The sequence below is a fragment of the Dermochelys coriacea genome, chromosome 8 (assembly GCF_009764565.3).
Source record: "Dermochelys coriacea isolate rDerCor1 chromosome 8, rDerCor1.pri.v4, whole genome shotgun sequence".
NCBI classification, from domain to species: Eukaryota; Metazoa; Chordata; order Testudines; family Dermochelyidae; genus Dermochelys; species Dermochelys coriacea.
In genome coordinates this window covers 89,325,423-89,592,571 of record NC_050075.1, presented here as the reverse complement: position 1 = coordinate 89,592,571, position 267,149 = coordinate 89,325,423, and the positions used below count along the sequence as shown (strand labels likewise).

General features: G+C 41.2%; 3 protein-coding genes across 9 annotated transcripts in view; all 3 read left to right on the top strand.

Annotated features, from left to right (window-relative positions):
- Positions 1-854, top strand: part of PDE4B (phosphodiesterase 4B) — a 300,133-nt gene extending 299,279 nt beyond the window's left edge. For both annotated transcript variants that reach the window (XM_038414110.2, XM_038414112.2), the window contains one exon: positions 1-854. This exon is cut by the window's left edge and continues 1,208 nt beyond it. The gene's annotated coding sequence lies outside the window, so the exon portion shown is untranslated.
- A 56,315-nt stretch (positions 855-57,169) lies between these two features.
- SGIP1 (SH3GL interacting endocytic adaptor 1) lies at positions 57,170-242,058 on the top strand. 4 transcript variants are annotated; one of them, XM_043490671.1, is made up of 27 exons: positions 57,170-57,641; positions 74,734-74,778; positions 131,699-131,762; positions 143,201-143,225; positions 149,704-149,760; positions 151,376-151,430; positions 154,133-154,308; positions 163,603-163,614; positions 175,956-175,967; positions 177,805-177,829; positions 179,240-179,291; positions 181,019-181,104; positions 182,021-182,113; positions 183,555-183,629; positions 185,877-186,332; positions 191,574-191,701; positions 193,464-193,590; positions 198,809-198,814; positions 199,322-199,381; positions 200,302-200,361; positions 221,142-221,253; positions 227,229-227,384; positions 228,727-228,859; positions 229,179-229,381; positions 230,346-230,410; positions 231,151-231,315; positions 232,838-242,058. In XM_043490671.1, exons 1-27 carry the CDS (start codon positions 57,581-57,583, stop codon positions 232,858-232,860), a joined length of 2,532 nt encoding a protein of 843 aa, XP_043346606.1. In that variant the 5' UTR covers positions 57,170-57,580; the 3' UTR covers positions 232,861-242,058. The 4 variants fall into 4 exon arrangements, with proteins under 4 accessions (XP_043346606.1, XP_043346604.1, XP_038269119.1 ...); XM_038413191.2 differs by lacking the exons at positions 57,170-57,641; positions 198,809-198,814; positions 199,322-199,381 and adding exons at positions 73,539-74,358; positions 147,412-147,489; XM_043490670.1 differs by lacking the exons at positions 57,170-57,641; positions 198,809-198,814; positions 199,322-199,381 and adding exons at positions 74,447-74,471; positions 147,412-147,489.
- Positions 242,059-248,061: 6,003 nt separating this feature from the next.
- On the top strand, positions 248,062-257,879 carry DYNLT5 (dynein light chain Tctex-type family member 5). Of its 3 annotated transcripts, none has more exons than XM_038413764.2 (5): positions 248,062-248,150; positions 248,917-249,040; positions 250,939-251,024; positions 256,050-256,174; positions 257,488-257,879. In XM_038413764.2, the coding sequence occupies exons 2-5, from the start codon at positions 248,928-248,930 to the stop codon at positions 257,689-257,691; spliced, it is 528 nt and encodes a 175-aa protein (XP_038269692.1). In that variant the 5' UTR covers positions 248,062-248,150; positions 248,917-248,927; the 3' UTR covers positions 257,692-257,879. The 3 variants fall into 3 exon arrangements, with proteins under 3 accessions (XP_038269692.1, XP_043346963.1, XP_038269690.1); XM_043491028.1 differs by lacking the exon at positions 248,062-248,150 and adding an exon at positions 248,431-248,756 and having other exon boundaries at positions 248,896-249,040; XM_038413762.2 differs by lacking the exon at positions 248,062-248,150 and having other exon boundaries at positions 248,431-249,040.
- Positions 257,880-267,149: the final 9,270 nt, after the last annotated feature.

The following is a 267,149-nucleotide window of genomic DNA, read 5'->3' as shown; positions in this document are numbered from 1 at the left end:
CGGTTTCTTTGCTCAGTGAAAGTTGCACGCTCGGATCTTTGTGTTTCTCTCACCTGTAGTTCATGTTTCCTAGGTTTAGTTCCATCATCCTTCTCCTGCACTGCCTTGAGCTCTAACACGTCCATTACTGTTTATAACAGTGTATTTATTACTGACTGTATATAATGTAATGTTTTGTAAGTTATTAATTTATATAAATTAACATTGCCTGTTAACGGTGGTGTTAAATTGTGTAGAAAACTCTGGATAAGAGTTGCCTTTTTTTCTTGTAACCTTTTGTATTGCATAAAATAGAAGAACCTGAACATAGCGTAAGAGACATACGGAACCCATAAAGGGCATTCAGGTGGCATTGGCTCACAGGAGTTTCATTTTCATGATGAGTTAAGAAGAGTTGTATCTTATGACTGGGAATGGGGGCAATAGCATGAGCTGTTTAAACTACTGAAATACTGAAAAAGAAACCCCCGTGAATGCTGCCAACTATTAAATGTCATGTTCCAGTATATGAACAACCCAATGTGAATTTCTATGACAAAATGTGAACTGATGTAATAATTGTGCTGTGAAGCTTCTTCTGAGAAAGCTTGTTAGGCATCATTAATGGTGTCAATCTCAGTTTGTAAAATATATTTCAAGCTTTCGGTCCAACTTGTCACTAAATAGTTGATGAGACTAGCACAGTTGTGCATGATCAATGGGTTTGTATGTCTATTGAACACTGCATTGTTCCAGGTGGTTATTTTATTGTTTTCAGAAGTTTCACACAATGTATGTTATAGTATTATATATTGTGTTCAGATGCATTCTTAAGAGATTTTTATATGACGTGAATAAATGAAAGCATGAGCTAGCCTGGGGCTCTTCTGGCTGTTTATTTTTTTCAACAACTTTGTATGTGAGATAACAAAGCAGCATCAAAATGTAACAGCCTACCCTGGGAGTAGGCGAACACATGATCACTGACCAGCTCCCATGGTAAAATAAAAACAAGGCCTCCACACTTAACAGCTTTCTACAGCCAGAGAGCAAAGAAACACTTGCATAGCCAGAATCTGTAAGCACAAGGAGGACATCCTCTAGCCAGTCTTCCACATATTCAGAGCCTCAGGACAAGGGTCCAGCACTCAGAGACCCGCTTCTTTGTTATTCACCTTTAACCTTCCTGATGGTGAAAATCATCAGTGCTGTGATCAGTCCTTCTAGGCTCTTCCATGGCTTGGTTCTGTTGCAATTCCTGCAATGTGGGCAGACACCTGTTAAAAGAGGCTTCTAACCTTTTCTCTGTCTTAGTAACACTGACGGGTGCCTGCACACACCATCCAGGGTCACAAACCAGAGACAATTCTGTTCAGGTTTCAGAATCTGGTTCATGAATCTTAAAGTAACAGTTTTCCGATGCCCAAGCATTCTAAAATCACAAGTTGGGTGCCCAAAAGCTTATGCGATTGGCTTAAAAATCATGAGATTTACAAAAAATAATGTGGGGGTTCTTTTGTGTCTTCTGGATTTTAAGCCATTAAGGTCACATTTTTCTCTGCTATCATGACAGCTAGAAACTTACTGTGACAGGGTCAGGCCAGATGGCTACAGGAGAGTGATCCTATTGGATCTGCTAAAGGATCCCCCCCACCCCCAGCCTAAGAAGGGGATCCACAGGACCTGGACACCAAATAAGTACGGAGGACAACTAATGAAATAACAGGGACAGGAGTGTGGTCAAAGGGTCAAACGAAGGGAACCAGATGGGAACAACGAGCAGAGAACCCCAGACAGCGCCCACTGCTCCTCAAAGGCGTCAAGGGAGTGAGTGTACGCCGCCCAGAGGAACTCTGCCTGGATACATGAACGGACAGAGGATCAGAAATAGGCCTCACAGTCACAGGAGACTCCATCGGCCAACCTCCTCACCCTGGCCATTTTAGCCAGGGCCAGGACGAGGTTGACCAGGAGGTCCCGTGACTACAGGAGAGTGATAGAAGGCAGATATATTAGCCCCAGGTTAAGTAGGTCCCTTTTCCCTGGGTAAGGTAACAGGGAAGGTTCCAGAACAATCAGGAACTTTCTGGAAACAAGGCAGACAGGCTGATTAGAACACCTGCAGCCAATCAAGAAGCTGCCAGAATCAATTAAGACAGGCAGGCTAATCAGGGCACCTGGGTTTAAAAAGAAGCTCACTTCAGTTTGTGGTGTGTGTACAAGGAGCTGGGAGCAAGAAGCTGAGAGCGAGAAGGCGTACTACTAGAAGACTGGGAAGTACAAGTATTATCAGACATCAGGAGGAAGGTCCTGTGGTGAGAATAAAGAAGGTGTTGGAAGGAGGCCATGGGGAAGTAACCCAGGGAGTTGTAGCTGTCATGCAGCTGTTACAGGAGCCACTGTAGACAACTGCAATCCACAGGGCCTTGGGCTGGAACCCAGAGTAGAGGGCGGGCCCGGGTTTCCCCCAAACCTCCATCTTCCCTACTTGATACCGGAGGAGTTGACCTGGACTGTGGGTTCCACCAGAGGGGAAGGTCTCTGGCCTGTTCCCCGATCCACTAGGTGGATCAGCAGAGACTGTGGGGATTGTTCTTCTTCCTTTCCCCATGCTGGCCAGTGATGAGGCTAACTGAGTGAATGGCAGATTTGAGCCACAAAAGTGGCCAAACTGAGGGCTGCTGGGAACCTCTGAGGCGAGCAAATCCGCAAATAAGCACAGGACCCAACAAGGCAAAGGAGGAACTTTGTCACCCTTACTTTTTTTTCTTTTTAAATAAAAGCTGAGAATCTCTCATAACCAATTGATTACAGGTGCCAAGGTTTTAAGAACACCCCCAAATATTGCAAGACTTGCTATAAAATTATGAGAGTTGACAATAGTGTATTGATCAACCAAATTAGACATATAACCCAGTTCTTCCAAACAGAGATAAGGCACATCTCATTCTAGTTCTTTAACTGGACACTAGATGGCATGACTAGGGACATTACAAACTAAATACCAATTTACAATGAATACCAATATTCTCCCTGAATTTTCTTCCAGACTCCTCCCCCTACTATCTATCATGTATTGAACTGTAAAGCTTTTTGCTTTTTTGGATATTCACTCACTGCAGACACATCACGTGCAGATATTGGAAAGTGAGTAGGAGCTACTGTAACTGTGAGTACAAAGTACTGCACTGAACAATGAACTCTTTCTAACTGAAATGGCTTCAAACAGGCCTCATTAGGACTTAAGGTCATGTGACTATGTGGAAGGACTTGGTGAGTTCTTTGAGTACAAAATAGCATCTGAAAACTTTATTAACCAGTGGAAAAAAACTGTATTTTCTCATGGCCTTAATAGCTCAGGAGGCCAATCAATACAAGAAACTTTCTTTAGAAAAAATATCAACTTTCAGGTGAGACTATGCATGAGGATACAAACAACAAAAGCCACTGCTCCCTTGACTGCAGCTTCCAGGCAGGAGATGGAAGTGGGCCATGGGGGGACCCTAGCACCCCCTCCCCGCTATGGAAATTTTGGGGGGTAGGCTCTGTTTCCTCCCCTCCCCAGTATCCTGGGAGGCGAATGCTGGGTAGGACCCAGCTAGGTTCTGTCCCTACACGGATGTGAGGGGGCTGACTGGAGGAGGGGCTGTAGTGGCACAGTGCACAAGATAAGGCCAGCCACAGGAGAGCAAGTAGGACTCCCTGATCCCACCCAGTCCTGCCTTCCAGTCACCGTGGGTCCCATGGGAACACCTGGCCCAGGGGAGGGACAGAAGCAGTGCACCCGCCGCCAGGGTGCTGTAGGGGATGGGAGAGAGCACCGGCTCCTGGGTGGGAGGCAAAGGGATGTTGGCACAGAGGGTGCCCAGTGGGAGGCAGGACACTGGGCACCAGCCTCCAAAGAATTGCCATAGGAACAGCAGCAGGAACTCCTGGGGTGCACCTTTCCAGCCTGGAGCTGGCTGCCCCATCACCTCCTCCCCAGTCTCAGTAGCTCCCCTCACTGTCCTGCCTATCCTTCCACCCTCCCCCCCCACACACACACCCATTTCACAGGGAGTTCCCTGTGGCGCACCTCCTCCCCACGCACCCTTCACCTAACAATGGCCCTTGGCCTTGCCATGTGGCACTGGCTCTCTCATTCAGTATTAAACCAGCAAGGCTTAAGCACTCTGTGCTGCTAGAGGGGCATCTGTTAATGAGGCTCCCCCATGCATGTTTTGTAAGCGTAGAGGGTGGGTTAGTGCCTCCCCACCCCCATACCCTGGCATTATTCCAATCAAGCAATTATATCCTCTCCCTAAATTTCTCCTGCAGTTTCATGAGAAGAAGTTCTTCACATGCTGTGCAATGTTCCTGTGTGCTGCTAAACAGCTATATGCAGTGTAGTTGTAGCCATGTTGATCCCAGGATAGTAGCGAGACAAGGTGGGTGCAGCACTATCTTTTATTGGACCAGCTTCTGTTGGTGAGCAGGCCAAGCTTTCGAGCCACACAGGAGTATGGCTACGCTACAACTAGACACCCGCCAACTTGGGCTCACACTGCAGGGCCGGTTCATTGCTTTGTAGACTTCCAGGCTAGGGCTGCAGCCTGGGTTCTAGGATCCTGCAACTTGGGTGGGTGTGGGTCCCAGAGCTCAGGCCCAACCTCGAGCCCAGAAGTCTATGCAGCAATGAAACAGCCTCTCAGCCCGAGCCCTGCGAGCCTGAGGCCTTGTCTACACTACAGTTTTTTCAACTGAACAGTGAAGGTGTATACACTGAAATGTTCCCCCCACCAATGCAACACACCTGCTATGCTGACGTAATAACACCACCTCAGTGAGAGGCGGAAGGCTTATGTCGGTGTAGTTAGGACGGCACAGTGCCTGTGTAGATACTGCGTTCCTTACATCGGCTGTTGGCTGTCATTCTTGTCCATTTCATGGCTCACCACAGGGAGAATGTAGACAGGAAGAGTAAAGCTGAGGAGAAGAGATTTGGCAGGGGTTGCAGTGAAAAAGCTGAGGGGAGAGAATATCCAGTCAGCACTCTGACCCCCATGGAGTGTCTGACTGCCCCTGCTGGGGCTGCTTGTGTATCCGCACCTGCCAGAATGAGCGTTTCTGTGGGGATGGCTATAATTTCTTTCTTCTCCAAGCCCACATGGCTCGGGGAGGGAGCTGTGTCTCTTCCCTGAAGATTCCAGCCATCTTCTCTGGATTGTAGCACGTTGGCCCTTACTTGGCAGAACCCTGAGGATGAAGAGGTAGCCGACCACCCCCAGAAGCCAGCAGGAGGGAGAGAAGCGGCCATTGTAGGCGCCACAGAAGACTCCTGTGGGTAAGTTAGAACATGGGTCCTGGCGGGGGGCAGCAGCACATGGAGGGTGGGGGAGCCATCTCCGGAGATGGGATTGCAGGAGCCTTCACCCCACACCCTGGCCTTCCAGGAGTGAGGGCAGAAGGGGATGCAAAGCCACCTGGATGCCGTTGTTTCCCAGCTCCAAAATCAAAGGCCTGAGCACTGCCAGACTCAAAGCAGGATCTGCAACGCCATCGTCTATGTAGGACTGGCAAGTCTGAAATAGCCCCTGTTTATATAGGACCCAAAACCTGCCCTTTCTTTAGTACCCACAAAGACTCCCTGGCAACGAAACCAGTGTTGGTCCACTGCATAGAGAGGACACTGTGATTCTGGGGCCACACAAGAGGTGCCCATCCTCAGTCCAGTGAATAGCTCAACCATCTGGTGGGGGCCCTACTGCATGCCAGTGTTCAGGACGTGGGTGGAGTCAGACCAATTGCTGCCATCCACCACAGCGGTGAATAACAGCCTACAGTGGCGCCACAGCCTGGGAAAGGGATTCCTCCTCCCCCATCCCTCACAGTGCAGTATTTTCACAGTGCTGACTGGCTGCATTTGACCCCTGGTTCATCTAGTTTAAAGCAACAGCACAAGCTAACAAACAAATCCTAATCTCAGAGTGGCCCGGATGTCACAGAACATGCCAATACACAAAGAAGGAAGCCAATAAAGCCAAGCCCTGCTCATTTGTTTCCAATAAAAACTCATCTAGGGTGACCAGATAGCAAGTGTGAAAAATCGGGACAGGGTGGGGGCAGGGGTAATAGGAGCCTATATAAGAAAAAGCCCCAAATATTGGGACTGTCCCTATAAAATCGGGACATCTGGTCACCCTAAACTCATCACAGTGTGGAGAGCAATTGCTGGGACCAACCAATTAGTTGTTAGGCTCCAAGGAAGAGGAGGAAGGGTGGGAAGAAGAGGTGAACAGGACCAAAAACCAATAAACAAAATAGTTGAGACAACTCATCAGGGGCCTCTTTACATTTCCACACAGGATGAGAATGGCAATGAAAGTAGAAATCTCTTTTATCCCTAAATCAGTTCCAAAAGTTAGACCTACATGAGGCAGCCGGTTCCCTTTCCAGTTACAGCTTTAGTAGACAAAAATGCCTTAATTTAGATTTTAATTAAAAGAAGATCTATTTCAGCATTGTTTTTGCAAGTTCTTTGCTGTGGTAAAGCCTAAATGTACTTTATTTGTTAATTATAATTCCTGGCTGTAGAAATACTGTTACATCAGAGTGTGGCTAGAGAAAGGCTTGCATGCTGCATATTAATTCCTTATAGCCCAGCCCCGTGGCCAAAGCATGGAGGAATGGGCTAAGTAGCTGGTGTAGAAGGCTGAGTTGCCTACTCTTACCACAGCTTTCTTTTCTATTATTTCAGTTAGTCAACAGAGGTGTTTGCGCCTGTGATCTTTGCAAGCTGGATAAGCCTATGTCAGTTAACTGAAATGTTTGTGGTGTACCAAGGAAAAGGAAGTGCTGGAATAGTCACCCTTACAGCATGCAACATTGCTAAAGACAACCGGATGACAGGGAGGCTCGCAGCTATTCTTTGAACCGGGACATCACTGAGGCATCCAATGAGTTCAAAACACATGCCTATTAAGAACACAATTATTAATGGTGTCTGTTGACAGCTGTGAATGTGGCAGGTTCATCTTCTCTCACAGGAAGAGAAAACACTTTGGAGTCCTTTACAAGGACTGAAGATCTATGATTAGCTGAAAATGATGGCTTTTTAGGCTAGACTCAGTTCCAGGCTATTTTATTTCCTGTTACTTAGAAAACTCTCCTGTCAAGACACTAAACTGCACCCTTAGCTCCATAAACAATATACTCTTAGAGCTGACTTTCATTGTTGTCTCTCCGGAGTGATATTTAACTTCTTACCTCGGACTTTCCTTTGAGTGACTATGCACTTATAAAAAGAAAAGGAGTACTTGTGGCACCTTAGAGACTAACAAATTTATTAGAGCATAAGCTTTCGTGAGCTACAGCTCACTTCATCGGATGCATCCGATGAAGTGAGCTGTAGCTCACGAAAGCTTATGCTCTAATAAATTTGTTAGTCTCTAAGGTGCCACAAGTACTCCTTTTCTTTTTGCGAATACAGACTAACACGGCTGCTACTCTGAAACCTATGCACTTATACTTTCCAGAGCAGATCTATGGGCACCCAAAGCATTCAAATTGGAGACTTTTTCCAGCAGTACCCTTAGGTGGCACATGCCCCCGGGTCTCTTCACGCACCCCGCCAAGGGCATAGAAGGCATGTGTGTGTGGCCTCCCTCTCAGTTCCTTCTCATCACCTGTGGAGAGAATTGAAGCATCCTGTAGCTTTAGCTTTGGGTTACCAGCTTTCAAAACAATTTTATTGTAAATAGTTATATGTAGTTACTTCTATTGTATAAGTTAGTGTAGTTGGTTATTGCTTGTTTAGCAAAAAAACTGGTGGAATGAAAAAAGTCACCAGGATTCAAGCAGTGGGCTACATGCAAAGCCATTTCTTCCCTCTCAAATAGGCATAAAAGCTGTTAGATCTGCCTGGGTGAGGGACATTTGAGAGACACATGAGCTATTACAACTGTTTCCACTACAAGGACTAAAATAGAGGGATTTCCTCCTCAAAGTCCATCAGATGAAGATGTCAGAGTCTCTCTTCCAAACTGGACCCCCACCATGAAATAACGGACTCCAAGTTGAGGTGTGTCCCTCCCGCTATCAAAGATCCCAAACACAAGTTTGCAGAAAAACACTGCTCTTTGATTTCCGCCATGGCCTCCTTGAAGGGTTCCAAGCATTCTGACACCGACAAGTGCTCAAAATCTCAGTCTTCACCTCACAAAAAGGCTTCCAATAAGTCCTCCGGTATCAGTTCAAGGCATCATAAGCATAGGCTCTCACTTGCTGTGTGAGGCAACACCGTCAACTCTGGCTCCTTCTGAGCTGTCAAGACTGGTGTCTCACCTTTACATCTTCTTCAATACTGTTGATTCAGACCCTATCAGCACCATTGGCACCACCAGGTCTCCTAGATAAAGGCTTACTTGCCTCAGTCTCATCAATTCTGTAGGCCTTCCTATCTGTAAGGGATTGTCTGTGCCTCCCCTTACCAGCTTCTCCAGTGGTACAATCAGCTCCAGTTATGGCAGCTCTGGTGTCTTTGCTGCTGCCAGCACCATTAACACAGATGGGACCTTTGGCACAATCGGCACCATTGGTGAAGTCACTACCACCAGCAAACGCAGCACCTCTGGCATCTTCAACATCATCTGCATACGTAGTACCATCTCTCCACCCCATTATGCACTGGCACTGTCAGCACCATCAGCACTTCTGGCACCGATCACCTTGTTGATATTCCAGTCACCTCATCCTTTGGCAGCGCTGGTGTCTCACATGACCAGACCATCATGAACTCCAGCGATGCGTGCCCCTCCCTTTTCTGATTAAACCTGTGTTTCTTCTTCAGACTCTGAAAGGGAGGAACCTGTATCACCTAGAAGGTCTTTTAGATCATGTTAGAGACCTTGTACCACGTAGGCTTACCCGACCTATGGACCAGTACTGGTTTTCTTATAAAGAGGCATCAGTATGGTGTCTCAGACATTGCAGTTTCTCCTGTCACCTTACTGGTCTTGGGATGCTCCAAGGGATTCTAAACCTCCATCATAGTCTAAGAGGAGGTCCCCCTCCAGTAATCCCCTGGAGGGATAGCTCTGAGGGGGGGAGGGATAGCTCAGTGGTTTGAGCATTGGCCTGCTAAACCCAGAGTAGTGAGTTCAATCCTTGAGGGGGCCATTTAGGGATCTGGGGCAAAAACTGGGGATTGGTCCTGCTTTGAGTAGGGGGTTGGACTAGATGACCTCCTGAGGTCCCTTCCAACCCTGATATTCTATGATTCTCTGGTCAGGCTCCTGCTACCATCCATCCAATGGAGAAAAAAGAAATAATGGAGGCATGCCTAGATGTTCCCCCTATATCTCATCTTCTTCTTCTCCAGATGAAACCATTACTCCAGAGTTGAAGCCTTCCCTCTCCCCACTCCCCCAGGGCCGGATGAAGAGAGTGGTTACTTCCTTAGGAGTGCAGGCTGAGCTTGTGTAAGAAAACCCATGCAGCCTGCTTGATATTTTACAGACTACTAGCACAGGAAGGGTTGCCCTTCTGATTAAAGAAGGTTTTTGCTAGCTCCAGCAAGTCTTCTGGCAGATCCTGGCCTTTAAACTACCTACCGCAAAATGGGTGGACAGATGTTATCAAATCCGTCAGCAGGACTTTGATTACTTTTTTAACCCATCCAGTTCCAGATTCACGGCTGCTAATGAGCACTCTTGACAGTCCCATCCTAAAGATTAGGTGTTCAAGAGACTGGATTCATATGGTCAGAAGGTTTATTCTACCACTACTCTTCAAATGAGAATGGCCAACTATCCAGCTCTCGTCTAAATATACTTCTATTAATTTGTCTTAAATTTCTAAATTTGCTGACAAGTTTCCAGAAGAATACAGGGAAGAGTTCCTGGCTCTGGTTTCAGAAGGATGCCTCACAGCTTGAACATCCCCCTTGAACATGGCCTTATGGTCTGTGGCCACTGCCATCTCCAAGGGGTGCTCTTCCTGGTTTCAGGCCTCTGGCATTCCAAGGGATATGCAAAATACAATTGAGGATTTGCCCTTTGAAAGCTCTTAGCTACTTTCCAAAAAACTGACTATGCAAGCTGCACCGTGAAAGATTCCCATGCAACACTTCATTCTCTAGGAGTTTACACCCCAGTGACAAAGAGGAAACAGTTTAGATCTCATCTTTATTAGAGATCAACCTTCCCACAAAAGTCACAGGATTCCACAAAAAGAAGGTCTAGACCTCCTTGACATTGCCAGCCAGCTTCATCTACAGCAGGCCTTTCTTGCCAGATATCTTCAGCTTCCAAGCAGTTGTTCTGACTGCTTCATCAAGGCCTGCCACTTCTATATCTCCTTGATGCAGAAGATGCCTATTTCTCTTTTGGGGTGCTTGGAAAGACATTGGGTGCTTAACACAGTAAAAGAGGGATATGTTTCCCCATTTACCTCCCTTCCTTTTCCCAGCCCACTTTTACTATTCAGGGAGCCATCTCACGAGACTTCATTGCTTCAAGAAGTACGGTCTCTTCTGGAAGTGCGAGCAATTGAGGGGGTTCTTTACCAACACAGAGTGAAAGGCGTCTGTTCCTGGTCCCCAAGAAATCTGGTGGCCTTCATTCCAATCTAGATCTAAGAAAGTTGAACCACTTTGTGAAGAAAATCAGATTCAGGATGATCACCCTCAATTCTAGTATCCCTTCCCTGGAGACTGGAGATTGATATGTTCCCCTCAGTTTGCTGGACGTGTATGCTATGTATCCATGTTGCTATCCATCTGGGACAAAGGAAGTACCTTCGGTTCATAGCAGGGGTGAAAACCTGCTTCCCCTCCCCTGGTGAATAACTGCCACACATACACAGATGTACTTGGTGAGTCTTTTATCTGATATCTTTGCTGCCATCATCAAGTATTTACTCCTTGTCTCATTTAGACTTCGAGTTAAAAGGTTTCAGTCTTTTCTGCACGCAAGAACTGGAAACCCAGAGATAGACGCTAGCATGTGGTAATTATTATGTACCCCTACATCAAGAAGTGGCAGTTAGGTGTCTAAATAACTTAGTAGCACAAATCTATGTGTCCCTCAAGGATCACATAAGAACTCTCACAAGGAATTGCTTCAGGCTACTGGGTCATATGGTGGCCTGCACATATCTGTGTATCCTCAGAATGATGCAGTCTTGGATCAGCTCAGTCTATTGCCACCAAATTCACCATTTGTACTAATTAGGGCTGCCAAGCAATTAAAAAAATTAATAACAATAATAGAATACCATTTATTTAAATATTTTGGGATGTTTTCTACAGTTTCAAATATATTGATTTCAATTACAACACAGAACACAAAGTGTACAGTGCTCACTTTATTTTTGATTACAAGTATTTGCACTGTAAAAAACAAAAATAGTATTTTCAATTCACCTAATGCAAGTACTGTAGTACAATCTCTTTATCATGAAAGTTGAATATACAAATGTAGAATTATGTACAAAAATTACTGCATTCAAATATAAAACACTGTAAAATTTTAAAGCCTGCAAGTCCACTCAGTCCTACCTCTTGTTCAGCCAGTCACTCAGATAAGTTTGTTTACATTTGCAGGAGATAATGCTGTCCGCTTCTTGTTCCCAGTGTCACCTGAAAGTGAGAGCAGGTATTCTCATGGCACTATTGTAGCTGCCTCTGCAAAATATTTACATGACAGATGCGCTAAAGATTCATATGTCCCTTCATGCTTCAACCACAATTCCAGGGGACATGCGTCCATGCTGATGACGGGGTCTGCTCGATAACAATCCAAAACAGTGCAGACTGATGCATGTTCATTTTTATTATATGAGTCAGATGCCACCAGCAGAAGGTTGATTTTCTTTTTTGGTGTTTTGGATTTTGTAGTTTCCGCATTGGAGTGTTGCTCTTTTAACTTGCTCTTTTTAACTCTTTAGCTTGCTCCACACCTTCAGATTTTGGAAAGCAGTTCAGATTCTTAAACCTTGGGTTGAGTGCTGTAGCTAGCTTTAGAAATATCATATTGGTACCTTCTTTGCATTTTGTGAAATCTGCTGTGAAAGTGTTCTTAAAATGAACAACATGTGCTGTGTCATCATCTGAGACTGCTATAACATGAAATATATGGCAGAATGTGGGTAAATCACAGAGCAGGAGACATACAATTCTCCCACAAGAAGTTCAATCACAAATTTAATTAACACATTATTTTTTTAACAAGCATCATCAGCATGGAAGCATGTCCTCTGAAATGGTGACCAAAGAATGAAGGGGAATACGAATGTTTAGCATATCTGGCACGTTAATACCTTGCAATGCCAACAACAAAAATGCTATGCAAATGCCTGTTCTCACTTTTTGGTGACATTGTAAGTAAGAAGAGGGCAGCATTATATCCTGTAAATGTAAACAAATTTGTTTGTCTTAGCGATTGGCTGAACAAGAAGTAGGACTGAGTGGGCTTGTAGGCTCTGTTTTACAGAAGTTTTACATTGTTTTGTTTTTGAGTCATTTATGTAACAAAAAAAAATCCACATTTGTAAGTTGCTCTTTCACCAGGGGCTTTCGTCTCCCCAAAGACGGTTACACATACATGTGTTTGAGCTGTAAGTTGATTTTCTGTGCAAGCCAACAGTTTCCACCTCACATCTGAGGCAAGATTCCAGGTAGTCATTGACACCTTCACAACAGTGTTTTATGTCAACAAGCAAGCGTGCACCAGGTCAAACAGGGTGTGCCAGGAGGCAGTCAAGTTATGGAATTTCTGCATTCGGACCTCCAGAGCGCTCAGGATGTCTCACTTTCTGGGACTTCAGAATACTCAGATGGACAAACTGAGTAGCTCTTTCACCTCAAACCATGAATGCTCACTCCACTCAGACATCCTGGCTATGGTGTTTTGTATCCTGATAGAATAGGAAATATCCCCAGTTTTGCTCTAGGGCAGGTACAGCTCTACATCAATTTTGGACAGATTCTTCCTTTCCTGGGACAAGGTCTTATTGTATGCTCACCTGCCAGCACCCCTAATTCTGAGGGTCATTCTCAGACTAAAGCAAGATCAGAGCAGAATGATCCTGATAGCTCCAGCCTGGCCAAGACAACTGTGGTATTCTGATCTCCAGCTATCCTTCAGGGAGCCTCTGCTTCTACCATTAACCAAGGACTTGAACACACAGAATCATGGGAATGTGTTGCACCCAAATCTTCATATGCTGCATCTCACATGTGGTTCATCAGTGATTAGATGCAAAAGAAGTGCATTGCTTGGTGGAAGTCCAGGATATCCTCATTAATAGCAGTAAGACTTTTACCAGGGCTACTTACTTGAGTGAGTGGAAACATTTTTCTATCTGTGCAGGTTCCCAGAATCTGCCACCAACATGCACATTGATTCAAGAAAATTTAGACTATTTCTTGCACCTCAAGCGATCTGATCTATCCCTTAGATCCTTAGAGTTCATTTGACCACAATTTCAGCATTTGATTCTAAAATTGAACTGTATTCACTAATTCTCTCATGACTAGATTCCTCAAAGGTATAGATAGATCATTCTCTCTTGTTTGAGACCCAGTGCCCACTTAGGACTTAAACTTTGGTATTGTCTGTTCTTATGGGTCCCTATTCAAGCCCTTAGCATCTTGTTTGCTCCTGCATGTATCAGTGAAGGTTGCCTTCCTGGTGGCCATCAGCTCAGCCAGGGGAGTGGAAGAATTGGTTCTACCATACATTATCTTTTATACAAAGTTCAACATAGACCTCATTCTAAGATGGCGGTTTCCAATTTCCACCTTAGTCATGCTCACAAGGGTGAACAAAAGCTGCACACCTTAGATGTGCATCAAGCTTTGGCTTTTTACCTAGATAGGGCAAAAACTTTCCAAGTCTCTACCCCGTTGTTAGTTTCTTATGCAGAATACATGATGAGAGGTCACCCAATTATGACTCAGAGAGTCTCAAATTGGATTACCAGTTGCATCACAATGTCTTAAGCTGCTATGGGCAGCTGAAAAGTGGACAGCACACTCTAGCAGAGCTTATGCAGCCTCAGTAGCATTTGAAGGGGCAGGTCCCTATTGTACACCTTTGCAGAGCAGGTTTCAGAGTAGCAGCCATGTTAGTCTGTATTTGCAAAAAGAAAAGGAGTACTTGTGGCACCTTAGAGACTAACAAATTTATTTGAGCATAAGCTTTCGTGAGCATCCGATGAAGTGAGCTGTAGCTCACGAAAGCTTATGCTCAAATAAATTTGTTAGTCTCTAAGGTGCCACAAGTACTCCTTTTCTTTTTGCAGAGCAGCAATATGGTTATCTGTCCACGTGTTGACTGGTCACTAGGTTCTTATCACTGCATCAAGAGAAGATGCAAGGATGGAAGAAACAGTCTTGGGGTCCTCTTCCAATGAGAATTTGAGCCCCACCACTTTGGATAACAGCTTGAGAGTCACCTACAATGTAATTGACTCGAAAAAGAAAAATGGATACTCACTTTTTCGTAACTTTTGTTCTTCGAGATGTGTTACATGTACCCATTGCACAATCTGCCCTCCTTCCCCAGTGCATCAGCGTGTACCATCAGCTTTCCGATGTGAAGGAACTGAAGGAGGAATGGGCTGGCTCTGCCCTTTATACCCTTGGTACTGAGCATGAGGAGCAAGGCAAGGTGAGGCCAACCCTATGAATACTAGAAATACTAGGGAAACCTCTCCAGGGCTGGTTCTTGATTTTTGAACTTCAGGTTGGCAATTCAAGGGCAATATGTGTCTTTTCTTCCCTCCATGAGGAAGAAGTGGCAACCTCACAAACAGCAGTGTAAATCTTGAGCAGTTTTTTTACTCCTTGAACAACAAGGATTAATATTATGTCCAGAGATAGAATAGGGCACCAGGGGGCAGGAGAGGGAGTGGAGGTTTCATGGTCCCATCTCCCACTTTTGTTTGTACCCACATTGGCTCTGACAAAATCTGACCCTTCGAACCTAGTGTTTTCTCTTGGGATGGTTATTTATTCCATACAGTGCTTTCTAGGATTAACCTTTAATCCTTGCTGTTGTTCTGGTCTGTCCCCAGCTGGCTCCATCTCAAGCCAGGAAGATCAAACAAAAAGTCCTCACTCAGCCTTCCATAACCTCCAGCTTTCATGTCAACTCTGGCCTCTCTGTTGTGTTCTTTGGCTATCTGACCAGCTGCCAGGATGACTTAGATTGGTGTCTCCCTTGCTTCTTGCCCCTGTCAGCCAATCAGGCTTCTCCTCTTCCCTCTGTTTCCTCCCTTCCCCCTGCCCCGCTCCAATGAGAAACTAGGGGAGCAGCTGATGGTAAGGCAATGAATCTCAGAAACAGCTGGAGCTTGTTCCACGGAGAAGCAAACCAGCCCTCCCTGATAGAATAATCTGGGGAAAATACTATGGGGAATGTGCAGAGGAGATTAATCTAGTCTTATAACAGTGCTTTCTATTATTTATTCATCCATCCATTCACCTGTTGGGTGTCCTTCCATGTTATGGTTCCACGGGGACCATTCACACACTCAAGATCTTTTTTTTAGACCCTAGGTAAAGATGCCTTTTGTTGTGGCAGAAACCAAATATTGGCAAGTGCATGACAATGGAGTGGGAAACCTGATAGTGGGAAACTCAAAAAAAGGTCTGTGATTCCAGTTTTGTTCCTGTTTTGGGGGAAGGTTCAAGTGTGTGCTTCTTTTAATTACACACATTCACTCCTCCCTCATGAAAAACATTAATTCCTGTATCTTTCCCAGCATTACAATCGGCTCTGGAAGACCATAAGGAACTATTAACATTGGCTTTTTCTGCCATTTGCTTTAGTTCACTTGTATTTTTTCATGCTAAGGTAAAAATGGGTCAGATTCACTATAGCGAATTATTGTTGAAAATGGTCTAAATTTGCTTTATTCCTTCTGCAAGACATGAAAAGCACAGGGAATGTGTATTTAAGCTTGCTAAGACTAGAGCAATGATAGTACAGGTTATAATGTCAACCAATGAAGTCAAGTACATTCCTAATAATGGTTTGGCTGGTACCAGTAATTCTACCAAAAATATCTGAGAAATTGGATAAAGTGCATTAAAATAGTAGCATGTGTGTACTCAGGGACTAATTTGCTCTTCTGGGATGGTTCATGAGGGCTCCTGCTAGTCTATGCAGCTGCCTATTATGTAGCCACTATACCGTCTTCAGAGCTAGAGAAGTGACTTTGATTCTCTGTGTGGTAGGAATGGCTGATACATCTGCCTACAGGCTGACTGTCCAGGACACACCTTCTGTGTGGGCTCTCTGCAGGATTTGCCCCTATTATCGTTACAAAGTTCAACCCCCAGAAGCAGTTGATGAAGCAATGTTGTTCATGGTTCTTTGTTTTGAGATTATCTGGAGGAAAGGTATATAGAAATGTGGGACTGCACAAAACATTCTGATTGTCAGCCTTAAGTTTGATATGCTCCTCCTGTCTAATAACAAATTTTTTATCTTGTGAAACTCCCCAGAGCAGACGTTTTACAGAAAGGACAGGCATCGCAAAAGCACCATAAGAGTTTGATGCTTGAATGAACACACACCAATAAGACAAAACATTTTAACTGTGAGGGTAATTAACCACTGGAACAACATACCAAGAGTTGTGGTAGATTCTTCATTACTGGCAATTGTTAAATCAAGATTGGATGTTTTTCTAAAAGATGTGCTCTAGTTCGAATAGGACTTAATTCAGGGAAGTCCTATGTTCTGTGTTATTCTGCAAGTCACACTAGCTTATCACAGCAGTCCCTTCTGGTCTTATACCATAAGAATCTATACAACTATTTTATTTAATTAGAGAAAGCTTTTTAAAAACTGGCAGCTGGTATATCATAAACTTTAAAATGACCCCAAAGTGTAATTGTGTTTAAGGGTCCACAGTGTGGGTTCCTGCCCATATCTATGAAAAAGACATCAAATTGTTGGTGCATTCACGGAAAGCTGATGCTTGACTCTTTTGTGGCATGTTTGTTCCTGCACAGAATAACTTCAGGAATGACATACAGTATATATGGTGAATTCAGTTTTGATGAAGTAGTATGGAAAGTGTTGCCTAATAATGGCCATCAAAGTGTGTATTGTCTGTAAACTGGAGGAGGGGGAGGCAGAAGTTAATTGTAAGTAATGGTAGAGTTATATATGGGTGCTATATACTGTGTGTCTTTGCACAGAATAAATGATCCAGCGTAAAAGACTACCTTAAAGATCCATTTACATTCTATACTGTACTATCCTCAATGATGGGGCTGAAAATTTAAGGACTGCAGAGGGAAAGGCCCATACACAATGAGTGTGTGCGTGTGTGCATGCATGTGTGTGGGTTGTGGGGGAGGGGAGTGTCTCTGGTTCCCGTGGCGACAGAAACCTAATAGATTTTTAAAAAATGAGCAGCAGAGTCAGATCTCTTAACTTTATCCAAATTTTATTTAATAATTTATTTTATACCAAACTATAAGTTTAAAGGGGAAGCCTACAAAGCTGTCATGATACCGCTAATTCTGTGATGTCTAGTAACTGCACTGTTTAGTAACAGTAACAGCACTGTTTGCCTTAATTTAGCTATATTTGACCTCTTGGTACACTGATGTTGGATCAATCAAGTGTTCTTTCAGTACCAACTAAAGTAAGTTACTGTGTCATTTAACCACTTGACTAAGTTTTATTCGTGCAAAGGCATCTTCTCCTCTGTGCACAATCTTCTCCAGCCTCTCTAGACTTCATTTCTGTCTTTTCCCATTTAAATGTCCTACTTCTATCAGGTAACAGCTTTATCAAACAAGGTGGCATTGCTACATGACTGAAATAACAGCCTGATATCACTTCTCATTTTTAGCTGCAGCAGGAGAAAGTGCACAGATGGCTCCAGATAAGAGCTGTATGTCAAAACTGAACAACAACAAAAAACTGCATTTTCCCTTATGAGGACAAGATTCCAGATTTTCTTGAGGGGCTGTAGTATGACTTATATGTTCATCTCTTCATTTTTCCTGGTGGCAATGTGAGTGTTTTGGTGGCACATTATTTTCTCTAAATTAATTCAAGTATCAGGGGGTAGACATGTTAATCTGTATCCACAAAAACAACGAGGAGTCTGGTGGCACCTTAAAGAAAAACAGATTTATTTGGGCATAAGCTTCCGAGGGTAAAAAACCCATCTGAAGAAGTGGGTTTTTTACCCACAAAAGCTTATTCCAGAATAAATCTGTTTGTCTTTAAGGTGCCACTGGACTCCTCGTTGTTTTTAAATTAATTCGGTTCACCCGACTGCGTACCTAGGCTCTGAACAACCAATCCGGTTTTTCTTGGTTGAAGTCAAGAAGAAGTGGGGCTGTTTGTGCTGCTTGTGGACATTTTGGGTGCCCATTTTACATATGGCCATGGAATACGCTGCTCACCTTTGCCTTTCCCACATTCTCTTGACATTTATCTATATGTTGAGTGTCTGCTGCAATTCTCTAACAAGAACTGACCACACCCAATAGGCACTTTAAATTGACTTCTTCCAGGTCCATTCTGGTCTGGCAGCAAAGTTTAGCTGATAAAATAAACTTGCAACAAAACTGAACACCTCTAAAATGTCCCTTCCTTGAGATCCCTTCCTCTGCATGCATCCCTTCCAGAGTGGGGTTTTTCCAACTTTCCTCTGCAGACTAGAGGTACAATCCAATCCTGTTCTCCCTCTCCTAGGGAGAGGCTAGCAACCAGTCCTGTTCCAATCAGCATCTCCCTACTATGAGGGAAGAGTCAGGTCATATGAACATAAGAACATAATAATGGCCATACTGGGTCAGACCAAAGGTCCATCCAGCCCAGTATCCTGTCTACTGCCAAGTGCCTCAGAGGGAGTAAACCTAACAGGTAATGATCTAGTGATCTCTCTCCTGCCATCCATCTCCATTGTCTGACAAACAGAGGCTAGGGACACCATTCCTTACCCATCCTGACTAATAGCCATTAATGGAACTTCCTTTCATTTGTTTTAAACCTGCTACCCATTAATTTCATTTGGTGGCCCATAGTTCTTATATTATGGGAACAAGTAAATAACTTTTCCTTATTCACTTTCTCCCTCCCACTCATGATTTTATAGCCCTCTATCATATCCCCCCTTAGTCTCCTCTTTTCCAAGCTGAAAAGTCCTAGCCTCTTTAATATCTTCTCATACGGGACCTGTTCCAAACCCCTAATCATTTTAGTTGTCCTTTTCTGAACCTTTTCTAATGCCAATATAACTTTTTCGAGATGAAGGGACCACATCTGTATGCAATATTCAAGATGTGGCGTACCAGGATTTATATAAAGGCAATAAAATATTCTCCATCTTCTTCTCTATCCCTTTTTTAATGATTCCTAACATCCTGTTTGCTTTTTTGACCGCCGCTGCACACTGCGTGGACGTCCTTCAGAGAACTATCCACGATGACTCCAAGATCTTTCTCCTGATTAGTTGTAGCTAAATTAGCCCCGATCATATGGTATATATAATTGGGGTTATTTTTTCCAATGTGCATTACTTTACATTTATCCACATTAAATTTAATTTGCCATTTTGTTGCCCAATCACTTAGTTTTGTGAGATCTTTTTGAAGTTCTTCACAGTCTGCTTTGGTCTTAACTATCTTGAGCAGTTTAGTATCATCTGCAAACTTTGCCACCTTGCTGTTTATCCCTTTCTCCAGATCATTTATGAATAGGTTGAATAGGTTTGGTGCTAGGACTGACCCTTCGGAAACACCACTAGTTACCTCTCTCCATTCTGAAAATTTACCATTTATTCCTACCCTTTGTTCCCTGTCTTTTAACTATTTTTCAGTCCATGAAAGGATTTTCTCTTTTATCCCATGACTACTTAATTTATGTAAGAGCCTTTGGTGAGGAACTTTGTCAAAGGCTTTCTGGAAATCTAAGTACACTATGTCCACTGGATCCCCCTTGTCTACATGTTTGTTGACCCCCTCAAAGAACTCTAATAGATTAATAAGACATGATTTCCCTTTACAGAAACTATGTTGACTTTTGTGCAACAATTTATGTTTTTCTATGTGTCTGACAATTTTATTCTTTACTATTGTTTCAACTAATTTGCCCGCTACTGACGTTAGACTTACTGGTCTGAAATTGCCAGGATCACCTCTAGAGCCCTTCTTAAATATTGGCATTACATTAGCTATCTTCCAGTCATTGGGTACTGTAGCTGATTTAAAGGACAGGTTACAAACCGTAGTTAATAGTTCCGCAATTTCACATTTGAGTTCTTTCAGAACTCTTGAGTGAATGCCATCTGGTCCCGGTGACTTGTTACTGTTAAGTTTCTCAATTAATTCCAAAACCTCCTCCAGTGTCACTTCAATCTATGACAATTCCTCAGATTTGTCACCTACAAAAGATGGCTCAGGTTTGGGAATCTCCCTAACATCCTCAGCCATGAAGACTGAAGCAAAGAATTCATTTAGTTTCTCCGTGATGACTTTATCGTCTTTAAGTACTCCTTTTGTATTGCAATCATCCAGGGGCCCCACAGGTTGTTTAGCAGGCTTTCTGCTTCTGATGTACTTAAAAAACATTTTGTTATTACCTTTTGAGTTTTTGGCTAGCTGTTCTTCAAACTCCTTTTTCGCTTTTCTTATTACATTTTTACATTTAATTTGGCAGTGTTTATGCTCCTCTCTATTTACCTCACTAGGATTTGACTTTCACGTTTTAAAAGATGCCTTTTTATCTCTCACTGCTTCTTTTACATGGTTGTTAAATCACGGTGGCTCTTTTTTAGTTCTTTTACTGTGTTTTTTAATTTGGGGTATACATTTAAGTTTAGCCTCTATTATGGTATCTTTGAAAAGTGTCCATGCAGCTTGCAGGGATTTCACTCTAGTCACTGTACCTTTTAATTTCTGTTTAACTAACATTCTCATTTTTGCATAATTCCCCTTTCTGAAATTAAATGTGTTGGGCTGTTGAGGTGTTCTTCCCACCACAGGAATGTTAAATGTTATTATATTATGGTCACTATTTCCAAGCACTCCTGTTATAGTTACCTCTTGGATCAGATCCTGCGCTCCACTCAAGACTAGATGAAGAGTTGCCTCTCCCCTTGTGGGTTCCTGTACCAGGTGCTCCAAGAAGCAGTCATTTAAAGTATCGAGAAATTTTGTCTCTGCATTTCATCCTGAGGTGACATGTATCCAATCAATATGGGGATAATTGAAATCCCCCACTATTATTTAGTTTTTTATTTTGATAGCCTCTCTAATCTCCCTTAGCATTTCATCATCACTATCACTGTCCTGGTCAGGTGGTCGATAATAGATCCCTACTGTTATATTCTTATTAGAACATGGAATTACTATCCATAGAGATTCAATGGAACATGTGGATTCATTTAAGATTTTTATTTCATTTGATTCTACATTTTCTTTTACATATAGTGCCACTGCCGCCCCCTACCACCCCCCCCCACCGCATGACCTGTTCTGTCCTTCTGATATATTTTGTACCCTGGAATGATTGTGTCCCATTGATTGTCCTCACTCCACCAGGTTTCTGTGATGCCTATTATATCAATATCCTCCTTTAACACAAGGCACTCTAGTTCACCCATCTTATTATTTAGACTTCTAGCATTTGTGTACAGACACTTTAAAAACTTGTCACTGTTTATTTGTCTGCCCTTTTCTGATGTGTCAGATTCTTTGTGAATGTTTCTCGTCTGATCTGGCCCATACTTTATCCTCTTCCATCCTCTCTTCCTCACTAAAACCTAGAGAATCTCTTTCAACAGACTCTCCTCTAAGAGAAGTCTCTGTCCGATCCACATGCGCCTCTGCAGCAATCGGCTTTCCCCCATCTCTGAGTTTAAAAACTGCTCTGCAACCTTTTTAATGTTAAATGCCAGCAGTCTGGATCCACTTTGGTTTAGGTGGAGCCCATCCTTCCTGTATAGGCTCCCCCATCCCAAAAGTTTCCCCAGTTCCTAATAAATCTAAATCCCTCCTCTCTACACCATCGTCTCATCCACGCATTGAGACTCTGAAGCTCTGCCTGCCTACCTGGCCCTGCGCGTGGAACTGGTAGCATTTCTGAGAATGCCATCATAGAGGTCCTGGATTTCAGTCTCTTTCCTAGCAGCCTAAATTTGGCCTCCAGGACATCTCTCCTACCCTTCCCTATGTCATTGGTACCTACGTGTACCACGACCACCGGCTTCTCCACAGCACTACACATAAGTCTATCTAGATGCCTCAAGAGATTCACAACCTTCGCACCAGGCAGGCAAGTCACCATACGGTTCTTCCAGTCATCACAAACCCAGCTATCTATGGTTTCAAAGTAGCAGCCGTGTTAGTCTGTATTCGAAAAAGAAAAGGAGGACTTATGGCACCTTAGAGACTAACAAATTTATTTGAGCATAAGCTTTCGTGAGCTACAGCTCACTTCATCGGATGCATTCAGTTGAAAATACCAGCTATCTATGTTTCTAATGATCGAATCTCCCATTACTAACACCTGCCTTTTCCTAATGACTGGAGTTCCCTCCCCCGGAGAGGTAACCTCAGTGTGAGAGGATACCCCAATATCATCTGGAAGGAGGGTCCACTATGGGAAGATTCCCTCTTATATTTCCTGCTGTCTGCTCTCCTTCTACTGGACCTTCATCCTTAACAGCACAGGGCTGTCTGACCAGAGGTGAACAAATATACACTGTCCTGGAAAGCCTCATGAACATACCTCTCTGCCTCCCTTAGCTCCTCCAGTTCCACCGCTCTGGCCTCCAAAACCCGTACATGGTCTCTGAGGGCCAGGAGCTCCTTGCACCGAGTGCACATATGCTTCCTTCCTTCCTTCTTTCCTTCCTTCCTTCCCAGAACTGGCCTTAGTTGGCTGAGAGATGGGGGAGCGTCTGATCTTGAGCCATAAATAGAAATGTAGTCGAGGAGGAGAGGGGAGGTGTTCCGGATACCCAGGACTACATCCTCTGTCTCAGATACTGCCTCTGTTTCCCATGTCCCTGTCTGAAGCAGAATTTCTGGACTGGATAGCCTGGTCCTGGAGACTTCTCCCTATAGCCGTAAAGAGCCAATATACCCTGTTTTACACACTCCCACACAATTACATAGTCCTGCTCTCCATATTCCATGATAGCTGAGGTCACTCAGGAAAAATCTCTATGAGGGCTGCAGTAAAATATTAGGAAGGGGAAATTGGAAAATTTCCAGATTTTAGGCTTTTGCATTTCATTTCACCAAATTGGACACGTCTGAATTTTCAATTTTTTCACTCAATAATAAACATTTTTCAGTGAAAATGTGCCCATTTTTACTAAAGTATGGGTCTACTGCTTACAATGAAAGCATCACTGTTCTGAAATTCTCAGTGTTGAAATTCAAAATATTCCACCAACACAGATTTATTTGTTTATTGACTCAATACATGCAATATTTTGTAATTTTGCATGTTTAATGCACAAATCACCATTTTGGTGAAAACGGAAATCTTCATACTAAACGTAACAAAATATTTACTACTGTAGCTCAGATTAGCATTAGCTAATCAGGTCCCTTTTGTAAACATCCAAAATGGAAGATGGGCTGTGCCACTAATTAGCCATTTGGAATCAGTGACCATGTCAGCCTGCATGAAATATGACAGGCCTCTTGCTCAAACTCCCAACACTGCTAGAGGGAACACAGACCCCCTACAATAAAGAATGCTGATTCCTGAAATAAAACACACTGGTGGGTATCCATTTTGTCCTTCCAGTGACCCTTTTACTCCTTTTACTCCATTATTGCCCAGTCCCCTTTACTTGCCTGCTTCCTCACATGACTAGCAGTAATGGACTCCAGGCTCTATGATGGCAGTGAAGGAATGCAACAACTGTGACGGCTGGTAATGTAGTTGAAGGAAAATGGGGTTTAACCACTTCTCATTTGGGCACTATGGAGTTCAATTTAGGTTAGTTTATTCAATTCTTTTTTTAGCATTACTTCACTGGTGACAGCAGAAAGTGCTGGCCACTTAAAGCATGTTGGGCTTTAGGCAGTGAGGGAAGTTTACTCATGTGGTCTTTCAGGATCGAACATGCAAACAGAGTGTGAGACAGGAGCAGGAGATTCTGGTGGCTTGATGAGAAAGCGAGACACCCTAGTGGGAATTCCAGTGGTCTCTACGAGTTTCTATTGATCTCTAATGGTTCTAATGGACGACTGATACCCCAATAGACCTGTTGCTATGTTCCAAAATTTAGTTTTCAGCTGAGACTTTTAGGAGCCAGCTGTATTTCTAACTGGAATTTCTGCTATGGCATGGGCCCAATAATTTGCCTAAAAGCACGGGGAAGTCTTATCCTGACCAGTGTTTTTGTTTTTCATTTAAATCAGATTCTCTGATGCAGCATGAAGTCAGTTTCTTGACATTAGCAACCATGACCTCTGAGGCAGCAATTCCTGGCAGTAGCTAGTGGCTGACCGGAACTTGAGGGTCTGAGGTGAAACCAAGGGCCTTTACTCCAGCCAGTTTTTAACTGCCAGGAAATGTCTGACCTGTGGGTTATTACTGCTGTTAGAAACCATAATGTAAAGAAAAAAATATTATTACTTTTTCATATGCTGAATAACTGAAGTGCTCATTGCCTGTACATAGAGTTATGTTGACAATATTTTCCTTTTCTGGTATGCAGACTAGCATTGTAACCATTCTCAATGTCTTATCAACAGAGCTAGCCACATAAATGGAAAAACAGTGTTTGCAAATATTCCTTTGAATTCCCAACGGGTCTTTGCTTCAATCGTTATTCACTCTTGGTGGACACTCACTTCCATGGGTTTTTGTCTAAGTAAATATTTGGGGAACAGAGATTCTTTGTTTGAATAATTGTGTTCAGATGCAACATGGACTCAAGAAAGCAAATTTGTCGTTCACTGCTCATTGTTCTTTTCTAATGCACCACTCATCCAATAATAAGTAAAGCTAAATTGCGTGACTTAGGTGAATCAGTCACACACACAATATAGTGAAAACTCAAAGTGAAATATTTATCCAGGGAACACTATAAATAACAAAAACATTTGCACAACTTGGCTTTGGGTCACAATAAGAAACAAGGAATAATAATTCCAGCCTCCTCTTTCAGGAATTGGTGCTGTTTAGCAGAAGAGCTCTGTGGAAGATGATGCACACAGAATCCAGCACAAGCAGGCGGGCTTCCTCCGTATGAAAAGAAAGTGCTTTTCAGCCCAGCAGAAAAGAAGTTGAATAAGATTTCCCAGCCCTGATGTTCAACTCTGGCAAGTCACTGAGAGGCATGGGAAAAGATACCAAGGGAAAACCCAAGACACTGGTACTCTTAATAGAACTTCCTTGTGTGGAAACACATAAAGCTACAGGCTGTCTATATTTATTAATATATGTATATATATAATTAATATAATCTCTGTGGTTTGTAATGATGCCTGAATTTCTGAGTCAGGCCCACTGACTCACTATTTCTATGAAGGAAATTTGCACATCAAAAAAAGAAACTATTATCTCCTGAAATAAAAGCTTATTCTAGCAGAGGCTGGCCAGGCAAAAAACTAGTAAATATCTTTGAAAAGAAAAATAATCAGAAGGCTTTATATAGCTGTGTGATGAGCTACTAAACCAGTACAAGTATCAGAGGGGTAGCCATTTTAGTCTGGATCTGTAAAACCGGCAGAGTGTCCTGTGGCACCTTATAGACTAACAGACGTATTGGACCATAAGCTTTCGTGGGTGAATACCCACTTTGTCGGATGCATGTAAACCAGTACAGAAGCATGAAGAGACTTTTTTAGATCCCCTATCCCCTTCTACCACTTCTACACTTCTACAGACACTTCTACAGACAGTGAAATGCTAATGCAGAAACTGTAACTTGGGAAAGAATACAAAGCCCTGCCAAACTGGCCAATGGACTAGATTTCTGAGAGGCCTTTGGGAAGTGGCCTGCAGAAGAAGGTTGCTGACCAGAGCTAAGCCAGCAGGTATTCAACAGTTGCCATGCTACAGTGTCTTTTGAAAACTTAATGTCCCAGGTTGTTTTGCACAAATTGGTTTGGCACAAGTATTTTGCCTGGAGATTTTGGAAAATCAGTGGCACAAATTCAAGAGATGTCTCATTTTCTGATTAGATGGTCAGAAAGAACATGACTCTTATGTTGGGTTGGACATCGCAATGTTAGCCCAAAGCATGGGTCACTTTCTGCTTAGCCCACATCAGCTTTCCTAAGAAAAGAAACCAACCACAGAAACTATATAAAACAACTCTGTTTTGTTCAATTAGCTCACTCACTCTGAAACATCTGGATGAGAGAGACTGAAAGCAGGATCTTCATCAGTTGACCACCAAGCACATCTCCTGATAATACACTGAAATCTTGTCCTAAAACAAGCAATCTTATTAACCGTTTCTTGTAATTATTATGGCTATTGCTGTGAACTCCAGAAAAAGAGCAAGAATACAGATGTCATAGCTCCTTGAACACCTGAATGAACTCTTCTATCTCTCCCAGTACACCAGTCATACAGCTTGGAAGCTGGGATGAAGAACACCCATCCATGGCAGTTCCAACTGATAAGTAGCAAAAGATGTGCATATGTATTTTGTTTACCCAACTGATGACTGGCTATTTAAGGTTAATGCTTCTCACTAAAGTACATGTCTCAGTTAAAAACCTTCAAATGGCTAAAATGTACAATGCATTCTTGTGTTTCATAACAAGCTAAATTGTAGTGTCTAGAAATTGCATTAAATCAATAAGTGAGTGAGGCTGAAGAAGTTCTTGACACCAAATAATCCTAGTATTCCTTGTAACTGGAAACAGTTTATTTACAGCAAAATATAGCTTAGAGAAACCATGAAATCACACCTTTTTGTGGTTAAAAGAATTGACAGCTTCTTAGACAAAAGGAGGAGGAAGCCTGGAACTGGGATTTTATCCTTGTTTAAACATTTGGAAAGTAGCATAAAAGCCTGTACTACTGATGAAATTTAAATCATTACCTATATTTGGGATTTAAGGTGTGATAATCATGTATGTGTGTAAGAGGGAAAGCTTGGCTATGAGTATCACCTGGGCAATTTAATTTTGAAAATTCCTAATTTAAATATTTAGACAAGTTATTTATTAACATCAGAGTTATTTGGTTGAACTGCTATAGGCAGTGTCATAACATAATTAACATATAAGCTTAATTGGCAAATTTAGAAGGATCTGTAATAAGGATCCACAGTTGCATGCTGGTATCAAAATTACTTGCCCAGAATAATACATAACTAAGTTTGCATACATTACAAGACTGTGATAACCTTGAATTAATTGGTTTGAGTAATTACATCTAGAAAAATTGTAACATCATATGTTGAATTTATTCTTTAACATTTTGTAAACACTATCTTCTAACCATCTTTATTTTGCTTCTGTAGCTTGTTATTTGCTTTAATTTTGGCTAATAAAACTTACACATTTACAATAATTCTCCAGTCTGTACTTTAGCCAAGAAATAGAGATACAAAAAACCATGAGAATCTTCAGGCTTTGAAGATTAAAAGATAGAGAAATAGATGGATGCTGTACCGACGAAGCACCATCCCCACCACAGAACTATAAAAGTAAATGTATTTAGTTTGATTTTATGACAGTTCTAAGCACCTTTCACACTTGTTAATTTAATGGAAAGGCTCTTTTAGATGGAAGATCCATGTGCAGCAGCTGCTCCAGTGCCCCAGATTGTATAGCGTGTATGTCACTAATAGGCTCCAAAGCAGCAGGACTGTATTGGGCTGCCTGTTACCGTCACTACACAAGACTTTCAGAAGTGTACTTAACTGATCCTGGCAAGTGCTAAACATCTACACTTCCATTAACATAAATGTCGAGACTAAGTGGGTGAGGTAATATCTTTTATTAGACCAACTTCTGTTGGTGAAATAGACAAGAGTATACAGAGCTCTTCTTCGGGTCTGGGAAAGATACTCAAGAGTGTCACAGCTAAACACAAGGTGGAACAGATTGTTTAGCATAAGTAGCTAACGTATTTTAAGAGACCATTCAACATGAAGGGACTATTTAACCCCTTAACATGGAAAAAAGGGAAGTTTGTGGGTTCAGATTGTTGTAATGAGCCATAAATCCAGTATCTTTATTGAGTCCATGATTTTTAGTCTCTTGCGAAGTTATGAATTGAAGCTCCCAGGCTCACCATTTGAAGGTATTCTATATTACTTTGAGAATGAGGACTGAGAGGTCAGATATGGATTGGTCATTTTGTAAAAAGTTATGGTGTTTTTGTCTTTTATCATTTTTCTGTGTGAACTCATTTGAGAGCACAGTGGTTTTCTGGCTTCACCCATACAGTTGTTGGGGCATTTAGTAGGTGTATCTACACAGCAACTAGACACCCATAGCTGGCCCGTGCAGCTACAGGTTTTTCTTTATTGTGTAGATATGTTGTGATAGGTATGTGTAGGACCCATGGATCTTGAATGGTGTGTTGCGTGGGGTGTTGATCATTAGCCGTTATGTGTTGTTCAGGCAAGGTCTGGTGCCACTTTGAGTTGGTCTGTGGAAAGCTTGCTTCTGATGATGACCTTGGTGAGGTTGGGGGATTATTTAAAGCCCAGAAGAGGTGATTTGGGAAAGATTTATTTCAGGATATGGTCCCCATTGAGTATGATACCACCCCACACTGGAACCCTTTTGGGGTAAGTGACAACTCAAAGTATGCAGTCAGAAGATTTTTTAATTTTTCTGTATTGACCCATGTTTTCTCAGGGTATCTGGGTGGCCTGTTCCATGATGCGATGTGATCTTCTTCTCTGGAGTATCCTTGGTTGGCGAAGGGCAGTTTAAAGTATGCTAAGGTGTGTAAGACTTTAACTGGAAACAATCTTCATTCTGAGTGCATTAACAGAGCTAACCACATAAATGCAAAAATAGTGTTCATGATTCATTGTTCTCCTGTTTAAAAGTGTCACTTGTTCAAGAAGGGAATAGAAGTGGGGGCCATATGATTTAGGTGACCAGCTACACTGAATATATTGTGTATAGTCAATAGTCTGTTAGTCAGTAGACTAAGGCAGACTATTCAGGTAACACTTACCAGTAGCAAATAATTTTGCAGAACTTGGGCTAAATAGGCTTTATAATTTATCTTAATAAATAGACTCACTGGGGCCCTGATTCTGCAATGAGCTCCATGCAGCTGGACCCCTGGCCATTATGGAGCCTCACTGAAGTCAAGGAAGGTTGCCTGCGTGGAGCTCATTGGATCTGGACCTAAGTTTCAGCTGTAAAATGGCTCTTATTGCAGGATATAATTTAACTAGATGAAATCTGATGAACTGGGCGGGGGGCTTCAAACACTAACTTAAAAAGTTGGGGTCTCCCAAATGTGTGGGGACACTACATCAAACTGATCAGGTCAGGAAATCTGAGTCAGTGGTAGCAGCACTTCTCTGTGCTCTTTTGAAAGTCTTTTTTTCCCCTCTTCTGTGACATCTCTATCTCCCTTTATAGGCCTTTCATTCTCCTATTTAGAGGAAAGTCTCAGCAATGCAAGAGTTGCCTGTAAAGTTCAGTTAATGCAGCTTCTCGTCTGCCAGTTGACACCAGTACAGAGTGAGACAACATTCGTCTTTCCTTTACTGTGGGGTTTGTTAAGTGAATAGGAATCATCTCATCTCTAGGTTGTTAGACTCAAACCTGACCAATCTGTACTGACCAAAAGTCATTAATGTCTAAATATTGTTGGTAACCTCGATGAATTTAATTGGTAATATCAGTCTAGTTACTGACAGCACATCACAAAACCCACCACCTGCCTGGCACTCACAGTTTCGTGGAGTCTCAACCATCTTCACACATCTATAGATGGGCTTGCCTGGTCAGAGCTAAGAGACATATTGATGTATTGTGATGAAAGTTTGCACTGCTGCTGCCTGTACTTTTTTAGTGCAGTCAATCCAGCATCATTTTATATTACAAGCATTACAATGCACTTCTAAAAAATAGAACTAAAAAGCAGAGCAAAAGGTGGCTCAGAAGAAAGAGATAAAATAGACTTAGTTAAATCTCAAAGCTCCTGCTAAAGGAGCCATGCTAGTTACAGCTTAATGGAGCCATGCTAGTTACAGCTTAATGGAATTAACTTCAAGTTTGGAAGTGTGGCTCCTCTAATTATCATCGTGTGCAGCAGCTTTCACGTCTATGTTGGATCAAATAATGAAACATGTAATTTTTCTTACATGTAGTTTAAGAAGCCAAGACCAGCTTTTCTTAGAATTTCAAGGATAGAAACTGTTCTGTTCCATTAGGTTTTCATACCACATGCATGTTATCTGAGTGCCTGATGCTATTATATTTGTGCCTCTATAAAATTTGAAAATTGAATGTTGTGATTTCTTCTAGGCAAGATCCATGGCACAGACTTCGATTTTTTTTTTACACCAGACTTTAAAAAAAAAAAAAGAGTAGTGAGTTATGTATAATGACCAGTTTCGGGTACATTTTTGCACTCCATTAATAACTGAAGTACTTCTTTGTTTAAATGTTTTTGCATATTTCTAGCCCACTATGGACCAAATTTTCAAAAGAGCTCAGAGTCAGCTTTGCAAGTACTCAGAACAACATAATTAGGACTAGATTTAAAACAAAACAACAACAACAACAACACAGCTCTCATTAGATTTCTAAATAAAGGCCAGTTTTTCAAAAGTACTTGGCAGTCACTCTCACTGCACCACTTATGGATAGATTTTTTAAAAGAGCTCATCACCCAGCATACTGTCCTCTTTTAAAAAAATTTGTAATTTAATTTGGTGCCTAACGGTCTGAGTCTGTTCCCACTGAAGTCAATGAACAGGCTCCAGTAGGACTTCAACAGGAATAGGAGATAAGACCTCTTGAAAATTATGGCCTATGTGTAGATTAGATCTTTTGCTATTTCCCCTGGCCACTAAAAGATAGGGAAAGCACTGATAGACTAACACTTCTGGTATGTTAACCTTTCTAAGCTTCATTTGTTACATTCCTTCAGAACCACATGGTCTGAATTTGAGCTTTCAAAATAGACAGCAAAACTACCCTGCAGCTCTACTCAATTTAAAGTGTGGGGAGATGTGGAATTATGAATCACTACACAAATGACATCATCTAATGCAGTCAATAATTAATGACCTTTGCAAAAGCATCTTTTTGACTGGTCCTGTCTTCCTAGATTTGCAGTGTCTTTGGTACTAACCGTTATAATTCATAGTTCACAGTGCTGTTGTGAATGTTTCCTTGGTTTCACAGGCTCTCTTTCCTTCCAAGCTAATATTGTCCTATAATTATTGTCTTGTGATGATCCTGAGTCTTGGTTCTGACCTCTTCCCTGAAATTTGAATCCGTGTTTGAACGTCCCAATCAGTCCCTATAACCTGAAGCTTCAGATATGGACACATTTGACTTTGGACAAAATATCAGATCTGAGGTAGAGCCAAACTAAGGTCTAGATACCATGGTATATCACACAAAGGAGGAGATATTTTCCTAACACCAATTTTCATCTAAAATAGAACTTGAACTCACATCCCTGGGACTGAGTGAGATCTGACTAGCCCAAGTAAAGGATATGCAGGTAAAGGGCTTTGATTCTGCACTGCTTTGTACACTTTGTAGACACTTATACTTGTGTAAAATGGGTGTTAACCGCTCCCAGATCAGAATGCTAGTATTTAAACAAAGTCATTTTGCACAGGTGTAAATGACTATACAACAGGGGGCAAGGCAGTGGAGAATCAGGTCCAAAGCATATTATGACACTTTTCTATGACAAATGACTCTGTCTTTGGAATAATGAAAGCAAAGCAAAATACAAGAACTGGAAACGTTTACAGTTTAAAACAATGCTGCAAATATTCTTCTATAACACAAGTGTCCAGACTACATATTTCTATCTTGACATGTCATGTGGCATTAATAATTTATTGAGACTGCTTATTTATTGTGACTCTTCATTTATTTTTATTTACATCACTGTCTTTTATTTAGCCCTTAAACTCTTTGAAGGGATTATATCTTTTTTTGTGCATACTGAGCACCGAACATGATCGGGCCTCTAGAGTGCTTGGACAATTTAAGTGCAAAATCATAATTTTGAAAATTATATACATTTGTACATGTGGCGTTAGTTTGCAATGACTGAACATTTGCCACAAGAATTGTACCTCTGCACTCCATGAAATAGGATACAGTGATGCAATATTTCCAAGCCATACAGCAGGGTTGGCATTTTCTTCTGCAGCTCACATTTATCTTTCCAAAGCAGTCACTTCCAGGAAACTAATTTCAATGATGGGAGTTATTTATCCAATAACTTATCTGTGGAAACAGGCAAATTCAAATGCAGTGTTTTGCGCTGGATATAGCTTGCACAGAAAATATATTTATTCATAGGAGAACAAATGTTGCTCTCATTTCTACTGGTTTGGGTCCACTGAAGCCAATTGAGTTGGTGAAATGGAGAACTGAATTTGGCTCTGTGTATTTAATGGAAAAATTGCAGATATGTGAAATAAGCGTACACTCTATTCTGTAAACGTTGCCTAATTCCCCAAACATCCTTCCTTCCCTGACTCACTGCTACCTTGTTCACCTTAAAAAAATAAAAGGTGACCAACCACTTTGAGTGAACTTAGCCTCTACCAAGAGACACTTTCCCACATCTTGATTCACTAGCCCAAATTCTGATTTACATCCTGTGCAGTCTAGCTGGCTCTTAGGTCCTTCCATGAATGGTTAGGTGTCTCAGCCATTCATAGACTCTCTCTCTCTCTCACCAATTCAGACAGGTACAGAGGTGCTGGACCAATATGTGTAGTGGGGGTGCACCATTGAACCAAACTGTAAACCCTGTATATGATGGAAACCACTTCAAGCCAGGGGGTGCAGCAGCACCCTTAGTTCTAGCTCCTATGGACATGTGTTCAGCTTATAAGAAGCCACAAAACTATGGAGGGAACTTAAGAAATGAAGGACTAGGAAATGCAACACTGCAGAGGTCAGGCTCACCAGTTGTGTATGCCAAAGCAACGGTATGATCTACAGTGTGAAATGAGAGAGGCTAACTTCCTCTTCAGCTAACTCTCCCTAGAGTGTAAGTTGGTACAGAATATCACCTGAACCTTAGCAGAGATGAGAAATCAGCCAGGTCTGCAGCTGTGCAAAGGTAGCTAAAGGCAAACCAAACCCATAGGAGTTATGCTATACTTTTCTCAGCTGGCTATCCCTCTTATTATTGTATGTAGGGTATATCACCTTTCCTTTTGGGGTTGGACTGGAGGATTTTTCAGTGTTCTGATGGCAATTCCCCAAAGAGACAAATGAGGGAGCTGCTAGGTTTTACATAGCTTCACTAAAATAGCATAGCTGGCATAATATCGAAGGGCTCAATGGGAGAGCGGTACAGGAAATGGAATTTGCCTCCTGCAGAAAATTTCACATTTCTGAAAAATTTCATGCTGAATTGGAACGAAATGTTGGATCTGCAATATTTTCCATGGCATGGACACTTTCAAAATATTCTATTTCAGAGGAACAAAAATGGAATTTTACAAACATTTCCAGACCCACCGCTCTGGGCTACTGGCAGGCTGCCTGACGGGGGAAACTGAGGCAGATGTGCCTGCTCTGCCATTGACTGCCACAGGAGGGCACACCAGGTGGGATGGCCCTATAACATGCTCCCATTGGAGTCAGTGGGAGTTTTTATCAGCAATAATGAGAACAGGAGAGCTCCCTAGTAGTTTTGGCTCATGTGAGTTAGCTTCTCTTTATATTTCAGGATGAAACAAACCCAAAACTCTAAGAGGGACTTGGATGAAACTTTTGTGTTTGGTCTTGTTTGGGATTTCAATTACATGAAGTTTATAATTTTCACCCAGCCCCTTCCTTAAATTATATTTCAGTCCAAGGCAAGCAAATCTTTTTAGAGAACACAGTCACAATTTCAGATATGTTTAAAAAAAATCAAACAGGTGAATTTTACCTTATTTTTTGGAGTTTCAGATTATTTTTGCAATGTGTAACCAGTGCTAATTCTGGATTGTAGCATAACATCACTAGTGACTGTTTAATCACATATAGCGAACCATCTGAATGTAACAAAACGGCAACTGCGTGGACCTCTGCCTCATCTTCCATAAGACAGCATGGTCTGAACGAATGACAGGTGAGAGCCTCAGCCTATAATATAATCTTACTCTGGAGGCACAAACCAGATTTACCCAGCCAGTTGAGGATGCCCTTGGTGTGCCTGAATCTCCAAGTGGCATAGTCGTCATAGCAGTAGTTACATCACCACCTCAATCGGTGTCTGGCATATTGTGCGTAGCCAGTACATTGTTGTCTTGCTGATCCTCAGCAGCTGGAACAGCCTCCTGGAGGCCATCCGCAGCTGGTATAAAATTAAGACTAAAATTTAGTCACGGGTATTCTTAGTAAAAGTCATGGACAGGTCATGGGCAGTAAACAAAAATTCACGGCCCGTGACTTGTCCATGACTTGTACTATATACCCCTAACTAAATCTCGAGTGCTCTGCAGGAGGGGCTCTGGGGCAGGGGACAGCCCTGAGATGTTGCCGGTGCTCCGGGGGAGGGGACTGCTGCTGCTGGGAGGGGCTGGGTCAGTCGCACTGGCGACTGGCTAGGTGATGCCTGGTAGGGGAAAGAAGGGTCACATGCCCCTCCCCAGACACCTGGGTGGGGGGGCACATTCAGCAGAGAACTGCAGTGGCGAAAGGAGCAGAACGTGGAGCTACCAAGCGGCCCTACAACAGCTGCTCCTCTGGCACTGCTGTATCACCCCCAGCCCTTGCATGGAGCTGCGTCTCCTGTCCGGGGTCTGTACAGCCCCGCTGGAGGACAGGGCTGGGGGCAGTACAGCCATGCTGGAGGGGCTGCCGGAGTGAGGCCACCGCCCCCAGGAGCCAGCACCCTGCACCAGCAGCTCTTCCGGTGTGGCTGTCCTGGTACCACTCCCAGCCCTGTCCTCTGTTGGGGCTGTACAGATCCCAGGAGACACAGATACGTGGAAGGGCTGGGGGTGATACAGGAGCTCGTTCTGCTCCTTTCGGCCACACGGTCCCCAATGCAGCAGGAGGACAGAGCCCCCCACCCATACAGGTAATGTAGGATGGGGAGGGGACGGGGAGAGGTGGGGTCCCCGGGCTGGGGGCAGGGAGGGGAGGAGTCACGTGGGGAGGTCATGTGCCCTCCCCTTTAGCTTGTACCCCCTGTGTGTCCCTCCCATCAGTCGCCCCTCCATGACTGACTTGCAGCCTTTTGTAAGATAGACAGCAGCCCAAAGACTTCTCTCTTGTTCTGGTGACCACAGTGGTGCCTGCCACCTGCAGGATCAGGGAGCTGCAAAAGATGCTTAGTGACCTCCTTGCCCCATTGGCTCTGGGCTTCACCTGAGCATAGCTCAGCCGGTCCAGAGGGTTTAGACTAATGAGCTGCTGGAAGTCAAAAGATCCTCTGTTCCAAAGCTCGTTGTTTGTGGCTTCAGTTACTCGCCTGTAGCAATGGGTTCAAGTTACCTATCTCGCAAGGTTGGGAGGATAAGTTAATGTTAAGTGCCATGTAACATTAGCATTATTTGGTTTTACCATTTCAGCCTAGCCATTTTTTCATTCTCTGTGTTTTCTTATAACTCTGATACTTAGGTCCAGTGCAATGAATCAAGAACAGTGTCACCTAGAGCTACCTTTGTCCCAGCTTGTCAGAGCGGCATTGCTCCAACATCCTTTATATTAATAGTTTTACAGCACCATCTGGTGAAAGAAGGAGACTACTGCATTTACAGATATATTTGAAACCTTAAGGCCTTGTTTTCTTAAATTTAATTCAAATGATATAGGACTTATGCCCCACTGCAAATAATATTGTCCTAGCTCCCCACTCCCTGAGCCTTCATTACACTAATGTTGACCTTCCAGTCTCTTCTCAATAAGCTCTTGTGTGCTCTGGAATAATGACAATTGTTTTCAATGGATCTCACTTTGAATTATTTTAAAAAGGGTCCCATGGTCCTGGATTGTGGCAAAAGAACGTCACAGAGAACCAAGTTTGCCTTGTTAACAGCATTGCGTATTAGATTTGCCTAGACGAGCCAGTATGACAAGACCAGACTTCTTGTAACTAGTTAGAAGCTAGTTGGAAGGCAGCTAGCAGCAGAAGTGGGATGTCCAAGGGACATGAAATAGAGCTGAGAAAGGTGGTTTGGAAAGTTCCAATCAGAATTTATACCCCAAATGTTCTATGGGAAGCTCACAAAACTTTTCAGTTTGTTCCTTAATGTTTTGAGAATCTCTGAAGTTTGGGCAAAGCCTGAAAAGGAAACCACTCAACTGGAAGTTCTGAGCCATCTTTGGTCCCACTCTTCAGTCCTGTCCTTCTTCCAGCCTGTGACCCCATCTTTCCTTTCTGAGCATTTGCCCTCAGTGAGCTCGTATTTGGGGCAGCAGGGCATCTGGCTCTTGCTCTGCTACGCTTTGGACAACTACTCTATAATTTTTATACAGTCAGGGATTCTCTAGGTCAGATGTGCTTCCTTGGTGCAAGAGGGACTGGGGCATAAGAACTTGTGTAGACAGTAACTGGTGCAGAAGTCTGCTAGCTCTACTGAGACCATAGTGATACAGAATGAGAGCAAAAGGAAGGGAGTGGAATTGATCCTAAACAGATCAGTTCAAGATTTATTCTTTGCTCCAGGCTGGTTCTTATTTTTCCCTAAATGGTAGGTCTAGCCCTTAGTCTTCCAACCTCCTCCTCTAACATACAACATCTCATTTGTAAATGGATCTCTATAATTATGGCCCTATCAAATTCACCGTCCATTTGTGTCAATTTCATGGTCATAGGTTTTTCAAAATTGTAAATTTCATGATTTCAGCTATTTAAATCTGGAATTTCACAGTGTTGTAATTGTAGGGGTCCTGATCCAAAAAGGAGTTGTGGAGGAGGGAATGTCACAAGGTTATTGTGGGGGGCTTGTGGTACTGCTACCTTATTTCTGCGCTGCTGCTGGCGGGGCGCTGCCTTCAGAGCTGGGCGCCTGGCCACCAGCTGCTGCTCTCTGGCCACCCACCTCTAAAGCAGTGCAGAAGTAAGGGTGGCAATACCGTGGCCCCTCTAAAATAACCTTGTGACCCCCCCTGCCCCGCAACTCCCTTTTGGGTCATAGAATATCAGGGTTGGAAGGGACCTCAGGAGGTCATCTAGTCCAACCCCCTCTCAAAGCAGGACCAATCCCCAACTAAATCATCCCAGCCAGGGCTTTGTCAAGCCTAACCTTAAAAACCTTTAAGGAAGGAGATTCCACCACCTCCCTAGGTAACGCATTCCAGTGTTTCACCACCCTCTTAGTGAAAAAGTTTTTCCTACTATCCAACCTAAACCTCCCCCATTGCAACTTGAGACCATTACTCCTTGTTCTGTCATCTGCTACCACTGAGAACAGTCTAGATCCATCCTCTTTGGAACCCCCTTTCAGGTAGTTGAAAGCAGCTATCAAATCCCCCCTCATTCTTCTCTTCTGCAGATTAAACAATCCCAGTTCCCTCAGCCTCTCCTCATAAGTCATGTGTTCCAGTCCCCTAATCATTTTTGTTGCCCTCCGCTGGATGTTTTCCAATTTTTCCACATCCTTCTTGTAGTGTGGGGCCCAAAACTGGACACAGTACTCCAGATGAGGCCTCACCAATGTCGAATAGAGGGGAATGATCACGTCCCTCGATCTGCTGGCAATGCCTCTACTTATACATCCCAAAATGCCATTGGCTTTCTTGGCAACAACGGCACACTGTTGACTCATATCCAGCTTCTCGTCCACTGTCAGGATCCCCAATTCAAGAAAAGCTGGTCTCCCCCCTGAAATCTGCATAGTATAGGGTAAAAGTACATAAAAGACCAGATTTCACAGTGGGAGACCAGATTTCATGGTCCGTGATGCGTTTTTCATGGCCATGAATTTGGTAGGGCCCTATTTATAATGTAACCAGAGTCTATGGTATTCACAGGGGAAAAAAACATGGGTGAGATCAGGGAATACCCTGACAAAATGTGAAACGTGCTGCAGATATTCTGTTGGTGTGATTCTGTGAAGCCAGCTGCACAAGAGCACCTGTGACTACTTTACCAGACAACATTGTGTGACCATGTCACAGTTATGAATCACAAGGCCCGAGATAGTCACTTGCAATGGCATTTAATCAGTGCATTTAAGGGCTCCTGATTGTATATCATTTCTCACAGAAATGTGCTGCTATCTGATCTAATGGACCTATCTAATCTGACTAATCTAATGTGGCACTTGAAACAGGAGAAAACACAATAGCATGAGGCACTGGAGATCACAGCCAGGCAAGGAACCAGTGAAAAAGAACTATGCAGCCAGTTATCCATACATTGTCACTTCCAGATTAGACTGCTGTAACAGGAGATACATCAGCTACACCTTGAGATCATTTGGAAATTGGTTTGTACAGGATGCTTGCCCTGTTATTACATGGAATTTCACGTTGGAAGCACATGGCACCAGAGCCATCTCTACTGGTCGATGACACCTTTGTGGGAGTCATTCAAGGTGCTTGATTCTCTACTCTGTCATAGCTGCATTAAGTGTGTCTGCATTGCAATCAGAGGAGTCACTGCAGCTTGGGTAGGCATACTCACACTAGCTTTAATCTAGCTATTATGGCTAAAAATAGCAGTGAAGACACAGTGTCACAGGCTTCAGCACAGGCTCTACAAGCACACTGGGGCCTGAGTAGGTATCTATTTCTGGCCAGTGAATGAAGCCCAGAATGAAGGGGGGAGGGGTAATAGGGAGAGGACTAGGGAGCTAATTCAGAGCTGCCTGGCCTGCTGCGAGTTTGAGTTGCCCAGCCCTAATTTACATCACTGGCAAAGGTCCCTCAGTGATGATTAGCCATACCGGATGCTCTACTCCACCACACCTCCACCATTTCCTGTTGTGACAGTGCCCCACCTATGGAATGCCTTGCTTTAAAGCCACTTTGTGTTGCATATGCCATGTACGTTGGCCTTAGCAGATTAGTGAATCTGGTATAGCCAATGGGAACTGTTGAATATTCAGCATTTTTGAAGATCAGGCCACTTGCTTAAATGCCTAAATATAGATCTAGGAGCCTAACTTTAAATGCCTATTTTTGCAAACCTTAGTTTTAGTGTCTTCGTTTTTGTTTTAATTTTGTAAATAAGTGGTTAGCTACTATGCTCTGAAAAAATCCCCATTTAGATACTATGGTGACTGAGTACATTAATGGCACCATTTATTTATTTTCTACCTATGGATCACTAAGTGTATGCCTATCTCAAAGTTGCTCAGAGGTGTGGAGTATCTTATTAGATAATGATCTTCTAACTGCTGTGCTCTGTTTTTTAATTGATTTACCACTTAGTTCAGAAGTTGTTCTCTATTCTGGAAATCCTGAGTGTTTTCCATTCAAAAACCACAGCTCCAGCTAGACATTAGCAGTTGAGCACTATTGGCTACTTTCTAGCCATACCATTAATTAAGTTGTCAAAAGTTTAACATGGTGGTCTCCAACCTTTTTAAGCACAAGATCACTTTTTGAATTTAAGGATCTACCTCAAAGAAAATGTAGAAACAGTAATCACACAAATCCAAACACACTTGCCCTGCCCCACTCCCCTTTCCCAGAGGCCATGACCCTGCCCCACTCACTCCATCCCCCCCCCCCCGTCACTCACTTCCACCAGTTTGGGACTGGGGGTTGGGTTGCGGGAAGGGGTGTGGGCTCTGAGCTGGGGCTGAGGGGTTTGGTGTGTGGGAGGGGCTCCGAGCTGAGCCTGGAGTTTACTAGGGGTCTACTACAGACCATTTAACCAGGAAGAAGAGGTGGATGAGGCATTTTTTAAACAATTAACGATCATCCAAAGCTCAGGACTTGGTGGTGATGGGGGGACTTCAACTACTCAGACATCTGTTGGGAAAATAACACAGCAGGGCACAGATTATCCAATAAATTCTTGGAATGTATTGAAGACAGTTTTCTCCACATTCTGAAATAAAAAATTAGTAGGGGAGAAGCTGTTCTAGATTTGATTTTGACAAATAGGGAGGAACTGGTTGAGAATTTGAAAGCAGAAGGCAGTTTGGGCAAAAGTGATCATGAAATGATAAAGTTCATGATTCTAAGGAATGGTAGGAGGGAGAACAGCAAAATAAAGACAATGGATTTCAAGAAGGCAGACTTTGGCAAACTCAGAGAGTTGGCAGGTAAGATCCCATGGGAAGCAAGTCTAAGGGGAAAAACAATTGAAGACAGTTGGCAGTTTTTCAAAGAGACATTATTAAGGGTACAAGAGTAAACTATCCCCCTGTGTAGGAAAGATAGGGAGTATGGCAAGAGACCACCCTGGCTTAACCAGGAAATCTTCAAGGATCTAAAAATCAAAAAAGAGTCCTTCAAAAACTGGAAACTAGGTCAAGTTACAAAGGATGAATATAAATAAATAACACAAGTATGTAGGGACAAAATTAGAAAGGCCAAGGCACAAAACAAGATCAAACTAGCTAGAGATATAAAGGATAACAAGAAAACATTATATAAATACAATAGAATTAAGAGGAAGACCAAGGACAGGCCCATTACTCAATGAGTGGGGTGGGAAATAATAATAGAAAATGTGGAAATAGCAGAAGTGCTTAATGATTTCTTTGTTTCAGTTTTCACCAAGAAGGTTGGTAGTGATTGGACATCTAACATAGTGAATGCCAGTGAAAAAGAAGTAGGATCATTGGCTAAAATAGGAAAAGAACAAGTTAAAAATTACTTAGACAAATTAGAGGTCTTCAATTAGAGGTCATCACCCGGGCCTGATGAAATGCATCCGAGAATACTCCAGGAGCTGACTGAGGAGATATGAGCCATTAGCGATTACCTTTGAAAAATCATGGGAGAGATTCCAGAAGACTGGAAAAGGGCAAATATAGTGTCAATCTATAAAAAGAGAAATAAGGACAACCCAGGGAATTACAGACCAGTCAGCTAACTTCTGTACTCAGAAAGCAATCAATTTGCAAACATCTAGAAGATAATAAGGTGATAAGTAACAGTCAGCATGGATTTGTCAAGAACAAATAGTGTCAAACCAACCTGATAGCTTTCTTTGACAGGGTAACAAGCCTTGGGATGGGGGGAAGCGGTAGACATAGTATATCTTGACTTTAGTAAAGCTTTTGATACTGTCTCGCATGACCTTCTCATAAACAAGACACGAGAAGTAATTCTTCTGCTCTACTCAATGCTGATTACTCAATACTCTACTGGAGTATTGTGTCCAGTTCTGGGAGCCACATTTCAGGAAAAATTTGGACAAATTGGAGAAAGTCCAGAGAAGAGCAACAAAAATGAATAAAGGTCTAGAAAAGGTGACCTATGAGGGAAGATTGAAAAAATTGGGTTTGTTTAGTTTGGAAAAGAGAAGACGGAGAGGAGACATGATAACAGTTTTCAAGTACATAAGAGGTTGTTACAAGGATGAGAGAGAAGAATTGTTCTTCTTAACCTCTGAGGACAGGACAAGAAGCAATGGGCTTAAATTGCAGTAAGAGAGGTTTAGGTTGGACATTAGGAAAAACTTCCTAACAGTCAGGGTGGTTAAGAACTGGAATAAATTGTTTAGGGAGGTTGTGGAATCTCCATCATTGGAGATTTTTAAGAGTAGCTTAGACAAATACCTGTCAGGGATGGTCGAGATAATACTTAGTCCTGCCATGTGTGCAGGGGACTGGACTAGATGACCTCTCGAGGTCCCTTCCAGTCCTATGATTCAATGATTGAATTGGGCCACACTGGCCTGCAGGAGAGGGCAGCCATATTGGCCCTGGCCCCTAGGATGCACCACCCTGAAGCTAAGGGTGGTCAGGAAGACTCAGCTGCAGGACTATAACGATCCGTAACCCACCACCAGAGAGGGATGGAGAGCGTTTGCCCTGTGACAGGTCCCCAGGGCTAATCATTCTTGCTAACAGCTCCTTACATTGTTTGGATATTGGATTTCAATTGGTCTGATTAGGATTGTAAATCAATATGTTAATGAATCAGCCTTTAGCAAGAATCATCAGACTAAAATAATTTTAAGATCATTCTGCATGATTGAAAATCAAATAATGCACTTGGTTTATTTTAGAAGCAACTTTTGCCAATAAAATTTTAATAAGTTAAATAAACTTTTTAGTCGCCAACTTCAGCGGGGACCCAATTCTGCTTCCATTGAAATGTCCCCATTGTGTACAGTGGGAGCAGAATTGGACCCCTGCTGAAGTTGGCGACTAAAAAGTTTATTTAATTTATTAAAATGTTATTGACTAAAGTTGCTTCCATTGAAATGTCCCCATTGAGTACAATGGGAGCAAGTTTGAGGCCCAGATTTCTGTAGGTTCTAAAACGGCAGGATTTGATCTTGAGACTATTTTATCTGCTATAATAAATCAGGCCTTTTATCAAAAGATGTTTTTCAAGATCAAAACAAACAGTGCTCTACTTAATACCTCCTGCACTGTATTTTTACATTGTATTTTCTATAAAACTAAACATTTTCATAATCTTATTATTTAATTATACAGGAAATCTATGCAGCATCTCACATTTTATTAGAGATTACAAATACAATTTCACCTCAGTTCTGTATTTGCTACCTAAACTATACTCATAGTTTGACAACTATAATTCTCAGTTTAAACTATTGGACTTTCACCCAAAATCATAATCACCCCAGATTGCAATCTTGTTAGGTCTCATAGGTGTTAGGTCTATCCTAGTGGTTTTCAACCTGTGGTCCGTTGGGGGTCTGCAGACTATGTCTAAGATTTCCAAAGGGGTCACCACCTCCATTTGAAATTTTTTAGGGGTCTGCAATTGTAAAAAGGTTGAAAACCTGGGATTAATCACTACTTGGATTAAAATTTGGGGTCTGCAGAAAGCAATGCTAGTTGCACAATAGGTGGCACTCTTCCCTCAGAGTCGGGAATAACTCAATGCAAGAAGATAGAACTGAGCTGGCCATTCATGGCCTTAAAGAGCTCATGAAACTTTTTGCAGAAGCAGGGGAAATGATTCCTGGTCAGATTCCAAGGTGGATAATTATAATCTGCCTACTTTATTTCTAGGTTCATTTTTAATATGAGAAGTTTGTCTTTATTTCCATGCTTAAAAACTATTGGGCCTGAGTTTAGTATTATATTGTGTATGCCAGCTTTACACCAACATAACCCCACCACTTTCAGTGATTAACATGAGGGTAAGAACAGAATCAGGCCCACTGTTTTTTGTTTTTGTTTTTTAAAGCAGGTTGCTAGTACAGAATGCTTGTTGCATTCTACTCCGGAGTATCTGTATGTCAGTGAGTAAGCACTATACATTCTGTCAAGACCTTTGGGATGTGTCTGATTGAAAGGCACTATGTTTAAATATTACATATGTTATTTGGATTGAAAAGTCAAGCACTCAAAAGTCAAGAAATGCCAGAATCAAGATTGTCTGTGATTGTGTCTGTGTATTATGAGTGTCATTTAATTGCATGATCACATACTATTTTTCCCCACTGCCTCATTCAGTGCACAGGACGGATGGTACTTGCTGAATGGATAGCTATTCAGCATTTCTTTTTATCTTCTTCATTCAATGTTTGGTCCCAGGTCACATTTACTGCACACCATTCAAACCCTGCACAGAATACGTAATTTCCTCATGGGCTATTCTATGGTGCTCTCACCATGGTATCAGAGTGCTTCACAAACATTAATGAAGTGATCTTTATAACACCCCATGAGGTAAATAAATATGCTTGTCCCCATTTTACAAGTGAGGAACTGAGGCACAGAGGTAGACCTTAAGCAAGAGATCATCCTTTTACCTCCTATCCCTGTCTTCCTCAGCTCCTATCCCCACTCCCAAGCCCAATCCCCCTCAGTCTGCCTCTTCCTCCCTGCTTCTTTGCCCATCCCAGGCCTGTCTCTGCTCCCAGTGCATTCAAATTTCAGCTGCTTCTCTGCATTTCTCTTAGGGAAAGCATTGGGACCACAGGAGAGATGGTCTCCCTGCTCTCAGTTCCTGTCCCCAACAATATGGCAGCCCTGGCTGACAGCATAAACAATTGCAGGAAAAGTCCTGCTTATCCTTGGCCTGGAGCCCTGTATAACACACTCAGTGGAGATGGCATGTTCAGCTAATTTTGCCCCCTCTATTGAGCTGTCTGAATAGTGATTCTCTTTCCACCTCCCGCCCATCAGATCTAGGTGGATTTTCACATGGCTGGCAAAAGACATGTCCTTGGCACGAGGGGCAGTCCCCTTCCATGTGTCAGCTCCATGCTTTGGAGCAGGAACTTGATAGAGCTTCTCAGTTAAAGGGACTTAAGAATTCGGTAATGTTGTCTGAACAATGGATTTTTCCCTTAACTTGCTTTGGGAGATGCTGAACTAGCTTTGAGGTTGAAACTTTTTTTAAAAAACAAAAGACATTCAGCCTGAGGCAGCGTCGCAGGGCGACAACTCACTGCTGCGGCACCTCCGGCTGGTTGTCCAGGGAATTAGCTCTTTTCAGCCAGGAGCACCCTCTACCGCTCAGTGTCTCGCCTGCTGCTGGCCCCGTGCCCATCCCGGACCCCAGTGCCCTTCTAGATTAGGATTCTGCCCCCAGGCAGTTCTCCCTCAGTCTGGGTCCCCCAACCCCGTATCCCTCCCTTGCCTCAGTGGCTACTGTCAGTCATCATCTAGCCCCCACTCCCTGGGGCAGACTGCAGTCTGTACCACGCATCATCAGCAAGGGGGGGGGCGGACCAGCTGCCTCTGTCTGGGTCTGGGCTGCTCCTCTGCAGCCTTAGTACCATTTCATGGGCCTTTACCTCAGCCTGCAGGTCTGCTAGGCTGGAGCTAGCTAGCTAGCTAGCTCGCTCTGCTCTGCTCTGCTCTGCAGGCAGCCAGGTCCTCCTCTCTCCATGTAGCTAGAGGGAGTATCTCTCTCTAGCTGCCTCACTGCCCTCTTATAAGGGACAGCTGGGACCTAATTTACACAGGCTACAGCTGTGGTTTTTTCCCAAACAGCCCAGCTTTTTCCCCTCTCAGCCCTCTCCCAGAGCTGTTTTAAGCCCTTCAAGGCATGGTGGGGGGGACCACCCCGCCTAGAAAACTTCAGCATGAATGGTTAACGTTATTAGGAACTGAAAACTGGGTGTTATAATGGAAAGTGTGGGACAACCTTCACAAGAGGTGTCATTATCAGTCTCATAATCAGGATTTAGAGACAAAGCAGTGCAAAGACCATAAAGTAAATGAAAATCAGGGTTTACTGTTTTTGTACCTGTATGCCTTCTGCTGGTGTCAATGGGAGTTGCTCCATTTTAGTTCTCATATGGGAAGCTAGATTATACCAAACTGCAGTTTGCCACAAGGTTTTGCCACTTTCATAGAGTGACTTTTGTTCCTGTATTTTAAAAATATTCAAAGTTAATAACTGATTGCATCTAACTGAAAAAAACTTTGGCAGAAATAAACAGTATTACCTCATCCACCTTGTCTCAGCAATACACCCGACATGCATATGTGTAAGCACAGCTTGCTACAGTAGGTTTTCCTAAACAATCAGTTTGTTTGGCAAACAGAGATTCAAGAGTTTACACTCCTTTCAGTGTAATGATTGATGCTTTCCATATTCACTACCAGATGTAAAGAAGTGGATGCAGTTAGAGGTTTATACTGTAGTAGCTCTGCACAAATGTAATGTATAGTTTAAAACATGGTTTAAAATGGCTTATTTGAAAGTCTTTGGGAATACAAAAAACACCAACTGGGAGCTACAAAAATCAATAAACCAATGCGGAAAAAAAAAGGAGAAATTTTTTTTAAATCTCATTGGATATGGACATAGGTGCAAAAATGTCTATTTTAATTTCCATTAACTGCTCCCAGTCCATGAAGATTCACTCACTATATAATTATTTCTACATCTTTGAGTCTCTCTGACCTGTAAAAATCATAAAATATTGTCAGCTGTTATTGTAGTTGAGCTTCTCAGGAGGAGATCACATCCATATCTCAGTTACTTGGCTATTCCCTCAAGGGCAGTTGAAGGAAAAATCACCTTCATGACTGTGCTCAGAGGCTGTGTTTTAGCAGAAACTGTATTATTGCCAATGTAGCTCCAGCTTCTCTGATTTTGGTTACACTACAGACCACAAATACATTTGGATTTTTTTCTTTTACGCAGTGTAGTAATTGATTTCCTGATTCCGTTTTATCCTTAAACTGTGGTGAACAATATTTAGTCTTCCTGCCTGGCTTTCTATATTCTATGGTTTGAAAAGGGGACAGCATTCATCTACGTCATACTATATGGCTGAACAGCCCCGCTTCAGCTGGCTCCAGATCGTAGCTGGTAAGCTTGTCACTTTAATGGGGCAGTGTGGGATTTCCCTGACATTTTATTATTTAGGAACATCAATTTTAAAAAGTAAAATGAACATTTTTCAACCCAGTGTGTTTAGCTCATGTTTCATAATTTGGCAAATAATGATGTTGGCGCTGAATATAAAATCATCCAGATGTGAGAGACTATTTGTTCTAGGATAATTCTCTGGCTCCTCCCAAAACCATTTCCATCCTCAAGCAGTTAGAATTGCTTTGTAACATGCAAACAAGATGCTAGTAGAAGTAGTGGATGCTCTTTTAAAAACAAATGTGCAGTATTTCTATTAAATGGAGATTGTTCATTTCATGGATAAATGTGGGGGCCCTGACAACAAGACCATGTCCAGTGTGTACTGGACCAGAAGGCTGGACACCTGAGTGCTATTCCCAGCTCGGCTATTGCCCTGTTATGTAGTCCTGGGGAAATCACATAACCACTCTGTGCGTCTAGTTCTCCTGTCGTTATATGTCTTGTCTATTTAGACAGAAAGCTCCTCAGGACAGAAGCTATGTCTCACTGTGTTTGTACAGTTCCCAGTGCGGGTGTCTTATTGGCTATTCTGTCCCTCTCTTAGATGCTCTCCTGTTTGGCTCAGATTCTCTCGCTATATGTTTTATTACTCTCCTTTTCAGGTTGCTTGAATGCTAATGACTTTATAAGCCGTTTTTCTTCAGCTGATCTTATCTGTTGCTTGGACTTCCTTGGTAGAGGTGGGTCATCCATCTTATCTCATTATATCACATCAAAATGTTTTTTTTTTGTACAGAATCACTTTTTCAGCTGGTTCCTTGCCCTTCACCTAGATTAATTCTGTGCTTTGGAAATTCTCTTGTCACAATCTTAATCCAGCTCCCCTGCTTCCCCTCTTCTTGGAAATATGATCAAGCAGATTCAGAAGATCCAGATTCTTGCCCCAGTTCTGCCCTACATTTGCTGGGGTGGGACTTTGAGCAAGCCTTGTAAATCTCTTTGCCTCAGTATCCCTGTCTATAAACTACTCCCTTTCTCACAGCAGGGCTGAGTCTTAATTCATCATTGTGTGTAAAGAACATTAAAATCTTTGGATGAAGAGCTCTGTGGACGTGCCAATTCTTCTTCTTCTTAGTCCTATTCTCCCTTTAGTTCTTCCTAGACCATCATTCTGTCTCTATTTTTCCTTTGCTGTAGTCTTTCCTAGTTAGCCAGATGTTCTCTGAGAAGTGGTAACATTGCTTCTCAGTAGGTTTCTTCTTCCCGTATCGTGAAGAAAGCACTCTGTCTTCGGTGCCATTCATAGGGAGAAGAGAGTGTAGAGGACATCTGTCCAGATATGGAATGCTTTGGCCTGCAGTGCTACATGTTATCAGCACTGACAGCAAGAGATTCCGTTGAAGGCTGGCTTTCTCTAACGGCAGCCCTGAGCGTAACAGAGCCGTCAAACATATCTCCCTCAGAACACGCTGGCACTGATAACAAGGTAGGGGAGATGGATCAAGAACTAGGATGGAGTTCACAGTGCTACCATACACTGGCACAAAGAATTCAATGGGACAGCCTGAGCAACCGTGTAACCATCTAAAGACTGCTTTAGAGGCCAAGATAAACTGGTTATAAACAAAATCAAAGGATTTTCAACCTTTGAGTAGTAGAGAATCAGTCCAGTTTGGCACATTATAAATATGGGACCATTTGCCAAATCAAATCTAGTTGGACCATGTTCACACCTGGGATTTTGTTTTGGACTCATCTCTACTTCAAAAAAGAAAAAGATAGGGTCCCAGGTTCATCCCAGGCCCTGCACTAAGGGGAAGCTGCTTGTATTTCCCCTAGTCAGGCTGATTTGGCCCCAAGTTGTGCCCCTTGTTTTAACAGCCCTCTCACAGGGCGTAGCAGGGCCCCCTTTGCTCCTACCTCTGCTCTGCTCCAAAAACCACTCCGAGACCTTCGGACTCAGCAATCGCTGGTGCAGTTGATTTACAGTACACAATCCCACCACCTTCTCACCACATACAGTTGGGGATTTCAGGCTTAAGGGCTTCTCAGTCCTGCAGCCAGGAAGGCAGAGCTACCACTGTCCTTGCACTCTCTAGCTTCCCCCTTTCTGTCTGCTCCTCCCTGGCTTCCTTCCCTGGAGGCTTTTATGCAGCCCCAGGCTAGCTGCATAGGCCGCTCCAATCTAACCCTCTTGATGACAGAGGACTGGCTCAGGAGTCTCAGCCCAGCAGCCTGTCACACACCTCCCCCGCTTACTACTCGCCAGGTTCGTCCTTGCCTGTCCCCTCTACCGGATGGGGCTCTTTGGGGGAGTTCTCCTTCCTCCTTCGGGTGACCCCCAAGGTCCTTCTTTTGGGGTTTATTTATTCCCCACCTGCAGAAATTACACTGAGTGGGGTGGATACCCCCATAGGTCGACTGCAACCCACAGGTCCTCACACCATCCGCAGCCCTGGGTGTGTCCCCCTCCCCTGCTGGCGGGGTTTGGGGTTGGTCCCTACTTCCCCTTGGACACCCAGGGCCTGAGGTTCCTCAAACCGGCAAGTGGGGCCTGGGCCTCTTCTCATAGACTCATAGACTTTAAGGTCAGAAGAGACCATTATGATCAACTAGTCTGATCTGCACAACGCAGGCCACAGAATCTCACACACCCACTCATGTAACAAACCCCTGACCTATGTCTGAGCTATTGAAGTCCTAAACTTGTGGTTTAAAGACTTCAATGTGCAGAGAATCCTTCAGCAAGTGACCGGTGCCCCATGCTGCTGAGGAAAGCGAAAAACCCCTTCTCCTGGGGGTCTCCTTGTAGGGCAATCTGCTGGGCCTTTTTCCCGTGTTAAGGGCCCTGGTTGGGATGTCTCCCCCATCCCTCCTTCCTCACTTGGGCTCTGTTGTCTAGGGCTTTTCACTTTTAGCTCCTGAGGACATTGGTCTCCCTTCTTACTGGGGCTTTGTGGTTTAGGGGTTTTCACCCCTGTCTTTGGGGGACTTCCCCTTTTCCCCCACCATGGGCTTCCTCCCATCTCCTCCTTTTCCTCTTGGAAAGTCCATGCCCAACACTACTGGATAAGGCAGCCCCTCCACTACCCCGATCTGTTTCCACTGGAACTTGCCCCGGACCTTGAGGGGCACCTGGGCCATAGGGCAATGTCTCTTGTCCCTGTGGGCACATTCAAGGTCCATCTTGGCTCCAGGAATCATCCAGTGTGGCTCTGGATAAGAGAGCAGGCTGAGGCTATATCCATCTGCCCCCTCTGGGGTTTCCTCCCCACCATCACCGGAATGGTGGACAGTTTCTGCCCCTTCCCCTGCCCCCCAGCATTAGTCCAGTTGCAAAACTTGGCCAAGCCACACTCCATGTATGGGCATTCCCGCTTTTTATGTCCCAGTTGCCCGCTCTGCCAGCAAAGGATTGGTTGGGCCCCAGGAGGAGCTCCTCAGGTGTCTTCCCTTTTCCTCTCTGGGCCCTTTCCAGGCAGGGGGTTCTCTGGGCTTTCCCCCGGATTCCAAGTCTTTATCTGGCCATCCCTCTTTCCTGGGGAACTCAAGCTCTGCATACTCCTCCGTCAGTTTCACGGCCCCCTCCACCATACTTGGTTGATGCCGCCTAACCCAAACTCATATATTTTCAGGGAGGCCCTGTAGGAACTCTTCTAGGACCAGTGCATCCATAATCCTCCCCACTGGGTGGGTGCTGGGTCTCAGACAGCGGGTGGCTCAGTCCATCAACCTTTGGATGAACGCCTGGGGCTGCAAACCCTCCATCCACCTTGCCGAACAAAACTTCTCAGAAGACAGCCCCACCCGATCTAGGACGGCCTCCTTCACCGTGTCGTAGTTCCTGGCCTGCTCTTCACTAGGCCGTTTGAGCTTCTCCAGTGAGGTGTACACACACACAAGTATGGGGACCTCCTCCCATTTATTTCTGACACTTCCCCAACATCTCCCAGGCTCCACCAACTCTCTACCCATTGCATCTCAGACACTGTCCCTAACTTCCTGCCCGCTTTCTCCTGAACACAGATGTTCCAGCCCAATCACCCCCCACTAGATTCATAGATTCATAGATCCTAAGGTCAGAAGGGACCATTCTGATCATCTAGTCCGACCTCCTGCACAGCGCAGGCCACAGAATCTCACCCACCCACTCCTATGAAAAACCTCACCTATGTCTGAGCTATTGAAGTCCTTAAATCATGGTTTAAAGACTTCAAGGAGCAGAGAAGCCTCCCTCAAGTCAACCATGCCCCATGCTACAGAGGAAGGCGAAAAACCTCCAGGGCCTCTCCAATCTGCCCTGGAGGAAAATTCCTTCCCGACCCCAAATATGGCAATCAGCTAAACCCTGAGCATATGGGCAAGATTCACCAGCCAGATACTACAGAAAATTCTTTCCTGGCTAACTCAGATCCCATCCATCTAATATTCCATCTCAGGGGATTAGTCCTATTTACCCTGAATATTTAAAGATCAATTACTTACCAAAATCCCATTATCCCATCATACCATCTCCTCCATAAACTTATCCAGTAGAATCTTAAAACCGATAGATCTTTTGCCCCCACTGCTTCCCTTGGAAGGCTATTCCAAAACTTCACTCCTCTGATGGTTAAAAACCTTCGTCTGATTTCAAGTCTAAACTTCCTGGTGGCCAGTTTATACCCATTTGTTCTTGTGTCCACATTGGTGCTGAGCTTAAATAATTCCTCTCCCTCTCCTGTATTTATCCCTCTGATATATTTATACAGAGCAATCATCTCTCCCCTCAATCTTCTTTTAGTTAGGCTAAACAAGCCAAGCTCCTTAAGTCTCCTTTCATAAGACAAGTTTTCCATTCCTGGGATCATCCTAGTAGCCCTTCTCTGTACCTGCTCCAGTTTGAATTCATCCTTTTTAAACATGGAAGACCAGAACTGCACACAGTATTCTAGGTGAGGTCTCACCAGTGCCTTGTATAATGGTACTAAAACCTCCTTATCCCTACTGGAAATGCCTCTCCTGATGCATCCCAAAAGAAGAGACATTAGCTGTCTCTTCTCCCTGTCCTTGCTATTGTTCCTACCGTATACAAGCTGGCTCCAGGACACTGCCCCTGCCCACTGCCTTCCCACTGTCTCTACCCTTTGCATGCCAGCAGCACTGGAGGAATGGAGGAAGAGTGCAATAGGGCAGGATGAGGTCATATGGTTCTGAGGTCCCTTCTTCTCATCCCTCACTTTGTTCCTCTCCAGTGCAGCACTTTATGGGCAATGAATGAGGTGGTGGGAGCTGCTCCTTCTGCTGGCTCCTGGCAGTTTCTCCTGCCCCCATGGGCCGCTGCTTCCCTGCTTCTAGACTAAGGCCTGGCCTACCCCAGAAACTTAGGCTGACTTAGCTCCAGCACTTAGGGCTCATACCCTGTGTCACACACTTAGGTCAACCTAACCCACACTGTAGACACCACCAGCTCCATGGAAGAATTCATCTGTTGACCTCGTTACTGCCTCTCGGGAGGGGTGGGGAGGGTGGATTTACCCTTCTGTTGAGAAAAACCCTTTTTCTGAAGAGAAAACCCCCTTCTGTTGCTGAAGTAAGTGTCTTCTTCAGCGCTACAGCAGAGTAGCTGCAGCTGTGCCATTGCAGCACTTGTAGAATAGACATAACCTTTAAGGCAGGACACAGCAGGGGAGTAGACTCTGTAGGAAGTACACGTGCTGCCTCTGGCTGCATGTCAGGGTGCCACCAGCAGATTCCAGCACCTGATGGCTGAAGTAGAATCAATTAAAGCTCAGCCTGAAATCCTGAACTGCCAGAAACTTCTTGGGAGAAGGAAGTAAAAACGCTCCAAAATAATGAGATTTACAAAAATATCATGAAAGCTGGCAACACTGATTGATTGTTTCCACCCATTCTGATTGTTTTCCTAATACTATTTTCCCCCCATCTACCTAAGCTCTACCGTTGCCACAGGGTTTTGCAGCATAGAGCTGTGGGGTCGAGGTTGGGATCAGAAGTATTCATGGGACACTTCAATAAGAGATGCAAGGTACAAAAAAGTCTGAGAACCACATTATGAAAACATAAAAGGTAATACCTGATGCCCACACGGGTGACCTACTTCCTCTCCTTAGCTAAGCTCAGGCAGGGCTCAGGCCTGAGCTATTACAGATAATATTGACACAGTTTTGTACTGTAGATAATCCTATGTACAAATCATTTTCCCCCTGGATCTTCTATATTTAGCACAGCATTAACAAGAGTGTCTGTTACTTCCCCTTTAATTAGGTTTGTAACTTGACCTGTTTCAAGTTCAACAAAATCTGTGCATTTAAAATATTTTTCTAAGAACACTATATAACAGACAATGATCTACCACAGAGATAATATCATGTGATAAATATAGGGCTAGAGTCTCAGCTGTTGTAAATTGGCATAGTGACATGTGAGAATGTAGCCTCTGGTTTGATATAACATTTCTTAACTGTGTAACTTTATGAGAAAAAGTGGTCCAGATCCTCAGCTGGTGTAGATCAGCCTGAAGTCAGTGTTATGCCAATTTACACCAGCAGATCTGTGTCTTATTAAATGGAACATGTTCAACCTTGAATGAGGAGATTGCAGGTACGTACTCATGCTATAGTGTATAAATACCTGCAGGGACCCAAGATATACAGTAATTATTTGCCAAATGGAAGAGGGGCATTGATTTGAAATTTCAGAGGAAGAGATTGTGGCTGGGCACAGCCTTTGCATGCTATTTTTTCCTCTGTTTCTATTAAACTACAAACATTCTAAAATCTGGCCAGCCAAACGACCCAACCCTAGTGCCATGGCACAACTTGATAATAATTCATCTTACTTCTGCCCTTCTAAACAATTTCACAGTGTGTCTCTTTTGTGTTTGAAATAAATGGTGGATCACAGAAAATGTAACAAGATGGCATTTTTATGATATTGGTAGGCAAAAAGCCCCCTGGCTCTCTGCCTTGTTTGTTTGTCTATTTATTTGCCATATACAATTGCTTAAATTTTTGCTATTCCATAAGGCATCGTGAGCTTTTTGTTTTGTTTTATATCTATGGTTTGATTTCAGGAGAATTATCAAACAATATATGGCTATTTTTATTGGATTGTGACAGAGGTTACTCAGTCAATTGAAGTATAATTTAGTTAATTTTCATACTGAAGCTGTAGTCATGAAGGACTCATATTTCATGTTAGTCACATTAAAACAGCAGATGACATTCTGATAATGTTTGAGATGACAGATATAAGTCTTTTTTTTTTTTTTTTAGCAGTTAGCTCTTTCTATCTTAAGAAATATTTTACAATTTCTCACAACAGCCCTTGGGTTTTCCCCATTTTACTGATGAGGGAACAGACACAAAAAGGGTAATAACACGTCCAAAGCCACACAGTGAGTCACTCTGTTACTGATTCCCAGATCTGTGCCCCACCAACCATGCCATATTTATTGTTACTACTAGTTGGCGGTGGGTTTTGGACTCAGAACTACCCACCTCTGTTTCTGGAGCTTTGCCTTGAGCTGAAGTGGTAGGAGGAGTGTGCTTTTAGAGCAGGAAGACTGAGTTTTATCCCCACTCTCAAGATGGAGTTTCAGTTAGCCATGATGGGCTAACAAGTAGAGCGAACAAGGAAACTTAAAGGCAACCACTGATTGATTGATTTACAATATATATGCATTATTATTTAACATTTACATTGTTGTAGTGCCTAGAGGCCTCACAGGGGTCAGGCTCTGTGCTAGGCGCTGTGCAATGCATAGTAGGAGATAGGCCCTGCCCTAGAGAGCCTGCAGCTAAAAGATGAGATATAATGGAGGGATGAGGTAAACAAGAGGACTGAAGCAGGGTGTTGTGAGGACAGGCAACAAAAGAAATTCCTAGCCAACCACTCTGTGATCACAACTCCCTGCCTGCCTACTCCTTGTCAGGTTGCTGGAGTTGGTAGGCATTACAGCCTGGGTAGTTTTGAGGAGGGACGTGAAAGAGGATAAGTTTGTGGTTTTACAGATTTTGAATGGGACCTTAAAAGCAGCTTCCTTTTAGCTATGGCACTTACATTCTTGAATGTGATGATATTACAAATGGTGCAAGGTAAATTGTGACAGATTATAACCTACATGACAAATTTAAAATGAAACCAAATCATGATTGTTTTCAGCTACCAAATGAACAAACGAATCACCAGCCATAAGCAGAAACCTGACTCCTCATGGCCAAGTTCTCATCATAATCAGCTACCTGTAGACTGCTACTTCCAATATCTTCTTTGCTGATCAGAATTGGTGGGCTCTCCAGTTATAGCCTCTTGGTTTTCTTTTCCCCTCTGCTCTTGGGCTTCACGCATGGGCATTTAGTGCTCTGTAAATACCTCTGCAGCCTATCCAACCTTCTCTGTTGAAATTAAACCCAGTAAGCTGTTGTTTCCTTTCTTTATTCTGCTTGTTAATAGTGAATAGATGAAGCAGTCTGGAGGTAAAAGACGATTTATGGGCATGACTTGTGGACCACTCAGGTAACTCCTGAAATCCTGTCTAATTAGTGAGAGTGAATTAGCAACCAGCCACAGAAGCTAATTCTAGATACAATAAAACCTGCAGTAGAGACCGCCTTCTCCTGTCACTAAACCACTTTACATTATACCCACGCAATTTCTAATACACTATTTTCCAGCCTTTAATAAATTAATAATAATGTGTTGCGCACATCACTTATGGACCTCAAACATCTTTCCATCAGTGAGAAAATGTTAATATCCCCAGTTAGTAACTGTACGCCTAACCCTAACCCTAATCCAGAGGTTCCATATATTTGTAATAGGTAAAGTTTTTCCAGATATTTTTTTATCACGAGAGAGGCATTTTTCTATACACATTAATGGGGCTAGCATATTTCATTGTTGTTTTTTTAAAATCAGCTTTCTACCTATCCTTGTATTCTAGTCCATCTTCCCTTTTAGATTTCTCTAGCCAGTGCATTGGGACAATACATTCTCTCCGCTGGTTGGAAATGGTGCCTTCATGTTGCATCAGATTCCTTTAGGGCAGGGTGGGCAAACTTTTTGGCCTGAGGGCCACCTCTGGGTATGGAAATTGTGTGGCGGGCCACTAATGTTCACAAAATTGGGGGCTGGGGTGTGGGAGTGGGAGATGGAGGGGGCGCGGGCTCTGTGGTGGAGCCAGAAATGAGGAATTGAGGCTGCGGGAGCGGGCTCCAGGCTGGGGCAGGGGGTTGGGGTGCAGAGGGGGGTGACGTTCCATCTGGGGGCGCGGGATCTGGGGTAGGTCTGGGGATGAGGGGTTGAGGATGCAGGAAGGTGCATGGAGTGAGGGTTTTGAAGGGTGGGAGGGGGATCAGGGCTGGGGCAGGGGGTTGGGGTGCAGGAGGGGGTCAGGCTCCAGTTGGCGCTTACCTCCAGCAGCTCCTGGAAGCAGCAGCATGTCCCCCCACCGGCTCCTATGTTGAGACACAGTCAGGCAGCTCCCATTGGACACAGTTCTGGGCCCATAGGAGCTGTGGAGGTGGTGTTTGGGCAGCATGTGGAGCCCCATGGTTGCCTCTGTATGTAGGAACCGGAGAGGGGACATGCTGTTGCTTCCAGGAGCTGCACAGAGCCATAGCACGCGCGGAGTGGGGCAAGCCCTTGATCCCACTCTCCGGCTGGAGCTCCAGAGTTGGGCAAGCCCTGGACCCTGCTCCCTGGCGGGAACTCGAGGGCCAAATTAAAACGTCTGAAAGGCCAGATGCAGTCCCTGGACTGTAGTTTGCACACTCCTGCTTTTGGGGCATCGTGCTGCATACTGCCTCAAGAATGCCTCTAATGCAAATCATTTTTTGCAAGAGGGAAAAGGACAGCATTCACCCTGCATTCACCCTGACATTGCTGAAGTTCCCTAGGAATAGGCTTATGGGCAGCACATTAAAGCTGCTGCTTCACTAAGAGACAAAGCACGCAAATAAAATTTTCTCTTTAAAGCACAAAAATGTTTATAGCATGGAGCCTTCTTCTTATTTTCAATCCAATGGGGTTTGTTTATCAAGATTCACCATTCATATTAACCAGCTTTGCTTATGTGTATTACACTATTAAAAGTTTTCAGCCTTTATCAAAATCTCAAAGTATTTTACAACAGTACCATTACCCTCATTTAAATAGAAGGGAAACTGAGGCACGGAAAAGTTAATTGACATGTCTAAGGCCACACAACAAATCTATTGTACAGCCAGGACTAGGAGATCAATTCACTAATACCCTACACCTGCTGTAGCCATTTACACCAGTGCAAAATACACAGTGGGTGTAAAATGCCACCTTCTGATTTACTAGCATTTTAAGACTAACTTTAGTCTGGTACAAATGCCTGCACAAGGTGCAAGGCAATGGTGATCTTACCAGGGCACTAGACCATGTTGCTATAGGATCTAGCTTGTTCAGTAACAAATTCAGAAAGATGCAAATTCACTTTTGAGTGCACCTGTGATGGGGTGGGCTAGGCCCAAAGGCCCCCATCTGGAGGCCTCAGGGTTCTGCCACACTCATCGCAGGGAAGGAGCAGTAGAGGGATCCTCCAAGCAAGCTAGAGTGGCTGCAGGGGAAGCTGGCAATCAGGGCCCAGGAGGGCCATATAAAAGGAGCTGCAGTGGAGAGTAGTAGTTAGTTGCTGCTTGGAGTAGAAGAAGAACTGCAGGACTGGCTGCATGGAAGAGCAGTGGGCCTATGAATGGTTTGCTAGTGGGGACTGGGGGAGCATTGAGGGAGCTCCTGGCTGGTTGCTAGGACGGTGTAGGGGCTGAGCCTGGGGAGGGCTGCTGGAAGATAGTGTCTCTAGGAAGGAATCCCTGGGGATACAGCTCCATGTCAGGGCTGGACTACTTAAAGACCAGAGCCCAGGGAGGGCGAGAGAGAGAGAGTGCCAAGCACCAGTGGACCATCTACCCTGGAAGGGGTTTGTGCTGGTTAACAAGCAGACAGCGTGACTTGGCTGCAGTGCTGTGTCGCTGACAAACCCACCTGAGAACCACCAAAAGGCCTCATCAGAACTAAAGAATGCAGATGTGCCCAGCCAGAAGGGGGCACCCATGAGGGATGGGTGCCAACCCTGTTACAGCACCTCTACGTAGTCACATTTTAACTACAAAGCTAAATGGTAAAACTATAAACAGCAGCATATATAATAAAGAAAAGCAGATCATTATGTTTGATTAACTTGTAACAAAAATGAAGTCATGGGTTTACTGATAGGAAATAACTTCCTTCTAATGCACACAGTCAAGAACTTTTAAATGGAGGTGTCAGCTGGGTGACTTCAGATGATATGATGGAATCTTACCTAGAGAAGGGCAGTTTTTGTACCATCCTAATTGCATAGGTTGGAACTGTTACAATTAAAGTGCTACAACCCTCTAGTGCTTATGCAGTTAAGCTATAACAGTTTATCCCGTACGTTTGAAAGCACCTTTATATCTGTGTAAGGTACCTTTAAATGGGCATAACTAAAGGTGGCACTGAATTAACTGTTTTGGTAAAAAAGCATACCCCCTAACCAAAACATTTAAATCAGCACAAAAACTGAATTTGGGCTAGGCCTTAGGAGCACCAAGCTTTTTTTTTTTTTTTTTTTTTTAAATATACTGATAAAGAGAAGACAATACTAAGGGTGAGATCCCTTCCCCTCCCCAACCTCAGCTCTTCTTTATTGCAGGTTAATTGATGAAGTGGTATAAAGGAATCCTGAAAACCCTGATTCCAGCCAGGGAAGGATTGCCTTAGCACAGGGAATGCAGAGCTTAGCCCTACAGTTGCCTTTCAAGCCCTGCTCTGGTCCCAAGAACTGTAAAGCAGCCTCGGGGTGGGCAGCCATATATATGGATTAATGCCACCTTTAGGCCTTCTTCACCCTGGGTTGTGAGTTAGTGGAGCAGAGTGGAATCATGCCCTGATCCTGTACCTACACAGAACCACATTCACTTCAGTAGGACAGTGGCCCCAAAGGGGCCCAGATGGAGCTGCTTGTAGAGATGGGGCATTGGAAATGAAAAATGTCTGTTTTCTGATTGTCCTCCAGTTCAGACTGCAGCTGTTCATCAGCAGCTGGTATGGAATAAGGCCCCACTCCTGCAAGTTACAACATTGAATTCAGGGAGATTCCACACAGATGTAGGAGTCTACACATGAAGCCCTATGGACATCAGAGTTATAATGTGCAGGATTGGGACCATTGTTTATTTAGGGAAAATAACTCACGTATATAAATATATAAAAAAAACCAGAAGCAAGCAGATACATGTATAGAAATTCATGTACTTTGAAAGTGGGGGGGTGGGGGAGGCGGGAAAGGGGAGCAAATCCTGGTCAAATTTGGGACTGGATTACCTAGATGTTGTCATTTTAAAACCATTACCCATTTTAGCTGAGGCATGTGTTCCCCAGTTAGGTTCATTTCTAGTCATGCCTTCTACTAAGAACAAGAGACCATTTTAGATGCCCACTCCTCTGGAAGGTAGCTGGTCTTCTCTATCAGCAGTATACATCATTATTTACAATATGCTCCCATTTCACAAGGTCACAAGATGTTATGGATATTGCCAGTAAAGTTGTTCTTTAGAGGCAAAATTCATCTGACATGTTTAGAGACGTCTTATAAATTAGGTTCTTGTCTCCCCATTCAACAGGAGCGAATACCTCTGTATAAGCAAACTAGATTCCAAAGGGCGATTACACATGTGATATATAACAGGAACTACTTAATTTTCATGGAGGTGCTCTCCACTGCGTTTCAATTTGTGGCTTCTGAGTCCTAATAGGTCAGGATATGTTATGCTTGTGGATCGCAGCTGTACAGCACAGTACATTTCTCCCTCCTGCACTGAAAGACCTCATCTGACAGTCCTTTGGGGTCATTCAGTTAAAGAAACACCACCCAATAAATCCAGCTCTGCAAATCTGAAGGAAACCATAAATCAAATATTGCAGATGGAGATGGTCTTACAGACACAATTTGGCTGTGGTGCCCTCTTGGAAGTCATAACAGTGGGACTGACAGGGGCAGCAATAAATTAAGTTTCTCTTTTTAAAAGAAAATAGAGGATGGAAGGGAGTCAGGAAGAATGGTGGGAACTTCAAGGGCGAGGGAGGGGCAAGTGGTGAGATGAGAAGAACTGAGTCTGCTAACTGATTCTCACTACTCCTCTAAAGGTACAGTTAGACTTGCCCTGCCTGTAGATAAATGGCTTCTGTCTGGTCGCTTTGGTGAAGATTTTGACCCCTTAAGGAGGTTATAGTCTGATGCAAAAAGACTTCTGAATTCTAAACGTTTGTTATAACAAAAAAAATCTGAATGCTAGAACTAAATTGATTTTAAAAGGGTTAATTTGTGTGAGCTGCAGACAAGAATTGCTCAGTAACTGTTAAGGAAGCTGTAGTTTTGTTTGTTTTTAAATTTAGTATGCTTTGTGCTAACAGCTGTGTCTTATCCCCATCCTCCCTGTTGTGGGAGGCACTATAGAACTAATTCATGCAGGACTTCATCGAACCAGTAGCTATGTTGTTTGAGAGTGATACAGGCCACCATGGTAGCAGAGTATTGCAAAGTATAACCAGTAGCTGATCTAATAGGAAAGGGATTGCAACATTTTCCTACTGCAAGGTCTTTTTTTATTTCAGTTTTTGAATAGCAGTAAAGAATGTGGCTTGCATCCCACCTCTATGTAAAGGCAAAGAGTCTTTAAATGTAGTTCTAAGACATATTGTATTGATTTCTAAAGTCACACACATGAAGACAAAAAAAGTTATATGGTAAATGTATGTCTTGAAAACCCATCTGACATCAGGTACTAGCATCAGTTTCAAGAGCTTCAGGAAGACAAACTGGCTCTTGTAAGTCAGGGAAGTAATACCAAAAGGCATTAGAAAACTTGTCTAACCCATTGGATAGCAAGCGCTTAATGCACATGCATTACAACTTTTTTTCTAAAGCCCCTAGAGAAAGAGGGATTCCCCTTAATTATAAGCTTTGCATTCTGGCTTTTTTTGTTGACAGCTCCTAAAAAGCATGATTTCCCCCTTTCCTATATAGGTGAAACACACTGCTTCTTTCCCTTTATTCACTTCAGGGCTGCGGTCACATGGCTCTAACCAAGTTTAAGGGCTTTTTTGTCTTATTTTAAAGACTTCTTATGAGTTATCTCTCTGAATCTAATTCAGATAAATGTTCAAACCAAGCAAACGCAAAAGAAGAGGGAAAAAATAATAGATTTTCCCAACATCCCTTGGGACCACCTGGTGGGCTCTTTAAAAGAGTGAAGGAGGCACATGCCTGAAACTTGGGGGGTCCTTCCAAGCTGCCAAAACTTCAGCACAGCTAGTGTCTGTCACAGGTAAGAAAAATTATCTCAGATTTCACTCTTCTTGTTTTTATTGTATGGCTTGCTTTTTGGTTCAGCATGTGCACTTTCTACCAGAACTATTAGAAGTAATAACACTTCTCTTGTGTGTCATTTTCCGCTTCTGAGAGGTTTTACAAACATCAGCCAATTAATCCCCCAGCGTGCCTGGGGATAGTCAAGTATTATCAGCCCCACTTTTTAGAAAGGGAAGCTTTGACTCTCCATGCCTTTGTTTCCTGTGTCTATGGTAACAGCTGGGGCTAGAACTCAAGTCTTCCTGGTAACCAGTCCTGTGCTCAGGTTACTATGTCATGTTTCTACCCATAGTTTCTTACCTTCTTCTATTTATCAAATCTTTATTATATTTCTAGTTTGAGAAAGGTGTGTGTGAATGAGAGAAAGTGGTATGAATGAAAAGGACAAAACAAAATATAACCGCCTACCCACAACTCAGCAACTATGTTTAGTTTCCTTTACACACTCAGGGCAACGGTTTTATAATGCTGACATAATAGTCGGGGAAGAAGTTCTGGCTTTTTTTTTAAGACTAGATAGGAAAATGGTTCAGATATTTTCGAGGTAGAAAGTAGGGAAATATTCTTTATTATAAAAACAGTTTTAAAACATTCTACAGTCTGAATCAGAAAGTTGAAATCTGGCATGGAAGTAGTTTTTTGGAATGTGGTTTTCTTCTAAATTCAGTGTGCAGTTAAGGCGGTCAGTGGAGCGGGGGAGTCTGAGGCTGATCCAGCAGCACCTTGGAAAAGTGAACTGAAGTTGGCATGAGTTGAGGGAAGATCTCTTTGCATGTCCTGGCCTCAGTCTAATGGTTGAGAGGGGTCCTCTTGTGGACCTTTAAGTTTTGCAGAAGGAGCAAGAGATGAGCTGACTATATTGAGGAAGGAGGGTCTTGGGATACTATTGACAGTGAGAATGGACTTCAGTGGAAAACATTTGTGCCTTTATGTGCTGGGATCATAGAAGTTTGAATAGCACCAAACTCTTGGTTCATGTGGAGAAAAAAAAACAACTTATGTAGGGTTTAGAGTTTTCTATGCAAATCTACTTTCAATTTCAATGGCCCTTCCACTTGGGCCCTCAGTCTTCATTCCCCTAAACTTCTGTAGCTGCAAACCTGCTTAAGAACACAGGAGGTTCTTGCTTTTTGATAGCAAGTCAGTGATTGAGGTTGCTCTTGTTGTTTGGCGCTTGTAAGCTTGCTCTGAAGTTTGGACCTCTGAAAGCAGGTAATCTATAGCTCCTAATTCTCTCAAGATAGAGGCTGATTTCTGTACAACCGCACCCAAGGACCTAGGTATGTACTCAAGTATCCAGCCTGGGCTGCCACACCTTCGCTGCTGCTCTTGTTTGAGCTAGCTACAACAAAGCTAGCTCAGATATGTCTGATTGCAGAATGGACTTACTCTTAGGAGGCCTGCAAATGTGTGGGGCAAGGAATTTCAGGGGTGACTAGCAAAATACTTTCACTTTCTGGAATTTCACTTTTCTGGGGTTGGAGGAGAAGAAATTCCATTAAAAATTTTTAGTGTCTGAAGGTTGCACATTTAAGTGCATTAAATACCAGGAATTAAAAAGTTATAGTTACACATTTACTTGTTTCATTTGAGAAATAGAAACTACATCGGTAGGTAGAAGTGGCTTCAAATTATATTGTACCAGAAGAGAACTATAATTATTATTTGTATGTCAATAATCTTTGGAGGCCTTAATGAGGACTGAGGCCCCAGGGTACTGTGCTCTGTAAATCATATAGAATGTCATTGTCCCTGTCCTAAACTCTGTAAGACCCCAATCCTGCAAGAGGGGCTGACCATTCTCATAGCAGGATTGAGATCTTATGCATAGTACATACCTTTACTCATATGAGCAAAGCTGCTCATGTCATAGGTGTCTGGTTAAGATGCAAGAAGTGAGAGTAACCGAACAGGGGGAGGGTGCAGAAAGATGAGGGTAACAGTAATAAGATTATGCAGTTATTTATGGACCAGCAATATGCACAGCCTGAGTCTATGAAACAATTAGCTTTCTTTACTGTTTAATTAAGCTTTTGCTTGTTTCAACTGTTTTTAAATCTCTGCATATTTCTATTTTTAAATAACTTTGTCAGTGAGCGTATATAGTAAAAATCTTAAGCACAATTATCAATAAACAGAAATCAGATATTTGGCTGATTAAGGGACTCAGCTGGCCCTTGTCACTTTAAATATATTATCCTTTAATATCCACTTACCCTCTCCTGCTAGAGGAGCAGTGAGGAATTCAGAAGAAGAACTCAGCCCCCCAGGTGTGGTTACTTGTTTTGGTGCCTATAGGGGAGATGAGGTCTCTTGAAACTTTAGCTATCAGTCAAGAAGTAAGAAGATGACTGAGCAAATAATAGCTAGAGAGTCTGAACAAGGGAGCTTCTGGTGGGACCTCCATGTGGTGTCAGCTATTTAAGTGCTATGTTTATGGCTTCTGTGTACTGCAAGTTTCTAGCAGTCTTTTGTCTGCAGGGGCAGGGTCATTTTGTGCCGCAGGGCTTGAGTCTACTGCTGGCATGCACTGTAGAGAGGGGGAGGCGTTGGCGTTGTGCTCTCTTTGGAGACTTTATTTTTATTCATTCTTGTTTGGTTTGTTTCTTTTAATCTCAAAATAGGTCACTCAGATGCAAAATATGTGGTTGTTCATTATCCATGGGGGGAAAACCTAACCCTTCAGGCTGCAACTAAGGTATGCCAGAAACTTCAGGGAATTAATGGAGCAGCTGTGTCCTGAATAGGAACTTTGTGTGTGTAACAAAGTGACAGTAAAGAGGGAATTGGAAGAACTTTTTGTGTCAGGGATCAGCTTTGTGTAGGTTTATGATGATAGCATAAAACATCACAGCTCTACATAAGAGAAATGAATGTTGTGAAGTGTAATTGAACAATTCTGTTAATATTCGTGTGCTCTGCTTGGAAGTCAATTAGCTCATTGTGCTGACATACAGGGATGAACCAGAGACATCAGAGACTGGTGTCTGTCAAGTTTCATTTTCAAAAGCTCTTAGAAGATACCCAGCTTCTATCTTTTACATACAAAAGGGGGGTGAATTTCAAATACACTGTAAAACATTATTTGTACTTCAGACCCAAGAAGCTCGAAAAGGTCACACTAGTCAAATCCGACACCAATTAGACAGGCTGAGTGGCTCAGTTGATTTATATTATATAGCCTTTACTGTTTTATGTTCAAACATGGCTGCATTTCTAGATTGTAAAAGTGTATTTTGAAGAGCTGTGTTTCCAATCGACTGTCTAATCAACATCTCCCTGGCTCTGTAGTCTGAAGATAGACTTGGATAAAAGTGTTTTAGTGAGGATGTTTTTTCTAGCACAGACAATAAATTAATTAAATTAAATTAATTTATTAGAGCATAAGCTTTCGTGAGCTACAGCTCACTTCATCGGATGCATCCGATGAAGTGAGCTGTAGCTCACGAAAGCTTATGCTCTAAATTTGTTAGTCTCTAAGGTGCCACAAGTACTCCTTTTTCTTTTTGCGAATACAGACTAACACGGCTGCTACTCTGAAAACTGTCAAAAATAACAAATTAGTTCACATTACAGAAATCACTTGAAACAAGCAATTTTTTCTGAAGTGCCACTTTAGTCAATGGTTTTATACCAACCTAGATAGTTTTTTTTAATTCGTATAGTGAAATGTAAATCTCATGATCCACAGCACACTAAATGCCAAACTAAAGTCCCTTGCCTACAGTAATGTATAACCCAAGGCACATTAATACCAGTCTGCAGAGTACATACATATCAGAATGCACAAATGGTCACTAATTGTGAGAAATCTGTTTTTCAAGCAAATGGGGAGGAATCAATGAAATCTGCTTAATTACAGCTTCTCATGTCTAATTAGACATTCAGCACGTAAGACCTCTTTCATAAAGGTTCTGTTTTTTGTTTAAACTAGCATAAATGTATGAGCTTATTTTTAGTAAACATTTAAATTATGGTTTCATGAAATGATTGTCAAACCTTGAACGCTAATATGTAAACAATTCATTGGCTACCTAGTTATTTCCATTAATATTATGAGATTTATTTTTGCCATATCCTGACTGGGGATGAAACTGATGGACTTAAGCTTTATTTAGCAAATCCCTCTCCATTCAGAATCTAAAGCTCCTTGTACTTGGCAGTCAGTGTCCAGAAGGTACCTTGTCTATGAAGCCATATGGGGAGAACCACTGGGAGCAAATAGAATAGGAGGAGCCAGGCATGCACAGGCTACAACGGGGGCCTGTCACGTGTACCTAAAGCATGATTTTATTTTCAGATATGAGTAATGTGTTTGTATGACTCATTTTCTTATTTTCCAGTCAGTCAAACTTAGGCTGCTTATATATAAGCTGCAAAAGCATTTCCTTAAGGGTCCAAATGACAATTCAAGCACTTCTGCTATCCAAATATTAGTAAACACAGTTTTAAAATATTATGAAATCCTGACTTGACAATAATTACAGCTAAGCTACTTTAAAAGGATGGCATGCTGGCAGGGCATGCTCTGTGCAGGATCTTTGGGTTTGGATTTGGGTTCAGTTCATCAGAGACCGGATTTATTAACTTTATGGGCATTTCTGGAGGAGGCAGATGGATGGGGTTGTTAATGGGCTTCCTGGTTTAATGGGTTAATTTGGGAAAATCTGATGAATAAGTTATAGTTTTACAGTTTTGTTATGAATTATTGTCTTAAGTTTTGTAGAGCACCCCGAGCTCAGGAGGATGTTTAGCTAATCTGACTCATGTATGCATTTTAATAGTATTTATTTAAAAAAATTGTCAGAGCAGATTAAAAAGTAAAAATTTGGTTATAACTATTTTACACAGACGGGCACTCATTCAGTGTTGTATACTGCATGTTAGGTCCTGATCCTGTGAGATGCAACTACAAGTAGAGTCAACATGAATTGCAGGTGCTTGGTACCTCTTGGGATCTCTCCCTAGCCATTTGTTACGAGGGTTTGGCACTGATTGTCCTTGGTGTTGAAAAATCCATACAATAATATTTCGCTCTTATTCAGTGCTTTTCATCCATAGTTCTTAAAGCACTTTACAAAGGAGGTCAGTGTGATTATCCTCATTTTGCAGGTGAGTAAACTGAAGCACAGAGAAGGAAAGTCACTTCCCTTAGGTCATCTAGCAAAGCAGTGATAGAGCCAGGAACTGCCCCAAGATCTCCTGCGTCCCTATCCACTAGGCTACACTGTCTCCTCTGTAAACTAATATCGGCATTGCATGCTGCTAAAATAATAAGACTGATTCTGTCATCTTCCAGTGCCCTCCTTAAACTAATGTAATAAATGTCAAAATAATATGGAGACCACTGTAACTTTCAGAAATAAAATTCTGACACGTTCTCCCAGGCTGCTTCTATAACTCTACTGACAGTAAATATAATGTATTGGCCTATTACCCAGCATGGGAGACAGGTTTGCAGTAAAAGTCATGCCTGTTTTTAGTTGTTTAGAAATATTGATAGGAATATAAATCTGCAAAATAAGGCACCATGTGTTTTATAGAGAGAGCAATAGGATTTATATATAAGTAGGACTGAATTTTCCAAATTGGAAATATAGTCACACAATACTGAATGCATGAAACAGCACTTGTGCTAAATGGTGTTAGTTTAAAACAGCTGTAATTATTTCAAAGGTTAAAAATTTAACAGTATGGTTCTGCAGACAGGTTTAACATTTTCTGTCCTTTTAAACTAAATGGAGTTGTACAGAACCTATACCAGGGATGTCCCACTGGTTTTTAACTAGATCAGTTTAATATTTTTTGCAGTCTGTAGAGTGCATAGAGAGTTAATTTGCATATTTTAAAAATAAATGCAAATACCATTTTAGTGCTTACTGAAGTGCTCAGATATTTATACAGACAACTATGTAGATGTTGGGGTCTGTGTGTGTGTGTGTGTGTGTGTGTGTGTGTGTGTGTGTGTGTGTAAATCAAGATAAATGAAGGTAGGTAAATAACAGAAAACGGATTTGATATGGTGTGTTGGTTGCACACAGCATAAGTGAATTAATGAATTATTGCAGTGGTTCTCAGACTTTTGTATTGGTGACCCCTTTCACACAGCAAGCCTCTGAGTGTGACCCCCTCTTATACATTAAAAACACTTTTTTATATATTTAACACCATTATAAATGTTGGAGGCAAAGCAGGGTTTGGGGTGGAGGCTGACAGCACACGACCCCTGCTGTAATAACCTCATGACCCCCTGAGGGGTCCCGACCCCCAGTTTAAGAACCCCTGAACTACTGGCATTTTCTAAACCCTTTTGGAAAAATACAGATACCCATGATGATAAGGTACCCATGGGTAATTTTACTTATGATAATGAGCTCTGATAGTCAGACAACACACATGGCATAATGGGATGGCCTGTCCAGAGGAAAGGTGTTAGGTCACATATGCTGCATACACAGTAAGCTGATGTAACCAGATGAAAGGCCATGAATGCTGGATGCTGACCTGTTTTAGGAAAAGGCCATGTGGGTTTCAGGCACAGTGGGCCAACCTATTTAGGGGAATGGCTGCCGAGGCTAACCTTCTAGCAGCCCTTTTTTTGAATGCTCTCCTCACCTGCTTAAATACCCCGAAAGCCTGTAAAAGTGTTATCTAAGTATGTCCCAGCTGTAGAGGTACACCACCTTGGAATGGACATGGATACAGAACAGCTATCAAACCACATGCAAGGCTATTCTTACCTGCTCACATGGTGTATTGCCCGTGGCCTTTTTTTTTCTTTTTTTTAAAAGAACACTTCCAAGTTCAAAGCCAATCTTTGACATTTCCTTCTCACCCTTCCTCATATTTAACTGGCTGCCTTAATTGCTTTCCCATTTTAATTATTATATAGAACCAAAAAACATTAAATAAAGCAGCTGGGGTAACTTTAGACAGCACCGAACTCCTGTAGCATTTCCAAAGGCAGCATCAGCGGAAGCTAGGCTACAGATACTGTAAGAAATGAGATGCGAGAGCCATAAGCTCTTCAGGGCAGGGACAGTGTCTTTTTGTATGTCCCTTTACAGTGTCTAATGAAATGGGATCTCAACTCAGATTGGGGTCTTTGGATGCTGGTGCAGTATAAGTTCAGTATTATTTAATATGCATGTTATGATTGTGTACTTGTTATGCTTTCATAAAATGCAGTGCTCAATAGTTCCCAATTATCAGCGCTGTAGTATTTTCCTGTGATACACTGGGCTATGATCAGAATGTCTTTGTATGGGAGTCTAAAGCTCACAACCTCCTAAAAGATTTTGGTTACTCTACCCCTCTCCATTTGTTCATTTAAAGCATGTCTATCCTGCAATAAAAGATCCGTCACATGCTCTGGCTGGCCTGGGTCAGCTGACTCAGCTTCACAGGGCTCAGGATGCAGGGGCTAAAATTGTGGTGTAGACATTTGAGATCGGATTGGAGCCTGGACTTTGAGACCTAGTGAGGGGTCTGTGTCTCAGAACCCAGTTCCAGCCCAAACCCAAACGGCTACACTGCAATTTTTAGCCCCACAGCCCGAGTCAATTGACCCAGGCTTTGAGACTTGGTGTTGCAGGGTTTTGTGTTTTTTTTTTTTTTACTGCAGTGTAGATGTACCATTTCTATGCCTCTGAAAAACTAACTTCAACGTGGGTGTTTCTGCAGCCACATGTGTTGCCAGTAACCACAAGTGTGTACTCCATAATGATGACAAATGATGCTTGAAGTGCTGCAGTGATGGGCAAACTATGCATAATCTGTTCATCCCAAGAAGCACTTGTGATGCTCTTAAATGCTCAGATATCTTTCTAGTAGAATCATAGGTTTATAAAAGCAGCTGTGCCTTTGAATTGAAAAGAGAATAATATGGGCACATTTAACAGGGGGCAAGAGAATGACAAGTGCAGTGTGACATGTTTACCAGAACCTAAAATATAAATGGATTTTCAAAAGCTGGCCAGACTCCTTTCCTTTCCTGAGCCCTTGGTGATGATACCGTCCACTTAAGAAGTGTGGTGAATTTGTGTGGATTGTAGGAATTCATACTGAAGGTTAAACAATCAGTCTGTTAAGTAATCCCCAACCCTACGTACCTGAAAGATTTCTGACAACGATGTGTGTTGACTTGAGTCCTAATATGGTGTACATTGTGGAAGAGTCTAGACTCTTTCCTGTGAAAAGTAAAGACCCATTTCCTCAGCTTTTCTGATTAGGGTACATTGGCAGGGGAAGTAGGCGTTGGTGACCAAGTTCTTGAAGCTATGTGGGTGGAAGTGTCTTTCTTCCATATTTTTGTTATTTTGGAGACTGGTATTTGTAAAATTAGTACTACTCAGGCAGGGGTGCTGGAACAATTTGTATCGTTGGTGTGCTGAGAGGTACTGTAAACCCTGAATATGATGGAAACCACTTAAAGCCAGAGGGTGCGGTAGCATCCCTAGTTCTAGCACCTATGTTCTTAGGAATGGAGAAATGGTGCTGGTGCTGCACCTGAATCCAGCTCCCTCAAAGATGACAGCAACCAGAATTCCCTGTGGGGCAGAGGGTATAACTTCAGTACAAACTGGTGAGCCCTGTGAAAGTTTTGTTTAACTGGGGTTCATGTGGACATTTTCTATGCCATCCTCTTTTCTTCCTTTGAAGCATGAGTTCCAACAAATTCAAAATGAAACAATCAAAATTGCTGAGTCAAGCCAGGCTTTGACACTTGATCATAAACCAGCCAAGTTCATGCAAAAACATATGCAAACACTTTGATAAACTTCATTTGAGTTGGTAACAAAACCTGAAAGTGGGTGAACCTGATGTGAGGTTTGGGTTTGGTTGTCAATGTTTCATACAGCCATAGCGCTGAGTGACTCTCTCTGTTCCTGGCGCTGGGTACCCATCATAGAATATCAGGGTTAGAAGGGACCTCAGGAGGTCATCTAGTCCAACCCCCTGCTCAAAGCAGGACCAATCCCCAACTAAATCATCCCAGCCAGGGCTTTGTCAAGTCTGACTTCAAAAACCTCTAAGGAAGGAGATTCCACCACCTCTCTGGGTAACCCATTCCAGTGCTTCACCACCCTCCTAGTGAAAAAGTTTTTCCTAATATCCAACCTAAACCTCCCTCACTGCAACTTGAGACTATTACTCCTTGTTCTGTCATCTACTACCACTGACAACAGTCTAGATCCATCCTCTTTGGAACCCCTTTCAGGTAGTTGAAAGCAGCTATTAAATCCCCCCTCATTCTTCTCTTCCACAGACTAAACAATCCCAGTTCCCTCAGTCTCTCCTCATAAGTCATGTGCTCCATTGGATGCTTTCCAATTTTTCCACATCCTTCTTGTAGCGTGGAGCCCAAAACTGGAGACAGTACTCCAGATGAGGCCTCACCAATGCTGAATAGAGGGGAACGATCACATCCCTTGATCTGCTGGCAATTCTCCTACTTATACAGCCCAAAATGCCATTAGCCTTTTTGGCAACAAGGGCACACTGTTGACTCGTATCTAGCTTCTTGACCACTGTAACCCCTAGGTCCTTTTCTGCAGAACTGCTGCCTAGCCACTCAGTTCCTAGTCTGTAGCAGTGCATGGGATTCTTCTGTCCTAAGTGCAGGACTCTGCACTTTTGGCCCAATCCTCCAATTTGTCTAGGACACTCTGGATCCTGTCCCTACTGTCCAGTTTATCTATCACTTCTCTCAATTTAGTGACATTTGCAAACTTGCTGAGGGTGCAATCCACAACATCCTCCAGATCATTAATGAAGCTATTGAAGAAAACCAGTCCCAGGACCGACCCTTGGGGCACTCTGCTTGATACTGGCTGCCCAACTAGACATGGAGCCATTGATTACTATCCGTTGAGCCCGATGATCTAGCCAGCTTTCTATCCACCTTATAGTCCATTCATCTAACCCATACTTCTTTAATTTGCTGGCAAGAATACTGAGGGAGACCATGTCAAAAGCTTTGCTAAAGTCAAGGAATAACATGTCCACTGCTTTCCGCTCATCCACAGAGCCAGTTATCTCGTCATAGAAAGCAATTAGGTTATTCGGGCATGACTTGCCCTTGGTGAATCCATGCTGACTGTTCCTGATCACTTTCCTCTCCTCTAAGTGCTTCAGAATTGATTCCTTGAGGACCTACTCCATGACTTTTCCAGGGACTGAGGTGAGGCTGACTGGCCTGTAGTTCCCTGGATCCTCCTCCTTTTTCTCTGTTGTCTTTTATTGCCAAGTTTATTCTCTCAACTCTCTGCATATTTTGTATTTACTCTTCATAATATTCTTTAAATGTAGCAGGATTCCTGGAGAAAGTATTAGAAAATGGAGGTTTTAGGTTTATTCCAGGTTGAGTTCATTGTCCAATCAATTCTTTAGACTGAGAGGTTAAAGATTTCTGGGCTTTTACAGAGAATTTGAATTTTGATTTTAGTTTTAAAAAATAATTGATTAAATTTAAATTTTGTAGGTGTTTTGGTGAGTTGATAAAGTAGAAGTGAGTGGCAGGATGGCCTTCCAGTTTGGACACTGGGCTGGGTGCCAGGAGATCTGGGTTCACTACTTTCTTTGCCACAAATTTGCTGTATGACCTTGGGCATACAGAAAATTGAACCAAACTGTAAACCCTGTATATAATGGAAACCACTTCAAGCCAGAGGTGTGGTAACATTCCCAGCACCCCTTGCTGCAGCACCTATATGCTCAGGAATGGGGAAATTAAGTGACATTGTGCAGTCACTTAATCTTTCTGTTTCTCAGTTTCCTTTCTCCTCACCCCACCATCTGTCTTGACTACTTAGATTGTAAGCTTGTGGGGTATACAAATAACTGTGCCACTCCTCTTTCCTTTTAGGTCAATGTTTCCACACTGCTCAGTGGATCACTTGCTGGGAATCTGCAGGTGATAACTCCTTATCTCCATCTGCTACACGGCACTCATAGACAGCTAAATATATTTGGCATTCATAGACCGCTTTCCTAATATCCCTTGAGTTGTGCTGTGGTTGCTGCAGGGTTGTCGTTTGTTTAATGGAAGGGGAATGCTCTCCCTACTAAAGTGTGGTCCACACTGTGGAAAAGTTTTGGGAGCTGCCTCTTTAGGTTTCTGTCTAAGGGTTGGGAGGGCAGCTTTTCTGTCTGTAAAAGTCAAGGAAATTGTCACAAGCTGAGGCAAGTGGAGAGAGGTCCCAAAGCAGGCCATTCAGGTATGCATATAAGAACTGGAAGATCTTTACTGTTATAAACTTTTTTCTTCTGCCTGTTTGTTTTTCATGTGTTTTTTCCCTCCTTTTATAATGAACCCTGTGTTCATTAAATACAAAGGCCCCACCTTGTTGGAGAAATTCTAAAAGAGCAACACAGAACACTTGCACCTACTGGGGCTGCACAGTATCAGGCAGATGGCATGGCCTAGGGGTATCTTGGAGTTGATCAGGCATGCTGAGACTCCCTCTCCCAATCCATCCCTTATTTAAACAACTTTTGGAATTTACAGTCATTGTCCTCTCTTAACCTGAGACACTTAGCCTCAGTCAGCTTATTTAGTTAAGGCCCAGGTTCTGTCCCAAAGATCTTGCATTCTAAGATCTTAATTCTGTAACATGCTTCCTGTGGACAGAACTCTGCACCAGAGCAGATTAATTATGCAACACTGAGGCAAAAATTTTGCCTATCAGTGGAAGGAAATGGCAAATAGTACTGCTCCAGGTGAAGACGTAAGAGATTTCTCCCTTTTCCTGCAGTTGTGGAAATGGCATATTTGGCACTAAGGGTATGTCTTCACTACCTGCCGGATTGGAGGGCAGTGATCGATCCAGCGGGGATCGATTTATCACGTTTAGTCTAGACATGATAAATCGACCCCCCGAGCGCTCTCCCATTGACTCCTGTACTCCAGTGCTGGGAGAGGCGCAGGTGGAGTCAACAGGAGAGTTGCAGCAATCGACTCACCGTAGTGGAGACACCATGGTAAGTCGATCCAAGTACGTCGACTTCAGTTATCAGAGTAGCAGCCGTGTTGGTCTGTATTCGCAAAAAGAAAAGGAGTACTTGTGGCACCTTAGAGACTAACAAATTTTATTTGAGTATAAGCTTTCGTGATCTACAGCTCACTTCATCGGATGCATTTCAGTTATGTTATTCACGTAGCTGAAGTTGCGTAACTTAGATCGATTTCCTCCCTCCTCCCCCCCCCAAGTGTAGACCAGGGCTTAGTGTGGGGGAATTGGAAGCATTTTCTTATTAGCAAAAATTCCTTTTCTTTTTTTGGGGAAGGGGAGCACATACTGTGTCAGATACACATCATTAGGTGTGTCAAGAATATAATCTGTATAGTACCAGTAACATGTCTGATAACTGCTCTACAAGTGTTAAATCTCTCAATCATCTCTTTGAGTGTATGCTTTTTTTTTTTTTTTTTTTTTGGAAAGGTTAAATTCTCTCCTGACCCATCTGACTTGGTTTAAAATTGCATCGCAGAAAACTACTACCGAGACATTAAAGCAATGCACACCATGACCAGAGAAAACCTGTGATAAGGATTGACTGAGATACTGGAGTGATGGGTGCCATAGAAAATCCAGGTAGCTATAAATGGCAGAGAAATTCATGAGAGGTAGCAGTTTGCTTCTCTAACAGAGAATGCTTTCCCAGTTCCCAGTATCAGACTCAAGTGGAATCCTGTAGGAGGACGATTTCAGCATGCTTGGCAGGGGGGGAAGCTTGTTGTTTGAGCATTTCACACACACTACTATAATTAAGAGATGACTCTGATAACTGCTGAAGCTAATACAGGTTGTGCTTCTGTTTTTAGGAGTCGAATACAGGTTGCGCATGCTGAATGGCTGCAATCTGTTGTCCGTAGCTTTGTTTTTTCCCTCCCCTGACCTCACCCCTGAAATTCTCATGCATTTCCAGCTTGATCTGAGAGCCCCACTCCCTTGTGTGGGTCTTTTGTTTCCTCTTTTTAATGGCAATTCCCTGCCCTTTGGCTCCAAGGCTCTTCATGCGAAATAAATTCCAAGGCTATCTTGAAGGCGGTCTGGATGAAATTTCTTCTGCATCATCCTTTTGGGGATAATTGTTTATGATGTGACGTCAGTCCAATTGATTTTCTCTTGAATGGCTGAGAGAGAAGAGGGATCAGCAGACACTAACGTGAAGCAAAGCTACAACCTCTGTTTCAGAGAGATACAGAAACTGACATTCTGAATGCACTGATATTATTAGAATGTAATTGCACTGAATGGAGGGAGCCATACAATGCTAGTAAAATCTGATTATTTATTGAGACTTGATTTTTTTTTTGGCAGTTTTGTTTTATGTGCACATTTCATGGCAGAGCCCTCTCTTAATCTGACAGTGGCTGATAATTAATCTTGTTCACCCAGCTGCTGCAATAGGATTATAAAGAGGGGAAGTGCGTCACAAGGTACAAAAAGGGGTTATGCATTTGGTGAAAGTGTGGGGGAAAATAGGAAACGGGTTCTTGTGTTCTGGAGGGGTATTGTGTCAGGAGATGCAAGCAAGCTACCATGTGATGAGGTACAGAGCTGGAGGGATTGGCTGAGGCGCTGGCAGGCGTGTGAGCCAAGCCAGCTCTCTTTCTCTCCCTTTCTCTTTCAGCATCCTTCTGTGATCCTGTAGGTGATATGGATACAGCAGCATCCATGGCCTGTTTTTTGCCTTAGCATTCTTTTTCATTTTGCTCTGGCTGATGTACAAATCGGGGATCTAAAGCATTTATTTTAAGGACTTACATTAAGCATCTGGTAACTGGAATCGTATTTTCCTGTATTTTTTTCAGGCTCCTTGGAAATTGAGGAATGCAATTCTGCCACCATGATGGAAGGTAGGTTATTTTCTGAGTGTGTCTTGCAGTATTCATAGAGATTTAAACTCATTAATGGAGGGGGCAGTAAAATGTACTGTGTGGGTATGTGTGTGTGTGAAGGAATTTGTATATGTTTCTCCTAAAAACCGTCTGGAAGCTTTTCAGAACTGGCATGTTGCAAATGATGATATAATATACAGCATGTTTAGATTATTGCAGTCAAATTCTCAGTACTGTGTGTGGTGTTCAAGATGTGCACATTTCTATTTAACCTGATCCTCTCAGGATGATAAAACAGAAGCATTCACAATGGTTCATAGTAGTGTAGAAATGTCCTGATCATAAAATAAATGTGAAAATGGGATATTTTGCATTAAACTCATTTGATTAAGTGTTAATTGATCACTTACATGGATATTCACTTTCTGAATTTGACATTGACACAAGGCTGGTAACTGAAAATGTTGCCCAGGCCAGATTCTGTAGGTTTTCTTTAAGATTTATCAGGATAGGATTTTGTTTGCCCACAATCTAGTTTTAAGGGTATGCAGCTGAATTGTTTGAGGGGGACCAAATGCATTTGAACTCAAGGTGATATTTGCCATGAAGTGTCTCTGGATTGAAGATGCAGGTTTTTTAAAATGATTTTGTTTATTTGAGACTCGGAAAGAAATGAAAGGGCTGCAAAGGAAATGTGGCCTACTGGGGCACATAAGATACTTATAGGAATGTCGTAAGGATGCAAATCTGGGCATATATGGCAAAAGCCTCCTGTAGTTTCTTGAACATATTTCAACCTGTCATTTTTTACTCAACCATATAGGAAGCTGTTTTTATGCTTTATTGAGCAAGGTACTAGGAAAAGGAACTATAAAACAATAGAGTAGATAGTTCATGGTCATTAAAATCAGATTCTTCTTAATCACTTTACAGTCCCTTGAATAAAGACAGGAAGGGACCACCTCCGATACTGTAATGTGACCAGGACATATATCGGCAGCTGTACTGAGACTGCAGTTCTTCTGGTTTTCACACCATACAATGGTGTAAAAATACTGCCCTTTCTAAAGATGATGGGCAGGATTTTGAATCTAGAATAGGTTTATCTATAAAGATTACAATCTGCTATGGTACTCATATCGACTATGAAAATAGTTATGCAGTAATCCTGCATATTGAACAAAGATCTTGAGGATTGATTTTTAAATATTTACTTTGAAATTTACAGAAATTGGATGGTATAGTGCAAATTGATTTGCACATAATAATTTTGTTCCGTAACTTTTTGGGGGGTATTTAGCTATTAAAAGAATTAAGGTTATTGCTGTCTGATTCTTTAACTTTAAAATATAGATACAAACTACTATCGGGTATAATTTTCAAAAAAATAGTCTTTAATGGCTTGAGGCTCAAATTCTTTCCATTAATTCTAATTCATCAATGGGTTGTTGGGGTTTTTGTTTGTGTTTTTGGGGGGTGGGGGGGAAGAGGTGTTTGGTAGCGAGACACTTAGGCTGTTGCAGGATTGAAAGAAACAAAATTGGCCCCGTTCAGCACTGGTTCTCCACTTATGAGGTAACTCCCTTCTCTTTGTGTGTCAGTATATTTGTCTGCATCTGTAATTTTCACTCCATACATCTGAAGAAGTGGGGTTTTTACCCACGAAATCTTATGCTCAGAAAAATCAGTTAGTCTTTAAGGTGCCATCGGACTCCGTGTAGTTTAAATTTAGATCATTTGCTGTTTACAACATATGTATTTCACAAAAGTGTGGCTTAATTTCAAGAAGAATTCATAGAAATAAATGGAAGTTTTACTACTTTTACTACTTTCAGAGATTCATAGATATTAAGGTCAGAAGGGACCATTATGATAATCTATTCTAACTTCCTGCACAATGCAGGCCACCGAATCTCACCCACCCACTCCTGCAGTAAACCTCTCACCTATGTCTGAGCTATTGAGGTCCTCAAATCATGGTTTAAAGACTTTCCTTGTACTGTTTAGCAAATCTCGTGATTGTCTTTTCCCCGCTGGCTATTTATCTAGTGAATTATATGGTTGAAGTGTGTTCTCTGGAGATGATATACTAATGTAACCCTTTGATTCCCCTTGCAGTGTAGTCTACTGTGTCATCACAGACTGTCAGTTTGGTCCATTCTGATAAGCTTATCAACGTGCTGCCTAAACTAAAGTGAGGAATTAAACGAAGGCTTGTATTGAGTTTTATGGACGGCATTAGTATGGATTTAAAAGATGCATCCTACACAGGTTGCTACGTTGTGCCTTACAGAGTAAAGAGAAATTAAACTGTAAATATTAAAAAAACTTTTGATTCTATTGAAAAAAGAAAATAACCTTTTATAAAACATTTCTGCATTTTTTAAAAAAAAAGGAATTAAAAAATACAGGTTTCCTATGTTGGATGTTTGTGACTCCTTACCAGATTGGTTTCAGAGTAGCAGCCGTGTTAGTCTGTATTTGCAAAAAGAAAAGGAGTACTTGTGGCACCTTAGAGACGAACAAATCTATTTGATGCATCCGATGAAGTGAGCTATAGCTCACGAAAGCTTATGCTCAAATAAATTTGTTAGTCTCTAAGGTGCCACAAGTACTCCTTATGAGATTGCTTATTGTGTTTTTCAATTATCTTAATGCTTCATAGACTCAAGAAAGGAAGCAAGACAATAGAATTAGTGGATAAAGCATTAACAAGTTTGATTAATTTTTAATAGTTTAAAACAAGAGTTCTGTTTAAGGACTACAACAACAATACAATCAACACCTAATTCTGAAGACCATCATGTTGCAGACTCATGTCTTGGTACCAGAACATTCTTAAAGTGTCACTCTCCGGTGAAACTTGGCCTGAAATTTAGGTTTTATAAAAACCTACAACCAAGCTGTTTCCTTAAACTAGAACTTTTAAAAAAGGTCTCTTAAGTCCTCTGCAGTGTTTGTCACCATGACATTGAGATTCAAGTTCTCAGACACTAGCACAGTAAGAGAAGTTAACTAGAAAGAAAAGTGAAATTTAATGATCTATTTTCATTATCCAAGGTGGGAAAGGGGCCGAGAATGAATGTGAGTCACTACTAGCTAATAGCCCCTAGATTTAAACATCTGGGAGCCTAATATTCTTGATGGATGTTCCTGGGTGGATGTTTTCCTCTACCAGTAAGATAGAACCTAATTCTATTGACCTTCTTTAATACAGTTTTTCAGACTCCTCTTCTGACCCTTGAGTGGGTGGCTTGCTGGATTTTTTTTTTTTTAAACAGGCAAAAGTTGTATTTCTATATTTTTAAATAATTTATTAAATTCTTGTGTGTGTGCCTGACATGTAATAAGGTACATTTGCTATATCTAAAAATACCTGAGGAAAGGCACGTATATTTCATAGTATGCTTAAAAATCATAATGAGCATCTTAAAAAGCAGCCAAAAAAATCCCAACATGGTAGCTGCCTTCAGAGAACAGTGGATTCTGAACATATGCCATAGAATGTCTAGGATAAAAGAAGTAAATCGGACTGAAGAGCTCATTGTGGCTCAAAAGCTTGTCTCGCTCACCCACAGAATTTCCAATAAAAGATATTACCTCACCCATCTTGTGTCTCTAATACCTTGGGACCTACACGGCTACAAATACGCTGCATACAGAAGTAAATCAGTCTTGAATTTCACAATAATTAATCATAGATTCATAGGATGGAAGGGACCTTGAGAGGTCATCTAGTCCAGTCCCCTGCACTCATGGCAGGACTAAGTATTATCTAGACCATCCCTGATAGGTGTTTGTCTAACCTGCTCTTAAAAATCTCCAATGATAGAGATTCCACAACCTCCTTAGGCAATTTATTCCAGTGCTTAACCACCCTGACAGTAAAGAAGTGCATACTATATTGTTTAACTTGTATATTGCCTTAGTGCCTACTGGAGGCCAACCAGGCACTGTAAAAACATGTAGGAAAGGACAGTCTCTTTCTCAAAGAGCATATAATCTCCTGTAGTTTTAAAATGTTGAGGGAAAACACACCTGTAACAGAATTATATCATGCGACACAACTAGGTCTTGTATTCAAATGACTAAAAAACAGGTATGAAATTCCAGCTTCTCATCAATGGTATAATGGCTTGTTCTAGAGATTTGGATCTTCACACTGAGTTGTCAAGTAATTCTGGGCCTGATCCTGTAACCCTTACTCAAATAATCTGATTAGATGGCATAACAGAGGTAAATTGTGTGCTCCCTTTTCTCCTAATACAAGAACAAGGGACCATTCAATACAATTGAAAGGCAGTGAATTAAAAACTGATAGAAGGAAGTATCTTTATACAAAACAGAATTAACCCGTGGAATTCTCTGCCACAAGATATTATTGAAGCTAATAGCTCAGTAGGGTTCCAGAAGGATTAGGCATTTATATGGCTAATGAACACATCCACAGTTACATTAGACTGGATAATATTTTTTTTATAAGGGATAGAAAACTTCATTCTTAGGAGCTGGTTTATTCCTTGATCTGCAGCGATCTAGCGAAAGACTTCCCCTCTGGACATGTTGTTCCATAATTGTCTACTACAGACTTTCTTGCACCTTCCTGAGGCGTCTGCCACTGGCCACGGTCAGAAATAAAATAACTAGAGTAGATGGATGGATCCAGTATTGCAAATCCATTGTTCCATTGACTTCAATGTGTTGCATTGAACTCTATTACTGTCATGCTGAATATACAGAATTAGGACTACAGGTAATTGGTAGTGGTTAGTAAAGTCTCCCCTTACCAAAAGGAGAAGCAAGAATGATGCTTTCACTATATTCTTAGACATTGATGCTTTATTGTTCCATACATGAATTTCTCAATACTAGCAATCCTAAGGGTTCTTACATGGAAGGGGTTTTTTGTGCGTTTTTTTGTCTTGTGTAGTTTTCTGAGCACAGCCACTGGTAGGTTTGGGATGATGATTGATGGAACAAGTTCACTTGTAGTTATGCATAGTAAGATATAAAAGGAATTTTTCTAGCTTGCTAGTGCACAATTGATAGGACTGCAGTATCGGTCTCTAAAATTACTATTAAATATGTATTTATGAAATGTTATATACTAACAAAACATAGAGTGCCGAATGTAGCCTCAAACAAACCAAAAGATCCTTCACCCCTTGATTATGGGAATGTTTGGAAGCGGATCTATATCCGGAATTCGTTTCATGCTCATTCATAATAGCATTGAAAAACAATTATGTTCATAACTATTATATCTGTATTTTAGCACCTTACTGTTGATACAGAATATTGTATGTTACTCCTAGGTCTTCTACCAAGATATTAGAGAATCACACTATACTTTTAGGGTTATGCATTCCAAGCAAAATCTTTGTTCCATGTTAATGTGACATTGAATCTGTGTGACCTCTCTAAACTACTGTTGGGTTTTTGTAGATGTACTGGCTGTTTAAAACAGCCTTGTAAACAATATTAACATTTTTACTGCTTGTGAGCATGTGGTCTATGTTGTTTCCCAAATGGTTTGATCAGTCACTATTCAAATTAATAATTAACCATCGTCTGCAATTGATGATTTGGTCCATCTTCTGTCCTTTTGGAAGGGATGGTTAAGAGATGTATTGTTTTCACTTCCATGCAATGAAGATGCTCCATTTCTAGGTAGATACATACCTACATTTCAAGTTGGCGTGGTATGGCTCTTTTAGTCATTGCATCCCTAGGGTCAACTATGTTCAACAAAATATATCCAGGTTGGTCTCCAACACAACAGACAAACTAGATTAAATAAACCTGAGATTGATTGATTGATTGATTATTTAATCTCCAATCTGAATCGGAGCATCCCCATTTTGGGATGTTTTGAGTGAGTCTGATATTAAGAGGCACTAGGCTTGAGCCAGGCATTTGGTGTGAGGGGATGGCTAGTTGTAATATTCTGTATCAGGTCCAACTATGTACAGTCTTGGGGAAATAATTTCCCTAAATAAAATAATTCTGCTTCTAGGGGTTACCCAAGTGAAGTAAACTGATTTTCCCATAGACTGTAAGGAAAAGGAAAAGCAAACTTGTGGGTCCTCTCTTACATAGATAGTTGAATCCTTTTACTGTGTTTTCTGTTCCTCTCCAAATCAAAGTATTGACCCTTCTAGCTAGACCAGTAGCTTGGCAGATAGTCAACCTACTATGGTAGGGGGAACACATTGATTCATAAGCAGCATTATTCACCACATTGGCAGAGAATGTGAGCTGCTTTTGACGTGGGACAGAGCAGTTCTGTTTGGATCCTCATTTCCACTCTTCCCTCCAGCCCCCATGCATGCACACCATTGGCCTTCGCTGCAAGGATAGTGTAGTGCATGTAACTCATGGTGAAATGGATGATTTGGCTACAGAGTCACGAAGAACCCTCGGATAGCTTTTAAATACCACAAGCCCTGTCAGAATACATAACTGAGACCCTGATTTTCTAAGTGTTGCCCACCTGCAACTCCCCTTCACTTCATTGGAAGCAGCTAATCCCCAGCATTTCTGGAGATCACGGGCAAGGTGGTCACACACAATTAATGAACGCTTCTGAAAACATTTGGCCTTAAGTTGTGTGACTGTTACAGTTCTGCTGTCACTTACAGTTTTTTAGTCTATGTGCATAAAATCTTCCTGGTGGGTCTAGGGCAGGGGTGGGCAACGTTTTGGTCCGAGGACCACATATAAGTATGGAAATTGTATGGCGGGCCATGAATACTCATGAAATTGGGGGTTGGGGTGCAGGAGGAGGTGAAGGCTTTGGAGTGGGGCTAGAAACAAGGAGTTCAGGATGTGGGAGAGGGCTCTGGACTGGGCCAGGGGGTTGGCATGTGGGGTGCAGGCTCTGGGGTGGGGCTGGGGATGAGGGGTTGGGAGTGCAGGACCGTGGTCTGGGCTGGGACCAAGGGGCTCAGAGGGTAGGAGTGGGATCAGGGCTAGGGCAGGGGGTTGGGTGCAGGAGAGGGTCAGGAGTGCAGGCTCCAGGTGGTCTTACCTCAAGCAGCTCCCAGAAGCAGCGGCATGTCCCCCCTCCAGCTCCTACGTGGAAGTGCAGCCAGGGAGCTCTGTGCATTGCTCTGTCCGCAGGCACCACCCCTGCAGCTCTCATTGGCCGGGAACCCCGGCCAATGGGAGCTGCATGGACAGCATTTGGGGTGAGGGCAGTGTGCGGCACCCCCTGGCTGCCCCAAGCGTAGGAGCTGGAGGCGGGACATGCTGCTGCTTCCAGGAGCCACGTCGAGCGGGTCAAGCTCCTGACCCTGTTTCCCAGTGAAAGCTCGAAGACCGGATTAAAATGTCTGAAGGGCCAGATGTGGACCCTGGGCCGTAGTTTGCCCACCCCAGTCTAGGGTTATCTTCTCCCCAGCAAAACATTATATTTGTTATATTTCAAAGGCTTCAGAAGAACCTTCATGAGGTAGGGATTAAAGTAGGTCTGGGCAGGTATGGGCTCACCGGAGAACAGGGGGATAACTTCCAGGACAGGAGGAGAAATTCATCCCCAATTTTAACCCTGTTAATTCTGCAGCTACTTTGACATTTATCATTTTTCAGATAGGTGAATGTATAATAATAAATCTGACTGTTAAAAAATATCAAACAGTGGGTCAAAATGGATCTGGGACTGGCAGTTCAGGAAAGGTACATCTCTTTCTGGTTAAATTCGGTATTTGTGCCAACATGCTGCCAATTTATGATGATTGATGGTTGATGATTTAATGATTTAAACCCAAAAATATTAAGACAGCAAAATCTCTTCAGTATGCGTTGCACCTAAAGAATGGATATGGTGACAGAAGCAAGTGTAATGCAGCAAAATCCATTGTTTGTTCTTCAGGCAAGACAGCATTGTGCAAAGCGAAGGTAATGCAGCTGAAAGTACGTAGTCCAAATGGATAGTATCTCTCTTTTAGTGTATTCTCTTTCCAGCCAAAATGGGGCTGTTACCAGTAATGGGCTGGCAAAAGCTGAAGAACCGGTTCCTTCAGTCGCTCCAGGTCTTCGGCGGCACTGAAGGACCCGCTGCCAAAGTGCCGCCAAAGATGCGGAGCAAGTGAAGGACCTGCCGCCAAAGTTCCAGAGCGCCACCGGGAGAGTAAAAATTAAAAAGGGATTCTCAAGGGGAGCCTTCCCAGCTGAGAGCTCAGGCAGGCCAAAGTGTGCCCACCTCTTCAGCAGGTTCTAAACCGGATTCAAAATTTAATAACCAGTTCGCGCGAACTGGTGCGAACCGGCTCCAGCTCACCACTGGCTGCTACCATATCTTTATTTTCTATCCTTTGTACAGCATGTCGTATGTTGTTAATTTTAACCATCAATCGCCAATTTTAAAGGCTTTGTGCCCTTCTAAAGCCTGAGGGGTTGACTACTGTTAGAGGTTGGGTAATGGACTTGATTGTCCACTTTTGAGCTATGTCCTTATATAAAACTGAGACTGGCCTAGACTATACTTGATTCTATTCACAGCCAAATAAGATGGAAACAGTATGACTAATAAATTCATTTGCGGGGAACTACATTCTTTATAATAGCATTCAACATCATAGTATCTGAGCAGCTCAAATACACTGATGAATCTAGTCTCTCAATACTCCTTTTGTGAAGTAGTAAAGTTTTTAGTACCATTTCATCATTGGGGAACTGAAGCACAGAGATTGTGACTAACTCAAAATTACACGGGATGCTTGTGGCAGAGTCAGGAATTGAACTAGGATTGCCTGAGTCCCAGACCAGTGCCTTTACCCTATCCAAGACTAGCTTCCTGAATGCTTACAGCTAATTTAAAAATGAAAATGACCACTGATTTTGTATTCCCACATTTTAGTATTCCTGACTTGAGTTTCAGATGTTCTGAGCCTTATTGGCTCCCATCAATTTTAGCTGGCGTTGTGGGGCTTAACACTTCTGAAGATCAGGTCCAGAGTATTTTAAATTAGATGCCCATAAATTGGCATCCCCAAAATTAGTGGCCCTCTTGAAAATGTTGCCCTTTCATGGATTAGATGAAAATCCAGATATAGGACTTCCCATGTCATTTCAACACTCTGGCCAACTTAATCTGAAAGCCAGATAGAATAATTTGGTCTTGTTTCCTTCTTTGAATTTCCTCTCTGCACCGTTATCTGCCTCCCTGGCAACCTATTCTAGGTTGGACAGATGTAGAACTATGTGAAGTACGATCTTGGTAAGATGGTGTAAAATTTTTAATGAAAGATTTGCTGCGCCTATTGATTTGTATTTGTGTAACAAGACAAGGGGCCCTGCAAGCCTAGCATGGAGTCAAAGAATGAAGGAAAAACAGCTCATTTCCTCCATAGTGATGAAACCGGTCAGATGCTCTGGTAAAATGGCACTTCAGAGGGAGTAATTTCCAAATGCAAAGCGTTTGATCTTCACAGTAGGTTCCCTATTGATCGGGGTGCTGGAACTAGGGGCTTTGGGGGTGCTGTTGTACCCCTTGGCTTGAAGTAGTAATAACAAACACCAAGTATATGATTTCCATGGTTTCCACCGTCGGCAGCTCCCTGTAAAAATTGTTCCAGCATCCCTGCTATTGATCATAATACTTGAACACATCTGCAGTGAAGAGATAAAGATAGAAATGAAAACTCTGTTTTGCATTTGCTTTAGTCTATTGTTGAGAGAGTTATATTTTGTATAATGTGAGCAAAATCACAAACTACCTCACTTTTCAATAGTGGGACACAAATGCTGTTACCTACAAACATTCTTGCCGACTTATAGACACTTAAGAAAATGACGTGGTTTGCTGTGTTTTGTTGTTAAGAGAAGTACCATTTTCAAAAGAGGACATTTTCTGGGATTTCTCATATTGCCGGTCAGCAGGAGTCTTGTAACACTATAAAAATGTATTCAGGATTTTCAGTGGTGGTGCTGTGCATACAGGAAAGGTAGACATACGGCAGTGCTCAACAATGGTACAGATAGCAAAGTATATGCAGGCTTATAAGGACCATTTTGTTTGATAGTTGGGCCCACCCAGAACTCTGCTTTTGGGCATGTCTGGTTTGGATCCAAACTTTAGAGTTTGGGTTTCTCTGCAGAGATTGAAGGCTCCTGCATGCTCTCAAATTTCTTTGGCCTGATTTCAATTTTAGTCACTTTGAATATGTTACTGCTTAAAATGATTATTTTTACCTATTTATTTTAATCATGTGAAAAGTATAAAGAGTCAGGTAAAGGTGGATATTTAAAAAGTGAATGTGTATAAAAACAACAGGACATGTACCATAGTAGGTGTAGAGTAGTAGTAGTATGCAGCTCTAGTTTGAGTTAAGCTGTATCTTGTTATTTTGCACTAATGTCTGGAATTCCTAGTCTTCAATTTCAAATATAAAAATAAACATAGAAAAGCAAGCATAATGCATCTCCAAAACATGTTTGGTTCATTTATTTTGATTAACTGCAGTTTGGTTTTAATTATTTATGGAGACATTTTGAAAGGCACAGTGTCAGCTAAGGGTCCAACTCTCTTTGAAAGTCGGTGGAAATTGAAATTCAACTTTCTTCTTTGTGTGCCTTTGGAAATTGCTAGTTTTGTCCTACCTCTCAGCTAAGATTTAATAGCAGTTTCTGTAATTAACTTGTATTACTAATATAAGATGAATTATTTCTGCAAAATAATCTACATCAGCATAATAGGGTGAAGTATAAGGGAGCAATTTCTTGAGGGCAGGGCTCTTAGAGCATAAGAGTTGGTAAAGTGCCACTATACTCTAATCATACAGATCCAGGAATAAAAACCAAGTAACTTCAGCCATCTTTTCTATCTTTAAGACGATGCTGCCTGAAAATCTTTCTATTTCTCTGCAGTATGTCTTTCAAATCTTTTTTGCAGACTTTCATTTTATTAGACCAATATATTTGAATTTCAACAAATGGAATAACAGCAACCAAACCACATTACTGATCTGATATTTTGTTTTTGTTAGTTGAATATATTAATCACACATGATATAGTGGCATCCCATTTCACCCAGTTTGCTTAATAATCTATGGAGCATATGCCCCTATTTCCTTTATGATTACATGTTTAATTTTACTGACATTCAATCACTGGCTGATTTTTGTTTAATACTAGGCTGCCCTGGCTTGAGTATGCATTTTGTAGAATGGTTACAGGGTTTTTTTTGTTTTGTTTTGGATTTAAAGCCTCACAATACTAACAGGATGGCATTTCTTTTAATTTGAATGTATTTTACAGATGCTAAGAACAGCTATTATAATAAAGTCCCATTTTAAACTAATGTATTTAGCAAAAAGGAAGGGAGCAGGAACTAAATGCATCACAAAGGTTTTTTTTATTGATATAAATTGGCACAACTCTACTAAACTCAACAGAGCTGCACCAATTTACAGCAGCAGAAAATTTGGTCTATTATCTACAACCCTGGAATAATAGGGATCCTGGCCCAAACATGGGAATGCATGTTGGCATGTTTTCCTGAATTGAAGCTCCTGTCTGTAAATTCTGGTCTAATTTACGGATGTAAATTGACTTGCTTCCAATGATGTTACTCCAGATTTAAACTAATGAGAGAGATCAGAATCTGGAACTCTCTTTGACAGACGTTTTATTTAGTGAAGCGCACATGGCCATTCAGAGAAGTTCCATCTGAGAAATGCAAATACAGTATGCGGTGTTGTTGCTGTAGGCTCCAGGCATGCAGTTCATGTACCCTAACTGCTGGTGGAATGCACATATTTTTTGTATTGAAAGTGGCATGCACAATAATCTCTAAAATGCACAATGCACACCACGTATGTGCATGTGGAACTAAAAGCCTGAAATGAACACGCAATCACTTATATGATCACATTCTAGTTTTGCAAAACCATCCCTATTTTGCTCATTAAACCTCATTTCTGGCTTCTTATTTTGACAGCTTTGTGTATTCCTCATTAAAGAACATTTTCAGTGTTGATGTGCACATAATCCCTTTTGCTGCAGTGTAGGCTGTGGCTAGAAAGATTGTTTAACTTGAGTGATTATGAAATTCTAGACCAATTCATAGATCCTTTTTAGTAGATGTTTAACTGAAGTATTGTCAAGGTATGGATTTCAGTGCAATTGTTTTCAGCAATCTGTGTGATTGATTGCTCTATGAATGTTCCAAGTGAAGAATGGCAGAAGATAACAAATTGTTTCCCAAAATTAGGAAACTCAGAAGGGGTGGGGTGACCTCTAGATTTGAATCCAGTTCAGGTTTCACTGGCTAATACTCTATGGCAGCAGTTCTCAAACTTTTAGCAACCCGAGGACCCCCATTTTAATTTAAAAAAAAATAAACTGGACCCCCCAAGACCCTCACTTAGCCCCAGATCCTGCCCCCACTCCACCCCTTCCCCCAAAGCCTCACCCCTGCCCCTCCTCTTCTCCGCCTCTTTCCTCCCCCTCCCTCCGAGCGACTCCTGCACACTGCTGTACAGCTGTTCCCCAGCCTGCAGGAGGCACTGGGAGGAGTTGATCAGTGGGCCCAGCAGCCCTGGACACGATTCCGCCCCCTCCCCCAAGCATGCCCCATCCCCGCTCCTCCCACTCCTTCCCAGTGCCTCCTTCATGCTGCTGAACAGCTGTCCCTTGGTGTGCAGGAAGAGTTGAGGGAGGGGGAGGAGTTGATCAGCAGGCCCCTGGAGTATCCTTGCAGTCCCCCAGGGGTCAAACTCTGCTCTATGGAAAGTGGCAGTCGCATATCAGAATGGATCCTGTTACCAAAGTAATTAATATTTTTATTAGCTTCTATTCTATAAAAGGGCACAAATATCCAGATCCAGAAATCTTTGGGGAAATAGAGATGCAGACCCATATCCCAACTTTCTGTCTGACCCTATGCCTGTAAAGGGCTAATATATGAAATCTGAACTCCACGGAGTTTAAATATGAATCTTTGTAGTTCAGGCTGAGTTTTCCCTTCTTTCCTATAGCGTCTCTGTATAAAATTCATGTCACTAAGTTTTCATACCTTTTTCTGCAGTAGTTTGCCTGATCAGAACTGTAACTTGTCATATGTTTTAGAAGCTCAGGTTCTTTCTGTCCTCACTGATTTAATTTTGTACAGTTAGGGATATGTGTCAAGGGTGTGTACCAGGCGATCCTGGTATCGGAGAGAGAAATAAAGCCCCCTCTCCTTTTTTTTTTTTTTTTTTTTTTTTTTTTTTAAGCATGTTCAACCTTAACTTTTAAGGCTTGAGTTAATTTGATTGTTTCATAAAGGCCCTGATATCCATAGTGTGTTGACAAATGCTAGAGCTTCATACTAGAGTTGTGTGAAACCTGCCGGGATTCAGTTCACTAAATATGCTCCTGTGTGTTCATTTGGAGGTTTTAGGTTTAAGGCTGATTGCAAAGCAAGTGGACATTCCGACACTCCTTCCATTTCTCAAATAGACCCTGGAGCCCCTCTATCATCTACACAGTGGCCTCCCCCTCTTCTCAACTACTTCTTGGGTTTGTTGAGCCTTCCCTGGGTTTTCTAGGGGCCTGAGCACTATCTAAATGCTCTCCTGCCTTTTCTTTTTTTGGAGGGGTGGGGCTGCTAGGTGAGGTCACTTGTCTCCCTATTCCCTTATCTCAAGGCCCTTCTTGGCAGGGGCTAGGAAACATCCTGACCTTCCCTAGTGGGAAAGAGAGCTTTTCCTCTAAGCCATAAAGAAATGTATTGCTCCATAAGGCCTGGTGAATCTTTAGGCCTCACTTACAGTCACTCAATAGAATTATAAGACCCCAATTCCATGGTTGCTGTGGTGCTGCCAGGCCTTGTGGCTTAGTTAAGACCATAACAGTGGGAGAAGACGGCCAGCTTTCTTTTTCCACTGATCTTTGGGGGAACAAGACTTGAAGCCATGGCCTGACTGCAGAAGGCTCATAGGGGTGAAGGAGCAATGGCTTTCCCTGGTGACTCTCTGAACGTAAAAGGTGTGGGAGAGCAGCCAGCTGGTACATCCAAAGATTCAGGGTGGAGGGCACTGCACCAAATAGAGCAGAGGAAAGCTACAGGGCATTCCCTCCCAGCGGTAAGAATAAATAGGGGTTGGAGGTCTTGAATGCTGGGGGTGGGAGGAAAAATGGGTTTTAGTGATATCATCTGTGGCATTCCCAACTCTGCCAATTTCCTTTACTCCCAAGACTGGCAAAATGTGCTGGACCTGGAACTTAGGGTCTAAGTTCTGTGCGAAGGTCTCTCTGAACAATACAGACAACTTGACAGGAAATGCCCTTCAGATTGACCAGAGTCAGAACTACCTGATGGGAAGGAAAGAAGCAGCAGCAAACAAAATGTGACAAAGAATTTCTAAAATCTGACACTTTGGGATTTACATTCTTTTTTAATAGAAGTACAGTCTGAGGTGGTGAATGACTGGGAGATGCTTTGAGGGTTGGTGAGTTTTTTTGTTTTTTTTTTTTTGCTTCTCTTTTAAACCTCTAATGATAGGAACAATGTGGGGGGAGGAGGGAAAATGTGAACAAACATCTGCTATAAACCTCTAAATGTTTCAAAGATTGCTCTGTTTTTTTCATTTTGCAATTTATCCCAGATCCATATGCTCAGTAACGGCTGGTTTCCATTATTCTCAGCAAAATGGCTGTTAAGACTTCTGATAAAGCCTTTGGTGGCATGGTGTTTTTTCTGAAGAAAAAGCCATCTTGCAAAGGATAACGTTTGACAATTTTAAAAAATAATCAGAGATTATTACTGTTTAGGCCCACAGCAGTCAGAAAAATTATTGCTGTTAAGGGCAACTCTTTTTGTAGATGAGTTTTATTGAGAAAAATACTCTTAAATCCTACACCTACATGCTGTAGAGAACTTAAAACATCAATTTCAGAATTAAGCTTCAAGCGTGGGATGTGTTGCAAATGTGTATGAGCAAGGTTTGAAGTAGGCTGAATTAAGGAAGAACAGCATCCTGTTCAGAAGGAATATAGAAGTCATTTAAAAGTTGTGTCAGTGCAGCAGTTCACATCTTTTTCTCCCACACCCTTTTGCAGTTGTCAAGCAGGCAGATTTAGGATTTAGCATCCTGATCAAGAAACCTTTAAAATTATCATCTGTAGAAGGAGGATGTGAACTCATTAAGCATGCACACTGCTATGCTGTTCAATAAATAATACACATGCATGCAGTTAAAGCATGCCATTCATGTATAAATGTGGTGGTCAGTTTTGTGATTTCCCTAAAACAACTTCGAACATTACATCTAATATAACACAATTCATATACATTTTATGGTTTCTATACATAAATATTTAATTATTTTAACCATGTTCCATTCACTGTAATTTTCAGTTGTTCTCATATTCGGTTTCTTCTGAGTGTCTTCACCCCACCCTCCTACCACCATACCACTCTCTCCATTGTAATAATAGAGAGAGTCTTCCTGGATATTTTTGACAGTCTCACCTCCAGCTTTTATATCACCTGAAAGTAAAGATAGACTGTGGCATTATGTGACAGTACTAATAAAACATTAAAGCCTTTCCAGAAGCATTCAAAAATCATGCTGTGGCATGGCTGGCAGAATGGAATGGAATTGAAAAGTGGCCTCTGGATATTTTATTCTCTCTCTGCTGATGAAGACTGAGCCTCTGATTGGCTCTACAGAGGAGCCGGTAGACACTCTCTCTAGTTCTGCTTTGATCATTACCAGCATGTAATAATGGATGTGTAGGTGGCTTTAGAGATGTGATAAGTTCTTTTTTCCCCTCTATCTTCTTAGCTATTCTTAAATGCCTGAATTTAATACACCCATTGAAATTACCAGAGGTTTCATCCTGAAAGTTTTACTTGGTGCAAAACTTTCAATGTATTAAAATGGGATGAAGTTGATGTGGGAAGAAAAATAGTGACCACTTTATATTGTGGAAAAACCTCTGGCAGTGGCAGAAGCCCCAGCCCTCGTGTTCCTTAAATCTAAACTGGAAAAAGAAGATTCTGTGACGACAGGGTGATCAAATGCACAGTTGGGTGAAACTTTTGGCTGAAACTTGTTTTGCCAAAAATGCAAATTCAGGCTGACTGAAACATTTGATGGATTTGTGTTGTTTTCAGCAAATGTTCAGTTAAATAAATTCACAAAACAAGAGGAGGAAGAGGAGGTGCTTCTCCTCTTATAGATAGACCAGTGGTCAGAGCACTCAACTGGGATATGGGATGTCCCTCTCCAAAGTGGGGATTTGAACCTGGATAGTTAGTATCCTAGCCACTGGGCTCTTGGGTATAACGTCAGCTCCTCCTCCTTGGTTTTGTGCATGTAGCTCTTCAATTTCTACTTTCATTCACTGTTATTAATGAAGGGTTAATGGCCCTAATGAAAAAATTCAGTCTTCTCAGTTTGTGGAAAAAATTCAGTTTCTGGCTGACCCAAAACAAACAAACAAACACTTTTCTCAGAACTGCCAAAAAATCAGTTATTCACACAGCACTAAAGAGGATAGACAAGAAGATAACTTAACAAGTCTCTTCTGTCTCTAGCTTTTATAACTTGTCTTCCTTTTATGTCTTCAATTCATTAGTGTGACTGATCAATAAATTCCCTAAGTGTGAATTCTTAAGAAATTTTTATTAAAAATTCTTTCAGATTAAAACAATTCCTCTAACAATTGTTCTGAGTAGAGCCTTGTCATTTCAAAGACAAGGAAGGGGCCAGCTGTATCTACAACACACTGATTTGGGATTTTCACTTGCATGTTCCTTATCCGTCTCTAAATTGTAGGATCTAAAACCCACTTCAGACTGCTATCTGAAGTAACAAGGAAAACCCAGGAAAAGCTCTGTATAGTTTATTTGGCTGGTATATGGTGGCAAGATTCAAGCACTGCTTCTTTTTTAGAAAGTAACAGTCACAACAATTAAAAAGAGAGCAGGGCAAATAATTCATACCAGTTCATTCCAGTTTTGTTCAAAATTGATTTGGGAAATGATTTCTGTGAATTATTCATACTGCTTAGATTGTTCACAGAAGTTTGTTGCAAATATTGAGTATTTGCAGCTTTTTGATGCCCACAGGTCAAACGGCATATTTCTGTTCCCTGCTTGGATCAGTCTCTCTCTCATTTCTGGGGTGGATCTGACAATAGTTCTGCAACATTTGCTTAACATTTAGTAGTTTTGGTGAATGTTCTTTACAGCAAATTAACTAGCACACTAATATAAAGTAAACATGCAGGGGGCATGAATGCAATAAAAGAAAAATGATTTTTAAAAAAATTATAGATTATTTTTTTAGTTGTAGTTTTTCTCCCAGCTTTGGCTAAAATCTTGTTACAGAACGTGAAAAAGTGGCTTCTTTTGCATTAAATATACAGCATCATGTATAATTCTACAATGCGATTATATAATGTAATACTTTGCATTTATAAATTTCCTTTCATCTAAGTATCTCAAATCACTTAAAAAGTTGGTAAGTATTCCTACTCTACTGGTGGGGACATGGAAGCACAAAGAGATTTATTAACTGTTCTGAGGCTACGGAGGTATTTAGTAGAGTCTGGAACAGAATCCCAGTCTTTTGGCTCCCAGTCTCCTGCGCTACTAGTTAACTTAAGTTTAAAGCATCAGTGTTATTAGGGAATTGGCATTTGAATTTGATGGAAGAGGGGCCACTCAAAAGGCTTCCAAGGGGAGGAGGAACAGGCCCATGCCACATTATCTTGCTGGAAGATATAGAAGAGCAGAATTTTTGAGTAGAACATTCCATTACGCTTTAATGTAAATAGTGTTCAGTCATCACAGAAATAATGAATTGCCCTGAAAGAAAGCTTACTAGTGGCCTACCCATGTAACACTGTCCCCTAACGAATAAACCCTTTTAGAATAACAATGTTAAGCCCAGATTTTAAGGCTTTTTGGGCATCTGTGCGCTCAGTGTTGCAATGCTTACCTGGTTTGAAAATGAGATTTAGGCTCTTAAAAGGGATTTAGCCTCCTAAATCAGGTAGGTGTTGGAACACTGAGCAGCACAGCAACACCTAATTAGCTTTAAAAATCTGAGCTTTAATGTCTTGATAACTCACTATTTCCTTTAATCTATAACCACCCAAGTTTATTGGTCTTCAGGCTGTGCTTCAAGGTACATGTCTTGCTCATATGGAGATGGTGTGGAATGCTGGGTGGCTTTTTGTTTTTTGTTTTTTGTTTTTTTTTTTGTTTGGGAGTCAAATATTTCTACTCATGTTGTTGCTGGGTTATTTGACTTGCTCTTGGGGTAACTGACAGGTTTGTTGTTTTACATATATTTTCAAAACTTTTTTTGTCAAGGGCAACCATAGTTATCAGATGGGCTCTCTTATTGTAGAAAGCTAAAAGTCTAAATAGAAATGTGTGACCTCTGTTGCTACAGAAGGGTGAATGGCACATGGATGTGGAGTCAATGCTTCATATGTCTATATATTTATTTCACTTTATAATAACTATAAAAATTCCCAACCTCTGGGCACCCTTGACAATATACTGAAAAATATACATGCACTTACATAAACAGAACTGCCCCTGGCAGCAACAAAAACTTCAAACTTACAGTGAGATTCCACCTAGAGTTGACTTTCTCTAGTGCAATGGTTGTCTCACATGCCTCATGCAAAAAAAGTCCCTGATTAGAAACTGGTCAGAAACAAGATGGTGAAGGAGCCATGGAAAGATTTGAATAGAGGGCACTTTAAAAATTCTGTTTTTATCATGCTTTATTTTTTCAATTTTGTAATGTTTTCTTTGTCAGTTCTACTCTGTAATTTATTTTTTTTGGCTTTTCACCTTCACAGCCCAGCATTTATATATACAAAACCTTTGATCCTTAGAAAATAGTCCACAAACCCTGTTAACCCAAATACAGTTCAATTACAAATGCTCATCAGCATAATAGTACAATTTTTTGTTTTAATGTGGGTTTATTTTAAAAAAACCCACATTTCTTTATTGCCATGAGACTACAAGGAGCATCATAGACATTTCTGCTGCATCTAGCACAGAAATTGATTTTACAGGGCAAGGGTATAAAATAAAAGAGAGTGTCTTTTAGACCTTGTAACTAGCCAAGGATCCCAAGTTTAACAGAAAGAAATAGTACATAAGAACGGCCATCCTGGGTCAGACCAAAGCTCCGTCTGGCCCAGTATCCGGTCTTCCGACAGTGGCCAATGCCAGGTGCTCCAAGAGGAAATTAACAGAACATGTAATCATCAAGTGATCCATGCCATGTCACTCGTTCTCAGCTTCTGGCAAATCGAGGTTAGGGACACCATCCCTGCCAATCCTGACTAATAACCATTGATGGACATATCCTCCATGAACTTCTCTACTACTTTTTTGAACCCTGTTATAGTCTTGAAAAATACTGAAGTATTTGTATAGTATAAATACTAAGACTTCTAAAATAACCAGTTCTGCGTTCATGATACACTGTGAAATTATCCAATCTATTTATAATCAATAATTTTTAAGGCTATTCATTGCTTGGTCTGCAGTACATGTATGTAAAGGTGAATGTGTTGGGTTTGTTTTGTTTTTTTTAAGCAGTCACGTCCCTTAAAGCTATGCCATAACCAAAGAGTTACTTTTGGTTATGAGTACTGTGGAGAAGATTACAAGGACACTATTGTGTAACCCCAGAAGTAATGTTAAATCCATTGAAAAAGAAATGAAAGGTTTGCAGCATTCTTTTCAGGAGATATTGGCGTGCAGAGTATAATGTGCGTGGGTGTCTGTTGATATATTGTGTGCAGCAAACCGCTCATCAGAAAACAGGCCAAATAAAAAAATTTGTGTTTCAGCTCTTCAGCAATCTGCTGAGATGGCGCACAACGCAGTTCCCAGAACTGCCTCCCAACAGAAATGTGACCTGCTAAAATCTCAGCTGAGTATTTTAGTGATTGTTTCCTGTTAGCCATGGGGGTGGAGGAATATCAGCTTTGTCCAGTTAGGATAGAGCAAAGTTATGCTAACATTTTTCTCACTTGAAAAGCTCCTTGTCTTCTCTTTAACATGTATCTGGAATTTTTTAGAACTTGATCCTTTCCTCTGAAACATGGATGTGCATTGTTGTGCACCTAAATCAGCTGCATCACAGCTGATATACCAAGCAATGCAGTGATAGCATTTGGACCTGACATTTTACAGATGTTTAACTTCGGGGGAGGGGAAGGGACAGAGAAGCAGGCGCTAGCTTCAGAGAGCCAGAACTCCTTGGTCCCATCCCTTCCGTTTTTTCTGTTTAACTCTGGAGTATGGGCAAGTCACTTAGTATCGCCTTTGCCTCAGTTTCCCAAGCTATAAAGTGATCTCTCAGAGATGTTGTGTCTTTAACTTTTATAAAGTTTTGAGACCTTCACAGGAAAGGTGCTACATTGCTATTTGGTATTGTCTCAAGTGGTTAATTAGTCAACAAGGAAGAACAATAAAGTCAGTCTTGACCAGGAGCTATTTAAAGGAGAGAGATTCTGTTCTATACTATTACTGTTCTGGGCACCTTTCTAAATAATAACACACAACCTTTGAAAAAGGCAATTGATCTCTTTTATGCCAGCAATGAATTAAATTGACAAACTTTATCCAAGTCCAACTTATTTTCCGTAACGATTGGGTCACTTCTTTCTCTTGCAGAAAACAGGCAGGGGAAATCCCTTGGCTGTTGTGTATACATACTGTAAGACTTTATATTTAAATAAAAATCTAATCTGCATTGAAATCTGGTAGTGAGCATTTGATATAATTACATTATTGAAGTCAATGAATAAAAGATGGGAAACCATTTATATTCTTATATTAAATGTTCTTTCTTTATTTAATGCATTAAAACTTGAAATTAATTGCAACCACTCTATTGTTCACATAGGCTGCTGCTGCTCTTAATTCTCTGCTAAATCTTCTAGTAAGAAACAAAAAAATCAGATAATTACTGGTTCCCCACTCCAGCTTAGATCTGCTTCCTCTACGGACCTTTAAAAACAGATGGTAATTTGGTCTTCAGTCAAAATATAGCAAAGGACAAGTATAAATCTTTAATGTGTAATCATATGTGTTTGATTACATTAAGCTCCCAAGCTTTCATAGATTTTAATCAAGTGAATCCAATTCAGCTCCTCTGAAAACAAGAAAAATGCTACCCCCTAATGCCAGCTCTGCACTTGTGACCCCTGATTGAGAAACACTAATCTAGATGAGTTGACATACCCCCTTGAAAGACCTCAGCATACCCCCAGGGGTACATGTATCCCTGGTTGAGAACCACTAGTTTAGGGGGTAGGGAAGCATTTTAATCCTAGAAAGCAGATACTGACTAGCATGGATAAAAATCAATGATTTAAAAATAAATCCATTTTTATTGAAATTAAATTAGCTTTATTTTTTTAAAAATAAAACATTTTAAAATTGCATTTGAAATTGGAACTTGTGTTTGGGCCTATGCTTACTACAATGCTTTAAAACTACTTAATATTTTTGTATTAAATTTAAGTAGTACGTTTGGCTAGTTTTTAAAAAAAGTCAAACCTCTGAATTGGCAGAAGTTACTGGCTAAGTACCTGGAACAAGAACTTGCTGAAGTGTTAAATCAGCTTCTGACAGCAGTAACCACTTCAGCAGATGCAGAGAGATTTATTCTACATTTTATTCTACAGTTCTCTGAAAACATCCACTCAATGTGCAGCGGCAGTCAAAAAAGCTAACAATGTTGGGAATCATTAAGAAAGGGATAGATAATAAGATAGAAGATATCATATTGCCTCTATATAAATCTATGGTACACCCACATCTTGAATACTGTATGCAGATGTGGTCACCCCATCGAAAAAAAAGATACATTAGAATTAGAAAAGGTTCAGAAAAGAGCAACAAAAATTATTAGGGGTATGGAACAGCTGCTATATGAGTAGAGATTAATAAGACTGGGTCTTTTCAGCTTGGAAAAGAGATGACTAAGTGGGGGGGAATATGATAGAGGGCTATTTAAAATCAAGACTGGTATGGAGAAAGTATATAAGGAAGCGTTATTTACTTCTCATAACACAAGAACTAGGGGTCACCAAATGAAATTACTAGGCAGCAGGTTTAAAACAAACAAAAGGAAGTATTTTTTTTTCACACAATGCACAGTCAACCTGCGGAACTCCTTGCCAGAGGATGTTGTGAAGGCCAAGATTATAACGGGGTTCAAAAAAGAACTAGATGAATTCATGGAGGATAAGTCCATCAATGGCTATTAGCCAGGATGGGCAGCGATGGTGTCTCTAGCCTCTGTTTGCCAGAAGCTGGAGATGGGCAACAGGGAATGGATCACATGATGATTACCTGTTCTGTTCATTCCCTCTGGGGCATGTGGCATTGGCTACTGTCGGAAGACAGGATACTGGGCTAGATGGACCTTTGGTTTGACCCAGTATGGCTATTCTTATGTTCAGTTCACTTAACTATCTCAATTCAAACTTGTTCGTTTGAAGTTAAGAAACAAATTGGAAGCTGAAAAAGCAGGAAACCTTGTTTTCCTCTCCAATCTATGAATTAAAAATTAGGTGTGAGAAGACAAGAGCTACATGTTTCTGCTCACCATGTCCTTCAAGATTTTAGAACTATCAAAATTCAATTCACTAACTACAGATAACACTTCTTTTGTTTAATACATCAGTTAGAGTGTGAAACGTGTGTTTATTTTTATATAGAGAATATTTTATTTACTAAAATACAATTGTTTTTTGTGCATTTTAATTGAATTTGTATTTCCATCAGAATGAAGCTTGACCTGAATCGTCTAGTAAATAAGAAATGTCATTCACATTTTCTAAAATAATAAATTTAAAAAATCAGAATCTTAATAAATGTAAGTTAAGCCATAAAATTGTTTAAGTAAATGTGTGTAGATTTAGTGAATCCTTCTGGAGAGCAAAAGGAAGCACCACATTTTAGTGTAAAGGCTACATTTAATTGCAAAGTAACATGTTTTAATGATTCCCAACTAATGATGATCAACCTTTCCTTATTAACGTAACTAAAGTACAAATGCAAAACATGATTAAAATTGATGATGTAAATCAGTCCACCCTTATACCAAGGTACTGTGGTCTGAACCTGCCAGCTGTGGAGTGTTGAGTGACTATCTGCTAAAATTCAGTCCAGGGATGGACCTAAAGTGGTGAGGCACCAGCAGTTGTATGTGCTTCCCAGACTAACAAATGGCACTTCTGCCTAATCAGAGTTCATAGATAAGAGAATGCAAAACATTCAATTGTATTTCCACTCCCAAATGCAGACACAATCCATTCACAAAACCCTCATGATGCCCTTCATGCTTTGTGGCACTAGTGCAAGTGGCATGTTGTCTTGAAAAGAGTAACATCTAGAGGAAAATATCCCAGAGTGGGATGGTTGAGCCTGTGCCACTTTTTCATTTGGAAAGAAATGCTTAAGATTTAGTTGTAGCACCACACCTTCCTTCCCCTTCCCCCGCCCCTTGGTTAGCAACTGATACACTAGAAGCTTCCTTTTCCTCCCCCCACAAATGGATATGCATTAGGTTGATCCAGCACAAATGTAAATTTTAAGGGGGTGGCTTGGTATTTTGCATAATAAATCTGCAGCCTCTCAGCTCACACATCCAGTGGAGATGCTAATTGGCACTAATACTGAGGTTTTGTGATGTGGATCACTGGCCATTGGGAATTGGACTAAGACGACCGACTTGCTTCATATAGACTGCCATAAAGATGATGTATGGTAACAGCTCTTCGTTATGACCTGATTTGGTTTTGAAACATTGACCTAGTTCTGTTAGCTATCTGGATCCTCTCTCACCCTCCAAATCCAGGTTTGTTATAAATTTGTGATATCCTAGTTTATGCCCTATAGAAAATGATTGTTTAGACATTTCATGGTTTCCCATTTCTTCTGCTTTTTTGCTCTGTCATGCACATTCTAATCATTGATTTGAATTAATTTAATACTTATAACAGACATTCACCTCTGTAATAAACTAGCTTTATATGTGGAGGAACATAAACATTTCAGTGTAATTTTTAAAATCTTGGAGACAAATAATGTAGACGCTAACCTATGTTATCTAACAGTTGTTAAATATTCTTTGTGTGCCATATAAAAAATCACAGAATATGAACATTTTCAATATTCTCTGTAAATGCTATATAAATTAAAAAGAAAAGATTTCGTAATGCATGTAGAGTGCAAATGAAACTATCTAGATAGTACATCTTAAATATTTTAATGTAAAGTTAGGGTTGACAATTTATACAAAAATCATAGTGAGAGGCCCATGCCAAATTAACTCTCTTCCATGCATATATGCCTTATAATAGGTATTTTATCATATAGTCATGTAATGTGTATGTAGTGGCACAGCATGCTCGTTCGGTAAGATTGAATGCATTACTCAGATACATGCATTCACACGGGGGTGTGCACAAGGGGAGCCAAGCAGGCCCGTGGCAGGGACACAGAGATAGATAGTCCAGCCCCGAGGCCATGGGTGGGGCACAGAACGTGCCCCTCCAAAAGCGGTCAAATTTAAATTCCTGTGCACGCTCCTGCATTCACATATACAAAAGTTCTTGGTGTTAAAGATTGTTTTGTGGAGACATCTCTCCCACTTCCTTCAGCACTACTTAAAACCCTTGTTGTTTGGTGTGAGGGTTGTCTTTGTTGAGATGGTTCTGTGGCTGTTTTGCTACAGTCAAAAGGTGATGAACTTTTCCAATGGCCCTGCTATGAAGCACTAAAGAATAAGCAATTCAGGTGCATGAAACTGCTGGGTATCTGTGGGCATCCCTACTTGTAAACACTTAGTTAAGGACTCAGTTAAGGACTCAGATCCTGCCCCAAAATGGTGTGCGAAGAGTTACTTGGACTGGATTAGACCTTCAAAACTTCTGGCTCAGTTTGATAAATAGACGAAGGTTTTTACCTCCATTCTTATTTTCTGAGTGAACCAATGTCCCTACCTGTAATGCATACATGCAATGTAAGGAGTTAAGGTTAATATCTTCACTAAATATATCCTATCCTGATTTCTTAGCACTTAAATAGTTTGCCTTCACTTTGTACCAATGAATGCTTTGTGCTTTTGTTTTGAAAAGGAAAGCAGAGAGATGGGGGTAGAGGGAGGGTAGAAAATGCATAACCCCAAGCTGGCTCTTTACCACTGACAAGTTCCTGACTCATCTCTCCCCTGAAGGTGCCAAACCATTCTAAATCTGAAAAGTGAATGATGAAAAACAAACTGACTGTAATAAAGAGATGGAGATAGAAATGTAAGCAAAGCTGCATAATGAGTGCTGTGGGAAACTGAGTAACAGCTGATGTCTGGGGTATAAAAGATTAATGTATTTCTCATTATTATTTTTTCCTTTGTAGTCTCCCACATGGTACAGACAAGGCTCCTGTCAAGGTTCCTTCCCCACTCTGAACTCTAGGGTACAGATGTGGGGACCTGCATGAAAAACCCCCTAAGCTTATTTTTACCAGCTTAGGTTAAAACTTCCCCAAGGTACAAACTATTTTACTTTTTGCCCCAGGACTTTATTGCTGCCACCACCAAGCATCTAACAAATATATAACCGGGAAAGAGCCCGCTTGGAAACGTCTTCTCCCCAAAAATCCTCCTAAACCCTACACCCCCTTTCCTGGGGAAGGCTTGATAAAAATCCTCACCAGTTTGCATAGGTGAACACAGACCCAAACCCTAGGATCTTAAGAACAATGAAAAAGCAAACAGGTTCTTAAAAGAAGAATTTTAATTGAAGAAAAAGTAAAAGAATCACCTCTGTAAAATCAGGATGGTAAATACCTTACAGGGTAATCAGATTCAAAACATAGAGTCCCTCTATGCAAAACCTTAAGTTACAAAGAGACACAAAAACAGGAATATACATTCCATTCAGCACAACTTATTTTATCAGTCATTTAAACAAAACAGAATCTAACGCATATCTAACTAGATTGCTTATTAGCCCTTTACAGGAGTTCTGACCTGCATTCCTGCTCTGGTCCCGGCAAAAGCAACACACAGACCGAGAGAACCTTTGTTTCTCCCCCCTCTAGCTTTGAAAGTATCTTGTCTCCTCATTGGTCATTTTGGTCAGGTGCCAGCGAAGTTATCCTAGCTTCTTAACCCTTTACAGGTGAAAGGGTTTTTCCTCTGGCCAGGAGGGATTTAAAGGTGTTTACCCTTCCCTTTATATTAGATAGCTCCATTTTGTATAGGCTGTGAGATCAGATAAAATCTGACACAATCCACGGTGCCATGCTTCAGAAAAGTGATCTTGTTCTAGTTTTTGTTGGGGAGAAACTAAATTAATAGATTCTAAGGTCAGAAGAGACTTCTGTGGTCATCTTGTCTGACCTCCTGCATGGGGTTTCCCTGAATGAATTCTGCGTCAAGTCTAAAAGTTTTGTGTTTTGAGCTAGAACAGTTTTTCTAAAAACATCCGTTCTTGATTTTAAAAGGTCCAGTGATGGAAGTCCACCACAACATTTGGTAAGGTGTTCATTGGTTAATTAGTCTCATTGTTGAATGTATGTGTGAAAACTATAAGGAGTACAGATTCCTTGTGATGAAACTAAACATAATGGTTTAATGATTAAGTTTACTGTCTAGACAGTGATTTTATTGTTGCCTAGTATCAAGTATATAATACTGCAAAAACCAGGAAAAGACACATTATGCCATGAGCCTATTCCACTGTAAATGTTTTTAAGGTTCTGCAAGTCACGTTTATTTTTAAAATCACTTTTTGCACATTTTGGTACATCTTAAAGCAAATAACCTCCTTCAGGTGAGCCCTATAGACCTCACAAGAGCTTTCTCTCATTCTAAAAATATATCAGGAGACACAATGCATTGTGACCTCAGTGCTACTTGATCTGCATCCAGGGCAAAAGTTGGATTAATTGATCTTAGGTGACTTGTTAATGGTCCTGAAGTTTTTCATGATGGAAAATGTCTGCAGCTAGTTTTTATGGGAAACAGTACATAATGGAACAACTGACCAACAAATGAGGTTTAAATTTAAGTTTGGGGGCCAGAAAGTCTATTCAAATGTTTGCAGATTTTACTGAGGGAAGTTACCAGAAGTTACCAATAGGTTATGGCCAGTCCTGGAGAATGAGTGATCCTTACTATCATTTACATAGATACATATGTTGCTCCAGTGGTCTGCTATACTGGCTGGTTCCCCGTTGAATACAGAGTCAAGTTCAAGGTCCTCATTATCATCTGTAAGACTCTCTCCATAGTAATAGTCTAAGCCATCTAAGCGCTTGGCTACACTTGCAGATGTAAAGCACTTTGAATTAAATCAGCCTTCATAGAGCGCAGTAGGGAAAGCCCTGCAATCTGTCCACACGGACAGCTTCAAGTGCACTGGCGTGGCCACATTTGCGGCACTTGCAGTGGCATTGGGCATGGTGCATCATGGGCAGCTATCCCAGCATGCAAGTGACTGCAATGTGCTTTTCAAATGGGGGGAGGTGAGGTGTGACAGGGAGTGTGTTGTGTGTATGTGGGGGGAGAGAGAGTGGGTGTTGGGGGGGCTGAGAACATGTCAGCATGTTGTCTTGCAAGTTCAGACAGCAGCAGACCTCCCTGCCCCGCCCTCCCCCCCGGCCTTTCTCTCTCAGTATTCCAACCTAATGGTTGCTTTGTCTCAGAGCAGATAAGCATGCCGGTTGTCAGAAATGGAGCTTTCAAAGGGCAAAACCGCATTCCTACAGTGATTCAAAAACAATGACAAGAGTAGCCACTTGACTTAAGGGAATTATGGGACATTTCCAGAGGCTGATCAGAGCTCAATAATACAACACCTCGTCCACGCTGGTGCCATGGTGCTCCAGCGGAGGCTCAGCAAACATTATTCCACTCGCTGAGGTGGAGTACCAGCTGCGCCGTAGCCGTGGAGTCAGAGTGCTCCACTTGCCTTGCCAGTGTGGATGGGTAGTGAGCTAGTGCGCCCGGGGCTTCTTTATTGCGCTGTAACTCGCAAGTGTAGCCAAGCCCTAAGAGACTACTTCTCTGAGTTACTGTTTCCTTGGACAGCTAAATCTCTCAGGAACTATCCATTTGTGTGAGATTGGGGACACTACTTTACTGGTAGCTTGTCCTTCAGAAGCAGATTAGAATGGCCATGGATCTCTCTGCTTTCCAAACAAAGTGTAAAACAGCCTGCTTTAGCTTTCCCACAATGATCAATATAAACAATAACAAAAAAGAGAGGATGGGGCAGAGCATGGGAAATGGGGAGAAAAATAAGGAAATTCCTACCTCCAGGAAAGGAGAAAGGAAACTGGAGCACATGAGCAGCTTTATGCTTTGCTTAAATTAATCTTTACTAAAGACAAGTACTGTACAATGTCCACGCACACATGCACATAAAGTATATCACATCAGAAATGGACTCCCTCATAAAACTGCAGTAAACTTTTAGAAAATCAATGTACCTTTCTGAATACTCATTTTTTGTTTCTCTAAAATGTAGCACAAGCCACTGATTTTTTTTAGCTCTTTGTTAGGCATTGGGAAAGAACAAATGTGTCTCAACCTTAATTTTCTTGGGATTTGCTGTATCTATTAGCCAGAGCAATGTTTGCTGTAACTGTTAGCAAGAGCAACGTTTATTCTTGCGACCCAATCTCTAAAAATTCATTAACACATGAAAAATCTCAGGCTGTAGACTTGATATTCAAACTATTTGATGACCGTATAAACTAATCAGGCAGTGGGATGTGTGAATTTCACAGGTAAGACTTGCTTTTAAAAACATCACATTTAGTATTTTTGAAAGGTGCCAAATTGAGAGGCTTGGAGATCACATTTCTTCTACTGGTTGAGCAATTATAAGCTTCCTCTCACTGTCCCGCTAATGTGCCTGTACCCTGCATGAGTCACTTGTAAAAATAAGGGAGTTAATTCAGTTCCTTCCAGTCTTTGACCTCTCAGGTGAGCCTGTGAGCCAGGGTGTGACTTATGATCCTTTTTGTGATAAGAACACTTTTTTTTCAGTAGTTACAAGATTGAAACCGCTAATGCATTTCGTGCAGGGACATCTTTCAACTGATTTTTTTTCTTCTTCCTTTCCCTTTCCATCTCCGCCCCCCCACCTTCCTCTCCTCTCCTTCCCCCCAAAATATGACTTTGGCTTTACTTTGCCCTCAGATCTGAACTGCTGAATCTGATATCTGGAATAACCTATGCATTAGGGAGCAGCCAGCAACTTCACTGCTAAATTGTCCAGTTTTTTCAATCTTTCAAGTAGCACAGAATTCCAGATCTGCATGTTTTCCACATAGATTACGAAGACTGAAAAATCAGCATGGAGTGACAAAATAAAGTTATTAAAGCACACCTGCTTTTCTTGTGCTATTGTTTGAAACAGGTGGACTTGGAAGAGTCCCATAATGCATGTATTCTGTGACTCTTGCTAATAGCGTGCTCTCAGTCTTTTTCAGCTCTGTAGTTGACATGAAGCCAACTGTTTGGATTTTTTAATATTTTTCTGTCCATTACAAAAATCCAAAAGCTTTAATTTCAATCAGCTTTAATTAAACATATGCTTCAATCAAGTTATGTGATGTGGCACAGTGTTTGCCTGAGAGATCTAGTCAACTAGACTTATCAAATGAAGAGAAAAAACAACAAAGAGTCCTTGTGGCACCTTAGAGACTAACAAATTTATTTGTGCATAAGATTTCTTGGGCTATAACCCACTTCATCAGATGCATGGAGTGAAAAACACAGTAAGCAGTATATGTATTACAGCACATGAAAAGATGGGAGTTGCTTTACCAAGTGGGGGGTTGGTGCTAATGAGGCCAATTCTCAACAGTTGACAAGAAGTGTTGTGAGTATCAGCAGAGGGAAAATTACTTTTTAGACAAGCCATTTACAACACACACTTATAGAATCATAGAATCATAGAATCATAGAATATCAGGGTTGGAAGGGACCCCAGAAGGTCATCTAGTCCAACCCCCTGCTCAAAGCAGGACCAAGTCCCAGTTAAATCATCCCAGCTAGGGCTTTGTCAAGCCTGACCTTAAAAACCTCTAAGGAAGGAGATTCTACCACCTCCCTAGGTAACGCATTCCAGTGTTTCACCACCCTCTTAGTGAAAAAGTTTTTCCTAATATCCAATCTAAACCTCCCCCATTGCAACTTGAGACCATTACTCCTCGTTCTGTCATCTGCTACCATTGAGAACAGTCTAGAGCCATCCTCTTTGAAACCCCCTTTCAGGTAGTTGAAAGCAGCTATCAAATCCCCCCTCATTCTTCTCTTCTGCAGACTAAACAATCCCAGCTCCCTCAGCCTCTCCTCATAAGTCATGTGCTCTAGACCCCTAATCATTTTCGTTGCCCTTCGTTGTACTCTTTCCAATTTATCCACATCCTTCCTGTAGTGTGGGGCCCAAAACTGGACACAGTACTCCAGATGAGGCCTCACCAGTGTCGAATAGAGGGGAACGATCACGTCCCTCGATCTGCTCGCTATGCCCCTACTTATACAACCCAAAATGCCATTGGCCTTCTTGGCAACAAGGGCACACTGCTGACTCATATCCAGCTTCTCGTCCACTGTCACCCCTAGGTCCTTTTCCGCAGAACTGCTGCCGAGCCATTCGGTCCCTAGTCTGTAGCGGTGCATTGGATTCTTCCATCCTAAGTGCAGGACCCTGCATTTATCCTTATTGAACCTCATTAGATTTCTTTTGGCCCAATCCTCCAATTTGTCTAGGTCCTTCTGTATCCTATCCCTCCCCTCCAGCGTATCTACCACTCCTCCCAGTTTAGTATCATCCGCAAATTTGCTGAGAGTGCAATCCACACCATCCTCCAGATCATTTATGAAGATATTGAACAAAACGGGCCCCAGGACCGACCCCTGGGGCACTCCACTTGACACCGGCTGCCAACTAGACATGGAGCCATTGATCACTACCCGTTGAGCCCGACAATCTAGCCAGCTTTCTACCCACCTTATAGTGCATTCATCCAGCTCATACTTCCTTAACTTGCTGACAAGAATGCTGTGGGAGACCGTGTCAAAAGCTTTGCTAAAGTCAAGAAACAATACATCCACTGCTTTCCCTTCATCCACAGAACCAGTAATCTCATCATAAAAGGCGATTAGATTAGTCAGGCATGACCTTCCCTTGGTGAATCCATGCTGACTGTTCCTGATCACTTTCCTCTCCTCTAAGTGCTTCAGGATTGATTCTTTGAGGACCTGCTCCATGATTTTTCCAGGGACTGAGGTTAGGCTGACCGGCCTGTAGTTCCCAGGATCCTCCTTCTTCCCTTTTTTAAAGATGGGCACTACATTAGCCTTTTTCCAGTCATCCGGGACTTCCCCCGTTCGCCACGAGTTTTCAAAGATAATGGCCAAGGGCTCTGCAATCACAGCCGCCAATTCCTTCAGCACTCTCGGATGCAATTCGTCCGGCCCCATGGACTTGTGCACGTCCAGCTTTTCTAAATAGTCCCTAACCACCTCTATCTCTACAGAGGGCTGGCCATCTCTTCCCCATTTTGTGTTGCCCAGCACAGCAGTCTGGGAGCTGACCTTGTTAGTGAAAACAGAGGCAAAAAAAGCATTGAGTACATTAGCTTTTTCCACATCCTCTGTCACTAGCTTGCCTCCCTCATTCAGTAAGGGGCCCACACTTTCCTTGGCTTTCTTCTTGTTGCCAACATACCTGAAGAAACCCTTCTTGTTACTCTTGACATCTCTTGCTAGCTGCAGCTCCAGGTGCGATTTGGCCCTCCTGATATCTTTCCTACATGCCCGAGCAATATTTTTATACTCTTCCCTGGTCATATGTCCAAGCTTCCACTTCTTGTAAGCTTCTTTTTTATGTTTAAGATCCGCTAGGATTTCACCATTAAGCCAAGCTGGTCGCCTGCCATATTTACTATTCTTTCGAGTCATCGGGATGGTTTGTCCCTGTAACCTCAACAGAGATTCCTTGAAATACAGCCAGCTCTCCTGGACTCCCTTCCCTTTCATGTTAGTCCCCCAGGGGATCCTGGCCATCTGTTCCCTGAGGGAGTCAAAGTCTGCTTTCCTGAAGTCCAGGGTCCGTATCCTGCTGCTTACCTTTCTTCCCTGTGTCAGGATCCTGAACTCAACCAACTCATGGTCACTGCCTCCCAGATTCCCATCCACTTTTGCTTCCCCCACTAATTCTACCCGGTTTGTGAGCAGCAGGTCAAGAAAAGCGCTCCCCCTAGTTGGCTCCCCTAGCACTTGCACCAGGAAATTGTCCCCTACGCTTTCCAAAAACTTCCTGGATTGTCTATGCACCGCTGTATTGCTCTCCCAGCAGATATCAGGAAAATTAAAGTCACCCATGAGAATCAGGGCATGCGATCTAGTAGCTTCCGTGAGTTGCCGGAAGAAAGCCTCATCCACCTCATCCCCCTGGTCCGGTGGTCTATAGCAGACTCCCACCATGACATCACTCTTGTTGCACACACTTCTAAACTTAATCCAGAGACACTCAGGTTTTTCCACAGTTTCGTACCGGAGCTCTGAGCAGTCATACTGCTCCCTTACATACAGTGCTACTCCCCCACCTTTTCTGCCCTGCCTGTCCTTCCTGAACAGTTTATAACCATCCATGACTGTACTCCAGTCATGTGAGTTATCCCACCAAGTCTCTGTTATTCCAATCACGTCATAATTCCTTGACATCACCAGGACCTCCAGTTCTCCCTGCTTGTTTCCAAGGCTTTGTGCATTTGTATATAAGCACTTGAGATAACCTGTTGATCGCCCCTCATTCCCAGTATGAGGCAGGAGCCCTCCCCTCACAGACCTTCCTGCCTGTGCTTCCTCCCGGTATCCCGCTTTCCCACTTACCTCAGGGCTTTGGTCTCCTTCCCCCGGTGAACCTAGTTTAAAGCCCTCCTCACTAGGTTAGCCAGCCTGCTGGCAAAGATGTTCTTCCCTCTCTTCGTAAGATGGAGCCCGTCTCTGCCCAGCACTCCTCCTTCATGGAACACCATCCCATGGTCAAAGAATCCAAAGCCTTCTCTCCGACACCACCTGCGTAGCCATTCGTTGACCTCCACGATTCGACGGTCCCTACCCAGGCCTTTTCCTTCCACGGGGAGGATGGACGAGAACACCACTTGCGCCTCCAACTCCTTTATCCTTCTTCCCACTTTGCTTCTCTACAAAAGAAAAAGGACACTAAGCTATCTAAACTACTATATGCCACAAGGGGTCACAACAATGGTTCCCGTAACCCACCCAGCAATATTGTTAATCTATCCAACTATACTCTTAGCCCAGCAGAAGAATCTGTCCTATCTCGGGGCCCTCGCCTTTTGCCCCTCCACCCCCACGAACATGATACAGTTCTCTGGTGACCTAGAATCCTATTTTCGATGTCTCCGACTCAAGGAATATTTCCAACACACCTCTGACCAACATATTAACCCACAGAGACCTTCCTGCCAACACTACAAAAAGAAGGATTCTGGGTGGACTCCTCCTGAAGGTCGAAACAGCAGCCTGGATTTCTACATAGAGTGCTTCCGCCGACGTGCACGAGCTGAAATTGTGGAAAAGCAGCATCGCTTACCCCATAACCTCAGCCATGCAGAACACAGTGCCATCCACAGCCTCAGAAACAACTCTGACATCATAATCAAAAAGGCGGACAAAGGAGGTGCTGTCGTCATCATGAATAGGTCGGAGTATGAACAAGAGGCTACTAGGCAGCTCTCCAATACCACTTTCTACAAGCCATTACCCTCTGATCCCACTGAGAGTTACCAAAAGAGCATTTGCTCAAGAAACTCCCTGAAAAAGCACAAGAACAAATCCGCACAGACACACCCCTAGAACCCCGACCTGGGGTATTCTATCTGCTACCCAAGATCCATAAACCTGGAAATCCTGGACGCCCCATCATCTCAGGCATTGGCACCCTGAAAACAGGATTGTCTGGCTATGTAGACTCCCTCCTCAGGCCCTTCGTTACCAGCACTCCCAGCTATCTTCGAGATATCACTGACTTCCTGAGGAAACTACAGTCCATTGGTGATCTTCCTAAAAACACCATCCTAGCCACTATGGATGTAGAAGCCCTCTACACCAACATTCCACACAAAGATGGACTACAAGCCGTCAGGAACAGTATCCCCGATACTGTCACGGCTAACCTGGTGGCTGAACTTTGTGACTTTGTCCTCACCCATAACTATTTCACATTTGGGGACAATGTATACCTTCAAATCAGCGGCACTGCGATGGGTACCCGCATGGCCCCACAGTATGCCAACCTTTTTATGGCTGACTTAGAACAACGCTTCCTCAGCTCTCGTCCCCTAATGCCCCTACTCTATTTGCGCTACATTGATGACACATCATCATCTGGACCCATGGAAAAGAAGCCCTTGAGGAATTCCACCAGGATTTCAACAATTTCCATCCCACCATCAACCTCAGCCTGGACCAGTCCACACAAGAGATCCACTTCCTGGACACTACGGTGCTAATAAGCGATGGTTACATAAACACCACCCTATATCGGAAACCTACTGACCGCTATTCCTACCTACATGCCTATAGCTTTCATCCAGATCATACCACTCGATCCATTGTCTACAGCCAAGCTCTACGATATAACCGCATTTGCTCCAACCCCTCAGACAGAGACAAATACCACAAGATCTCTATCATGTATTCCTACAACTACAATACCCACCTGCTGAAGTGAAGAAACAGATTGACAGAGCCAGAAGAGTACCCAGAAGTCACCTACTACAGGACAGGCCCAACAAAGAAAACAACAGAACGCCACTAGCCATCACCTTCAGCCCCCAACTAAAACCTCTCCATCGCATCATCAAGGATCTACAACCTATCCTGAAGGATGACCCATCACTCTCACAGATCTTGGGAGACAGACCAGTCCTTGGTTACAGACAGCCCCCCAATCTGAAGCAAATACTCACCAGCAACCACACACCACACAACAGAACCACTAACCCAGGAACCTATCCTTGCAACAAAGCCCGTTGCCAACTCTGTCCACATATCTATTCAGGGGATAGCATCATAGGCCCTAATCACATCAGCCACACTATCAGAGGCTCCTTCACCTGCGCATCTACCAATGTGATATATGCCATCATGTGCCAGCAATGCAGCTCTGCCATGTACATTGGCCAAACTGGACAGTCTCTACGTAAAAGAATGAATGGACACAAATCAGACGTCAAGAATTATAACATTCAAAAACCAGTTGGAGAACACTTCAATCTCTCTGGTCACTCGATTACAGACCTAAGAGTGGCTATCCTTCAACAAAAAAGCTTCAAAAACAGACTCCAACGAGAGACTGCTGAATTGGAATTAATTTTGCAAACTGGATACAATTAACTTTAGGCTTGAATAGAGACTGGGAATGGATGAGTCATTACACAAAGTAAAACTATTTCCCCATGTTATTTCTCCCCCCTCACCCCCCACTGTTCCTCTGATATTCTTGTTAAGTGCTGGAATTAGCCTACCTTGCTTGTCACCATGAAAGGTTTTCCTCCTTCCCACCCCCCTGCTGCTGGTGATGGCTTATCTTAAGTGATCACTCTCCTTACAGTGTGTATGATAAACCCATTGTTTCATGTTCTCTGTGTGTGAATATAAATCTCTCCTCTGTTTTTTCCACCAAATGCATCCGATGAAGTGAGCTTTAGCTCACGAAAGCTTATGCTCTAATAACTTTGTTAGTCTCTAAGGTGCCACAAGTACTGCTTTTCTTTCTACTTTTTGTAGTGACCCATCCACTCCCAGTCTTTATTGAGGCTTAATTTGATGGTGTCCAGTTTGCAAATTAATTCCAGTTCTGCAGTTTCTTGTTGGAGTCTGTTTTTGACTTTTTTGTTGTTAAAGAATTGTCACTTTTAAGTCTATTGTTGTCATGTCTTTTCAAATTCACTAATGAAAATTGCAGGATTCCCATTCTAAGGTGAAAAAGGAAGAGGTAAGGAAAGCAGCAATGCTCATTTAACTTTATTATGCATCTGCCAGCTTTTGCCCTGACTTTCCCAATCTTCCTAAATTTTCCACATTTTAAATTACAGTATATCCTAGCAATGTCTTGTGTAACTTAAAAGAGAAGGTGGTGAGATTAAATTTGACAAAATCTGTATATAACCTCCTCTACTAGCAACTTGGTAAACACAAGTCAAATTTCAAAAAGGTCTAAGGCCCTTCAGATATGATTTAGGAGCCTGATGCTCATTGAAGGTCAATGGGACTTAGGATACTAAGTCAGAAAAATGTGAGCGTGGTTCAATTTAATGTAAACAAATGCCCTGACTTAGATCATGCAAACTATATTGCTACATATGAGTAAGTTATCAGTATTTACTAATTTCCTGCCTCCTCTCTAATTCTAGGTTTTGTGGTAGATTCTAATAATCAAAGTGCAGAACTACCCTGTAGCTAAGGGCTTTATGAAAATCTGAGATGTGGGATGTTTTGTTAGTGGGTTTTTTTTTTACTCTTTTTTGTTTTCTTAATTTTCTTTAAGTACACAATAATTAAAAATTCCCCAACCCCCTACAGGTTTCTCTCTGCTCTCTTCATGTCCTCTGTCTGCTCCTGACTCAGCACCCACATCTTTCATGCTTCCCCTTGAACAGTTTCCCTCTCCCAGTGTACAAGGTTCCTTCCCTCTATTTTTTTCAACTCCCTCCTGAAAGTCCACTTCTTCCCCAAAGCCTGCTCAGGTTAGAACTTGACAGCCCATTGCCATTCTATTTCAAAACAAAAATGGTAATTTAACCTGAACAACCTCAGTCTCTTCTTTGATTCTTAGATTGTAAGCTCTAGCTACGGCACTGGTTCAGTACTTACTCAAGAACACTTGAACCTCTCTGGTCACTCAGTAACAGACTTAAAGATGACAATTTTGCAACAGAAAAGCTTCAAAAACAGACTCCAATGAGAAACCACTGAGCTTGAATTAAACTGATACCATTAACTTGGGTTTGAATAGAGACTGGGAGTGGCTGGGTCATTACACACATTGAATCTATTTCCCCATGTTAAGTATCCTCACACCTTCTTGTCAGCTGTCTAAATGGGCCATCTTTATTATCACTACAAAAGAGTTTTTTTTTCTCCTGCTGTTAATAGCTCATCTTAATTAATTAGCCTCTTATAGTTGGTATGGCTACTTCCACCTTTTCATGTTCTTGGTATGTATATATTATATCTTCTTGCTATATGTTCCATTCTATGCATCTGATGAAGTGGGCTGTAGCCCACAAAAGCTTATGCTCAATTAATTTGTTAGTCTCAAAAGGAAAAGTGCCTGGAGAGAGATGGTGAGCATATGTATCTTTCATTTAATTCAGTGAGAGGGCTCATCAGCTTTCAGGATCAGGCCTTAACAGCATTACTTCCTGCTGCACCTGAGGCCTTACTCCCAGCTCCTATGGGATATGAAGAACTCCCATTAACAGCAAGTAGTAATGCACATTAGTTGTATCCTGCAGTGGGACAAAAGGACCCCTAGGCTCTCATTTAAGGAGTCTCATTTAAGTTTTGCCATGCCCTGACCCTGCTTAGTTCATGAAATTAGAAAGGTTACGATCTTAAGTGAAAATTGCATGTCTGTCTCTTCTCCATCTTTGTTGCCAAAAGACAAATTGGGCACATTATGTGATAGCGCTGCTTAGTGATTCATATTCAGTCAGGCTTGGCTTCTTTGAGAATTGCAGTTTTATTCTCACACTTACCAGTAGATTAATAATGAAATTCCACTTGCTTCATTACCAAAAGTAGCCTTCATTCTCAAGCCATATGTACAGCTGAGTCATATCTGAAGTATTGATCAGATTCATTACTTCTTGAAACTAAAAATTTAAAAGTGATTAATATGCCAACAAATTGCATAGTCATGTTGGTCCAATTCTCAGCAAGTGGGCGTTGGTGCCATAGTTTTTACTGAAGAGAAATTTTTCAAACTAAAGAGCCTGCTACCTTTCAGGCTTCTTAAGGAAATGTGTTCAGTGATCAGCTTCTTTGACTAAAGAGACTCCACAGGTGAAAAGTAGGCAAGCAACAAACACCCCAGATCTCTACAGGCAATGCAGCTTCATGCATCCCAAACCAAATCTGAATACTTGACTGGCCAGCATTGCTTCATTCTTGTACTGCATGGACCTTCAGAGAAGCTGTACACATTTGAGCTACACATTCAAATGTTTTCAACTCTCATCTTGCCAGCAACTTGCTGCAGTCTTTCCACTAGATGGTAGTCAATAACATGATGTAATAAAATTTTTTAAGGGTTCCCCTGCATTGGTGTAACATTTTATAGCTATCAAAGTAGTAAAGATGTTTGCAGGAGTGAGTCTGAAGGTAACAAGTGGAAGACTGTGGCTCAGATACCATGGTGATGGGCATGGGATGAATAGAATAGGAACAGTGGTCAACAAGAATAACCCACAATGAAAAATAAATTACCACAGTATGACTTGTTTTGAAAATTTTCCCCTTTAGATTCCCTGTTGGGAGGTGCCTTGTAGAATTCTACTGCAGTAAGTGATAGGGCAACCCTGAAAGATTTACACTTTTACGGCTTTAATTTTTTGCTGGTAGCTAATCCCAGTCTTTCAAGGTGCTCCATGGCATCAACTTCCGCTGAAATGAGAATGATTAATGTCAGATAAAATGTAAGTTGATGTCACCTGAGCATGCTGGACCTTCCTTCCCTCTACCTTCTCCCCCCGCCCCCCAGGCTTTAGCCTTGAGGATGGATGTCACAAATATATGACTGCAGTGCTAGTTTTGTTCTCATCTTTTTCTTTGTCAAAGAACAATGGTGTAGATTATACTTTAATAGTTGTTACATTTTTATCGACTCTCTATATAAGAATCAATAGATAAATTGTAAGAACTGTGCCTTTTTTTTTAAACGTTTAAGAGTTTTTAAAGCTGACTGAAAGGGGTAAAATTCAAGAGTCCTCCTCTGAATGCTCATCAGTTGATTTACAGCTGGTATAGGTAGTGCACCCAGTAATGAATAATTCAGGTGATGGAATCAGGAAATCGGGCAGAAACGCTCAGGTTAGTCAAACCATGATACTTAATATCACATCTTCTCAGTGCTTGTCATCACAGCTCAAGTGGAAAAATCCTTGTTGCTTGATCAGGGAAAATCTAGAAGTCTTGGCACATACCCGAATAAATTTCACAAGTATGAGTGCTCTGATGGGCATATGGAGGAAGCCTATATAGGTGATGAATTGTTGCACTTACTGGGACAGGGAGTTTGAATATGTTGTGGGAAAGAATATAAAATAAGTCTAAATGTGGTAAGAAAAGGGAACTTTGAGAATGAAGGGAAAATTGAACAGCCAGTCAAGTCAAATGAGACCTTTTTAAAGTAGTTCCTCAAGGGGATAACCAAGATAATTATTGACAGAGAAGACAGACACCGGTAAAAAGAAATGTAATGAATTATTTATTTCAGTCTTCACAGAGGAAGGTAGACAGCAAATGCCAGACCTATTTTCTTCTTCCTTGACTAGGAAATATATCAGAAGAAACCAGGATCATGCCAAAACAAATGGGAAAATATTTGCAAATTCTGAAGCCTGATAAATTCAAATCAGAGACATCTCTGAATTCTTACAAGTGACAAAACAAATTGGCAGATACTGGGGTTACCATTAAAAAGCCCACATTTGCCAACAGTTACCCCACAATGGCGTCTGAGACACTAACATTTTAAGGTTTCAGAGTAGCAGCCGTGTTAGTCTGTATTCGCAAAAAGAAAAGGAGTACCCGTGGCACCTTAGAGACTAACAAATTTATTAGAGCATAAGCTTTCGTGCATCCGATGAAGTGAGCTGTAGCTCACGAAAGCTTATGCTCTAATAAATTTGTTAGTCTCTAAGGTGCCACGGGTACTCCTTTTCTTTTAACATTTTTAATTGTACTTAGAATATAAAATAACTGTGACAACAGTGGTGGCAACTGTATGTTGATTAAATCTTTTAATGAGCAGTGTATCCTTGAAATCTGAAAATGTACTGGATGATGCTAAGGCAGGTTGACTTCCAAAGCAGTTTACCCATAGGGAATATCCAGGAACTATAAACCGATCAGTTTGGCTTCAGCAATGATGAAAGAAACTGGAAGAACTCATTAGGTGCAGAACAGAGGAATCAACAGCTGCATGTAGTGATTTAATACAGTTGTGTTGAACTGTAGTTTCCATAGCACAATATCTGTTGCAGGTGAACCACAGGAAAGGCAAATAGCTTAGTAAGACAGAGAACATGCCTCCACAATTACATAACGCTTCTTGAGAGTGTAACAAAAGAGCTGATGAGGGGAGGGGGGAGCAATGAACATAGTGCACATGAACTTATAAAAGCTGAAGCATTACACAAGGTCAGTGAGACAGACGGGAATGAAGAGTGAGCTGCTTGAGTGGAGAAAACTACAGTCAGCTGGATGTATAAGGTAGCGACTAGAGAAGCAGACTGAGCTGGTCAATAGCTAAAATAGTGCTACAAATGTTAGGATGAATTTTTTGTTTGTTGGAGTCATTTAGAAGAAACACCATGAAAAAAGGTAAAGAAATTTGCTGATTGTCTCTAAATGGTGGAGAAGGGAGGGTGAGCGTAGTAGTAATGACAGTGATAGTACTTGGCACTTCTGTAGGACCTTTCTCCCCCATGGACTCCGAACGCCTTGTTAACATTAATTAAAGCTTCACAAGTTCAACACTCTGTGAACTAGGTAAGCATTATTAACTCTAGTTGGGGAAACGGAGGCACAGGTAAAACCCACGGCAGAGTTGGAAATAGAGCCCAAGTCTCCTAACATTCTGTTTTCTAATCACTAACCTTGGGGCGGCGAAGTCATTATTTAAGCATTTCAGTGTTGTATAAGGTGATAGGGTTCAGAACTCTTCAGAACAAGTGGGGGGGGGGGGAAGCACTCTTTATATGGTACTAATACACTGAGCTGGGAGAGAATCCAGGAGATAAGATGCTAAAACTAGTTTGATGGCTTTGGTGTATGTTTTAACCCGAAATAATTTAAAATATGGAAATAAACCCAATCAAATAGCTTAGGTAAGTAATATTCCAAATTTGTATTTGCATATTTCAGCCTCCCTCCCCATCCCATTCTGGCATCTGTGTACTGATTTTTTTATGAAAATGGTGGATTTTTTTTGGTTGGAGGATGGTGATGGGGGAAAAGACTAATTTGATAGCAATTATATGTTCTATATAGTATGCACTTAGGCCCTGGTCACGCAAAGAGATCTGCTTACAAGACTGGGGCTATGCACAGTATTTGTCAATGATATATTCAGGTTGCATGTATGTCTGTGCACACTCATTCACACAGTATCTTCCAAGTGCATTGCTCAGGTAGAATTCTGAAGACTGCTCAAACACTTCTGCCCATGCAGTCAATCCCTGATCTGTGGTTTTAGATGAATTTTTGACTATTGATCCATATTTCTTGTCTATGTGCACTAGAAAATGTAACTGAGATCACACACTCATTCCAGTGTTTTTAAATCATCTTTCTTTCTCTTACCCTCGTTGTGTAACATTTGCAATTATACTTGTAAATGAGTTCAGTTATACATTAATGACTATGAAGTTGCCATGTTCGCTGTTTTAGATCCTCATCGTATTTTTTCAGTTAATAAGCCTATTGAAGAGGTCTGGTTACATGATTTGATCCAAGGGTTGATATCAATCCGTAATGTGCCATGTCTTTGAAAACTACTGAATGTGTACATCATTGTGCTATTTAAATTAAATTATAAAACCTAAAGAGAATCTCCTAAAAATTGAGGGCTGCAGTAATTTAATTACTGAGACCCTGGCTTTCCCCCCTTAGACCCTGAATTAGGATGACCAGCCGGGCTGTCTTCCTTGCTATAGTATTTGAAAGTCTGCTTCCAAAATGAATAGGACATGTCCACTTTTTTCAGACATAATATGTTTGTTAATCTAGAGCCTAAACTTGATCTGATCAATGAGGTAAAGTTGCTGTATGACTCCAGAGGGTTGTTAAAATTTCCTATGTGAATGTATTGTAGGGTTCCCAACCCTCCAGGAATTACAGATTAATCTTTAATTAGAGATTGTCGTGATGAAACCTCTAGGAATCCCTCCAACCAGAATTGGCAACCCTAATGTATTGATCTAATTTAACAGGGGGCTGTGGGAAATGCAATCAGGAAAGCCATACAAGTTCTAGAGAAGCAACCCCAAGCACATGCTTAAAGAACAGTGGAGCAAGCCATTAGTTTCAAGGATCCTGTTCCAACCAGTTGCAAACCTAGTTTGCCAGGCTTGGAGGCTAGAGAGCAAAAGAAGACTAAAGACTTAAAAAGTCTCTCAGAGGCGGAAAAGGAGGCTTCACTTGTCAGGAACTGTCTGGTGAGACAGACAACAGAGAGTGAGAGGCTCTCGGAGGAAATCTAAAGAAGTCAATCCTTCCCAGACCCAAGGAATGATAAGCCTTAGGGAAAAGCTTAAGGGTGCTGGGGGTGTGGCAACACCCCCTGGCTTGAAATGGTGTCCATCATGTACAGGGTTTACAGTTTGGTTCAATGGCTTTCAGCACCCCCACTATAAAAATTGTTCTAACAGCACTGGAAAAGCTAGATATGCGTACAGTTGTTTTCATGGTTTTTAAAGATGTTTTCTCTGAAGTGTCATCATGTCTCAGTGGGTCACAGCTGAGAATACCAGATTCTGGACTAAATGCTGAGAAAAAAGGCAGACTCACCCCCAAACTGGTGGTTATTCATCATTAGATACATCAAGCCAGTAACAAAAGTAAACTTCTTTCTTACCATACTACTTAACAAGAAGTCAGAGATGCAGTCTCCTTAGGCACTCCAGCCTTCATCTCACCACCAATGAAAAAATCAATTTAACCATATAGAGGATCCTTCTAATATCAAGAGATCAGCCATTTAGCCAGGTCAATATAAAACTCAGATTTTACCCTATAATCACACTGCTGCCACTCCTTTAGTAACTCAGAGCTAAAGGTTTATTGATAAAAGAAAAGAAATTAAAAATGGTTAATAGATCATTTTCATACAATAATTACAAAGATCTTGTATCAGATTTGTAGCAGTGATGTTATAGACTGCTGGCCTGTAGTCTCTCAGGTAACTTCGAAAAGATTAGAAGGTCCATAGTTCAATATGCTCCTTTTAGTTGTAAATCCACAGTCTGGAAAATTAGGGCCGGAAAGAGGAAAAATGGAGACACCTCAGAGGTCTTTTATATCTTTTGCCATGTGCCTGGAAATTCACTGGGTCAAACACAGCTCACAGCCTCTGTTTGTGGAAAGTTACTGCTCTAAGATGGAGTACAGGGTCACATGTTCTTACAGGCTTTGATGACTCTCGGAGGCAGTCATTGCCCATATCTGTGCTGAGCCATCTGCAGGAAGGCTTCTCTGGGCCGAATGAGTTTCTCCTATGGCCTGTTGTTAGTGTGAAGTGTTTTTATTGGGCCGTCCAGCTTGAATAGTCCATTCACAAGGTGCTGGCTAGACTGGCTGTAAACTACCTTGTGGGAGTTACCCCAGGAACAAACATTTTGAGATACAGGTATATAGTCAATATTCATAACTTTGGATACAGTGATGATACATATCTTTAAAGAGTATACTCTTATTTAGCACTTCATAACTTTTCCATGGACACCTTACATGACATACTTTATACAAAAGTTGTTGTAGTTGTCTAACAGTGGCAATATCAATGATATACATGGTCATATTTCAATCATACAGCATCACAAATGCCTTCACTCTAAGTAAGGAATACTTTAAGGAGGCTGTTTGATCACTCTGTTGACTACTGTCATTGCTCTCGGAGTGAATAGAATTGCAGCATCTGGACATAAGTCAGACTTCCTGAGATAAATCACAGTTGATACTAGAGCTGTGTAAATAAGTGCATTTTCAGTTTGCTGGCCAAACTGGAAAAGCTCCTCCTAACCCCAATAAATAAATTCAGCTCAAATGAATAGTTCATTTTCAAGGTTTTGACTTTTTTTTTAAAGTAAATTTGAAGTTAAAAATGTCAAAACAAAACAGATTTTTGGAAAATTGTTTTTTTTTTTGAGTTAAAGAATTTGGTGAATTCAGTACCAATTTATTAAATGGTTCAGTTGACTTGAATATATATATTTTTTTGGTGAGAAGTATTTTTTCTGAACATTTCGCCAGCTCTTGTTGATGCACAAGGAACTGCAACCCAGGGCCTGGTCTAATGATGGGAGAATCACATGATTCTACCCTGAGAGACAGTTGAATGCCTGAGGCCCGAGTCTGAGAAAGGTGGCGCACTCAGAGACCAGGAGAGGTCAGAAGTGCAATTAAGCTAGTAACTGTGACAGTATGCACATGGCAACATTAAATTGATCTACCTCTTCACCACTTAAATAGAAACCCTAATTTAAACAGTTCGGTTAACAAGCTGTGTATGGTTTGAAGAACACATGCATAACTGGAAAATAAACAAAAGCAAGTTCCTTCCTCACCCTCAAGCAATGTTTCTTTGAATATCAAAGCCCAAACATAGGCTACAGGCTAATGAAAGATATGAGATGAAGGTCACAGGAAAAATAGTGCAGGAAGCTTTAAATGATGTAGAATTAACTTTCTATTACTCCCAGATAACACTAGCTGTAACCTTGGTTTCACAAATAAGTATTCTTATAGATTCTTTTTTATTTTTTTTAATTCAAATAACAAATACACACAAAAACTGCCAAATAAGAAGGTACGGATTTAAAAAAAAATATGTATCTCAGTACTTCCATTATGGGGCTGTTACTGCTCTTAAATTAGCTCTGCTGGAGAGAGAGAATTAAAATCAATGCCCTTATGCTGGCTTAGTGAAAGTGGTACTTGGTAAAGAAAGGTGAGGAGTACGTGCCCTGCTTTAGACAAATATGACTTTAAGTGTCTGTGTAGCTGAACTTTTAATTTCTCTGGACTGGGGAATTCAGATCCTTGTTTCTCTGTATCAGGACCCTTCCACTCTCATATATCCTTCATTCCCTTCTCTTGTGTCCCTTTTCTGCCACCCAAGTGCCTTCTAACTTGCCTTAGCAGTCAGTTCCTCACCGCTGTCCACAAGCACCCTCCCTGAACTGCAGCATTTCCAATGTATCGGGGATGTTGTTTTGCCAAACTTATAAAAATGGACACAGCCTTTTTCTTTTAATTTGATGCATTATAAGGTTGAATTTTTAGAAATTGTTTAACTCTACAATTCTTCAGCACCTCAAGCAATTAGGAAATGAGATTGGAGACTTTCAAAATAAAATATAGAACTATATTACTGTCCATATATTTCAACCTCTCAAATGACTATCTCTGTCTTTTCAAAGACAGATATGACATTCCAACAATTATCCTCCCAGTAAAGCAGGGCTTGGGTGAGTTAATCTCAAAATGTGTAACCTCTATCGGAGAGAAATGGCATTCAAAATGAATCACTATTTTAGCCTTCTTCCAAATGGGAAGATCATAATGCAGACTGCCATTGGACCTCCTTCATTATATTTTTTAATTCCCCTGAATTGCAAGTGGGACAGACTGACCCTGTTCACTGGAATTCCTAGGGCTCCCCTTCCCAATAGCTGACCATATTCCCTGGGACACTTGATATGAGCAGAAGAGGAGCCTGTGGGCAGCAAATATCTGTAGTTGACCACCCTCCACTGCATATTTGTATTTTTCTCTTTTCTGCAATGGTCATTAATGAAAAGAGCTAGTCTTCAGTTTCTTCTGCTACCAGTCTCAAGCATTGTTACTTTACCATATCTAAAAAGGTTGCTTTTCTGCTGTGAAGGTTTGAACCAAATAACGGTGCCAGAAGCAGGTGACAGTTTAGTGCTGCAGCAGAAAACCACATGACCTGGGGCCTTACCTCAGTCAGGAATAACTGATTAAGAAACCTCGAAGTGACATAATAAGTAGAATGGAAGGTGAGTAGCTTAAAATACCTTCATACAGCTGATCTGTATGATAGCTTTGGCATAGGCTTTGAAAAGGGAGCCACCTCCCTGCCTGCTGGACCTGCCTTCGAGGTAACCATGCGTCGAAACAGGTGTCTGTAGCAAAGTGGGTAAAATGAAAGCCCTACATTGTGTGTCATTACAGATAAGACCTAATTGGGAGGAGAGACTTTTAATGGGTCTTGCATTTTCTATAGAACAAATAAGATGATCTTAATGTCAGGATAAACATTAAATTGTTTTAAGGGGAAGGAGGTACAGACTGTAGCCTGTAAGGATTTGACAGGAGATTTCATATTAAAAATAGCTAGTTTGTGACCAGAAATAACATAAATAGGGGAGGGGGAATCAAACAAATATGGATTTGCCTCAGCATGCTGTCTCTTGAGCAGGTTGTCAAATAAGGGCGGCGGGAAGGCATTAAAAACGTGCTATAAAAATAAAGTTTGATTAGAGAACTTGCTTCAACAATGGGCATTTCTTCAGGCTGTGAAGACACTGTCTTTAATGCCATTTTCTGTTTTAGTCTTTCATTTCGTAAACCTTTTTTGCTAACCTTTATCATTTTATGCAGACTTTAAGATAGTGAACCCATTATATAACTGAGCAGAACACTTATTTAGTCAAGTCAGTCATTGAGGTCTATCTTGACTAAGAATACAGATGACTTTGCTAAACTTTTTTTCTTTCCAACCTTTAATGCATAGGGGGTAAAGTTATGCTTGTGCAGTGAGATCCTTGTAGATATTAACGTACTCCATTATGAAAGAAGTTGTCCTAAAACCAAAAACCAGATACGGTATAAGCAGTGCCTTACACTGAACAAATGTACAAAATCAAGGAAATTGAGTTGAGGTTGCCAAAGCAACTGTAACAGTTTCCTTTATCCAACTGTGCCTGTGCTCGGCATCATACTTGGTGTATGTAAGATCACCCTGACCTGAGAATCTCTGCAGCCCTACATAATCAAACTCTTATGTAATATTGTCATTACAGAAAGATGCAATAAATGTGTCTCAGAATGACTGACCCAGACCCAGAAGTAATTTTCTATGTTTAATGGTGGTATTATTTTTTTAAAAATACAACTATAGGTACCCATCCTGTAGAGAACAATCGCAACATAAAAGGACTGCCCATAAATATATAGGTTGTATCCCATATGCTCCCCAACGAAGAGTGGGGGAAGGGGAAATGAGCTTTGCAGTGTGCCTGTAACATTAACAAATCTGGACTCACAGCAGGTGCAGTTTCCAAAACTGATGACCCCTCACAGACAGTCCCCTACCAGCAGCTCCTTCTCCTTTAGATATGGGGCCAAAATGTTTTGTATTCAGAATAGTTGTAATTATTTGCAAAATATATTAATTCCTCTATAACTTTCTAGTGCTATATAAAGAGGTGTGTTTGAGAGCCTCTTCTTCCTCTCTCCTTTTTTGAAAAGCTCTCTCATGCCCACGTTCCTACCTTAGGCAAAACCTACCAGTGTGTGGTTTCCAGAAGCAGTAAAGAGATTTTATTTTTCCTTTCACAGTAGAGAACACCTGTCACAGAAGTTTCACAGTTAGTAGGGTCGATGGGCATATTCTCAAGCTCTACTGAATTACATCTCAGAAAGGTGTTCTTCATTATACTGCATATGAAATTAAGTTCTACTTGCTGGCCTTTCTGTTCTTGTAAACAGATTCCTATTCTATTCATTATTAGTAGCTAGGGTGACCAGATAGCAAGTGTGAAAAATTGGGACAGGGCTTGGGGGTAATAGAACCATAGGGTTAGAAGGGTCCACAAGAGTCATCTAGTCTAACCCCCCTGGCAATATGCAGGATTTGTTGTGTCTAAACCAATTATGTCCATTTAATGGTAGTTCAGCAAGCCTATATTTCTCCAGCTTCCTTATCAGACTGTCATGTGGGACTGTGTCAAAAGCCTTGCTAAAGTCCGGGTACATTATGTCCACTGCATTCCCCCATCCACCAAATCAGTTACTTGGTCAAAGAATGAAATCAAGCTGGTTTGGCATGATTGATTCTTAGTAAATCCATGCTGGCTACTTAGTGCACTGTTGGAGACCTGGATTCAAAACCTGATATAGGGGTGGTTTGTTTTCTTTTAAAAAAAAAATCATACCATGTGTAGTATCATAATACCTATTGTTGCTGCTTTTGTTTCACAAAATGACTACAAGATATTTTATTTACCCCACAGGGTAACTTAATAAAATCAGGGTGCCAATGTCCTCCCTATGTGCTAAGCAATTGTCTCGATGGGGGGCCCCCCACAAGTCCCCTCTCTCACACGCAAATATTGAAGGACTTTATAGAAGAAATAAAGCCTTTCCTTGTGCCCTGAAGGCTGACAAACTCATTCTGTTGGATTAGAAGGTGCAAATTCCATAGATGAGATCCTTCAATTTAAGAAATCCTGCCACCATTCCTGGAAATCTGGGTTGTGGGCATCAGCAGCAAAGGGCCCTGAGCACATTTTAATTTCCATGATGGGGCACTGAGGATAAGGCAGTCTCTCAAATGCCTAGCAAAATCCATGCTCCATTGAGTCAATGGCAAAACTTCCACAGACTTCTGTAGGTGCCAGGATTTCAACCCCGAGTTCTAAACCTTTCAAGTTAGCACAAAACTTAGTGGCTCATATAGAGTAGTATTTAAGGTGTGGTAAATGCTGTTTCCTGTAATTGGTAATGATGCTGTGTTTTTAAAATGTTGAAACTAAGCAGATTTTTATACCACTACCGTTCTTGAAATCTGTCACCAAGAGGGTACTAAGAGAGTAACTTAATGTTTCATTTTAAGGATAAAAACCAAGCTCAATGCTAGCCCATGTGATTTTGACATTATGCAGAGAAAACTAGTATTTAGACATACTTACTGAAACTTGTAACAGAAACTATCAACAAGTACAGAATGTTTCAGGAAATATTGAAATGAATTGCAACTAGGACACATTCAAAGTAAGCAGTGTAGAGAAAAATAAAGCATTAATCATATGAGTTGAAAACGAGCACTTTGGATTGTAGAATGAACATAATAAAAGCATTCCTTGGCTGGCAATGTGCGTTGTCCTCTGCACTAATTTTGTCATTTCAAATACTTAAAGATTAGATAATTGAATTTGATTCTGCAGAATCATTGTCAGGCCTTTCCTTACAGAAGAACATTATGTGACACACACAGAATATTTGAGAACTGCATATGAAGGAAACAGTATCAAGAAAGGTAAATAAGATGCTAGAGTCTTTGGCTATCTGACTGTAGCCAGGAGAAAAACATTTTATACAAAGAAAAGAGCAAGTGGAATTTTACTATGGTTTGGGATTTCTCCTGCATGCCATTCATTTCAATATTTGCACAAAAGGAGCTGACCAACAGCCATTTTTTAGTTCTCGGTTTGTCAGCTATAACATTATTCTTAATTCTCATAGGTAAAATACCACAAATATGCACAGTGTTTACAGTAGAAACTAAAAGAAAATTTTCATGCCCCAAAGGGAAGTTAGTGTAGTGGACTTTACAAAGATTGAGGGGGGAGGGGGAAAAAAAAGAGGGAGCGTGCCTAAAGTTAGGCTCCTAGATCTATAGTCAAGCATATAAATATGTGGCCAGGTTTTCAAAGGGAACTATAGGCATATTTATATGCCTGAATATGGAATTAGGAGCCTACATTTCAGTTCTGATCTTTTAAAATCTTAGCCTATCCATCTAAGAGACCTGGCAGTAGTATGCAATGGGAAGTACAACTGGCTGTGTCCAGTTATGGCACATGTAATGTGGGCTGTGACTTTACTACAGTTCAGGTCTGTTTGTTGGAACCTGGGTTGTGCCATCATGTGTACGTTAGGGTTGCCACCTCTGAGATTCAAATAACCGGGACATCTGGGACGATCCTGAGCCCATAACACTGGACAGCTGATAATGTAGACTGAGCACCCTTACAGATTTTCCCAGGACAGCTTCCTCAAAAAAGGGATGATCCTGGGAAAACCTGGAGAGGTGGCAACCCTTGTGTGGGTGTATGTTACCTCAGTGTCTGGTAAATCTCTCGATATGAAGTCAGCAACATTTATTAGAATAATCCTGTAGTTATGGCACAGGACTGGGAATCGCGAGATCTCCATTAAATTTCCAGCTCTGCCACAGATTTCCCTGTGTGACCTTGGGCAAGTCATTTGAACTGTGTACCAGTGTATCTTCTGTAAAATGGGTATAATAGTTGTATACCTCACAGGAATACTGAGAGGTGCTTGGATACTATGATTGTGGAGACTCTCAAGTACCTAAACAAGTTGACAGTCTGAGTTAAGATATGAGGAGGAAGGGTGGTGAGTATTAGTGTAGAAACAGAAAAGACAAGAGTTTACAGCAATAGGATTGTGTGATTGCTTAAGCTGGTAATACCACCATTCAGAGTTGTGTATGATTCACTTTTTTGTGTGAATTAATTTTGAAGTCATCTATTCTTTTGTGAACATGATTCTGCATATGCACTAATGACTGATTTATTTTTGCTGAAAATGTTTCAGAACTATTTTACTATCCAGCAAAGCGGGGTATAATTATGTCCCCATTCATTATGTGCTGTTGGATTTACCTTCAGTTACTTAGTTCTGAAATATGATCATTATCATGTCATTTCCTATTTACTGGCAATAGCTTAGGTATTTTTATATTGCTGATGGGAATGAATTAGTGTTAAATAGCATTCTGCTACTGTGGTGTCCAAACATTTTTCATGGTGTCAACCTAATTTTCTCTGGGGCAATCTCTATATCAACACATGCCCTCCTATTTGCCATCCCATAACATTCTTGTGCAACTATAGCAATTACTTAGAAAAGTAAAGTTAGAGGGAAGCAGAGAATATATTTTTTACCTGTATTTTAAGGCATCTTAGAAGCTGGAAGTAAGGAAGAAGAGCTAACTCCATGTGACCAGCTGCCTCTCCTTTTGACTACAGTTTGTGAATCTCTGCTCTTCTCCATACTGATTAATAGTGATGCATGTATGCACTATGTACGATACTACAAAAAATATACCAGTTATGTAATTGTCTAAAATTGTTACTATATGAATAAAAATAAATATGAAATTTTCCTATTATATCTTAGTTAGATATAACTAGTACTTAATTAGTGGAATACCCAGCATTTCAGTCTTTCCTGATTAAAAATACCAATCTTTAATGAATGTTTCCATACTAACACATTGCATTATCCTCATATAAATTTGTCCATTTTGCATTAATGTAGTGAAATGTTTGAATTTAATTCCTGAATCTTTAAAAAATCTGCTTTTTAAAAAAATCTATTATGAAAACTGGTGGAGAGTTTTGAGTGAAATTGACTTCTAGTGGGAAACTATAAAATAATGTTTGTTTTCAATAAATGTTAAGTATAGACCTGATATACTCTGGATTTAATTGGTGTTAGCAACTACAAATAATAAAAGGAAAAAGGCAATTGGTATAGGGATCAGTTTTCAAAACAATTAACTCTATACTGAGCTGTTTTACACACTAAGGGATATGGATAATTTTCATACAAGAATGTGTTGCCTCCACATCTAAGCCAGCATAAGTATATTGGAGTAGAAAAGAAACAGGTCTGTTAGGATGATTCCTTTTGATGCTACTAGATCTAGGCAAAACCTTATAATTCCCTCGGTCACTAACTAACTAAACTCAGTTTGTGCTGTCTGGAGTCACCAAATGAGGTCTCTGAGTTGTGGCATAGACTAAGCAATCATATCCATAACCACTGACTGCGCTACAGGTTTGACCAGCAATGTACTTCATCAGGGCTTGAATGATACATAGATAGTGACTTCCAGCTGAGACCACATTTAACACAAGTCAGGCTCATCTGGCCAAGGAGAAGGATCTCCTTAGCCCGACTAGTAGATCAGCTAATTTTGAAGCCTGACCTAGTGCAGGAGTGTGCAGGATAACATACATACAGGGAGTGCAGCTGCCAGGTGGGGGATTCAGCTAATTGGCAGTCTGCTTTAGTACCTAGCCATCACTTTAAAAGCTGCTGCCTGAAGATTAAAGTGGTCTCAGGAAGTGTCAAGTCTGTCATTGCCCAAGGATGGAATTTCATTACTTAGTATTTTTTTAAAAAAAGTGTTTGGGACTGGGACAGCTCATTAAAATACATTTACGATGCCAGGACTTCCTTTGTGAAAGGCAGGGAAGCTTTTCAATATGAGATGTTAGAAGCAGGACAGATGCCGAGGTGAAAAGATAGTCCTGCAGTGCTGAGTGCCTTTTTCAACCTGCATAGAGAGGCCCATTGGGAATAGATTGTCACCAGTGACCTAGCAGAGGCTGGCATGGCATGGTATTAGCAAGCATCAGGACTGCCCAAGCCATGAGTTATAAACTCGAAATAAACCCATGACACTTATTTTCAGCCTGAAATGCCACAAAATCTATTCCCAGTGCACTTCTGCAACATGATCATTGCAGCGCCATTGTGAGTAGCCGTCAGCCCTGAAAAGACATTCACAGGCAAATACTCCAAGGTGGTGATATCACAGCTGCCATTTTGTAGAACGTTGCTTGTGCTGTCACCAGGTACGTTATCCTGTTTCTCCTAGCAACAAAAATAATCCACATCAGCAGAGTTGTCAGTTATTGCCTTGATCTGTGACTGGGTGTTTCAGACTGGTTAAAATTTAGTCTTCTGCCCTTGCTGCCTCTGTGATGTCTGATACCACTCTGCATAATGCTACTGGGCAAAGGGCATAGACTGTATCTTTAAGTACTAAATAGGAGTAAAGCAAATTTAGTGTCCCATAAAAGAGAAGTGTCAGTGCAAAAGTTGACTAAGCACTACTAGTTGCTCTAGGGGTTTTTTTAAGTGCAAAATACAAATTTATATAAAAGGCTGTGGTGGGACATAGCTGTATATCATTAATATCTTAGAATTGGAACTGGAACTCCGTACATGTATGATACCTTTAAAGGTGAATCAAAAAAATGACTGTGATGTGGAAGAAACACCTGTTTTAGCCTAATGATCTTAGAGAATATATTCAGAAACAGTACATTCTTCCATGAAGATTACCCCTGTAATGCTGAAGAGGTCAGTATTTGCATGGATTAGCTGTTTTGTAATTCCTGACTGGTGTATTAAAGCAGCCACTGCTGAGCTTTATTTCTGCACTTAAACTTCCAAACTAACTTTTTTATCTTTTGAATCAGGCTTGAAACTCTTTGTTCTGGATCAAGTCTGGCTTAAGGATATTTCAGGCCTCTAGTGAAGTAATTTTTGTGGGGAGGTGAGGCTGTCCCTCAGTTTCTTTCCCTTTCTACCCTTTCTTTTCTGGAGTTGGTACCATGTGTTATGATCCTAAGCTAATGAAGCAACTCATCAGTGTGCTCAGACATCCCACATACTTGGTGATGATCTCTATCTTGAGGGTGACCCTCTGCCCACAACTACAGGTTTTGCAGGTCCCAAAAGCTTGCTCCATTCACGATGGTTAATTCCCTGTGTTCTCCATCATACCTTCTTTTAGGCTTTGTGTTCTAATCCCCATCACCATTAACACTATACTGAGAGGTCAAGTTTCTTGAGATAATATAAAATATACAATTAAAAAGTTTTATATTCTAAGTATTCATTTTAGTCTTCCCAGGCTTCTGATCCACACTGGGTATGTTCATCTCACACATCACATGTGTTAGCATAAGCACTCAAGGACACTAATTTAATTCACATATTAGCAACATGCAGCTAGATTCTCAAAAGAGCACAGTACATTGGGTGCTGAGATCTTCTGAAAATCTATCCAAAAGCGTTGCCATGGGAACTATTGGGTGTTAGTACTTTTGAAAATCTGGCCAATAAAACTATAGAACAGGCATTTCAGATAACTATCTATTTCGATGTGTTCTTTGCTGACCACCACTCACCCCATCAGTGGCCTGTTTGCAAATACAACTGCAGTTATTTTTCTGTAAAAGTATCAGACAGTAGGTATTTAGGTATCTTAACTCTTTAATTCAGTATGTTTCATCTTCTTGAAAACAATTTGGGCAATCACCCCTTTTGATCTTTTCATCTCTTCCCGTCTATTCTCTTCCTCCCTTTACCTGGACATGCTTCCCTACTCCATAATCGCTGGTTCCCTTTTCATGCTGCCTGTTTTTCTCTCCTGCTGCTCTGGTCCTCATGGTGACTCCTGGTTCCTGTTCCTCTGGGACTCTCAATCATGGATGGCACCCCCAGCCATGCTGGTGGGATGGTGGCTTAGAGTACAAACTCCTGTAAAAACAGCTATGAACAAGGGAGAGTAGTTGGCACTAAATGACATACCCTAGATCTTGGTGAACCACGAGCAAGTGCTCCATGTATCACCAGATGCCCATGGGCCCCAGTACGAGAACCACTAGTTTAACAAATCCATGGACATCAAGCATAGGCGCTGAAGTTTTTCTTTTCCTCAGCGGGGCTCCACCTCTGCTCTGCCCCAAGGCCCCACGCTCGCTCTGCCTCTTTCTGTCCCACTTTGCCCCTGCCCACTTGCTGCTCTCCACCCTTCCCCAAGCCCCTCCCCCAGCCACCAAACAGCAGATCGGGGGTGCTGCCAAACAGCTGTGGCTGGTGGATGCTAAGCACCCACTATTTTTTTTTCCCGTGGGTGCTCCAGCCCCAGAGCACCATGGAGTCAGTGCCTATGCCACGAAGAACTTCATAAATGTAACTACTGCGTATCCTACCGAGTCAGAACTTTAGATATACAGGCCACCAACTACATTAGCTAAAGAAAAATCGCTTCTAGAATGTATGATCTGTAAGAGACAGCTGAACAATTCTGATGCTAGCCTTGCCATTATTCTCATCACAGAATGGATGAGTATTCTTTTGCCTGTTCTTAAACACCAGTTTCATATACAAGTAAATCATATTAAATAGGGAGGTTATATCACATATTACTTACTGACTTCACAATAGGCATAAAGGACTGAAGGACAAAAGGCCTCAACTTGCACAGTCAAGCTATGAATCTCACATTTTAGCAAATTAATTTTGAGGAATGTGCCTGAGAGCCAGATGGCCGCATTTGTAAGACACTGGGTTGAAAAATATCAGCTTACCCTGCTAACAGCAGTGGACAAAATCTTGCAGTCCTTCAAAACTCGTTTGAAGTTTTGAGATTTTGTGTAAGGACTGAATGGGGACCTTGTGTTTGGCCCATAGAAAATAAGAGAGATTTTGTTAGATCTGAAAAGTACTTTGAGATATGACATCATATAAATAATGTAGGGAGTGAAATTCAGACTGGGTGATCTAAATGGCCTTCTATAGCTCTCCTTATCTATGGATCAAACCTGGAAACCCTAAAACTGCTTTTGCTCAATCCTGACTCAGAACTCATTGAAGTCAATGAGAATTAGTACTAAGTAAGAATAGACTAATGATTTCAGGATTTGGCTAAGTGCATTTATGACCACGCTTCACAGCTGCTATTATTTTTGGTACTTGGAAAGGGCTGTTTATATTTTGGAAAGATTGCCATTTGTTTGCCTTAAGGTAAAGATTACCATCACAGCAGAAATACTGAATGACTTCTATTTTGAATGATAGAGACTAAGATGTGTGCAATAAGCTAGATTCCAGAAGGGAGCCTGGCATGCAATTGTTTCATGCTGAGATGTTTGAGTACATTATAAGGGTGTTTTACTTGCAGTTAGATAGGAAGGACCACTTGAGGTGTAAGTTTCTCTGCAGCAGGTTTGACTAGCATTTCAGTGCTCCAAACAAGCACTTGTAACTGCTTTCTCTGCTTCACCCTTCAATCCTCTGGTAGCAGTTGCTATTACAGCACCCTTTTTCCAGCAATATGAGCAGATTGCACAGGCACTGCTTTGTAGATAAGCCATCAGGGAATATTCAAGGAGAAAGGTGAAGGAGCACATTGTGTCCAGGGGTGGAATGAAGGGTATCATTGTAGCAACAGAAGTCTGAGTACAAGAAGGTAGAAATTACTCCCTATCTAAAGTATCCTTCATACAATGTGGCAGGTTGGATACATAACTTTTTTTTTTCTTTGATGGCTAATTTACATTCTATATTACAAGTATCTACTGTACACAGTGCTTAATTTGTGCCAGGGCTTGCCGGGGCTCAGCCCCAACATCTCTAGGCTTGGCAGTTCATAGTCCCGGCACTTACCGGGACTTAGCTTTCTGCGTCAGTTAGGAATGTAAAAAAAAAAAAAAATTATTTGAGCCCGGCACCTCTTTCACTACAAGTTAAGCACTTACCATACAGAATGATATATAGTATCAAGCAAGGCTGAAATGGAAGCAAAAACATCCATATGCAATTACCAAGTGGCTTTTAAAAAAAAAATAGCAGACCCACCCACTCACACCCCCTTCAACGCACATACACTTGTATAAAATGTTCTTACGGATATTTAAAAAGCATAATGTTGGTAGAAGTATTGTGTGCTCTTCTGAAGTTTTGACACAAGCTAGTTTAAGCATTTTACTCCTTAAAATGTATTTCAGTGGTCTAATGATCTGTCTTGGTGTACTGCATTTTTAATGAAATTGTCTGTCTTAATATCAAAAAATTAATATGGATGATTAAAACTATTGACCATAATTACTGAGTGACATGTGATGTTCAATAAATATGGAATAAAGTAATAGATATTTTTAGATGAACTGGTAAAAGGTATGAGCGTATGTATTAGCTATAAAACCCTATCTGTTTTTAATTACAGCGGCTAATGGAGCAGGCGACCTTTATTAATGTTTTATTTTAGCATGATATATCTCCCTCTGAGTCATCTTCGTTTTGTTCACAGGATTGAAAAAGCGTACCAGGAAGGCCTTTGGAATACGGAAGAAGGAAAAGGACACTGATTCCACGTAAGTCTGTGCAATACAACTTAATTCATTTGTGAATGGCTGAAATGTTTATACCAGGTGTGACAAAGCTCTGTCCTTGCCTCCGTGGGTCCCGCGTTTCCTGGTGGATTTCGCTAGCCTCAAAGGCTCACTTTGACCCTCCACGTAACCCTTCTTTTTCTAGAGACAAGGGTCACAGTCTACTGAGCCATTTTCATCATAAGCCAGCGAGGGAGGTGAGGAGAAGTTATCCTTCCTTGCACAGTCTCTGTTGTCTCCCAGTCTCAGTGATTAATCAGGGGGAAAGGTGGTGGTGGGGAGCCTGGGCCCACCCTCTACTCCGGGCTCCAGCCCAGGGACCCTAATAGTATCAGCTATGGTAGCTGACCTTTTAGAAACATGACATGTACAATTCCCTGGGCTACTTCCCCCACAGCAGCTCTCACTTCCTCACGCTCCACTTCACCCTTATCTCAGGGCCTCCTTTCTTGTACCTTATATGGTGTGTACTACTCAGCCTCTCTGACAGCGCAACTTCTTCCCACAGCTCCTGACATGCACCCCCACCTGACTGACTGGGAGGTTTTTAATTAGTTTCAGCCAGCCCCTGATTGGCTTCAGGTGTCCCAATCAACCTAGCCTTCTCCCTGCCTTCTGGAAAGTTCTTAATTGGCCCCAGGAGTCTTAACTGACCTGGAGCAGCTGCCATTTCACTTATCCTGGTACCAAGAATTTGTTTAGCCTGGAGCTAATATATCTATCTCCCACTACTCTTCCATAACCATCTGGCCTTGCCCCGTCACACAGGACATTATAGAAGTGCTACATACACTTGACACATGTAGCATACATTGCTATTCAAAACTGGCAGTGCAATATTCAACAATACATTTTAAAATATTTCCCTTAGCTAAAGGACAATGTTGGCACAAGAACAAATGGGTATAATCTGGCCATGAATAAATTTAGGCTGGAAATTAGAAGAAGGTTTGAGGTTCCAGAACAGCCTTTCACTAGGAATAGTGGGGTAAAGCAACCTAATTAACTTGAAGGTGGACCTGGACAAATTTATGAACAAGGATTATATGGCAGGATTGCCTGCAATAGCAAGAGACTCAAGGAATCAGGAGATCCATTCTAATCCTGTGTCCTATGTTCATATTAATCTAGCAGGCAAACAAATGTGATCCTTGTTCCCCGTCTAATGTTGTAGGGACAATTTAGTTTCATGCACATTTCCAAATTGTGGTGGTGATGGTGTGCAAATTAGAGGAATATTACTGCTATGAGTGTCTCTGTCTAAACCACCAACTTGCATGTGGTCTGCTGAGAATCCTCTTTTGATGCACCCATCCATTTAAATATGCTGTTTTAACAGGTCAAGGCCAGTCGTTGGAGTAGTAAAACACTCAACTGGCTTTGTGTTTGTGCTTTCAGAAGTAGTTATGGCTCTATGATTCTATAGAGAATCAAGGTGATGTTTCATTGCTGGGAGTAGATGATGATGATCATGCATGATAGGATTACCAATTCTTAAGGGTTCTCACTGTTAAGATGGCTTGTTCTAAGTACTGTTTTACTTTCATGGAAAACATTCAATTTCTGCAGTCACTTAGGGGAAGAGGCATATATTTTAGTGTACTCTTTTCCAAGTATATGAGTTTGTCCTACTGCTGCAGCATGCTGTGGGGTTCTTTGGTAAGGGATATACCATAATATTAAGTGTATTTTGGAACAGTTTTAATTGAAAACATACCTTGTTCAGCTAGAATCATAAAAGAAAGAGCAACAGAAGAAGACTACAGAAAATGTCACCTGCTGTACAATTAAGTGTACAGCAGCCTCTGGAGGAGTGATACACTTATGGAAGAAAGGATGGGTGGGTGTGGGTAGGGAATTAAGGCTTCTCAGATGTGCTTAGCTTTTGACAACGCCAAGAAAGATATTTTTGCCAAGAAAATATATGCCACATAAGGTTGCCACCTCTGAGGTATAAAAAATAAGGGACACCTGGAATATTCCTGAGCCCATAAAATTGGACAGTTAGCCATGTGTCCTGAACATCCTTACAGACTTCCCAGGACAATCACCTCAAAAAAGGGATGATCCTGGGAAAACCTGGACAGGTGCCAACACTAATACCACAGTCATGTGGTTGCTAAATTATCTAATACCAATGTGACCGTCACTGGAGCTCTGTGAACATATCCAGCATTTCCTGGACAGATTGTGCTTTTGACTACACCATCCTCCCTCTGACTTCCACCTTGTGAGGACCATTTTAATCTGCAGTTGAGGCGCCATAGGAACCCTGTTGCTGATATCTGCCCAGCAAATGCACTGATTCAATGCATCCCTAGCTACCCTGGCTATGTCCCCTTTTTAGCCACTGTCATCTTTTTAGGTGGTGCTGACCAGCTTCCTTTTCCTTTGATGAAAGGGAGGTTATGTATAATTAGCGCCCTTTGATCAGTCTTTCCAGAAGACAGCTTACAGAATCTAGCCCCTTGCTTGCAGCAGAATTTCTATAGGTAATTAGCTGGCTCTGTGCCACTACTGCTGTTGCCAGTTCTCCACTTCTGCTTGATGTTGCTGTGTCATTGAGATGCACATCGAAATGTGGCTAGTTGTAGGATTTTGCTGCCAGAGGCAAAGTGAAGAATAATAAATATGTTGTTTCCAATTACATTTTGACGCCATAGGCAATGGCCTCTTCTGCCTTCGAAAAGAGGTGAAATTCCCATACATCTTCATCAGTAACCTGAAAATGGCTGAGCAAGCTGTTAATCCCTGGAAATCCACACTTGAAGCAAAGCGAAAGGGCCTGTATTTAAAAAAAAAAAATTAAAGAAAATAGGGTCATTGCATCAGCAAAATGGTAACAACTGTTATATTGCAACCTTTGCTTGTGAATGGGTTGCTTAGCAACAGGTACCACAGACTCAAACAACTACTTGAACTCATTGACATTGACTAGGGAACAGCATTTGAGCCCCTGAACTGTCTCAAATAACAGCTGTCAGGCAGGTGAGGCAAGTCGAGAAGAGATGGGATGAAAGCAAAGAGATGGGGAAGTAGATGACGATAGTGAGAAGGGGAAGGGAACAGACAGATAAAACTAAAGCAATGGGAAAAAAGCAAGTAGCCAGGAGGTGGTAAAGATGGGCTGGAATGGGTAGACCAGAAATAAAAGGAAAAGGCAGTGAATAAAAAGTGGATTGGAGTCAGAAATAAGAAAATAATATGAAAAATGGTAGAGGGGTGGTTTAAAAACACAGAGAACCTAAAAAACAAAACCTGGAGTAATTTAATAAGAGAACATGAGATGCATACTTAAATGCCTATTTGTCAGCCAGCCAGACAACAAGACAGCTAAAGACACCCACGTAGGTCATGTGCAGTTTCATTTATAATTTATCATAAAGATAGAGGAAACAAAGACCATAAATATTTTTGCTTAAAGAAAATCAATGAAACAATATCTAGTTACTACCTTTTATCTAACCAGTTGCACAACATAATTGGAGCAATTAATTTCAAATGATGTGTTTTTATAGAGGCTGTAGGAACGCTGATGAAAGATTTAAGGTAACGAATCCTGAAGTGGATGTTTTTGATAATGAGCTGGTAGGAGAGACTATATTAGGGAAAACACTTTAATTAGCAAGCTACCAAGGTGGCTTATCTTCCTGCTTTTGATGGGGTGGGTGGGGTGATTTTTTTCCTCTTGTGGGGTGGGGAGGAGGATGAGGGTGCCATAGCATTGATGTTCGTAGGATGGAAACAATGGCAACCATAAGCAGTAATTTTGCTAATGTGTCCATTGTAAAACTTAGTAGTGCTAATACTTGAGCAAAAGGAGAATACTCATTAGCTTGCAACTGCAGAACCACAAATATCTGCTTCCTTGGCCTCCAACCACTAGAAGATGTGGGACTACATATTTTGTCATTCACTACTCCCCACTCCCTTGCTTCCTTTGAGTTTGTCTTCCAGTCTAGCCTTTATTTCATTATGTATGCATGAGACCCTGCCCTCAGTAGAATCTACCCCAAGATGAGATCCAACAAGTGTTCTCATACTCTGCCTTTCCTTTCCGTGAGTTGGCTGACTCCCATGCATGAAGCAGTAGGAATGTCCTACTGCCATTGTGGCAGTTATTGTGTAGAAAGAATAGTAAATATGTCAGGTGACCAGCTTGGCTTAACAGTGAAATCCTTGCTGATCTTAAACACAAAAAAGAAGCTTACAAGAAGGGGAAGATTGGACAAATGACCAGGGAAAAGTATAAAAATATTGCTCGGGCATGCAGGAGTGAAATCAGGAAAGCCAAATCACATCTGGAGTTGCAGCTAGCAAGAGATGTTAAGAGTAACAGAAGGGTTTCTTCGGGTATGTTAGCAATAAGAAGAAAGTCAAGGAAAGTTTGGGCCCCTTACTGAATGAGGGAGGCAACCTAGTGACAGAGGATGTGGAAAAAGCTAATGTACTCAATGCTTTTTTGCCTCTGTCTTCATGAACAAGGTCGGCTCCCAGACTACTGCACTGGGAAGCACAGCATGGGGAGGAGGTGACCAGCCCTCTGTGGAGAAAGAAGTGGTTCGGGACTATTTAGAAAAGCTGGACGAGCACAAGTCCATGGGGCCGGATGCACTGCATCCGAGAGTGCTAAAGGAGTTGGCGGATGTGATTGCAGAGCCATTGGCCATTATCTTTGAAAACTCATGGCGATCGGGGGAAGTCCCGGATGACTGGAAAAAGGCTAATGTAGTGCCCATCTTTTAAAAAAAGGGAAGAAGGAGGATCCTGGGAACTACAGGCCAGTCAGCCTCATCTCAGTCCCTGGAAAAATCATGGAGCAGGTCCTCAAGGAATCAATTTTGAAGCACTTAGAGGAGAGGAAAGTGATCAGGAACAGTCAGCACTGATTCACCAAGGGCAAGTCATGCCTGACTAATCTAATTGCCTTCTATGACGAGATAACTGGCTCTGTGGATGAGGGGAAAGCAGTGGACATGTTGTTCCTTGACTTTAGCAAAGCTTTTGACACGATCTCCCACAGTATTCTTGCCAGCAAGTTAAAGTAGTATGGGCTGGATGAATGGACTATAAGGTGGATAGAGAGTTGGTTAGATCGTCGGGCTTAATGGGTAGTGATCAATGGCTCCATGTCTAGTTGGCAGCTGGTATCAAGTGGAGTGCCCCAAGAGTCGGTCCTCGGGCCAGTTTTGTTCAATATCTTCATAAATGATCTGGAGGATGGTGTGGATTGCACCCTCAGCAAGTTTGCAGATGATACTAAACTGGGAGGAGAGGTAGATACGCTGGAGGGTAGGGATAAGATACAGAGGGCCCTAGACAAATTAGAGGATTGGGCCAAAAGAAATCTGATGAGGTTCAACAAGGACAAGTGCAGAGTCCTGCACTTAGGACGGAAGAATCCCATGCATCGCTACAGACTAGGGACCGAATGGTTCGGCAGCAGTTCTGCAGAAAAGTACCTAGGGGTTACAGTGGACGAGAAGCTGGATATGAGTCAACAGTGTGCCCTTGTTGCCAAGAAGGCCAATGGCATTTTGGGATGTATAAGTAGGGGCATTGCCAGCAGATCGAGGGACATGATTGTTCTCCTCTATTCGACATTGGTGAGCCCTCATCTGGAGTACTGTGTCCAGTTTTGGGCTCCACACTACAAGAAGGATGTGGAAAAATTGGAAAGAGTCTAGCGGAGAGCAACAAAAATGATTAGGGGACTGGAACACATGACTTATGAGGAGAGGCTGAGGGAACTGGGATTGTTTAGTCTGCGGAAGAGAAGAATGAGGGGGGATTTGATAGCTGCTTTCAACTACCTGAAAGGGGTTCCAAAGAGGATGGATCTAGACTGTTCTCAGTGGTAGCAGATGACAGAACGAGGAGTAATGGTCTCAAGTTGCAGTTGGGGAGTTTTAGATTGGATATTAGGAAAAACTTTTTCACTAGGAGGGTGGTAAAACACTGGAATGCGTTACCTAGGAAGATGGTGGAATCTCCTTTCTTAGCAGTTTTTAAGGTCAGGCTTGACAAAGCCCTGGCTGGGATGATTTAGTTGGGGATTGGTCCTGCTTTGAACAGGGGGTTGGACTAGATGACCTCCTGAGGTCCCTTCCAACCCTAATATTCTATGATTGGAATTTTTTTTAAAAACATGCTTATCGTAAGTGTAATGAGTGCTTTTTGGCTCACAGTGCAGAGACAGCATAGCATGGAGTGGAAGACTCACTTATTTGTCAAGCTCATTGTAACGGGCCTGGCACCCACCTCTCGCAAGTGTCCCCTTCTGATTGGGCGTGTCTGTGTTCTTTTAGTCTGGAGACCCCTTTTGGTGGTTCTCAGGTGGGTTTTCAGTGACTGAGCCCTCTGGCCGAATCACACTGTCTGCACATTAGCCAGCACAAACTCCTTCTGGAGTATATATAGTCCACAGCGACCTATCTCAGTACCCCTGTGGTGGTTTCTCTCTCTAGTCCTCCTTGGACTTTAGTCTTTAAGTAGTCCACCCCGATATGGGGCTTTATCCCCAGGGCTTCCTGGAGACACTGTCTTTCTGTAGGCCTTCCCAGGCTTAGTCCTTTCTCAATCCCTAGCAGCCAGCCAGGAGCCACTTGGTCCCCTGGTCCCTGCCAGCAGCCTCAGCTGTCCATAGTCCTGCTGCTCTTCAAGGCAGTCGGGCCTGCAGTCCATTCTTCTCCTGCTCCATGCAGCAACTAACTGCTGCTCTGTTTTGCAGCTCCTTTTATATGGCCCTCCTGGGCCCTGATTGGCTGCTTCCTCTGCAGCCACTCTAGGCTGCTTGGAGGACATCTGCACTGCTCCTTTCCTGGGATGGGTGTGACAGAACCCGGAGGTCTCCAGCAGAGGGCCTTTGGGCCTAGTCCAGCCCATCACACTCGTGCAGTTCTAGACACTAGGGTACATTCTCTACTTCTACTCGTGCACTTATAGCTGTTACAGAAAAACATAACAGTTTGACAGAAATTTTAAGGCAAGGAGAAGGGCTCTCTATTTATAGAGTCAGTAAGGCCTTCTCTACTTAGTCATATACTCACTATTAAGGACTATCATATTTGAAGACCCAAACTCAATCTATCTAGCTAGGGTCTTACATTGGTGCCCATCACCATAGTGTCTGAGCTCTTGAGTAAAAAAACAACAATGAGAGAGTCAGTAGTGAGATCAAGTATTCCTTACAGACATTAACTAACAGGTTGAGTCTCTCCATCTGAAGAGACTCTAAAGATTCTAATTGTCTGTAACTACTTTGAAAACATACAGAATCAGCCATGGGCTTTGGGTTTGAACAACTCAATCAAGGTCAGTGAAAACTTGGAAAATGCCAACTCAAAATAGGCAACTTTAGTATTAAGTTCAGCAGTGCTTTAGTAATCCAATTTGCTTTATCATGCTAGTTTTCTCTGTAATTATAATCAAGGATTAATAGAATGAAATGTATATTTATATCTAGATTTATTATAAAAGAATCTTATTAACATTTCTTAAATTTAACCATGGATTGTGAACTGATAATTAGTTCAGTCTGCAGGAGCACAGGTAACAATGCACCGGGGACAAAGAGCAGGTGGCTTGACGGTGGCTGCATATGCTGAAATAAGAGGGAAAGTGGAGATATCAATCAGCTCCAAAGTTTCCAAAAGGGAATGAAGCCATAAAAAAGAACAAACTCAATAAAGTAGAGGTGTGGAGAGGAGAGGAAACTGAACAGATTGCAATATTTTAAGCTGAGTACAGAAGGGAGACAGGAATCTGTTGGCTGTATTGACATTGAATGCTGTTGTTGGTGTAGCCTATTATTTTATTTAAAGTGAATTTTGTAATGTTGTATTACACCACTGTGGGTTTGGCTCTGGCGACTACAGTTTCAAGCTTAACAGAATGCTACTTGCTTCAGAGTTAGTCTCTCTAGGAACACATAAAGACCAAAAGTAGTGACCACACATACATTCACAAGTTCAAGGTCTAAACTGTTTTACAAGTTTCATTAAAGTTATGATCAGCCAAGCATACAGAAATTCTGTACAGACCTATGCACAAGTTACAAATATGGTTATACTCGCATCCTTAACAACAGTGTTAGGGTCTGATGGGTCTCTCATGGCTTGGTCATCAGTAGAGGGATGGTTCCTGCTGGAGTCTCTCATAGGGAGCTCAATTTTCCTGTCCTGGGCATCCCCTTTTTATAATGTGATTCTGTCTATACCTACATTCTGCGCATGTCCATAAAAGCGCCAATCCTCTTTTCTCTTATTGGTTTGTGTCCCTGGAAACTTAAGGGACCCCAATTTTTTATAGGCTGTGTAAATTCCTTTTATTCTCATTGGCATTGACACACAACCTGTATTCTGTGGTTAAGACACATGTTGCAGACAAATGCACCTTTACAGTATTTTTATGATCTAATATTAATCTTCTGGGTAATTTTTTGCAATCTTACCAGTTGGTACCTCTTTTCTCATAATCCTAGAGCATCGGGTTATTTTCTGGTCACTTGTGTCATCATTTCTTGTCTCCAAGGCCCAAAATAGCTAAGCTAAAGTCTTGCAGACCTCAACCTACAGGTTCTTGCATTTCAACTTGTCTTACTCATTTCTAATACTTTGATCAGTACTTAGAGGAGCCATCGTATACTTTTATAATCCTTCAAATTAACTCTAATTAACATACAATAAATATATGTAATATAGCATATTAATCATAACATCACACAATAAATAAATAATAAACTAAAATAATTGGCTACATTAGGCAGGAAGAGATGTAACTTGGAAGAACATACAGGAATTGTCCATTGGAAGAAGCTGCAGCAACAGCACTGATTCTCTTACCATAGCCACATCCAAAGAACACCTATGGGCATGTCAGCAATCAGCCATGATGCAGCTGTCACAGGTTCAGGATAATTGCATTTGTGTTTTTCCCCTTTGTGGTCCCTGAATGGCACCTACTTACAGATTTCCAGCTCCCAGCCATCACCTCTCTTGGGGGCAGACCCAGGCCTCACTCCCTCCTCACCAGAGGTTTTAAGGCTACGCAGCTCCCTGGACTGCACTAAACAGAACAATGCCCTGTGCTTTGCTTTCTCTGAAGGCTAGACCGGTTTATTGCCTGCAGTTGTAATTTACCACACAACTCCTTCTAAGCAAGCACCTTTATTTTTAAGGTAAAAACATTACAGAGAAAATACATTAAAACAATAAAAGAACCTACATGCCTGCTAAAAAGCTTAGCAGAGGTCACCCCAACCTCTTGTAGTTTTCAGTCCTCCAAAAACCTCCACTGGATTTTTTCCCCATAATTACAAGTTCATATCTGTCTTGGATCCAGAACCAGAACAAAGGCTGGGAAGAGCAGCCATTTCTTTATACAGATTAGGTTTATTGGATTATCAACAGACAAAGAGCCTCTCCTCAAAGCATAGCTTCAAAAGGCTGGGTTTTCGCATACCCATAGTTAGGTAATTTTCATTAACCTCTCCCTGGGGATTCCCCAGGAAATCCACTTAACACTTATTGTCCCAAAAGTCTATACTTGTCTGGCACATTTTCAATATAGTCTTTTGAACTCCCAGTTTTGTCATTGGTCTCATCTACCCCCTAGAGAGACTACATACAATCCTGACCCACAATTAAATTTGTTTTATACAATAGGGGTTTTCAAGGATACTGCAGAAAATTGCCATATCTGTCTCAGCATCCAGCAAAGGTACTGATGTACAGTGAGCTTACATAGAGGTCCAGAATCAATATGAATGGGACAAGTTAATTCCTGGAGAAGAGGAATTCTGAAATAGCACAGATGTAATCCAGAGGAATTTGCAAAGCCTCCACATTCAAGAGTTTTAAGCTAAAGCAGAGAATGCAAAGGAGATGGTCGCAGACCCAGGAATCCAATGGGGTGCCTTTGAGGCCATCAGGTCAGAGATCTTTGGAAACCAGCACAGATCAAGAGAGCAGATGAAAAGCCTACAGGAGATGGGAACATTTGCTTGAATGAGTGAAGGGAAATGGAATTAGAGGGAATTCTGAGACCAGGAAAAAACTCTAAAGTTACTTACTTAGTTGATAAAATAAGCTGCTTGTCTAATATTGATATGCACAGTGTTAATCATCCTGAGCTAATTTGAAAGTCAAATTTGTTTTAATTGTAACTGGGGACTCATTGTCAAATGTGTGTGTTTCTAGTGAAGTCCTGCAGGGATTGGTTCTTGGCCCTACACTATTTAACATTTTTATCAATGACATGGAAGAAAACCTAAAATCATGACTGATAAAGTTTGCAGTTGACACAGAGGTTGGAGTGGTAAATAATGAAGAGGACAGGTCACTGATACAGACAGATCTGGATTGCTTGGTAACCTGGGCACAAGCATACAGTATGCAGTCCACTAATACCTCGGAAGGAGGAAGAAGTGAGCCATCTCTGCCGAGATTCAAACATGTGGTTCTAGGGAATCTAAATATTCCCTACCCAAAACCAAAATCACTAAGCTTAAGGAACACGTGTGGAATATCGAATCTTATATTACATCTGCTGCTTTAGAAGAATATTTGGGAACCTCATGTAATGAGTAAGATTTAAATATTAAATCATAGAATAAGAAAAGGCAAATACACAATAATTATGGAGTGGTTCAATGAAGGACATTGGTGTGTTTAATTATACTTGAGTTGGCAGTAGCTGCCTGTAGATTTTCTACAATGTCATAAGTCTTGACCGTCAGTCTTTGGAACATCTATAGCACTAGATGAGACGGAAGGATGTGGAGGGTGTGGGAGAGGGAAGAGTGGCGGCTGGATTTAATAATTACTTATCATTTCACCCAACACTTTATCATATTTATATAATGCTAAATAAACATGACTGCCATATCTCTTGCTGTTCCATGCTTGCTATAGCTTAAGGCCCAGTTCTGCAAACGCTCTTAAGCATAGTCCTTTATATGGTAACTAGTCCTGCTGACTTCAGTGCAGCTACTACTCAGAAGAAAGGACTCTGTTCAGTAGAAAGTATTTGCAGGATTGGGCCCTAAATTGTCAATGTATTATCTATTTCTACTGTGTCTTTTAAAAGAACATACAACACGTCTCAAGTAAGGTTTGAGATTGTTTTGGGAGAAATGAATATCAGAATGTGAATGTAAAGAACAAACACTGAAAACAGAAGTCCACATTTCTCCATCAGAAGGGGACGGTGTACAAATCCCATGAAAGAGATATTAAGACCTTTGAAAATGTTATCACAGCAGTCCTGTGGTTCTTATCAGCAATTGGAAGGTGGGTGACAGTAGCTGACCATAAAAACCACAGCTTGTGTGAATTAGCTGAGAAAATTGTTTACAAAGGTTAAACAAAAAACTGAATTAGACTGTTTTTTGACTAATACATATTTTATCTTTGTTGTAGAGGATCACCAGACAGGGATGGAATTGTAAGTACTGAACTCTTCTTATAAAATTATTCTTAATGGCATTCAGTCTGTGTCCGTCGAAAAGCATTGTCCTCTGCAAATCAGCATAAGAAAGGTCTTACACTTTCTCTCTATTTCCATTTAATGTAGTAAATACATTAAAAATTCTCTTTATGAGAGAGCTGTTTGTTTAAATCAGAGGAATTCAGTCTGGGAACATTGTTTATTTGTCAAAAATAAGCAGTCAATATAGTTGCAGTGCCAAAATAATCTCTGCTGTACATACAGCCACTTTATAAATCCTGTATAAAAATAGTTCAAAGGTAATGTTAAATAAAATCAAGAATTTGAAAGCTGCCTTTTTATTATGAATGTTTACTTTTTATGGGAAAATGTTGTACAGCATTTTCTGCACAATGGATTAGTAATCTGAAAGGTTATTAAGAGAAATGTGACAACTTTGACTATTTTCTGTGCAATTTTTATTTTCTATATTAAATTGAAAATAGGAGAGTGGTTACTTTTAAATTATGGCTGCTTTAAATTATGGTTTTAGGAATGAATGTCCCTACTAAAATTGGACTTTAAAGGGGTTTTGATTCCTAAATTTCAAGTTTGCAAAGAAGTATGTTGGGTTCAGACATTGATTTTACTGTAAGTTGTTTTTAAAAGAGGTTTTGTACTCAGATTCAAAAAGCTCATGCCTAAAATAAAAATCAGGAATGTATTCAGAAGGAAAATTGGTGCAGCTGGGAAACTGTTTGTAGTTGCTCTGCATCATACTCAGAACTCTGGAGTGGAAACTAAACCAGTCATTAAAAGCATCATATGTGTCTCCCGTAAAATCACACAAAAAATTGGAATGCCTAATTACTGCTTTAAGAGGCACAAGTCTTTGTCATATGACCCAAGATCCTTAGCTTCGTGATAACCCTGCACTCATAGAGCCCTTTGTCGTTAATTCTTAAGAAATGTCAAGAAATGAAGTTCAGAATACTAAACTTTGGGTAACACTTTTATCAAGGCTCTATTCATCAGAAAGAAAAGAAAAATGTAGCTTTGCAGATTACATGAAACTGTGGAATGTACAAATCTGTCTTTCCTAGTCTTCAACCTCTGCTTCTCCTCTTCTGCTCTTTTTTCTTTTCCTTTCTCCTCTGCCCTTGGACTCTACCTCCTGTCCTCTGCTTTCTGTTCTGTTGCTCTGACTCTGTTTCTTCTGTCTTTTCTATGTCCACTGCAGCCTTATCTCTTCTCTGTATGCATTACTCCTCATGTTTCAAATGCAGTGCTACTTTCCTTTTCTCTATCTGCAATTTCTTAGGCCTCCTGTAAATGTGACATACTTACCCAGCGATCATGATATGTGGGGGAATTCTGTTCATCTTTGTGTCACGTATACAGACATAACCACACTGCGCTTCTTGAAGCAAGAAAAAAGTGTAAGGTGGATACCCTCCATATACGGAGTCTAAGAATGAAGAATTAACTAACAGATTAAAGACCTTCTGAAACCAATGGCAAAATATTGATTTCAGTGGTAGCAGGATTGGGTGCCAAAGTTATGGGTAGCTTGTCAGACCACATCTGGCTTTTTTTGTTGTTGATGCTAAAGAGTACCAGAAGTAGCAAATTTTGTCATTAGATCTAGTACCACAGCACTCTTCAATAGCAAACTGTTAGCAGTTTTATTGTCTGTGATAACAAGTCATTGAGCTAGAGAGAGATTGAGAGAGCAAGCATGAAAATGATTCTGTAGCCTCCTAATTAGAGCCCTCACCCAGGAGCCAGTCCCCCTGGTCCAATGACTCTTTACTTATTTATCCACAGTGGAATGGCTTCAACATAAGAGACTGAGGGAGCCCCACATGAAAATATCACATAATCCATAGGACACTCACCTGAGAGGTAGCAGATCCCTGTTCAAATCCCTTCTCCCCCTCAGGTGGAAGGGGGACTTGAATCAGTGGTCTCACATACCCCAGGTTTGCAGTGGCGGATTAGCTGCAGGGCCAGGAGGGCCTGTGCTCAGGGTCCCCCCAAAAATGGGCAGCCCCATGCCCCATCCTGCTCCGCCTACCCAGCGTTCCTGCCAGGGAGCAGGGGAAGCCTGCGACCCCGCTCCCCAGAAGGAGTGTCAGGCTGGGGGCGGTGCAGGGCAAACCTCCACACCTCCTGTCATTTCCCTGGCAGGAGTGCTGGGGGACAACTGGGGGGAATGCAGGCAAAAGGGGTGAGGAGGGGCTCCCCACTTGCTGTGACCCAGGGCCCCACATACCCCTAATCTGCCTCTGCAGGTTTATAAGCTAATGATTGGGCTAAAAGTTATAAGCGCGGTCCTTCTTCTCCCTCTTTCCCTGCCCCCAGCCATTTTGGATGAGCTCTCTGATAAGCAGCCTCTGAAGACTCCTAGTGGATTGGGTCCCGCAAGTGAGTTAGGCAAAGGAACACCTATCTTCCCCTGGTTTGTGCATCACATTGAGACCTAGAGAGAGTACATGTGCAGATGCAGAAACATAGGCACCTAGTAGGGCTGCCAACTTTCTAATCACAGAAAACCCCACCCCCTACCCTGAGGCTCCGCTCCTGCCCGCAGCCCTCCCCCACTCACTCCATCCCCCGTCCCTCTGTCGCTTGCTCTCCCCCACCCTCGTTCACTTGCTCATTTTCACTGGTCTGGGGCAGGGAATTGGGGTGCGGGCGGTGGGTGCAGGCTCCGGGGTGGAGCTGGGAATGAGGGGGTTGGGGTATAGAAGGGAGCTCTGGACTGGGGCAGAGGGATTTGGAGTGTGTGTGTGAGATGTGGGATTTGGGCTGCGGCTGGGGGTGCAGGCTCTGGGGTGGGGCCAGGGATGAGGGGTTTGGAGTGCAGGAGGGGGTGTGGGGTTTGGGAGGGAGTTTGAGTGTGGCAGGGGGCTCAGGGCTGGGGCAGGGGTTTGGGGGTGTGGGAGGGGTGTAGGCTCTGGGAGGCATTTACCTCAGGTAGCTCCTGGGAAGCGGCCTGCATATCTCTCCAGCCCTAAGGGGAGAGGCGGCCACAGGGGCTGTGCAGTTCCTGGTTGCGGAGTGCTTGGGGCAGGGACAGCATGCAGAGCCCCTGTGGCCACCCCCTAAGTGGAAGGGACATGTCACAGCTTCCTGGGAGCTGCGCAGATCTGGGTAGGGAGCCTAGCTGTGCCACCAATTGGACTTTTAATGGCCCAGTCAGAGGTGCTGACCAGAGCCACCAAGGTCTCTTTTTGACCAGGTGTTCCAGTCGAAAACCAGACATGTGGCAACCCTAGCACCTAGTGAATTTTTACTGCGAAAAGTTAAGCACCGAGCAAGTTTAGGAGGCTGCAGGGTTTGACAGAAGCTGAGTGGGCATATTGTGAATCCAAGTGAGAGCTGGTGCTGGAACTTAGGCACCTAACGTGACAGTTATTCACGTAAATCCTGTTGTGAATCTAACCTTTGGTGTAACCTCCTACAGTACGCTGTCTTCACGATATGGTCTTGAAATCCCAAACTACAGAATCCCAACCATTCTGACCGTATCAGTTGTTGGCATGTGCTGATCCTTTTTTATAGAGCAGAAGTTCTCGAGTTGTGGTCCGTGGACAGTTGGGTGGCCAGATGGTGCTGACATCCCCTTCCCCATTTCCAGCTGCTAACATGTATTAATAGACAGACATAGTATAGTAAATCCCTTCATAATATGTCCTTTCCTGCAAGCAACTGCTATAGTTGCCACAGGAGTGATATGGTGATTGTGAATGGGAAAGAAGGTAGTCTGTGAATCAAGTAGAGCAGAGGTGTCCATGAGACAGTCAAGAAGGGATGTTTATTACGAAAGAGTACACGTTATGAAAAGTGTGAGCACTCCTGATATGCTACCTGATTCTCCCTGCCCATTTGACAGATTCAGGGCCTAATCCTGTGGAATTAGCCCTTTAAGTGCTTGCTGAACCAGGAATATGATCTGATGCGTCCTTGAGATACGAAATACCATAAAGCCTTTATAGCTCAATATCCTCCAAGCCTATTGTCTGGTGAATAGAGCCCTGGTATGAGTCCCAATGTTTCCTTTACATTTAAAGGAACCAAATTTGGCCAGCCTTCTTTTTTACACTGTATAGTATGTTTACTAACGCCATGTCATTCTTTGTGTGTTTAAAACCCTCCCAATACTTTAACACTTTTTCTACAAAACCAAAATCCATTCCAGCTTCCCAGTCCTCATCCTCATGAGCCACCCTTCAATAACAAACCAGAGTATGCACGTGAAGGAGGAAAAAAAATTTCGGTAAGGAAACAGATTTCAGTTTAAAGCTTCCAAAGGGTTATAAAAACAGTGAGTAAAACATGTTTTAAAAATTGTTGAACAAATTAGGAAAAATACCTTTGACTCCTATATAGTGAGAGAATTCTGATATGTTAGCTATAAAGACAAATTTACTACTAAAAATGTAAAGATTAACAAGTATGCAGCGCACGTTCAAAGCTCAGTTTGTATTTGGCCTATAAAATAAGGTATTCAGTTCTGCATTTAGGTGCTTTGATACTATAGTGATGAGCATGGTATAAAAACAGAAAGACTTAGGGCTTGTCTACATGAGCAGTTTGCACCAAATTGGGGTGTGACTCTACGCCTTCCGCGCCCCCCCCCCCCGCCCTGCTGGCCTGCCATGGACTAACTATCTGCATAGACCCTCTGGACACATTAATAGTTTGTTAATGTGCTTTGATTAGTCCTGTTTCAAAGGGGGTTAGTGCAAAAGGCATTAGAGAACTGTTAATGTGCCTTAGCTGGTTTGCAGGAGGCTTGTGCAGGGGAGCGTTACACAGCAACTTGCTGTGAACTAAATGTTCATGTAAACAGGCCCCTAGGTGAATTGTGGCCTGATCCAACTCCAACTAAAATCAATAGGCATCTTTCCACTGATTTGAGTGGAGGTTGGATTGGGCCCTTAAATTGGGGTATTTGAGTGCCCTGGTGCTACTGTTAACCCAATTCCATTCTGGGTGCTGTCTAATTTAATTGCCCGAGTTTGAAAACTGGGCCTATATTAAGTATATAAATTAGAGGATTGTTTAAACATATTTAGTGCCTTAAGAGTAGCCTGACATGTTTAGCATGTATAAGTGTGGTTAGTTAGACATCTCTCAGACTGGTAAACAACTTGTTGATTTGAAAAGAGATTGGTTTGCTGCATGTATAGTACATTTTAATTGTAGAGACTTCATTGGCACGTTTTATTGTGTGGTAAAGAGACTTTGCTTTAAGATGAACCTAACCATAGTGACATCAGTAATGCAGTACAATTCCTGTCTATATATATAGTGGTCTTCATCTGCGCCGTTCTGTGGAACGATGAAGTGAGCTGTAGCTCACGAAAGCTTATGCTCTAATAAATTTGTTAGTCTCTAAGGTGCCACAAGTACTCCTTTTCTTTTTGCAAATACAGACTAACATGGGCTGCTACTCTGAAACCTGTGTTCTGTGGAAAGGTGCATTAGTGTTTCTTTTATAAACTCCTTTGGGTAAATGTTTTATAACTTTGCAATTAAAATTTACATTGAGAGTACAAGTTCTCAAGCTAAGGACAGAACTCTGCACGGCTATCAGTTTTTGCTTTTGCTAATTAACGGATATTGACAAGAGAGCCATTTTCGCCCCAGGTGGGGTTTGTGGGTGTGTGTGTGGTAAATAATAGCAGAGTTGGACCCTAGATCAATCTGAGCCTCTTTAGACTTTCAGCACACATCTCAGGTGGACAATTAGTCACTTTTGCTGCAGCATTTCTGCAATGAATACAGTTTTCTGCCTATAAGAAAGCAACATTACTTTCTGCAGAAACCGATACCTGTTGGCGTATCATGCTTTTTTTTTTTTTTTCCAGAAAAGACTTAAAGCAGTGGATGATGACTAAGCAAGGAGGCTCATTATATAAATGAAACATTACTTATGACAAGGCTTTCTACATGTACATATACGTATATGTAACCCCACAACTACCTCCATTACAATCTGAAGAAAGCTATGTATACTCAATAAGTGAAGGTGTTGTGGAAATCTGTCCAACACTTGGTGTTGATGAACCTATAGCACTATAAATGTACTGAAGTGTGTCAGCACAATGAATGAATAATTTTGCTTCCCTTCCTCACAGGAGTGTTGTGGATTTCAATTAATGGTTGTTTATAAAGTGTTCTTAAATAGAGATGTGGAAGATTCTACAGAAATGCAAAGTATCATTTATTTAGTGGGCTATGGATTTTGAATTGCCCTATTTATAACCAAAAATCAGTCTTTTACATGATTTTAAAATTTTTATTGTTTGTATGAAATAGCTGCTTAGGGACATCACGATCATCTAACCGTACTGACCAGTTTCTTTAGAGGGTTTCTAGTCTGGCCATTCTGTGACAGATTTCAGTAGTTTGCTCCAGATAGACATTGTGTGATTCTTAGCTCTTCAATTTAAAAATTGTACATTTGTTCTCAAATGTATTACAGAAGAAAAGTAATGGAGCTCCAAATGGATTTTATGCAGAGATTGACTGGGAAAGATACGTAAGTATCTGGATGATCCCTTCCCCCCCCGTTTTTAATAGATGTCAGTGCTATGTGATGGGGAATTCCTATACCTTCATATGCTGCAGGATTATGTCAGTCTGGTAGACTTGATTGTTTTCACTGATCCAAGTGTGTTTGCTTCATATACAGAATCCTCATCTTCATTTCACTCTCTCCACTTCAGAATGAAGATCACATCCTGGAGTATTCCCAACTCCAGCCTGGTTCAAATGTTGCCATGTATTTCAGGCAAAGACTCAGTTTTCCTTTCCATATACTTCGTTATGTGGAAACGACTGTTACTAGAACAAGCTGAGGGTATGAGGGATGTCATGTTGCAAGGCACACTTCCCTCAGAAATTTTTTGCCTGTTGTTACGAGTTACACCTAAGATTACTGGAACTGGCAATGATTAATGAAAACAATATTATCTCCAGTTTTTTGTTTGTTGACGTGACTTTGACAATGCTTCATGTGCAGTCAATTTAACTATAGGTAGTTTCCCCTGTTGTTCGTGTATCGTGCAGCAACAAGGGTGAGAGAAAAACCTGCAATAAAAATTGTAATTGTAAAACCACAAAAATTGATATGAGGGAACTAACCCATTTTTTCATGCTGTGTGCCTATTTAGGTGATGGAGTAAATCTTACTGTTGAATCAAAATTGGCAATTGTAAGAACGACATCACTGTGGAGAAAAAAATGAATTCAGCTATTTTATCACCCTGCAAATGTGTAGTTGAAACCTAACCTTACTCTGAAATATATTTTATATCCGCATGTTAATTAGATTGTGTAAAATTATCTATATACCGGGTAGCTCAAATTACCCATTAAATACCAATTACCCTGAGTAATAAGGAAAGGTCTATTTGAGACTGATTATACCATCAATATTGAATATGTCAAAGTTAATTGGAAAAAAAAAATTTCAGTTGAACATTGAGAACATTTACCTGCCAAGAAGCTAACGGTTCAAAACTATGTTAAATGCAGCACTAATAACTTCTGCCTTAATTGCCTATGGGTCTAATTCTATAGCCTGTTCTACAGGCTCAAAGGCCTGCAGGGTCAAATGCTATTCTGGAGCGTATGGGCCCTAGAACGATGGTGTTTCTGTACTACATGGCTTCTTATTTTTGGTGCCTGCCTTCATTGTTTCCATCCCTCTTCCCAGCACTTTTTACCTGCCTAATTCTGTGGACCATAGTTGCAGTAGTTTCTGCAGCAACCCAGCCGAGACGGTTAAAATCCTGTGCAATTCCTACAATCCTGCCTTTCTTTTCTCTCCAAACCCTTACACTTGCCAGGTCAGCTCTGTGCGGTGGACTTGATTGACACTGCCAGAGTTACCAACAATATCACTTACCTTGTCATGGTAGGGTAGTTTATAGATATTAATCAGTGCAGCTGCAGCCATGTTAAGCCTCCTATAAATAAAGGCTTCTCTTCAGCTTGCTCTACTTTCTCTAATTTTGGGTAAAGCTCACTATTTAATCAGCTCAGTGTTTCCTTTGATATATCCTCCTGATAGAAGAAATAGCTTAAGTTGCTCTTCAATGAAATGTTTAACAAGAACTTAATTACTTTGCTTTGTTTATTACCCCACCCAGAATTCACCTGAACTTGATGAAGAGGGATACAGCATCAGACCAGAAGAACCGGGCTATATCCTTTGTTAGCCTTACATCTCAGTTTGCAAACTGTAATATGATCATGGGTTCATGGAGTGGTTACTGAAATTTTCCCCTTATTTTTCTGTATACTATTATTCGTCAGCTAAAAGTGAAGCCCAGTGGAGAATCACCTGATAAAGAACTGCCTTGTTTTATTCATAAGAAATTAACAGAAAGGAGTAAGTGGATAGGAAGAACACTGAGAAATAATTATGTTCAGTGCATGCCACTAAAACAGATGTGATTATAATACTTACAGTGAATCGAAGCAGTTTTCTAGCCCTTTTCTCTGGGTTGGCAAAAACTAGAAGGGTTGCAGAAGCAGTGCGTTCATTCACTGGAGGAAAGAAGCAGTTTCCATCTCTCTGCAGAACACCTTTGGCCTTGTAACATTTGCTCAGCTCCTCTAGTTTTAATTCTCTCTTACATTTATGAGTCTTGAAAAGTAGGAATCCTCATCTAATGGTCAGAACCCAGATCTGTAGATTCTCAATCCTGTTTTCAGCACTGCCATAGACTCACTTGGGCAAGTCACCTAACTGTTCTTTAGTTTCTCCATCTATAAAATGGGGGTGCTACTATTTTGCTTCTCAATGAACTAGTGACACTGAGTGTTTATAAATCATGTTGTGAAGTTAATATAGAAATGTGCAAAGTATTGCATTTAATCTCAAGCTTGTTTATGCTGATCTAATCGCTGTGTAATTGTTGACACTGTTCCTTTCATCCATTTAAATGGACGTAAGCAGGAGCAAGAGGAGACATCTTTTTTTTGTAAAAGCAAATCTAAGCAGAAATGAATTTGCCTTTTGAAAATCACCATCCATATACAATGATGTATAAGAGGCTGTGAAAGTGTAGATACATATTTTATTTAAAATACATGTGTCTAGGACAGGGGTGGGCAAACTTTTTGGCCTGAGGGCCACATCGGGGTTGCGAAATGGTATGGAGAGCCGGGGAGGGAAAGCTGTGCCTCCACAAACAGCTTGGCCCCCGACCCCATCCACCCCTTCCCACTTCCCGCCCCCTGACTGCCCCCCTCAGAATCTCCGACCCATCCAACCCCCTCTGCTCCTTGTCCCCTGACCACCCAACCCCTATCCACACACCCCTGCCCCCTGACAGGCCCCCCTGGGACTCCTGACCCATCCAACCTGCCCCCCACTCCTTGTCCCCAGACCGCCCCCTCCTGGGACCCCCATCCCTAACTGCCCTCCTCCAGAACCCCACCCCCTATCCAACCCCCCTGCTCCCTCCTGGGATCCCCCTGGCCCCCTGGGACCTCACCTTTTATCCAACCCCTCCTGCTCTGTCTCCTGACTGCCCTGCCCCGAACCTCCCCCCATCCAACGGCCCCCTGTCTCCTGACTGTTCCCTGGGACCTCCTGCCCCTTATCCAACCTCCCTCCTCCCTGCCCACTTACAATGCCGGCGGCAGGACAGGCTTATTAGAAAGCCTGGGAGGTGGGCGGGCACGTGCAGCGGTGTGCCTACGGGGGAGGAGGGACAGCAGAGGAGGGGCTGGGGCCTAGCTTCCCTGGATGGGTGCTTAGGGGCTGGGCAGTTCTGCGGGCCGTAGTTTGCCCACTTCTGGTCTAGGGTGTGATAGGCACTATGGAAAACCCTTAAGATAGCTATAAATTTTATTTACTTGGTACAGAGGAGCCATAACATTTTAGATATTCTCAAAATGTAGCACAATATATGCATACTGGTCCATCTCCTCCACTGTGACTCTCAGAGCACAGGTATGAGGTGTGCATACGAAGGAGGCTTAAAGCTCACAGATGCTCTCCCTTCCTCCTCCTCCTGCTGGCCAGGCTCTGCATTTTGTCTGAACAGACTGAAGAACTCTCTCTTATCCAGGATGTAACATGCAGCTGAGGATTGGCACAGTGAAGGGATATTGTGGGTATGTCCCCTTTCCTCCAACCACACCCTCTATCCCTGTTGCAGGAAAAGTTAGTAGAGTAAGATTTGGTGCTACTACACCCTTCGCACTGGGGTGATCTCCCTTACTGGCTTTGCTAATTTTATAGGTCATCTGTGTCAATGGTGCGATACAAACCAGCCACGCTGCAGACAAGAATCTGATCTGTGCAGTGAGCTGCCTTTAGTAAGTAGACCGTGGGAAAATAGACTCATAACTTCCTCCTCTGTTTCCACTGAAACTTCCTGGTTATGTCTTCATGTGTAGAGTGTAAACTGGTACAGTGCTGAGTGGTGAGAAAAGAGTACTCCTAAATTAATTCTATCCCATAGTGCAGTTTTACCTACTTTTATGAGCAATCAGCAATTTACATCCATGCTTTTGTGTGTGTGTGTGTGTATATATATATGTATATTTATGTATCTATTATATACAAATATGACAAAATGGAATAGTGACAGGATTGGCAAAAATGTGTGACCTCTGTTACCCATTTTTGCAGATGTACAGTTGGGGTAAAATTTTCAAAAACACCTAAATCCCATTTTCCAAAGTGACTTGGGAACCTAAATCTTATTGGAAAATCATAGGGATTTAGGCTTCTAAGCACCTATGTCACTTTAGAACATGGGCCTAAAGCACTTTTTGAAAACTTGACTTTAGGAGTTTGAAAGGATGGGGAGGGACGTGGTATTTTGCCTCCACTATGTATAAAGAGCCTACCTCTTAGCAGAACAAAAAATTCTTTAACTGTGATCTACCTACCAAAGGAAAGCACTTTTATTCCTCAAGCGAATCAGAAGAAGAAGAAGAGTCGCACAAGAAATTTAACATTAAGATTAAGCCTTTGCAGGCTAAAGACATTCTTAAAAGTGCAGCAACTGTAGATGAATTGAAAGCATCAATAGGCAACATCGCACTTTCTCCATCTCCAGTGGTGAGTGCCTTGTGTTTTAATCTTTTACAAAGTTGGGAGAACAATAACATCCTATCCCGATTAATTGTTAGTAGTCAGCAAGTCTGTTAATTGAGCGTCAAACTGATTCATAATTAAATACAATTTTTTTGCACGTTGTCTAGTTTAGACACCATTTCTTAGTTGAGTCACCCAGCAACCACGAATAGCTCTTGGAGATTGTCGTGATTTTTAATAGATATTTTTAGTTCAGAATGTGCTAAAATATCATAAAGTTTCCTGAATGTGTTAAAATACTATGAAGAGTCTTATAACTTCTTGATGTACTCTTTTATTTTAGTGAGTTTCACACATCTCCAAATGACCAAAACCCAACATGTATACTTTTTTCTTATTTTCTTATTTAAAAAAATTAGTATTTGCTATTACAGTAGAATATGCACAATCCAAACTCCAGTTATCTGAAACTCCCATTATCCAAAACAGGATCATGTTCTCCTTATATCTGTTAATTGCGTGGAAATTTCCCTCCGATATAAAAACTTATTGGGGCCTGATACTGCCAATCTTACATCGGGCAGTACCGTACAATGAGTCACCTTATCAAAATCAATGGGATGGATAATTCATGTAAAAAATTACTACTCAACATGGGTAAGGGTGGGAGAATTGGGCCCTCAGTATCTTTCATGACATTTGAGTAACTGAGATTGTCTCTTGTTGGAGTCTGTATGCATCCGATGAAGTGAGCTGTAGCTCACAAAAGCTTATGCTCTAATAAATTTGTTAGTTTGTAAGGTGCCACAAGTATTCCTTTTCTTTTTATGGATACAGACTAACACGACTGCTACTCTGACACCTGAGATTGTACTGTAATAGCAATAAGACAAAAGGCGAAACTCCACTGAAGTTGTTGGTGCTACAAAATATAAAAATGGCAAAAGTAAGATCAGAATTAGGCCTCGTGTATTTCCCTGCTTTTACCTTCCTTCTTTCATCCTCACATATTAATTTTAATTTTTCATTTTCTGCTGTACATAAAAATCCATCAGAACAACCTCTTGTTTTGATCTGCGACTTTCCAGATCATAATCTTTGTAATAACACCTACACATCTTTGTAATAACACTGCTATACAATGTTACATGTGCATTCCTTAATGAAAAATTAAATCTAGATTTCAAAAAGGAAGGACCATATTTCATTAAACCCTTCCTCTTTTTCATTCCATTAGCATGCATCTTTTTCAAGGCTTACCAAGTTCTCTGACTTGCTATCCCAATCTATTCAGCTGTGCAAAGCTCTGTGTTTTCTCTCCATAGGTAAAGCTTTTTGTTTTGTTTTTGAAGTTACATGGATTTGCAAGTCTGGCATCTTGCTTTGAGTTTGGGCTGAGAATACACCCAAAAACTCAAAGTGAAAATGAACTAAAATTACAGTCTTCCCCACCCCCCGTATTTTAGGCCAATGCAACATCACTAAGTTTTGTGAGTGTCTAAGTAAAGCCACCCTGAAGTAGGGAGTTTTCCATCTGGGTTGAAACCCAAACTCTGGTGATAACCTGCCTGTGTGGTGTCTCTATGGAAGTTTTACTTTGATAATTGGCCCACTTAGTGATTTTTAAATGCTTTCTCCTCATTGTGACCAGGGTGCTTCCTGGAGTTTCACATTCAAAGCCCAGAACTTGTATTAAAGTTCCTAGGATCATGCAACATCATCTAAACCAAATCTGCTTGTGATCCTCTTTACCACATCACAGCCACAGTAATCCAATGTGCATATATCTGTGTGTATCTATCTATAGACACAGATATCATTTTGTGGGGAGAGGAGAAATACTGGAAAATTTAAAAATAATAGAGATAGCACTAGGGATCAATTGTGCACTGTCGGGTGCAAAGATAAGGGCAAAAAGATCTAATAGGCTTCTTCAATGTCTGATTTCTGCTTCTGGGATTAAAATAGTTATCCTCATCTTAAGCAGCAGAAACTACTGCTATTCTTCACAAGTAGCAGATGCACTATGTAGAATTTGAAATCTGTAAATTGGAGCAGTTAGCCCACAATGCAGCCCCCATTCTGAGGTCCTTCACCCTCACTAATAACTCATATCTCCATAATTCATGACTGGCAGATGTGTGGTACTAACTCATCAAGTAATTCTGTACTTAGGTCATCTAATTGCCCTAAAGCTTATGAATTTGGGGTTGATCTCGTGCTGAAGAATATTAATGCCCATGAAATATGTTTGCAGGTGAATGAATATACATTGAGAGTATCAAAATTTGGTTGGTTCTTGGCAATCACATTTTTCTTAGCTGTTACCCTGCTTTAATAATTTTGAAAGAAAACTCCCATGAAGTATCATAAAAGGAATTCGGCTCATGTGGCCACTTGCTCTCTTGTGCCTTGTGTTCCTGAAATTGAAATAAGAAAAAAAACAACTAAATCCCACAGAACTGCACACTCTACTAAATACACTGCAAGGTCAAAGCCTATTTTCACTTACAAATTAAATGAGAGTATGTGTTTCCTAGTTTCTGTGATTCTTTCCCCACCGAATGGGAGTTTTGCCTTTGACCGATACAGAGCAGAATTTAGTCCCTTTCCAAACACATTCATGTTTGTTAATTTGCTGCTGCATGAAGCTCTTCCCTTTTGCATGCAAACGTGTCAGAGTTTGGTTTGTGGCTAGTCTTTGTTCTAGTGAGCTGACTTGTACAGTTATGAAATCGTAAAGATGCTGCAGCTGGCCTGGAGGCAGGACAGCAGTGTATTCTGTTGCTGTGTGCGGAAGCTAGGCTCAAGAGTCAATTTGGGACTCTCATTTCCTGGGCTGTGGGAGCTGTGGGGACTGTAAATCATGCAGAATGATGGCTTTATTGTTCTGTGGAGCATGTGGCTTCCTGATCCACTGACACTGCCTGGAGGAAGTTAAACTTGAGGCTAGTTGCTGCAGTGCTGATCACAGAAGGGAAATATGTGAATTAGAAAGAAACATTAGGAAGAGATGAAATGGGAGAGAGAAAGATACTAAGAGCCTGATCAGCTACTGTAAATCAGCAAAGCTCTATTCAGTTCAATGGAGTTATACTAGTTCACATGAGCTGGAGGATCTGACCCTAAATATTAACATTAAATTAACTGGATTATATGTGGTCAGTCTGAAATGAAGAATCACTCATGGATTTATCTAAGATAAAGGCATAGGTCCAGATTTGTGGACATTCCCAAAATACATGCAGCAGAAGTCAAGGGGCAGTGTGCACAGCTGGCACAAAGCACTCCTTTGTGCTGCTCTGATTCTTTAGTAGCTACCACCATATGTTGTGTTAAACTAGCCTGAGGGCTGGTCTTACGTACATTGGCCTATAAGAACCATGAAGGGGTGAATACTTGGGCCAGGACTGGATAGCAGATATGTGTTCTAACTATGTCCCCCTTTCCTGATGCACTGAAAAAGGAAGACGTGTCATGTAAACCCTGCGTTGGATGTACCCCACTGCAGGATCAACCCTGCACACTGGTGATCTTCCCTGGCTTGCTTACTCAATTTCTGCAATCTTAGTACAGTGACAAGTTGGCACAAAGCAGACATAGTGCAGCTGGGTATCTGGCCCATATAACTGAAGCCAATGTCACCAGCCTTGAAGCAATGATCCTCACACATCAAATTTGCTGGGGTGGACATTTTGTGCGAATGCCAGACTCTCGCCTTCCAAAACAAGCCCTCTATTCTCAACTCAGCCCTGGTCAGAGATCCTGTGGTGATCAGAGGACATGCTACAAAGACACACTGAAAGTGTATCTCAAGAAAACTAATGCGGATATCACAAGATGGGAGGAGCAAGCCACCAACTGACCTCAGTGGTGCTGCATCCTTCATCAGGCATTTCATGGTGAAGAGCCTTGCCCTCCAAGCTAAAAAAAAAAAGAGAGAGAGAGAGAGAGAGAGAGAGAGAGAGAGGAGGAAGGAAAAAAACAAACAACTTTCTCCTAGCAGGCAGCTGACCCACCAGGAAATGCCTGTACCTACTGCAGGTGGATCTGTGGTTCCAGGATTGGACTCCCTGAGTTCTCTCAGAACCCATCTGTAAATCTCGAATCGAGAGATTGCTGATGATGATGACCTGGAGATCTGGTCGATATACTAGAGCCCCTTTCTGGTTCGATAACTAGGTACACTTCCTTGAGAATGTAGTTTTATTTATGAGATCATATTGATAAAAGCATAGGTGCTGATGCACCCTCTAGCTTGAAGTGGTTTCTATCATATACAGCGTTTACAGTTTGGGTTCAGTGGCTCTCAGCACCCCCACTATAAAAATTTGTTTCAGCGCCCCTGAACACAAGTGCATGTCCACAATGCAAAAGCACAAAGTGAAAGGATTTTAGCCTGCATTCAACCAAACTATCTTCCTTTTAATCTCCCGCTACAACTTGTCTGTTTCACTCCCATGGGAAAACACGATATTGAATTCTGTCAGTGCAATTCAGGGAAAAGAACACTGTCAAGTTAAAAATGCATGTATTTTAAAAGTTTCCTTAACAAGGTTTGTTTTTTAATAGTTAACTTAGAGCAGTGTGGCCTAGTGGATTGAGTTTTGGAATGAGGCTTATGAGACCTGGGTTCTATTCCTGACTCTGCTACTGGCCTATTAGGTGACCTTGTGCCTCAGTTTCCCCATCTGTAAAATGAGAATAATGATACTGCTCTCCTTTGTAAAGAACTTTAAGATCCAAGGATGAAAAGCCTTCTATAAGAGCTAGGAGGGATTTTCAGAACTGAAGGAAACTGAGCTGAACCTGTAGCACAGCATCCTTGTACAAACGGATAAAACCCGTATAGTGACTAAACAAAACTGAACGAACTAGTCTATTTTCCTTGTCATAGAACCATAGGGTTAGAAGGGACTGCAAGGATCATCTAGTCTAACCCCCCTGACAAGACGCAAGATGTGTTGTGTCTAAACCATCCAAGACAGATGGCTACCCAACCTCCCTAGCTCCAAACTCTTAAAGGGACAGGATGCAGGTCGACATCCTCCTGACAGGATGTCAGGGTGGTATTTACTGTCAGTACGGTATTTACCTGCATCCGGTCCCTTTTAGCATTTGGAGCTCTGCTGAAATGGTCTAAGGGGGTACAGTGGGAAAGCAGGAAGTGGGCCCAGGAGGGTGACCCCTCCCCCGAACTGGGAGGGTAACAAATGCACTTTTTCCTCTTTGTACAGCTTGTTTACTTTTTGCATTTCCCTGAGTTTGGACAATGAAAATAGACTGGTTAGTTTACTTTTGTTTAGTCACTGTAAGGATTTCATCCATTTTCACACCACTGTTTCCATTGGAATTTAAAAACCAAAGTAATGGAAGGCTCTGGGCTTAAGTTTTGTAAAAGCTGTTGTTCATCTCCTCTCTTCCCAAAAATTGTTTTTTCAACCAAATTTGGCCTGACAGTGTCTCTTCTGTTTGTGAAAGCAGTGTTATAACTGATCATGCAATATTTCTGTATCTTGTACCCCTTGTCCAGCTTACATGCAGAAATGAAGCAGACTGCAATAAAAAGAAGGAGCCATATCTTCCCCCCTGTATGTTAATCCTTTGTCTGCATGTAGGGCAAGGTTGTGAGCAACAATCTGAAACAAGCCTAAAAATGAAATGGCACACATGGTTCTTGTTAGTACAATTCTAATCGTTCAATTCTGTCATAGAAACAAATAATCTTATGTACTTTGGTCACATTAGGTGTAGAGATGGTAATAACCTTGAGAAATTTCTTATGGAAGGGATAGTGAAAGGTTGTCATGGCAGGGGACAACCAATGAATGGTGTGTGGCAGATGACTGGAAGGTGAGTTGCTGAGTACTCAAAGTTAGCAATGGATGGTGAAGGCTTCCTAAAATTCTGCTACGGTGTCACCGATATTCAGACATGAATAAACGGATTTACTTTACTAATTCTTAGCAACATTACATATTTCTCATATAGCTATTCTTTCCCCTACCATAGGTGTGTGCCCTATTTCACTCAAAACCCATTAAGTTAATTACCTTAACCATGGTTCTAATATTTTCTTTTCAAAAAGATAGTGTCTAGAAGGATAATGGGAGATGCCCATGTTTACATGCTTCCTACTCTTGCCTCCCTTGATCCTTTGGGGCAAAAGTTATGACACTTCAATTTAAAGACGTCTGAAAGAATAATTAGACTTATCTAGAAACATAAATATAATCTATAGAAATAAAAAGAACTGTGCAGTTACTAGGGAAGGAAGATGGAAAGTGACTTGCCACATTTTTCATAATAAAAAATAAAACTGCAGCTACTCAAGTACTTCTAAGACTGTTAAATATTCTGCTTTGTGGTGAGAATCACAGATTTTAACAGTGGGATGGTGTCCTGTCAAAGTCAACTGTATCCTTGCAGAGAGGCCAAACAAAACCTTCCTTGGCTGAATGTAGCAGAGATGAAACCTCTGCAGTCATTTGGTGAGAGAACAGCTGAGAGCCTCCTGCTAAATTTTAATCACTCTGTTTTGTCAGATTACCAGCGGAACTGTTCTGTTTGAATGTATGATCGCTCAATTCTGTTTTGTTAGAATATCTCAGTACATAAATAAGGTCAGATAGATGCTTCTTTCTAGCTTGCTTGAATGCACCTATTCTTTCCTGTTTAGAAGTAGTTTAATTTGTTTCTTTACTTGTTGGAGTAGTTCATGATGATGATGCCACCTGACGACATCAGATGCACCAGAGTTTTACATCCCCAGCCTCCTTCCTTTTTTTTACTGGCAATCCCAGTTGCGTGCTATTTGTACAATAGAAAGTCCAGCCCCAAGTATGAAGGGTTTTTTAGTGGTCTTAAGAAATGTTTATTTATGCTAAAATGGGTATATTTTATAGTACAATTTAGGGTCCTGACCTAAATTTATGCAGGCATGCTTGAAAAAGATAGAATTTTGATTCCATACTTCAACAACTAAATAAAAGTTCAGAAGTGTTGAGCTCTCACAGATTTTATAGACAACCATGGGATATGCCAGTATTCCCCACCTCTGAAAATCATGTCACTTTTATTTAGGTTCCATGGCCTTTTGTCCAAATGTAGAGGAAAAATGACCTGAATAAATCACTTTTTTCTCTGAACCGAACATCCTGGTAATATTTAGGAAAACCTGGACTAGTCAGGGGTAACCCAATAAAGGTATAATACATTTTAACAGGAATTGTATTAACTTTTTGAAACTGTCAAAATCATTAGAAAACTTTTGAAATCATTATTTTCAATTGCATTGGAATCTTCAGATCTTTGTAAATGAACTGTCTTTGCCAGAGAGAACTTGTTAATAAGCCCAACGTGCTCATAAGTTCTCAATAAAAGAAAAATTCACCATTCACTGTAAAAGTTAGCTTCTTGATTTAGAAATTAAAACTCAACCATAGGCAGTATTTCTTCTATTCCTTGCACAACTGATCTCTGAACTTCAAGGTGATAGATCACCCTTTCTGGTGCAGTAATATAACCCCTCATTAAAACCTAACAGCTCTGGTTGCCTTTGCCAGAGTGGACACCAATCAGATACACCCAGGCTGGAAGACAATATCTCATTTAGAGAGATGAGGGTTTTTTCAAAGTGTAATTATGTTTCATAGCTGCTGCAGTGGCCATAGTCATGGCAGCACATACAGCAGGTTCAGTTGTTTCCAGAAAAGATTTATTTATGACAAATAAATAAATGTGTATTTATGAAAGGTTGGGGAAACTTGGAGTGCATTCTCCGATTTCCTCCATGGAGTGGCCATACAGATAAGTTCCTCATAGGTCAGTAACTGACTGACAGACAAGAAATAAAGGGTAGGAATAAATGGTCATTTTTCAGAATGGAGAGAGAGAAATAGTGGTGTCCCCCCAGGAATCTATACTGGGACTAGTGCTGTTCAACACATTCATAAATGATCTGGAAAAAGGGGTGTGCAGTGAGGTGGCAAAATTTGCAGATGATACAAATTACTCAGGATAGTTTACGTCCAAAGCAGACCGCAAGCAGGGCTGCCCAGAGGATTCAGGAGGCCTGGGGTCTTCGGCAGCGGGGGTCCTTCCACTCCGGGTGGAAAGACATGGAGCGGAAGGACCCCTCGCTGCCGAATTGCTGCTGAAGACCCAGAGCGGAAGAAGCAGCGGCGGGTCCTTCATTCCCGGTATGTTTGCCAAAAACTCTCGTGGGGGCCCCTGTGGGCTCCCACTCTCGTGGGCTCCCACTTGCTCGCCCCCTCTGGGCAGCCCTGACCGCAAGAAATTACAACGGGATCTCTCAAAACTGGGTGACTGGACAACAAAATGGCAAATGAAATTCAGTGTTGATAAGTGCAAAGTAATGCACATTGGAAAACAATACATACAAAAAGTGGGGATCTAAATTTAGTTGTACCATTCAAAAAAGAGATCTTGGAAGAATAAGTTCATGGAGGATAGGTCCATCAATTGCTATAGTCAAGATGGTCCGGGATGCAACCTCATGCTCTGTGTGTCCCTAGCCTCTGACTGCCAGAATCTGAGAGTGGACAACTGGAGATGGCACTAATTGCCATGTACTGTTCGTTGCCTCTGAAGCACCTGGCATTGGCAATTGTTGGAAGACAGAAGACTGAGCTAGATGGACCATTGTTCTAAAGTTTGTGAGCAGCACCATTTAAATCTCTTTCTAACTAGCATAGCAGCTGAAGCTCACTATGGGATAGGATTCGGAAGACTGCTGAAAAAGTTGAAAGTTGTTTTAAAAATGGAAGAGCTTCTGATAAAACAGAGGGAATTGTGGTCACCTCCCTTGAGTCACGTGGAGCTCTATTTCTCCGTCCCCTGCCTAAAATGCTAGAGTACTGAGCTTAGGTGCACTATTTTTTTAGAAGCCTGCAACTTTTTGAGATTGGATCCTTTATTATTCTTGCATTTGTCAAAGCTTGTAGAATATGGCACTTTATTTTCCTGTCATATAAACCCTTTTAAGAATTTAAACTTTTAGTTGAAAATTAGCTTTGAGTATAGTTAGAAATAGCCAGCTATGCCAACAGCATGTAATCATTTCTGGCTTAAATAAAAGTGCTGTGTTGTTGTTTACTGTTTTTCACTATAATCTTATGTCTACCTGAATAATATTCAGACTGTATAAAATATTACCACTTTGCTGTCCGTTTAACAGGTAGGCTTTTAATGCTGCTTTTCATAGATGCAGATCTTTTGTTTCTCCATGTGGTAATTATTTTTAGAAAATATCTTATTTTCTCATTTTCTTTTTTTATTTTGGCTGCATTCTTTTAGAGGAAAAGTCCGGTAAGAAATTATTTGCTCTTTTTCTACTTTTTTTATAACTTTTTTTTTTTAACAGAATACTTTGCTTTGGTGTTTTTCTGTTTCCTCTATCCATTTTTCACTTGTCTGTAGAACTGAAATGTAAAATGCAAGTACTGTATATCATTGTTTACAAATGATGGCATCTATTCTTTCTCCTGTGGATTTAATTGAAAAGTATTTTTTAAATGAGCTAGGTTTAGCTCCCATTAAATTTAATTATTTTCCCCTTTAGCTTGCATGAGAAGAGGAAAGTTTGAGGTTGTTTTTTGCCCAAAGATTTATAGGATGAAATCCTGTTCCCAGTGTAGCCAATGAAAGTTTTCCCATCAACTTGGGTGGGCCAGGATTTCACCTATGGTATGTTTAATGCACATTACATTGCATGTCCAGTTATCAGATGATGCAGAAACCAATAGTTCTATAGCATAACCTTTGCTGCTACAGTAACATTAACAAAATATGAATGTATTCTTGCCAAAGACTTGGTTATAAACGTTCATGCCATAACATTGTGCAGGCCTACACAGGGTTTTGAACACTAAATGAGTTTTGTGGTCTGAGCACCAGATCTCAAGAGAGAAACTTCTAAATTCTAGTCTCATCTCTTAGAATTACTCCTCCTATTGCCTTGGCCAAGTCCGTTGAACTTTCTGCCTCAATTGCCATCTGTAAAACAATTATTTTCCTGACAGTCGGAAGTCTTGTGAGGTTTTGTTGGCTAATGTTTGGACTGAGAAGAGGGTTGTAAAATAAGCTGAGTGATAAGTTGTAGTTATTTAGGCATATTAGCTACATGTTCTGAAGCTGAACTCCCCTTTCTTCACTCAGCTACCTTACAGTACCTCTTATTACTTAAGTTTTTTTGTGGTATATGGTAAATATTTTTTCTTCCAAAATAGTTTTGAATAGATTTGAAGTGAAACAAGTGGACTTTTACTTTATCATTAAAAGAAACCAAATGTTGAAGAAATTTTACAAAGTATCTTGATTTTTAATATGGAAGAAAATACTACCTTGATCAAATAAATAAATTATAAGAGGACTTGCTAACTAAGAAGGACAATATGCAAATTGACCTTGTAATTGTAGAAAAAAAATGTAGGGCCAGATCCTTAACTTGCCTAACTCAGTAGCGCTCCACTGAAGTTGGTGGAGCTATTGCATCTTACACTGGCTTTGGTTCTGGTCTATAAACTTCCCACTATAACAAAAATACCTTTTTTAAATTCATTTTCTCTATACCACTGCAACTTCAATTTGAAGTTAATTAGTAAATTTTATGTACTTGTGGCACCTTAGAGACTAACAAATTTATTAGAGCATAAGCTTTCGTGAGCTACAGCTCACTTCATCGGATGCATTTGGTGGAAAAAACAGAGGAGAGATTTATATACACACACACAGAGAACATGAAACAATGGGTTTATCATACACACTGTAAGGAGAGTGATCACTTAAGATAAGCCATCACCAACTGTTCCTCTGATATTCTTGTTAACTGCTGGAATTAGCCTACCTGCTTGTCACCATGAAAGGTTTTCCTCTTTTCCCCCCCTGCTGTTGGTGATGGCTTATCTTAAGTGATCACTCTCCTTACAGTGTGTATGATAAACCCATTGTTTCATGTTCTCTGTGTGTGTGTATATAAATCTCTCCTCTGTTTTTTCCACCAAATGCATCCGATGAAGTGAGCTGTAGCTCACGAAAGCTTACGCTCTAATAAATTTGTTAGTCTCTAAGGTGCCACAAGTACTCCTTTTCTTTTTGCGAATACAGACTAACACGGCTGCTACTCTGAAACCTAAGAATATCAGAGGAACAGTGGGGGGTGGGGTGGGAGGGAGAAATACCATGGGGAAATAGTTTTACTTTGTGTAATGACTCATCCATTCCCAGTCTCTATTCAAGCCTAAGTTAATTGTATCCAGTTTGCAAATTAATTCCAATTCAGCAGTCTCTCGTTGGAGTCTGTTTTTGAAGCTTTTTTGTTGAAGTATAGCCACTCTTAGGTCTCAGAGTAGCAGCATCCGATGCATCCGATGAAGTGAGCTGTAGCTCACGAAAGCTTATGCTCTAATAAATCTGTTAGTCTCTAAGGTGCCACAAGTACTCCTTTTCTTTTCACTCTTAGGTCTGTGATCGAGTGACCAGAGAGATTGAAGTGTTCTCCAACTGGTTTTTGAATGTTATAATTCTTGACGTCTGATTTGTGTCCATTCATTCTTTTACGTAGAGACTGTCCAGTTTGGCCAATGTACATGGCAGAGGGGCATTGCTGGCACATGATGGCATATATCATATTGGTAGATGCGCAGGTGAACGAGCCTCTGATAGTGTGGCTGATGTGATTAGGCCCTATGATGGTATCCCCTGAATAGATATGTGGACAGAGTTGGCAACGGGCTTTGTTGCAAGGATAGGTTCCTGGGTTAGTGGTTCTGTAGTGTGGTGTGTGGTTGCTGGTGAGTATTTGCTTCAGATTGGGGGGCTGTCTGTAAGCAAGGACTGGTCTGTCTCCCAAGATCTGTGAGAGTGATGGGTCGTCCTTCAGGATAGGTTGTAGATCCTTGATGATGCGTTGGAGAGGTTTTAGTTGGGGGCTGAAGGTGATGGCTAGTGGCGTTCTGTTTTCTTTGTTGGGCCTGTCCTGTAGTAGGTGACTTCTGGGTACTCTTCTGGCTCTGTCAATCTGTTTCTTCACTTCAGCAGGCGGGTATTGTAGTTGTAGGAATGCATGATAGAGATCTTGTAGGTGTTTGTCTCTGTCTGAGGGGTTGGAGCAAATGCGGAGGTTATATCGTAGCGCTTGGCTGTAGACAATGGATCGAGTGGTATGATCTGGATGAAAGCTAGAGGCATGTAGGTAGGAATAGTGGTCAGTAGGTTTCCGATATAGGGTGGTGTTTATGTGACCATCGCTTATTAGCACCGTAGTGTCCAGGAAGTGGATCTCTTGTGTGGACTGGTCCAGGCTGAGGTTGATGGTGGGATGGAAATTGTTGAAATCATGGTGGAATTCCTCAAGAGCTTCTTTTCCATGGGTCCAGATGATGAAGATGTCATCAATGTAGCGCAAATAGAGTAGGGGCATTAGGGGACGAGAGCTGAGGAAGCGTTGTTCTAAGTCAGCCATAAAAAGGTTGGCATACTGTGGGGCCATGCGGGTACCCATCGCAGTGCCGCTGATTTGAAGGTATACATTGTCCCCAAATGTGAAATAGTTATGGGTGAGGACAAAGTCACAAAGTTCAGCCACCAGGTTAGCCGTGACAGTATCGGGGATACTGTTCCTGACGGCTTGTAGTCCATCTTTGTGTGGAATGTTGGTGTAGAGGGCTTCTACATCCATAGTGGCTAGGATGGTGTTTTTAGGAAGATCACCAATGGACTGTAGTTTCCTCAGGAAGTAAGTGGTGTCTCGAAGATAGCTGGGAGTGCTGGTAACGAAGGGCCTGAGGAGGGAGTCTACATAGCCAGACAATCCTGCTGTCAGGGTGCCAATGCCTGAGATGATGGGGCGTCCAGGATTTCCAGGCTTATGGATCTTGGGTAGCAGATAGAATACCCCAGGTCGGGGCTCCAGGGGTGTGTCTGTACGGATTTGTTCTTGTGCTTTTTCAGGGAGTTTCTTGAGCAAATGCTCTTTTGGTAACTCTCAGTGGGATCAGAGGGTAATGGCTTGTAGAAAGTGGTGTTGGAGAGCTGCCTAGTAGCCTCTTGTTCATACTCCGACCTATTCAGGATGACAACAGCACCTCCTTTGTCCGCCTTTTTGATTATGATGTCAGAGTTGTTTATGAGGCTGTGGATGGCACTGTGTTCTGCATGGCTGAGGTTATGGGGTAAGCGATGCTGCTTTTCCACAATTTCAGCTCGTGCACGTCGGCGGAAGCAGTCTATGTAGAAATCCAGGCTGCTGTTTCGACCTTCAGGAGGAGTCCACCCAGAATCCTTCTTTTTGTAGTGTTGGCAGGAAGGTCTCTGTGGGTTAATATGTTGGTCAGAGATGTGTTGGAAATATTCCTTGAGTCTGAGACGTCGAAAATAGGATTCTAGGTCACCACAGAACTGTATCATGTTCGTGGGGGTGGAGGGGCAAAAGGAGAGGCCCCGAGATAGGACAGATTCTTCTGCTGGCCTAAGAGTATAGTTGGATAGATTAACAATATTGCTGGGTGGGTTACGGGAACCATTGTTGTGGCCCCTTGTGGCATATAGTAGTTTAGATAGCTTAGTGTCCTTTTTCTTTTGTAGAGAAGCAAAGTGTGTTTTGTAAATGGCTTGTCTAGTTTTTGTAAAGTTACCAAAAGAAACTACAGCATTTGCTCAAGAAACTCCCTGAAAAAGCACAAGAACAAATCCTGGGAATGGATGAGTCATTACACAAAGTAAAACTATTTCCCCATGGTATTTCTCCCTCCCACCCCACCCCCCACTGTTCCTCTGATATTCTGTAATGCATCCGATGAAGTGAGCTGTAGCTCACGAAAGCTTATGCTCTAATAAATTTGTTAGTCTCTAAGGTGCCACAAGTACTCCTTTTCTTTTTGCGAATACAGACTAACACGGCTGCTACTCTGAAACCTCTGATATTCTTGTTAACTGCTGGAATTAGCCTACCTTGCTTGTCACCATGAAAGGTTTTCCTCCTTTTCCCCCCCCCCTGCTGCTGGTGATGGCTTATCTTAAGTGATCACTCTCCTTACAGTGTGTATGATAAACCCATTGTTTCATGTTCTCTGTGTGTGTGTGTGTGTGTGTGTGTGTGTGTGTGTGTGTGTATAAATCTCTCCTGTGCTTTTTCCACCAAATGCATCCGATGAAGTGACCTGTAGCTCACGAAAGCTTATGCTCTAATAAATTTGTTAGTCTCTAAGGTGCCACAAGTACTCCTTTTCTTTTTGCGAATACAGACTAACACGGCTGCTACTCTGAAACCAGTAAATTTTATGTGGAGCTTTCCTGCAGTGCACCTGTATTGCAGGTGGTGGTGGATCTCGATGTGGCTTTTGTTTCCTCTTCCAGAAATATGGGACTTCTTGATCTTAGCTGTCTGCATAACAATTCACAAATAACAGTCAAGTTTTATTAGACAATCTAAATCAGAATTTGAATGCTCTCCTGGCTTTTAAAAAACATTCATGCCTTTAATTATCTAAGGTACTTTTATTTACCCAGTGGCCAATGGACTTTGTCACTGGTCTGTTGAATTTCACATAGTTTTTTTCCTGCTTTACTTATTTCCTTTGCTGGGCAGTATAGACAGCTGCATTAATATACTTAAAATGGCCTACCTGCTGCAAAATGAGAGATGACTTGTCCCATGGTAGGATAGATGAGCTAACCAAAGATACAGAGGTCTGGTCTAGTCTTCATTGTACACATAATTCCCATAAACCTTAATGGAAGTAATACATGCAGAACAAGGGGAGAATATGGATCAGGGCAAAGACCAAAATATGAGATGGCACTGGGATGATGGGGAGTGGAGGGCTAGGGGGCTGAGAGATATGCAATTAAGGTTTCAGTTAAATCTGACTATTCGTTATCTAAAACTACTGAAGTGCTCTGTTTTTTAAACAATTAAAATTCTTCTCAGACTTGCACAAATACATACAATTAAAAGCCTCATTGGACTAATACATTTATCACATCTACTCCATTAATGAAACATTCTTAATCTTATCAGATTCCTGAATTCAATAGAAAAAGGACTAACCTAGCAAAGACCATCTTGAGTGGAATTGTCAACTATTCCTTAACAAATATCACAGAGTTGTGGGAAAAGTCCATAAAACATCAGCTGAACAGTCCTGTATTTATTGTACATCAAACTGACAGTGAAGCTTTGAGAAACAACAGGAGTATGCCCATGGCAATTGTGATTCTGACATGTCTGACAACTGATAGCATGTGACGTTCCAAAACCCGACACCATCTGTTTGCAGAACACCTAGATAACTGAAACACAACTCTGAGATATGTCATGAGTAACTTCAATTTTGATTGACACATACATGGTGATAGTAAGTTGCAGGTGTTTATTACAGGAAAAAAGATAACAGTTGGCTCCACCAAAGGAAAAAACAAAAAAACCCTCAAAGGCAGATTAGGAGGTTCCTTGGAAAACTGTGGAAAAACAACATGCATCCCTTCATTTATTTCCTTTGTGAATTTGACATGACTGGCCATGATGGCACATGTACTCTGGCTTTTCCAGTTTCTTTTTTCACAAGAATCTCAAACACTGAGAAATGTGAACATCTCAAATCCCTGACCTTATCTGGCAGAGAGGTCATAAGAACTTGTATGTTTCTTGATTTGGAACATCACCAGTTGCTTCTAAAACCTTAAATGAATTTAATTGTTCTTGATTACAGATTATAGGTCCCTGAAAAATTCCCCCTCTACTTCCAATGTGACATTTGACATTAAGAATATGCAGTGATGAGCTGTCAAAATCTTAACAATGGGTTCCCTCCTCACCCCACGAGGGGATCGTTGCCCACCCTGCCCCCCGGGACTCCTGCCCCATCCAACCCCCCTGTGTTCCTTGACGCCCCCCAGGACCTCTGCCCCATCCAACCCCCTCCCCTGTCCCCTGACTACTCCCAGAACCAGGCAAGAGGGTCTCGTGGGCCACCGTAGTGGGTACCCACCCCACCCGTAAGAGCCAGAGGCACCTGCCAGGGGGTAAGGTGGGGAGTCCCGGCAGTGCTTACCTGGGGCAGCTCCCAGGAAGCATCCCGCAGGTCCCTCTGGCTCCTAGGGGCAGGGAAGCGTAGCTGGGGGGGAACATGGGGAGCAGCCACTCCCCCACTGATCACATCAAAAGTGGCACCTTAGGTGCTGACTCCCTGGGTACTCCGGGGCTGGATCACCCACGGGGAAAATTGGTGGGTGCAGAGCCCCCACCAGCAGCTCCCCACCCTGCGCCCGGCCCCAGCTCATCTCCGCTCTGCCTCCGCCTCCTCCTCTGAACCCGCTGCCCCATTCTGCTTCTCCACCCCCCCACCCAGGCTTCCCGCGAATCAGCTGTTCGGCGGGAAGCCGGGGAGGACTGAGAAGCAGGCGGCGGCTTCCCGCTCAGGCCGAGGGTGGTAGAGGTGAGCTGGGGCGGGGAACAGTTCCCCTGCGTGCTCCCCCCACCCCCAGGTTACCTGCTGCGGCGCGGGCGGCCCTCCTCATGCCCCTCTGCCCCAGCTCACCTCCGCTCTGCCTCCCTGGGCCTGAGCAGGAAGCCACGGCCTGCTTCTCAGCCTGCCCCGGCTTTCCGCATGAATAGCTGATTCGCGGGAAGCGGGGGGAGGCGGAGAAGCAGAGCGGGGCTGGAGCACCCGTGGAGTCGACGCCTAAGGCACCACTTTTGGTGGATTAAATTTAGAAGCCCTTTTAGGACAGGTTGTCCCTCGCGGAACAACTGGTTCTAAAAGGGCTTCTAAATTTAACAACCGGTTCTAGCGAACCGGTGCGAACCGGCTCCAGCTCACCACTGAGAATGTGTGTGTGTATTGGCAGGAAAAAGGGAGATGTCCTTGCCCCAGTTCAGTAACTGTCAGTTACTATTTGCAGTAAATACACCACAATTCAGCTTAGTATTGTCTTCAAAAATGGTTAGTACTTTTGTATCAAATTGGTTAACCCAAAGAGACTGTCTCTTTCAGGTATTTGTGCAGGTATGAGAAGAATATTAATGGTTTTGAAGAATATGTAGTACCTTACTCTCAACTTTGTCACTGATTTCATGAAACTCTTAGTTTTATCCATACGTTTTAACTTATCTCTGCTGTAACACACACATGCTGTATATGTATATACATTCAATTATATACAAGTGCACACAGTGGGCCATATGTTCAGCCTTTCTCTGGTTGCTTTGCTTTGCTTTGCTTTGCTCTGACAGCACAGAGCAGCCAAAAACCCTGCCAATCCAGCCCTCTGTGGATTTCTCCAGCATAGGAGGAACCCCTATGTAGCAGCTCTAGGAGATGTGGACAGGAACATCAGTGTGCTCTCATGGTTCCCAGCTACTGGTACAGCACTTAGGAGTCATAGGCAGCTAGGAGCAATTTAAAGGAATCTGAAGTTGCTGGAGTTTCTAACCCCAGGATCAGGGAGCTGCAGAGTACCTTAAAGCAGACCCCACTCCCACCCACTGCACCAAGCTTGTCAGCTGCAGCTGAAGATCTATGCTGGCATCTTCTTTATTGCTTGTATCAGCATGTAAAGTTATAGCGATACCAAAGCGAATCCAAGGCAAAGAAATAACATCCTGTGTTGTCCAAACATGGTCTGTGAAGCTAGTAACATAGCTGATGGGTGCACACACAGAAGGTTCTCATTGGGACTTAATGTCCTTTTTAAATAAGGAAGAGATTTTCATAGAAACATAGAAGTTAATCATAAAAAAGTAGGACTCGAAGGGACCTCAATAGGTCATCAAGTACAGTCCCTGTACTTAAGGCAGGACTACATTATAACTGGACCATTCCTGACAGGTTTGTCTAACTTGTTCTTAAAAATCTCCAGTGATGGAGATTCTACAACCTCTCCAGGGCTTTCATATTCATTGGAAGACACTTAGGAGAGAATACTGATAAACTCTATGAATATGTACAACTTTCTACCCCATTATACCTCTGAAGCATACACCAAGGTGTTGGCTTATTATATCTTTTCTTGTTCTGCTACTGAGTTGCCTTCTTCTGTACAGTAGTAAGGACACAGAAGTACCCAGAACCACAAGTTCAGACTTTTTTTGGCTGGGAATGGGGGGGTGGTAATTGCTACCTCATAATCCATTCTTCTTGTGCTCCGCCTCTGGGAGCTCACTTGCTCCCCCCCTCAGGGCTCACTCTTTTTACATTGGCTCACATTAACAAGTATTTTTCCTTATCGATAATATGGTCATCATTTTGCTGGTACAGCATGTTCTCAAACCCCATGATTTTAATTTCAATCAACTGAAAAATTCCAAGGAAATATTTCCTCTTTCTGTTAATGGCAATTATTCCTCTCCTGAAAATAACCTTTTGTAGAGTTTTTTTTTTTTTAACCTCATTGTTACCTTGGCATTCAAAACCAACTGCCTCTCAGTCCAGTTCCGTTTCTCAAATGTATATATAATGTACTCATCACCATGGTATTTCGGTGCCATCTATTTGAAATAGTTGCTGGTCTGTTGCAGTTTCTTTATCCTCACAAGATTTGGGTTTGAAGAATCTCTTCCCAGGGGTCTGTGGCTTGTTTTCAGCAGTGTTCTCAAAGTTTAAAGACGCCTCCGGGTGAGACTACACCCTGCATAGATTGCATAACCCATTAAACTGCATTGTAGAGGTGGGTGAGACTTGAGATGTCTTTAAAACATGTGGGCTCCATTTGACACCTGACTTAGCACCCAAAAATACTTAATTTCTTTTAACAAAAGGCTTCCTGTAGCCTGGTAAATTAAATATATGTTTTAAATGGCACTTCAAATCTTTTGGGTTTATGCTTAATTAATGTATCTTTTTTAAATCCTGGGTTTTTTCCCTCCTCATGGAAAGGTCCTGTGAACTCCAATGATGCCTCCTTCCTGACTTTTCCTCTTGAGAAGAAACTGTCATCTTTCAATCATTATCTATCAAATTGCTTTGTAGCATTTTGTGATTTACAAATGTGGATTAAAATTAAACCAGCCAACTGCTGTACGCTTTGAATCTGACCTAGGCCTTGACTCCAGGGTCTTGAGGTGAAAGGCTAGTGCCCCAAGCTAGATAATTTTTATATCTTATTTTAAGCTTAGTACTTCAGTGAATTGTTAGTCAGAGATTTGAACAGTGACATACAAGTCCCTCTAACTCTATCTTATTATCTTGGAGTAAGATAATTATCTTATCTTATCTCAAGGTGTAAGAGAAGCTAAAGTGGCTGAAAATTGTGCAGACACAAATCCAGGTGCTACAGAAACAAGGAACAAAATGAGCTTATTCCTATAGAAATCACTAGAACACCCTTTGTTGTTTATGGTGATATTTTTACTGTTAAAAATCAACATAGATTCATAGATACTAAGGTCAGAAGGGACCATTCTGATCATCTAGTCCAACCTCCTGCACAGCGCAGGCCACAGAATCTCACCCACCCACTCCTACGAAAAACCTCACCTATGTCTGAGCTATTGAAGTCCTCAAATCATGGTTTAAAGACTTCAAGGAGCAGAGAAGCTCCCTCAAGTCACCCATACCCCATGCTACAGAGGAAAGCGAAAAACCTCCAGGGCCTCTCCAATCTGCCCTGGAGGAAAATTCCTTCCCGACCCCAAATATGGCAATCAGCTAAACCCTGAGCATATGGGCAAGATTCACCAGCCAGATACTACAGAAAATTCTTTCCTGGGTAACTCAGATCCCATCCATCTAATATCCCATCTCAGGGGATTAGGCCTATTTACCCTGAATATTTAAAGATCAATTACTTACCAAAATCACATTATTCCATCATACCATCTCCTCCATAAACTTATCGAGTAGAATCTTAAAACCAGATAGATCTTTTGCCCCCACTGCTTCCCTTGGAAGGCTATTCCAAAACTTCACTCCTCTGATGGTTAGAAACCTTCCTCTAATTTCAAGTCTAAACTTCCTGGTGGCCAGTTTATACCTATTTGTTCTTGTGTCCACATTGGTGCTGAGCTGAAGTAATTCCTCTCCCTCTCCTGTATTTATCCCTCTGATATATTTATAGAGAGCAATCATATCTCCTCTCAACCTTCTTTTAGTTAGGCTAAACAAGCCAAGCTCCTTAAGTCTCCTTTCATAAGACAAGTTTTCCATTCCTCGCATCATCCTAGTAGCCCTTCTCTGTACCTGCTCCAGTTTGAATTCATCTTTTTTAAACATGGGAGACCAGAACTGCACACAGTATTCTAGGTGATGTCTCAACATGACCTGGTGCTTAGTTCCTGAGACTTTGAGCTTGGAACTACTGAGTTCTAATAGCAGCTCATCATGACTCTGGGTTAATCACATGCCCCCAGTTCTGCAGTGAGTTCCAGTGACTCTAATATTGGTAATACCTAGCATTCTTACATCTCAGCTCAGAGGGAATTAAGGTTGCTCAGCACCTCAGAGTCATGCCCTTAATCCTCTAACTCTTTTTATTTTCTTCATCTGTAAAACTTGGATAAGAATATGGTACCTCCTTCCCAGGTGCACTGAGCATTGATTGTGAAGCATTTTGAAAAATGTAATATTTAAAACACTCTTAAGGCTTAATATATAAAACATGTTGAGTATTCACTATCCCCTGTAGCTCTAATATTACTATCTCAGAGAGAGAGGGAGATTGATGTCTGGACCGTGCCTATCCTAGAGCATTGGCTTCTTGGGACAAGGACAAACTGGAATGTGTCGTACACACCAGTGTTCAGTTCTCCCTCTCCCTCTCTCTCTATAGTTGTGATGACCCCCAACAATAATTAAAATACTGCATTTGATCGTTTTAATTTGCCTCTTCCTGAAAAATTATCCATTGACTCAGCTTTATTTTATGTCATGATCCTAAAGAACCGAGGAGTTATTGCATGCAAGAAAGATGACAAGAGGAAGGGAACTTGATCTTGAGATCAGATGCATACATGTTAAGTCTCCACAGGTTGGATACCATCTCTCAGGCTTCCTCAAGGAATCTCCTGTGTTTTCTCCCATGGTTTTTCCTTTGAAACTGTTTATGTGGGTGGGTTCAGACAACTCTTCTCCATTGTGCACTCTCCCAGCACTCTCCCTCTGCTCTCCACGAGCTGGTCATATTGTGAAGAGTATGGTAGCTGAGAACAGAGGAGCCTGGAGGACAACATGAGCCAAGCAAACCAGCCCATCTGCTTGCCCAGTACTCCTGAGAGAGGAAAGGTGCTTGTAAGGGGGTTTCTAACTTCAAACTGAGTTGTGAAGAGGGGAGAGCTCCAGTGCCACAGAAATGAGGGAAGAGAGAAGATGCTTGTAGAGATGCCTGAGGGATGTACTTATTACATCTAAAGTTGGGTACTTCAGGCACCCTAACAGACATCTTCCATCCCACTGTGATTCCAGAGCCTAATGTTTTATGTAGTTTACCCCCAAGATTCCTGACAGTCTTGTAACTCTCTAAAAAGGGTATATAAAGCAGGTTCAAGGTCATCACCATTAATGAGCAAAACCCAAATTTGGGTGGGAGTGTGGGAGTTCACTTTTCAAAACACTGTATCTGTTTAATTAGACAAATCTCATATTACCCAAGTCTGTTTACTGATCTGTCATTCTCTGACTAGGTGTCTGTTCTCTCTTCCTTCTTGCTGATCACAGAGGCGCAGCCCGGTAAGAACTCTTACAATTTTGTAGTCCTTACATTTGTTGTGAAAACGGCTGACTGGTTGTTGGGGTCTGGTTTATTTAGCCTTAAATCATTTTTTCCCTACGTATCTGTAGTGAAGTAAATGAATGTAAACTTTATTTGGTGTAAGGTTGTTTTTTTTTGTTTGTTTGTTTTTAAACCTTCTGAATGATGTATCAGAGAGAAGTCAATATACATGTTTCTTTGTTCAAATATATATGTATTGGTATTAGTCACTCAGGGTTCAGTCCAGCAGCAGTGTGAATGAGTTATAGTTATGAGAGCAGGCCTGAGCCATCAGTGCTTATTGGGCTGCTGAGCATGGTGTAGTGTTGTTCTTGCAGTCCAACAGGGTGAAGAAAACAGAAGGGAGAAGGTGCTTCAGGCTAATGGCAAGAACACTGTGCCCAGCACACACGCTAAAGCATTGAGCATCTTGTTGTGGGAGATGTTCCATGAGACCCTTCTGAGGTGTTCTCCCATGGCTGCCCCTGCCCTATTGCTTAAGAGCTGGCCTTAAAAGAACACAGGAAGAGGTGCTACCCCGATAGGTGGTTGGAATAAATTAAAATTCTGAAAATGGGTGCCATTCATATCAATTGCATTTAAGTACCTATTCCTCAACCATGCCCTATCCTTGTCTCCCCTGCCATTCTGTCCCCATCCCCCGCAACTCCATTGCTCACTTCAGTGGAATTAGAGGTTTGCTGACCTTGCTGAACACTGTTCAGGGTAGCTAGACCACTGCTCTCCTCACTTTTCTTAGTAGTGCTCTGTAGACTTCTGGATAAACCTCTGCTCTGTGCAATTCCATTGCTTTGCCTGATGGCTGAATGGGACCAGCAGCCCTCAAGGCAAATGTGAATGAACTTGTAGAAAACATGATGTTGGAGGGAGAAAATATGCCCTTCCCTCAAAATCAGAAACTTTCCTAGAGCAGCTACTCCCCCATCATGCATGGGGAAAAAAGGCTTCTCCTTTGTGTAGTGCAGGTAAGGGAAACGCTTGCATTAAGATATGTCACATAGAGCTGTGGCATAGGTTATTTACTAGGTTATTACCACATAACATTGCACTATGGTAACTGCATTAGGAACAACCATAAGCATGATAACATTGCTGTATTGTCTCATGTTGTTGTTGACAAATAACCACCGTCACCTCTGATGTCCCCATCCCCCTCCACCAGAGATGGGTATTACAAACACATACTGCATTTTCTTTTCCCCTTCTCTTTTTTTAGACGTCGGTCTGTTGTATATCTGATTTTTTTTCCCTTCTGTTTTAACAATTTCTGCTTCTAAAAGTCTTCTGGATTCTTACTAGTTCACAAGCAGCCTGAAGTGTTCCCTAGGTCTTTCACTAGCTTGCCTGTGTGTGTGTGTGTACACACATACACACTATATGACATGGTTTTAAATACTGAAAGTAGGTCACTTGATTTAGATCAATTTATAGACCATCAAAGTTCAGGATTGTTTTAAAGGATTCATCGTCGCAATTAAAAATGACTAATCAATTTACAATCAAGTCAGCTGTAAACACAACATTCCCAGGTAATGGATTTATCTGGCTCGAAATCCTTTTCATTATTTATCTCTGTCCTCCTCAAATCAGGAGCAAAACTGATTCCATAACATGTACATGTGTGTCATAAAGGTAATTACCAGTATGGATGGTGGATTGGAGTCAAATTTTATTTATTCTTTAGTATTGATGCTTGTCTTCTCAATCAAATTGAGATGTCAGCTTTTGTTACCTGTTTTACATATAAATTATGCTCACCTGGTCCTAAACCTTAGTGTTTGTTTCTAATTCCAGGGCGCAATTAAAAGGAATTTATCCAGTAAGTATTTTTTTTTTTAGCTTGCAGGAACAAATAGTGTCTCAAGAAGATTGATTCTCTCATGAACTTTAAAGAAGGCAAATTTACTTCAAAACGTGCTTCTCTATGTAGTTTTCAAAGTACACTTAAACTTTCATTTCCCAAAGAGTAACTCTTAAAGGAGAACTCTAGGTACTGTATTAGTGGTTGAGTCCTTGAAATGGATTGGGGATGCAGTGCATGTGCCATTGAACTGCGGTACGTAGTGTTCCACCCTTCAAGAATGTGTTGCTTATAAAATTAACTTAGTCCAGAGGTGAGCAAACTATGGCCTGCGAGCCACATCCGGCCCGCAGGACCGTCCTGTCTGGTTCCTGAGCTCCCGGCCAGGGAAGCTAGCTCCTGGCCCCTCCCCCACTGTTCCCCCTCCTCTGCAGCTACGCGGCCGCGCGGGCAGCACTCTGGGCGGTGGGACTGCGCGCTTATGTTGGGCGGCGCGGCAGCGTGTCTGGCTCCGGCCAGGCGGCGCAGCTGCCAGACATGCTGCTCTGAGCGGCATGGTAAGGGGGCTGTGGCCGGGGCCAGGGGGTTCTGGGGGGTAGTCAGGGGACAGGGAGCAAGGAGTGGTTGGATAGAGCAGAGGTTCTGGGGGGGAAGGGATGGGGAACAGCGGGGGCGGTTAGGGGCAGGGGTCCTGAGAGGGGGTGGTCAGGGGACAAGGAGCGGGGGGGGGGGTTGGATGGGTGGGGGGTTCTGAGGGGGGCAGTCGGGGGTGGGAAGTGGGAGGGGTCGGATAGAGGCGGAGGCCAGGCTGTTTGGGGAGGCACAGTCTTCCCTACCCGGCCCTCCATATAGTTTCACACCCCGATGTGGTCCTCTGGCCAAAAAGTTTGCCCACCCCGACTTAGTCTATTAATGTGATATGATGCCTCTAAAGTCAAAAGGCATATGGAGCATTCTAAGTTGGGGGTACACAACCCTGTTCAACAGACTATGTTTCTTAAACTGTCAAATAGTCACAACCACACAATTTTTAATAAAGAGGAATGAAGAAGGCAAAGCTAGTGTTTATGCCTTTGCGCTCTCAAGTCAGAAAAATTAGGTAGTAGACAATTTAGATTCTGCTTTCTCTGCAGACAGCTATACAATGGGCTTGGTATTGGCAACTTGCTGAATACAGATATTTGTATATTAAGAGATTAATATATTTGTACGTATGGAGGAGCTGAGTTACACTCCTTCACTTTATTATGGGTTGAGATCACTCAGCCTCTGACTTCTGCGTCAGTGACCAAGTTTAATTTTTAGCATGCAAGTGCATGCTAGTTTCATGTAGTTGACGTGACCCACATCTTTGAGTAGTTCATGTGAAAAATTGAGATACAGAACTCAAGTGAAAACTGATCTAAACAGAACTATCATATGTAACAGGTGAAGAGATAGCAAGACCTAGGCGTTCAACACCAACTCCAGAACTTGTAAGGTCAGTATGAAAGAAATTGTAAATTAATCTAGATATTGCACAAATATTAGTCTGGGATCCTTGCACCAAAGGTAGAGATGAGCAGTTAACTTATTACCTAACCCACAATTACTTTGGGAGTGGATACCCTGTTAGTTTTGTACATGAAAATCTGAAAAACTATCTAGATTTGATACCATTCTTGGTAGCAACTTCAGGAAAAAATCATTTCTTAAAAACACATCTCCAGCATTTCATCTTACTTCCTGGAACCAATCATAATTTTAAGAATGATGTAAAAAAGTGGAATTGCCCTCTATGAAGTAAAGTAAATTATATCAATATATTCTCCTGCCTACTGGGTCAAGATGACCCAGTGCCTGCCTGAAGAGTTCACTGTGTGCTTTAAGGCTGGTAAGAAAGCTTTATTTATCTCTACTTAGCTCCTGACCTGTGACAACTTAGCTGTCTGATTATCACTAACACAGCCACCTTCCATTTCACAGGTGGCTATGCTTTATTTCAGTGATGGGTGTCTAGTGTGTAATCAGACTTTTGCCTGTCTTGTTTGTAATCCATTTACCAAGTTATATTATTTGGGACCTTTGGTTGAAAGGTCAATCAAATCTTATATAAATGTTAATAATGGTATTTATTCATGATGCTTCCTCTCATGCTCACTATAACAACTTTGTAAGGCTATCAGATGCCGTGGTGATAGGCACTATATCAAAATCTTAATAGACAGAAAAGGAGTACTTGTGGCACCTTAGAGACTTATGCTCAAATAAATTTGTTAGTCTCTAAGGTGCCACAAGTACTCCTTTTCTTTTTGCAAATACAGACTAACATGCTACTACTCTGAAACCTGTCATTATGCAAGGCACTTAATAGACAGAGAAACATACCAAAGCAAATGCAGAAATAAAGGCCTCTGAGGCCATTTATATTAGTTTTCTTTATTCATGTTGGGATGATGCCATGATATTATAAAACAATCAGGTCTCTTCTCATCTTTGGAATAAAGCTATGGAATGTATGGAATGAAACAGAAAAAAAGATAGCCAAGCCAAACATTTAATGTTAAACATCCCCCTCAGGGTCACGTTCTGCCACTGATGTGCAAGTAATTCACATCCAGAGTAATGCGATCTGTCTATATTAGTGCCTAGCTCCTTTTGTAGTATCTAAACAATCTAATGGATCCATGGCACCTTTGCTATACTAGCAAAGATCCTTGTCACCTGAACTAAAGAAGAATCTTCACATTGGCTGTGTCTGCAGTGCAACTATGCGGGGGAGGAGTGTGAATTGCAGCACGCATCAAAATGCTGTGGTGCTCTGTCACTGCCTTGTGTGGACACTGCAGGCATGAACTAAAAGTTTGCATTAGCATAGTCCTCTTCAAACAGGACAACATTAATGTGAACCAGGTACTTTTTAGTTTGTGCCAGCAGCATCCACCTGGGTCAGGTGTATGCTGCACCCCTGTAGTCCGACAGGGCAGTACAGACAAGTTCTCAGTAAACCTAAGGGTTTTCATCTTCCCTGTGGGTCAGCCATAGCAGGCTGTTTAGTCAGACACTTGATCAATGCTGGCAGTATCTCCAGTAGAGAGTGTGGTATGCATACATGGAACATCCCATAGTAGCACTGAGAGGTTAACACCTCAGAACCTCTTTATCTTTTAAGCCCATTTACAGTTTGTTCCTTACATTTCTTATGCTAATATTTGTACTATCCTGCAGCAAAAAAGCCCCAGATGATCCTTCAACCCTTGCCCCACTGTTTGGCCCACCTCTGGAGTCAGCATTTGAGGAACAAAAGTTGGAAGGTATGAAAATCAACAGAGGGGTGGGTTCCTTGCTTGTTTGTTTACTAGCCTGGCCATTTTTAAAAAATGGAAACGTTAGTTTGAAATAAGCCACGTCTGTAATAAGGTCAAATGTGCAACAAGTCTACTTGATCACTATCCCTGCAACTGAGACATTGCACCCTGGCTAACTCCTTCCTGTACAATATATAGAAACTGGCACAGTCTGCAGATTATAAATTGATGATAAACATTTAACTAGCAGTTCCAGAGCATGCAAAATAATTACCTTCTCACAAAATAAAATTTAATCAATGATCAGTTTTATAAGTAACTTACACTTCTGATACAAACCAAACCATAGTCACAGGGGATATCATATGCTCCTGGTGTAGGTCCTTCAATCCAATATAAAGAGAACCACAGGAGAGATATAATTTTCTGGTTTATCTCTCTTTTGAATAAAGAAAAGGAGTACTTGTGGCACCTTAGAGACTAACAAATTTATTTGAGCATAAGCTTTCATGAGCTACAGCTCACTTCATCGGTGAGCTGTAGCTCATGAAAGCTTATGATCAAATAAATTTGTTAGTCTCTAAGGGGCCACAAATACTCCTTTTCTTTTTGCAAATGCAGACTAACACGGCTGCTACTCTGAAACCTCTCTGTTGAATATGTAACATCCTAGCATTTTCTCTGTGAATGTGATTTTCTATGTTGGGCAGATAGACCAGGCTTTTGAAACCCTTTTAAAAGGAACATCAGCTCCAGCCAGACAATGAGTCAGGGAGAAGCATGTGCCAATCCAAGTACTGATGGATTGTTTGTATCTTCTGTCTGGTAGAAATTGGTATTCATAATTAATTAGTGGATTCTATAATTGAAATTAAATATTTTGTATTGCTTTGGTGTATGTGATTTATGTTTGTGTTCTTAGCTCCATTAGATCAGACAGAGATATGGGGTTCTATCCAGCCAGTGAATTCCAGTCTAGACTCTCCAAAGCTACCAAGACCTTTTCCAATTGGAAGTAAGTTAAATGTGGATTATTAGTCTGAAAAATTTATCTGGGCTATGGTATACTATGAGATTCTCTAACACTGTAATCATGTGGCAAGTTAGTTTATTTTTACTGGACTGACTTTAACTGCAACATACTAGAATGGAAAAAGGAGACATTTGTTTAATAATGTATTGGATGGATGGCTTTCAGAACAAAGGAGACAATGCACTTCATCCCTGGGGAGAGACATTACATGCAGAAGCTTATCTGAATTAGCAAGGCTAAATTTGACTCTATTTATCTGAAGAGAGAGAGACATCTAGGAATAAATACAGCATATGATAAATACTATAGCACCCGCTTACCTCAAAGAAAGATCCCGCTATCCTAAATTGGATTCACTGTTGTATCTCTAGAGTTATATCTCTTTGAGGTCATCTACTCCAACCTGCTACACTGAGGGAGGACCAAATATACCTAGATATCCCTGACAAATGTTTATCTAACCTGTTCTTGAAAACCTCCAGTGATGGGGATACCACAACCTCCCCTGGAAATCTATTCCAGTACTTACCTGTCCTTAATAGTTTGAAAAATTCTTCCTAATATCTAACCTAAATCTCCCTTGCTTCAGATTAAGCCCATTACTTCTTGTCCTACCTTCAGTGGACATGGAGAACAATTGATCGTCCTCTTCTTTATAACAGCACTTCATGTATTCAAAGATTGTTATCAGGGCCACCCTCAGTCGTCTTTTCTCAAGACTAAACATGCCCGGTTGTTGGTTTTTTTTAAGCTGTCCTCATAGGTCAGATTTTCTAAACCTTTTATCATTTTTGTTGCTCTCCTCTGAGCGATCCGATTTTTTTCCACATCTTTCTTAAAGTGTGGTGCCCAGAACTGGACATTGTACTCCAGCTGGCGTCTCATTGGTGCTGAGTAGAGCAGGACAATTGCCTCTTGTCTTATATATGACACTCCTGTTAATACACCCCAGAATGTTATTATCTTTTTAGTAACTGCATCACACTGTTGTATCATAATCCATTTGTAATCCACTGTAACTCCCAGATCCCTTTCAGCAGTACTACTGCCTAGCCAGTTATTCCCCATTTTGTAGCTGTGCATCTGATTTTTTCTTTCTAAGTGTAGTACTTTGCACTTGCCTTTATTGAAGTTCACTTTGATACAGATAGTGGTGATGCACACTAATTACCCTATAATCATTTAATTATGCAAGGATTTTAAAATAATCTACCATGATAAAAAGTCATAGTCATTATCTCTGTGCCACATTGCTGAATCTTGGGACAGGTGTGCAATTAATCTTTATCAATTCTGCACCTTCAATGGCATTAAAAAGAAGACATCCTGAACAGGAGGAACCTACAAAGAATCAAACACACCATGTTTTATGAGCTTAATGCATCTCTTGAATTTTTATTCTTTCCTCTGACCTGTTTTTCAGCACCTCCACCACTTCCACCAAAAAACATTCCAGCTACACCACCTAGGACTGGTTCTCCCTTAACAGTTGGAATAGGTAAGAATGAGGCATTATGTTTATTAGCTCATGAAATAATACTGCATAAGATATATATCGTGCATAACTGGCATGGTCCTGTAACCACTGACTCCAGAAGCCCCCACCGACTTCAGTGCAATTTATGCATGTGTAAATGCTTACAGAATCAGGTCCATTCTGAGAAAATCTGCATGATGACCACGTATTTGAACGTACTTGTATATGTTTAACTCACATGCATTTTATGTCTCCTTTTTATTTCCGATGTTTTGGCATCTATTGTATTCAAAATTATACTACCTAAGTCCTCCATACAGAGCCCGTGATTTTTTTGAATGATTTTGTCATCTTTACTATCTATTGGTTTATTTCCTCTCCCACTTTTTGGTACTGAGCCATTTTAGTAAAGAAATGTGACACTAGTTCCAAAGTTATACCTGAAACTGTTATAGTAGCTCTTTAAATTGGCTTTTAACTTTCATTTTGAATGTTTTTAAGGTTCAATTCTTATGAAATATGGGTGCAAAACTAATGTTTCTTTTTCTAAGAGCAATTCAGAGTCTGATCCGATCATTCTTGCACCCCAAACTCCTGCTGCTTTTCAAGGGGAGGCTTGGGTGCAAAGTTGGGATTTAATTTAGAATTAGAAAATCTCAGTGTTGTTCATGCAGAGGTATGCCAGAGAGCTATGCTCACAATAATACTTGTAAAGATGTATGCTGAAAGAAAGCTAGGCTATGTGGAATACAGGAGTAAATGAGGTGCTTATAGCATATGTTGCTAGCAGGCACAAATTTATCAATTAAAATCAGAACTGTATGTTTAAATAAAGAAACGCAATCATTGTTCTTTGATACAGATGCATTGTATGAAAAACAGTAGTTACATTACGCAACAGGAACATACAATGCAAATGTGGTATATTATTGAGCCATTTAGTCATATAGAATCTCTATGCAATGAACTTAGTGCTCTATTCATCAATATCTTTATTCATACTCGCGTATCTTAATTTTTCCATTTTATATCTATGCAGTCTGATGGCAGTTGTCTACCTGCATAAAATAGCATTCATCAACAAGAGCAAATGAAATACGCAGCCATGTGTGACAATATATAGGCTGGCTTTTGACTTGCAGCATATTTCAATATGTGTATCAAGTGTGGTAAAACAGAAAAGTCTTTTTAAAATTGAATACATTTTACTCCTTAAAATACAACGTGAGTTCTCTATGACAACAGAGTCAGAAGATGGTTTTCTAAAATCTAAGAATATGCAATAGATGTACACAGGAGGGTACGTAGTCATTATAGTAGTAATGTAGTGGGTATAGCTGGGGACTCTTGGGTTCGACCATCTTTTGCAACTGACTGTGTGGCTTTGGACAGATCACTGTGTTAATCAGTGTACTTCTTCATTAAATAGGTATAATACAACCTCCCTGTGATGTAGTTAGGCTTGCTTAACTTTGAGATCTTCCATAAAAGATGCTATACTGTATAAGTGTCCAGTCTGATCATCAATATTCCACAGTAAGGACAGACAAAAATCTGAGTACTAGAGGAATATATGGGGTTTGTTTCCACTGGCTGCAATACAGCTGTGTTGATGAATTCTATTTCTATATTGGTTACAAGGCTATATTTGCTCAAAAATTAACAACAAATGGTGCATGATGATTCAGTTCATGAGTAAAGCCTTTAAAAAACCCTGTATCCACAGTAGGTTACAACTGAAATACATACACACTGTATGCTACAGTATACTGCATGTACATTGCCAGTATATTTTGTAAGTGTTCCAAAATAGTATATGTGCATGTATAAATATGCAGATTATCTCAGGTAAATCTCAGGTTACTGTGCTTTGTGTGTATTTTTAATATTTAATAATAATTCACAATCTTAAATTATTTAGACCATACATAATGAACATCACTAGCCAATTATATATTTCAGTAGGATGCAGATATGATGTAAAGTAATATACAAGAAAGGTATACATATGGTATATAGTGCATGCTTTTTTCATATAATGTATATATTTTAATCCCATATATGTTTTGTACATTGTGCATAACCGTATTACCTAGATATTTTCATGCACATGAACTATGTCCCCAATAGCTGGTAAGAAAACCATGCTTTTTAAGTATCTCTGCTGGAATGTAGCTCACTTTGCAAGCCCCATATAAATGTAGAGTATAGTGCAACTTCAGCTATACCATCAATATTAAAGTTTAAAATAAACTACTTTGACCACAGGAAGTGACCAGACAGCAACAGAGGTCAAAAGTGACAAACTACCATCAATCAATGACTTGGACAGCATTTTTGGCCCAGTATTATCCCCCAAGTCTGTTGCTGTTAACGCAGAAGATAAGTGGGTCAATTTTTCCGATCAGTCCCCGGAAAACGTAACAGCAGAGTTGACTTCAAGGGAAAAAGTGGTGTCCCCACCTGTGGCATCAGAAATCCCAGCTGAATCTCCAGCTGTTGAAACCTCCCGCAATGTTCCATCACCTCTCAATTTAGAAGAGGTTCAGAAGAAAATTTCTGAGCAAACCCACGTTAAAGATGATAACTTAGAATCAACAGCATCTCCTAAAGATTTTGGGTTGGGACAGAGAGCTACACCACCTCCCCCTCCACCACCTACCTACAGAACAGTGGTGTCATCACCTGGACCCAGCCCTATCAGTGGCACAGGAAGCACCAGTGGTATGTCTTATAGCTTGAGTGTGCTTCAGTGTGCCCATGAATGCCTTTTTGCTGCGGTGTGAACACAACCTTTTAGCTGCTCTTAGTTGGCTTTTAAGCATCAGTCATTCCCTTTTGTTTGATTGTACTGTGCCCCCAGTGGCGTATTCTTTTCATCTAATGCTCTTGTGGTCCAAGTCGAGCTTGTACCCTAGATATCATGTTTCCTTTTACCCTGTCATTGTTGAGTGTCTGACATTAGAGGGGGAGTTGTGACGCTGCAAATCAGACTCCAAGGTGTAAATCTTGACAGCTTTTCACCAATGATCATGGTTATTGCTTTAAATAAGTGCACATGCTCAACAGTTTGAACTTCTCTCCCAGATATCCACCCGTGATACATGTGTATTTGCAGGACCCCAAGCTGCTTTCAGCCCCAGAATTTGGCACAGTTGTCAGCCTGCCATAATATCCTCCAGGAACTGCAAAATGAACAAAAATAGTGGAAAAACAGACAAATCTTCGCCGACTTTTCAGAAAACAAAACTGTCACTTTTAAGTAAAGCAGGAAATTCTTTGAATTCACTGTCTGTTCACATGACCGCACATGTGCAGCCAAGTCACCTTAAAGGCTAACAAAGCCAAATAAACAGAAGCCCTGCAGATATAAGTTGTGATGCAACAAATTCAGTATATCTCTACTTCACCATTCTGAGAATGTCCTTGAGAATCCTAGATAGTGCGAGGCTGAACTAGGCTTTGATAAATGGCTTTTTAAAGTAAACACTGTAGAGTAAAACATGGATTTGTTTGAAGTTTGCTGGTTGACTTCAACAGTTTAATTCTAAATTGGTATATGTCCTTTAGGTCAAATGACCTCGTTGGAGGTTGGTTTTCCCAGTGTCTGTCTTGTTGCTCTGAAGAGTGGTACAAGTTGATTACCTTATTTTTAATGACTAAAGGCTTGTCTACATGGGGAAATTTACTGGCAGAACTATACTGGTATAATTGTACTGCTGTAATTATACCAGTACCTGTCTCCACATGGACATAGCACTATAAACTAACCCAGCAAAAGGCACTCTTTTCTTGAAATAAGAATGTCCCACCTGGGAAGTTAAAGCAGTATAACTATAGAGGCATAATTATACCAGTGTAGTTCTGCTGATCAACTTCCCCATGTAGACAAGCCCTAAGCAAGATAGAAGTTACTGGTATTTGGAGAAAAAGAATCCTATGTTTTAAACTGGGCACTGATGCTAGTGTTGAATGTGTTGTTTTGAAATTCTTTGTTTGCATTCGTGCATTTCCCACTTAAAAAAGATATTTTCTGATTACTTTAACTAGGCCATGGTTTTCATTTTATGTATAAACATTTCTGTGGTGCTCAGCATTGTAGTGTCTGAGGAAATGAAAAACTGGAGAATGCTCCCAAGTTAGATTTTTCATCTTTTTCGCATTCTCATCTTCATGTGGTAGAATATAGCTCTCAATGAAATCCCCCAGGTGGGGAAGGGTGGGGGGTTTTTTTTGGTTTTTTTTATCTAATCCTGACTTCTGCCTTAGAGGTGAGCATTTCAGTGGGGGGACGCAGCATGGAACATACTATGCAGATGGAAGTGAGAGAAACTTAAAATCATTGTCATTTAACAGTACCCAGTGATGACCATACTACTATGGGGTAAGGTGGAATTCTTAACATGCTGTATATATGGTCATTAAACGAGGTCTTCCTTAATTTTGCTGTGTTTTTGAAGATCCATCCTCTTTTCCCTGATAGCTGTGTGTTGGCTTTTGTGTATGTGTTTAACTGACCACTGATCTTGTAGCATGTGGATCAGTCAACATATGTCTGACCTCCTTGATAATCCTGATGTGGGAAGCCACCCTACAAGAATGTGGGATGCAGAATGCCTTGCGTGACTTTTAAAGGGCCAACAGTTGGGAAGATTACCATTGGTGGAGGGCAAGTTTGACAGTTTGGGTTTGTATAAGTCCCTTCCCTACTCATTTCAGCCACATCCTTGTGTTCTCCTGACCTGTGCTATAATAAGTACCTCTCCAAACTCAGAACAGGACTTTCTGCCACTCCATTCCAAATCCTTTGATGATATTCTTTTCAGTTACCTGGTCTGCTAGGCTCCCAGTTAGCTGGGCATTCAGGTTCAACTTGCTTTGGGATGTCCTCAGGTCACAGCTGTCCCCGAATGTGTTGTCTTTCTATTCCTGGGAAGTCCTGGAAGCTGTGGGATTTGAATACAGCAGCAGGGACTGCTGGTTCTGCTCAAACACAGAAATGGAGGCCTGTGGGGGGTCATAGGAGGAAAATATGAAGAGGTCCTTGCCTCAGCCATCTAAACCTTAAAAAAAAAATCGGGATGGGGGGAGGTTGGGGACAGGGATTTGGCTTCTGATCCTTATTTGAGGCGCATGATTGGGTTGGTTCTTTTTGTTCCAAATTAGTTGGCTAGTATCTAATTTTTAACCCTTTCAGTAGCTCATTAAGGAAACACACATACATGCTTACCCATGTCTGTTATGCATATCTATTTTTTAGTTTCTCCTTCTGCTTTACTTTTAAGTAGAGTGATGTTAGTTGGATATGTTCCAGAGCTATAAAATGGTTTGATGGCAGAACATTTTTTTAAAGGTAAAGAATTCTGTAGTTCTGCAGCTATAATTGGATTTTGCAAATGTGGGATTACATTCAGTTACATGTTGATTAGTGGAATTCTGCTGTATATACTTGGTGCAGAAAGTGGTATAGAAGTGCAGTGGAATTCAAGGGATCCTGAATGTTTCAAGAACAAATATCATCCATTTTAAAATTCTTATATCTAGAACATCGACAATTGTTGCTTCTCTAACTACTTAAAACATTAATATGGATAAATACAAGTTATAATCCTGTCCTGTTAGAATTTCTGCAGTCCTGTTAGATTATTTCCATTGAATAATTCCCTTCTTGTAGGGCAATATGTTTTTGGGGTTTTTTTAATGGGCTGAAGTGGAAAATTTTCAAACACAGGTGCCTCAAATTAGTCTCCTAAATCAAATTTTAGGCTCCTAAATACAAGTGGCTTAATTTTCCAAAGTACTGAAATTGGTGTCCAAGATTTTAAAAAAAGCAGAACCTAACTTTTGACCCAAGATTTTATGTAACATGGGGCAAATTTTTATTTCTATAAATTTAATTTTCAAATGTCCATATTTTTAAACTAAGCCAACTTAAACTAAGTGTTAGATTCTTACGGCATATGATTGTGTTTTAAATGGAAAAATGAAAAACCAAGCACCCCATCCTAGTATGTAGTTAGAAAATTAGACAGTACAATGCCAAACAGAATGTGCTTTCAAGTATTGTGTACAACTTGTTAACAACAGTCCTGAAAGAACCAATGTATGTATCCTTACTCTTAGGTCTTTTCTATTTAGAGGTGTTGGTAAATCTTAGTTTAGGGGTTGAAGGATTTTAAAGATATTTTTTGCACAATACACTATAAAATGTACTTTTATACAATATCAGTTATTGCTGAACTTATCCTGGGTATGTTAAATTTTCTTTGTTACATCAAAATAGTATGTCAATTGTTCTGTTAAGTACCCAATCCATTCCTTTTCATTAAGTTGCAGCAAGTTGATCTTCACAGCAAGGTGACAGGGATCAATGAGAAAATGAAACATTTGAGCTTCACAGTTAGCTACTTAAAATTTGTCTTTTATGGTAACTATATTTTTTAAATAATTTTTTTAAATGGATTCTTTGGGGCTCCCCAGAGACCTTATAACATTCTGCCCTTTCCCTGTTCTGATCCTCACTCTTGTTTAATGATTGGATGCCATCTTACAATAATAGGCAATGAAATTAAAATTAAAAGAATTGTGCAAGATTTGTCCCCATCACTGTAAACCACTTCTGCCAAGGACTCTTTGTTTTGTTTTGAAGCCATTCAGGTATTCATTCAGAGTCAGTTATCTTAAATGTCATCTTTGTTAACCTCAGCCTCTGTATCAGCTGCATAACCAGGATTGGATAGAACCTCATTGTAATTTTGTAACAAAGATCATAAAGGAACAAATCCAAAGTAAAACTTGAATATGTCATGTATTCAGCATCAAGTATTGAGCCCAATCTTACAAACCATTACTGCTCACCATAGTGCCTACTGCGGTTATTTCTATCGCCTTCATACTACCACACTTACAATGAGAAAAACTCAATCTCTCCAGCTATAAAGCAGGATAAATTCCTCCCAGTCAGTTATGTCCTGGCCACCTTACTAGCAAATAATGCTGGCTGAAAACTTTTTTTAAAGCTGTTTCCCCTCCCACTCACCCACCCTCTCAGTGGTTTGGACAGTGCTATTGTTTTAAATGTTCAGTGAATTCTAAGAAAATGTCTCTCTCTCCTGTCTTGCATTTACAGTCTTTCATGTAAATCCATGAAGATGTCTGAAATAACAAATGTCTTATACCAATGATAATGCTTGAGAAAAGCAGGCCCACTGCATAGTACATATAAAAATAGTCTCCTTACTACAGGAAATATATTAGTAAATGTCAATTACTGAAAGTTCTTTTTCCCTCATCCAAAAAACATGTGAATGTATCAACATTATGAATTTAAAACATTCAGAGGTAGAGAAGAGAGACTTGCATACAAATAACCAGAAGAGAAATCAGGGGCTAAGGGAAGAGATTGTGAAAGTTAAACTGAAAAAATATTGTAAAGCTATCAGTAGTTGTCTCTCATAGTAATTCACTGCAATAAACAGAAGTACAAAGTAACCACTTGCTCCCAAACTGTCAGCATGTAATTTACAGACATGATACTGGTGTTCAAGAGAGAAGATTTAAAACTTCTGATACTTTAAATATAAAAATAAACTTTTTCACCATGGAGCCAATTTTAGCCTCTGATTTTGTGTTCAGAAAATCACACCAACAAAGTCTGCATTACCATGTACACGTGCAAATTTAGAGCTTGGTATGAAGTCAGCTCAAACCAGAACTTGCATACTGTAATTCCACAGCAGATCATTGAGTTTTGGGTTTTACTATGGCCTTCTTGGTTATCAGCTGTAACTTACTCTTCCACACTGCCATATTTATAGATTGACTTGCAGTGCGGTAGCTGTGAATGTGAGTTGGAAGCTGGATCAGTGTTTGTTTGCTTGATAGCACACAGTGCGCTGTGGGGAGTTCGGTGTGGAGAGAGCAGTTTGAGTTTAATCTTGTATTTATAGCCTGTGTTTATTTCAGGTTCATCATCTCCGGCTCGTCCAGCGACTCCACTGGCTGCCTGCAGCAGCACCACCCCACCGCCTCCTCCACCTCGGCCCCCATCTCGGCCAAAACTGCCTCCAGGGAAGCCTGGAGTTGGTGATGTGGTACGTTCGCCCTCTTCATAACCCCTGATGAGAAAGGGATCTCAGAATGAATCAGAAATTTTGTGTTTGTTTCCAGTCTGATAAAACAAGTTAATAGAACTGAGCAAGTAATTCATAGCAAATAAATGATCTGCAAATGGTCCCTGACCAATTCAGTTTTCTATAATTTATTCATCATTAGAAATTACACATGGGAGAATTTCTGTGAATGATTCTTGATCTGCTGATGGCTTGCTAACAGTTCACTGTGAGTATTCAATATGTGCAGTATGAGCTGTTTGCTAGTTTTGATTGGACGCAGTAGACTGTCCGTTCCCTGATTTGGATAAACCCTAACTCTTAGAATCAGGATTTTTGGTGCGAATACTCATGTTTATCAATTCAAGATTTACTTTTCTAACATATTTTCTAACATTGCCTTAAAATATGCTAGTTGTTGAAATATTCCTGCCGCTAAATTTGTTCACTAGACTGGTTGCAGAAAGCCGAAACAAAAGGGACACCAGTGCAGCTAAAGTGAATTATTTTTGAGCTACTATTTTTTTTCAGTTAGTTATTGAGTCCTACAGGTTAAAAACCAAGAGTATCCTGCAGCAAAGTGTAGATTTAAATAATGGAAGATGGCACACTCCTGCACGTTTTACATGTCCTAAAACTTTCTTTCATCTGAAAATCCTCAGAAATAATAATGTGATTATAATAGGTTGTGGCTCTTGTGCCAACAGAATTAGCAAGTATTCTAGTTTGCATGGGACTTAGTATTGTTCTACAGTAGTTTGCTTAAGTGTCTTGTCATAGGAACACTGGGAAATCCTGCTTGGCTGATGAGGAGGGGAAAGATGTGTTCTTGTCTTGGTGGTATATCACACCCCAATAATTATCCTGTGTCCCCATTTTTAAATGCTGTATGTATAAATAAGAACAAAATGTATCATTAAAATGGTATGATTAGTAATACTGTAAAATATTGCTACAAACTTTCTCTATATTAATGCGTTGTGGAATTAAGGCCCATTCTGGAAAGCACTGTGCATGTAGAACTCTTAGTACTGTTTAGAACTCTACTAGCCAGTGAGAGTTTTGCCTGCAGAAGGACTCCAGAATCATGCCCTGAAAAAATAATTTTCTTTCTTTCTTTCTTTGGATTTATACGTATATCTTTTCATCACAATGGGTTGGCTCCTCTAGGATCTAATGCACACTTACTGCTTCAAGTGGGTTATCACAAGGTTTAATGTGTGTGAATCCAGCCACAAGTGGCAACTCATTAAATATTTGTGATATTTGTGTGATATTTACCCATAACATACCATCTGTCCTGCATTTTCTAGTCTTAAATTGCCATCTTGTAGTTGCATGGTGAGGCGGGGACTGAAGCAAATGCTGGGCCTTCTATGTCTAGAATGCTCTCATCTTCCTCCTGTTTGTTTTAAAATTTTATAGCACTGTCAAGTTTTTGAAAATTGTAAAAATACTCTGTGGCCCGAAAGGATAAAACAAACTTAGACTTGCAAGACAGAATTTTTCACCGATTTTCCTATACCCTATCTTCTTTAAAGCCTCATATGTATTAAAGGTGTGAGACCCATTAAGATTTACATTATTTACTGTGTGTGACACAAAGATCCCAGAAGATGGTATTAAGATTACTGGTGTATATAGAAGCCTTATGTCCTTTGTTCAAAGGCATCTGTTTATATTTTGGTGTAAATGTTACAGTATGTATATTTTTAATCTTGCGTTATTTTGTGTTTTTCTACAGTCCAGGCCTTTTAGCCCTCCTATTCACTCATCCAGTCCACCTCCGGTAGCACCTTTAGCCCGTGCTGAAAGTACTTCTTCCATATCATCCACCAATTCCTTGAGTGCAGCCACTACTCCCACAGTTGGTAAAAAACCACAGGTTTCTTTTGTAATCTTTTATAGAGTTGAATGGCTTTTCTAAAAACTTGAGTTTCTGAAACCCTCTACTTTATATCATTTTCTAATTTTTTGCTTTCATGTTCATATTCTTTTAAGCAGTTTAAGTGAAAGAGCGTAATCCAGGTATGAAATATAAACTGATACCCAGCATATACACGAGTTTTCTTATTCTGTTGGATATAAAAGTGTGTTAAGAGTATGGGTATTTGGTAACAGTAAAAGATATCACCAATGAGGTATGGTGTTAATATTATTCGAGATCTGTAAACTTAGTCAAAAGAAGAATGGGAACATTTTTCTTCTCTTTTTTGGTGGGAGGCGGGTTGGGGGGGACCCAAGATTTGAAATTGGATGGTGGCATCCTGGAAACAATTACTCCTAAACCGTGTCGAGTTTTCAATCTGATATTTGCCTTTAAACTGGTAGATAGAAAAACTTAGGGGTCTTGCAAAAGCTTTAGAACTTTTCAAAACAATTAGGGTTTCTGATACATCTTACAACTTGGAAAAAATGGTGCAGTTTCCTAGAGGAAACTAAAACACTCTTTAAAAACTTGATTCACTTGCTAAGTAGATAAGGTAACATTTTCTGCAATGGGAAAAAATAAATACAAAAAATATTGTAAGGCTGACAGCTCTTAGGTTTGGATGTTTTGAGTCATGGCTTTCTCCCTGTGGGGCTCCTCCCTTCTCTTTCTTGGTACAAGAAACTCTTTTATTCTCTCTGTCTCTGCCTCTTTCTCATTTATGAGGGTTTTTTTGCTCCGTCTCCTCATATGGACTCTTATCTGCTGCAGACTCCAGGTCTCTTTTCTCTCTCTCATATTCCCTCTGTCTTCATCAAGACACCTCTCTCTCGCTTCTGTAGATCTTCAGTCTCTTCTTTGTTCCAGGTGTTCTCCTCATTTTCCATTGTTTTTGCCCCTTATCTCTGTCCCACTGTCATCGCCGCCATCTGACTGAACTATGTCTCGCCAGTTCTCCTACTGCTTGCTTCTTACATTCTCCATTTTCTTTCAGGACCATTTTCAGTTCAATTACTATATGGGATTTGCTTCGTTGGGGAAGGGGACTTGCACTGCCACTGAAATTGTTTTTCCTGGCTAGTCTGAAATAACCAGTGTAGCTCTCCCACATGGAAGCCAATTTGATATTGTTGAATGTTCAAACCCAGGACATCTGAAAATCAAAATTAATTAATTCAAGTGTGTGAGTTGTCCCAACTTTGATATTGAATGGCATTACATTTGGAGAGCCTTGAAGTATAGTATTAACAAACAGGTTTTATTCCTAATACAAAGAAAGGATTTTAGGAATTGTTTTTGTTTGTTGAAAATGGAGGTGGTTTGAACCCTAGATTCAACCTTTCTTCTCAAACGTGGAGAAAGTCTAAATCTGAATGTTTGCAGTTTGCATCTGTCTCTGACTAAAACCCAAGGGCATTTTCATTTCTTTATGTATTGTTTGCTGTAGCTTTGATTTATTATGTCTCCTTTCTACCATTTTTTCATTTTCCAGTTGCCTTCTTTATGTTTGTATCCTCTGTTCCCATTTCCAGGTGGTCACCATTACAGCAGTAGCATGTCCCTGAAATAAATGTATTTCAACCAGTCCAAATTAGGATGTATTTTCCTCTAATGCACAGAGGACTGTGTTCAGCAAGTTTCCATACTCTGTATTTGCTAAGTGCCATCATGAGGACTAAATGGCAAAAAATGTGAGATTTGTAATTCTCATATAGCATCTCTGAAATTGGTATTCATTAACATAGATTTTCATTTAATATTTGGATCCTTATCAGTGAGCACACTTTGAAAATAGAATAGCAGATAGCATAAAGAAATCAAGTGTAAATAAAGAACAAGCTAATTTGTGTTTCAGATATGCTATGATATGATATGATATGAAAATTTAGATGAGTCTCCAGGCAGCTCTAACTGTTGAGATAAATATGCCATGTTTTGCCAACACTTCAGCATTCATGTTCTCACTGGATTGAACAATCTTTTCCAATGCAAGAAAAATAAAAATGCTTCCCCTCCTTAATTATATTGAATTCCTTTCTACCTATTTAATTTCCTGGACACCACACATTTTGTCAGTGGAAGGAAAATCTCTCTGCTTCTCTCATATATGATTTTCATTCCATTCCTACAGTCAGTATAGAGTATACCAGGAGGAGAACACAAGACAATGTTGCAAAAATACTTCCTTTAAGGTTCTAGCACAAAAAAGCAGCTACTGGTATTTAGTTACCCTTTTCATTGTTGGATTGTACTTTTGGGGGATGAAAGCAATACTAGTTGAGGTGAAGGTTACAGCTTTGAGCATCAGAATCAAGGTTATTGGAGTAGAACTTTGGTATAAGTGAATTACTCTGAGTGATAGGTGAACTGCAAAAGGTTCAGAGGTTTGATTAGAGCAGCATCCAAAAATTAGATGCTTGTTATAATAATCACTGAACTATCTAAACTTCTTTTGTTTAATTGTTAATCTCACAAAAAGTAGGTAGCTTTTGTCTGAATAAGGGGTTTAAGATCTGATCTTCCTAATTATACTGAGATAGTTCCCACATCAAGATAATAAATTAAATTTTTCTTGTGCAGTAGGAGCACACAGTACAATTACCTTAAAAATGAGAGAGCCTGCACAACTGCATATCACAAGATCTACGGAATGTACTATGCGTGCCATCATGAATTTGTTCCTTCAGAAAATTAATCCCTGTGGCTGCTGCTTAAGCTTTTAAAGTGTTGGGTTTTTTCAGTTTTATTGGATGTAGGCAATGCTTCCAATAAACAATATTTAAATTGCTTTGAAGATGCACCCTTCTAAAAGCTACCTAAGTGATCCTGGGCACCGACACTTCATCTGGAGCAAATTGAAAATTGTGGCTCCGATATTGCCCTACAAAATTCCACTCGGTCTTGTAGGATTTCAACCCTTTTGAAGAGGTAACAGTGCAGGGAAGCTGCTTCCTTTTTGGTAAAACAAGTGCAGAAGGTACAGTTCTGTCATGACTCTTCCCTCCCTTGCCCCTCCCATTTTTTCTAATGGCCCCTGTGTATGTTGGATTTCTAATTTGAAAGAAGTAATATTTTTGCATGAGGAAGTATACATACTAGAAAGGGCAAGTCTAATTCCTTCTGGAGGGGCTCACTCAGCCAGTCGCAGTATATCTCTACATACCATGACATCATTACAGGGTTCCTATTTTAACACAGATGAGTTGTTACTGAATAAATTCTTCAATGCACTAGCCACAGACAGGCTTTTCTTTAGCATGAGGAATGAATGTCTTCTCCCTTCATCTTTTTAGTAAACAAGTGTATTTATTGTAGCTGTTAACAGGACAGCCATGCACTCCATTTCACGTTCTAGTTCCTCTGTGTCCATATGAACCCTCTTCCTGAGTAGTGTTGGAGTGTGGGAGCATATTCCTCAGATATATCTTTGTTTTGCCAAAGTCCCCCTTCATTTGTCCCATGTCATAAGCCACGTGAGAGTGCTTACTGCTTTCTCCCAGAAGCAGAGTGGTTCTGAGGGGTGATTGAAATTATCAGTTCATTTAAAATCAAAATGTATCCTTGTCATGTTACCTGGAAGTATGCACAGATGTTAGCAGAGAAGGCAGAGGTAGGAGGTTTTTTGGGGGTATCAGCAGTTCAGAAGCATGGGCAAACTTTCATGGATTATTATGTTGTCATTTCATATAGAGGTAATTCAAGTGCCACTCAGAAAACAACAGCAACCCACCCCATGTGTAGTGGGGCGGCTGCCCCACTCCCACAGAATGGGGGTTAAAGGCAGCCCTGGAGAGGGCTGCAGCTGGGAAATGGAGTGAGAACAGCTGGGGGAAGCAGCCACAGCTGTGGCCAGCTCAGTTAGGGCCCAGCTGGCCCTATAAGAGGGCTGAGGGCCAGAAGCTGGAGAAGTCTCTCTCCAGCCCTGGAGGGAGAGGGCCTAGCTGCTGAGGAACATACAGTACCTGAAGTGGAGCAGCGCTGGGGAAGGGCAGAGGGAGCTGGGGCGCTCCAGCTTGGTAAAACTCCAGGCTGCAGGCCTTGGTGAAGGCCTACAAAGGTACTGGGGCTGCAGAGGGGCAGCCCAGAGATAGGCAAAGGCAGCAGGTCCTAACCCCTTGCCAGTGATGAGTGGCCACTAGACTGCAGTCTGCCCCAGTGAGCAGGGGCTAGATGACTGGCAGTAGCCACTGAGGCAAGGTGGGTCTAGAGGGTTGGGGGTTCCCTGGGAGGGGAGACCCAGAGTGGGGGTTCTGCTGGGGCAGAACCCCAGGGAAAAAGGCACCAGGGTCCGGGAGGGACATGGGGCCAGTGGCAGGCGAGACATGGCCTGCAGAGGGCGCTCCAGTGCTGGTGAAGAGCTAATTCCCTGGACGACCAGCAGGAGGCGCCGCACCAGTGAGCATTGCCCCGCTACACCAGGATTCCCCAATGTAATAGAAAGGTAAATGTGTGACTCTCTCTATGGCCGCTAAATATGCCATTGGCTGCTTCCATTTTAACCTGATGTTGATTTTTTGCTACAAATTAATGGGGACAGAGGCTGCAGGTAGGCCTATGCTAAAGCAAATAAAGTTGTATGTTTTTGCTGCCAAAAGAGTGTTGAATAAGAACATAAGAATGGCCATACTGGATCATATGAATGGTGCGTCTTCTGATAGTGGACACTGTCGGATGCTTCAGAGGGAATGAACAGAGCAGAATAATTATCAAGTGATTGTCCAGTTCCAGCTTGTGGCAGTCAGAGGTTTAGGGACGTCCAGAGCATAAGCTTGCATCCCTGACCATCTTGGCGAATAGGCATTGATGGACCTATGCCTATTCTCCATGAACTTATCTAATTTTTGTTTTTTTTTAGCCCGTTTGTACTTTTGGCCTTCACAACTTCCCCTGGCAATGAGGTCCACAAGCTGACTTGTGTGTATTGTGTGAAGTAGTACTTCCTTTAAGCTGCAGCAGAGAGGCAAACAAACAGTGGTTGGCTTAAGGCAGCTGTGTGTCATTAAGAGAAAAGAGCAGTAGTTGTGGAACATTTGTAGCTCAGAGCCTACATTAGCAGTGATTCATAGTCAGAACTATATCTGACCACTCCTGAACTAGCCTCTTAGAAGGGGATCTCTGTACTTACATTTGACAACCCCACAGGTTTACCTTGTGCACAGTAAGTGGTCTTGTCTTTTTTTATATTTTTTTGAATTTTTTAAGAGTATTGAACTTGCATTGTATTGAGGCACAGATGTACTGGCTGCTCTTTAGACTTATATAGTCATAAAAAAAGACATTCCCTGATCATTTGTCTGTCCATTTGAAATATGTATCTGTGCCTCAAGGCCAAATATAGTAATGAATAGAGCTTTTCACTATCTCCACTATGCTGTTAGAGATTTGTTTCCGAGTTGCAAAGATTATACCATTTGATTGTCCTTATCCAAAAGAATATTGAACAGAATGATTTTATTTGTCTGTTCTTGTGATTTGGCTTTCTTTCTTTGTTGTTGCTTCTGCAGTTTGAATAACACAAGAAAAAGACTCCATCGTTTTTATTTCAGTGACCTTTAAATTATTTTTCTCATTTAAATTCTTATGTTTTGTTGATATAGTACACTACTTGATTTCATTTGGGATTTGTGTTTTTATTCTTTTGTTTTTTACGTTTCTTTTGCTCATGGTATCAGAAGATGATGCTTTTATTGACAAACTGTCCTCGTTTGAAAGGCGCTGTGAAACCCCTGCAGGTACTGTATTAGCAGAGTGGTTTCAAGAAATCTGGATTAAAACTCCCAAGCCATTGTCTCATAAAAATGCCTATAAAACTTACGGACATGCTTTCTCCTCAACCACCATGAATGTCCAGTGCATATGACATACATGTTTTAAAATGGAATTCGTACCACAAAAAAAGCAGCACATTGCATGACAGTTTCTCAGTGACCAAAAAGATTGAGAGAGGTGATATATTACTGTTTTGTGAATTTAAATTGAAGGAATAAATTTAACTGCTCAAAAATACATTTTCTAATTATTTCAAAAGTAGATAATATCTATGATGTTTGTTCTCCAATACTTTCAAGGTGGTGTGAGTCCAGGTAAACTGGTAATTCTGGTGGGAAGGGGAAAAAATTCAGTTAGACACTTTCTGCTCCAGGTGCTCCACGTAGAATTTTATGTCCTAAAATACAATTTTAAAAAATACATACATTTTACGATAAAAATATTTTTAACACCAACAGACAATGCAAAGTACAGCATCCTGCCCAATACAGCTTGCTAATCCTATTTAAGCACCACAGAGACACCACTGGAGATGAAGAGCATAATGCAAGTGACTAAGTTTGTCAAAACAAGTGCAGTTAAATATACTAACCCAGCCTGCATGAACATGAAGCCTCTTCTATTCCATGCATAGGCAACTACTATCAAGTGGGCAAAAACACCCCTCCATCTAGTCTTCAATAGCTTGCTTTTTGCTTTCTGTTTTCTAAACCAAAAAACAGAGTTTTAAACACCATTCCCCTTTTCCTTGCACGTTAACGGCTTGCAGTGCCTCTTCCCTCCCCCATAGTGAGATAAGTTACCTGCTCTGTGACTTACACTGTGTCCTTCTCTCTCCCTCTCCTTAACCTTTCCCATCCCGCTTCAACTCCTGGCCATACAGAGAATGAACAGCCTTCCCTCGTTTGGTTTGACAGAGGAAAGTTTTATTTGACTTTTGAAGGTAAGTAGTACATAGCATACCAGCTTGTAACTTACTCCCCTTTGCTCTTACTATTTAAGTCCTAAGGTTTCCTTCAAAAGTTCCCTTCTAACTTTTTGTATGAAAATGCTATGGCTACTTAGATGACATCATATCACAAGTTCAACATGGATCATTTAAATTTGATTTGTACATTTGTCTCCCTTCAATTACTTTTTTTAAAGGACAAAAAGAGACTATTCTTGTGTAAATCATGAATATATTCTACAGAACAAAATCGCTTATATTGCCAAGGAACTTGACTCTGTCAACCAGGGCTTCTTTTTACACTCTTCTGCAAACCACTTGGTACACTAAATGTATCGCTACACAATATGATGACTGAAACCTAAATTACTATTTTATTTTCTATTGGCCTTTACCCTCTTCTGGGTGATTTAACTAGCATTAGCCCACTACCCATTTTAAACTTCCTAGAAAACCTATGACATACTTAAGGTATATTGGAGAGTAATGTGAAAATAACATCTGTATGATTATCTTGAGGGTACTACTCATCATTTGTAAAAGTAGGAAATCAGGAAATGTGCCCTACTGCTGCTGTACAAAATTAATCAGCATCTGCATAATCCCAGCATTTTATCCAATTAATTTTCAGTCAGTCTGTAAAATTGAGTTATCCTTCTGAATTAGTGAGCTGTCCAATTAGTCTGTTCACTTTGAATTACACGTAACCTTTACCAACTCTTGTATTATAATGGAGTCTGTAAAGTCTGTCCCTTATAAATTCTTGTTTTCAGGGATTTATTTAAGTCAATTTTAAAAACTCACTTGAGGCTAAAAATGCAATCACCTATCCTGGAAACAAATTAAAACACAATCTGTTTGACCTTTAAGTTTTAAGTGTGTGCAAAAGAAAAAGAGTCCATTTTACTGGTCTGGGTGGTTTACGTGAGTTTATTGCTAATCAGAATTACCAGGTTGACAGCACTGGAGACTGAAGTCGTTTGTGTATAAAGAGAATAGGCACCGTGGGCAAAAGTAGTGCAAGCTGCCCCTCCCCACTAAGTACCTCAAACTTGCCCTAGGGGACTAACTTTAAGAGGTGAAAGAGTAATTGAGTCTCCATGCCCATTCAGCGTTTAACCTGCCATTAGAGATGGTTAGACAAATCTGATCATGGCTTAGTGAATTGGGCACCTATCTAATAGAGATTGGACTGAGACCATCAATTTTCCCATAGGCAGCAGATTAGCTATCAAATGGTGGTAACTGTAGGACACTAGCAACTTAGACAGATGGTGTATCTATGGCTAATTTGAATAGAACAGGAGTGAGTAATCCGCTGAGCCACCCAGTTCCTCCGCATTTTGATATTTAAAAAGTTTTGGCTGAGTTATTAATATTGGAAAATCAGCTACTGTTTACGCATCGTGCCTGTTTTACAGTAAGGCTGTAAAATACTTGTACTACAAGTCTTATGGTCTATTTGCCTACTTGGATGAGGGCAGTCTTAGTGCTTTTAAATTGTGGTGCAGAGATGTGAAGCTTACGTTGTGGTGTTTAGGGAAGTATATAGATTACTTCTTGAGCTAGAATGTGGGTCAGGGATAAAATCTGATTTCTAACTTATGGCAAGCTTCTCAAAATTTCCAGGGTTTTAAAATAAAATTTATATAGTACTTATACACAGTATTTGGGAGGAGTTATAGTCCTCTCTCAGCATTTTAGAGGTGGGTATATTCTAGCCAGGACTGAGTCCAGTTCAGGAGCTCTAAGGTAGGCAAAGGGTGGTAGACAGACAGACAATGGACAGTGCTTCAATAACCTCAGTAAGTCAATTTGATTTTAAATAAAACCATGAGTATCATTCTTACAATCTTTTCATTTGAACATCCATTGGAAGATGCCAAGGTTTAAACTCCCTTAGGGTTTTACAAAATCTGTGATGGAATTATTTCTTTCCTTCTGGTCATTGACTTTATCCCAAAGGTTGTCATATCAATGGATCTGTGAGATCTGGCATCTTATTCTACAGTTGTTTCCAAGTGTTTGGATTAGAAAATATCCAGAGTGAAGATGTGCCAAGTCTTGTTTCTTAATTTAGAATCCTTGAAAAAAGGATAATAAGGAGGAGGCAAATCATAGGAGTCTCATCACTGTCTTGCTATCTGAAGTCTTCTATGATTGTGCTTATGTTTACTGCTTGTTGCTTCTGTGGATGCCTTAATTCTTGAACAGATCTTTTCATCATCAAGGAGCCAGGTGATTTGGGGGACTTGCTACTTTTTTTGTTTGTAGATAACTTAGAAAGTTTTCCTCTGAATCAGAACCAAAAAAGAATTCTTTCTTTTCCCTCTAGTAAAAGTTTCCCAAACAGAAAACTCTTTTGGCTTCCGTATGTACTATTTCAGGTTTCTTCTGTAGTTTCTTCTGTACTCTATTATGGGTAAACAATCCTAGAATCTGCTTTCATCACTCAGCATTTAGATTGATGAACACATCAGCTGGCTTTCAGCATCTTCTGTGATTAGAGTTATAGCTGCCAAGAATTTCTTTTGAGCTGCTAATATCTTGAATAATCTGACATGGCTCAACTGAGGTAAAGTGCCCACATTCCATCTCTTACCAGATATTTTTCTTAAGCTTCATTTAATGAAGTTGTTGCCAATATAGTGCTAAACTGGTTCTGAAACAAGGAGGGTGTCTTGGAACAGAGTATTCAAGAAGTGGGGCATGGGTTACCCTCTTGACTAAGATCAAGTGCAGTATACAATCACTAGACCACTGGTAAAAATTCGGGCAGACTGATTATCAAACATTTGTAACGGATCATCCCTAAATTGCACAGAAAAAGGTTTTTGATAATTGTGATCTCTTTGCTTTGATGTTTAATGACATTCTTACTCTAGGTAACAGTTCTGTACTGGGAAAGGGAATGGACACAATACCCTGATGGGACTTTCTTGATGGGTTTCCATGATTAAAAACAGTTACTCTCTCCTCTTATATGAAGACTGACTACACAGTTCTAAGGTGTATATTCTACCATTATCATTATTTATTTAATCCCAATTAGTTTATTTTCCCCCACTTTCATTCTTAACCTTCAGTATTGCAACAATTTTTATAATCTGATATTTGTGTGCTTTTTTATAATATGCCAACAGAATTTAACTTGTAAAAAATCATTTAAAGAAAAACATAAAATTGTAAAAACGAAGAATATTATTGCTGTCACAAATACAATATATGTGGATCAATGTAATCTCCTAAGTGGTTTATGGAGACCCCATCATCTTTTTTTCCCCTAATAATACAAAAGCAAGGGGATAGCCAGTGAAATGGAAAGGCCATGCATTTAAACCTGCATTTACACAAATCTAAAGCCAGAATGTTAAAACCACCACCAACTGACAGGGTTTAGGAAGAAATTTCCCTGTGGGCTGGTTATTTCATAATTGTCCATAACAGGAGTATCTGGCATCTTCTTTCAAAGCATTTGGTATTGGCTGCTGTTGGAGAAAGGATACGAAGCTAGGTGTACTAAGTTAGAGAGGGAAGAAGAAAATCCTATACCTAGCTCCCTCTTTGGATAGACATATCTGCAGATGCAAGAGAATTACATATTCCTTCAAAAGTTAATTGTTTCTAACATTCATTAAACTGGCTCAGTAATCGCCAGATTAGAATGCAGTACATGACTCGGCCAAGTATGTTGGGCCATCTCATTTTGAGATAATAGATTGGCCATCGTAGACACAGAGAATGTGTGGGCTTGAAGATTCACATTTTGAAGAGCATGGCAGAGTTCTATTGTTAGAAGTTAAGTGAAGTACTGCTGCCAATTCTACACACACACAACCATTCAGTTACTCAGGTAGTCATGTCTGGTGGAGCTGTTCTGACCAGTTGACAGTTTGCTAAATATCAGCTGCCTCTGTTCAGAATAGTCAGATCATATTTACTGAGAGAAATTTCCCTCTGTTTCATCGACAAAGCTAGATGTGGCCCGGTAATGGAGCTGGGTTTCAGGGGGATTCATGTCTGGAGGAGACAATTGGAATTTCTTCTCTGGAGTGATTTGTCAGATTTCCTCACATTGGTTTTGAATGTGCTGGGGAGAACCATAGTCTGTGGCCTGTGAGATGGACTTATACTCCTTGTGGCTTGTGAAAGCAAGTGAGGTATTGGGTCCACTGATAAACAGAGTTGGCTTGCTCAATCTGTGTGAGGCAGAAGTGTGCTTTGGTTCCCAGATATCCTCAGAAGGCCTTCAGCATGTAGGCCTAAGATTCTGCTCTGTCTCCTGGACTCTTATTCAGTTTCCTATCAGCAGTCCCCTTCCTCAAAGAGAGGGTGTTGGTGGCATGGATGGAGGGGCTTTGTAGATATGATAGTACTACCTTAGGCAGTATCATATTTTGCCAGAGATTCTCTGCTGGTTGTCAATAGGAAAACCATGTGCACATGGTATACCCATCCCCCAGTCCTTGATTCATTCCTTCTCAAACTAATAGGGTGGCAATGTCTCAGCAGCAGCTGACCCACCCTGTTTCACCCCACCCCCGTTCTACATGCAGATCCCCACTGGGTAATCTGGACCTTTTTGTATATCTTGATGAGTACCTGCTAGAAAAATTGAGACAATCATACAGGTTGTTTGAAATGAATACAGTTGAATAAAACAATTGCACTTCTACATATTATAGCTCTAATTTTTCAATATTCCTTTATCTATCCCTAAGTTTTGGAGTCCAGATTTATTTTTGGATTTGACCTATGAGTTGTTCTACAATGGTATAAAAGGAGATCTATAGCATTTGGAATTTGTTAGCACTATTAACTCAGTGAATGATGCACCAGAAAAATGGATTTCTTGCTAAAGATGAAGTCAGCTGCTGTAGATTTGGGAATCAGGTGATATATGAAAGGGTTCTGCATGATTTTGTTCTGATGTTATGCCATCTCAATGTTTGTTCAAAGTTGACTATATTGAACTATCCCGTCTGGGGACAATATATATTCAAAATTATATATTCCAGTATTCCAGCAATTGCAAACAGTGGTGCAGCTCAGTCATTCTTACCTATGTGTCATGAAAACCCATTTTCACTACCACTTACAATGTAGCTACCAAAGTTGCAGTTGTTGAAGGTTTGAATGCTTCTTTTTGCTAGTGTAGACAAGACTAGGGGAACAGAGAGAGGGAGAGAGAAGAAACATGTCAGATTCTTTTGGAACTTGTATGGTGCTGGTATACTCATTGGATGAGTGTTGACTAGATAGGGAACATGGCCTTCTGATTAAGGCTCAGGAACTGGTGTTGGGACATCTGGGTTCTGTTTCTGCCTGTGTCATGGATTTCTTGTGTGACCTTGGCCTAGTCATCTGAGCATCAGTTTCCTTATCGTAGAAAGTAAAATAACAATATTTAACCCTCAGAACACCTCTGTGAGGTAGTTAACTCATTAATGTTTGTAAAGTGCTTGGAGACCTGTTACATCAATTTAGATGGAATATATTAGTCCCAAAAGTCAAAGGTGTTAATATGACCCTGTCACTGTCCAATATTAAACAGTATTAAACAAGTTTCTGGGTTTAGTACATAGGGACTTTAGCCTGCTTAGTTCCATGGGAAACACACCACTACAAAATCTTTGTGATCCTTTATTAAAGATACAGAAAAGAAGAAAAAACAGTTAAAGCATTTGAAATGTAAAGTATTAAATAAGACTTTCATTTTAACAGCAGCCCTTGTTCCTTTAGATCAGGGTTGGCAACCTTTCAGAAGTGGTGTGCCGAGTCTTCATTTATTCACTCTAATTTAAGGTTTTGCATGCCAGTAATACATTTCAATGTTTTTAGAAGGTCTCTCTCTATAAGTCTATATATTATATAACTAAACTATTGTCATATGTAAAGTAAATAAGGTTTTCAAAATGTTTAAGAAGCTTCATTTAAAAGTAAATTAAAATGCTGATCTTACACCGCCAGCCCGCTGCCATCCTGGAGTTCCATTCACCTAGGCTGGCAGCAGGCTGAGCGGGGCCTGCGGCCAGGACCCCAGATGGCAACGGGTTGGCAGCCAGAACCTGACTGGCAGCGGGCTGAGTGGGGCCGGGTTTGGGGTTCCATCTGCCGGCCCCACTCAGCCTGCTGCCAGTCTGGGGTCCCAGCCCTGCCCACATAGAGTGGGTACCTACCTTCTCCCTGGTTCTAGCCCATTCTCTTTCTCTCTCTCTCTCTGCACTGAGCTGAGGGTGGGAGTGCACTGAGCACAGGGGTGGGGGTGAAGGAGCAGGCTGGGGGTTGGAGTGTAGGGTCTGGCCAGGAGCTAGAATGAGGGAGGGGGCTCATGGTTGGGGCAGGAGGTTTGGGGGTGGAGCGCTTACCTGGGAAGCTGCCATTTGGTGCAAGGGGTGCAGGTGGGAATGTGGGGGGTGGGGTGGAGGGGACAGGAGCTCCTGTTTGGTGCTCAGGGTGGGGGAGGGAATGTTGGAGGTGCAGGAGTCAGGGCAATGGGTGTGGGGGGGTTGGGTATGTCTGAGGGGTGCTGGAGTCAGGGCTGGGGTTGTGGGGGGGGATGCAGGGGTCAGGAGGAGGCTTGGGTGTGGGGGTGCAGAGATCAGGGCAGAGCGCTGGGTGTGTGAGGGGGGTTGGGAGTACTGGAGTCAGGGCTGGGGTGTGTGGCGGGGTGCAGGGGTCAGGGCAGAGGGCTGGGTGTGTGGGCTGGGGTCATGGGGGTGCTCCCAGCCTGAGTGGCTCACGGTAGGTGGCTGGAGGGGATATGCCCTGATTCCGCCCCATCCCCGCCTCGTCTCTGCCTCCTCCATGGAGCAGCGAGTGCGCTGCAGCTTTGCTTTTCCCCTCCCTCGCAAGGGCCATCAGCTGATCGGCGGCAGGGAGGGAGAGGAGGAGGGGCAGGAACCCAGCACGCTGGGGGAAGAGGAACTTGCCTGCTCTGCAGCAGCAACTGGCAGGACCAAGCTTCTTCACCCTGCAGGGGGGGTGGAGAAGGGTGGGCCGGGGTGGGCAGGATTTTTCATGGCACGCTGCTGCCTGCCGGGGTCCTGGCCCGGGTTCGGCAGCAGGCTGAGCGGGGCCGGCGGCTGGGACCTGGCAGGCAGCAGCGTGCCATTCAAAATCGGCTTGCTTGCCGTCTTCGGCACAGGTGCCATAGGTTGCCGACCCTTGCTCTAGATGGAGAGAATGTTTAGAAGGGGAGAGGGGGAACCTCGTCTGACTGTCTCTTTGATGACAGTAAAGATGGTCCTTCTGGGGAAAAGAGAAAAGTTAGCTGAGCGGGGCTGGAGCTGTTGCTGTTGTTAAAGACCAGTCCTGTTTCCTAGAAGGCAAAATAAGACAAAACACCCAAAAGGGAAAAGAAAAGAACAACAAAGATAGACGCTGCATTTTCTGTCTCCGGTGTTGACTCTCACTTGCAGCCTTGCTTCTGGAAAAACCCAGACTGCACACAGTCTGATCAGCTAGTCTGAGACCTGGCAAGCTTGTGCTGGCGTCAGGCTATTCAAGATGTTGCTTTTAGCTGTCTGTCTTGTTCACAGGCTTACAGCAATGTCCCCCCCCCCCAAAACCCAAACAAACAAAAAAACAGTTTTGGCCAGCTAATCCCTACTTTTATTAGAAAGAAGGAAACAAGAGAGAGATAAGAACTAGGGAAGGAAGAGACAAAGTTTCACATCCAGATGGTGTTTGGGATTGAGCTGGTGAAGGTGGCAGTGCCATCTGGCTCTCGCTCTGGTCTAGTCTGGTCAAGACTTCTCTCAGGATTAGGATGAAGAAGGTCCAGGGTCCCAGGAGATGGTGGGGGTGAAGCTCACTGCTTCCCCTTCTTTCAGACTTACTAGTGTCATGATAGCCTCTGTCCATTCGTATTTTCCCCCCTCCAACTCTCCCTTTTTTTTAAGAACCCCAAAAGGTAGTGATTGGCATAATAGTCTGTCTCCTTGTTATTTTGTCCACCAATTAGGCCTGATTTCTAACTCACCAGTTTTGGTTCATTAATTTCCAGTCCCACACTTTCCTTGTTTACCATGATCTTAACACAGTCCTTGAGTTACATCAGTAGACCGTTTTGGTTGGATTAATTTAGTCTTTCTGTGTTCCTTTATCCATCGACATGTGGTGTTATACTTTATAAACTGGTACTCATTTTTTACAGCTGAGCTCACAATTAGGTAAATTTGTTGGCCTAATTATCACAATAGATGCTTAGATGAAAGGTGCCATGTTGTGTAAGTACAAAGTTTTATTATTTCTTATCCAAGGTAGTTAGACCAGCTGTAGTTTTTAAATGCTTATTTCTCCCTGAGTCCTACAGAAAGTTTGTAATACAGTTTTGTTATGAAACTGGCATGCTAAATTGCAGATATACACCAGCATTTTTTAAAGCAACCTTTACTACTGGCAGCATTTTATGCTAAGATATATAACATCTACCACCACTGCTGTGATAAAATCAAATACCATGGCATGGTAAGTACTTGTTTTGTGGTGCCTGCCATACTGTCATCAGTCTAACGTGTTTTCATTCCAGGAAGCAATATATCTAAATAAAGAATTTTTTTTATCACTTCCACATATGAAGTATAGCATCAAAACAGGAAAAGCAGAGGAATGCTAAAATGGATTGCATTAGTTGGATAAGACAATTGGCAAAACACCAGATTTATCTTTTTTCTAATATAAAACCTAGTTTAACCTGGCCTAAAAACCCAGATGCATCATTTCCTCTGTGTACCCAAGGGATGGTTAGAGATGCATTAAATTCTAGAGTTACACTCAAGTTCAGGATTTTTTAAAAAGCGATTGGATAACCAAGCATATTGTTTCAAGAGATTGGAAATTGATCTACCAAACTGATGGTGCTTAATATGATTAACATCACTAATTTTCCTTTGTAAGTTACCATGAATTCCATAGATTACTGAAAAATGTAGCAAGGTAACATAGGCAGAGTTTTATAATTTGGGCAGTAAGCTGAAGCAAAGCCACAAAAGGCAATAAATAAAAATGCAGTTTTGATACAGACGTGACAAAATCAATGCTTGGATCATCATCAGTGCAAAAAAAATATATAAAAAAATATAAAAATTAACAAAGATGTTGGATACCTCTATGTTAAAGGAGAAAAAATAGACTAGACTTTTTTTAAAAAAGTAGCAGTAATTCATTATTCACAATGGAGGTTTTTAATTGGGAAAGGTGCAGCATGAATTTAAAAACAGGTACTTTCTCTCCTCCTTGAATTTATAGCAATAAAATGAAAAACTACACTGTTATTTAGTACAATAGATGGGTCTTTGATAAAATTAAATGGTTAAATCATATTAAGAGAATTAAAGGAGGCACTGAACTTGAAAAATTCACAGGCTACATTTGTTGCTATATAGATTCAATTTATACTGTTTCTTAATCCATTAATTTTTTAAAATTTGCCTATTTTAATAGATCTCAATGACCCAAATGCTGGTCCAAAATAAGGCAATATCTCACTCTGGTATTTCACTTGATATTCTCTTTGCAATGACTATAATCTACCCTATCTAGGTCATTTAATTTAGTATGTATAGGTTCAATTGCTATGCTGCTTCTCAGTGAATTGATAAGGAAAGCCAAGGGACAAAAGAGAAATCTACAGCCAGCAGTTAAGAACAATAAGAATCCTGACAATGTTGTTGGTCCATTACTAGATGGAAATGGTAGAACTATCAATAATAATGCAAAAAGGGCAGAAATGTACAATAAATATTTCTATTCTGTATCTGGGGAAAAAACAGATACCATAGTCTCATCATATGGTGAAGACAGCACTCTTTCCATTCCACTAGTCTCTCTAGAGGATATTAAACATAAGCTACTAAAGGCGGACATTTTTTAAATCACCAGGTCCAGATAACTTGTATCCAAGAGTTTTAAAAGAGCTGGCTGAGGAGCTGGCTGGACCTTAATGTTGATTTTCCATAAGTCTTGGAGCACTGGTGATGTTCCAAAAGGGCAAACAGGATAACCCAGATAATCAAATATTAGAGGGGTAGCCATGTCAGTCTGTATCCACAAAAACAACAAGGAGCCTGGTGGCACCTTAAAGACTAACAGATTTATTTGGGCATAAGCTTTCATGGGTAAAAGTGGGGTTGTTACCCATGAAAGCTTATGCCCAAATAAATCTGCCAGATAATCAAGTCAGCCTGATATCCATTCTGGGCAAGATAATGAAGTGTCTGAAACAGGACTCAGTTAATAAGGATTTAAGGGAAGGTAATGTAATGAATTCAAATCAACATGAGTTTATGCATATTTTTATGAGACTCCAAGTTTGATTGATAAAGCTAAAATACTGTATTATTGACATAATATACTGTAAGGCAATTGACCTGGTATCACACAACATTTTGAGTTAAAAATTAGAATGAAATAAAATTAACATGACACACGTTAAATGGATTAAAAACTAGCTAACTGATAGGTCTCAAAATGTAACTGTAAATGGGGAATCATCATCAAGCGGGTGTTTCCATTGGGGGGCCCACAGGGATTGGTTCTTAGCCCTATTTAACATTCTTATCAATGAACTGGAAGAAAACATAAAATCATCACTGATAAAGTTTGCAGATGACACAAAAATTGGTGGAGTGGTAAATAATGAAGAAGACATGTCACTGATTCAGAGCGATCTGTCGTCTGGATTACGTAAGTAAACTGGGCACAAGCAAACAATATGTACTATTACATATTATATATATATATATAATATATATAGCGAAATATATACATCTAGGAAAAAAGAACACAGGCCAGGCTTACAGGAAGGGGGACTCTATGCTCAGAAGCAATGACTCTGAAAAAGATTTGGGGGTCATCCTGGATAATCAGCTGAACATAAGCTCCAAAAGTGATGCTATGTCCAAAAGACTTAATGTGATCCTGGGATGTATAAACGGGCATCTCAAGTAGGTTCAGAGAGATTATTTTACCTCTGTATTGGCACTCATGCGACTGCTGTTGGAATAGTGTGTCCAGCTCTGGTGCCCACAATTCAAACAGGATGTTGATAAATTGGAGGGGGTTCAGAGCCATGGGAATGATTACAAGATTAGAAAGAAGCTTTACAGTGATTGACTCAAAGAGCTCAATCTGTTTATTTTAACAAAGAAAAGGCTAAGGAGTGATTTGATAGCAGTCTGTAAGTGTCTACATGGGTAATGGGCTCTTCAACCTACCAGAGAATAATACAACACTATCCAATGTTTGAAAGTTGAATCAAGCCAAATTCAGACTGGAAATAAGTCATAATTTTTAACAGTGAGAGTAATTAACCATTGGAACAATTTACCAAGTGTCATGGAGTATTCTCCACCACCAACAATTTTTCAATCAATATTGGATGGTTTTCTAAAAGATATATTCTAAGAATTATTTTGGGGAGGTTCTAGGACCTCTGTTCTACTAGACTAGATCACAGTGGACCCTTCTTGCCTTGGAATCTATGACAAGAAATTAAATGTAATGCTATAAAGTCCTCCTAAAAATGGAGATTTTTTCATCTTCATTGTCAGATCATCCTGCCAAAATGAAAAGTTTATAAAATATGGACCTTGAAGCAACAATTAAAATCTCTGTAAGGGATGCCACAGTACATATATTAGCTCGGCCTTCCTGTTAGCCCACAGTACATGAGTGCATGACTGATGTTAGTGCTTAAAAAATAAGTTAGAGCATCATTAAATTTGAACCTTCTTACATAAAAGCTGTTGCGTATCTCAAGTCATTAACAGAAAAAATTTATAGATTTGTTTACAAACTAGTAATTTTTAAAATAATCCAAAATAAGAACCTTGAATCCTAAACCCATTCTGTGAATCTACATCCTGCCTGGCCCCTGAGCTCCCTGCTGGGGAGGCTCACCCCGGCCCCTCCCCCATAGTGACACACTCCTGCTGCTCTGAACAGCATGGTAAGGGGGCACGGGTTCCAGGGGGCAGTCAGGAGCAGAGGGTGGTTGGATGGGGCGGAGGTTCTGGGGAGGCAGTCAAGGGACGGGGAACAGGGAGGGTTGGGAGTGGGAGTCCCAGCGGGTCTGTCAGGAGGTGGGGGTGTGGATAGGGGTTGGGGGGCAGTCAGGGGGCAGGAAGCAGGGGGGGTTGGCTAATGGGGTGGGATCCTGGGGATCAATTAAGGGTGGGGGGGTCCCGGGAGAGGGCGGTCAGGGGATGAGGAGCAAAGGGCAGTTGGATAGAGGGTGGGAGTCCTGTGGGGGGGTGTCAGGGGGTGGGGGTGTGGACAGGGGTCAGGACAGATGGGGGGCGGGGGGGAGTTGGATAGGCGGTGGGGTTCCAGGGGGCAGTTAGGGTCAGGGGACAAGGAGCGGGGGGTTAGATGGGTTGGGGATTCTGAGGGGGGCAGTTAGGGGTCAGGGGCCAGGCTGTTTGGGGAGGCACAGCCTTCCCTACCTGGCCCTCCATACAGTTTTGCAACGCCGATGTGGCCCTCGGGCCAAAAAGTTTGCCCACCCCTGCTCTAGGATCTGTTGCCTATGAGCAGAATCTACATGCTACTTAACCCATTATCTAACAAATCAACACATACTAGTTTCCACTGTATATGTATGTAAACCCTCAGCGCCGAAGACTTAAAAATGTGCAAAACCTTACCTCTATTTAATATTTGGTGTGGTTGATCACTGAAGGTTTGGTGGCTTGGTTATACCCTTCTTGGCATACACATTAATTGAATTACTAAAATAGATGGTCAGATAAATTACTCAAAAAATCCTTATGCCATTAATTATTGGTATATTGCTTCCCAAGTGCAGATTGTTTTTCTTCAAGGGATAACAATTGCATATCTTCTGCTTCTTGGTGGCTAGAGAGCCTTAGTCCCTCTTTTCCTGTCAAGATATTTTTGATGTTTCTGATTCTGAACAGTATCTGCAATTTTGAGCTCCCATATACACAATTGAATGCCGGCATCTTACTTAAGCTCCAAAGAATTAGACTTTAGAGCTAGCTTCTCTTAAAAAAAAAAATCATGTCCCTACCAACAGTATGCTTTCTTTGTTCCAAAGATTCAGACACTTGATAATAATCTAATATTTACCCCAGGCTTGAGAAGATGCGTGATGATATATTTCAATGGTGTATCATATTTTTATAAATATAGTGGGGATGTTTGCACCCACCTGACTATTATTTTTATATGAGGTTTTACAAACCCAGACTTACTGCTGTTGTCACTGCTCCAGTTTTCAGGGACCTGGGCTAAATTTTCTGATCTCAAACAGAGTAAGAGTTCCTCTATTAGTACTCTTGATTTATCTTGGGTCCTATGTCAACTTGAACAACAAGTGAATTGTTCCCTGCTGGGTGTTTGCATGAACATAAAGTATAACAAAATAACAGCATCAACACTCTACAAACCTCTGGTGGCCACTATTGCCTAAAATTAAAATGTTTTTGTTGATACACTGTTGGGTCTCTGCACCTTTGTTATCCAAAGCGCTCTCTAAAAAGGGAACAATAAAAGCAGTAGAGTGGGTGGCAGTAGAAAGTGCTATATCAGTGTGCAGGCTGCTAATATAATAAAGGTAAGGATCAAAGCATGTTGAATATTGTCAGTAAAGATAATAAGGTTGTTACCAGAAGGTCATCTTGCAGATTAACTTGTAGGTGGACTGGAGTGCACATAGGGGTTGGTAATAGGAAGAGATGGCCCTTGTCATAAATATAAAGGGAAGGGTAAACACCTTTAAATCCCTTCTGGCCAGAGGAAAAATCCTTTCACCTGTAAAGGGTTAAGAAGCTAAGACAACCTCACTGGCATCTGACCAAAAGGACCAATGAGGAGACAAGACACTTTCAAAGCCGGAGGGGGGGAAACAAAGGGTTCTCTCTGTGTGTGTTGCTTTTGCCGGGACCAGAGCAGGAATGCAGGTCAGAACTCCTGTAAAAAGTCAGTAAGCAATCGCATTAGATTCTGTTTTGTTTAAATGGCTGATAAAATAAGTTGTGCTGAATGGAATGTATATTCCTGTTTTTGTGTCTTTTCGTAACTTAAGGTTTTGCCTATGTTTTGAATCTGATTACCCTGTAAGGTATTTACCATCCTGATTTTACACAGGTGATTTTTACTTTTTCTTTAATTAAAATTCTTCTTTTAAGAACCTGATTGCTTTTTCATTGTTCTTAAGATCCAAGGGTTTGGGTCTATCAAGCCTTCCCCAGGAAAGGGGGTGTAGGGCTTGGGGGGATTTTGGGGGGTACGACGTTCCCAAGTGGGCTCTTTCCCTGTTATATTTGCTAGACACTTGGTGGTGGCAACAATAAGGTCCAGGGACAAAAGGTAAAATAGTTTGTACCTTGGGGAAGTCTTAAGCTAAGCTGGTAAAAATAAGCTTAGGGGGTTTTTCATGCAGGTCCCCACATCTGTACCCTAGAGTTCAGAGTGGGGAAGGAACCCTGACAGCCCTACACTAGACATGTCACAAATTTTGTCGGACATTGACCGTGTCATGAGGAAAATAACTGCAGCAGGCAAGTGATCAATTCTGTGGACAAATGATAAAGCACAATTGGACTTGTCTGAGGGAAATTGTATTGTGGATACTCCTACTGAACTGGTTTTGAGAATTGATAGAGAATGCACCAGGTTCACCAACACATACCAGTCAGAGACTAGTGTTACATCATTTTTATATTTAGGGACTGCTGATGATCCAAACATAGAAATGTGTAGCTGTTACTCTCAAATTCACAAAGCATCATTTGTGCTTAAAGTCAAGATAATCTGGTTTTTATCAGATTTTATCATTTTATACATGTCCAAAGCTATTCTAAACATATCAAAATTTCATTTGCAGGAAGTTCAGTTCTTCAGCTGTAGTATCAATGCAAAAATCTTTTTCCTAGTCTCATTTCTTCCTCCAGCAAAACTTTGACTGTTTACATTATGGGACATGTTTACATAAAAGCTGTGCTTTGGAAGTTGGAATAAATAATAAAGGATTTAAAATTAGATATGCAGAGATATTAAATAATTTCTACGGGTTGAAATCTAAGATTTTGAAAATAGGAAATTTAAGTGCTATCCTAGTTCTGTATTTATCAGAATACATGGATGTGGCTTCCTTCTGCCAAATGTAAGCATAACTCTTCATCATATTGCAGCCCTTCAGTGTCCCATCAGTTATTCTACCTGTTTCATCCCTATTCTAATTGTTTCACATGAGCACAAAATAACTCTCTGTTCTGCCTTTGTGAATGTCATACCAGATACTTGCCTAGGATGATGTGGATTGATGCAATGCCCAGTTCTCTCTTTTCCTAGGTATCTGGGTATTTTAGATTATCTTTTTATTGTTTGTTCTTCATTTCAATTCATGTACTGTCTGTCTATGAAAAGAAAATGCTATTAGTAGACATTCCTTCCTTCAGGTACAAGAGATCTTACGATATGTCAGCCCATCTGCTTTCCAGAGCTAGCTACTCTCTATGATAAGGATGGGGTCTCATACATTCACCTGTGACCTTCTGTTCCAAAAGTGTTGCTCAGTGCAGAGTTGCCAAGTTGGAGATGTGTGTGTGATAATGTAGGGAAGCTGGAGATGCTTCCCACAAGATTACTTTAGCAGAAATAAAATATCTGCCTTTAAAATGAATTCTTCAGTCACAGGCTCAAAATAGTGTTTGGGTCTGCAGAATGCTGAAAACTAGGGAATGTTTCCTCATGACCAAGAAGGGTTTAAACTTTAAGGATCTAGCTCAGGGGTGGGCAAACTTTTTGGCCCGAGGGCCACGTCGGGGTTGCAAAACTGTACAGAGGGCCGGATAGGGAAGGCTGTGCCTCCCCAAACAGCCTGGCCCCCGACCCCTATCCTCCCCCCCACTTCCCGCCCCCTGACTTCCCCCCTCAGAACTCCCAACCCATCCAACCCTCCCTGCTCCTTGTCCCCTGACCACCCCCTTCTGGGACCCCAGCCCCTAACTGCCCCCTGGGACTCCACCTCCTTATCCAACCCCCCTGAACCCTGTCCCCTGACTGCCCACCCCAACTCCTGTCCACACCCCCACCCCCTGACAGGCTCCCTGGGACTCCCACCCCCAATCCAACCGCCCCCTCACTCCCTGTCATCTTATTGCCCCCACCCCTATCCACATCCCCATCTCCTAACAGTCCCCCTGGGACTCCCACTCCCAACCCTCCCTGTCCCCTGACTGCCCCCCCCCCGAACCTCTGCCCCATCCAACCACCCTCTGCTCCCTGACTGCCCCTTGGGACCCCTCGCCCCCTTACCATGCTGCTCAGAGCAGCAGGAGTGCGTTGCTGTGGTGGAGGGGCCAGGGGCAAGCTGCAGGGGAGGGGGCGGGAGCTCAGGGGCTGGGCAGGACGGTCCTGTGGGCCAGATGTGGCCTGTGAGCCGTAGTTTGCTCACCTCTTATGTAGCTGCTGCGGTTTAGACTCTTTTTCTCTGCATCTAGCTGCAGGGATTTAATCAGGTCTGTTACCCACTGGGCTGGTATTAGGGATGTCTGGACTGGTACAACACATCTGTTGACTTCAACAGACAGCAGTAAAATGTGAAGGTGCAGAAGTGAAATTTGTGAGAGAGTGTAAGAGGGCTTGTTTAAACTGCACAGCAATCATTTTCTGCATCAGTTGTTCATCTGTTAGATAGCATGTTGTGTCACAATCATGCACTCTTCACTCTGCATTGGAAAAAGCCACTCTGTAGTTCAATATGATGTGCTTAGGAAATCAAATCTTTTGCTGAATACTTGTGAATATATTTGCTTTTAGGGTTGAATTAGCTTGTCCAGAAGGGGAAAAGCTGGGGATTTTTACTTAGGCCTAATTGTGGACTCAGGTTTACATGGTGGATCTCTGAAGTTTGGGTAAACTCATTTAAGGAGCTTCTAGCACCTTTGCATTAAACTGTCAATGCACTTGTTTTCTGCTCTCATCCTAAAAGAATCGTATTCATATGTGTGCTTGTGTCCTTCTGCATGGTGCATGTGAATGTATGTGTGGTTAGCAAAAAGTGGGCCAATTATCCAAATGTCTGTTCTGCTTGTCTTATAGACTGAAACAAGTTGATCTGGTGCAAATTTATTGAATATCTTTTATTTCAGACCTTTGCTGAAATAACCCACTTTCTTGAGCCTCTTCAGAAGTCCAGTCGAAGAGGAGATGCCTAGCTACCTTAATTTTTACACACTTTTAAGATACGTTAGAAATTAAAAGGGAAAATCCCAGCAATCAAAATAAGCAACAGTCATTTGTGCATGTTTCTTAGCTACCTGGTGATGTGCCTTGGGTACGAGGGTATGAGAAAGAGGGGAATGTCTAAAATGTTTTAATATTTTCTTATTGAAGATATATTGTCTAAACTCAGATATTTGATGTTTCGTCCAAAGTTTACTTAATTATTCCTTTAATGCTAATCTGTTACTGTACTATTCTGATCCAGGTTGTACTGTCAGATTTGCATAAAGATCCAGATTTGTGGGGAGGGGTGTAAAATAAATATATAATCAAACCCATACTAAAAAAAATGGAGTCAATCATAAATGTCTGAGAGAAATGTGGTCATGATGAAAACCCTTGCTCACATCCAGATCCAAGGACAATCAAAAGACAAAATGAAGTTATAAATGTGATTGCTTATATAGAGGTTCTCGACTAGATATGACAATGAATGATATTTTAGAAGCAGTTGATAGATCCTTGAAAACTTTTCACATACCTTCTTTTCAAGAAGGACAGACTCAGACTCTAAAATTATTCCTACAAGGGGAAAGAGAGCTCCACGTGAGACAAGCATATAGTTCATTCTTCCAAATTCCATATCCTCACTCAGTCCATTGAATAGACGAGGGCATTGAGCCTTACAAAGACTCCATAGTCTCCAGTTTTGAAACAGCTTTGTTCTCCCACTTTTTTTGTTTGTTTTGGTTTTTAGTCACAACATTCTGATCTTTCTCAACAATGAATATGCCTTTCAGTTCAAAGTCTGAAATAAATCTGTGGAGGTGTATCCATTTCTAAGATTCAGAAAAGCCAGGGTAGTGAGTAATAAATATATCAGTTGATCCCTTGCTGTACACATGCTGTGGCCAGACCTACTGTACAAGCAAAGGGGCTTCACCCTTTTTTGTGTTCTCACCGATAGCTAGATATCTGGGCCCTTTTCATGGGGAAGAGATCTAAAAGCGACAGCTATCTGACCTGTATTTCCCTTACTACTGCTGCTTCTGCATGGGTTTGATCCTTTCTCTCTTCAAGAACTCTAAGTCAAAATGCAGCAGTAAGGATAGCTGTCCCACATAGATGATATAGGCATTTCAGTGGCAGATATGCACTGGAGTCCTGTACCATATTAGGATGCTTAAATCTAGTGCTGCTCCCATTTGTCACTTTATCCCTATACCTCAGCATCTTTGCTCAGTAAGTTATGGATGGATTGAAAACATCCAGGGATTTGCTGCTGCATTTATACTTGCAGCAGGTGAATGAATGACCTAAACCATTCATCTTTATTGCATCAAGGCCTTGGAAGCTCGAATAAACTGAACTGCATTTGCAAAATTTGTTAATACCAGCAGTGCACAAACTTTGTACTGCAAAATAAAAGCCCCAAGGTTTGGTAGGCGTAGTTTGACATCTTTATTTTCAAATCCCATCTCTAAAACACAGCCTTTCCTTTGAAATAATCCATATTGCTTTTTGTTTCTGCGAGAGATTTAGACAGACCAGGAAGGGCAGGATAGAGAACTTAACAGGCTGGTTTTAGTTACAAAAATGCAAAGCCTGCTTTTAAGAGATGTGCTGAGCACCTCCAATTCTAATTAAACTAATGGGAGCTGTGACTGCTCAATACCTTTGAAAATCAAGCCAATGCTACATTCCCCACCCTCATGCTCATCCCTAACCTATCGATTTGCATAGTCTACCACAATATGGATTGAAGGTTTGAACATGCATTCAAATTCCCAGAGAATGAATGAAAGGTATAAGTCATTCATTATTATTGTCTCAAAGCTTTTAGTATGTCATGCCATTGGTAAATGACTAGTAATTAATCATTCTAATCTATTAGAATTTCCATTAAGAGAGAAACTAGATCTTTGCTAAAACAATATTTGATGCCAAAGGCACTTGTTATTGGGAATACTCCTTTCTATTGTTGTTTTCAGTAAACAAGGCACCTCCTTTAGCTGTCAGTGTGGAAAGTAGTGTGTAAATTTCCCACATGCCCATATTTGATTTATATGTAAATTCTGAATTCTTCTGCTCTTTCCCCTTAATGTGACTTTATTCAGTTTTTACCCCTTTAGTGCTAATTTAGGATTTCTTACATAGAAGCAAGCTCATTGCCAGCAAAGGAAAAATCAATGGCTGCAAACACCCAGGGGTTAGTTATTTTAGTTTTCATGTTGAGTATGCATGGTGGCAGCTGCATAGAATCTCTCCATTAGAGAACATGCAGTGCATGATTGGAGCAAATATCTTGGTACTTTAATCTCTGCAACCCTCCCATTTCTTCTAATTATATGACTCTCCTGAATTAATTTGCATCCTTGAGTTTCACTTTGAATTTAATTTAAACCCAAAACTCAACCTGAACTGCCAAGTTTTGTCTGATTCCAGGTTGAATTCAGAATTTCTCGTGGTTTCGTTCTGAAACTATAATTTACACTAGTCTTGCTTGTAAGTGGGCTTACCCATGCTGAAAGGTTCACAAATCACCCAAGCCAAATTGTATCCTCCTACATATGTGCCTATGTGGGGGAGGGGCTGGAAATTCCCTTAGGTGAATGTCAAAGGCCCCAATTCAGCAAAGCACTAAAGCATATCCCTATTCAATGCCTTCAGTAGGACTTAAATATGTGCATAACGTTTTGCTAAATCAGGGCCAGCGTTTCTTTGAAATATTCCCAGTATTCCCACAGATCTCCAAGATCCAAAAGGAAAAGAATCCCCATTGTCATGGAAGCTTGGACTTCCATGACATTATTGCTCTAGTTACCCCTCCTCTGTTGGCCATGTTCCTCTGAGAGCCTGGCTGCAGCTGGGCCGGCAAACAGTGCATGTACAAACCTCCATCTCAGAATGGCATGCAGGTATTTAGTCTATGTGAACGCTGCTTGGAGCAACATTTAACTTAGACACAGATATCTGCTACCTATAGAGGAGAGAATGTGGCAGACAACAGCTGGGTTTGGATGAAGGGAAGAGGGAAGGAAACTGCAGAGCCAGTGCTGCCTTGGAATAGATGCAGAGGTTTGTGCTTCCCATCGTGCACAAAAACGAAAAGAAGGCCTTGGGCCTCATCCCTTCCAAAAAAACCTGGTGCCAAATGATTTACTGTAAATTGTGGGGCGATTGAGTGTTTTGGTTAAAACATCACCCAACTCTCTTTTGTAGAACACAGAAGTGTACTGCACAAACTGTCATGCAAAGACTGCCTTATTCGTAAAGCATCAAAGTTCCTACAGATGTGTGCTACTGCCTGTGTTTTTCTGCTTTCATGTGCTGTTCATAGTAAAGAACTTAAATTATTGTGGTTATATAGAGAGTAAATGACCATCTGTAAACATATTCAGTCCCATTCTGAACACCAAGGGGACTTTTACTGCTCACAAATAAAAGCAAAATGCCAGACTTGACTTTTTTTATTTTCAGTAAATGATTCTTTATTCCCCACCTCTGGTAAAACTGGCTTTCAGTAACTGTAGTGTTTTATATGCACATAACAAGTGAAAGTTTGTTCTCTGTTGCAGGCTCTTCTAGGGGACCAAGTCCTTTGACGATGGGGGCCCAGGACACCCTCCCTGTAGCAGCAGCATTCACAGAAACTGTTAATGCATATTTCAAAGGAGCAGATCCTAACAAGTAGGTACCCCCACCCAATGGAATAGTCAACTTCAGGTACAAATCTTTTCAATGTAATGTTTGGGTCATTAGTCATTATTTCCAGAGGTCTCCCAGGGCATGAGTCAATCGAAATATCTAGCAGGGCTCAAATGCCTCTAGATGTGTATGAGTCTCATCAATGTTAAAGGAAATTATAGGTGTAAATCAAAGGAAAATACCTCCTTTATTGAGGGTTGTCAGTAAAACGTATCCGTTGTTGTGAATGCATCTTATTGTTTAAACCCACTAGTTAGCATGTGTTTTTGGTTTTTTTTTAAAGGTGGGTGAAGAAATTAAAAAACTCATGCATAGCAGAGTGGAGTGGTGTCATGGTCTGAGCACAGCACTAAGAGCCAGGGACTCCTGAAGAGTGCCAGCACTGTCTCAATAACATGGTTGACTGACACTGACTCGCTGTGGGGCCTTGGGAAAATCACTCAACCTCTCTTTCACTCATTTTCCACACCTGTAAAGTGAGGAATATGTTTGCCTGCCTGCCTGCCTACTTTACAGGGGTGTTCTGACAATTCAGTCTGGATAGCATTTTAAAGGTCATGTTTTATGTAAGAATCTTGAGTGTGCTGCAGGTGCTCATCACCTGTTGAAATCAGATTGTAAAGTTCTACAGGTAGATAGGTGCTAAGTAGAGCTGTACTTAAATAGACACGTTCAAAAAAGGATTTGGGTCTGGATGTATCTGAATCTTCCCCAAAATCAAAGAGCATGCAGCTCTGGGGTTATATTTTGTGCCCATCTCTAGCTGAAAGTATTCCCATAAAACAGAAACACCCAGTTCTTGAATGATGATTTTATAGGCTAGACAGGAGTTGCCAAAGTTAAAAGGTCTTGGGTACAATCCTATTTTAGCAAAACTATTGATTTCAATGGAGCCAGGATGTCACCCCTAATATCTGTATCTAGAATAGATTTCCCACTGATAATGGAAATTTTATACAGCCTGAATATCCTGTAGACCGAAATAGACCATCTTGTACTGTTGTTCACACTGTGAGATGTGTCTGCTATTGCTTTCATTTCCCCAAAGGTAGTGCATAACTTTTTTTTCTTAAGTTTAATGGGAAATCTTCTACTATTTTTGAACACCTGAGGAGGTATCTCTTCTTTATTGTGGGCAGTGAATTCGAAAATCAGTTTCAGTTTCTCCTGTGTCTAACTCTTTACTGATGTTTCTTATTGCAGTGGTTCTCAACCAGGGGTCCGGGGCCCCCTAGGGGGCCGCGAGCAGGTTCCAGGCAGTCCACTAAGCAGGACCAGTTTTAGACTCACTGGGCCCAGGGCAGAAAGCCTAAGCCCTGCTGCACAGGGCTGAAGCCCTGGGCCGAAGCAGAAGCCTGAGAAACTTAGCTTCATGGGGGCCCTGTGGCATGGGATCCCAGGCAATTGCCTTGGTTGCTACTCGTTAACGCTGGCCCTGGCTTTTATATGCAGGAAACAGTTGTTTTGGCACAGGTAGGCATGTTGGCAGAGGGGCCTCAGAAAGAAAAAGGATGAGAAGCCCTGTCTTAACGGGTTCTCATTTGGCCCTTTGTCTGTTTCCACCAGCAGGTAAGAGGTGGGAGCTCCTAGTGTACAATGCTTTTTAAAGGGAAAAGCTCTTGAAGGGCATCAAATGTGATTCTTTAGGAGAAGAGAGGCTAAATGGTTGCTCTTAGCTTTTGTGATTCAAGTCTGGTTTTTCAGCACAAATGAACACTGGCAGGGTGGGGTAGAGAACAAAAACAAACTACAGGAAAGAGAGAAAAGAACAGCAAAAGATAGGAAAACTTAGCTTCTGTCTCTGAAGCTCACAATTTAGTTTCTAGGAAACTGCAGGCGCAACTCATGGCACACAACCTTATTAACCACTCTGTGTACAGCCAAGCTTCTGCTGCAATCAGGCTGGTATTGTGTATAGCCAGTCTCCCTCATCACAGCAAAGCGATACATGGTTAGACAGAAGGATAAAAAAGACAGTGGAATAAGGATGAGCTAGAAATGTATATGGTCATAGAGACAGCGATGTAATATGGTTCCCTCATCTCATGTGATACTGCCCGAACATCTTTCTGAATCAGGGAAATGACTTACCAGTTATGGTACTCCAGATCCTGTCATGCTGGTGAGTGTGGTGGTACTAATGTTCCAGCACCCTGCCATTCTCAGAGTTCACTGCCATGCTCGTGTGTATGTTGCCAAATGTTCCGCAAAAAATAAACGTGCAAAAGAGGCAGAATTGCTACCCTACCACATCAAAACTACCCATCAAAACAGGCTTCTGATGGTCCCTGAATGGATGTTTCCTCTCATTTTAAGAAGATTCTGGTCTGTTATGACTATTTTGTAGCCTCACCAGAAGCCTTGAAAACCGCTGATCAACAATTCTTTTAGCTCTAACAAGCTTAGTTTAACACTTCTCTGTCTGATTTGTGATAGTTTAACAACAATTCTAAATAATATGTTTGCAAGTAAATATTACCTTTCTGCCACCTTTCACCCACATTGAGCAATTTAAAAATTCAACCTGGAATAGGATTTAAGGCAACAGGTATAATTGAGTAGTTTTAAATTCATTATTTAATTGTTTTATCAATATCATTTATGTGGGCTAGTTTTAATGTACTTATATACTATGCACATTAAATATGCAACACTGGTTATAAAAGAACTTACAAATATGATGGAAATACTATTCTCTTAAGGGCTATTCATAGGTTAGAGATGCACAGATACTTAATAGGTTTGATTTGCCGATGGTAAGATGATTACCAGTTTTCTCATGCCCACAAGTAACTAGAGAAAAGTTCTGCTTCTGTGTGTCAGGCTTATCTGTTTTATGGCCTGAAAAATATTTTTAATTGACATCTATTTCTGTCATCAAGGAATTAATTTTAAATGTAGTTACAGAGAGGGACCACAAACTGAGTCTGTAGGGTTTATTGTGGGAGTAATATACCTATAATCTGAAATTCTTCTCTCCCTCTCTACTTTCTGGATATTGCATTCTGAAAAGCTGACCTGATGCTAGCTAGTGTGGCTATACTAACCTATTATCCCTCCTACACAAGTATGCTGGGCCAAATTTTGTTCTCATTTCCACTGGCATAAATCCAGCATAACAACTGAACTTTCCATGAAAGTGATTTCTTGTTCTTCAAAGCCTTGCAGGCATTCAGAAACCAAGATTTACTTTGTCTATACTTCCTGCAACCATAGAGAACTACAAAGAAATGGATGGACTCAAGGCCTGTCTTTATACTTAGTGATTATGGTTGATTTGCTCACGATAGTGGGTGGGTGTCTGAGAGAAAGGTGATGTATTTAGTTTGTTTGTTTTTTTAGCTTTGGTCTGTATTTTCTGATTTTTGTGTTTGTTTGAACCTTATTTACCCTTATCAGCTTTAAGTGCTTGCAATGAAGTTTTTGTATGTTTGAGATTTATGAATGAAGCTGAGTATTATTCTGAAGTGCTTTGCGAAGGAAGGTATCACGTATCATTATTCCCATTATACAAATGGGGAAGTGGAGGCACAAAGAGGTGAAGTGACTTGCCCAGGTTTCCTGTGGACTTGGTGCCTCCCTCAGCATGTAGTTGATAGACACAAACTAATACCACTAGAATACCATTTCACTCATCAGTCCTTCCTTTGATACAACAGACATGGTACTGTACTAAAGGACATCTCCTTGCCAGAATATCCTTAGATGCTCTCTGCCACTCACTGAAGAGATGGGGGTTATCCTATTCATGTTAGTGATCAATGCCCTTAACAATTTTCCTGCAAACATTAAATATATATGTAAGTATTTATCTCCTTCAGTGAGCTTAGATTCTCAGCCCTGAGTTTAGAGTCAGGGCAGCTGAGAATGAGTGGCAAGATTCTGGGCCAAATGGGGGTTGAAACAGCCTGTGGCATAACTCTACACTACCCGCCGGATCGGCACGCAGCGATTGATCCAGCAGGAGTCGATTTATCGCGTCTAGTCTAGACACGATAAATCAACCCCCGAGCGCTCTCCCGTCGACTCCTGTACTCCAGTGCCGCAAGAGGTGCAGGCAGAGTCAACGGGGGAGCAGCAGCAGTCGACTTACCGTAGTGAAGACACCGCGGTGAGTAGGTCTAAGTACTTCGACTTCAGTTACATTATTCACGTAGCTGAAGTTACGTAACTTAGATCGATTTCCCCCCCCCCAGTGTAGACCAGGCCTTAGAACAGCCTAACAGTGCCAGATGGACCATTGCATTAGGGGGCTGCAATGGTCCTATTTCACTAGGAGAGTGCTGAAGCACTGGAATGGGTTACCTAGGGAGGTGGTGGAATCTCCATCCTTCGAGGTTTTTAAGGCCCGACTTGACAAAGCCCTGGCTGGGATGATTTAGTTGGTGTTGGTCCTGCTTTGAGCAGAGGGTTGGACTAGACCTCCTGAGGTCTCTTCCAACCCTAATCTTCTATGATTGCACAACCAGAAACTGACAGCATATCATGTACCCCCCTTGCTGCCCCCCCACTCCTGAGCTTCATGACTGCTTTGCATTGATAAGATCTGAGTGTTTTCAGATGACAATACTTGAATTTGAAGCAAGAAAAGTCACATTCATGTTCCATCTGTATCTTTTCCTTGCTATGACTCTCTCTTAAACTTAGATTTACAGCATAACTTTGATACATGGCCACACACTGTATTTTCAGCAAAGAAAGATATACTCCAGTTCACTGGCACTAATTTTTTTTTTGCATGCTATCTGTGTAAGAAGGCTGGAGATGTAATATGATCTCTAAAAGATACAGGAATATAAATTCAGAGACTATATTTTGAAGTGATAGGTCCTGTAAGAAAATTGCTGTCAACACTTGGATAGTATACTTCTTTGTGCTAATGTACATGGATCAGCAACAAGCAAAGAATGAATAGTGTGATCACTGAATTAGTTTGAGGCCTAGAAACAACCAGTAAGCAAGGAAATAAAAATGGCCAAAATCAATGTGGGGGTTTCCCAATTAGACTATATATTGTATCCAGAGTGCACTTCATCCACCACCTCCTATTTATGGAATCACTGTTCTATGAATACTGGAATCCTGAAACCGACTACTTCATTATTAAAGATGCTGGCCTCACTACAAACGTTGTCACCTTAGCATTAATTCCAGCAGTGCTGTGGGCTTACCATGCAAGTATAAACCTGGCATCAGAAAGCACTGAGTGGAATGGGTAAAACACAGACAAGGTGGGGCAAGTTGGTTTCCTTTGGTAAATTCTCTCATTGATTTTTGCAATCTGACTGCCAGAAAACAACTCTTTCCAGTATCTTCTGTATTCCTCTTTCAAAATAACTATCCCTGCATTTTGCACATTCATTACATCTGAATTGGACACTTTCCTTTTCCTTTCTGATCCACTGGGGGAACGAGCTGAGCTGGAGCTGCTGCCAGTGAGGGTGCTGATGGCTGCGCCCCACCCTCACCCCCCGTACAAGCCGAGACACTGAGTTCCAGCACAGACACTGAAAGTCAGCTGCTTCTATAGCCACAAGACAGCAGTCAATATGGCAGGATCAGGACCCGCAATGAAATTAAGCTCAGTTCCAGTTGCCTGGGACAGAAAGCTAGGGCTGTCCCAGGCAAAACTGGGCTGTTGGCAACTGTTCAATTTAAGATGGTTGATTTCGTTTTTCTGTTCTGAAGAGAAAAGCAGATTGTTTCTAGAAGCAAGTTTGGAGAAGTTCACAGAAAGATCACATTTTCTATTTGTTGCCCAAATACCATAATTTTTCTCTATTCAGACTAATGCTGTTTTAGGAAGAAGATGATTTTCTTTCCAGTATAATAGGGAAGGAATGAAATGTCATCATCTCCATCATGCCTAGCTTGATCCAGATTATTCACTTCCCAGGCTATATTTTAAGCTGCTTTCTTTCTTCTCTCCCTTTGTCTCCTTTTATTTGATTTTGAAGATGTATAGTGAAGATAACTGGAGAAATGGTGCTGTCATTTCCTGCAGGAATTACCAGACATTTTGCCAATAATCCAGCCCCATCTGTTTTAACCTTCCGTATAATAAATTACAACAGGTTAGAACACGTCCTGCCAAATCCTCAACTTCTCTGCTGGTAAATATAATTTTACAAAAACTTTGTAGAGACTTATAAGAAATGTTACTCGGTAGCCACGTTGGAAGAAACATTTCAAGGGAATAAAATACTGTGATCCTACGGAGGTTTAAACCTTGACCTGCAGAATTGTTCATAAAACCATTTCTCTCAATATTATTGAGAATAAGGCTGAATAGGATGCAGTCAATTTTAAAATATTTTAGCTTGCCTTTTTTAGTTGTTCGAATAATGCTAAGATCAGTGAGTCCTCCATTTCTTGTTCATTTGCTTTGTGCATTTGACAATACTTAGTTTATAGTCAATTTGGCAATTTATCTTGGATAGTATGGATCAGATCCTGAGATCTTGGCAACCTGCACTCTATGCAGGACCCAGCCACCTCTCTGCTTCCCTAATTCTGGAGCTGGCTACCAACCAAACTACCCCTCCCTGCCCCCCCAGGCTTCATTTAGAAGAGCCTCTACACAATATTGTGGATGTTAAACCAATTTAGTGCTATTGGTTGGAGACTGCATATGGATGAAGCATTGTGATACTGCATTAGGCTTTCACCACTGGTTATGGGTTCAAAACTTTAAAGTAAATTCAGAGGTCAATTATTAAAAGCACCTAGATGCCTAACTCCCATAGAAATCAAAGGGGGATTAGGAACCTAGGTGCTTCTGAAAATCCCACTAGGTGTCTTTCTGCATCGTTAGTCACCTAAGTGACTTACTATGAGACTTATGCTCCTAAGCACCTAAGTCACTTTTGAAAATGGAACATGGGTTCCTAAGTCACTTGGGTACTTTTGAAACTGTTACCCTCCATCTCAGATCTGGCAATGCTGCAGTTCTCTCAGGCACTAAATTCACTTTGGATATGTGTCCACTTTGAGCTGGGGAATATAATTCCCAGCTCAAAGAGACTTACTCCCACTAACTCTCATCCAAGCTAGTGCATTAAAAATAGAATGTAGCCTTGGCAGTGCAAGCTGCAGGATAGGCTAGCCACCCCAAAGACATACCCGTCCGACAGCTGAGTAGAAAATTTCAAAAGAGCTTTCTCTCACTATGTCCAGCTCTAGCCAGTGCTTATTAGGCCCTTGTTCTCAAGAGAAATTAATTTACAAAGTTATATGTACATAATACATCTGTGGAGCTGTTTACAGTTGAGGCCAAGATAGTTTTCATGAAGTATTTCAAAAAACGGAAGAACGGCATTGTTTTGTAAGTGTAGAATTAAATCCTGTTATACAGCATGCCCAAGATTATGTCCTCTGATCATTTTGAGAAGAACTTCCTTTTACAGATTCTGTTTATGAAAATAGCTAATCCTTTACCTTTTTATAAACCCACAGTGACAGTACACAAACTGATGCCAACACAAAGGAATTCTGGGTAAACATGCCAAATCTGATGACTCATCTAAAAAAAGTGTCTGAACAGAAACCACAAGCAACATATTACAACGTGGACATGCTCAAATACCAGGTAAACTCTCTTGCAAAGTAAAATTTTGTCAAAAATGCAATTAACATTGTAGCATTAATAGAACCTGTCTCTCTTGTACAGAAAAGTAAATTGCCTGAAATAATCTGCTCTTTAGTACAGGAATTACAAGAAGTTTTGCACAGGTGTAGCCTTTTCAATACCACTGGAATGGGTGTGACTTGAGTCCCTTACAAAAATTTACTGGGGAAGTGCGGGGAGTTCTCTGCTCTAAAATCAACAACCATTTTATATCCATAGATGCAGATTTCTCCCTCTATCCCCGTGAAAACTAAATATTGTTTTTCTGTCATTTTCTAAGGTATCTGCCCAGGGTATTCAGTCTACTCCATTAAACCTTGCAGTCAGCTGGCGGTGTGAATCTACAAGCACTGACCTTCGTATTGACTACAAATATAATACAGAGGCAATGACTACACCAGTAGCTCTGAACAATGTCCAGTTCCTAGTTCCCATAGATGGAGGAGTAACGAAACTTCAAGCTGTGCTTCCACCTGCTGTTTGGTATGAAAGTCTAGTTCAACAAAGAGACTAACAAATTTATTAGAGCATAAGCTTTCGTGAGCTACAGCATCCGATGAAGTGAGCTGTAGCTCACGAAAGCTTATGCTCTAATAAATTTGTTAGTCTCTAAGGTGCCACAAGTACTCCTTTTCTTTTTAGTTCAACAAAGTCATTCTCTGTTGTTTGCCATCCCTATCACTTTCGTGATTATAACAGTACTTCATCCCCAATAGATATAGAGACATTCTGATATTTATAAGGCTCTAGCTGAAGCATGCAGGATCACAATAGGTATGCTAGACATTAGAATTTCCTTTTTGTAGTAAAGGAAGACATGAAATGCTACTCTGATTTTTTCTGTCATTTTCACAAATGAATGGTCTGATCTTAACCAGCATGCATTAAGGTGAAAGTCACTTCAGTAATCTTAATATTAATGATGCTTAGTACTTAGAGTGCTTTTCATCATAGAACTCAAAGCACTTTACAATCATGGATAGGCATTATTGTCCATATCCTGCAGATAGGGGAACTGCTGCATAGAATTTGTGATTTGCTCAGGGTCACAGAGTAAGTCATTGACAGAGCTGGGGCTAGAACTCGGGTCTTCAGATTTTTCAGGTCTGGTCCCTATCCACTTCACCAGACTGCCCTCTATTAGTTTATTATTAGTATAATTTTTTGCATTTATCTGAATTAGCTCAGCAGCTAACACTGACCATCTGTGACAGCAACAGATAACTGCCAGAATGGCACTTACATTTGTTTTGGTCCCAAACCTAAAGCAAAACTAACGCAGTACAATCTCATGAGACTCCCAACCAGGAGGAAGCATTTTCAAAAAATTTTGCACTGCTTCCACTACCTATTCTAACCAGAATGCAAATGACTCAGAAGGGCTCTTTAATTACCTCCATTGTCTCCTACAGTTACACTATTTTGTTCCTTTTTTTTTTTTTTTTAGGAATGCTGAGCAGCAAAGAATATTGTGGAAGATTCCTGATATCTCGCAAAAATCAGAAAATGGAGGTAATAATGCAAGTTTACATTTAATTGATGTCAGTTAATTGTTTTTAATTAGAGACATTGACTAGTTTATCTTTGTGCACATCCATCAACAAATCAATTCCTGATGAAACTTGACATTATAGGGTACTGTTCACAGCACAGGAGCAAATTAGCTATGTAAAGTGTGAACAAGATCAGTGTGACTGTTTGGTCACACATTTTCCTGCCCATTTTAGAAGTGTAAAGGGAGATGTGTAGTGGTTTGGGCTTTAATTTCATCAAAGAAAAAACAGCTGATTTCTACAATTGAGTGTCTTCAGCCCCATGGAGGTCCTACAAATCTGTCTCCAAGATTGAGTAATCCCCATTATTTTCCCCATAACATTTTCTATTCTCAAGGTATCACCTTGGACCAACTGCCCTTCAGCATGTCATATTGCACATACTAGGAATCCAGCACACTTGGATGTACTTTCTATTTGGTGTGACTCCTGCAGTTTATTTACTATCTGATTTACATCTCTAAAGTCTGAAAAGATAACAGTCTGCTGACGTCTGATTTGATGAAACACTCACATTCTTATCAATGTACATTTGCTGCCATTTATATAACTTGGGGAACCAGATTTATTTCCAGGCACTTTTGGAACAAAGAATGTTGTTTACTATTCCATTCACTTGGATTCCATGCTAAGAGCCATTCCAGAAGCATTGTATGTGTTACTCTCTTGTAATGATCTTCTGAAATTCTTAATCCAAAGGTGTGGGTTCTTTGCTGGCAAGATTCCAGCTTTCTGAAGGACCAAGCAAACCTTCACCATTGGTAGTGCAGTTTACAAGTGAAGGGAGCACTCTCTCCAGCTGTGATATCGAACTTGTTGGGGCAGGATACCGGTTTTCACTCATTAAAAAGAGATTTGCTGCAGGTAAGCATGTCATGAACCTCTTCTCCTTAACTGGGTGGGGACTGTATCAGTAAGAGTAACAGGTGCTGGCCACTTGCCATACATTTATCCCTGCAGTGAAGAAAAAGTTTGCAAGATAAGGTACTAAGAAGAGGGGGTAACTCCTGTACATAGGGCTCTGATAAAAGGTCTATATAAAATACTTATTGTTTTACCAAAAAACTGCATTTTGTGCCTTTAGCAACAAGAATATGGAGAATTCTTCTAAGAGTTCACACATGTACAAAGTACAGAACAATCTACACTAGGGACCATCCCCAAAAGCTACCCCTTGTCTTTAAAGGCTGCTTTAAAGTTTCATGAAGATTTCTAGAACCATTTTGTTCAGGGTTTAATTAATCACTTCTTCCAAGTGATTGATTTTTGTTGGTCCTTTGGATGACTACTTAAGACTGGTTTTACTGTATCTTCCAAAGGTCTGTTTAACTGTACGAGCTATTAGAAACTAAACGTTGAAGAGACATCACTGCTTTGCCAACTGAGTGAGAGGCAGATATTGTTCTGTAAAATTGCTAATATATCCTGCTAAAATTCTTCAGTGTTTTGCTCTTGGTACATATGTTACTGACTCTCAAAGGCATGAAGGACAAGATTGGAAGGGGATACATGTGTGCGAGTGCCTGTGCAGGGGAGTGCTGAGGTATAAAATTTTGATGGTTCTAGGAGGGGCACGTTCTGTGCCCCCGCCACAGCCCTCGGAGTTCTGTGCCCTCATTGATTATTGGGGGGGCATGCTCCTGCTTGCCCCCTCCTTGTGCATGCCTCTGTGTGCATGTATGTCTGTGTCCATGTCTGTCCATCCAGGGAGCAGACTTCATGCATGTACATATTAAAAAACAATGTCTGAGTAGTTTTCATTATTGTTGCCTACACCTAGTACAAGTAAACTCTGGCCTAATATTTTGATTTACTCTTGCAGGCATAAGGGGAGGGTTCATCCCTAAGAGAGACAAGCGGTGGTATCACCACCGGTCTCCACTGGGTTTTACGTCAGGGACAGCAGTTTTAAGGGCCATCAAGGGATCTATAGGCGTTTCATTGGCAGAATCTTCACAGGACATGTATTGAATAAGCACAGCTCCCAGCCAGGCTGGCCCAATCCCACTTCTTCCATGTTTGTGAATAACATTGTCTGGGTTCAGGCCCCTTGTTGGAGTGCAGGGAGAAGGTAATGTGCCACTGGACCTCTGCTCTCAGTGGACGTCCTGCATCTGGTGTTGCAGGCCCTGGGCTCCTCTAGGACAGAGAATGAGCACCTGTGTGTGAAATGTGGCATTTGGTAAATGGGTGAGACAGATGCATATTCAAAAAACACAATCAGGGTGTGATTTTGCAGTCACCAGTGTAAAACCAGGACTACGTCACTGTGGAACCAGGGTGAGATCAAGTATCACTGTTTAACTTTGCTATGGATCTAGTTACAAAATAGACAGGGGAAATCATACACTCAGTAACCTGTTGTTTTATCATATTCTATTTATAGGAAAATACTTGGCTGATAACTAATGGAAGCTTATGCAAGTATATGGAAAATCCATATAACCACGGATTGCTGTGTGGAACAGGTTTGAATTACGGTTTAAGGGAAATGAACTAAATTCTGCACTTGGGGCACTTCTGTTGGAAGTGTCAGCGACTTTCAGCATTTTTTCCTGAGAAGACCGCTGTCTTGACCAGTCCTACAGTATTTACTTCTAGATGTAACATTGTTAATGGTTTTAAAATGTAATTATTGTATTTGTAAATTGTACTCATTCCAGTAAGGCTGTATTTTGGCAGTTAGACACTTGAGTTTTAGAATTTTACCATTCATGAAATGGATGTAATTTAAACTGTGGTATACAAATTTAATAGTAGTACTGTTGAATGGCACAATGCTTACAGAGGTAGATTACATTTTGTCAATATACATATGATTTAAATACAATACTGGTAGCTGTTAAAAAGGGGGTGCCTCATGAAAAAAGAGAGTTGAGTAGAACCTGCAAACTGATTTACTTTTTCTTCAGTCCTTAGTATGTCTTATAATAGTGCTAAATAAAAGGTCTATCTTCAATTGTTTAGCTGGTTGAACTCCAAAAGAATATTTTAATAAATGCGGAGGTTATAACATTTTTCCCCCTTCCCTCCCAAAAACCCAACCAACCAAAATACAAAAACCCAATGTCCATATTTCTTAAAATACTTATTTCAAACTTCATAACAAATAATGCAACTTTTCCAAACACGGTCTTCTACTTTTATGGACTCTTGTTTCTTCTCAATATTCTGACACTTCACCTATGTGTAGATTATTAAATAAGCAGGCAGTTGAAGACATTCAGTGATGACTCTGAGCCTACAGGACTCTGTATGTCCACAGATTGTAATTGTATTAAAGGGCACATTTTCAGCAACCACCTCCACTTTTGCAGTGCTGTTTGTTGGGGATTTTGGAGCACCCTATGTAAGATGCTTCACAGACATGCAAGAAAAGTTCCTTGTCTCAATAGTCAAGAGCCTAAGCAAGCAAACAAAACCCCCCACAAAGATAAATGGAGAAAGATTGGTTTCAGAGTAGCAGCCGTGTTAGTCTGTATCAGCAAAAAGAACAGGAGTACTTGTGGCACCTTAAAGACCAACAAATTTATTTGAGCATAAAATAATGGAGAAAGAATGTAATATAACCCTATATAACTATGTAGCTCTGATACAGCACTTTTTATCCATAGATCATAAAGTGCTTTATACAATTGAAGGATTTAGTTCTGTTTTACGGATAGGGAAATTGAGGCACTGAAAACTTAAGTCCTGCACAAGGTAACAGAGTTGAGTCGATGACAGAGTCAGAAATAGAACCCAGCTCTCCTAACTCACTGTCTTTTATCTTGTCAGCTGGACAATTTTGTATTGTGCAAAAACTGAGTAGTTAAACATTTCAAATATTTTGAACTGAGAGCGCTAACTCCTGGTCTGGTCCATTATAGACATAGCAGAACTAGTAAAAACTTTCTAACCAGTAAAAACTTTTAAAGTGCTCCTACTGTATATTTGTAACACAACTTGTCAGGTCTGTGGTTTTATTTATTTTATACATTCTATTATTTATTTAGGTAATCTAGCATTTTTTAACACTGAACTATAATGTGAGCTAAATTAAAAGATTATAAAGTGAAACATGAAAATGGGGTTGACTGTTAGTTTGGCAGATAACTGTACCCATTGTCTATTTTGCGTGCACAATGTACACATTTGTACATGCAGGTCTTATACACAGTTTTCTCATTTGCATTAGAAAATAGCTGTACTTGGAAAAATAGTTGTATGCATAAAAGTGGGTGCTTAAAATTGGAGTCTGTGGCTGAAAATTTGGCCCTATATGTTTCTTCTGAGATTGGCATAGTCAATCTCAATTCCACTATACTACGTTGTGTTTGTGGAACTGAGTTTCATACTTGTAAGGAGACTAGAATGTCAACCAGGATTTTCTGTGTGGCTCTAAGATGAGAAATTTTTTTCTTTTGGATAGGAAATTATTTTAAAGAAAACTTCATGAAACTGCAGACTTAACAATGTGCAGCCTAATAGGTGAGCCAGTCTTCAGTAGAAAAAGGACGTTATGTTTGTCTTCACAGTTCTCTTGAGTTCTGTCATACTAGGGTGTGCTAGAATGTTAACTTCACAAATCTTCATCTGCTGTGATAAAGCAGGTGTCTATATCTTGCCTTTATACTTTTAAAAGTCACTGAATGAGGAACATATCTCATCTTGGATGAACTGCAAAATTAAAGATGGGCCTGAACCAAGCCCTTGATCCAAACACCCCCAGCTCTAGACAAAGTTGGGATCCAAATGCAATTTACATTTTGTGACACAGACCCATTACTGTGTGAAATGCAATTGAAAATTATTTTTGAGGTAAAATTGGCATGTCTTAGCCTACTGCTGGCAAACGTAGTGATGTCATTTGTGACATTAATGGCATGTCAGCTGAAATGGTAGAAAGGTAGTTTTCTGTTCTGTTTTAATGTAAAAATTGTGCTGTGTGAAAATGAAATATCTGTTCAAAATCAAACATTAAAGTTGTTCTAATGTTGAGGTACACAGAAAACTACAAGATCATCCATTAATTATGATGATGGGTATTATAGAAATGTGTAATGCCAAATAATGCTAATTTTCAGCCTCTAAATTCATTCCCCATATCATTAGTGTCCCAAAAGTTGCCAGCAACAGGCTCACAAATGTCAATAAAAAATAAAAACATTATTTTCATGTATGTGTCCCAGATCATACATATTGATAAGTGCTTATTAGCAGCTGAACTTTGAGTGCTTTTTTTTTTTTAAGTACACCTTTCTTTTAAAATTACTGAGAGCAAATAAGGAAACCTAGAAATATTGAAACTCTGAGCAGAGTCCTAGATTAATAATTCAAGATATATGTTAAAGATCAACTTTTGTCGGTGTGTGCATGTTCACAAAAAATAAAATGTAACAGGGTAGAGATTAAAATACAATTGTTATCAAAATTCATACATCCTCCAAACATTTAAAAGTGAACAAGACAGTATTCCTAAATAAGATATTTGCCAATCTGGTTTGATTTTTTTCCCCTGATTGGAAATATGACTGTATTGACTATATAACCAACATCTATTTGAAATAGGAACTGAAAATAGGGCAAGTAATTAAAAATAAAAACCTACAAAAAAGAGAAGTTCTTCAAATATGTTTATGAAATATACAATACATAATTTGCAAAACCATGCTTCAACAATTGTAATCCATACAAAAATGTTTTTAAAAAATGTAAATATTACTGGTACACATGTAACTCGCTTTATATTTTATGTTAAGGAGATTTAGAACTTGATAATGATTAACAGAAATTATGGCAGCTTTTTAAAATGGTGCAAAAAGGAACCTGTTCTATTTATGCTGTAAAATGCCCACTTAAAAAACTGCATAGCCTCCCTGATGTGAACTGAATATGAGTAGACCAGATGGGGTACATAGGTACCTGTATAACTATATACCTCTACATTGAAAGTAGTAAATACTAGCTCTTTGTGGACAGAGATTATCCATATATTGTAAACTCAGTTCAGAAAGACTCTCATAGCAGAAGAATCTCATACACTGACTCAGCTGTGGTGAGGCGAACAGGACATTTTCACAAAGAAGAACAAGTATGTGCAGTAACCATAACTTTGTTTCAAGAACTGAATGACTGATTTAACCAAATCTATAATTACATCCATCACTACAATTTTCATTATTAAAAAAGATCATGTAACTAGGAAAGTTCTGTTGAAAAGACCAGTCTTATACATTGGGGTGCTATTCTGCCCTAGTTTATGTTCAGCATATCTCAGATTTTCTGCTCTTTGAATGAGTGTCTTTAGCACTGTGACAGGCTGTCCAAAATTACATTATTTAGCATATATATAGTCCTGTCCTTCAAACCCCTTTTCCAGCATCATGATCAGATTTCCAGCCTTTGACTAAGTGCGCATTTGCACCCTTGTGCGTACATGGCTAGATTCTGTAGGTGAGCTTTCAACCAAGTGTGTATGCATGCAAATGTTCAGATGTGTGCAGATAAAGTATGGAGACAGCAAAGTGGGCCTTTAATCACAATCCTCACAATGTGAGGTAGGTAGAAATGCATAGAAATTCTGGGCTAGATGGGTAAGTTTCAAGTCTTCTTTCCTTGAATAAAAATTAAACAATTCTGTCTTAAGAAAACAAGAGGTGCTCCAGAGTTTTATACATTAGGTCTGTGTTCTGCATCTCTAGTTTATAGCATCAGACTCTCCAGCCTGTTACTCTGCTTTGAGGTGCTCCAATGGAACAAAGCATATTTAAACCTGGCTTAACTGTGTACTTGAATTCTCCAATGCTGACATAGTGGTACCTAAACCACTCACCTTCCTATCCCACAGTGAAGGAGGCTCAGAATCATCCTGGCTGATCACTAGCTGCTAGAACAGACCCTGTGGGCTGTTGGCAACTGATGTAAAATAGAGCAGCCTAAAATCTGGGGACTAGGTCAAAGCTCCAGGATCAGAGAGCCACAGCAATGGCTTAATATCCTATTTGCCTACCCATCCCAACCCCTGACTTGCATCAAACACGGCATGGCTGGTTGGAAGGATATGGGCCAGAGTATCAGAGATCACCAGGTTCACCCCTGTACTAGTAGTGTAACTGCCAAATAAAGAAATTGTTCAAGAACAGTTTGTCAAGTATGTTAAGGACAAACAGGCTTTTCTTCAGTATCACTTACTTGTGTCTTCTCTTTCCATCCAAACACATCAAACCCTTTAGGTTCTTTTGTGAGAAAACTCCATACCTTCTTCTGTCCTTGTTAGCGTCTCCTCATAGTGACAGTAGGAGACTAGCTTCTAGGTTCAGGTCTTTGTTTGCCATTGCAGTTGAGGCAATTGGCAGACTTTATTACTCTTCCAGCAGTGGTCCCGTTCAGGGTGGAGGAATTTGAATTTGTCAATCTGTTATACCAATAAAATAAAAACCAGCAGGATCTTATTAAAGGGGAAAAGGCAAAATGCCTTTATTGTGAATTTATTTATTGTGAATACAGAAAATCATAGTAAGCAGTTATAGCTATAACATTCCATTCAATTTCATATTTATTCACACATTCATTCATACACACACAAAGGTTCTGCAAGGTTGTTATCATAGTTACCAGCCTTAGAGTTGCTCATGCCAAGCCACTGGCCAAGTGGCCTGGACATGAGGAGGGAGCAGGGCCTTGTCAGATGCTCCTGGAAGTTGGTTTGCAGAATCAGACCCCAAAAGTTCTCACTTTCTAGAGTCCATTTTTATAGGAATTTCTTCCTATGCCAGTCTATGGGAATTGCTTCATCATGCTGTTGCTGAATCAATCAGCAGATGGCACATTCTTGACGGTTCCGTGCTGCCAGATGTTATCTTGTTCTTTGGTTCTCCCATTCTTGAGGCTGTTGGGTGAATTCCAGTCTGCCCTCCAGGGGTCCTCTGGTTATTTCCACTTGATGCCTTCTTCAGCCGATGGACACTGGATTCTTAGGCTGGCACGTCCCTGATCATTCAGTTATTATCCACACCAAGCATCCATCCACATACATCCTCTATCTCTATTTTAATCACAATTGTTAACTAAGCGAGACGAATACAACAGAAGGGCGGGAAGTCTCTGGGTGCTGTTTCTGTTGTTACAGAGTATTGCTTTGAGTCTCTCTCTGTGTGAGGAGTAGTAGTTACAAAATATTGCTTTGAAAACAGACTCTGTCTTAGAATGTACTAACACAATTAGCTTTCAAGTTTCACACACAAAGGGAGAGAAACACTACCAAAAACCAACAGACCTCTTAATTAGTAATACCCTGGAATTTAAACTATGGGGAATCAAACTAATTTGTGATTTTAATAGAGAACTTCTTAAATATGATCCAACAAATCATATCTTGATATTTCACACTTAAGAGCACATGACCTTCTGCCACAACTTGAGTGTGAGCTGACACTAACAGAAAAGGATGTAATGGCAGCAGTTTTGGGGACATTAAATGCCAATATTGAGCATGAGGAGAGTATAATAGTCCTACCACCTGATTCTCATGTTATAGCAGCTAGTGGAAGCTTCCTCTTCATAGCAAGAAAGTATACAGTAAGATACAACATTACCTTGTACAGTCAAAAGAATTCAAAAACACCAAACTCCATCTCAGAAGCTGGTGTACAGTTAAGGTGTTCTTTACATATGTATACCTCTTGCACCATTCAGGAAATACATTCTTTTTGCTACATACTAGATCCCTGGAAGAACACATGTGAACTTAAGATTTGTTTTTAAATAGTGTGATTTAGTTTTCAATAACTAAATAGCATCCACATTTACACACTTATTAAAATATGTTCAAATATAATATTTTGCTCTAAAGGTGAGCTGAAGCTGCAAACCTTGACTCTGATTTCAAATATCCCAAAGTTATAACTGGGAGTAAAGCTCTTCCAAGTTCAGCAGCACTCGTATCCAGGGTTTGGTCTGGCCCATTGTGAAGACAGTGATCATTAGCAAAATTCAGATCTGGAACCAGGTTTGGATTTGGGCCCATCTCTTTTGTCTGGTTATGTAAAATAGTTAGCAGAAGTAGACTGTCTTCTTAAAAGGATGTACTCAACTAGTTGTCACTGCATGCTTTTTCTTCCATTGTTTCTGATACTCTCAATGCAGGCAAGACTCCCATTGAATTGAACTGGAGTTTTTACCTCCATGATGATTGCAGACTTGGGTCTTTTAGATGTTAAGAATATTCATTCTTTTCTTTTTCAGTTTGGTAACCATTGTATGTGAATGTGTCACTCCAGAAGCAAACAGGGCTCTATTTCTAGTTTCCCTTGTATGGTACATAACAGTAGCAGAAATGGAGATTTTGCTAGGTAGGGTTTTTTTTGGTGGTCTCACCTCAAAATGAAGTTACCGTTCAATTCGTAATGACAGAGTTGTGTGGTTTTATTTTTTGAAATAGAACTGAGTAGCATTCATCACCAGAGTATATGTCTAAGGAAAGCCAAATATTTGGCCTAAACAGGTTGACTGTGGACACACATACTATATCAATTTTCAGCTCACCTATATTCCTCCTTATGTAAGACTTCTTTAGGCAACCTTTATGTGTTTAATAGTTATGTAAAATCATTCAATATTATGAAATACTACTAAATAATAAGTACCCGACTCGCTTTTTGATTATTTTTCTTCTTAAATATCACTTCCTTTCTGTGTAGCTTTTTGTTTTAAGGCTACTTGCCACAAAGCTCCTATTTCTGCACAGATCCATGAAGGTCCCTTTGTATAACCTGTGGAACTTAAATGACACACAAAATATTTGTCCCAGAAGCATAGTCTTGCAGACAGGGAGTTATGTTCACCCAACCAGAAAGTTATTTCAGCCTGCTAGAGACAGGACTGGAAGGGAGCCTCTTGCTAGGGATTGACATTGCAAAAAAATTCAGGATTTATTTCCCTTTGCCATCTATTGGTAGGATGATGCAATATTTGCAGTCTGGGCTGGAGAAACTGTCATTAAAAATGTATAACAAATTATGTACATCTGTACTTTTGACAATGAAGGTCCAGTTTTTGCTTTGTTTTAATGTTATTGAAGTAAATATTAGATATTTATTTTGAACTTCTAGTGCTCAGTTTTAAAAACTGGTCGCACTCATTTTGCACTTGCAGTTTTATACACAAATAATTGTGAGCAGAATTAATTGTAGGTGCACATAATGGCATTTAGGTATCTACATACCCACAAAAATCAAGTAGTTGAGCATTTAAATAATATAATTTGCATTCACAAAATGCACCTGCTGTCCTCTAGATAAGCAAAATGGAAGGCTGGCTTGAGACCCTTAAAAGATTTTGCCCTTAAAGTGAAAAATATATTTTGTTTTTTTACAACACAATTCTGGACTAACAAACACCTATTGATGATGGCATTATGTTGAATTGAAATGCTAATGTTAAAGAGCTGCACACAAGAAGACACTGGTGAATGATCCTGTGCAAATGTTTTAATGGTTCTTTCTAAAATCTTTTCAGCATAAGCATAATCTGAACAATCACTGCTTAATGCTTTGTATCAAAGACATTTTTAAATGGCTGGATCACAACAAACAGTAATTGTTAGACAGCCTGAGAGGAACAATGTGAAACATCTTTTACTGAATGTTTACAATGCAACATAAAAAGGTAATGATGGTTTTCCTCCAATCTTTCATCCCATTCTTGTTCCTCAGTTTTCTAGCTGTAAAGTAACTATACATTAAGTTGTTCAGTTCCTGTCTGTATGCACTTCACTGAAAGGTACTCAGAATTCTGCATTTACAGAAGAATTCTGAATAGCTTGACAATTTCCTAAATACAGTACAAAATATTGTCACACTTAAACTTTTGACATCTATTTTGGCATAGACTTAATCGAACCAGTTTGATATATGGAATATAGATTTATTTCCCCAACTCTTATTAAAGTTTTTGTTTTTACATAAGATGCTTTGTTTAAAAATCTTCATTTTAGAGCTTACCATGACCAAAATATATAATATCACACAAAATGCTATGTTCCTGAAAGGAAATTACTCTCTCAAAAGACTCCATTCCAAAATCAGAGTTTTTGTTTCCTTGCAAATTTACTAGGAAGGGAATTCTTGTGGAGTTGGACATCTTTTTATGCTAGTAAGTATTTTAGTTATTGCACCATTAAACATGGCTAGAAATGAGCTATAGAAATGTAAGGCAATGATCTCTCCCTGTGTGATTTCCCTTTATCTTTAAGAGTGGGAGTATAGATGTTGCTCCTTGATCAATTTTTCTTGACAATTTCTAGTGTTCATTTGGTGATGTTATTCAAAGGTTTACATATAAGCAGGACTTCACTATAGGCCAAGCAGTATGTGAAAAATCAGTCCAGAATCAGCTTTTTTAATGAGGGTCTAGAATATTATTGATCCTCTGTTTAAAATTAACTTACTTGTTTCTTACAAGTTGCTTGACAAATCTTTGTGTAAATGAGGTATTGCAGTTTAATTCTTAAGCCAAATGTGCACTGTTTAAAACCACATCTTCCCCCTCCACCACCACTATATACCTAAGAAAATAATCTTATAGGCATCTTATAGGAAGTTCAAGTTTTTCCAAAGATAATTATATCCACCAATTACTTCAGGTCAGAGAAATTCTGTCAAAATATACATTGTCATTGGGTGGATTGAGTCAAATTAAATATTACAGTGTAGAGCCCTAAACCTCAAACATTTATGGACATGTCTTCAGTGGAACTTCACACACGCTTAACTTTCAGCGTGAGTGCAAGTATTTACAGGATTGGGCCCTATTTACTAACTCTTATGTTATTAGTAATGCTCCAAACATCCACACTAAGTCCCAGAAGTGAACTGGATTTCCAAGTGTACTAACCTATATATTGTTTTCTAAAATACCTTGTGTATAAAATCTTTAAATATGTGGATTAAGTTTCACAAGTATATTTTTAAGATTTAAGTTAAAAAGTTAGTCTGGCCTTTTTAGCCTACACATGCAGTTAAATATACTGTATCTTTAGTCTATGATGCCCTAGTTACTGCTTAGTCTGTGATGAAAACTTTGCTGCTTACCTAATGTTCTCAGAGAAAAACTGTAAAAGATACAAAGATTTGTTGCATTTGACATACTGCAGCAAAGCTTTGTATTTGACCACTGGTAATATGAATGTGTTGTATTGACTTGTTGAAGATAATCATGAAGCAACATATTTTAAATGTTACTTGCCTTATAGATTAGGATACAAATATATTGATATCATTTTTGTAAATAATGTTTTTTATAAATGTCTTTCCTTCATGATATTTCCCAATGACCCATTTCACAAAATCCTGAATATGCAATTATTTACCGTATAGACTATTACACCAAATAAGGTCCCAATTCAGAACAAAGTTTATTAATTCTATACATAAGAACAAAATTAAGTACCTGATTAAGTTGTAATTTAAATGTGACCTTTTTTTCTTGAAAATAAACGAAAAACATTAAAATACTCTATTTTTTTGTTTTGGATCAGTTTCCAAATGTAGTATTTGCAATGTTATTACCACAAGTTTAAACATATGACAGTGAATCAGAATTGTCTGCTGTTATCCTTGGCACCATAAATAATGAATAATGCTTTCCCCTGTCAAAACATTTATATGGTTTTATTTTAGTCACTTTTGCAAATTTAGTGCTGAAGAAAGGCAAGGATCCTCAGCACTGCCCTGTGTCTTACATATATTATAGGTAGTGATCATGCCATCAAATGTGTGTGATAGTTTTTGGTAATGTACTGTTTGTTAATACCAATGTATATGTAATATTTATAAATGTTTAACATTTACTGTATGTATGTGGACTTGATTTTGAGGTAAATATGTCACTAATGTGTAAATAACTCATATTCAGAAAGGATATTGTGGTGTTTATATAATGGATAAGGCTACGTTTTAGTCACAGGCAGTAAATAAAAAAAACATCTGTGCACTGCCTCTGCCAAGAGCGCCAGCTCTGCAGCTCCCATTGGCCGGGCATCATAGCCAATGGGAGCTGTGAGGGTGGCACTTACAGGCGGAAGCAGTGCACAGAACTGCCTAGCCAGGCCTCCACCTAGGACCTGAGGGAGGGGGATGTCACCACATCCGGGGAGCCCCCCTGAGGTAAACGCTGCCCAGAGCCCACACCCTGTCCCGTGCCCCAACACCCTCTCCCCTCCACCCTCCCACGCCCAAACTCCTGCTGCTGCTGGGGGAGGGGAGCACAGTGGCCCAAGACTGTCCCAGCAGTAGCCAGTGCAATTGACCAAGGGGCTGCCTGAGCTGCTCAGATGGCCTCTGGGCCAGGTGCGCACGCTGCTGCAGAAGTCAGAGGTCACAGAATCAGTGACTTCCATGACAAACTAGCAGCCTTAATCACGAAGTAATGACTCCATAGTTAAGTTTGAATTTTGCACTTAACAGAGACTGAGTCCCTGCTTTATGTGTGAAAAATACAGCGCTCCCCCCTTCCCCCCCCCAAAAAATACAGCGCTTACTCTTTGAGTACAAAATGAATTTTCTTCTCAGAATTCACAAGCAACTCAACTAGCTTTAGGAATTAAAATTATTTAAAAATGAGTCCTTCATTAAATTTATCACCCAGCATCAGACCAATTTTTCCCATACTGCTCTCAGTAACAGAGCAACACACTCTTCATTCAATCTTTCCATGTAGTTCAAACTCATTGGAAACTTGTACATAGGCTAGATTTGAATAATTTGTTTAGAGTTTGTCATTTTTTCCTACTCTTATAACTGAAAGTTTCTCCTTCATCAGAGGTTCCTACTCTATTCCTGAAGTGTCCTGCAGCACTTGTAAGGGTAGAGTGCTAGTCTGTGTGGTGTTGGCATATTGGGGTATCACTGAGGGCAGAATTAAGGTTGCAATGTGGGGGTGGTATGTATCTTAACTTTGTATGTCATGGCTTTCAGATATTTAAGTATGTGTTACCTTAACTTAGATTGCTAGGTCAATCTAATTTTAAGTGTAGAACAGTTGATAGGGTTTTTCCCCCCATCTCTGCACCAAAAGTTATAAGAATCTGAAAATGTTATGAGAGCATCTTATTTTAGGGGTGACTGAACAAATGACCCTAACTCTTCAGCACACAACCCTCCTTAGGAATACTACTTTTCAGGAGCAGTTTGATTATTAAAATCAACTCCTTAGTGGGAGACTATCAACAGACCCTCACCAACTTTTGTATTACTAACACCACCCCCATGACAATTTTTTTATGGTGTTTGCCATTTCCTTCAGACCCTTTTTCACAGAAACTACAGTGCTCTGAGGGAAGAAACTGATTGACCCTTTTGTTTTGCGTATAGAATGAATTCTGGAAACTGAAATTTGTTTTATTTTCCATGATAAACTTAAGTTACTGCTTTGACTGAAGACAGTATCCTAGCTCAGTATTGATCAATGCCGCTGGCTCTTAAGTCTTCCATCTTCCTTCAATTTAATGTTATTTTCTTTGACAGTACTTCTAAAGTAAAATTTTTGTATGCATGTCATGCCTGACCAACCCGATTGCCTTCTATGATGGGATAACTGGCTCTGTGGATATGGGGAAAGTGGTGGACGTGATGTATCTTGACTTTAACAAAACTTTTGATACGGTCTCCACAGTATTCTTGCCAGCTAGTTAAAAAAGTATGGATTAGATAATGGCCTATAAGGTGGATAGAAACCTGGCTAGATTGTCAGGCTCAACAGGTAATGATCAACAGCTTGATGTCTAGTTGGCAGCTGGTATCAAGCGAAGTGCCCCAGGGGTCAGTCCTGAGGCTGGTTTTGTTCAACATCTTTATTAATGATCTGGATGATGGGATGGATTGCACCCTCAGCAAGTTCACAGAAGACACTAAGCTGGGGGGAGAGGTAGATACACTAGTGGGTAGGGATAGGGTCCAGAGTGACCTAGACAAATTGGAGGATTGGGCCAAAAGAAATTTGATGAGGTTCAACAAGAGCAAGTGCAGAGTCCTGCACTTAGGCCGGAAGAATCCCATGCACGGTTACAGGCTGGGGACTGACTGGCTAAGCAGCAGTTCTGCAGAAAAGGACCTGGGGTTTACAGTGGATGAGAAGCTGGATATGAGTCAGCAGTGTGTCCTTGTTGCCAGGGAGGCTAACAGCATATTGGGCTGCATTACTAGGAGCATTGCCAGCAGATCGAGGGAAGTGATTGTACCCCTCTATTCAGCACTGGTGAGGCCACACCTGGAGTATTGTGTCCAGTTTTGGTCCCCCCACTACAGAAAGGATGAGTCCAACAGAGGGCAATGAAAATTATCAGGGGGCTGGGGCACATGACTTATGAGGAGAGGCTGAGGGAACTGGGTTTGTTTAGTCTGCAGAAAAGAAGAGTGAGGAGGGATTTGATAGCAGCCTTCAACCACTTGAAGAGTGGTTCCAAAGAGGATGGAGCTCAGCTGTTCTCAGTGGTGGCAGATGATAGAACAAGGAGTAATGGTCTCAAGTTGCAGAGGGGGAGGTCTAGGTTGCATATTAGGAAACACTATTTCACTAGGAGGCTGATGAAGCACTGGAATGGGTTACGTCAGGAGGTGGTGGAATCTCCATCCTTAAAAACCTCTAAGGCCTGGCTTGACAAAGCCCTGGCTTAGATGATTTAGTTGGGGATTGGTCCTGCTTTGGGCAGGGGATTGAACTAGATGATCTCCTGAGGACTTTTCCAAACCTAATATTCTATTTTTCTATGTGGATTTTAGAGCAATTTGAAGTATTGTCTCTTAAACCAGAAAAAGCTTTGCTCTCTCAGGGCAAAACTTGTAAAAGCTGCCCTGGGGGAATAGCATGCAGACAGCAAATGTTAATTCATAAAGCAATTAACTGTTACTTGTAAAAATTAACTTTGTACTCAAACAGCATGTTTTCTGTAGTTTGGGGGAGGATGTGCTTTATTTTTCATACATAGCAAAGAATTTGTATCTTTGCTACCTTCAACATGCAAGGCTGTAACATACACATTTACAGGTGTGGTGTATGGAGGTGGGAAGCATGAGATTGTAATTAAAGTTATGTGTAAAGAAGATGGTACTACAGTAGGGCCAATCTTCAAGGCAGCTCTACCTTCACCTCACCCAAACTGCGAGCTAAGGCCTGGTCTATGCTACATAGTTAGGGCAATCTAAGGTAGCTTACATGGACCTAATTATACCACTATACACACTACAGCCTTGCTCCTGAAGATATAAGTGCCCTACTACACCAACAATAATTCCACCTCCACCAGAGGCTTGCTGGAGTACTCAATTATTTTTTGTCAAGATATAGTCAAGGTCTAGACTCCAGAGTCGATGATAAAAAAAAACAACAACAACGATAAGTAAATAAAAAGATTTAAGGGTCCATTCAAAGATATCTGGTGGTCTGGCCTATTGATTACTCCTGCAGCATAGGGCTTATGTCAATGTAGTTAGGATGACCCAGTGTCTCTGTAGATACTCCCTTCCTTACATCAGCTATTGCCTGTCTTGTCAATTTCACAGCTGCTGCAGAGCCCTGAAATGGGTAAGAAAGCCAGATTCAGGGCTTCCCCCAGCCAGGCTGCGGCTGGGTGTCCACTCCAAGCCAGGCTGCCACCCCAGCTCCCAGCTTGGGCTGCCGGCCCACCTGGGCTCACTGCTGCCCACAGAGGTCCTGGCTTCATGGTGGGAGCCTGGCTGGCCTCTCAGCTCCCCGCTGAGAGCCTGGCTGCTGACTGGACTCTGGGCGTGAATCATCCTGCTGGAGGCAAGAAGCCCCAGGCTGGGATGTGAGGGCGAGAATGCCAGGGGGCAGCTGGGGGGGAGCTGAGAGTCCTGGCTCTCAGCCCACCATCCTGCCCCCCTGAGAGACGGTAGTGTGGACATCCGCCATAGCGGAAATTACCGCAGTGGTCGTAAGGCGCCTAAACATAGATCCACTTAAGCCTTCAGTGTAGACTTGCCCTCAGGCGGTCCCGCTGCGGACACAGAGCCACGGTTGCCACTTACCCAGGTGTTCCCAGGCTGGTCCTGTTTCTGGGGCAGCTGCCAGGAGCCTTGCCAGGGCTCGGCTACCTGGGCCGGGGTGAGCCTGAGCTGCCCCCCGGCGTTGCCGGGCAGAGCGGTTCCTGGCAGCAGGAAAGGCCGGGAGGGAGCCCGCCAGCCACAGAGCACGGCGGCCCCTGCCAGGGCTCCGCGGGCGCCCTTCCGCGCCCGACAGACCCTCTCTCCGAGGGCGTCGCCGTGCCCAGGGCCTGGACGAGCGGAGCCCGGCGCCGCAGCCTGCGGAGAGAAACTGGGGGGGCGCGGGGCCGGGCTCTCCTTGCCCGCCCGCCCGCCCGCCAAGGGGGAACGCGGCGCGCGCGGTCATTGCGCCGCCCCCCCCCCCCCGGGGGTAGGGGGCCGGACCGCAGGGGAGGTCAGGCCAGAGGCCCCGCCCCCTGCTGCCATCCAATCAGAAGCAGAAGGGGTCGAGCCGAGCCGGTCCGGAGGGAACTCGGCTCGCGCACGCTGCTCCCGCCCCGTTGAGCCCCTCTCTGCGCTTCTGGGGCCGCCCCCCCGGCAGAGCAGGGGAGAGGAGGCCCCGGGGGGGGGGGGGGAGGGAGCATGTTTGGCCGTAACCCTGGAAACCAGCCGCCGCCGCCGCAGCTTCTTGGGCAAGCGGCACTTCGGCTGCGGGTGGCGGTGAGTGCGGGGCGGTTCGGCGGCGGGGAGCTGGGGGTGTGGCGGGGGGCGCGCCGCGCCGCGCCGCTGGGTGGGAAGCAGGGCAATGGGACCGGGCTGACAGCTTATCTGCGAACTCAAAACAGAGGTGTCATTTTGTACTCACGAAAAAAGAAAAGGAGGACTTGTGGCACCTTAGAGACTAACAAATTTATTCGAGCATAAGCTTTCGTGAGCTACAGCATCAAAGGATGCATCCGATGAAGTGAGCTGTAGCTCAGGAAAGCTTATGCTCTAATAAATTTGTTAGTCTCTAAGGTGCCACAAGTCCTCCTTTTCTTTTTGCGAATACAGACTAACACGGCTGCTACTCTGAAACTTTGTACTCACGGATGCCCCAGTTCAGTTGTTTCTGAAAGGGTACATGGAACAACGAATTTAGGCCAAGGATTATTAGTTCACTGGAGTATTGTAGGTTTCAGAGTAGCAGCCCTGTTAGTCTGTATTTGTAGTATTGTAAAATCTCTTTTGGACCAATCAGTTTTCGATAGCGCACATACTTCCATATACTTGATTTGCTAAAATATGTATACTGTTACTACAGCCCCCTGTATGTTTCAGGATCTCTGGCCTACTGCCAGGTTTCAGAGTAGCAGCCGGGTTAGTCTGTATCCGCAAAAAGAAAAGCAGGACTTGTGGCACCTCAGAGACTAACAGATTTATTTGAGCATAAGCTTTCGTGAGCTGCAGCTCGCTTCATCGGATGCATCGCTGTATAAATTCTCAGATTTAATAGACATGTCGGACATAGCTAAGGATAAGGCAGCGCGCCTGTTAAAGAAAAGAGGCAGTGTATCCTCTTTAAGCAGCCATGAAGTCAGAGCAAAAGAAATCCTTGGAAAAAACAAAGAGTAAGTAATTTTTCTAATTTGGATTATAAAATAATGTCAGGAAAATGTTGCATTGAGAAATAAAAAGGGTAAAATGGTTGAGGGGATGTTTTGAATCTAACTCCTGTTTCTGAAGCATTATGAGAAAGCTTTTTTGCATGGTAATTACAAAGGAAAAATGTTCTGTCATTCAAGCATCACTGTAAGAGTGCTTTTTCTCATCATGATTACTTTACTAAATCTGAGGAACCTCTTTAGTCTAAACTAGCAGTCATAAGCAACAAATTTAATGTTGGTTGATGTAATTGTTTTGGGGATTACTTGAAGAAGAATTAGTTCTTGGTCATGGTAAAGGTCCATCCTTAGCTCCATGTCTCCTCTTGAGAGGCCCAGCAAGCTGCTTAATGCTCTGGCTCCAATCCAGCAAAACACTTTAAGGATATGAGTAGTCCCACTGAAGTCAGTAGGATTACTCACATTCTAAAGTTAAGCAAGTGCTTAAATGTTTGGATCAGGGCCTGTATGCTGTGATCAAGCCCATGGAGAGTACCCATTTAAAAATGTTCATTGTAACTGGGTGGCTTCCTTGTTTTTGCCTGAGTGAGGGAGGCTTAAGTTTTTTTTGTTTTTTTTGTTTTGTTTTTTTTTTTGTTTTTTTTTTTAAGATATTCATGTTTATAGCTTCCTCTTAAAAACCTTTCCCTCTACCACCTTTAAAGGGAAAGGGAAAAGTTCTTATTTGGGGTATCACTCTTCTAATTAATCCTTCGGATGTGCATTCTGAGCACAGCTTCTGTTTTCAAAACTAATATGCATTTAAGAAAAAAACAATTTGAATTTGCTATCTGTGAGGGGTTGAGTAAAGCAAAACAATCACTTTTAAACATTAATTTGGTTTTATTATAGCAAACACAGTAATGAAGCCCAGAATTTAGAATGGATTTAGAATTTAGAATGCAGTGTTTCTCCAGTCACTTTCATAAATGCATCTGATGGCATCTGTTGGAGATTGAACCAGGAACCTCCAGAGCGAAAATCATGAGCTCAAGGGTGGAGGCTATAACAACTCATATCCCCCATGGATTGGCTCAGAGGGGAAACAATAACACATTTGCCAGTGGGTTCCATTTGGAACCAGAAGGTAGATTTCATCTGACTCCTTGTGAAATATTCTAGAGTATTCCTTTTTTAGGGGACATCTCAGTCCACAGACTTGTTTGGCAGTAGTTTGGATACAAAAAAGAATGGCAAAGTATTTACCAAAATTATATTTTGTAAAGCTGTAGTTTAAGGTGAATTTTTCCTGCTTCTTATATTGCACCCAATTCTGTGGTATCAGAGTTCCTATCAGATTGATTTTTACTTATCTCCATCCCACTCCCCCACCATCCTACTTAAAATTGAGTAGTTGGCCACCGAGCTGCTTCTAAATTCTGGGCTTCATTACTGTATTTCTGTTATAGCAAAATCAAATTAAAGTTTAAAAGTTATCATTTTGCTTTACTCTGCTCAACCCCATGCAGCTAGAAAATTCAGGTTTTTTTTCTTAAATGTAGATTACTTTTCAAAACAGAAGCTCTGTTTAGAATGCAGTTTGGCAAATTAATGCATTATGTTCTTTGAAAACAGCTAGCCTTACAAGAAAGAGCAGATATTTTGCTTCCACTACTCTTCAGTGTTTAACTTGGTGTAATGATGTGTCCCACTGAGTGGCAGCATATTTCTTTAGCACCTAATGTCCTGAGAAAAGACATTCTTAACTGGTCCCATTTTGACATAAACAAGTCCAAAAATTATTTTAACGTTTTCTGAGAGAAAAAGCTGTGTGTCTATACCATCTAAAATTTTGCAATTTATTTTTATCAACATAGTTTTCAATATACACTAGTTTATACAGTCACTTTTTGAATTATTTTTAGCTCCATGAGTACAGTATCTTATATGGATGAACCTGGCCATGATATTCCTCGTCTTGCCAGTCAGTTGGAGAACACTTATCAGCTGGGTATGGAACACTTCCTCCTCCATCTCACACTAAAAAAATAAGCTCAATACAGGTGATTGGGTGAAATTTAATAGTCTGTGATATATCTGTTAAATTAATTGCTCTAATGATCCCTTCTGATCTTAAATGCTATGAATCCAAAATGTAAACTGTATAACTCAGATATTGCCTAAATAAACAGTCAAAATGTAGTCAGTTTTGAAAAGAATTCAAACTACTGTCATTTCTATTAATACATTTGCCCCTGAGTCCTCTTTACCAGTTTTTGTGGTTTTACAATCACCTCTCCCTGTTTTAAAACAAAACACCAAATCACACCTTTCCTTGTTGCTGTGTAAAAAACCTACAGGGGAAAAACACTGAAACAGACTAGATGCCAAATTGCAGTTAAATGCATCAAGTTATCAAATTAACAATTTAAAATTCAGAGAAAAATGTTTTTCTCTAAACTTTCAGTTATTATAATATTAGGTGCAATCTGTAACAATTGTAAGCTGAAAATTTTCAGGGAGAAGTGGGATTTTGAAGTTGATAGTTTCTCTTTAAGATAACTTTCTTGTATCAAGAGTGCGTCTCTTAATTTGTACACTGGGAGGCATAGTAATTTGTCTGTTTAATTTATTAATATTGAGGTAATACTAAGGGCTCCAGATCAGGGCCACTCTGTGGTAGGTACTGTACAAACTCATAACAAAAAGACTGTCCCTGCCCCAAATTGTTATGGTCATAATGGCTCCCGATAAAATAGCTTTATCATAATAGAGTCTCAGCATGAGAGAATATTGGGGATCAACATTTGTCTTAATTTAGAATCAAAAACAGCATGATGTATATTTTGACTGAAAACAAAATTTAGTTGTTTAAAGTTTGGAGTCTGTAAGGTACTATTAATCCAGATAATAGCAAGAAAAGGAGTTTATCCTTTTTGGCCAAAGGTATAGGAGCAATCTGTTTACAGCATGGTAGATGGATAAAACTTGTCCACTTCATGTCCTTAGAGCTGGATGGAAAACAGTTTTCCCATCCCAGTAAGATACTGCAGATTTAAAAAAAAATAAATCCCATTTTGAATTGGGACAAAAAGTTGCAACCTTGAAAACTTTCATGAACTGACAAACCAAAAAAGATTTCAGTTTGGGTCAAAATTTTGTTTTGATAATTTCAAATTGTTTGTTAAATTTCAACCCTTTTTCATTGTTAATCTCTTACTTCTTTTTTGATTCCCATCCATCAGCTCAACAGCAATGATGCTCTAAATAAAACCTTTCCTCCACTTTCTATCTTGAACAAAGCTATGAAGCTGGTACATCTTTAAACATTTTTGTTCTGTCATTCTTCACTGCATTTATCCAATGCATCCTCGGTCTTCCTCTTTCTAGTTCCATGCACTCTGGTATTTATTGCCATGTATGTATCCTTTCTGAGTCCATTCTTGATACGTGTGCAAACCATCACAGTCGTCTTTCTTGAGTCTTCTGTACATGTGTTATATTATGCCCTAGCTGTTTTATTCTCTCTTCATTTTTCATTTTCTGCAGTTTTGAAGCTCAATATTCCCCTCAGCCAGTTCATTTCTGCAATGTAAAATCTTTTGTCCTTCAGATTTCCTCATATACCAGCATTCCAATCTGGATAGCAAGTGTCAGCATGACAGTTGTCTCAATATACGTTGATTTTAGTTTTTATCAAAAAGTCTTTAGCCTTCCAGATCTTTCATTTTTTCAAATGCAGTAGTGGCTAGTCCAATTCTTGTTTTTTATGTCGTCTTCACAATTCCCATTCTCTGATACTCTTTCCCATTCTACCCTGTCAGTTATTCTCTGTAAATCCTCCTTAGTCAATTCTGGGAGGTCCATGTCATCTGTGAATCTAAGACTCCTCCCTTTTCATCTCTCAGTGCTACAGCCATTACTGTTTCCAGTACCAAGTAAAACAAGTCTGGTGATAGCATGCACTCCTGTTGTCGTGCTGAACCATTCCATCAGTTTCTTGTCTACTCTCATTGCACTCATTGATTTTCTGTAGATGTTTTCTATCTGCTTGATCAATTTTGGGGGCTGCTATATGTTGTCATAACTTGTCATAACCCTTTCTGCTAAATGAAAAGCCTCTTTGAAGTCTATACAGTTGTAGTAACAGGTTCGGTTGTGTTCTGTGTATTTCTTTGATATTTGTTTTATCACAAATAACTGATCTGTTGCACTTCGATCCAGTCTAAATCCAGTCTGTTCCTCTGCAAGTGCCATTTCCTCCTCTTTCTCTTCTGCAACCTCTTGGTGAATGCTTTACCTGGTGCTATTTTACTGTAATTAACTTAAATGTTTCAAAACGGGAAACTACGAATTTTCATTTCTAACAGTTTGAAAAAGAACATTTGATCAATTTTGAAACTTATTGTTCGAGTCAAGAAACTTATTGAAACTGATCTTTTCCTGCAAACAGTTTCAGTGAGGACTTGTCATAAATATAAAGGGAAGGGTAAACATCTTTAAAATCCCTCCTGGCCAGAGGAGAAATCTTTTCACCTGTAAAGGGTTAAGAAGCTAGGATAATCTTGCTGGCACCTGACCACAATGACCAATGAGGAGACAAGATACTTTCAAAGCTGGAGGGAGGGAGAAACAAAGGGTCTGTCTGTCTGTGTGATGCTTTTGCCGGGACAGAACAGGAATGGAGTCTTAGAACTTAGTAAGTAATCTAGCTAGATATGCGTTAGATTATGATTTCTTTAAATAGCTGAGAAATTAGACTGTGCTGAATAGAATGAATATTCTTGTCTGTGTGTCTTTCTTGTAACTTAAGGTTTTGCCTAGAGGGATTCTCTATGTTTTGAATCTAATTACCCTGTAAGGTATTTCACCTCTGTAAAATCAGGATGGTATTCTTTTTACCTTTTCTTTTATTAAAATTCTTCTTATAAGAAATTTAATGTTTTTTTTCATTGTTCTTAAGATCCAAGGGTTTGGGTCTGTGGTCACCTTTGCAAATTGGTGAGGATTTTTATCAAATCTTCCCCAGGCAGGGGAGTGCAAGGTTTTGGTGAGGATTTTGGGGGGAAAGATGTTTCCAAACAACTTTCTCAAAAAAATAAACCCAGACGTTTGGTGATGGCAGTGGAAGTCCAAGGGCAAAGGGTAAAATAGTTTGTACCTTGGGGAATTTTAACCTAAGCTGGTAAAAGTAAGCTTAGGAGGTTTTCATGCAGGTCCCCACATCTGTACCCTAGAGTTCAGCGGGGGGAAGGAACCTTGACAGGACTAATCAAAATTTTTCAATGGGAAGATGGTTTGCTGAAAAATTCCTGACTAGCTGTACATTGCCCACTTGTAGATCTTTTTTTACTGAGACTTATGCATAAGAATGTACTTAGAACACTTTATAGGATCAAACAAGTGTACATTTCTGCCACACAACTGCGTGATGCACAACCACATTTTCCCAAGGAAATGATAGAGTATGATTGAACTTTGAGGCAAATGAGATATTCTGCTGCCTATAGTACTTCCAATACTTTGAAGGGTATTACATCCCCATTCAATAGATTTCAGCATGCAAGAGGTATAACAACCTGTAAGTATTTTTGTGTGCACCTTAGTTGGTTAACATCAAAAAACACTCAGATACCATGGAAAAGAGGTTAAAAAAACCTTAGATCAAAATAAACCCAAAAAGGAATTGTGGGGAAGAGGTCACAAGGTTATTGTAGGGGCAGTTGCGGTACTGCTACCCTTACTTCTGCGCTGCTGCTGGCGGCAGCACTGCCTTCAGAGCTGGACAGCTGGACAGGAGCCCAGCTCTGAAGGCAGAGCCACTGCCAGCAGCAGCATAGAAGTAAGGATGTCATAGTATGGTATTCCCACTTTTACTTCTGCATTGCTGCCCGTAGAGCTGGACCCTTACTCAGCAGCCGCCACTCTCCAACTGCCCAGCTCTGAAGGCAGAAGCGCAAAAGTAAGGATGGCATGGTATGATATTGCCACCCCTTACTTCTGCACTGCTGCTGGCAGGACGCTGCCTTCAGAGATGGGCGTCTGGCTAACAGGTGCCACTCTCCAGCTGCCCACCTCTGAAGGCAGCGCAGAAGTAAGGATGGCAATACCATGACCCTCCTAAAGTAACCTTCTGACCCCCACCCCCACAACTCCTTTTTGGGTCAGGACCCCCAGTTTGAGAAACGCTGGTCTCCCCTGTGAAATCTGTATAGTATAGGATAAAAGCGCACACAAGACCAAATTTTACTGTGGGAGACCAAATAGCATGGTCCGTGATGCATTTTTCATGGCTGTAAATTTGGTTGGCCCTAGTCATAGCATTTGTTTCAAGTGATTGTTAGCAGATCACTACTAGCCATACATTTACTCTCCAATTAGAGAGATCCATTGATATCTTACATCTTACAATTGTCATTCTTGTTTTACATGTCAGTTTAATATTCTGGTAAAAATTCTGGAGGAGAATGAGAACAAACAAGGAATCTCATTAAAAATTCCCAAAGTGCTACAAACCTTAACTTGTTTTACTTAATTTCCTGGTAAATCTATTACAACCTTGTAGTTAAAGAGAAAAAATATGATTTTGAAGGTGCTTTGTTTTCCAGTAAAAAAAAATCACTCTTTCTCTGTTTAATTTGTGGGTGAATTAATGTTCTTGAAATGAAATATTATAATAGCATTGGCTAGAACCAGAGATGCTGTGCAAAGTTAAATGAAGCACCTCAGTCTTGATCTTTAGCATCCCTCCTGTTTCAATTCTGGGTCTCTTTAAAAATAGACTTAACCCCATACGAAATTGTGTGGTAGCTTTATAATATGAAATCATAAAAATATTTTTAGTTTCCACCTAATCCAGGATTTGAATTCAGGTCTCCAGAGAGACACATAACTAGTGTACTAGTTCACTGTTCTAATTAACCCCCTTTCTTTGGTCATTTTGATTAGTCGGGTTAAAAAAGCAGTTTACAATGTGTTCAGTTATTCTCAACATGGATTATAAATTAAAGCACTATAAAATATCTACATATACCAGGTCCTGCAAAACGTTTTCCCGTGGTCACAGTAAATAATATTTTGAAGGATGTGCTGACTAATTATCTTCAAGAAGAAAAATATGAAGCAGATCTATGCAGACAAATGACAAAGACCATCTCTGAGGTATTAAAAAATAAATTATTAGTACAACTAGGCATTTTAAGTAAACTATGGATCAGATTCACCCCCTTCTCAAATTGAGGGGTCTTTCATGCACAGTCTCCCCACTTTCTCTGGTAGACCCTTTTCTGTATGTCTGGGGTATGCATTGGGCAGGGGAACATGACTTGTCAGGCTTGTGACAAGTGGATGGGCCAGAGACTGCACATCATCCTTCTTCTGGTCCTCAAAATTTACCCAGAAAATGGAACAGTCCCAGGCTGTTGTAACTTTTATGCATAGCCCCCTGGATGGTCACAGGGGCTACTGTGGCCAATGGGGAGTGGTTCCATTGAACTTGTCCTCCCAAGAAACCATGTGAGTGGGCATTAGGTGTACCAGAGGCAATGTGGGAGAATTTTGCTAGCTCTCCCCAGCCAGATTTTGGGTAGGCAAACCCAGTGCCCCGGACATGACAATGCCTCCGATTTTTTTCCTTTTAAAATCTCCTTTCCTAGGCTTTCATGTCGGAAGAGACGATATTAGTAAGTAGAATATAGGGCTTAGGAAAATTTAAACGAGTGAACTAAAGGTTTGAAGTTAAAATCTATTAAATCCCTGTGTGGATGCTCTCATTTACAAGTTAAGTGGCCTCAGTTCACTGTAGCTTAATCCTCCAGAAACAACCAAAATAGCCCCTTATTGATACTTCTGCATTTGTGCTGTTGCAAATTCTGCTTGGTAACACATGTGCAAGTCTTCAGTGAGTTTGATTAAGTATACTAGAGTGGAATTTGAGCATCATCAACAGATTTGTTTTAGAGAGAATAGCATGTACAACTTATTCTTTTAGCAAAGATATGTCTGTAAAGCTAACAGAAGTAAAAGGCAGCAAAAACTTGTGTGTTTGGGTATTTTTGTTTGGTTGGTTTTATACATTTTAGTCAACATAACAGATCATCTCTGTATATTCAGTTAAGAGCAAAGGTGCCATCTTTTTCATAGACAGTTTTCATATTTGAACTGTGCTTTGCTCTCTCTAACTAATCAAGAAGATGCCACCACTTTTTAAAATGCAACTCCTGAAGTTAATCTTTTGGGGATATGGCATTTCCAAGAACTGATATCACTATCATCGGTGTTGAAAATAGTGATTCGTTGGTGCTGTAACCACAGTCTCACATATTCCACCCTCTAATGGTACTGGAATACTTACAGGAAAATGTTTAATAATACTATACATAACATGTTTATACTTGCTGTATTAATGCAGTGATTTTTACCTGTGAACCTACTATAGAAAGAGTAATTTGTCTGAACATGTTTCTCTCTTATAGGTTATTAAGGCTCGGGTAAAAGACCTTATGATACCAAGGTACAAAATTATTGTGATTGTACATATTGGACAACTAAATGAACAGAGCATGCAAATTGGAAGCAGATGCGTTTGGGATCCTGCAAGTGATACGTTTTCATCGTATGCTTTCAAAAATACCTCACTATTTGCTCTTGCAAATGTCTATGCTGTTTATTTTGAATAATGAAAAGTTCTAGTTTTAGTGGAAGAAGAATATCTAACTTGTGTTTATATTGTAGAAAAACTGTTAGAAGACAGGTTTCAGTGGTAGCCGTGTTAGTCTATATCAGCAAAAAAAAGAGTCCTTGTGGCACCTTAGAGACTAACAAATTGTTTGGGGCAGAAGCTTTCGTGGGCTAGATCCCACTTCATCAGATGTATGAAGTAAAAGATACAGTGGCAGGTATAAATACATGAAAGGATGTGGGTTGCTTAACCAAGTGTTAGGTCAGTCTAATGAGATAAATCAATTAACAGCAGGATACCAAAGGAAGAGAAATAACTTTTGAAGTGGTAAGAGAGTGGCCCATTACAGACAGTTGACAAGAAGATGTGAGTAACAGTAGGGAGAAATTAGTGTTGGGGAAATTAAGTTTCGGTTTTGTAATGACCCAACCACTCCCAGTCTTTATTCAGGCCTAATATGATGGTATCTAGTTTGCAAATTAATTCCAGTTCTGCAGCTTCACATTGGAGTCTGTTTTAGAAGGTTTTTTTTTGTTGAAGAATTGCCACTTTGAGGTCTGTTATTGAGTGACCAGAGAGATTGAAGAGTTCTCCTGCTGGTTTTTGAATGTTATGATTCCTGATGTCAGATTTGTGTCCATTTATTCTTTTGCGTAGAGACTGTCCAATGTACCTGTCAGAGGGGCATTGCTGGCACATGATGGCATATATCACATTGGTAGATGTGCAGGTGAACGAGCCCCGGATGATGTGGCTGATGTCGTTAGGTCCTCTGATGGTGTCCCTTGAATAGATATGTGGACAGAGTTGGTACCAGGGTTTGTAGCAGGGTTTGTTCCCTGGGTTGGTGTTTTTGTTGTGTGATATGTAGTTGCTCGTGAGTATTTGCTTCAGGTTGTGGGGCTGTCTGTAAGTGAGGACTGGCCTGTCTCCCATGGTCTGTGAGAGTGAGGGGTCATCCTTCAGCATAGATTGTAGATCTTTGATGATGCGCTGGAGAGGTTTTAGTTGGGGGCTGTAGGTGATGGCTAGCGGCGTTCTGTTACTTTCTTTGTTGGGCCAGTCTTGTAGTAGGTGACTTCTGGGTACTCTTCTGGCTCTGTCAGTCTGTTTCTTCACTTCACCAGTGAAGTCTGTAATGGGCCACTCTCTTATCACCTCAAAAGTTATTTCTCCTCCCTTGGTATCCTGCTGTTAATTGATTTATCTCGACCTAACATTTGGTTAAGCAGCCCACATCCTTTCATGTATTTATACCTGCTCCTGTATGTTTTACTTCATACATCTGATGAAGTGGGTTCTAGCCCACGAAAGCTTATGCCCCAAAAAATTTGTTAGTGATTAAGGTGCCACAAGGACTCCTCGTTTTTTTGTTGTTTGTCTTCTAAAAAAAAAAAAAGTCAGCTTACATTTGTTTTAAAATGGGTGAAATAAGCCTTTCAGTGGTAAATGTAATAATCATGCACACTTAAACCATTTTCTACTCTTGCTACTTTCCACAGGAAATGATTCATACTAAAATGACATTTTGCACTTGACTCTAATTGTTTTTAGAACCACATATCACTGTATTAGTTTGTATCATTATTTGTTTTTGTGTTTCAATGAGAGGATTTTGGTGCTTAACTAGTAAGAATTAAGAACTATGAGGAAAATCTAGATAAGTATCATGACAGGTAATAACAGTTCATTATGTTTAGAAATGTTTTACTGGACTAAGCAGCAACGTGTCTAATCTGTGGTATGTATATGAAATTCCGTTTCCATTTTACTTATAATAAAATCAATTAGTTAAAACTGTTCTGTGCAAGAATTGGAATTAATGTTTTTAATTAAGGTGGTTTTATTTTTTTTTATAGTTTCTGGATTAATATCAAAATCCTGTTAAATCCTTGTCTACTCACCTTTATCTTTTAGGCTATGTCTACACTACAGACCTTACAGTGGCACAGCTACAGTCATACCAGCCATGCCACTGTAAGGTCTCCTGTGTGTAGCCACTCTATGCCAGCAGGAGAGAGCTCTCCTAGTGGCATAATTAAGCCACCCACAAAAAGCAACATTAGCTATGTGGGCAGGAGAGCCTTTCTTGCCGACATAGCACTGTCCACACTGTTTCACTTTTGCTGGTGAAACTTATGTCGGTCAGGGGTTTTTGGTTTTTTACACACCCCTGACCGAGAAAAGTTTTACCAACAAAAGTGGTAGTGTAGACAAAGCCTTAGTTTCATAAAAGGCTTAAACTGTGCTATCTGTTCTGCTCCTTGTCATTTGTATACCTACAAATACACACCTTGAAAACAGTTGATAAATTACCCAGAAAAGTTGAGATGACAACTTCAGAATAGAAGAGGAAACACTTTTGTTTAAATAGCATAAGAAATTTGATATATTGCCAGATACCATTTTCTGCCCAAATGTACCAAGTGATTTTTAATTGTTACATCAGGGTACCACTAAGGCAGAGCATGAGGTCATCTTAAATGCTGAAACCAGAATATATAGATATTAGGGATATTTGCTGCTCTGAATTCACTTATGGAATCCCCATTGATACAGAAAGAGTTGTGGACAAAGATGGAATTTATATCTCATACAAAACCCTTTATATTACATTTCTTTGGGCCAGGTTCCAAACTTCTGGTATAGGGAGATGCAGCATCCTTGCACCATAAAACCCTTTTCTTTTGGCTCTTGGGGGACTCTTCCTGAAGGGTAGCAGGAGATGCTTCCACCTCGGGGTAGCTTTACCTCACAGAGAACATTGAATTGGCACACTCCGAAAGTCATCACAATACATTCTTCCCAGTGAGCACTGCCTATTCTCCTTCCTCTCCTCTTACAAGTCCTTATAAACTGGCATACATTCTGGGTGAAGCTAGCCTTCAGTCCTCGAATATTTGTGTCCTCCTTTCTCCCCCACCCCCCAACCAGATAAATCGTATGAGAGTACTCTTGTATAACAGATGAGTCTGAACTCTCTTATATACTTCTCTGAATCTAACATAGCATGGTACAAAAATTCCCTTTTTATTTATTATTGGATGCATGTGCTATCAGGGAGGTGCTCTTAGAATGTTCTTTGTGTAATATTTGGAAGCCAGAATGTTGCAGTTTAAAACCTCTAGCTATTCCTGCTAAGTCCTGTAATATTTGGTTTTGTATTACTTTAAACTCTTTCTTTTCTATTTTGAAGAAATGTGGAGGAAGGGGGAGAAAAGTAGGAAATGAAGTTATAGGAATTAACACTGTCTGATCCCTGATAATGCTATCCAGATCTATGTCATAAGAGCTCTGATAAACTAGCTCTTAGGCACAGGGAGTTGTGGAGCATAGAATCCAGTGGAAATCATTTGGATACATGCTTTCACACCCCTAATCCCCAAGTTGCTGGGTAAAGCCCAATTAGTTTGTTTGATTTTTGCAGGGGTGGGGTTTGTGACGGGTTCGGTCACAAAGATCCCCTTGGGACTGTCACCTGATATGCTGAGATTACCTCTGAGCCCGTTTTCCCTGCCATCTTGGGACTCTGGAACCTGCCTTGTTGAGCCAGATATGCTAGCCTGCTGCAACACAGACCCAGGTCTGGTCCACACCCCCAAAGAGGCAGACTTTACAGAAAACTAGCTTAGCAGGTTACCTGCCTCCAGCACCCAGACACCCAGCTCCCAATGGGATCCAAACCCCAAATAAATCCGTTTTACTCTGTATAAAGCTTATACAGGGTAAACTCATAAATTGTCTGCCCTCTATAATACTGATAGAGAGAGATGCACAGCTGTTTGTCCCCCAGGTATTAATCACTTACTCTGGGTTCATAAATAAAATCACTTTTGTTTATTAAGTATAAAAAGTAGGATTTAAGTGGTTTCAAGTAATAACAGACAGAACAAAGTAAGTCACCAAGCAAAATAAAGCAAAAACACGCAAGTCTAAGCCTAATACATTAAGAAACTGATTACAGGTAATCTCACCCTCAGAGATATTCTAATAAGCTTCTTCACAGACTAGACTCCTTCCTAGTCTGGGCCCAATGCTTCCCATTGTACAGTCCTTGTTAGTTCCAGAGACATCTTAGGTGTTAAGCAGGGGCTTTCTCATGACTGGCCACCCCGCTCCGTTCTGCTCCACCCCTTTTTATAGCTTTGGCACAAGGCAGGAATCTTTTGTCTCTCTGGGTCCCCACCCCTCCTCTTAAATGGAAAAGTACCAGATTTAAGATGGATTTCATTAGCAGATGACATGGTCACATGTCACTGTAAGACCCCAGCCTCCATTCTTCCTGGGCAAGTAAACAGAGCCATTTACAGTTAATTGATTCTGAAGCACCCTTAATGGCTTCCACTTAATATGTTTACATCAGTAATACAAGTTTATATCTTATTATATCTTCAGACATAGAAATAATACATGCAAACAAATAGGATGAACACACTCAGTAGATTATAAGCTTTGTAATGATAACTTACAAGAGACCTTTTGCATAAAGCATATTCCAGTTACATCATATTCACATTCATAAGCATATTTTCATAAAGCATATGGAGTGCAACCTCACAGGGTTGTGGGAGGAGGAGGGGAGAAATGGCCTTATATGGTATGCAGGACAATTTCACTTGATTAAGTCCATCTTCCACACAGCTTGCATTTTAGATCTGTGCACTTTAGAGACCTGTGGATATATTGGATGGATTAGATCATATTCATGCACATATCACTCCCATAATAAGCTTTACCCAAGAATTTTCATGGAAGATCAAAATGTACTATAATTCCAAGCAGGTCTGTTTGGGTTTTAATTTTCTAGTAGAAAGAAAATATGTAGAACATAGGTTTTAAATTAAGTGACTTTCTAAAGCATCAAAAATAAATCTCTCTTGGCATTTGAGAAACATTGAGCTGGTTTCTATTTTATTTTATACATAGAGCCATGTGGGTTTATAGTTAATGTTCCATCAGAAGTAGCTATGGTTTAGCAAAAGTGAAAAAAGCATAGCCGCATCTATAATATGAACGAACCAGTTTTAATGTTAAATAAACTTAGCTTTACAACATAAAAAAACATATACTGCAGTTATGCTGAACTGTAAAAATATATATATACATATCTGGGTAGTGGGATATATGGCAGGGGATTCAGTTTATCTTGTAGAGTGTCCAGGCCCTAACTTTTACAGCACTGAAATCTCTCGTTGCATAACTAGCCGATGTACCTTACTCCATGGATCATTTACTTTTTTTGAGGCTTTCATCTCCTTGATGATGGAGCAAAGACATGAGGTATCTGAAGGGAAAAGTTCAGACTCACAGATGGAAGCAGGGCTGGGGAATTTTGAGGGGAGACTGGGTGAGGAAAGTGGTCAGTGGAAGCATGTGACTAAAAGGACCAGGCAGAGGAAAAGATGGGCTAGTGAAGGAGAAATAGAGCTTAGGAACAGGTTTGCAGAGTTGGAAAATGAAGAAGAGGCTCAGCAGGTACTTGTTGAAGGTGGAAGGGTAAGGAAGAAGAGAAGAGAGGCTAGTCCTATAGGAAAAGCAGAAGAGTCAAGGGAGACTACACCAAATATGAGCCCCAGGAGGATACAGGATGGGTTGAAGAGGATTATAAGGGAAAATAGGAATGGAAAGAACTTGCAGCCAGAGGGAACGGGAGATACTGGAGAATAGCACTGTCACCAGGAAAAGGCAGGTCTATGTGATCGGGGACTCTTTATTGAGAAGAATAGACAGGCCTGTAATTAGAGCTGATCCAGAGAATAGAAGGGTGTGCTGTCTTCCGGGTGCTAAGATACGGGATGTAGACCTGAGGTTGAAAAGGATCCTAAAGGGAGCGGGAAAGAATCCCCTAATTATCCTTCATGTGGGAACAAATGATACGGCTAGATTCTCGCTGGTAAGTATTAAGGGAGACTGTGCTAGGCTGGGGAAGACGCTTAAGGAAATTGAGGCTCAGGTGATCTTTAGCGGGATCCTTCCTGTTCCTAGAGAAGGGCAACGAAGGTGTGACAAGATTATGACTGTCAACAGATGGCTTAGGCAGCGGTGCTATAAGGAGGGCTTTGGGATGTATGGCCACTGGGAGGCATTCACGGATAGAGGACAGTTCTCTCGGGATGGACTTCATCTGAGTAGGGAAGGAAATAGACTTCTAGGATCGAGTCTGGCACAACTGATAAAGAGAGCTTTAAACTAGGAATTAGGGGGAGATGGTTGGGAGATGTCCAGGTAATCTCCACGCCAGATTTTAGCATTGAGAGGGAAGAAGACGAAGTAAGAAAGGATACAGCCGTGGGTAGGAGAATGTATATAAGGAGCAAGGGCGGTGTGGATACTAGTCTAATAGGTTATACTGGCTGTAGAATGACTGCCTAATAGGGTACAAAATGTGAGCGAGGCCAAACAGCAAAAATTAAGATGTTTGTACACCAATGCGAGGAGCCTAGGTAACAAAATGGAGGGACTAGAGCTACTGGTGCAGGAAGTGAAACCAGATATTATAGGGATAACAGAAACATGGTGGAATAGTAGTCATGACTGGACTACAGGTATTGAAGGGTATGTGCTGTTTAGGAAAGACAGAAACAAAGGTAATGGTGGTGGAGTAGCATTGTATATCAATGATGAGGTAGAATGTAAAGAAATAAGAAGCGATGCAATGGATAAGACAGAGTCCATCTGGCAAAAATTACATTGGGGAAGATAACTAGTAAAGCCTCTCCTACGATAGTGCTTGGGGTGTGCTATAGACCTCCGGGATCTAATTTGGATATGGATAGAGCCCTTTTTAATGTTTTTAATAAAGTAAATACTAATGGAAACTGCATGATCATGGGAGACTTTAACTTCCCAGATATAGACTGGAGGACCAGTGCTAGTAATAATAATAGGGCTCAGATTTTCCTAGATGCGATAGCTGATGGATTCCTTCATCAAGTAGTTGCTGAACCGACTAGAGGGGATGCCATTTTAGATTTAATTTTGGTGAGTAGCGAGGACCTCATAGAAGAAATGGTTGTAGGGGACAATCTTGGCTCAAGTGATCATGAGCTAATTCAGTTCAAACTAAATGGAAGGATTCACAAAAATAAATCTGCAACTAGAGTTTTTGATTTCAAAAGGGCTGACTTTCAAAAATTAAGGAAATTAGTTAGGGAAGTGGATTGGACTGAAGAACTTATGGATCTAAAGGTAGAGGAGGCCTGGGATTACTTTAAATCAAAGCTGCAGAAGCTATCGGAAGCCTGTATCCCAAGAAAGGGGAAAACATTCATAGGAAGGAGTTGTAGACCAAGCTGGATGAGCAAGCATCTTACAGAGTGATTAAGAAGAAGCAGAAAGCATACAGGGAGTGGAAGATGGGAGGGATCAGCCAGGAAAGCAACCTAATAGAGGTCAGAACATGTAGGGATAAAGTGAGACAGGCTAAAAGTCGAGTAGAGTTGGACCTTGCGAAGAGAATTAAAACCAATAGTAAAAGGTTCTATAGCCATATAAATAAGAAGAAAACTAAGAAAGAAGAAGTGGGGCCGCTAAACACTGAGGATGGAGTGGAGGTTAAGGATAATCTAGGCATGGCCCAATATCTAAACAAATACTTTGCCTCAGTCTTTAATAAGGCTAAAGAGGATCTTGGGGATAATGGTAGCATGACAAATGGGAATGAGGATATGGAGGTAGATATTACCATATCTGAGGTAGAAGCGAAACTGAAACAGCTTAATGGGACTAAATGGGGGGCCCAGATAATCTTCATCCAAGAATATTAAAGGAATTGGCACCTGAAATTGCAAGCCCATTAGCAAGAATTTTTAATGAATCTGTAAACTCAGGAGTAGTACCGAATGATTGGAGAATTGCTAATATAGTTCCTATTTTTAAGAAAGGAAAAAAAAAGTGATCCGGGTAACTACAGGCCAGTTAGTTTGACATCTGTAGTATGCAAGGTCCTGGAAAAAATTTTGAAGGAGAAATTAGTTAAGGACATTGAAGTCAATGGTAAATGGGACAAAATACAACATGGTTTTACAAAAGGTAGATCGTGCTAAACCAACCTAATCTCCTTTTTTGAAAAAGTAACAGATATTTTAGATAAAGGAAATGCAGTGGATCTAATTTACCTAGATTTCAGTAAGGCATTTGATACCGTGCCACATGGGGAATTATTAGTTAAATTGGAGAAGATGGGGATCAATATGAACATCAAAAGGTGGATAAGGAATTGGTTAAAGGGGAGACTGCAACGGGTCCTACTGAAAGGCGAACTGTCAGGTTGGAGGGAGATTACCAGTGGAGTTCCTCAGGGATCGGTTTTGGGACCAATCTTATTTAATCTTTTTATTACTGACCTTGGCACAAAAAGTGGGAGTGTGCTAATAAAGTTTGCAGATGATACAAAGCTGGGAGGTATTGCCAATTCAGAGAAGGATCGGGATATTATACAGGAGGATCTGGATGACCTTGTAAACTGGAGTAATAGTAATAGGATGAAATTTAATAGTGAGAAGTGTAAGGTTATGCATTTAGGGATTAATAACAAGAATTTTAGTTATAAATTGGGGACGCATCTGTTAGAAGTAACGGAAGAGGAGAAGGACCTTGGAGTATTGGTTGATCGTAGGATGACTATGAGCTGCCAATGTGATATGGCTGTGAAAAAAGCTAATGCGGTTTTGGGATGCATCAGGAGAGGCATTTCCAGTAGGGATAAGGAGGTTTTAGTACCATTATACAAGGCACTGGTGAGACCTCACCTAGAATACTGTGTGCAGTTCTGGTCTCCCATGTTTAAAAAGGATGAATTCGAACTGGAGCAGGTACAGAGAAGGGCTACTAGGATGATCCGAGGAATGGAAAACTTGTCTTATGAAAGGAGACTTAAGGAGCTTGGCTTGTTTAGCCTAACTAAAAGAAGGTTGAGGGGAGATATGATTGCTCTCTATAAATATATCAGAGGGATAAATACAGGAGAGGGAGAGGAATTATTTAAGCTCAGCACCAATGTGGACACAAGAACAAATGGGTATAAACTGGCCACCAGGAAGTTTAGACTTGAAATTAGACGAAGGTTTCTAACCATCAGAGGAGTGAAGTTTTGGAATAGCCTTCCAAGGGAAGCAGTGGGGGCAAAAGATCTATCTGGTTTTAAGATTCTACTTGATAAGTTTATGGAGGAGATGATATGATGGGATAATGGGATTTTGGTAAGTAATTGATCTTTAAATATTCAGGGTAAATAGGACTAATCCACTGAGATGGGATATTAGTGGATGGGATCTGAGTTACCCAGGAAAGAATTTTCTGTAGTATCTGGCGGGTGAATCTTGCCCATATGCTCAGGGTTTAGCTGATCACCATATTTGGGGTCGGGAAGGAATTTTCCTCCAGGGCAGATTGGAGAGGCCCTGGAGGTTTTTTGCCTTCCTCTCTAGCATGGGGCATGGGTGACTTGAGGGAGGC

Coding starts and splice junctions, on each gene's coding strand:
- DYNLT5 (XM_038413764.2), top strand. CDS start 248,928: ATGTCGGACATAGCTAAGGATAAGGCAGCGCGCCTGTTAAAGAAAAGA. Junction 249,041..250,938: donor ATCCTTGGAAAAAACAAAGA/GTAAGTAATTTT, acceptor AATTATTTTTAG/CTCCATGAGTACAGTATCTT. Junction 251,025..256,049: donor GGAGAACACTTATCAGCTGG/GTATGGAACACT, acceptor TACATATACCAG/GTCCTGCAAAACGTTTTCCC.
- SGIP1 (XM_043490671.1), top strand. CDS start 57,581: ATGGGTGCCAACCCTGTTACAGCACCTCTACGTAGTCACATTTTAACT. Junction 149,761..151,375: donor AGATTGACTGGGAAAGATAC/GTAAGTATCTGG, acceptor TACCCCACCCAG/AATTCACCTGAACTTGATGA. Junction 230,411..231,150: donor GCAAAAATCAGAAAATGGAG/GTAATAATGCAA, acceptor CTTAATCCAAAG/GTGTGGGTTCTTTGCTGGCA.